The sequence below is a fragment of the Carassius carassius genome, chromosome 40 (assembly GCF_963082965.1).
Source record: "Carassius carassius chromosome 40, fCarCar2.1, whole genome shotgun sequence".
NCBI lineage: Eukaryota > Metazoa > Chordata > Actinopteri > Cypriniformes > Cyprinidae > Carassius > Carassius carassius.
The window spans coordinates 18211851-18500208 of NC_081794.1; the positions used below are offsets into that span (position 1 = coordinate 18211851).

Sequence of the window (288358 nt, forward strand, 5' to 3'; positions counted from 1 at the left end):
GTTCATATCAGATTTTAATCAGGATATACCAGGACAACTTCTAGAGCTTTGCTTCGACTGCGTATTCACTGTGTTGTCATGTGTGTTAGGGAATAAAACTTTCAGGATATGACCTATTGTTCTGAGATAATGTGCGATGTAATGTTCTCCAGCTCTCTCGGACAGAGCACGGTCAACGAAAAAGCCCCATCGCCGCAGGCTACAAGGAGCGCCAAGAAACCGCACCTGCCAAAGACAGACTCCATCATGAGAGCCATATCAGGTTTTACTGCAGTGGTGTGTGTGTGTGTGTGTGTGTGCCTCTGAGGAAACAAAGCCTTTTAAACACCTTTTCGTCTACACATCATCCAAAGGTACAAGTACAACCTCCGAGCAATGCCTTTAACTCTGGGAAAACATTACATGCAACACATGTTCGGCTTCAGGACTATGGAGACGAAAGGAAAAATACAAAATGAAAGTATAAAGGACTAGCAGAAAGAATTGTGGAGGAAGAAACGTCAGTCATGTAACCTTGGAGAATTATGGAGAAAAGATTTCTCAAGGCCTGTGAACGAACACACATACGCTTTTCATAAGCAGCAAGCATAACTCTTCTAGGACATATTTCCATGTGAGCTGTGATATAGGCCTGGTCTAGCAATTTAAAAATCATGTAAAGCATCTATTTTGATACTTACAGTTCAAGACCTTGAGTTCTTATATAGAGACATCTTATCCACCTTTTTTTTATTAATTAAGTTCCATTATCACATGACACATAAACTGTTGTTTGTGTATGAACATACTTGCAGCGCTGTTGACATTGGGTCCAATATTACATATACATTTCACAACAGGTAGATGTTTCCGTGTGCTATTTCTACTTCAGCTAAAATCATGTTGCTCATTAAGGCAGCTCTTCAGTTTGAGCTGGTGAAGCCCATAGATGTGTTTGTAAGAACACACATATAGCCTACTCTCTTTGGAAAGTATTTTAATTTTAAAGCTTCAAGCCCACTTATTTTATTTTCCCTCTCTTTCCGCGTTACAAATATTGCATAGAACATCGTATATTTGTGGTAACCGACAACAGCACATGAAAAAACCGAGCTCATATTTAACTTTATCTGACAGGTTCTGGTTTGTGGTGTGTATGGGGTTAGCTTCAACCAGGATTTTTACTGAGACCAGTGGAAAACAAGCCAAAATAGGGAGTCATCATGGCGGTAACCACTGGTTTTTCAGGAAACTTAAGGATATCAGATAAGATCAGAATTGAAACAAAATCAAAACTAAGATTTTATTTTATATATATATATATATATATATATATATATATATATATATATATATATATAAATATACACATACACAAATACATTTAGCAAATTTAAGTAAACATCCACATATCAGCATCAAAACAGATGTCTATGAAATTCACGCCTTTGTGCATAATTGCATTCAGAATGAGTGTAATCTTTTTCTCCCTCCATCTTTCTCTCTCTCTTTCTCTGCTGCTTTTGCACTCTCTATCCAGCATCAAAGAAAGAGAAAGGAAACATGCAGGCATTGTGGGAGGATTACGAAACAAACAAAAAAAGGTGTGTGTGTATCAGAAGGAGCAAGGAGAACACAGTGTGGGAGACTGGGATGGTACACATGAATTACAGGGTTTAGCGTGCTCATATTTCAAACACACACACACAGAGAGAGAGAGACGCACACACTTGTACGGTTAACTGCAGTGTAATTACAGAGTGTTATCTATGATTACAGCGGTGGCTTACACCTGATGCCAGAGAAAGTGCTACACACTTTAAATATTTAATCAAATCCTTCAGAATAAACCTAATGAGGCGGAGGGTGGGGGTGTAATTACGCTTGCTTACAAACATGGAAACATACCTGCACACTCACATATAAGGAACCCAGCAAAGGAGATCATTCTGTCTGAGGAAGAAATGAAGAAGAGAAAAGAAGAAAGTAACCTTTTTATAAAGAGAGGCAGATGGAAATGAGAGCAGAGAAAAAAAGGAAAGGAAAGATTAAAACAACCAGTGGAGAAGGAACAGAGAGAACAGAGTGATTATTCTGCATTTGACAGTATACCTTTAGCCCAAGTCTTTAGTACTTTTGTAGAGTTTAATAATTAAAACACCCCACAGTCTTTTATCTTTTAGTTCTTTTCCTTCGGTCCTCCCTGTGAAACTGGCGGCTCTCCCACTGCTGTTTTCCATCACTCAAGTCTTAGAGCTGTGCTCTTTTTGCAGACAGACAGAAAGACTGATAGATAGATAGATAGATAGATAGATAGATAGATAGATAGATAGATAGATAGATAGATAGATAGATAGATAGATAGATAGATAGATAGATAGATGTTAGAAGTTTGACAGACAGAGACGACGGACGGACGGATGGATGGATGGATGGATAGATAGATAGATGTTAGAAGTTTGACAGACAGAGATGATGGACGGAGGATGGACAGATGGACGGACGGACAGATGGCTAGCAGACGGATAGATAGATAGATAGATAGATAGATAGATAGATAGATAGATAGATAGATAGATAGATAGATAGATAGATAGATAGATAGATAGATAGATAGATGTTAGAAGTTTGACAGACAGAGACGACGGACGGACGGATGGATGGATGGATAGATAGATAGATAGATGTTAGAAGTTTGACAGACAGAGATGATGGACGGAGGATGGACAGATGGACGGACGGACAGATGGCTAGCAGACGGATAGATAGATAGATAGATAGATAGATAGATAGATAGATAGACAGATAGAAGTTTGACAGACAGAGACAACGGACAGTTGAAAATATAAGAGTATACTGTTTGCTATTTCCATACACTCACCAGAGCACATGAACAACACACACACACCCCTTCGATCCCTCACTCTTCCATCTGCCCCAGTGTCTCACCTTACATCCCTAGCGGGGCTCTCCTTTACTCAAGACGGTGTAGAGTTGGCATAAAAATGATCTGACCCCCCCCCCCCCCCCCTCCAACCACCACACCCTAACACACACTCACACACCCCGTTCATTTCCAAAAAATCATAGATTTTTCTGTTCCCCAGTAATGCTATCATCTCCTGAAAACAAAGCCACCAAGGAGCTTTCCCAACCCAGCTTTTCTTCTCTTTCAGAGGTCACGTACACAGTGGTACATATGCACCAGTATGCAGGTGGCTTTATGAAGATCATCTCTCCCTCCTGTTTCCCAGTGGAAATGGATGTCCATTAAAGATGACATCACACAGGCACTACAACAGCCATGAGCAGCTGTGGCCCATAAGAGAGGCTTAGCTATCCTGTAATGTCTCATATGAGTCTAGCAGACTCATGCACACACACACACACACAGAGCAACATCGTGGCTACGTGGAAAACAAATGGCACAGCTCTCCTAACACACCAATAAAGAGATGTGACTGTAACAGCACACACTCAAACCATAGGACAGAAAAATCACTCTTTGCTGTATAGGAGAAACAAATGAGTTTAATTAGAGATATTTTGCTCTACTGAGAAACAGATTGTAGAAATTGTGTCTACTCGAGAGTTGATGCAAATTATATCTTAAAAGTTCTGCAGAGTTTAGCTCCAACCCTGATCAACCTCACCTAATTTTCAAATGATCCTGAAGACACTGATTAGCTTGCTCAGGCGTGTTTGATTATGGTTAGAGCTAAACTCTGCAGGAAAGTGGATCTCGTGGGCCAGATTTGAGGATCTCTGTCTTAAAACTTGCTCAGATTGGAACCAAACGCCAACGTCTGCAAACAGAAGTCAGAGATTTTAAATTAAACTAATTCCTCATCAAATTCTTAGAAGGCCAATTTTTGTGTGAATGTCTGTTGTTTTATTTTGTAAAAATTTTAGGAAGACAAAGTTGATAATTAAAATTGAGAATTAGGATGTACCAATTTTTTTATTCTACCCAATACAGATAAGCCTTATTAGTAATATAATAATATAAACAATGCTAATATTATGACTCTAAAAGTAAAATCAGCTTTTTAAAATTTTAGTGAATTTAGTCATTATTATGGCATTGTACAGTATGGAAAAAGTGGTTCATTTTCAGATTTGCTAAAGATTACATTTAACTGGGATATTAAACTCTTTGTGTTTAATGATTTAATGACTTTCCCCCCAGGTGTTTTACCTTTAGTTTTACATTTGTGTTTCATTACATTGTGTTTAGTGATAACAATAATGTCTGTAAAAAAAAAATTCTTTTTTCTTTTTTTTCTGACCAATTATAACAATGAAAAAATAAAAACAGCTGATAACCAATTTTGTATCATTGAATCCTTACTAAGAAATCTTTAAGTCTAAACTCTAGATCTCCTGAGCTACAAAAGAGCAATGCAGTTTTCCTCTTAATAAGTTAGAAGAGGTAGAAGATTTAGCTTAGAACTGTGTACCTGACACAAAGATCTAATCATTCACACCATTCACAGCAGTTACACATCCGACAGGTGCTCTCCTTTCGGCCAGATTGCTTTGAGGGACAGCAGCAACTGTTGCGTCCACCTGTCTTTCCTCTTTTCTTTTTTTTTCCTTTTCTTTTTAGTCTATGTGAAAACAGCTTCACACTGAACACATTGTGCTTATTGGTCACTGAGGGTTTGATGTCATGTTAGAGTATCAGGATTTTAACAGAAGATGAACTCTCAACAGTCAATGTCACTGGCAAGGCTGATAATAAATCTGTCACTGGAAGTTCCATAGGAACACACACACACACACACACACACAAATCATGCAATCACATTAACGCAGCCCTGCAGGGCCCCCTAGTGCTGCTGAATTGCCACTAAAAGAGCACGCATACCCATACACTTCTTTGATATTTGACAGGTTGTGTTTTCTTTCACTCTTTGCTGAATGCCATCCAAAACATTTGCTGACTGAGAGTTTTCCAAAATATTGATGACTCATGTTAAACCACACAGATTTTTGTCTTTCGGATGAAAGTATCCCTCCCCCTGCAACCATTAAATGACTAGCTAGTAACAAATCATAGTTAAAATAGGTACAAGCCCTTCCATATCTCCAACCCAAATTTGTTTCTCTAGGGAAAACGTTAACAGTAAAGATTACTGTGCTTTCATCAAGTGTACATAAACCATGTCCAGCTCAATAAATTATGCACAATACTGAAATATTTCCAAAGCTAAATGGTTTAACTAAGCTGGTTTGTTAAACTCCGACTTGAAGCATTGATCTCACTGGGCTGCTTACTGGAGTAAAGCTAAAAGGTTCTGGCTATGGCAGCGTTTCTGTGCTGAGTTAGAGGTATTGCTATGATGTATATCGCTCTCCTGAGAGATGCAGAACACATGCTGTTGCATGAACAAGCAGCCTGAAACATGACAGAATGACATTTGGCCTCTAGTTTCCCTCCAATACTGATTTAAAAAAAAAGGGAAGGACAGAGGGAAATGTAAAATGCTCACCAAGGAACAAAGCCTATGACATCATTTAAAAACACACATGCACACAACACACAGAAACTTCATAACTGCTAAGACAGGACAACTTTAGTCCGGCTCTGTTAGTGCCACAGACATGAATCATATCTAAAATCTTGTGGCATTTTGAGGAGAGTTGTGCTGTTTATTTTTTTTTTTTTAAGTGATCAGACTTTCATGTGATGGATGATAAAACAGGCAAAACTCTAATTGATATAGGGAGTTTTATTTGACCCGGCATATAATAGGTATTAACATGTAGCTAAACACCACACAGAACAATTTAGAGTTTGGGTAGCATTATATAGTTTAGCAAAACACAAAAATCTAGCTTGTTTATCATCTATTGTTTCAGAAGGGTGGAATTGAAAGCACATTTCTGTAATTTGGCATGATCTACTTAGAATGGAAACACTCCACTGTTCTGTTTTTCTTCAAAAGGGGAGGCGCCCATAATCAGTGTTCAAGGTTTGAGATTAACAGAGGAATCTTTCAGGTTTAAGTCAGTTCAAGAGCTCATTTTTCTTATTTAGAACGCAAAAGATATTTCACAAGAGATGCTCATAACAAGGTATATTTCCAGTTCATTTCAAGTTCTGGTTATGCATGTGGCATAATTTCGATAAGAAAAAAAAAGGTATTGTCCCACCATTTCTTTACAACAAGCAAAAATATAAGTTATAGTGAGGCATTAGGAAGTAAATAGTGAACTAAAACATTCACAATTTTAATATTGTATATCCACAATATATCAATTAAATATTTGTTAACATGATTTTAGTGTAAAGCTTGCTTACTATCGTTTTCTGCATGAAATTATATTAAATTTTACATCTTAGTTGCTCTGACAACATACAGTAACATCTAAAATTCTATAATTACCACAAAAATGGTGACTTTAAGGATCAAATAATACAGAGGTTTAACAGAACAATAATGTAAGTGCCTTAATAAAATTACACGCTTCACATTTCTGCTTTTAAATCCTTCAAAAATGATCCCATTCCAGTTGTTAGTACTTCATTATGACCTTGTTTAATGCCCTTTATTAAAGAAAACAAAGGACGAGTCAAAATTATTTTTGTGCTAGTCAAACTATGGCACATATGTTGTCAATTGAGCTTGTAATATTAACTACTCAATGGTGATTTGTAAACAGGTTTGAGAATAATTTTGTTATGGTTACTCGTGCATGATGCAGACAAACACACACACACACACACACACCTGTACTGGATATAATTAAAAAAAACAGATTGCTTATTTCCCTGCAAAGGAAACAAACATGTTCTCAGAAAATTAATCTTTTCTTATTTGAGCTTTACTCCACACTCACATTTGTGATCAAAAGCACCGCAACCTAATGTTTGCCAAATGCGTAGTGATATTTTCCTATGAGAGGTCCCATACCTTTTGATAAAGCATACTGAGAAAGAGCATGACATTTACCAGCATGCGAAAACACACACACAAACATTCACATCCTCATTTCAGTCTCTCATACGCAGGGCATAGGTAAATCCCATCACACTGGCTGCTAGATTTCTGTGTTTTATATAGTCAGGGACATCAACATAAAACACATATCCCTACCTGCATAAAATAATATTTTACCAAATGTTTGGAATCATCTTGGAAATGGGAGGAAGTGCTTTCACTCTTGCTTTGCACCTTTAACAGAAAACATACAAGCATGAAAGAAAATCCCTTGCCTCTCAACACATCAGTTTATATCTTACACATCAATCACAGGCCTGGCACTGGCACAACACTAAACCTGGATCACAGGCCCCATAAACCACAGCTCATTGATATAGACTCTGGCATGAGCACATTCATCTTCTTCCCAGTTCACATATGTTACTGATCACCGCAGAACCAATCTGATTTACACACCCTCATCCCGTGTGTTCGAAAGGGTCAAAAGCCGAGATTCTAATTATGGTTAATTCAAAGTGCTTGTGAAATTGGGCTTCTGAAATTGTGACGATATGTTGGGGTTATAATGGTGGGATACAAACACTGCAGAGCTGGAATACAGTCAAGGATGGTTTCAGGTTTTAGCATTCATCCTTTATCTGTATGGAATATTTCTCTCACCTGGCCTGAGTACTCCAGTACTAACATTATTGCCATAATACAACGCCAGCTGTCACTATAAATGGGAGAGCGGAGCTGGTTGTCACCGTTTTTCTTTAAAGAATATTTTTTTAGGATAGGTGCATGCCATAAAATCTTGGCTGCAAAAAAAAATATTGGACAGTTTCCACTATTATTGCCTATAGGAAAAATATATAGTTTATTAAAGACACATTTATATTTTGTGACAACTTATAGATTTGATAAATTTTAGGAAATAATTAACTATAAATTTATTTTTAAACTTTTTAAAACTTTCAGACTATAAATTCCCAAAATATAGGATTAATTAAATAATTAAATCCTGTTTGCTAACCCCAATTCAACTTCAGTTTATATTAAAGAATCGAATGTGAATTTAGAATTTACAGTTTGAATTCTCAACACAGTTTTGAATGTTACACAACCCTGTCCAACATGCTCCAGTATACAATGAGGACTTCCTATTATATAGCCTATTATAGATTAGTAAACAATACAATAATTATGAAATAGTAATAATGTATAAGGTATGACATCCAAAATAATTCTCCTTACTTCTGTTCTTCATTTCCTTTCTATTTGTCTCTTTGTATTCTGCTCACTAAGGTTTTCTTTTTAAACATGAGCTGCACTGTGGTCAGACACCCCCGTAATGATGGATCTGCCAGCCTGCATCTCTGGCTCTCTGGAGAGGACCTAGTTAAGACAGATTTGCACCCCAGGTCACAGAAACTCCAGCTGGGCATGTTAGCCAGCAACAGTAGGCCTCCTTATCCCAGTGTTTAACCCTTACCCATGGCATTAATACAGAATAGGCTGAAGTGTGGTGACCACTCTAACTGTTCTATAATATTAGGACAAAGAGACATAACATGTTTAGTGACAGCTTAAAGTTGATCTGAGAACCTAATAGCTTAGAGCGGTGATCCTAATGAGCATTAATTAGTCTCAAATGTAGCAGGGAGAAATTACAGCAGAAAAAATAAATTGTGTATATATATATATATATATAATTTACTATGGACATAAAGTACAACTGACATCAAAATTTCAGCAAATGTTATCTAAGGTCTCAGTACATAGGATTTTGTCCTTATAGACATTTATTTTGTGGAATAGAACATACTGAATCTTCACCCTGGTGATCTGCCTCAACAGGGAAGGTGAGTGGCTTGCCTGAGGGACTCACCCAGGATTTTTACATTAACATCAAGACTCCAGCTGACATTCTTTATGAGCCAAGCAAAAGCCCCCCACCGCTTTTACACCTGAAGCCCCCTCTATCCATCTCATCTCTCAAGGTTTTTTTTTTCTGTCTTAGAGAACAAAAAAAAACTTGTTTTCTTTCTCTTCTTTTTCACCAGAAGGTATGTATCTGATCTTGCCAATGTCAATGTCACCCTACGTTGCATAAACAATCGGTTAGTTATTAGAAGATAACTGTAGCAACATTATCCCGAACATTATATATATTTTAAAAAATGTAGACGTTATTTTTATTGTTTTAGAAACAAACTGTCTTTTACGATGTACAAATCAATCTGTAACAATATTATAGTAATGTCCATTGTTCATGACCCCGGTTTCAGCTTTCACCCAGATGAGTGGTCAGCATCATCATTGGTGACGGGAGATTTGAGGATATATCAAACCACAAGACGGCTCAAATGACCAATAGAAGTCAAGTATTTCAGAGAGCCATATAATACAATGAAACAATCTTTAATGAGGCACCAGAATGTTTAAATTCATAAGGCACTTTGACTTTTAAATATACATTAATTATTATTAATTAATTATCTTTTCAAATGAATATATTAATTAATCAATATGTGCACTTCATATAAATATGCTCCAGCTGAAGTATTGATATGGGTTTCATTGGTCCATCAGAAAAAGGCATGACTGAAGAGCATCATGTTAAAGCATATTCAGACACACATACAGAGATGACCATATACAACACACACAAAGGTAACACTCTGATCCTGAACATCTGTATGCAGTTTCAGTGGTAAAAGATCTCATAGATCTTGCCTGTAGCTACAGACTTGTCTCTAATAACCAATAAAAGATCACTCCAATCAGTCTAATGCTAGAGGAAGCCCTGTACCATCCAGACAGCTATTGGTTTAAATATCAGAAAATACACATCTTCAAAAGATGACATCCAAATATTTTTTTATTCCTATTTCTGTTCTGGCTTTCATTTCCTGCCCTAGGAGAAGGGCGTGTTTGAGTGTGTAGACCTGGAAGCTTGAGTGGAACGTCACATGGCTCTGGTTTAGGTGGAAAATCAAACACAGTTGTGGGCAGGCACCGATTTAACCAAAATAGGTGCTTTAATCATTTTTATGGATAGTGGGAGTTTACAACCTTTATATGTATTTATGTACTCTCAGACTAGGAGAGACGCATAAATCATGCGGTCACTGCAGGAGAGGAGGAGATGGAAGGACAGAAAAAGAAAGAGAGAGCAAGAGAAAAGAGGCTAAAACAAACTAAATTTGACAAAGCTTTTTTAGTTTACTCTAACTTCACTTTAAATCATTATATATCTGACAGAAGCTTCATGAAGTGAAATTTTATTATTTATAATTACACTGAAGGACTCAACATTTACTCTGAATGTGGGTGGGATAGGGTTGCCAAAAGCCAGGTGATACACCTTCATTAGTTTAAATGAACAGAGCCCATTAGTCTCCTTTATTACAGACTAATTAGGCCATTAGATAAGGGCCAGGTGTTGGCATGCAAAAAAAGAGGGCTTTTGTCACCTTAGAGTGAACTTTGTTGTGATGGAACTCAAAAAGCTTTCTCCATCCCTCCCACACAGAGTATTTTACAAGTCAACTCTGACCGCTGCAAGAATAATAACAGGGTTGGTTTTGGAGGTTGAAAATAAACAGGACGGGTCCTTGAGCTGTAAACCTGAGTTGGGAGTGTTGTTTTTGTTTCCATGGCTTTCGAAGCGCCACTGAGAGCTCATGGAGAATTGATTGTGTCTGAGTTACTCCCTCCGCCTGGTTACGAGACCTTTTTGTTTGTTTTTCGCCTATTTGTTTGTCGGCCCAAAGAGGTACGTCTGACCCCTTTGTCTCCCCTCAGAACACATACACATTTTGGTATTTAATAAGAGGCATTGAATCACACTGCTGGGGATGTGTGTACAAATGTGAGTTTTGGGGATATGGGGTGGGATGTTATGGCACCAGCATGCTAGAGAAAGCACTAGGGGAGAGTTGATGGATAACAATGTGCAAGATATGATTTGAGGGTGTGGAAAGCGCTGGAGCAGTTCAAAATCAAGAGGGAATTCAACAAATTGGATTTCCAAAAGGAGGTTTATAAGTATACCTGGAGAAGTCTATCTGTCAGAATTCCCACTGAACTCAATGGCAGCCACTCTAGTGGCCCAGGTTTGGTTAGATGGACCAATACAAAAGCCTTCATGTAGCAGTGCAAAGGTCAGGGGGAAAATTCCTAAATGCATGCACTATATGTTTGCAATAAATGTGAAAATCTATAAGTACACTACTGAATTAATAGTTTTCGCTATTTGAAACATTTCAGTTCACAAGGCTTCGAATGAGTTGATGACGACTACTTGATATTAAATCAGAATCCAACATGCTCACTCATGAGAAAAGACAACTCTGTGGTAATTCACCCTGCTGTTAATATTTAAGAAATAGGAGCAAGAAAACTGTGGAATGTATAGAGTTTGGGAGAAAAAAGAAAAGGTCTTCAAAACTCTCTCCCATAAATCATTTTTGCTGGTGTTCCTCTGAAGTAGCTCTCTCTGTCATTAAAGTGGAAGTGCTTGAGCCCTTTCCAGAGAAAGGAAATGTAGAAACGGCACAAAAAGAAAAGAGAATCAGAAATGCCACAGCTTTAGTGATTTGTCCCACATGGAGCATCTCAATGGTAATGTCACACCTGTTACTTTTTTAGCATTTTTTCAAGCAGCTTTAACATGAATGAACCAAAAGTTACAGCAAAGCTTATATATTTATATATTGTTCAGAATTCTCTGTGTGCTGTAACTCAACAAATATAACAGAAAGTGTGGATGAATTGAGTTGACACCCCGTGCACCCACCAATGTCATTCACTCATAAGGCTGGCTGTGGAAATAGAAAGCAGCAATACAGCTTATGGAGACTAAAAGCAGGGCAATACGGATGCCAGTTCAAAAGACTAAACAAAATAGTTATGTGTACATGAGGGAGGTATAGATATCTATAAAAGAAGCAGATACCCACCAATAAACAGCATGAATGGAAAAACAGCACTGACAAAGGGTTGAAAATATCATTTTGATCTGTTACATAAAGCAGTCTGTGATGTCCTAAATCTGGCAGAAAAGAAATCAGTGAATGTAAAAATATAGATGTTCATAGTATTCACCAGGATCCACTCTTCTGAATCAGCCCCTTTGGCTAAACCCGAACCTATTCAACACCGGGCTGGAGGCTGGAAGCGTGATGGCCGGCGGCCAAACGTGCTAACTGTGCAGCAAGAGATTGCAGAGTCTCCACTGTGCCAAACTGTGTTGAAATTAACCCAGTAATCAGAAACATTATGTTCTTGTGGGGAGAGACCACGCGACTGTCAGATGGCTAAGAGCATTAGAGACATACCTGCCAAATGTTAGCCTGCTCTCTCCTCCTGGTGTGAAAGCCATTGTGACAAGGAGAGAGGGGCACCCCTGTGTGTCTGCAGCATATGGTGGGGTAAATATTGACTGATATTATAATTATGAACTGCATAATCTAATAATTAATCATGCACTTGCTCGCATATTCAATACTCAAGCAGACACATACTGGAGGAGAGCCATTTGAACATTAACCATGGCAAGGAGAATAAGACATGAGACCTGTAGCTGTCTATTGTGCATACTGACATGTTTTTTAATCTTAATCTTTGATACTGTAATGCAAACCATGATTAATGAAGAATCGCTTACTTTTCTCTCTCTCCCTCAAATTTTTATTTTTTCCCTTTCTTTCTGTTCTGTGTGAAAGAATACTGCAGGATGAACATATTGTGAACATATTCATTCACATTGATTTGATCCATTTCAGGCTTTTACTCACCTTAGATCAATAGATTGCATAAGTCAAGTGAGATAATGAGCTTCGGTTTCCCTCAGAAAGAGGATGAGAGAGCCCTATGAACAGTCTAATAGACTATTGCAGCTGAACTGAACCTCAATATAATTAAACAACTTTCTGTGTTCAATCATTTTCTTTGTGGTTTTAGTGGTAATAATGAGATAGCAATATTATTGCATTTGGAATACATTATGCATGGATTATGGATATAATGAAATAAAACGATAAAACATTTTCTTTTTTGTAAAAAAAAAAACCTTTTTTTCTACGAATGATTTGAAGATATGAGAGAATGTCAGTTAAAAGATATAATCAATTGTACTTTATCTCCCCCTGCTGGTGATTACAGTTAAACACATGTAATCTGTGTAATGTGTGACATGAGCTCTGTGACATTAGTATATCTACATATAATTAAATAATATTATATTATTATCATATATTAACCTTGTTCCTATATTGTTCCTTTTAACAAAATTAGAAAAGTCAATATCCAAACATATTTGCCATATATCAAACAAAAGGAGAAATTGGGTGAAATACTCGGGTAAATAAAGTTTATAAATATCAATGCAAAAAATACAGAGTTGTCTAAATGTATCAACGATACGCTCAATGTCAACAAAATAAAGAGGAGAGCAAAGAAATAACATTAATTTGCTAAACTGAAAAATATAAAAAGAGAGACAAAGAGAAGATCAGACAAAGGAAGGTATGACATGAACTTATACATCAATTAGAGTACAAACTTATCTGAGGTCGTTCTGCTTGTTTTCCTATTTTCTGAAAATGAACCGATGATACTTTTTAAATTATTTCAATATGAAAGAAAAAAATGGTTTGTTGTTGATTGAGTTACTTTGTGGATAACCAATATGCAAAGAAAATACATTTATAACACATCAAGCATTGTTTTAGTATAGAGTCATATTCATAGTGTTAGAAAGTAGTGTTATGGATCTAGATAAATAAAGTTAATAAAATAAAACAACCGCGATGGAGTGCAAAACGTCAGAGGAAGTGACGTTGGGAAGGTCCTCTCCTCAAGTGTGCACGGCATAATGCTTTCTTTTACTGTCTTATGGTATTATGATCCACGAACTTTCCCAATGACAGACATCTAGCCTTCCCTTATCAGAACTATCCTGACCGAGTTACCCATGTTTAAATCAATGTACTCAGTTTTAGTGCATATAAATGTGTACGCACATACTGTCCGAAAGACCCCGACTCTGAATGTAAACACGTCCTGACGTGACGCATGCGCACTGAGTCAAACGCAGTCGTATGTTGGGGACATTGTGCAGATTCAAGCCTGAAATGGGGGACAAACAGCAATAAAAGTAAAGTAAAAGGCTTATATAAGACGCTTTTCTTCAGATCTTTAGGATTTTACCCTGGACTAACCAGTAAATATGTAAGAAACGCGGCATGGATTCAAACTCATTGTGTAGCGAAAGCGGTTTAATAATCTCTCACCTCGTTTGCTAACAGCGGCTAGCTAGCAGGATCAAAATGGAGGCGGGATATTTATTAAAAGCTCAAGTTAAAATGCTACATACCTCTTGAACGATTTGCATCATTGCGTTTAGTTAGCAGATTCACACGGAGCTTCAGTATTAGTGTAATAGATGTGTGCAAGTATTTACCCAAGTCCAACCGGTAGTGAGCTGCAGTGATCTGCTGTTTATGAACAAGCATCTGATTTCTACTCTGTAGACAGCTTAATGTCATAAAGATATTATGTGTATGTTTTTTTATGTTTTATTTAGTCTATGCTCTCCCAGTAGATTAACTTCAACTTTATACAGAAGGTTTGGTTGCATATATAGACAGGAAGGATATGCTTCTTTGCATTTTCATATTTTCCCAGAATTCAAAGGGATCCTCAAACAATGATTTGTAATTTACATATCAGTCACTTTGGTGTAATATCGATTTTTTTTCTTTCATTTACAGGTCTGCAGACACACCCTGTTGATATCAACTCTATAAGAGCCATGGTTCATGGGGTAGAGGTTTTTCTTCGCCATGAATATGCGACCCGAATGCTTTTCTAAAGTGGGATTGTACTCAAATATCTGTGACTTAAGTTCATCTCAAACACGACACCCAGTTAGTGTCCGAAGAGAGATTGGAATTTCTCTTGGTGACACTCAAGACAGGACCAGACAACATCTGATCTTGGACAAGACTGGGAAAGCCAAGCGGACTTCACTGCCTTTAAAGCCTGGAAGAGAGTTGGCTGTCGCTTCAGAGGCTGGCTCTGTGGGCACAGAAACACTGTCATCTCAAGCTAAACAAATGGGGGGTGAAGGCACCCCTGTAAAAAGTAAAACTCCTCTTGGACAGACCAACGCCATTGATAACAAGCCAGAGTTTGTATCCATGAATTCACATAGTAATTCTAGAGACCCTGTGGGTGAGAAAAGCACCAAAGGGTTAGAGACTATGGGGGTGTCTAATGAACACTCGGAGGGCAAAAGGACAAATATGAGGAAGATCACTAGTCATCCTCATGCACAAGCCACTTGCCTTAAGCAACTGCTTTTGCTTCAGCTGGACTTGATAGAGCAACAACAGCAACAGCTGCAGACAAAAGACAAGGAAATAGATGAACTCAAATCAGACAGAGACACGGTATGTATGCAACCATTGACATCAGTTAGAATTTTTTAGTCAGCACAGATGCATTAAATTGATCGAAAATGACTGGAAATATTTATAATGTTGCAAAATGTTTCTGTTTTAAATACATGCATTCATTAAAACTGAATGCATCCTGATACAAAGTATCAGTTTACATAATCCGGACAACTGTTTTTAACAATATAATGAAAAAGAAATCGGAAATCAGCCTAAAATGCTAATATTTCTGTCACTCTGAAGACTGGAGTAGTTGCTGAAAGTAAATTACATTTTTATAAATTACATTTAAAATAGAAAACTGGTATTTTAAATCGTAAATATGTTTCACAATATTACTGTATTATTGATAAATTTAACCTTGATGTGCAAAAGACCCCTTCTTTCATTCCCCGAACTTCCATTGTCTCCTTTGTCAGGCTTATAATTTTTTTTTCTGATGTATTTGTCCTGCTGTTAAACAGTTGCTTGCCCGTATTGAGCGGATGGAGCGCCGTTTGCAGTTGTTAAGTAAGGAACCTCGTGACAAGAGGCTCTTCCAGCCACTGGAGAGATGGGTTCCTGACACGGATGACTTTTGGGAATCAGATTTGGCCCACAGCCCACAAACTCAGGCCAAGTCAAGTGGAAAAGTGCAAAAGAGGTAAGAATGGGAAACTCACCTTTTTCCTGTTTTTTTTTACTTGTTCTGTCTTCTCGTGGCTTCTGCTTGACTGATGTGACCTGTAAATATTCTGCCTAGGAAGTTAAGTTTGTTAGACACAAAGATGCAGAGGTCAAGAGGGAAGTCCTCTAGAGTGACCCCCCAAAAACTAGAGACAGGAGGGACATCACCATGTCAGCGTGAGCTGCGAAACAAGGAGACCCCGGAGAAGACGAATGTTGCGAAATCATCCGGACAGACGGACCAGCAACCTGAGGGAGAAGACAGCAAAGAAACAGAGGATCTTCCGTACATGACAACGGATGAGATGTACCTATGCTGCTGGCAGCAGCCTCCAGCCTCTCCTTTACGGGACGAGCCTCCAAAGAAAGAGGATGATGTTACAAGTATGTACTTGGCTCAAATGCAAAATGATAGTTGTAAACATTGATTTACAAATTGTAATGCAAAAAAAATATATCCTCAGTCCCATCATGGAGGGAAAACATCATGGAACCCCTTCAGGAGGAGGATGCTGTTGACATCCCAGAAGTAAGAGTCAGCATTTACATCATATATGTGTAGGGTGAATATATACGCCCTTCATACGGGACACGTCCCAGCCAGGATTTTTATAATGCCTAAAACATCTAGAGCAGTTTGACCAATAGCATGCAGGTATTGTACATAATCCACCAATCGTGGGGCTGCGTGTGAGAAGGTGAGATGTAGAGGGAACGATCAAAGCGATGCAAATATGCACACGTATATGTGTTGCACATAAATCCAAGACTCTTAAAGGGATAGTTCAAACAAAAAATTGTCATCATTTGCTCACTCTCATGTTGTTCCAAACATGTATGAATTTCTTTTTATCTGTTAAACACAAAAGAAGAATGTTTGGAACTCATGTATGTTTGGAGTAAATCGTGACAGAATTTTCATTTTTGGATGAATTAAGCTTTAGGTATTAGGCCAATTAATCCACCATTCCCTTTTTCTTTAGAATCTTGATGACAGTGTTTTTCTGAAGCGGCACGCAAAGTTAGAACTGGATGAGAAGAGACGGAAAAGGTGAGTTTCATTTCTAGATCTGTGTTTGTGGCATCGACCCGTTTTTTAACCCTTTGATTAGAGTTTTTCCATGCACATGAAAAACATTCAATAGTTTGGTAAGATTTTTTATTGAAGGATTTGAAGTCTCTTATGCCCACCAAGGCTTCATATATTTGATCATAAATACAGTTAAAACAATAATATTACAATTTTCAATAGATTGAAATGTAATAGAAATGATCTGAATTTCTGTGAGGGCAAAGCTGAGTTTTCAGCTTCATTTCTCCAGTCGTCAGTGTCACATGATCCTTTCTGTCACTTTTGATCAATTTAATGGATCCTTGCTGAAATAAATACAGACCTTAAATTTTTAAAGGATTGTGTATGTCTACAACACATTAGATGTTATGTGTAATTATACAAGCACATTTTGTTTAATTAAAAAGGCATCAAGTGAATTATAAATTGTATTCACTTGAGACTAAAATTGATCAATGATCTGTTAAATACTCATCTGTATATGCTTATTTATAATAAGATATCAGTTCCAGTTTGTGGTGAGTTCTATTATACAGTTAGTCTAAACTAACTTTCTTGGTAGATGGGACATTCAGAGAATACGTGAACAGCGTATGCTTCAAAGATTGCAGCAGCGCATGGAGAAGAAAAAGACAAATGTTCAGGAGAACGAGCCAGAAGTGTCTTCGTTTTATCCTAATGTGGATAATGGTATGATCCTTGGATTCAATTGAAAAATATTGTATTCATGAACAAAATATATATATATATATATATATTTTATATGACAATTTCCTTCCTCTTGTACAGTGGAGGCTATCATGGTAACTCCCTTTCTGCCAGTAGTGGCATTTGGTCGGCCTTTGCCCAATTTGCCTCCACAGTAAGTCTTTTTTTTCTTTTTGAAATATCTCCTGATTAACACATAGCTGCTTTTAAGTACTATTAAGTGTCGTATAATGATCATTTGTTGTCTTCCAGGAATTTTGAGCTGCCCTGGCTTGATGAAAGAAGTCGATGTCGCATTGAAAACCAAAAGAAACAAACTCCCCACAGGACCTGTCGGAAATGAGTCACAAACAGGTCCTGGGCACCAAACAGAGGAGCGTTCTTTCATGGGGTTAAAGGAAGTAAAGCAGAGTTTGTTCAGTCAGGGAACAGAATATTAACCCATCATTATGGTTTTGAGTCTGCCTGCACAGAGAAAGTTTAGGTGAGAAGAAAATGGCAGCATATTACATCTGTATCCATTTTATTGTGCCCTGATAATAAAGCACCAACTGCCCAGCAAACTGCTATTTCAGTTCCCTCACAATCAATGCGTGGCCTTGATTTAATCCTTTACTTGTAGTCCTGAGGCTAAATGATATTGATTATTGCAGGCTCCACCACAAATACTGTTTTAATGTGCACTAATCTGTAGTTATGGAGTATTGCTGCACATTTGCATGTGATGCCTCAATATTTGTGTTGAGAATGACTTTAAAGAGCTGGTTTTGTTTTTGCAAATGTAATTGTGCATGAATGTCTCGGTGAAACTTATGCCTAACTGTACATATTTTTGCAAGCATAGCATAGTCATTTAGAAAGAAAAAAAAATGGTCAGGATTACAGTAAGGATGTTCAGACGTTTAGACGAATGCCTGATATAAAAGAGCAAGTTAGAATTGTTTGTATGGCCGTTCAGGTGTCCGAATCGGTTCAGCATCCCATGCAGGTTTAAGGACAAAGCCCTTGACGTTATTTTTGGATCAGTTAGTTGGTCTGTTGATGTTGTTTTTGATGTACCGCAACCTTCTGATTACATTTTACACTTCCATAAAAACCTTATCCATGTCCAGAGGTGTTGCTTGTCGTTATTAAATTTGCATAAATTTTGTTCCTCATGGGATTTATTTCAGGGCATTTGTGAGATTTTTTTTGTTCTAACTCAAAAGTGATAACATGATTTTGTGTGTAAATGTGTTGATTTTTTGAGCACCACACATAAGGTTTTTTCTTTTTTTCTCCCTGAAGTCTATAACTGGACCTCTGTAAATATCTTTACTGACACACATTGGCTGTAAATAAGGAAAACATTGGTGTTATTTTTTTATTTAATGTCAGAAGTGTTGTTTGTTCAGCATAGATATATTGATAGCATTATTTACGAAATAAGATTTTGTTTTTCAAAAAAATAAAAACTCACTCTGTGATTTTCTTTAAATTGACACTCAGTTTTTCATTTCTCATGTGTCCATCTTTGTTCTTACTATAGTATTTCTGTCCACAAATCACTTGATTTGGCCCTTAGCATTACAAAAATTTGATCTGGGCAAGACTGTGAGAATGGATCACATTTATTCAAAACCGAAGATTTAACTATTTTGTTTAACTGTATTTTTCAAATATTATATATGCAAAAGTCAATTTGTCACAAAACTTGGATACTAGTTTGTAAGAATTACCCATGTGTGCAACAGTATATGTGGCAGCTATTGTAAAACAAATGGAACAACAGAAATTACAGAACACATTTGATCACGTCATGGTAAGTGTGAAAAATATTTATTGAACCAAAAAAAAAGCAAAATAAGAATTTTTTTTTTTTTTCAAAATATATCACCTCTTTTGATTCACCACAAGATAAATACACTAATTTTTCATTAATATTAAATTTTGATAAAACCATCATTTGGAAAACTGCTTCCAAGTTTTTTTCATATTAAATGAGCAAAGTTATTGTTAGATGTTGCCTTGCAAAAACTTAAGAGTTTATGAAGGTTTATCGTTTACGGAGCAGGCCTGGGTGTAAGAACTAATGATTCGATCACTTTGATAAAAAAAAAATTATATATATAAACCACCACATTTATTATGCAAAGGTATTTACCACTAAAAGATCAAGATGAATATATTATTAGAAGATCATGATAATATTTTAAAGGTAATCCTCTGATGTACCCTTATATAAACAGATTGAAAACTGGAGTGACTCCATTTTGCACGATTTATAAAAAAGATCAACATTGTTTATTAAAATGAAAATATGATGTGTGGCAAACCAGTTTTTATAGTAATGAAATATTTAGTGTTAATGTTTCCTCAAAAGATCAAGTTGGATTCTTGGGGTAACAGACTCTTTGTTGATTTTATCTCCTTTAGACAAGGATTTGTCTAAACGGAAGGTTTGAGATCAGTCGGATGCATTGCATCTTCATTTGGGTTACGCGTTTGGTAATATTTATACACCACATGTCATAAAAGAAGACAGAAAAACAAAAAGGACGCATTAAAGCGTCTAATGTCAGAAAAAAACAGACATTCACATCCGCCCTCTTTTCTTTGCATCAGTCTACATTTTAGTGACGCCAGCTTTGCACAAACAGTTCCGAATCAAAACCTTTACATAAAGTCCTTTCATTCTCAGTCTCTCCTGAGGTTGTTCAGCCTCTCCTCCAAGTCAGCATCGGCATCCGCCAGCGTAGCCTGCGGTTCAGCTTTCTTCCCGGCCGCAACTGAAAGTTTTCCTCCAGTAGAAGGCAGGCCTGTTTCAAAGAAATAATAGAGGTAATATGAGAACGACTTCGGAGTGTAATTTTATAGCAAGGCAACTGTGGTGTCTTTTTTGCTTACTTGAAAGTTCGTCAGAAAGATTCAGACCCAGCTCATCCAGAACTTGAGAAACCACGGCATCACTACAATCCAAGCAAAAAGAGCACATGTCAGGATAATTTATTATTATCATCCATGTGGAAACCATGATATTTTTTCTGAATTGTGTCTTTATTAATAATCTTTTTCTCACCTCTCCTCTTCATCGTCTTCATCGCCCATTGCATCGTCAATTGCATCATTCATCATCTCCTCCTTCATGTCCATGATTTCACTTTGGCGCTCAAACTCCATCATGATCTTCTGAATCTGTGGCAACTTCAACTGCATTGAGAGGAAAATGAGTTTACATCAACAAATGCATATCAACAAGCTGTCTGTTGGCAAGACAAACAGAAATTGAAATGCTACAGCAGATATACCTGTCTGTTCATGGTGGCCATAGCTTTGGTGACTCCTTTCATGGCCTGCGCCATGCTGTTGTTTGATTTGAGGGTTTGGATTTTAAGGCTGACAGCTTGAATATTGGCTCTCATCATGATGAATTTCTTGACATATCGTCTTGTGCGCACCAAGTCCATAGCCATGATCTTTACAGCATCCTGTCAGAAAAAGAATATTATTTGCTCTCCAGTGAGACTCCATGCCTGGCAGTGACACCTGGATGTCAATTTAAAATTCTCCTTACCATCTGTCCTTGTTTGGCCATTTTCTTAATGTCAGCAATTATTTTCTTTTCCTGTTGCTCCAGTTTCTGGCGTTCTCTGTCTAGATCTCTCATGGCTCTATTTAACGCTCTCTGATTCTGTCTGAGCATCTCCTCTGGAGTCTTTCTTTTTCCAAACAGGAATTCCATCTGTGTGTGGGTGTGTGTGTGAGAGAGAGAGAGAGAGAGAATGAGAGAGAGAGAGAGAGAGAGAGAGAGAGAGAGAGAGAGAGAGAGAGATAAGAACAGACTGTTAGAAGTTTGAAGGAAAATGTGAAAGGTTTCTATGATCTGATACAAATCCAAATGGCAGTATGGAGACAATTAAGTCCCAGAAAAGGAATTCAGATTTCCACACGCGATTTGGTGACAGCCACGTGATGCCATGACATCATTGTTTGCAGGTATGTCATATGAGACTCTTAAGTGAACAAGTGGTTTCTACAGCTAATGGCGAATTAAAATATTTTATTTTAATTGTATTTCATTATCTATTAATCAAGTGGCATCACCCCTACTGAAATAGCTGTCATATTGTTCCATTTCTTCGAAATTTAATATTGAGAAAAATTTGAACACACCCTATTATTCAGCTTATATTGGTGCTATATACTATCAGTGACAATTAACCGAGCCATTTAGCACAATGAACACTAAAACTTTCTCGAAACACTCAAAAGGACAACGATCATTTAGACTGAAACTTTGAAAAATAACATGTTAAATGACTATTCGTTTATAAAATGACCAATATCCTTCACAAATAACAATAATACTGAATTCAGTAGCTAAAATTAGCTCAAGAAAAGAAAGAAAACCCGGGGGCCTATATTGCTCTCGTTTTTACCTTGTCTTTTCTTTATGTGGAAACGTCCACCGGAGATACCAGAAGCTGAACAGGCCAAATATCACGCCGTCGTTTGTTTCCTCGTTTCTTTATTTAAAGTTACAGTTCGTCGATCCACCCGATTGTTTTCGCCACTCTAACCTCTTCCGCATATGAATGTCACTACTTCCTTTGTATAGGTCTGCGTCACAGGAAATGCGTCATACAATACGTTCCACAAACTTATTTTTTTTATTATAATAATAAAACAATATATATAATATATTATATATATTAAATAAAACAATAATATATATATATATATATATATATATATATATATATATATATATATATATATATATATATATATATATATATATATATATATATATATATACATACATACATACATACATACATAATCCTCACAAGTTTTTTGTTACAAAAAACTGTTTAAAAATTATCCATAAATTCTATCCTGTTAAACATTTTATTAGTAAGTTTAAGAAGGATATTGTTTTTTTTTGTTTTTTGTTTTTTGCTCTTTGCACTTGGAAACTGTACCCCACATTTTCTGGCACTGTAGTTATGTTAAAATCTTATGGTATGACGTCTCTGTGTTTATCAAAGAAAAGGTACTCTTTAATTCTAAAATGTCATTTTTGGATATTATAATTATGAAAATGTAAATAACGAAGTTTTTTGTTATTAATCTATTTATTTTGTTGGTTAAGTTGCACATTCATAAGTGGAAATTTTCTAACAAATAATCCTGTTTTACAGTGTTTTATAAATAGTTGGAAAACTACTATTTGTTTACTATTCAATATAGTACCAATAGAAAGGCAATTAACACTTTCAGTGTCTGTTCTATATTCAAAATCTTTGAGAAATGTAAAGTTCATGCTTGCCTGTGATTGGATTTTTGTTTTTGTCTTTGTTTGTTTGTTTTTTCTCTTTTATCCTTTGTTACCCTTTATAAAGTCTGTTGTATTGTTTTGTATCTGTCGTTTAAAGCATAATAAAAAATAAAATAAAAACTCTTGCATTATAATACTGTTTTGTTATTGTATTTTATCAAATTAAGTAGTCGGCACTGTATTGTTGGTATCTTACATAGAAATAAATTATTTTATCTTATGGGTAAATGTATTGAAATTATTGTAAATAATAATATATAGCTAAATTTGTAAGCTAAATAAATAAATAAATAATTGCATACGTAACCTCCACTGTCCAGATTTAAAATAAAATAAATAATATAATATAAAATTAAATAATATAAAAATAAAAATATATAATAAATAAGCAATAATGAAATTTAAAATAATAATAATAATAATAGCTTATATGTTTTCAAATCTCTTTTTTCCAGAAACATTGTTTTGGATGCTAAGAAAAAATTTGCATTATGATCATTAGTGCAGAAGTTATTATTGGTAAATACCGCACAAGGCACTTTACTGTCAGTAGATGGCAGTACTGTCGTCGTATTCAGTGCCGCGTGCCTTGAGTGAATCAACAGAGGAAGAAAACCCGACAGAAGCACACAATGCAGTTTGACTGCTACGGGTTATCCACCCAGGCTTCATGTATGTCTCAGCTTCCCAAATAAAAATGAAGAAATAATTTCTCCCGTTTTGACGATCGGGACGAATAGCAAGCTTTCATAAGTCCATATTCACGTTACGCTTGAGGAAAAACCAGGGTCTGCTGCGGACACCGGAGATATCTCCAGCTTGATCTTACAGGGGGCCGCGGAAGGAGGAGCCCGGCCTGCGCTGACGGGGCTGCGCTCAACATCCGTGACGGTGCAGCTCTAGCCCGGGGCCTTGGGGCCTGTTGTATATTATTATCGTTTTAAATGGAGGCTCGGACGAAAGGAGAAGCCAGAGGAAAATGGCCCTGTCTACAGCGCGAGTGGTGGGTGTGATTGTAATATTGTTGTCGTTTTGTTCGTGTTAGCATCGTTCGTAAAGAAAAACAGAGTGGATTATTTTAAAGCAAAAATAATGTTATGTGTTTTATACTTGAGTTGAGATTAAAACACATCGCACAGTGTCTCGTTTTCTCTGATCGTCATATAAAGCCAATAGGCTAGTATCCTGATTAATTTAACGGGTTTTTAAAATCAGTGAATAGACTATCATGAGTTACGTCCATCGGTTGTATCCGTGTACTGATCGGAATAATTGGTTTAATTTCCTTCTTAAATGTGAAGTGCAAGATGGGGTGTCAACGAACCACAGGCTACATTGTTAGCTTGTTTTATTGGACTCGTATTTAAATGGCTTTGGGCCTGTCTACAGAGCAGAGAAATAACGATCTAGACCAGTGTAAAACGAATGATTGATCTTTTAAAATGACATTTGATTTATGGTCAGGTGCTAATGATAGTGTTCGCTCGCCTGGTCGTGTAAAACACACCGGATAGATAATAACCGTTAAATAATTGGCAATATCACAATCTATTTATTTTCATTATGTCATTTATAGTATAGTAAAAAAAAAATTACGAATTTGGTCGTTTAAAACGAGTGTGCTTTAATCCGTGATCCTAACCAGGTTAGCTAACTAGCAAGCTAACATCGACAGCTGATATAGCGATTCAACTCGTCGCTCTATTAACCGATTTATGTGCTTCAGATTCAGAAATAATACTCGACTAAAATATTTTAGTTTATAAAGATTGCTTATGTGTCACAATTGGACTTTGTTTGTGCTGATCATCTTCCTTTTAATAAAGTTTACTAACGAAAACTCGGCCCTGACTTCTGAGGGTAGACACTATTCTCCTTTATGCCATTAAATCGCGATAGTTATACGCTCTTACTTTGGTGATGTGTTTTATTTAGTCTTGTTTATTTTCTGTAAGTAGAAAATAAGCTCTTTCAGCGTCAAATTAGCATATTTTCTTAGCTAACCAGCCATGCAGAATTTTTAAAAACCCGACTGCGCCACTGATCGGTAGTTTCTGCTTTTTTCTTCCTCAGATGAAAGTGACAATGTCTTGACAGAAAGACAGTAAGTGGAATATCTAAAAGCTTTTATAATCACTGTGTTATTGGATAAAACAGGCCCGGTGATGCCCAGACATGACTGTACTCGGACTGCAGTCTACAATACATCCTCCACTGGACTCGATTAAATTATAAGACCGGAACCTTAAACCACATTTTCATCTGAGATCCGCAACACTGGTCCTGGAGGCGGTGGTTTTTATTCGTTATCAGTTGTAAAGTCCCCCAGGTCGGACCAGGGTGTTTTTATTAAGTGCCTTTGTCGGACATTGACATGGACGGTTCCAGTCGAAGCGGAGGCTTCAGGCAGAGCCGTCGCTCCCGCTCGCAGCGTGACCGAGAGCGGCGGCGGAGGAGAGCGGATCTCGCGGAGCACAGGGCCTCGTCGCCATCCTCGGCCTCGGACCAAGAACTCTGCAGAGACTCGCTGCTCCGTGCCAGCAGAGGAGAATGCAGACCCGGCTTCCCCGGGACCAGACATCGGCCTCCACGTCGGAGGAAGCGAGAATCCGTGTCTTGCGAGGAGGATATAATAGATGGATTCGCTATAGCCAGCTTCATAAGCCTGGAGGCCTTGGAGGTTTGTGTGTTTATCTATCTCTGACTAGCCTTGAATTAGGTGCTGGAGTACGCTATATATATTAGAAGTTGAGCTGTTTTGCATTTTCATTTTAGTATAAAATATACTGAATATCTACTTGGTCGTTATTAAGGCCCAATCCCAATTCTATTTTATACCCCTCTGCCTACCCCTTCCCCTTGTCCCTTGAAACAGAGTGTCAAGGGGTAGGGGAGACAATATTCCCCTAAGGATTGGGACACCACTACTATGCCGTCACACGTCATCATTCGTCATCTAGCCAACACACACATATACTGGTGTGCATTAGAGCCTTTAATTATCGTTCTGTATTAATGAGCTGCTTACTGACACACACACATATCGGAAATCGCGCAGCTCACACATCCAGGAGAAAATAAACTTGTCAACGCTGCCCCATGACTTTTATTAAATACAGTTTAAATACTGAATCGCTACATTATATTTTCCAGCAGAAATAGTTAACATGTTATACTGTTTTACTTTGATAGATGGACTGTTCCCTAAAGCCTCCAGATCGTTCTGGCTTGTTCATGGGGAGAGGAATCAAAAGGAAGAGAGGCCTGGATGAAAACGGAGGGCCTCTGTCAGAGCCTGAGGAAGGACCTCCTGCTACGTACACCAACAGTTGGGAGCAGCGCAGGAAAATCAAATCTAAACTAAAGAGAAAGGGAGATGCTAAGGTTAGTGCTATAGTTTCATAACTCTTTAATGCTCTATAAACACCAAAAATTAAATCCTTGTACAAACACCCATGAAAAATATGTCACTGCAATGTTTTAGGTGCAACACAAATATTTCTAGAATAGGCCTGTGTGGATGAGAGTCCAATGTAAATCAATTGGTCATTTTAAAGTGCCCCATTATACCTTTTCGAATATTACCTTTCATGCATTGACGAAGTACGTCACAAAGTAATACATTTGCATAATGTCTGCACACGTTCTATGCATAGACTGTATAAAAACATGGACGTATAGTGTAAGAGAGTTTTTGAAACCAAAAGTGGGTGGAGCGGGCCGTCGCCATCTTGGCAGCGCGTCACCTCACGTCACTCTGGGGTAATCAAAAATGGCGGGAACTGGTTGCTGAAACCACGCCCACTTAGCGCAACAGCGGTGACAGCAGCAACAATCCACCTGTCTCTCTAGTGGCCACGCCCTTAATAATGCAAAACCCTAAGGCTTAATATAATTTAAATGGATGAGTTACAAAAAATTCACCCCCTCACAGTTGTCATGAAGGGTAAAATTAGCTATATAGACCAAAATAATTTTTTGCACCAGGCTGTAAACATGTTTTTTTCTGCTGTAAAGTTGGGCATTTTAACATGGGGAGTCTATGGGATTGACTCTCTTTTGCAGCCAGCCTCAAGTGGCCAGTCGATGAATTGCAGTTTTAGTCACTTCTGTATGGGCTTCATGAGAGAGAGCGAAGGTTACCGCTCGGTTCTACGTCGCCAACTTGCCTGCCAATAAAGTGAGAGTAAATTTGTTTTATCACATCTTTTAATTACCACAAACTTGTCAACACTTGACTCCTACGACTGAAATGTCCTGCTCCAGTCGTGCTTGTGAATCAGTCTCTTGTTGATCAGCCAGTTCAACCATTTCATCATCAGATTTCGGCTCGAGTTGGAAAGCTACAATTCATACCAACTTTTCTATGGATTGACAAGTCTCCAGGGCTGTCATTGCAATGAACATTACTTTTCCGACACGCTGTATGCGGTAGACCAATCTAGAGCCAATCTCTCTATGGCTCTGGACTAATTACAAAGGACTGCATCATCTGACCAATTACAGCAGTGAGGGCTCGTGGAAAGAAGGGGTCTAGATAGACTGATTCTTTGAACTGCTTCACACGAGTCGATACAAAACATTTAGAAATGAGGTAAAATTAAATCTTTTTTTTTTTTTTTTTTAAGAAGATTTGTTTTTTTACCTTGCATGCATGTAAACCTGTTTTAAGAGACTCATAAAACAATATTAGCAACCTTAAAAAGGCATAATAGGGGCACTTTAAAAAAAGTTTTTAATATTATGTAGTCATGATGTGTCAGAAGCCTTACTGTTGGGGAAATTAGACGCAGTGACTGGTCTAAACAAAATTTACATCAAATGTGAATATGCTTCTCGCTGTTGTAGCAGCAGTCAAAAGAGTTTTTTTGATGCTGGGAGAGCCTGGTTATTATTAATAATATAATTATGATTTTTGGGTGAACTATCCCATTAACTGATGTATTTACATGTTTGTGGTTATAGAATTCAAAGGCAACAAAAATTGCAATTAATAGATTTAAGAAATTATGCCAAAAGGAACAGCTATTTATGGTAATCAAAGTGTGTATGATTATTGCCCAATCCAGTTTGTCTGAATTGCCAAATATCAGCCAATTCGTTATCTAATTTCAGCTAACCTTTATAATGTAAGACAAAAAGAAATATACATCTGTTTTATTTTTATTGTGTTCTTGTAATTACATATTTGCTACTCTGTAATAATTTCCCTGTGGTTTTACTATTTCAAATGTCTGTTTCAGGTATCTGGGAATCACATGGAGACAGGATATATTGTGAGTTGTTTTTTTTCCAGCGAGTTTTGTGTTTTTCTTTGCTGTCCAATAATATGACTTCGAAATTTGTGCACATTTTCAAAGCATACTCTAACATTTGAAAGTTAGTCTAAGATAGTTTTTTAAAAAAAATGTCTATTATTACAAAGGCTGCTTTTATTTAATTAAAATAAAAGTACATTTCACGTTAATATTGTAAAATATTATTCCAATTTAAAATAACTATTTAAGTATATTTGAGAATGTAACTTAATCTTGTGATGGCAAAGTCCAATTCAGCAGCTATTACTATAGTCATCAGGGACACATGATCATTCTAATATGCTGATTTTGTTTTCAAGAAACATTTCTCATTTATTATCAATGTTGATATGCTGTACTATTGTGGAAAGCATGATTAAAAAAAAATGTTGTAACCAAAGTCTTTACTGTCCGTTTTGATCAATGAAATGCATCCTTTACTGAATAATAACGAATACTATTTTCTTTTGAAAAAAAAAAATACTGATCCAACTGAACGGTATTGTATGTTTTTGTTTGTGTATTATAAATGATCTATTATAAACAAGTGAAATTGTCATTACATTTTTCCACCACACAAATGTAGGCTATAACTGTATCTCTTTATATTGAATCCACAGTGTGATACAGAGAGTGAATCGGGGGATAAGGTAAAATTTTTTATTATTCTTGAATTTGCTTTATCTGTTTTGATGCATTTCACTATTTCGATAATGAGTTTTTCCCCACTGTTTAGGCTTCTGACAATATGGAGCCAGCATTCATCATCTGCACAAGAGAAGGTAAATCTCTGATGGCAGTAGCAGGTGTATATACTGTGCCGGTAGATGGTGAATTACCTAGGAATAATGATATTTTCGTGTGTTTTGGGGTTTTGACTTGGACAGAGATGTTTATCTTTAAAATGCAGATTCAGATTTTTGTTGTCGTAAAACCTCTCTTTTTCCACAGCAGTTAACTCCAACTCTGCAAGTGCTGCTGCGAGCAACGGTTGCCCCCTCTTGCCCTCAAATAGCTCACAGCCCCTTCTGTCAGTCACACCTCGGGTCTCTGGCCTGCAGAGGAGTCAGGAGAGGAGTATGGAGCAGCCTTACCCTGAGCCCATCTCTACCTCATCCTCTCTGCCTAGCCTTGCAGGCCGTTCCACTGCCTCGGTCTCCAACTCCCTTCCAGAGCAGCGTAATGGAAATGGTGGTCCCTATCACCGCCATGATCCTAGCCCAACACAGCACAAACACAAGCCTTTCCTTTTCTCCGGAAAGCCACAATCAATCTACAGCAACAACAGGTAAGTGTAGTGAAACTTTTTTCTTTTAATTTGGTGCATATTAGGTCAAACAGAAAGAAACAATAAACATAAATATAGTAATACACTATAAATAACATACATAAACACATATCTGCATATACAGACATTAATTCAGAAGAAAAAAGAAAACTCGTTTCTGTACATTCTATCTTCAATAATGACCTCAGCCTTCTAAATCCAATCATGCTGTTAAAGTTAATAGAATTATCTCTCACACCTACAGTCTGTTCATATATTGTCATATATTTCAGCTTGTTTGTTTGGCTTTACACAGTAAGGTTACACAGTGTTTTTTTGGAAACAAATGAATGTTTACAAGATACTGGGTTGTGAGGTTACACAGTGTTTTTGTATGCCATTAGAAATTAATACTTTTGTCCAGCAACAATGTTTTGAATTGATCAAAAGTTACAGTAAATACAATTAGAATCTTTATGAAGGAGCATGTGACACTGAAGACTGGAATAATGGCTGCATTGCCATCACAATAATTAACTACATTTTAAAATATATAAAATAGAAAACAGTTGTTTTTAATTGTAATAATATTTCAAAATGTAGTATTTTTGACCAAATAAATGCTGCCTTGGTGAGCATAAGAGGTTTCTTTTAAAAACATAAATGTTACCAACCCCAAACTTTTGGGTTTACATCTGTAAAATATATATATATATTGCATTTTTCATGGATAAATTCTGATCACATTTAGGTTTAATAAATATTTTCGCCTTCACAAGCACAATTATAATTCGTAAGTAGTTACAATTATGTATTCAAATATAAAAAATATATATATAAAAAAAGAATTTATGTTGCAATTAGAATTTATACTATCAATTTTGGTATTATCTATTTCTTAAACACTCTCTAACACACTTATTCAAGCAGATTTTTTTTCCTGCTTAACATTCACTCATGCCTCTTCCTATGATAGTGTGCAGTTCTTGCTCAGAAAAAGTTGCAATCTGTATCACATTTTATGACATTATTCAAAATCATGTGTCTATTAAAATGACAAGACAAATGGTATTCCCTAAACATGTGATGTTGGATTTTTTCCCCATCAGAAGCAGTAACTCAGGCAAGCCTCCATCTTCGTCAGCCTCTTCATCAATCAGACCACCTACTCCTGCTACAAGTGCATCCCTCGTTCGAGGCTCAGGTGGTGTGGGGACAGTAATACCCTCCTCTCGACCAAGTCCTGGTGCTGTCTTCACGCCGTCCCCCAACCTTCCCCCACCACCTCCTCTCCTGCAGGTGTCACCCCACACTTCAACAGGTAAAACTAACTTTACCAGCCATTATGTGACATACTAAATGCATTAACAACATTATTTAGTGACAATTAAATCATAAAAATGAAATGTGTATATTCTTGTTCAGAAAGGTGAAGTTCTTTCTTTTTTCTTTGATTAATAGATCCGGATCTGATCTGTAAGGACCTGACAGACTCAAATGCTGGCTCTGCACCTAGAGGACCATCTGTGTCAAGCTCAAACTGTGGGACATCTAGCAGATCCTCCCAGGCCCAAACGTCCATCCCTGCAATGGCCTACCAGTTCCATCAGCACAATCACCAGCACCAGCACACTCATACTCACCAACACTTCTTACATCCCACAGCTGCACCACCTCCACTGGTGAGGAGTCAACTGTAGCCCAATGATAGCTAGTTTCAAAAAGTGGCTGATTATGAAATTTCATGCTTTGACATTTCTCTTGTGCTTGTTGTGTTTCAGTTTGATAAGTATCCAGGCAAAATAGACGGACTCTTTCGACACCCAGTAAGTTTTTTTAAACTTTTGTATTAATGAAGTTTAATTTAAATCTGACGGGTAGTTTTTCAAATTTGCTGTCAATATAGCATGTCTCTGTGAAAGACATAAGCGTTTTTAGTTTGTGATTATTAATTATTTATTTTCTCTCCTACAAAGTTTTTTCCTCAGTACCCACCCCCAGTGCCTGTTCTTCCGCCCACAGGACCTTTCAGATCATTGCATGGAGCTTTTCAGCCTAAGGTAAGATTTTTTTTTTTGTTATTTGGGCATTGTTTTGAATATTAAAATCTGGAAGCTTGGTGTATTATATTAAATATAAAAATCATTCAGGTGAAGAATGCTTGCATATTACCACAATATCTAGTGATCATAGGAAGATAATAATGTGCTGGCTGTCAACCACATAAGAGCATAAAAAGGACAACCACTTTATCAAACATTTAAAGGGGTCATATGACGTTGCTAACGAAGAACATTATATTGTGTATTTGGTTTAATGAAATGTTTGTGGTTTACGGTTAAAAAAAACACATTATTTTCCACATACTGTATATTATTGTTTCTACTCTATGCCCCGCCTTTCACAACGAAACACACAGCGTTTCCATGACATGGCGGTGGCGGCAACAATACTACAGCGAGAATCAAAGTTGCGCCTTCTTTCTTTGTGTAAACATTTTGGCGTGGTTATGCAAATCTTCCCACACAGTGACGTAGACGTGGGGGCGTGTTTAAGCGAGGCTTTTTTGGAGGGAGTGGATGGGTCTTCACTTTTATAAAGAATATCTCTTTGGGTTTGAGACTTTAGTCTTTGCAACTTTAGGGATCTTATCCATTCATGAACGGCTTGTAACACTCCAAAGAGAAAGGAAATCTTGAAAATGCGTCATATGACCCCTTAAACAATAGTCAGAATATTTACCTAATAATTTACGCAACTGTTCAAAAGACTTTCATTCACCAAGGATGCATATAATTTATCCAAGTTGATGTTAAAGACATTCTGTTTTTGGCATTCTGTTTATTTTAAAATTTTATTCATCAAAGAATCCTAAAAAAATATGAATTATATTAATATATATAATTATAATTTTAAATATAATTTTTTCCAAAAATATATTAAGCAATTCAGCCCGGGCCCGATGGACCCCAACTTTTTTATGCCCCTCGGGCCGGGCTTCAGACCAATATTCATGTTATAGTTCAGACGCGGGCCAGGCCTCGGGCCTGTTTTTGGCCTTCTCCTAATTTTTGTATTTTAGACATCCATCAATCAGTGATGAAAAAAAATAATAGAATCAACACGAGACAGCAACTGCCAAGTACACGTGAACATACTGTAAAATAAAGTAAAATGCAACTGATATTTGAATTCTTTACTAATAAGCTAATGTTTTCTGAGTCCGTGTCGCAAAGATGATGATCCTGACTCGTCATCTCTTCATTAAACATGCCTTTAGAGAGAAGTGCATCTTTACAGATTAAGTATTTTGATTTGTTTCATTAAGTGGTAATTTAAAGATTTATCTGTGAGGCATGAATTTTCTGAGTTTCTATTCATTTTTGTGAAGCGCTCCCGTTCAAGACGAGATGGCATAAAACGCATCATATTTTTATTTTATAAAAGCACAATGTTGATTCTGTGAGGGCACACAAATACAAGTAGACCCTTTACAGTTCCAAATGATGTATTACTCTTACCTTTATAAGCAAAAATGATGGCGTAGGCTATTTTAAGTTGTTTCCACTGCAAAAAAAACAAATGCAAATGATTGCACTGTTAACTCCATGTCCTGCAAAGCACACTTTAGCTTCCACTCTCCGCATGAACTTGGATATAGTGCACATTTATTATACCTCAGGTGATAATCAGGTGATTGGACTCCGAGATGAAAATAACAGCGTTATCTGTGTGAGCGCAACAAGACCACACCTCCTTTTTTGTGTATTGCTGTGGGCGGAGGTTAGTCAAAAAACTGTTTTAGTGACGTCATTACTGCAGGAAGTAGAGGGATGAAGTCAAACTGGTCGTTCGATATAGGCGAATTCTGTTAAATAAAATATCTCGCTTGGCATTGAACTTTTTAGAATTTTACAGATATTATTTATACTCTAACAACAACATTACACACTAACTAAAGTTTGAAACATGGGATCATGAAGAACGGGACCTTTAAGGCAGTTGGGACCACAGTCACCAAGCAAAACATTGGTAACACACTACGCTAGGATTGAAATCCAGCAGCGCCCGCAAGGTCCCCCAGCTCAAGAAGGCACATGTATCTACCAATAACTTGACTCGCCGTGTTTGGAGGGAGAGAAATGCTAACTATGACCCCATGAACACCATCCCTACAGTCAAGCACAGAGGTGGAAACATTAGGGTACATGACGACTTCACCGCATTGAGGGACAAATGGACGAGGCCATGTACTGTAAAAATCTTGGATTAGAACCTCCTTCCCTCAGCCAGAACAATGAAGATGGGTCATGGATGAGTCTTCTAGCATGACAATGACCCGAAACATACCGGCTCAAGAAGAACATTAAGGCCATGGAGTGGCCTAGCCAGTCTCCAGACCTCAATCCTATAGAAAATCTCTGGAGCAAGCTGAAACGACAGCCAAGAAACCTTAAGAATTTAGAGAGGATCTGTAAAGAGGAGTGGACCAGAATCCCTCCTGAGATGTTTAGAATAATTTTTCATTGGCAGTTTGTTCACTAATGAATTAACTAATGTAAACTAATGAAGCCCTAATTTAAAGTGTGAATGAACAATAAAGAATCAAAACACTTCCAAACAATATCTAGGGCATGTTTGAAAATTAAGCCTATTAAGTCTAAATATTTCCGTATTTGGTACTGTGATGAACACCATAGCAAATCTAAATGGCTATTTAAATCATTTTAAACACTTTCTGAAAGCTAAGGTTTCCGAGGTAATAGCTGCATTATGTTTAGCGGCATCTGCTGTCAGAGAGTGATTGTGCTTTAATCCAGGGCATCTCTCACGCACTCCATCATGCGCTTCTCATCCGTGATCGTTTAAATCAGAATGCGACAGCGCAGCATACAGCAGTGTTGTGCATTGTGACTAGTTAATGGGAATAGTTGGGGGTTAGCAGTATTATGTATCCTACAGGCTAAAGGTGCAAATATTCATTGGTCACACATTTGTGTCTTGTTGAGATGGCACAACCATGAAGAATTTAGAGCTTATTTTTGGGCAAGATATTCTAAGGTCTGAATATTTGAAAGGTCTTTTATCATTTTAAAAGTTTAAGCACAATCTGATTTGTAAGGATGACCACTTTAATTGAGTTAAAGCCAATATTAGGCACCAATCCATATTTTTTCCTATTTATATTTTGAGCCCATGAAGTGGGTTTGAATAGTTTGTTGTTATTGACAGCTTGTTGCTCTTCAGGGAGCTGCTCCAGAGATGGCTGCTGGTTTGGGAGTTGTACCGCCCCACCTTCCACCTAAAGCTTCAAGGGTAAAGATGCTCTATCATGCATATTTGCATTATACATCGTAATTGTAACTTAATAGAGACTAATATGAATAATGTATGATGTTTGTGTCCACAGCTAACAGACCCATTTGCACCACCACCAAAAGTCAGTAATGTAAGTTCAATCTTTTGTTTTGTACTTGATTTATTTTATTTGTTGAACTCTAAATGACTAGCAGACAATTCTTTCTAACTTTATTTGGATGATCTCTTTACAGAAGCCTGGAAAATGGTGTGCTATGCATGTCCGTGTTGCTTGGATGATTCTAAGGCATCAAGAAAAAGTCAAGGTTTTTGTGTTTATCTGTGTTTGTTTAGTTCGAATGCAAAAAGGCCAAAAATTACAAAATGGTTTATATATATATATATTATTTATAATATATATATATATATATATATATATATATATATATATATATATATATATATATATAATTTTTTTTTTTTTTTTTTTTTTTTTTTTTTTACTTTTAAGAGATGTTTTTAAATAAAAGTGGCGTCCTTTTGACCACCATTCTGTTGCTGTCTTTCTCAGCTATTGCATGCTGATCCACAAAAGCTGGACTTCCGTAATGACCTGTTGCCCCGACTCCCTGGCCCTGGTATTGGTGGAATAGGAGGTCTAGGACCACTTGGTGGTCCCCTTGCCCCAACTCCTGATCTTACAAGACCAGGAAGCCTTTTCACTGGTGGGTTATGCTTATACTTATCTCTGAAACCCATTTAGAAATTCTCCAGGTGATATAAGCCTGTGGTCGTTCTTAAGCTGTGATTGCTTTTAAGCTATTGAAGTGGGTTGTTTCTACCTAAATAACAGTTTTCAGGTACAAAACACTTTGATAGCACTACTGAAGGATTTTTATAGCACTACTTTGCTGCCGTCTGAGGGCTCTAAATTAGAAAGGCTTAAGGAGGATATAAAGCATAAACTTGGCTAAATGTCAACACTCAATGGTAGTCCATTTATGGGTGTTTTGTAATTTTTTGTCTGAGTTGACCCATGTCTTCTCAGGTGGAGTCAATCTGTCCTCCACACCATTCATGCCTCCATCAATGCCCCATTCCTCTTTCCTCACCTCAGCAGCACATCTGGGTAAGAGACTGTCTCTGAGAAAGTAGGGGCATCAAAAGCCAATGTTACCCATGCTGCTCTTGTTGCTCTGTGCAGATATGTTCTTCAGGCTTGCTTCATTTGCAGCTTTGTAGAGCATAATTTCCTCTGCGTTCATCTGATTTTATCACTAATGGCTGGGTTTCGTGTTACAGACCCATATGTTCGTTCATCCTCCTACTCTTCTTTGGGAGCCCTGAGTTCTGGTGCCTTTGGAGGCTTAGGCAGCCCCACAATAGGTTTGTCATGCTAATTTGTTTATTAAGAATATGTATATATTAATCAGTTGACTCTATTGCTGGTTCTCAAACTCTTTGACTTCAAGGCAGTTTTTGTGGTTTACTAGATTACGTTAAAAAAAATACATTTCGTTCACAACTTGGCATAACTTGGAAATGTATATTCATTTATAGAAGTGTCCAAGGAGTTATAAGATTTCATCAATTTACATGGCTTTTTTTAGTGGGATTCCTGGTTCTCAAAGAAAAAAAGTTTTTCAAACCTTGATTTATCTCGATGTATTTTGATTTTTAGTTGATTTGTCTTATATTAAATCATTTAAGTCATCTTCAGGCCCCCAGTTGAGAATCACTGCTCTAATTTGAATGTGTTGGTTTTCTAACATTTCCTAAGCATTTTAATAAAGGGCTGCAAAAGTTAATTTAAGTAGTATTTATCAATCACATTTACACTCATCCAAAGACTAATCAAATGTTATACATTTTCTTTTAGTTGCCAATGTTTTAGGACATAAGACCGAGCCCTCTGCAAGTGCAGTTGGAGGACTGGGTAACCCCCATGATCCATGGAATCGTCTGCATGTTACACCTGCCTCTTTCCCCTCTGGATCCTGGGCAAAAGGACCAGAGAAGAGGGATGATAGAGGAAAGGATGTGGAAAGAAGAGAACCCACTCATATAAAAGACGAAAAGGACAGGTATGACATTAAAACGATTTGTTGTTATAAGTGGGCTTTTAAGATCAAAAGTGAATTATGTATTGCATTTCGCAACTTGACACATAACTTAATTGGTTAAATACTTTGTGTTTAACACAGAGACAGTCTCTTGTATGGACGTCAGCCAGTGCGAATGTCACCTGGCGTCCCATCCCACAAGCATCGCAGCAGCACCCCCAGTTCACATCTAAATGGCTTGGGCCCACTGAGCGGAGGTGGAGTTCAGTCAGATGGCCAAAGTAGAGAGCGTGATAGAGAAAGAGAACGGGAGTCAGACAAGAGACAACATTCTGCATCCAGGGCACCAGTGTCTACTTCCTCCGCAGCACCAGACAGACCTCGATCTTCAACATCATCTATTCTCACAGCCTCTCCTTCTAACGTCCCCTCAGCCCCCTCTCCTCTGGATCTGTTTCACCGACAGCCACCACACACACTCAGCACAGAATCCAGCCATTCTTCACAACGAGAAAACAATGGTCCAGCCTCTTCTAGCTCACTTCCAGTCAAGAAACCTGATCGTACCACAACTCCAGTATCCAAACCTACACTTGGTCTAACCGCTGGGTTGCTCCTCCCACAAGTCAAGGTCAAAGAAGAGCGTAAAGAGGAGCCTGAGCCAGTGCCCATCTCTTTACTGCATTCCGCCGTGCCTTCACACAACTTTGAACGGCCTAATAGTCGGCACCCACACCATCCATCCACCCCTTCCTCAACCCTCTCACTGACACCTACACCTGGCGTGCCTCTTCCTCCACCAACTCCCCACCCTCCCCACCATCCTCTGTCCCTCTTAGATCGTCCACGGGGTATCGATGCCTATCTTGGTGGTGCTGGAGGCTCAGCCGGACTGGTATTAGGTGCTGCTGATCGTTTCCCACAACATCCACATGGTCCTCCACAAGGTCATTCCCAAGCCACTCACTTTCCCTGGGAGCATTGGAGGGATCTGGCCGCTCAACAGCAGCAACGCAGGGAAGTATTGGCTCTGAGGTCAGATCCCCACTTTGCACTTCGCTCTGATCCACACTTTTCAAGACTTCTCCAGCATCAGCAGGTACAGCGTTATTTGGAGGCCGAGAGAGCTGCAGTAGCGGCAGCTGTGGCATCCAGCCCACACCATCCACCAGTACCTACCTCTTTGTCCTCTGCTTCATCCTCAGCAGGCAGGCCAGAGTTCGGTTTGATGTCCCACCCGTTCGATGAGGAGCAACGTGCTCAGTTAATGCGGGAAGACTTGGAGAGAGCACGGTACTTAGGGATGCATCCGCACCTATCTGCACCTCACCTTCCTAGCCCATCTCATGCTGCACACCTAGAACAGCTTCACGCAGGGCTTTTATCCCACTCTCATCTCCAACCAGCTGGAGCCTCTTCACAAGCATCACATCACCCTGGCCTCTACTCTAGACTGGGACCTCTGCATTCACACTCTCACTTACCTAATGGCATTCTAGCCAAGGCACCAGGTCTAGTTGGGGCATTGTCTGTTGGGGCTCCACCACCTCTAATTTCGTCTGTGAACAGATCTTCTACTCCACCCCGTGGCCCCAGACTTGGTGGGGCAGGAGACTTGGCCCTTTTTACCACACATAAAGACGGCGAGTCCAGATAGTACTAGGTAAAGCTCAAGGAGCTTCCAGAACTGCTGTGTTAAAGAAACTGCTTGTTAAAATGGCAAGATTTTGCAGGACACTCAAAAAGAGCTAAGCTTCAGTGACCATACACAAGTGTTGAAACAACCTGGGGTGCGAACCAAGACACTTCCCAGGGTTGTTTGATATATTTAGCCACTGTGGTTAAATTAGTGCAATTAAGGTACTCTCTTGCTGTGCCTGGGTTTTTATGTAGGGTTTTCTTTACAAAGAGTCCTGTGGATGTTCAAAGACTATTCATTACTACTAAAATTTAGACAGGTTGTGTTGAAGAGTGATGGATAAAAAATTGTGAACTTGTTTGTCTTGGTGAACTTAAGGAAAACCTACTGTAGAGTTATGGTTCTCAGCTTTGCATTTGAGGAAAAAGAAATCGGACCCTTGCCGAAAGTAGTCAAGTACTTCTTATTGTCTCAATCAGCACTGTTGGGAAATGTATGAATTAAAAGAAACACATGGTCCACATTCTACTTTAAATATTCAAGTCATCCATCAAGACAAATTCCATGAACATCAGAATGAACTTAAGATTTATTTTATTCTTTAAAAATGTTATGAACTGTACATCTTGTTGGATAATATTTTAAAAATTCAAAGGGAAAGAACTGTCTCCCATTCATTAGTCTGACCAGAATATAGTAGAATAGTGATATTGCTTTTGTAATAATTATTGTTAACATTAATTACCTTCCATAATAAATATATTCACTGTTTATGTTATAATGTTGTGTTTCAGGTCTCACCAAATGCACTCACCTGTTGAAATGAGTCAGTGATGATGATTGTCCAGCAAAGCACTAAAGTGATATTGCTCCAAAATACTGGTTACGTTAAAGCCTGTTTCCTAAGGATGTATCAAAGCCAGTATCTACGATTCAGAGAACTGTATATTTTCATAATTTGGGACAGGTGTGTGTGTGTTATGTCTATGTTCTCCACAGCTGAAGCCTTTGGAAGTCTCTAACAACCATCACCCGAACACACATGGAGCAAACGAGGCATTTGTCGACTGGACAAAAGGAGTGCAAGTCTTGCACTTGCAGCTAAACTATAGGATTAGAAAGACTTTTGAGATACAGGACATTCTGGATTAATTATTTGAGCAAAACATTTTTATACATTTTAAATATGTCCCCCTCCCCTTGAAAAGAAAACCACAAAGATTAATTATTAAAAATGGTTATTTACATGTGTGGTAGTGTATTGACTCATTGTATAGATATAAATTGCGTGTTATTGTCATATAATTTCAGAGACATCTATCTAGACTTATATCAGGACTTATTTTATTTTATTTTAATTTGTGATCTGTGCACCAAACATCTTAGTCTTAAACGTTACTATAATCCATGAGATCAAAAATTTTTTATCTAGGTTCTCAAACGTCTATCAAGACATTTGATATTGTCTGAAGATGTAAAAAAAAATCTTATATTCTAAAATTATATCAGTAAGTTCTTGTCAAACTGCTGGCTGCGCAGTTACACAGCGAGAGAGATTCTTTTTTTTTTAAAGTGGTTTAAAAAAAAAAAAAAAAAAAAGTACATATAATCTAAAGTTACGTGCAAACAAGTTATTTATTTTTTTACATGTAACGTTAATAAAGAAATCTAAAAACACGGTGACTTTCCAGTAACGGCTGAGATGTGTACAGCATGGAGTGCAGCGCGCGCTGAAGCACGTCTCGCGAGATGTCTATTCTTGGTCAGCAGTCGCTCGTTCCTCCATTTCGCTGCGTCGAAAGTCTCCTCCCCACAGCCGCTAGATTCAGCGATCCCGGACCCAGTCTCTCTTGGAGCGGTCTTTAACTTGATCCTACGAACCTGCCAGAACCTCACTGGGTACCGAGAGACAGTTTGGGATAGCCTCAACACGGATTGAGTACGATTTGAAGCGGATGGCGACTCCTTCAGCAAGAATTTAGTAAAAGAAAAGCGCTCGGAAATTTCAGGTAGGTGGGAACTTAAGATGGCGGTGGTGAGAGGAGGGGGGTGCTGGGGAGGAAGTGATGGGAGGGGGAGGAGGGAAAAGGGGATCACGGGTGGGGGGGTTTTGGACATGGCGGGACAAGTTAACGTTCAAGCGCTCGGGGTGAAGTAATCATCGGGTTTGTAATGTTAAGAACAGTACGGCCTTTTTGAGCTGACTCGATTGGATAAGCAGCGCATTCGTGTTTGTTATCAACTTTTAATGCAACTGCATCAAAAACCTTAGCAAATTTGAAGGGTTCCGATTTCTTCGCACTGGACCCTTTTGAGACAACGATCTGAAAACGAAACTGTCGTCTGTCACTGCAAGTGCAACAGCAACCAAGTTAGCCTGTAATTTTGTCCGTTACTTTATCCTCAAGTGTGTTTAATGTGTCCTTATTGAGTGGAGTTTCATATAACTTTGCAAATAAACCAACGTATTAGTGAAATTCTGACGATTCATCTAATCTAGAATGTAGTACACAATAACAGACTGTAGAACTGTTGAATGTTGTGATGGAAAGTCCATCTCATTTTTGTGTGTCGGTTCTTTCGAATCAAAAACCGGTTTAGGAACCGATTGAGTGATTCTTTGTCATCCAGAGGTCCCTGAAATGTCTTGGCATATTACATGCTTTAAATTGTATTGTAAATGCTTATATATGTAGGCACACATTGCTGTTTATTACCTTTTTTATTACCTTATGTTAACAATTACTTAAATGTATATAGCGCTTTTCTGGGCACTCAGAATAAATAACTAAATACGTTTGTTTATTGTAATTTTATTAATTTATAATGTCAAGGCATTTAGAGCCCAAATATAAATGGCATACATCAGTACTAAAACACACGTACATATGTCTTGTCAATTTTATAAAGTTTATCATTTTATATAGAAGAACAACTGTTTCGTATAACGTTACTTTCATTTTGAAAAGATTCGACTCGAGATCGCGAATCTGCTTCGCATGACCCCGCGCGGTGACGTCAAGAGGTCGTTCCAGTAATGGGTCTTGAAAATGACCAGTAATATGTTTATGTTTAGTGACACGTCTTTAAAACCCCTCGATATGGATTATGATGAATCATAGTTTGTTCTTGAGCATTGCATAACTTCTCATGGAAGCCTATGTGAGCACGCGCGCTCTTTGCCCGAGCAGTGTGTTCAGCGCGCGCGTGAGAGCTCGAGACGGTGTGTGTATTTATAACGTTATATATATCAGTGTGTTTGTCTGAGGCAGAAGATAATATAATATCAGACGCCCTCTGACGTATTATTGCACAAAACAGCTTAGGACTGTTGCTCCCTGTCATTTAAACGCCGACAACAAAAATTAAAAGTTATCGTGTCGGATCCATTGTAACGTCTGTTAATTAGCTTTGCTAACCTGCTAAAGGCCCATGTGTGTTCACCCGCCTCATGCATACATGACTCCCGGCTACATTTGTTATCTGTATTTGGTATCAAACGTTAACCGCTCTCCTATCTTCTTAAGTTTATAAGCAGTCGTAGAAGAATAACGAATCAGTGATAACTCATCTCTAAATGCTAGCCGAACGTGAAACACCAGCACTATTGTACTGAATGAGACCGTTTACTCGGGTATACGACAACATTTGTATTTTTAACAGTTGGTGTTAAGGTGACTTGTGTGTGTGTTTTAAGTTGTGTGCAGTTAATTTTACATTTAAAAATGACTACCTTATTTCCTGTAGTATGTGCTCTTTATATTCATGTAGTATAGAACCCGGCTGTTTTAAGGAATTAATAATAACTGTACATTCTTATGAATTTCTTATATTGCTAAACGAGAGTTTGGTCCGTAACTTTGTAGATTAAGTAAATGAGAAATGCTCTTTTTACCTGTGTAAGCTCTGAATTGTTAGGCTGCCCTTGCATTTTAACCACTGAGTCCGTAGAGCAGATGGGTTTTGAGGAAATTATAGTCCTGCTGCAGTTTATTCAACTATACTTTTTGCATTCTAGTAAAGCCGTCTTTTTCTTTCGGATTATGCGCTTGCTTTTTTTTTTAGGGTTTTACGTTTGATTTTAGAAATAGATTATCAAATTCATGAAATTCACTCCAATTGTTTATCTTTAGGCCCTCAGATGCAGTGAAACCCTTGATCTCAGCATCCTGGAAGTGGAAATCACGGAAGAGACTGGTGCTTCATCACATACAGGTATTTATTTATTCATTCATTCCTTTTAAATTTATAGTAGACCTACTCATAATCTGCTGCTGTAGTACAGTTAGAATATTTCTGTGGAATGTTTGTCACTCATAAAATACTTAAATCTTTCACCCCTTGCTTGTCCATTTATTAAGTAGCTTGGCTAGTCCTGTAATGCTTTCAGGTGCCAGTGAAAGTGCTGTTGTATCAGCTTAGATGTTTAAATGCTTCCTGAAATAATTATCTTGGAATTCAGCACAGAAAAAAAAAATGTGAAAAAAAAAAATCTTTTTGTTTATATGTTTATCTCAACATATGCGTGTCATGAATTTGTGAATTTTGTAAAATGTTAGTCATGCCGCTTTTCCCTTCCACTCTTTCAGGTTTAGTGTGTAACAGTGCTGGTTCTAAAGTAGGACAGTCTGGGGAAGGGGTGGTGCAGCACCGCACCTCTCCGGCAGTGGCTGTGCTGGGTGGCACCTCCGCGGCTGCGCAGAATGTGGCCGGGCCACCCCAGCATGCCCTGCAGCCAGTCGCAGCTGCCACTCTACCACCATCATCGGTTGACATCGCCACTGCATCACAGCAGAAAAGATACTCAAAGGCTGCATGTAAAGAACAGACCATCACTCACGTTCAGAGAAACAGCAGCAGCGAGGAATCAGAAGAGAGATCATCTGTCCAAAGAGGACTGGTATCAGCTACTGCTGAAGACACACGAAAACTTACAGACACATTGGAGGGTCGGACTCCCTCAGACAGACTTTTTGAGAGTGGGACGCATAGCATTACACAAAAACAGGATTTGCTTTACAGGTGTAGCAAAGAGCAAACAAGTCTTGTATACAGGGAGACCGATATGGCGGAAGGATCCAGGACAGGCCACTGCCGAGATTGGAGCCAACACCCTGGAGATGCAGAAAAGGGACCCTTGCCTCCAGAGACAATCAAATTGGACTACAAGAACATGTCTGGAAAGCACAGACCTGGAGAAAGCCCCTTTGTCCCAACAACAGAAGTCACCCCAGCCGTCTCAAGTGCAGTTAAGACAACAGACAAAGACATGGAGCAGCCCCATACAACTCCCCTTTTTCAGACAAATCAGACTGCCACATCATCTGCGTTTGGCGTCCCACAGAAACAAAGTACGACCAATTCAGCGAAGCAGGATTTTAAACTTGAATCTAAGGTGGCTATGGAAGTTGTCACACAAGACCTGCCTAAAACAGACAAAGAAGGTGCATTTAGTCCAATTAGACAAACTTTGGGAACAAAACAAGGTAAAAGTGGAAATTCCCTTTGCTCAGGATATTCATCATCAAAACAAGGAGGGCAGCACAATAGCCCTGAAAGTGGAAATAGCATGCCAAATGACTCAGATAAGGGCAGCTGTTATCCCCCAGAGGACTGCAGTAAAACACAAAAGGCTTCACAAAGGACAAAAGCACCTGGCGTGCTCGTCCCTCCTGAGAATGCACAGTGTGTGCAAGAGCTAAGCTCTCAGTATGTACATTTAAGTGAAACCTCCAAAATGTTACATTTGGGTAAGGGGACTAGTGCAAGGGAGGGTCAAGGAAATGAGAAAGTACCTGTAGATGGAGATCTGCGTATTAATGTGGCTGCTAAAGAAGTATTTCGCAAAATTTCTGTTGATGAACCAAAGGTGTCTGGGCATGGGACATGCACTGACAATGTAGAGGTCCCCATTGTGAATGAAAGGTCACAAGTCATGGTTTGCAGCTCTTCTGATGTGATTTTGAAGCAGAATGACAGTGCCAATCGTGTAGAAATATCCATGTCCTCAAATCACCAACAGGATGGGAGTGTGATGCTCGCACACACAGGGAACTGTGTGACTTTAGAGGGTCTAGAATCAGATCAGCCAAATCTTTCTGGCTGTATGGTCCAACATGTACAAGAGTCCATTTCAGCTGATCATAAACTCTCACAGATTCAGAGATGCCTGAATAATACTCCAGATAGCGTGAATGTGGAAGAGAGGCAGGAAGCAAGTGCAAAGGCTCTCGATGTCGTTGAGGTGAAAGATTTGATTGATGTAGGTATTTTAATGCAGCCAGATATGGAGGATACCTGGCTGGTTGTAAGTGAGATAGATGGACAGTCTGGCCATGCAGAGATGGAGGTCAGCGAGGAGTCTCTTGTGCAGTGCCCTGATTCCCAGTCAACTGTTGCTGTATATGAATGCACTGTGCCCTGCTTTACATCAGCTGCCATTCACAGTGATGTTAAGTTGCTGTTAACTGACAAAGAAGAGGAGGAACCAATAGAAACATTTACACAAGACTCACAAACCCAGAGAAATCTAGGGAATCAGACCTCATCTCGTGCTGATGCACTCAAACCCACCGAAGAGTTACTTACCATGGCCTCTATGCAAAAAGAAGAATCTATAATTGTCAAGCAGAATGATGATTCAGCTCGCACTGATCTTGCAAACACATTGACAGGGTTAACGTCCACAGTGATGGACGTCACACTTGAGTCTGTGCAAGAGCAGCAAGAATCTGTTGTTGTGGAAAACACGCCAGGTGTGTCATTAAATTCATTGACTTGTGGGACGATTGATCCAAAGCTACTGATTCTTAAGAAGGGTGACAGCCCTGCCCTTAAGGAACCTTCTTCAATGTCTGCTAGGATCTCAACCAAGCAGAAATTACCTGTCCTGGCTGGATTGCCCCGTGATGGATTAAATAAAGCTGCAGAGTGCCTTGCTAAAACTGAATCAGCTGCATCCTCCATCATAAAGGAGGATGTTATGTTACCTGCAGACTGCCCGATCTCAAACACTCTCTCTCAGTCCTCTCGGACTGTTTCCACTTCTAATGTTCTTTCACAGAACAGCTCTGTGAAAGAAACTTTAAATAAATCAAACAGTTCTGGCAAGTTGCTTCAAAAGGAATCCTCAACTAGTGCTTCTTCATCAACTTCAGTTCAACTCCATAACTCAAAAAGCCGCCTTCCTCCTCTTGCTGGAGATGTGTGGGGTGCTGTGTCCAGTGTTGTCCCAGATGGGAATCAGTGTAAACGTTCTTTGGGTGGTAGACCATGCCAGGATTCAATGACTTTGGGGGGTGAACTGGATATTGAGCAGCAGCAGATACTGGATGAACTTTTGTTAACAAATGAAGATGCTCAGAGCTCCATCCTGGAGCAACTTGATGCTTCTATAGAAGAAAGCAGCGATGCAGAGGTTGACAGCTCTATGGATGTCCAGAATGAGGACAGCAATGCTACGCCCAGTCCATCAGCGAGCAAGGTAAAGCAACTAAACTATTAACTTGACTTTTATGACTTCAGCCATGCTAAAGCAGTGATTTCATATGTAATTTGTTGTAATCCAGAGGTAGTCAGCAAAAGTGTATTTATAATTTAGATGTTTTTGAGCCTGTGTACCCTATCCATAACAGTTCCAAAGCCACAATTTGATGCTAGTGCACTTCTTGGCTGTATATTGAGCCATGTGTGTTTTCCAGCGTGGGCAGAGCAGGACAGACAAACAAGGCTTGTTATTGAAGGTAAGAGGTGTCAGGCATTCTTCAGATCTGATCATTGCAAGCTGATGCGATGATCCTGCTTCTTCCAACTAGTGGTTGACCGATATGGGTTTTGCAATGGCCAATTTAGAAAGTGGGGTACGCTGTAAACTCCTGATATGTAGGTAACGAAAATTAATTTTTAACAAATATGCGGGCATTAAAGTGGACACGTATTTAGCCAAATATTTAAATTCACAATAAGGGGAATGTAAAAGTTGCATCCAAGCTGGCATGGTTTTTGGTCTATGACAAAAATCTCAAAAGTGACTTTTTATTGACCTGGAATATATATCGGTCTATCACTGCTTCAACTCACTAGCTTAATTTTTTTTTTTTTTTTTCAAAGTATAAACTGACAGGAAAATAGAGCTGAGTGTATAAAACTGTTTTATCATTCAGAGTAGCATGTATTATTTAGAAGTTAGGAGAGCGGTTATAAGATGTTTGCTCACCAAGATGTCCTTGTAGACCAGGCTGTGTTTATGAAGCTCCTTTATCTCTTCTTGGGCACTCTATCTTTCCTTTGCACTCCATGCTGAATAATATTGTGCAGTCACGCAGTCAGATGCACTGTTTTATTGGTCTTTTCCAAGGTTTGCCAATGGATTGCAGGCAAGGTTACAGCAAGCTCTACCCCTTCCACCTCCCCAGTTCCATGTCCATCTCCATCTCCCTCATCTGGTGACTGGATGCGTTCTCACACAGGCAGGACCTCACCTGTACGCAACTCTCATGGCAAAAACATGCCCTCCACTTCCTCCCAGGGTTCTGGTGGCTGTTCTCAGTCAGAGCAAACAACCACCCAGAAATCCACGCCAAAGCATACAGACATGGCAGAACTGGCAAAACATGTAAGAGAAGGACACATATAATCTTTTACTTTCAGAAAAACTGTGATTTAATGGTTGTAAGTGGATGGTTATTCTTATTTTTTTGTAATACTTTAAACAGGAAGCAGAAATAGAACATCGTACCCTTGCATTAAAACGTGAAGGTTTCTGGTCCCTAAAACGTCTGTCTCGTATAACTGAACCAGTACGGCCCAAAGTGCATTGGGATTACCTTTGTGAGGAAATGCAGTGGCTTTCAGGAGATTTTGCACAAGAGAGGCGATGGAAAAGAGGAGTGGCCCGAAAGGTAAGCATTACATTCAGAATGTCCTATTTGAAACATGCTATTTGCATAAAAAACATTTTTTAAATGTTAAGTTAATAGAGCATCTCACCAATCATAACCCATTTGCAGGTAGTACGGATGGTAATGCGCCACCATGAGGAGCTGAGACAGAAGGAAGAGAGAGCGAAACGTGAGGAGCAGGCCAAACTGAGAAGAGTTGCTTCTTCTATTGCCAAGGAGGTCCGTGCTTTCTGGAGCAGCGTGGAGAAGGTGACTTTCGGTGTCTTTTGGGGTGGGGGTTGAAATTTCTATTGCACCAAAAACTATCCATGATTCACACTTTAAAAACTTTACCACCCATTGCCGTACACAGGTGGTCCAGTATAAACAACAGTCTAGACTGGAGGAGAAGCGGAAGAAGGCTTTAGATCTCCAGCTTGATTTCATTGTGGGTCAGACAGAGCGTTATTCAGACATGTTAAGTCAGTCCCTGCAGGCTGCTCCTGTACACAGTTCCGACACTGCAGCTGTCTCCAAACAATCACAGCTAAATGCTGTTGATGAGGATGGTGAGGACCAGCTTTTTTACAGTTGTTGTTCAGATCAAGAGTTTTGGAAGTGAATGAACAAACGCTCCAGAAAATATTTGGACACTTACACAACACAATATATGAATGTCATTGATAAATAGCCTATAACAAAATATCAAAACAAGTGGGATCTGCTAATAAATTATGCGAGATTAGATTTGTTTAGTGGATGAATTCAGTTCACCACAGGGACCAGATAGACTCCAAATGCATTCCTAATTTAATGTTAAATTCAGAACCTAGCAAACACATTTTTTCTTATTATATTAAGCTTGTGTACATTTTGGTTTGATGTCTTACGTAATAGTATTTCATAGATTTAATTTTTTTAAGTGTTACGTAAGTGTATAAATACTGTGGGGCTATTTTGTATACATGCAGATGCTGTAATACAATTTAGTGAATCAAATCTACTCTTGTGAGTGTTCCTGTTGGAATAGGGTTTGATATATTTTTGAACACATGATTCAGGAAGTTCTTGTTTTCACTTTGTGTTCACTTAGATTAGACATCTAAATTTTCGATTTTCTACTGCAGATAGAGACTTTGAGCCACCGTGTGAGGAGGAAGATGATGAAGAGACCATAGAAGTAGAGGAGCAGCAAGAGGGGAATGATGCAGAGACACAGAGACGAGAGATAGAGTTACTAAGGGAGGAGGGCTCTCTGCCTCTAGACCAGCTACTCAGTACTTTAACTCTCCCCCAGGTACAGCAATCTTCCAGGGTCCACTACAAAACAGTTGGTTGTACATAGCCATTATGTTACAGTCTAGACTAAGTAATGTGGTCCATCACTGTTCATATCAGATTGTTTCAGTATGGTATTTTTCCCCCAGTTCTAACATATTTAAATATGACTTATTTTTAATCGCACAGGATGTTGAATCAGAAGAAGTCTCAGAGACTTCATCTTCTACAGTTGAAGAGGAAGACAAAGAATTCAGTGCCAAGGAAGAAGATGGTTAGTAGAGTTTTATTTAGATAGACACTTAACTTTGGAATCCTACTGATTTTAATGGAAATATTCAATTTCTGTTACTATATTCTTCTCTTCAGCGGAAGATGAAGAAGACACCATTGCAGCCCAGGAAGTTATTGAAGGAGATGGAGACCATGAAGAGGAACTTGATGACCTTGCTAGAGAGGGTAATTCTTTTTAGGCATATCAGTGGTTTATATATATATATATATATATATATATACACATATACATATATATATATACATATACATATATATATATACATATACATATACATACATACATGTGTATATACATACATACATACATACATACATACATGTATATATAAATGCCTTTATTGTTATCAGTTGTATAGAAGTATTAATTACCCCAAACATTTGAACTGTATAATGAAGAGTGTTTAATTATGACTTGCAAAGTAATTTCCTGAGGTCATATTGTGTCTTGTGGTTTCTTTTTCAAAGGGGATATGAGCATGGAAGAGCTCTTAGAGAAGTACAGAGGAGCGTATGCCTCTGATTTTGAGGAGCCCTCAGCCTCAGTGTCACCAGATTCCTCAGAAGAATCAGAGGGAACTGAGGAGGAAGCAGAGGAAGAGACGGAGGGAGAGGACAGTGCTGATGATAGTAGCTCCTCCTCTGGTGAGCTGAAGTTTATGATGAGTCACTGAATCATATGAACTGTTGTATGAAGCAGGGATGTCAAAGATTAATCTGATCGATTAATTGTCGATAAGAGATGCAATCGATTAATGCTGTCAATGGTTGGTTAACCAATTTAATGTTGGGCTGCGTGCGGCTGATGCGTAGAACACGTGCGAGCGGCTGTGAGTGACAGTGACAGTATATAAATGCATCATCAATTCACAATGTACTAATTAAGCTTTTAATGTGATTTAAACTTTAAAAGTACATTAAAATAGAAACAACGCAAAAGTTATTCAACATGAAAAGCAATAGAAATGTAGTAACTAGTCATTTCATCAGATAACTGCGCTTGGCAGGGCTGCGGGACACAGTGACAGGAGGACAGATAGTCTATTCATTCCAACAACTTGTTAATTCATTCCTACGACTTATTAATTTGTGGCAATTGTCCATGTTTCATTAATTCTGTTTCCTAAATAACCCATGATATAACTGTAATAAGGGAACAAATTAATAAATCGAATTAATTCTTTATTCATGAAATCTTTCATTTTTCTTCCCATGTTTACCACAGAGGCATGGTCACGATCTAACATTTTCCTAACCCTGTGAAAAAGGTTGTTGTTTTTTTTCTGTCTCCGCTGTTTCGATCACCCCGGAGCCTGGCGCACACTGGCGTAAACATTTTAAAGGTGACATTGGACAGTTTAAATAGACCGTAGAATACCGGTTCACCCTGCTGTTATGCCAAGGACGATTTTGCTCATAAGAAGAGGATCATCTTTTCCGTCTATGTGCGAATGTGTATTTAGTAGTTTAGATTATAAATAATAGTTTAACATTCAAATACATTGCGAATATGGAAACATTTGGATTTGTGCCGAATGAGACATGAGCAATAACCTCCAAATAAATCTATCTAAAGCCGCGCTTGCTCGTCCTCGTCTGCACGCACGCACACGCACGCTGTCATGATCTAATGCACTAGATGCTTGATTTTTCAAAAACAAATAGGCTAGGCCTACCAGAACGCAAAAATGTAAAATTTGACATTTTCTAGAACAGAATCCAGCAGAAACAAATTAATCTGAGCAACAGTGTTTTGCTGCAGCAGCGCCGATGAAAGCAGTTCACTTAATGCGCAGCGCAGTCACACGCGCCCCACAGTTACTTTTGGGATCTTTTCATTTTAAATGCCATAATGTCAGTTGAAAACATTACAATTGTGTTTTAAAATACAACAACGAGCACCACAAAACCATTTAAAGAGGCGTGTTCAGTGGTCTCCGTGCCAGAAAACAGTCAACAAAGTCAAATGATCTCAAACGTACGACACACACTCTTCATTCTATCAAATGATCATAAACACATCTATTCATTTTATAATCCTTCTACTAGCACTTTATTCAGACTAAAATCCCATTAATTCAAGTGAGAAAGCGGTTTGGGTGTGTGTGTGTGGGTGTGTGTGTGTGGCTTTTGCACATCCTGTCATGCCGGTGACTGCGTGCATGAAGCAGATCTATTTTGCAGCATTATGGTTAATGATTAATTGATCGTTAATTTAAACAACGATCGATCATGGAAAAATCGATATTTCACATCCGTAGTTTGAAGTGACCAAATATCACACATAATTTGTGAACTACTCAATATTTAGATTCCCAAGCTGCTGTAGACAGTGACAAAGAAGAAGAGGATGATGATGTGCAGGAGAGTGATAATGAGGATGACGATAATGGAGGAGAGGGAATGGAGGTTCTGCTGAGAGAGGGAGACCATAGTCCTACTATACCAACATCTCCCCGACCTAAGAAAGAAATCAGCCACATTGCTGCTACTGCTGAGAGCCTTCAACCTAAGGGATATACACTGGCGACAACAAAGGTAGCAGCACACAAACTATCAGAAACACTGGCTGAGAACATTGTTTCTGTTTATCATTAACTGAACTTGTGTGGTTTCTTTTTAACACAAGGTCAAAACACCAATTCCATTCCTGCTTCATGGTACCTTGCGTGAGTACCAGCACATTGGACTGGACTGGTTGGTCACCATGAATGAGAAGAAACTCAATGGCATACTTGCAGATGAAATGGGGCTTGGCAAAACCATCCAGACCATTGCTTTGTTAGCTCATCTAGCATGTGTAAAGGGTAATAAGTCCACATAACTACTCATTTCCCTTTGATGTGTGTTGAAAATATATTGGATATAGTGCAGTACATTTTCTTGCTTTTTGCATTTACAGGTAACTGGGGTCCACATCTGATCATTGTGCCCACCAGTGTAATGCTCAACTGGGAGATGGAGTTGAAACGTTGGTGCCCTGGATTCAAAATCCTCACCTACTATGGTAGCCAGAAGGAGCGCAAACTCAAGAGACAAGTAATGAATACAATAATATATTTTTTATAAAAAAAAAAATTTTTTAAAAACACTTCCACAAAAATCTTCAAAACAGTTTTTTTCTTTTTGCCCTTCAATCCGTGATTTTATAATTGTTTTTCTTTCCTTTCTATTTTTGTTAGGGCTGGACCAAACCCAATGCTTTCCATGTCTGCATCACTTCGTATAAGCTAGTACTGCAAGATCATCAGGCTTTTAGGCGCAAGTCTTGGAGGTACCTCATTTTGGATGAAGCCCAGAACATCAAGAACTTTAAGTCCCAGCGCTGGCAAAGCCTGCTCAATTTCAACAGGTACTTGTATACTTTAATTTCTATGAAGGTCTTGATCATATGTAGGTCCCATTCTGACTTTTTTGTTTCATTGTGTAAAACCCATTTAATTAGGATATGAGATTTTTTTTTTTTTTTTTTTGAGTATTTTATATCTTTCTCTCAATTCTCTGGCTTCCAGCCAGAGGCGATTGTTGCTCACAGGTACCCCTCTCCAGAACAGTCTAATGGAGCTGTGGTCTCTAATGCACTTCCTCATGCCGCACGTTTTTCAGTCCCATCGGGAGTTCAAGGAGTGGTTCTCAAACCCACTCACCGGAATGATTGAAGGAAGCCAGGAGTACAATGAGGGCTTGGTCAAACGGCTTCACAAGGTAGTACCAGTTTCTGAATCATTTTTAGTAGTGCTTGGCAATGATTAATCGCGATTAATCCCATCCGAAGTTAAAGTTTTTGTGTACATAATATATGTGTATGTACAGTGTATATTTATGTATGTATTAGACATGTTAATGAATATGCATGATATTGTTATAGTGGGTGCTTCTAAATACTGTGAATAATTATACATTATAAATTAATCAGAATTTGGAATGCATTTTAAGAATACTTTTCCCATCAACTGGTCAAAATGTACAACACCGCTGTATGCTGCTTGAGAGACATGTGTGCTGCTCCTGATGTAAACAATCATACATGAGAAGCACATGGGGTAACAAATGAGACGCTCTGAATGAAAGCACATTCACACTCTGACAGCAGATGGCGCTAAACAGCAGAAAATGCAGCCCTTACCCTAGAAACCCCATAAAGCAGCTGCTACTTTCTAAAATGTATTTAAATAATTTAAATAGACATTCAGATTTGTGGATTTGCTATGATGTTCATCACAGCACCAAATTCTTAAATTTTTAGACTTAATAGGCTATTTATTTTTTTGAACTTTTTTAACATTTTAATCTGGACTACAACATGTCCTAGATATTGTTTGAAAGTGTTTTGATTCTTTATTGTTCGTTTACACTGTACATTAGGGCTTCATTAGTTACCATTAGATAATTCATTAGTTAACATAAACTGCCAATGAAAAACTCTTCTGAATATTCATAAATTAGGTATTCCAATATTTAATAACATGTTGTAAAAATCAAAAACGCTTACGTTATTTAATGTGCTAACATGAACTGAGACTTGTTTTTTTTTTACCAAGATTAATAACTTCTGTAGCAAATTTAGCTATTGCTTATTGTGAATGTTAATGCATTAATTAAAGTTAACTAATGAGGTCTTATTGTAAAGTGATACAGATTGGTCTTTATAGTTCTTTTGCACTTTAATCTGTGTAAAACTTTTAACTTCATATATTTTTCTGTATTTCTTTTATTGTATTTAAATATTCAGTTATTTTCGTTATAAGTTATTAAACCTCTTATACTGTATTATGACCACTTTTGTGAAACTAAATTTCAATATCGTGATAATACCATATAACAGGATAAAAGCATTAGTGATTAATCGCAACATGAAAATTTGATACTGATATATCCTTAGTATATATAAATACACACACATGCATGTATATATTTAAGAAAAATGTTATGTTTAGATATTAAATATTTATTTATAATATCAATTATATGAATATAAATCTATACATGTAAATATTTTCAAAATATATTCTTTATGTGTGTCTTTATACATAATAAATATACACAGTGCACACACATTTCTTAAACAAAAACTTAAATTTTGGATGCGATTAATCGAATATTCGTTTGATGGGTTAGCTTTCGATTTTCAATTGTGAAATTCAAATCTTTTTTTTTTTTTTTTTTTTTTTGAGAACACTTGCATCCCCTGCGAAATGGTCTTCATTCGCACGTGAATATATATATATATTTTTTTTTTATTTTTTTTTTTTACTATCGGGCCTAACAGTTCTAATGATTGTCAGGTACAGTTACAGTTGTATTTCCACGTGAGCCTGGTACGGCGCGGCACGATTACAAACTGTTGAATGGTTACACAGCCGTGCTTAGCCCTGCTTTTCGAGTGTGTGTGTGATGTTGCCACTCTGTTGCCTGGTTACCAGTTTCTCCATAGCTGGCTAAGCCGAACAGCGCTATATAATCAAACAGCCAAGTAAACAGCAATGCTCTGAGACAGTTTGGTCTGTGGAGGAAACATTTGCGCTTATTGATATTATACCCGTCATTGCCTTCTGTTTTTTTTTTTTGGACGTCAAGAGTTGTCTTTTTTTCTGTTATTGAACGAAGACAATATCAGATAAAAAAGGAGTCCCAAAAAGAGAAATATCTGATCATCGTCCATATCGCTGTTTATATTACACTTGCGTTACCAAGGCAAGGACTGATGCATTTGTACCTTATTCCAAAGAGCTCCGTTATAAGCGCCACAGTGGAAAATGAAACCATATTAGCACAGAGTGGAACGGTTAAGCAAAGAGAAAAGCAGCTTATGAATCACCCATGAGTGAACGTCATGATTTAGTTCATCTGGAAGAGAAGACAAAAATGCCGAAGACCTCAGCTGTGTGGGAGCACTTTAAATTGGTTGAGGACAAGACAAAGGCAGTGTGAAAGATATGTGATAGTTGGTGTTAAAAAACTATGTTAATCAGCAAAATATTTGCGAATACGGCTGCAATAAAAAAAGTAAAGGAGCCCAGTCTAATAATAGTTTGTCTATATTAAAAGTATTGCCCTTAACAGACCTGTGTGTTTTGTATCACTAGTGCAGTGTCTGGTCTCGGAGCATATAAGCCTCCCCGCATGAGGTGTGCTGCTTCCGGCTTGCGCTATAAGAATGATATAGTTTCGATTCTGGTTCCATTAAAATCATTAAACAACTATTAAAAAAATAGTGGTAAGGAAAAATGCACAATACTCAACTACTTAATGTTCAATACTGTTTATTAATTACTGTCAACTTGATTTAAAGGTTGGCAATGTCAAAATTCAACATGTATTACAGTATACAAATTTTCAGGTTCCAGTTCCATGTAAATGAACTATTATTATGTTTTTTACTATTTTACCTTCATTGAATGTAGTGTTGCTGGAAGGCAGTAAGTAATGTTGAGTAATCATAGTCCATCAATCAGCATGGGCTTCAAGGTTGATGTTTTTTACACTATCAATAACATTTTGCTTTTCAAGGAGGAATAAGCTGGTTGGCCAAATAGTCCCTTCATGACTAAAACACTTGTTTCATTTCCCTATATGAATGAACTATAAACTGTTATACACACACTCCATAAAGCCCCTATTTTACAAATAATAATGCAGTCAGGAGATGGTGTGATGCAATGACTGGTTTCCACATTTTTAAACATTTAAAATGCATGAAAATAAATATTTTCTATCAATTTGTTTATCACTCTTGAAATGACCTGTACATTAAATAATCTATCCCTCATATTTACATAACAATAGCAGTCTATTTATTTAGTGGTCCAAGTTGAAGTCAGTATGTATATTAATGACAATATGGGACAAATATAATGTAATTTCGTGGCGGCAGGTGCTGTGCGCTGCCGGTACATGTACAGTCAGACAAAACGACATGCACAGTTATCAAAGATTTGAGTGTGCGTACAGTCGTTGGAAACATGTGTTCGGCAGTTAAAGACACTATGCACCATGGCGAGTCAGTGGAGTCAAGTGCACGTCATTGGAAACAATGAGCTCAGTAATTACGAGGCAGGGTGGCGTTTCTGTTATTCGGTTTGTGACATCCTTTATGGGAAACGCAGAATCATCAGGGCACCGACCCAAGGCTGCTCACATCGCTTGGTCACGTGTTGAACCAGAACCGTTTTCGGAACCGAAACTTAGAAATTGCTCACGGTTCCGGTTCTTTTAAAAAACAGAACCAGTTCTGAATCAGAACCGGTTCTCGGTTCCCAACCCTAATTAGGTCCAGCCCTAGATTAATCATTGCCCAGCACAAACTTTTATGTCATTTATTGCATTTATGAAAATAGCACAAACATAGTTACCATGTTTCTCTTATGATTTTTGCCTGAGTTTATTTGTGATATTATAGGGAAGCATTTAGGCTTTTGGCTTCACATAAGTTTCCTACATCTCTCTCTCTAGGTGCTAAGACCCTTTTTGTTGCGAAGAATCAAAGTAGATGTGGAGAAACAAATGCCCAAAAAATATGAACATGTTGTGCGCTGTCGACTCTCCAAAAGACAGCGTTTTCTCTATGATGACTTCATGGCCCAGGCCTCGTGAGTAACAAGGGCAAACAGACAAGGGTTGGGGTTGAGGAATCAGAAAAGGCTTTCTCCTTTGTTTATAATAACTTCAATCTCAGGCTTTGGATGATAATTGATTGGATAATTTTTTCATACTTCAGGTGTTAGGGTAGTAGTTTTTTTGTGTTTGTGTTTTTTCTTATTGTTCGTGTTTTTTGTGCTCCATACCATGTTCACCCAGGACTCGAGAGACTTTAGCCAGTGGCCATTTCATGTCTGTGATCAACATCCTGATGCAGCTGCGGAAAGTGTGTAATCACCCCAACCTGTTTGATCCAAGACCCATACAATCCCCCTTCATCACAAAGTCCATCATCTATTCTACTGCTTCACTGGTTCAGCGGGCTTTTGAGGTCTCACCTTTTGAGGTAAATGGTGAAGACTACCAGCAATTCCTGATACCATAATTCTTTTTTAATTCAATGTACAATTCCTATACTTCTAAACGTCACTATTTTCGGTGTTAAACACAACATACTAAATATAGACAACTTAATTTTAATGAAAAACAAAACAAAAAATCATAATCTGTGACTTAAGTACTATTATAAACTAGGTTAGTGGATAATTTAGCAGCAAAATATATTCTAGAAAAATCATGAGTGCACAATTTTATAAAATCTAAACAATTATTGAAATAACATTAGTGGGGGGGAAATAAAAGCGAATGAGTGTTGGACTAGATCTGGTAAAATGTTACACATTGCTCTTTGTATTGTTGTAAAATACATTAAAGAAAACAAATGTATTTATACATCTATACTATTAAAATTAAAAGACATTTATTTTAAATGTATAGGCTAGCACAGTAAGGGAGGCAGCAACATAGATAGAACTATCAAATGTTGCTGCCTCCATTGCAGTACTATACATTAGATTACCGTATTTTCCGGACTATAAGTCGCAGTTTTTTTCATAGTTTGGCTGGTCCTGCGACTTATAGTCAGGTGCGACTTATTTATCAAAATTAATTTGACATGAACCAAGAGAAAACATTCCCGTCTACAGCAGCGAGAGGGCGCTCTATGCTGCCAGAGATGCTGCTCATTGCTCCTGTAGCCTACAGTGAGCAGCATAGAGCGCCCTCTCGTGGCTTGGGACGGTAATGTTTTCTCTTGGTTCTAAATAAATGCGACTTATATATGTTTTTTTTTCTTATGACGTATTTTTGGACTGATGCGAGTTATACGATATCATTTGTGCTTTCATGGGGATTTAACAATAACACAATAGTATACGCACAATATCAGATTTGGGTTGGTCTTGACTGACCGATACCCGATAAATTCCAGTATCAGAGCTGATACTGATACTAAGCCTCAGATCCATGCATGAATACAAAACTGTAAGGCACTCATTTAATCACACAATGCACCCCAAAAATTAGTGTATAAACAATGTACTAGCTAGCCGCTATAGAACACCAAAGCACTGCGAGTGTCCGTATTTGCTCACTTGTTTTCCAAATTCCAAAATCCAAATTTGATTCAGATATCTATTGGTTGACACATTTTTACACATTTTTGTTATTAGGAAGTTTCTAATGTTTTGTTTGTTCAAATATGTTTTTCTTTTCTGGACCCTCAGTGAAGGTTAATACAAAAATGTCTTTCCCTCTCCCCCAAAGCGCTGTGACAGGTCCATGTTTGACCTGATTGGCCTGGAGCAGCGTGTGACTAGATACCAGGCAGATGTTTTCTTGCCTCAGAGGAAAGTGACACATCAGCTTATTCAGGAGATCATGGAGTCTCCTGATCCTCCTCCCAGACCGAAGCCTGTTCGCATGAAAGTCAACAGGTATATTGTTCAAAATATTTAAATTAGGGCTGGTAATTTAACACGTTAATTAATTAATTATAGAGAAAAATAACGCATTAAAGTTATTGCCCCACCCCAGACCTATGTGGATCATCTGCCATTTCATACAGTCGATTGATGACTAATATGAGGCAGGGCAACAACTTACTGCATGATGGAGCCTAGAGAATATCCCTAAAATTCAAGATATGGAGTAAAAAAACCCGTTTGAAATTTTGTCTCATATTTACATCACATAGTTCATAAATATCACACAAGCTTTAGGCAATATCACACGAGTGCAAATGTGATACTCATCTTATACAACAGTTCATTAAGAAGTTAATATTGTGTTATTTTAGACACAATGTTGTCCAACCAAAATATAAAGACAAATCAGCACTGTTCATCCCCGAGCAACCCACAGCGGCATTTCATTTCTTAATAGACATTCTGAACGAACTGGGTGAACCATGTGGCGCGTTGAACCATTGGCATATGCGTTGGCTTTGAAGTGGCGCTGCACAGACCGATCCATGTTTGACCTCAAAGTATCATGAGAGCGATTCAAAAGCACAGAGTCGTCTGCTCTGTAAGATCTCCTGGTACTTTGACGACACAAAGTTGAACAAGCCTAATGCTTCAATGAACCATTAATAAAGAACCATTTATTTCACTCCTAAATGAATCAGCCATTTGAACGAATCAAACAAATGAATAAATGACTCGATGACTTAATCATTAAGACATTTACCACCACTTACTGGCAGTTTTAGTTTATTATTTAGAGTATCATTTCATTAAAGAAATAATTGAATATTTTCATAGTAATAATAATACAATTAAGAAAATAAATTATTAAAGTTATAGTTCACTCAACCAAAAATGACAATTCTGTCATCATTTACTCACATGGTCCAAAAGAGTATGTGTAATCAATTTTATCAAACAAAATATTTCTTGCTGAAACTACTTTTTGTAATCTCTGTTTGATGCTTTGCACAACAATGACTTTATCTTTTCACAGTAATTTCTCTAAATTTGATGTGCGATTTTATTAGATTCATCACCACATCATGTAATTAATTAGATTAAAAATTTTAATCACTTACCAGCCCTAATTCGAACACACAATTGTGATGTATGATTATTGAATTGATTCTAGATATGAAAAAAAATAGTCGTAAAATAAAGTTTGGGAATGTGATTGTTTCTCTGCAGGATGCTTCAGCCTCTTCCTAAATCTGATGGGCATTCATCAGTGAACAGTCCTCGCCCCATGTGCCCTACTACCACGGCTGTTCAGACTCCAAAGCCTTTAATTACAGAGGTCACCCCTTCCGCTCCTCCCTCACAGCTGGCACCTCAAGGTCAGTTCAGGGGGCAAAGTCTAACATCCTAATCAGCAGGTGTCACTCATGTTATGATGGATGATGGATTTTTTTTTTTTACTTTCATTTCAGTTTGTCCTGTTACTCCTGTTGCTACTCCAAGAGCTCCAGTGGCTCCTAGCAGTGTCCCTTCTGCACCTGCAGTCAGGCCTCCAGCCCCCCAGCCAGTAACTGTACGCCCCTCAGGACCGTCCAGTATCACAACTGTGTCCACTCCCCCTCAACCACCCAGCAACATTATGACTCAGAGGGTCCTGCTCAGCCCAGATATGCAGGCTCGTTTGCCATGTACGTTCATTTCATCACACTTCATTGTTTCAAAGCGATAAACAGTTAAGTTTATTTCTTAATTTTTTTCTTTAATTTGTCACAGCCGGTGAAGTTGTGAGTATCGCTCAGCTGGCCTCCCTAGCTGGTCGACCAGTATCGTCCTCTCAGGGCAGTAAACCAGTCACCTTCCAGCTACAGGGTAACAAGCTCACACTCTCTGGGACTCCCTCTGTTCCTCAGCCACGACCCATCCAAGGTATCCACTGCCTTCCACATAAATAGTTGAATAATCTGCTTGTGTAAATAATCCACTATCTGCTATGGATGGGTTACGTCTTTTCCTGCACGCCTTCAGTCTTTCTTTGAGTGTTTGGTGTGGTCTATGGCCTAACACTTTCTTCTGTGGTTGTGCCCTTTAGGAAATGTAATGCATCTGGTTTCCAGTAGTGGGCAACACCACCTTATTAGTCAGCCAGCTCAGGTGACAGTTCTTCACACAGTTAGTCAGTCAGGTAGCAGCTCAGCAAATCCCCACCCAACCAGCACAATCCCAACCTGCTCTGGAATAGCATTACCTTTCACCGCTACTCAAGGTACTGGTGCTGTCCTTGAGTTCATCCTTGTTCGGGTACAACCTGTATCCTGGGTACCAATTAACTTGTTACTCAGCAGAGCATGTGCATGGGTATAATGGCACGGGTTCTTTTTTTCTTCTAACTGCATGTAACTGCTTATTCGGATGGTTTGTTGGCTTTTAACTCAATAGGTCCTGTTGAATGAAGGTATTAAGATACATGTAAACACCACTGCACATTTCAAGTCAAATGTTGTAGGAGGTTCATGAGGTTTGATATGGTTGGGTTTGTTTTTCGTTTTATTTACTTGTTTACTATTTCGTGAAGTGAGTGGATTAAGTAGTGTTCTCGTTTCAGAATTTTTTCCGTTTTATTCTGTTCCTTTAAGTCTAATGTATGCAGGTTAAATTTGTGAAGTTGTAACTGTCCATGTTTCTCCAAAATTAAGAGACTAAATAATTGTTCTACCGTTTACAAAGTTTGGGGATAGTTTATTTTTCTTTTGAAAGAAATAAAAAATTGTATTTAGTAAGTATGCATACAATTATTTATTAAGGATGTTATGAGAATATTGAAGTAATGGCTGCTTTGCCATTAAATGAATAAATTACATTTCAAAATCTATAAAAAAGTTATTTTGAATGTTAGTAATATTTTTCATTATTTTTATTAAAAGGGTCATATGATGCAATTTCATGTTTTCCTTTGTCTTAAAAATGCTGTTCGTGCTTATATAAGATCCGTAAAGTCGCAAAGATTAATGTCTTAAACCCAAAGAGATATTCTTTCTAAAAGTTAAGACTCATCCACACCTTCCTAAAGCACCTCATTAAAACCCCCACAAATCTACATCACAGTGTTGGAAGATTTGCATAACACCACCCAAAAAAGGTGGTGTAACTTTTATTCTCGCTGTACTGTTGTTGCTGCCACTACCATGGAAGCTGATATTCCAAATATGGTAATGGGTTTAACATTTCCGTCACACGCTTGAGATATTTGGCCAATTACAACGCACTGGAAAGCTGGGCAATCATAGCACACTGCGCTTTTCAGAACAATGAGCTTTGTTAAAGAAAATTTACATGTTTCATAAAAGGTGGAGCAGAGAGGAGAAACAAAATGGTACGGGTATGTGGAAAATAATGTGTGTTTTTTTTTACCTTAAACCACGTCAACACATTGCATTACACCAAATACACAAAATTGTCTTTTTTGCAACATCATATGACCCCTTTAAATAAATGGAGCTTTTTTGAGCATGAGAGACTTTTTCCAAAAACACTGTAAATAATAAAAAACTTATTAACCCCAAACATTTAAATGGTAGTTATTTAATAGTGCTGGACCTTTTATTGATAGCTCTGCTACTGTGATCCATAGTCTGGTGCCCAGTCTAACTGAACTTTCTTTCCAGGTGAAATACTTGTCTAGTTTCTAAACACTCTTTGTTTATAATTCCAGTCCCAACATCCATGGTAAGTGGGCCTGGAATTGTAAAGATTGTTGTACGCCAAGCACCAAGTAAAGAAGGAGGGTCAATCCCGACTCTGGCTGTGCCTCCTTCTCCTCGTCCTGCTCCTCCTCAATCGGTCACCCTTCACCCACATGGCACTCCAAGCCCTGTTCTTAGAGCGCCCACGGCTTCACAGCCCCAACAACGACCTCCAGTTTATGCTGCTCCACCCCGAACTGTTGCTTCCTCCCAGACTCCACCTACTCGCCCTGTATTGAGAGTAGTACAGGGGCCAGCACCACCACCACCACCAGCCCCAGAACCACCACCACCACCCCCAGAACCACCAGGTAAGTTGAGCCCAGATGTGATTTTGAGAGTTTACATGACAGAAGTTCAAGCTAAATATTAAACAAAAAGAATATCAAGTAGAATAATCATGCATTCAATACTTTGTTCTTTTCAGTAACAAAGGCAAATTCATCATCAGTGCGTGAGGACCGTGGTAAAGATGTGATTACTTTACGCATGAGCACTTCTAAGCCTGCATCCTCCTCTCAGAGCAGTGGGTCAACATCTCAGCGTCCCCGTGTTCAACCGCCACCTCCACCACGTTCCCCCTTTTACATGGTAATAAATGGAGTGTGAATCTTAAATTGATTTATTCATTCATAAACTCAGAACTATGCATAACACTGTTGCCAATTTAAATCTCAGTTTAATCTTCTGACAGCCTACATCAGAGGGCATAACATTTTGCAAACAGACATGCCTATTAACGTAAGGATCAGTAACTACATCATAGTGCATTTAGGTCAGAGGAAATAATGTATTTGCACAGTATTTTAACTTTAATTTTAGTACATCAATTCCTAATGTCCTATTAGATGTTTGTCTGTGTCTACCATTCACATATTTGGTACTTTGGTTTTGACAGTTGTGGCTTGCAGACAGCCGAAAGGATCAGCGAGACAACCGGATCTCTCAAATCATGCGCATCAATGATCTACACTGCAGTGCAAAGCCTATGTATGGTCGTGAGGTGCTGGACTTTCTAACCTTCCTCCCAGGCCCTTGTCCATCTCCGGCACGACCTGTTATAAACAATTGGAGTCACTCAGGTTATAGCTCCTGCCTCACTGCTCAGTCACACCATACCAGTAGCTTCCTGGAAAAGAGCCAAGCCCTGAAGGAAGTCATTCACAACACAGAGGAGAGGCTTCAATTTCTCTATGATATCATTGACCGGTAAAGCTTAAACTTTAATTTAGAATGGAATATAAAAAAAATTGCTACTGAATATAATAGTGTCACATTTAAATGGATGCTCTCATTCCACAGGTTCACTTTTGTCATTCCTCCAGTGGAAGCAAAGCCTATCACCATGCACACCTGCCATCCACCTCCCTCCCTCAGATACCAGCAAGGCAATTTCTCCTCTGTTCTATCTTCCCGTCTCTCCCTACATACTCACATGCTCCATCGCATCCAGTGTAACATGAGGACACATTTCCCTGACTTGAGGCTTATTCAGTATGACTGTGGTAAGTACTGTAATCCCAGTGCAGTGTGCATCTAGGGTTTTCATTCTTATTAGATTTCCCATGTTTATACGTCATAAACATTTATGTAGTAATAAAAATACTAAATAAATAGAATAGACCATTTTATGGCTGTTTATCTGTGTGCAGGTAAGCTGCAGACACTCCACCTCCTGCTTAGGAAATTGAAGTCAGAAACGCATAGAGTCCTCATTTTCACTCAGATGACACGTATGCTGGATATACTTGAGCAGTTCCTCAACTACCATGGGCACATCTACCTTCGGTTGGATGGAAGTACACATGTAGAACAAAGACAGGTGAAATAATATTCCCAGTGCTGTAGTGGAATCCAGTAAAAATGTTTTTGTATCTCAGTTGTGACATAATTTTTAATATTTGTCTACTTTTCAGGCTCTGATGGACCGATTCAATGCAGACCGTCGCATATTCTGCTTCATCTTGTCCACCCGCAGTGGAGGGGTTGGTGTTAACTTGACTGGAGCTGATACAGTGGTGTTCTATGACAGTGATTGGAACCCAACCATGGATGCCCAAGCTCAAGACCGGTGCCACAGAATTGGACAGACGAGAGATGTTCACATCTATAGGTAAAGAAAACACTAAACATTTTTTTTATTTTACATTTAGGGCCAATTGTTAATTGTTTTAATTAAATGATTGACATTGTACAGATAATGGGAGCACATTGACATATAAAATAATTGTTTAGGCTAATCAGTGAACGCACAGTTGAAGAAAATATTTTGAAAAAAGCCAATCAAAAGAGGATGTTGGGAGATATGGCAATTGAAGGTGGAAACTTTACCACTGCCTTTTTCAAGCAGGTATGGCTTATTTTGAAAAAAAAATGTTCATTGTAAAATCTTAACCTGGATTAAATTATGGAAGGGTTGATTCCCCCACTGTTTCGTTCCACAGCAAACTATAAGGGAGTTGTTTGATGTGTCAGAGGGAGAGAAGAAAGAGGCTGAATTGAGTGCACCTCAGTCAGATGATGATGAGTCCATAAATAAACAACAAACCACTATTTTGGAACAGGTAATTTTGAATATGTCCATTTGGAGTATTTTATGTGTCCATTTGTTTGCAAGGAATTTGTTCCATTTTTTACAAACCTCTGAAAATATTATTTCAATGTGTTCTTAAAACTAGGCCCTGTGTCGTGCTGAGGATGAAGAGGATATAGTGGCTGCATCTCAAGCCAAGGCTGAGCAGGTGGCTGAACTTGCAGAGTTTAATGAAAATATCCCTCTGGATGATGGTGACAGCAGAGACCAGGAAGAGGAAGAGCTGTCCAAGGCTGAGCAGGAAATTGCTGCCTTAGTTGAACAGGTAGTCATTATATTTATGCTTGTCTTCATAGAATGTTTAATTAGAATGTTATTTTTCAGTCGATGCATCGCTTAAACCTTTTTAACTACCTTTCAATTGTCTCTGTTCTTGACAGCTCACTCCCATAGAGCGATACGCTATGAATTTCCTTGAGGCTTCCCTTGAAGATATTTGTAAAGAAGAGCTGAAGCAGGCAGAGGTAACCATTAAACCAGTAACCAAGCTTTGATTATTTTCTGGTAGAATAAACCTTTAGCAGTTATACCCACAACATCACCTATGACTTTACAGGAGCAGGTTGAGGCTGCAAGGAAAGGATTGGATCAGGCAAAGGAAGAAGGTTTGAAACTGCATCAGTCATCCGACAGTGACAAAGAGGATTCCATACCTCCCAATACTGAGGAACCTACTCCAAACCGTCGCCCTCGCAAACACAAAGAGAAAGGTGCTCCTTCTACAAGGGTCAGTGGCAGGCTCAGAGGGACACCTGCTGATGAAATATCCCTAACCCAGCGATCCCCAGAGAGAGGCAGGCGGGGGGCATGGATGAACTCTGAACGCAGTATGGGCCAAATCCCTGGGTCAGCGCAAAAGTCGCCCCAAAACAGAGAAGTGCCTGAGAAACTTTGCAGTGGTCCAAAAGTGCAAGGGACAACCAAAGAATCTGTGTCCCTCACATCATCAGAAAACCAGACAGTTCAAACCAACCTGCAGCTCTCAGATTCAAAAACTGTGTCCCCTGTTATGCAGGGTTCAGACCCAAAAATTAGATATGTGCCATCCCCTCACCATCAGCCCATCTCCCCATCAAGCTCTGTGCCTTCAGCTGCTGCATCTCCTACAATGGACAAAAACTCTAGTGGCCATCAGTCCTCCTCCTCTACTGCATGCAGAGAGGACAATGACGAGCAAGGGGGAGAGGCACTGTCTGAAATTATACAGTGTAGTAGAGACAGGAGAACCTCTGTGTCATCAGACTTCATCTGTTCTCATGAAAATCACTCTGAACAGGATGGTCAGCTCCCTCTTTCTCCTACTCTGGCATCACCTAACTCTCGCTCACCACGAAAGCGGCAGTCAGCTGAAAGGGAAATCCTCAAAGGACTTCCTGAGGATTCTCCATCAGCCAAGGTCCTTCGAAAGCTTCCAGGTCGTCTGGTCACAGTGGTGGAGGAGAAAGAGCCCAAACGGAGATGGAGGGGCTTGAGTGGAAGTGGAGGAGCGCACACTGAGGGTTCATCAGAGGAAACTGAACACGCCGAGCCAGTTCCTGACACAGGCTCTCAACTGTCTGATGGAGGAAGTCAAACTCTTAAGGACTCTCTTCCCAAATCAGTGCCCACATCCTTAGCTTCTTCCCCACCACCACCAACACAAGAGCAGGATCAGGCCTCATCTTCATTACATAGTAGCCCAGGGAGAGGGCACCCCCCCTGTTCCCCAACACACCATTCTCCAGATATGCCTGTCCTACGAAACTTACCAGTACGCCGAAGGCTTAAGACAGAGTCTCGAATGGCTGCACAGTTAGGAGAGCAATTTGTAGGACGAGGTAGAGGGGGGGATCGGAAATCTGCTTTATCACCAAAGAAACCAGAATTAAATTCAGACAAGGATAGTGCTGCTCCAAATGACTCAATGAAGCGCAAAAGGGGCAGACTGCCTAAAACACCTCCACGTGCACTAGAGCTGCCAGAAGACAAGACGCCAGTAACCCAGAAAACTAATATTGAGCGGAGTCTCTCTTATACACCAAAACGGAAAAGAGGTCGTCCCCGTAAAGATTCTACCACAACTACAAGCTCATCCCCATCTTCTCCTTCTACATGTGCTCCTTCCTCCCATGAACCTAATTTGTCAAGGTCCAATGTTATGCCTGAGACTTTGCCTGCTGTCAGTAACACTTCACCAATAAGCTCTCCACTCAACCCCACTTCACTCTCAAATGCTGCTGAAGTATCGTCATCTCCTAAACCAGATTCTGAAACCAATCAAAAAACTACATCTGTTTTACTGTCCTCTATGCATACAGACTCTCAAAATATGTCATTGTCTACATCAGAACTTGGTGACTCACATGTTAAAACTCACACCATTCTGAACCCCCTAATTGCATGCAGTGACTCTAACACCAATACACTTGAAACTTTATCACACAACACTTCTGCAGCAGCAATCTCTCAGACTTGTACAGCTTATTCCCCTACACTACATCCACCAAGTCCTATCAGAGAGCCTCCTATATGTAATGTCTCCATCCATAAAGAGGAACTTGCCTATACACCTGTACTTTTAGAGACCAGTGAAATTACACCATCTACAGAACCTTCAAATGTCTTGGTGACTGCTGTAGAAACCAAGGAAGATTCACTCACAGAAAAAGATCAGTTGCAGTACCCCAATACATTAACTCAATCAAGTCAAGTCACTTCACAACCCTTAAAAAGAACCATTACAACCGAAGACTCTCCACAAACCTCTTTAGAACACATGTGCAATATAGCTGCATCTCCTTCTCCCATTCATCAGTCGTCCACCCAGCCTTCTCCTTCACCTGCTTTGACTTCTGGGATAAAGCAAGAATCATCATCTAAATCGGAGGTAACAGAACCTTCAGTGACACTGACTGTGTTAACAGTCCAACAATCCACACCAACGTCTGATCAAACTTCTGTTCGTCCCTCACAAACTCAAACTACAGACATCGAAGCAGCCATATATTCAGCTCATGTATCTCACAAAATGTCCTCAGTGTCTTTACAATCTCCGTCCACCACTGATCAGATAACAAAACATTATTTTTCCACATCCAGTACAGATGTAGATTCTTCTCAGTCCAAAAACATGCCAGTGGAGACCATGCCTGATAATCATGGAGGCCAACATTCACCCAAGGAGGAGGTTGTGACTGAGGATACAGAGAAAATGGAAATAGACAGTCTTGCTGAGGATAATGTGAGAGAAAAAGACAGCATCTTATTTCAGCTAAAGAGAAGGAAATTGGATAGTTTGCCAAAGGAACAGAAACCTGGAGCCTCAGGAGTTGCCTCATCAAATTCACATATCGAGTACCATGATGACCCTAAGAGTGATGGCCCTGATAAGCCATCAGAAGGGGAGTCAAAAGAGGAGAGAGAGACCAGAACTTCTGCCAAGAAACGAAGCATCAGTAGGCAAAGCAGCCAGGAGTCAGTCCGTTCCTCTTCCCCATCTTCTGTATCCTCCTGTGGTACAAGATCATCTCGGTCCAAAAAGGCTGGAGAGAGTAGGAGGCCTGCAAAAAGGAAACGGGAAGATATAAAGTCTGAAAAAGAGATAACTGAAGAAGAGTCTGACAGAAAACACCAGTCCAACTCTTCCTCATCTTCAGACTCTGAGGACTCTAATAGCATAACAAGATGTTTGACAAGATCAGCTCAAAAGAAGTTGGAGAAAGATGGCATGATTGCTAAAAATGACGAGAGCAGCAAGAGGGAAATGGGGAGGTCAGACAAGAAGGGTAAAACCACCAATAATACCACAGAAGGAGAGTCCAGTGGAGAAACGTGTTCAAGAGTAACCCGGAAATCTGCAGGCCCACAACCCAATACTGTAGCCTCCCCTGAACCTGAGGTACTAGGCAAACGCTGCTCAGCCCTTAATGCTGCCGCCAAGCTCTTGGCAATGAGAGGAAGAGGACCAGACACACCCAGTCCCAGAAGTAAGACAGCAGCCAAACAAAGCAAACCGCTGTCCTCTGAAAAAAGCAGTAATCCCAAGGGGAAAACAGGACGGGACTCTCCCAAGATGTCTAACAGCAAAGCAGGGAGTGGCAGGCAAACCCCCATTCAGGCAACTGAATCACCACAGTCCTCTTCTTCTGCTCGATCAACTCGGCAGCGACCGGGCAGCCTTGTTCCCCCTTTGGAAACAGAAAGAATTAAAAAAGAAGAAAAGAAAAAGGCATCTGATCAGAAGGAAGAAGGTGAAGATGAAAACCGAGAGACCAGGTCTTCAGGAGGTCATAGTGTCTGCAGTAGTATAAGCAGCGAAAGAGGAGCAGGTAGCAGTAGAAGTCGGAGTAGCAGCAACAGCAGCCAGCGCACACACAGTTTGAGCTCGCAGAGTACAGAGCCAACCCGCTCTCATTCCAGGGCAGCATCCTCTGGTAGTGATACAGAGAGAGGCAAAAGTATTCGGCGTAAGTGTGATGGAGGCGGAGGCAGGGAGAGCAGGAAAGAAAAGAGATCCCAGAAGCAGGACAAAACTGAACTGAGTGCTGGATCCAGCGACGGGACTCCAGACAGGGTTCTTAGGAGTGTAGCTGCATTGGCAGCCGTTCAGGCACGTACTCCAGCTAGCAACACACGTTCTTCATCCACCCAAAACCGGCACTCCAAGACGTGAAGTTATCTTTAGGTTTCAACATGGAGTGAGACAACAACTTCAGCGAGGAGCAAATGTAGATTTTTTTTTTTTTTTTTTTTTTGGAGGAAAGTGGATCAGTTATATTTAAAGGCCATGGTTTAGCTGAATGAGAGAAGACGAGAGAAGAGAGATCTGTTGCACATTGTGATTAGATCTGACCTCGCCTTTGCCCTCTCAGCTATCTTAAGTCAAGCCATTTATAATGTGGAACGGTTCTATAGATGCAGGAAAATGATGAAGATTTGGTCACCTATTTAAAAATGCTCTAATAATTTGGAAAATATTATACCCTTCCACAAAGACTTTGGAACTTCAAAGTAGTTGGGCAAGAGGCAAGATTTATTATTTGTTCACACTATGTACTGTAATCATAAAGACTGAAAGACTGGAAATACTATGTGAAGTGTGTGTTAAAAGATTGGTTGCATAGATTGTACACTTTTTACAGAGTTTACTAGTGCTGCAAATGGTATTGATGAGAAAGAAATTCATTAATGCTTCATTGAAATTATTTAGTGGGGATTGTACAATTGTAAAGTTTTTAGAATGCTGCATTCTGGATAATGTTTGTCAGCTGTTTTGACTATTGTTTGTTTCAAGTCAGTTGATTTAAATTATGAAAATATCGTCTACATCTTCCAGGGTATGGTGAAGAGGGCAGGTCTTTTTTTTTTTTCTTTTCTCTCTGAACTATGCTGGAGTTACTATTTGCTTAGATCACCTGTCTTGTGTAATGTTTCAGTCCATTACTTTTAAATTCTGCTTCTGCCTGCTTTTCCCCATTTGCACATCTGAAATGTCCCAGACATTGGAGGTTTGCATTGTGGTTTAGGTTTTTTTTTTCTTCTTCTACAGAACATTGACTTTTCAGTACATCTTTACTGGTACCTCACTGCATTTTGTAAGCTCTAAAGTAAGTGTATCATTTGAGCTTGTGATGAATCTTGAAATTTGCTTGTCATTTGCTTTATAGCAGTACAGAAATGGGAGAAAACAACTTGCTATTTTTCCTCTTTCCCAAAGTGTTAGTCATTATGATCATCTTTACACATTAAATTGTATTCACAAACAGAATCTAAATGAGTTTGATAAAATGAGAGTGCCTGTTGATCCATACAAGGGTCCATGTTAAAGTATAGAAGTTTGGTCATCTGTAGTGCTTTGAGTGTAACAAGCTCTTCCACCCTTCATTGTAACAACACCGTTTCTGTTTATGTGCAACCAAAACTGAAATCTCCAGTGAAATTTGCTACTGTCGGCTATTTTTATTCCTGGAGTATTGGTCCTTTTTGTGACTGGACCGATGCTGAGTGGGTAGGCAGCACCTGAAAGAACTTCTTAAGAGAAATATCTTATTTTTTTGCTGAACATTGGCAGTCAAGTAAGTTGTAAGATAGCTTTCTTTGCCCTATTTGGACAGAAGGGGGTGGGGGGCGGGGGTATATTTAGTAGAATATGGTGATGGTCTTATTTTCATTTTGATTTGTCTCTATTCTAATTTGTTACATTCCTTATGTTCCCTTGTAATTCCACATTGTTTTACTTGAAAGACTGAAACAAAATGTAAGTTGAATAAAAAGACCAAAAATACACCCATGTTTTCGTACTTTTTCAAATTTAAAATTACTTGAAGCATGAATTTCTTTATCAACACTGAATGACTCTTTTATAATACATGTAAAACTGTTTGTGTCCCTTGTGATTGTAAAAATGCAGAATTATCTTGGTCGATTGAGTTAACGTCCCGCAAGCCAATTTGCCTACTAGTTCCTATCAGGTTCCTATTCAAACCTTAAAAATTTATCTTTTATACGTTTATATGGTAACGGTTCATTCATAATCAACAAGACTAGCACATGATTGGTGATAAAAAAAACAGGTATTATCGGAGTAAGAATCAATAGAGATCAAGCATTTGCGAGCTTGAGGTGAGATTGGACGGCTCTGTGTCCCTGACCTCGTGCTCACATTTCGTTTTCAGAGCACTTGGCAACATTGTAAGCATGAGAAAATCCGCTGACACTTCCTCCTCATCGGCCGTGGAAATCCGTGATCCTACCCCCCGCTGAAACCCCTGCTATTTTTGACAAGGACCGCAACAGGTGTGCACATTAATTATACTGAACACATTAAGCTTATTCGCTGGATTTATTTAAGGATATTAGCCAGCTAGCTGGCTAACCTGCTTTTGAAACGCGTTCTGTTGCCATGGCAATTGAACAGGGAAAGTCGTGAACTGACTGGCAACGACAGGGAATCAAGTGCGCCATTATTTTGGTTTAGACTGGATTTCAACACGGCAAAAGGTAGCTAAAAAAACCGTTATAAGTAGTCAGACAATTATTCAAATAATAAAACATGTTCCAAAAATATCTATAATTTGTTTTAAAGTGCCTTAGTTACACTATAATTACTATGTGAGTGTTACTTCAATGTCACAGTATATTTCACGGTGGACTCTGAAAGAAAAAGTGTTTGTTTTCTGCTCTCTGTTATTCATCTGATAATTCACGTTTTTTATCTTAGCTACTTTGTTTTTAATGATTGAGAATTTTGATCTATTTAAGAAAATGTTATAACATCTTATTACATTGTTGCAGATCCCAATGTAGTGTTACTTCTTTATATATATATATATATATATATATATATATATATCTATATATATATATATATATATATATATATATATATATATATAGATATAGATATATATATATATATATATGCTTGTTTGTTGCACAAACCAGCCACTTTTCTCGTCAAGTTTGACAAGTAGGGATTGTCTTTCTTCTCTGATTCTTGCTTGCCTCCTGGCCTTCATTTTCATGTTGATGTATCAGGTTTAGGTCTCCTGTGTTTCTAATAGGTCACTTGATCTTGAGGTTTCAGCATGTCAGTATGTAAGTATATCCAGGTTGGTCTATCACAGAAGAGGCGAATTTGTTCCTTTTTGTCAGGTATTACGTGCCAGAACCCAGACGACAGCTCGCTGTGGGGAGGATGATAGCCTTCCACTGGACAGATAAAGCTAAGTGGACAGGAGAATTTTGTGATCTGACTGCCAGCGCTGCTGCCCTCCTTCTGAAGAGATCACAGGTTACTGTAAGTGGTGAATCAGTTATAAAATGTGTGCATTTTTTTTTAAATGTTACATTTGATCAGGGCTGTCAGAAAGTCATCATTATGGATTTTTCTTGTAATCTTTAATGGTTCACAGTGAAATGGTTCCATTTCATTTGAGCTCAAGGCCAAGAGGTCATGGTCAGGATGATCCAGTTCACTAGATCAGAACACAGTTACTTCATGAAGGTCTCTCAAGAGTCTCTCTTCTAACTTGATTTGGACCTCAGTGATGTTGTTTGTGAAAGATGCATGTCCGTGGTGTTCCTTATAAATGATATAAAATTATTTGACCCATTGAAATGGTTAAATACTAAAAGTATGGGTTAGTTGAAGTATTAAGTGACAAAACCACAATCTTTTTATTGACAGGTGGGTACTCATCTGTGGAGAGAAATAGGGATAGAAACATGCCCTTTACATGTGCAGACTACAGATAGAGCTGACTGAGTTTCAAATTAATTGATGTGACATCGCGTAGCAATATTAGATCTTTCAGCTCGTAATTTCTTAAATAGGTGTTTTGCTAAATCTAGAAGTTTCTCAGCCCTCGCTCAGTCCTCATCAAACTTTTATGTTTGTTCTCAGAATGGGGACACCGGCGGAGCACTCAGTGAGTGAAACACGCAGGTGTGAGCCTGACCCAGGGGTGGAGGGAGAAGGCTGGGGAAGTGACTCTCATCCAGAGCCCTGTAGCACACCAGTTCCTCTGCTTGCAGCGAACAAGAAGAAAAAGAGAAAGAAGAAGTAAGCCGTTTCTATGTTATGGTGTTCATATACACTACCATGCAAAAGTTTGTGGGCTGTAAAAAAATTTTATTATTAGTATTTTTGAAATCTGTCTCTTGTGCTTATTAAGGTTGCATTTATTTGATCAAAAATACAGTAAAAATAGTAATACTGTGGAATATTACAGTTTAAAAAATGTTTATTTCAGTATATTTAAAAAATTTATTCCTTTGATAGTAAATCTGAATTTTCAGCAGCTAGTCACATGATCCTTCAGAAATAATTATAATATGCTGATTTGGTATTCAAGAAACATTTCTTATTATTGTAAATGTTTTTTTTTTACTGAGATACGTGATTTTTTTGTTTTCATGAAAATTGCATTTAATTATCTGAAATTTAATTCCTTTAGTACAACCCGAATTCCGGAAAAGTTGGGACGTTTTTTAAATTTTAATAAAATGAAAACTAAAGGAATTTCAAATCACATGAGCCAATATTTTATTCACAATAGAACATGGATAACATAGCAAATGTTTAAACTGAGAAATTTTACACTTTTATCCACTTAATTAGCTCATTTAAAATTTAATGCCTGCTACAGGTCTCAAAAAAGTTGGCACGGGGGCAACAAATGGCTAAAAAAGCAAGCAGTTTTGAAAAGATTCAGCTGGGAGAACATCTAGTGATTAATTAAGTTAATTGATATCAGGTCTGTAACATGATTAGCTATAAAAGCTTTGTCTTAGAGAAGCAGAGTCTCTGAGAAGTAAAGATGGGCAGAGGCTCTCCAATCTGTGAAAGACTGCATTAAAAAAATTGTGGAAAACTTTAAAAACAATGTTCCTCAACGTCAAATTGCAAAGGCTTTGCAAATCTCATCATCTACAGTGCATAACATCATCAAAAGATTCAGAGAAACTGGAGAAATCTCTGTGTGTAAGGGACAAGGTGGGAGACCTTTATTGGATGCCCGTGGTCTTCGGGCTCTCAGACGACACTGCATCACTCATCGCCATGATTGTGTCAATGACATTACTAAATGGGCCCAGGAATACTTTCAGAAACCACTGTCGGTAAACACAATCCGCCGTGCCATCAGCAGATGCCAACTAAAGCTCTATCATGCAAAAAGGAAGCCATATGTGAACATGGTCCAGAAGCGACGTCGTGTCCTGTGGGCCAAGGCTCATTTAAAATGGACTATTTCAAAGTGGAATAGTGTTTTATGGTCAGATGAGTCCAAATTTGACATTCTTGTTGGAAATCACGGACGCCGTGTCCTCCGGGCTAAAGAGGAGGGAGACCTTCCAGCATGTTATCAGCGTTCAGTTCAAAAGCCAGCATCTCTGATGGTATGGGGGTGCATAAGTGCATACGGTATGGGCAGCTTGCATGTTTTGGAAGGCTCTGTGAATGCTGAAAGGTATATAAAGGTTTTAGAGCAACATATGCTTCCCTCCAAACAACGTCTATTTCAGGGAAGGCCTTGTTTTTTTTCAGCAGGACAATGCAAAACCACATACTGCAGCTATAACAACAGCATGGCTTCGTCGTAGAAGAGTCCGGGTGCTAACCTGGCCTGCCTGCAGTCCAGATCTTTCACCTATAGAGAACATTTGGCGCATCATTAAACGAAAAATACGTCAAAGACGACCACGAACTCTTCAGCAGCTGGAAATCTATATAAGGCAAGAATGGGACCAAATTCCAACAGCAAAACTCCAGCAACTCATAGCCTCAATGCCCAGACGTCTTCAAACTGTTTTGAAAAGAAAAGGAGATGCTACACCATGGTAAACATGCCCCGTCCCAACTATTTTGAGACCTGTAGCAGAAATCAAAATTCAAATGAGCTCATTTTGTGCATAAAATTGTAAAATTTCTCAGTTTAAACATTTGCTATGTTATCTATGTTCTATTGCGAATAAAATATTGGCTCATGTGATTTGAAAGTCTTTTAGTTTTCATTTTATTAAAATTTAAAAAACGTCCCAACTTTTCCGGAATTCGGGTTGTAGTTCATTATATATTCATAATCTTTACTGTTATTTTTGATCCATTTAATGTATTCTCGGTGAATAAAATGAATTATTTCTTTGGGGGAAACAACTTTTGAACAGTTAAATAATCAAATATTTCTGTAATGTCCACAATAAGGCTCAGTTCGTTAACATTAGTTAATACAATAATTATCACAAACTAATAATGAACAACACTTTTACAACATTTATTAATATAGCTTAATGTTCATTTCAACATTTTTTACATTCAAGCTGAATAAAGTATAAGGACCGCGACTCGGAATGAATGAATGAATTAGTCAATCAACAATGTGTAATGAAAAAACATATTGACAATGAACAGTAGCAGTTTAATAAATACATTTACATTAATAAAGTAAAAATGTTGTCGGATTAATAAGTAGATTAATAAATACACAAAAAAACATTGGTTAGATAAATTGAATTGTTGCCATTTAACAAAACTACATTATAGAGGATAACAAGAGAGCTTTTAGAACACTGCACAGGTCTGTCTCTTTGTCCTCTTCCTCTTTTTCAGATGACTGTGGATAAATCTCACCAACTGTAAATATGAGAGTGGTATGTTTTTGCTCTGTGATTTTAAACTCCAAACATTTGTGGATATTGTCTCAAAATTAACTGTAATATTAAAGCTTTTACTTAACATTGTTAATGCAATTGTGTGTGTGTGTGTGTGTGTTTTTTTTTTTTTAGTGCGTCGTGCTGCTAACAGATACGGGCTACGAGAAGCTGCCGAAGGAGAAGACTGGACCCTGTTTTGGACCGACTGCTCTGTCTCATTAGACAGGGTCATGGATATGAAACGTTACCAGGTGTTTGCTGCTGAAGTCATTCTTCTCTTGTTTAGTGTCCTGTTCAGTTTCACTCGCTCCCCCTTGGTTAACAAGATGCTTCAATTTCCCCCTCACAGAAAATCAACCATTTTCCTGGCATGAATGAAATCTGCAGGAAGGACTTACTCGCGCGCAATATGAACCGAATGCTGAAACTCTTCCCGAAGGAGTACAACATCTTTCCTCGCACATGGTGCCTCCCCGCAGAGTGAGTCGATTCAACTTCAGTCAGACAATCTCGTTACAATCTTTCAATGAGCTGAAACAGAACATTTTAATCTTTTCATTGTCCTTTAGTTATAGTGACTTCCAAGCCTACACAAGAGCCAAAAAGCACAAAACGTATATCTGCAAGCCAGACTCAGGTTGCCAAGGTCGTGGTATCTATCTTACCAAGTCCAATAAAGATATTCGGCCAGGAGAAGACATGATTTGCCAGGTGTATGTATCTAAGGTAACGTAATATTCAGAAAGCCATGACAGCTACAACAGGAAGCACTGGTGTCACAGATTCAAAATAAATACAAAATAATCAAAGATAACATGTTTCAATTCATTTCTTTTATTTGAATCCATCTTTGTTTCTGCAGCCGTTCATCATCGATGGGTTCAAGTTTGACCTGCGCATTTATGTATTAGTGACCAGCTGCGACCCCTTCCGTATCTTCATGTACAATGAAGGACTGGTCCGTTTCTGCACCACTCAATATACTGAGCCCACGGGCAGCAATATGGTGAGGGGCTCTAAAAACAGTAAATGTATGAACTTGCGAAAGTTGCGTTTTAGTAATAATTAATATTGTTTAATACGAAAATTGATTGTCGTGAAATATTGACTTCAGACCAGTGGTTCATTTGATTATTTTGTCATGCAACTCTGCAGGAGGATGTTTGCATGCACTTAACAAACTATGCCATCAACAAGCATAGTGAAAACTTTGTACGTGATGAAGATACGGGCAGCAAACGGTAATCTATATGTCTTCGCTGATTATGATTTTCAGCTATTTTTCTTTAAAACAGCACAGAAAAAGTTTTTTTTTTTTTTTTTTTTTTTTTTTAAATCACCTCCTCATAGGAAACTCTCCAGCTTCAAGAAGCACATGGAAGCCATGAGCTGTGATACTGAGAAGATGTGGACAGACATTGAGGATGTCATCATTAAGACACTAATATCAGCCCACCCCATTCTCAAACACAATTACCACACATGCTTCCCCAATCATGCATCTGGAAGTGCCTGCTTTGAGATCTTGGGATTTGATGTGTTACTGGACCGTCGACTTAAACCTTGGCTTCTTGAGGTCTGGCCGGGTTCCTTTTGAGGCTTTGTATTTGAGGCTAAGATCACAATTTTTGAGGCTTTTTGTTGTAATGTGAATTTCTTCCATTCTAGCTGTATGCAACCTTTTAAACTGTGTGTTTAGGTCAACCACTCCCCCAGCTTCACCACAGACTCCCGTTTGGACCGGGAGGTGAAAGACAGCCTGCTGTATGACACTCTGGTGCTGATTAACCTGGGAGCCTGTGACCGCAGGAAGATCACAGAGGAGGAGAAGCGCCGGATAAAGGAGAGACTCCAGCAAAACCGCTCTAGAGAGGCCAGGTACCACTAAAACCACAGCTGCACTAGTTTATGAAAGCTCATTTCAGTTACAGATTTTTTCTTCTTCTCAGAATTACTAGTTTACAACACAATTCTGAACTTTTTTTCAATGCAGAGTTTGTAACATTTCGTAATCCAACCTTATAGTGAATCTGGAGAATGGGTGGATCTCGCAATTCAAACCTTTTTTTCCTCATTGAAATTTTATATCTCGTAATTCTGATGTTTTTTTGAGTTCACGTGTCTAATTTCATGTATGGAAGGATCTGTCTGTATCTCAAAATCCATAATTTGGGGGATTTGGGACAGAATAGTGAGGTGCACATTCAGAATTCCAAGAAAATGTCCAAATTGCTTATATAATTGTTTATATCTATAAACCCACAATTGTGAGGTAAAAAAACAAAAACATCTACACTGTGAGATGTTAACACAAAATTGAGGTATAAACTTAAAAATGCACAAAATAAATGTAGTGATATAAAAAGTCGCAATTACGCTTTTTTCATGGCAGAAACGGGCTTCCTTACTATTTATATAATGACTGTGCACTAACCTACATCTTACATAAACTTCTGTGTGTGTTTGCCTCAAAAGGAATGAGGAGCTCCGTCAGTCACAGGCTGCTAGTGTGGAGCAGATGCAGAAATATGAAGCAAAACATATGGGTGGATTCCGGCGGATCTTCCCTCGGGCAGGAGGGGAGAAATATGAAAAGTATTTTCAACACAGCGGCTCTCTCTTCCAGGAGACTGCAGCCTCCAAAGCCAGGGAGGAGTGTGCCAGGTGTGCAAACACTGCTTGATGTTTTGCAGAAATACATCAAGCTAATTGCAAACAACAGCAGCAGAAAAAAAAATCTATTCAAAATGTGTGTATCATGCTGTAGGCAGCAGCTCCAGGAGTTGCGTCTGAAGCAGGAGCAGAAAGAACGGGAAAAGAAGGGATCACGTAAGCAGGATCTTCAAGGAGAATCTGCAGGAGAAAGAGCAAAACCAAGAAGAACTCAGCCCCTGCACCAAAACCCAAATTCAGTGAGTCATTCTCTTTAATGTTGCATTGATATAATAATTGTTTGCATTGTGTATTGCAAGTTGACTTGGTTGACTAAACATTCAGTTCTTTTGACCTACCACTAGAGGGACCCTGGTGTCGATATTTGAACTCATGAATAACTAATGAATGCCATGTGGTGGGATCTGTTTCTTTAGCTCCCAGCCATGCTAGAGCAGACCACCTTGAGGGGAGAGACACCTGTTGCTCTTGACCTAATAGAGGAAGAGGAGGCAGAGCGAGTCAGTGAACTTCGCCAGCGAGAGACTTTGCTGCTAAACATGGGTGTGGTGAACCAAGTGCGCCAGCTACTTCAAAGTGCCAATCATCTTACTGAACTGATCAACCACTCGCATGAACAAACCAGCTTTCCCTCACACTGCAGACACGATCACAAAGTATGTGAGCAAACACCCCCCGACCCCCAAAAAAAATGTTGTCATTATTAACTAACCCTTATTATGTTTCAAACCTGTATCATGTTCTTTTTTAAAAACCCAAAAGATGTTTTTTTTGTCAGTTGAATGAATGCAGAGTTCAATGCAGTGCTTTTTAAGTATTATTTATATACAGAGTTTATTAGTATTTTTAAGTACTTTTCTGTCTTCAGTTTAATGTGCTTTTATAATTTTGATCAGATTTTGTTTTTATTTCAGCTTTAGTTTTGGTCATTTAACCACTTAAACTATTTTCTCAGTTCAAATTTGTGATTTTCATTTCTTTCTTTTTTTCCATTGAAGTTTTTCATAATTATATTTTATTTCAATTACCAAACACAGTTATAATGGTTTTGGATTTAGTTAACAGTAACAACACTGGTCCGGTGTTGTTTTTGACCCCATTAACTTTTATTGTAAGCACAAAAACAGCTAAAACATTCTTCAAAAAAATGTTGTGTTCTGCAGATCTCTCTTACTGGACAACATTGTAAACTGCCTTAATATAAAATGTTCCTACTTTCTCTGTCCAGCTGGACTCCATTGCAGATATTTCTTACAGGCAGAAGAACGTCTGCACTATGATGCATCAGCAGGTGTCTACAAAAGCCAAGCCCTGCGTGCAGTATATACATTCCCAGCCGCTGCAAAGCCGAAAGCTGTGGCCCTCTCTAGAACTCGGTCTGCTACAGTCAGTCCAGACCGAACCGGGAGGTCTGAAACACTGTGAGGTGGAAGATATGGCAGCAGCTTCTGCTGCTCTAATGAAAGCTACTAGTGCTCAGCGAATACCTTTGACAAGTAACTCACTTTTTGAATAGTTTTTTTTGGCTCTTGTATCATAAAAAGAATTATTCATAGAAAACAATACACCTATATTCGTTCTCTGCTTCACAGTAAATGGATCTTTTGCATGGCGTCATGGCAGCATGAGTTCCTCTTTGGCTGAGTCGAGAGCGAGAGCATCGATGCTAGGAGTGCCTCCCCTCGTTCTAGGACGACCACAGGGTGCCACGATGTTCCGTGACCCCAAATCTCTCTACGTCATTTCCACCCCTGCTCCTCTTGTCCCCAGGCCACACCTATCCCACGCCCTTCGAAAGGTCCCTCGCAGAGTCCCTCCGCAGGACCCAGGACGTGTACAAGCTCAACATAACCAAGTTATTCAAGAAAATTTGTAAGGAGAATACAGACCAAGGAAGGTGTTCAGATGTCAGTAATCTACAATAGAAGGTGAAAAGGTCTGCATTCAACTGTCTTCCGTAGTGAAAATGTGAAATTTGCTGTTTTTAATAAAAAGCCATTTCTCTGTTTTGTCAACTTTAGTTCTGTAATTTGGTTACTGTTAGTCAGGAAACTTTACAACTTGACAATGTATGCTGGTGCCTACTGTAGCCTTTCTTGGTACGCATTCTTAGTTTGTAAGAAGCCATAAGAGAATGATTTTAATATAAATGAATGTGAATATGCTTTTATTTTACACAGCCTTTGTAAGCTATTTTCATGACTTTTCATGTCATATTGAGCCAATATAAATAAAATTTCATTAAACAAATATTTAGTATTTTGTTTATTAGTTCTAACATGCCTATAACACTTAATTGTGTGCTGCTAAACTGATTTGATAGATTGTATTATTATATATCAGACTTTCTAAATGAATAAAAAAATGAGGAAGAAAGAAATTTAACTAAAGTGGAATTATTTTCAGCAAGTAAATTGTACTTAATCTCCACTATGTTTATTTTTATTAAAAATTAAAACAGTTTTTTATTATATTATTATAATTATATTATATTATTATAGATTTTTAAATAGGGTAGTTACATATTGCTGTAGATAAATATCCCATGTACAGGGCAGTCAGTCAAGTTGAATTTATATAATCGTAAATCTATAATTTGTTGTGGTAATTCGATAGTTGTTGTGGTAATATAAGAGATATAGTAATATAAACAAATTACTTTACCCAATACTGTACTAAGCTTTCTACAACTACAGGATATATTATGTTGAAACATGTAAAAACAAATAATACAAATCTAATGAAATTATTATTTGTTTGTTTCCTTAATCGCACGCAAGAGAAAACTGGTTGCAGAAAACGTCCGTGTGTACTTTCATCTCATCGCTGAACACTCATGAACAGTTTTGCAACATTGTAACCTAATTTTAGAATTAGTTTAAAATATTTTTTTATACTAAAATTTAAATCGTCTGTCTTGTAGGACGTATGCTTTCTTTTTGAGACATGGGAGGCCTACGCTTCATTTCGCGTGGCTTGATGTAGGCCTAATAGTGCAGAAAATTAAGGCAGTAAAATCTAATTAGTTGTTCCTCTGGTCGTAAAGTAAATGCGGGAAATGAAAGCAACTGTGGTATGAAAATATCTTGCAGCTGTTCAGCACAGCGTTGTTTGCCTTCTCCATAAAATAACTCTGTTTTACCAAAGTCCCGTTAAGGGTATTTCCATATATTTGGTTTTACTCATCTTTCTCCCCCATGCTGTAAACAGAGAGAGAGAGAGAGAGAAAAAACACTATAAGTAACTTACATTCTAAATGTTTTTTACTTTTCGATAGTCCAAGAAAAAAATGAAATTTAAAAGCAAAAAAATTGTATTTGTTGAATGTGTTTGTACTCATGGATTCGTTAAGAGTATTGCATTGTCCTGTTCTAAACAAACAGATTCTGTGTCGTGAATGAATTCGAATGAACTTACAATGTTCACCACACGATGGCGGTGTTACTCTACAAACAGTCAGGACCGCGCGCATAGATATCTTTAGTCTGACCTGAAGAGAGATTCACACACGACTCGTTTTGCAAAAAAATCCATCTATACAATTTATTTATTTTTTTACATGTGACCGGTAAAGGAAAAAGCTTGAAGCTTAAAATAATTACATAAAATTTCAAATATTAAAATGACCCCCTCTTTTATATTTTATATGTCTGTTCTTGGCTTGTCTGAGTTAACTGATAAAAATCCTTTCCATCTTGAATGATCCAGTCACTTGTATTGTACTTGATAGCGTTTTCTAAACGAAGAAGGCTATAAAGTAATTGCAGTAGACTGCATTAGACTTAAAGCCTGGTGAATATTTTAATCATCAAACCATAAACATGAATGTTATGACAAATATGGTATATTTCATTATACGATGGACCTGAATGAATCTATTTTTGTTGGCCCACTGGAAACATCTCTTTTGTCGTGTGTATAGTCTATATGTGCTCTTGGCACTGAAATGGTTTACCAATAACAGTCCTACCCCGCCTCCCCAAGAACTCCCTCTCTCCCCTTTCTCATCTCTCTTTTTCAGTCTCTCCTGCTCTTCCTATCAGAAGATCGCGCTTTGTCTGTTTGGAGATGTCGAGCGCCCATCCAATGACATTAGGAATCAATAACTAACGCCCATATGAAATGCAACTCACTATCAAAGAGAGTAAAAACGGAAAACTCTTTATTGCTCGGGGACCATCACTAAGGAGTCATGTGGGTGCAGCTACGGATACATTTGTTTGCATGAATATTTACGACATTTTACGCGTATAATTTCCACCTGGATTAATTCACTTTTTTCATTGTTACAACAGGCCTACATTTGCTCAATTAACAGTATTCATCAAGAGACTGCCTGATCTCTATACAGTTGTCAAAGTTCCTCCTTCGGGGAGTCGATCTGGCAGGCAATGAGTTCTTACTTCGTTAATTCCCTCTTCACGAAATTTAAAGGAGGCGATTCTCTGCGCTCCAGCTACTATGACTGCTCCGGGTACGCGCAGGATATTGGAGGCAGACCGTCTGTGCTGTACGGTCACAACTCTGGATCCGCGTTTCAGCACGCGGCTCAGTTCCCGGATTTCTACCACCACGGTACATCATCCTTCTCCCACGCGTCTTACCAGCAGAACCCGTGCGCGGTAGCTTACCCTGGAGATGCCACGGGTCAGGACAGTTTACAGAGACAGTCGTTCTTCAGCACACCAGATGCGGATTTTACGCAGTTTGGGGATTGTAATTTAAAGGTCAGCAGCATCAGGGATGATCTGGAAGGTGCAGAACCGTGCACGGGGCAGCTCTTTCCATGGATGAGACCACAAGGTGAGATGAGTGAAGAGAAACACCTAGTCTGTTATAGTCCCACATAAAACGCTTTAGACAATGCTGGGCCTGCTTATTACCCCCAATTAAACGCTTTATGGCACCTATAGATTACCGAGGAATTAGCACCCTTTAAAAAAATCCAGATTGCTAAAGCATGCAGTGTCTAGAAACTGAGAGGGTTTTATAACTTTGTTTTATTTACACAGATAGATGATATATGAGAAATCAAACACTATGTCACCGGAAATAACGCTTTTTTTCCTCCCCACCACAGCTACCGGCCGGAGAAGGGGCAGGCAGACCTACAGCCGCTACCAGACTCTGGAGCTGGAGAAGGAGTTCCTGTTCAATCCTTACCTGACCCGCAAGCGCCGCATCGAGGTGTCTCACGCACTGGCCCTCACTGAGAGGCAGGTGAAGATCTGGTTTCAGAACAGGCGCATGAAGTGGAAAAAAGAGCACAACAAAGACAAGTTTCCCTGCAGCAAAGTGGAACAAGAGCAAATCGAGAGAGAGAGGGAAGAGGGGAGCCAGGTATCAGAAAAACACACATCAGGAGAAGAGGACTCGGAGACTTCCAGTAATTCTAAATAAAAAAAAAAGAAACACCACTGCAATCGATCAAATGCAATTTAAATAAAAGTCTGAGGTTTGTCTGTGGACACCCAAAGGCTATCAAATACAAAGCCAATCATATATTCCATTTACTGCAGACTTGTTTCCAAACGGTGATTATTTCCGCTTATTATGGTTTGCTGAATCAGTATCAGTTTTGTAAAGTTTCACTGGTGTGAGTAGATTACTCTTGAAGTTACTGTTGCAGAGAGGGCATATGAGGCGAAGGCTATGGTCTGCATGGCGTCAATTTCCTCTCCAAATTATTAAGTCACAATCGAAGATAGGTTCTCTTCAGTAACTCTGTTATAGCCTGTAAAATGGGATGAAGAATCAGCATTAGCGAGTGCATTACTGTATCTCTTACTGTAAGAAAATGCAATTTTATGATTGTTAATTACTGTTCAGAAATGATTATTCAGGTTTACAGATCTTCAACCGAACTACCTAATATATGGGTCATTGCGTCAATCATTTTGTCAGTGTATCCATGCGTTATGCTTTCCTGAGAGGGATGGTTCAAACGCACAATGTTATTATATAAAAAAAAAAATGCTGTGTAAATATTTGATATTGCAGTTCCGTGAAGCACTGTTCTATTGTATTTTCTATTGTCTTTAAATGGAAGTGGTTCCTGAAAGAAACCACAATAAAATCTAAGAAAAGAATCCCTTCGCCTTTGTTCATTTTCTTTTCACTGGATTGTCTCTTGTTTCCCACAACACAAACACCCATATTACTGTCACACATTACAACCGAAGTGAACCGAAATAAAAGCCTCGACTGCACGCATGTATTTCATTTGGAGATTGCATTGCAATAAACATTGGTGGTCTATGTTCCCCATATCGTCTGGTAAAAAGTTTCAAGCATCTAGAACTTAATATAGTAAAATGGTACATGTTGAATTATGCTTAAAGCACATCATTAGAATCATAAGCACGCAATGGTATTAACGAACGAATATCGAACATCTACCCTACTTCTTTTCAAATGTACGTATCACGACGTACATATTGACAACAAAGCGTCAACCAAAACCCTTTGACCCAAGCCAAAAGTTCAATATGAGCACTTCGTTTCATGTAGGCAGTTTACAGGCTTTTATTACTCTGGTTGGATTCCCAAGCAGTCTGGTCTCAATCTCTGTCTCATCGTTTATGAACAGCAAGTGCCAGATGCCTCTTAATTGTGGTACCTTTCTTTCAGAGCTTTTGGCTGTTTTCAGTTTATAAGAAATTCATTGTCTGAGATTAAATATTTGAAGATAAGGGCCTACTGATCTCCTCGAAGCTCTCCTCTGTGTACACTCTTGCTATAAATATGGTGTAGCCTATAATTAACTTATATAATGTGATTTGAAATATTCGTTGTATATCTGTTAAATGCGTGAAGGTAAATTTGTTGAAATAAAAAGATCACTCTGGCGACTGTTTCCTTTTTCTCGTTATGACCTAAAATCAAGATTTAATTAATATATATCTATCATTTCAAACCGAAGATTTCAAGCTATGACCACGTGAAAATTCAAGAAAAGTTTCCATTCTAAAGAAAGACTCAAGTAGCTATTTTAAGGTCCCCCTTAATTTAAAAGTAAAGGTAAATTTATATGTCTAATTAAATTAAATGTAAGCCGATATATTTAATTATAGCCTATTGTAGACCTATTATATTAAAATTATCTTTTTGCTGTAGAGGTAGCCAACACTAAATTTCAGTATTTTTGGCAAAATCCTATATTTGAGCTGCGTTTGTATTTGGTCAAAAACGAACCAGCCAATGAACCGTGCACGACAAAAAAAAAAAAAAAAAACAATAATTGGCATATGCATGCTGAATGTTATTTTACAAAACATTGATTTCACTCAAAACATCAACAAAAGTTTAATGTAAAATGTAGGCATATATGTCAATTAGTATTAATTTAATATGAAAACAACAATAGGCCTATGCCCTGGCAACGAGTAAAAGACACAATTGTATTGAACTGTACACGCTGACAGTTAGGTTCACTGGTGTTTTGCAGTCATATAATGTAATAACTAATATTTTTTAACTTCCCACGAACCATATCGCAACCTAAGAACCCCACAGAACAAAAATGGTTCTAAATAAAAGGGAACTTTTTAACTTTTTGTCCACAAAATATGAAACTCGACTTGATGTGGATAAAGGGCTACGGATCAAGTAGGGCTTTTATGTTGTTATAACTTTAAAATGTATGTATTTTTCGTTCTTGTTTTAATAAGCAGGGCATGAAGACATATTGAAACCACACATTTTTAAAAGCTTTTATTTTTTTATTTAGTTTTTAAGAAAAATAATAAAACGGATATTGAGGCCTGCCATGCAGAAGTAAGCATTTTATTTAGGCTAGGCGTGGGCTCAGACAGTCCTAATTAGCACGACACATTGTTTATGGAATTTTCAAAAACTGCACCATTCCAAATTCTATCAGACATTTTCTGAGGTTTTCATCTAATACGAAAAGTTTATTTTTCACATTTCTGAGATTATCTAGAATAGATCATAATACAAAACAATCTCGTGTGAACAACTCTCTTTATAGTTGTGAAGTAATACTAAATTAATAGAAAAGCGAAATCAAATTCCAAACCTATTATAGGCCTACCACAGTTAGACCTTTCATTTAAACTTTTGTGGGAATATAGCGGACTCTCATTTACGTGTTTAATTTTATTTGAATGCTATAAATGACGACAATACTCTTGAAAGGCTATAGCTATAATATATATAAAAAAATGTTTTACATATATATTTTTTTATAAAATATCTTTCTATTTAAAATATACAGCTAACGAATAGGAGTAAATATAAAATCGTTTATGAATCCGTCGTTTTATTAAGCTATATTTATATTCCATACAGGCAATTTCATATAAATCTATTCCATCTGATTTTAATTTTCTCTTATTTGTTTAAGGCAAGCTAAACACTAAGAAATCACTCATTTTCAAACATAAAATAGAGATGCTTATGAAAACTAGATTAATTTAATTTAAAAAATACTTTGCAGTTCGTCGTTTGTTACATTAAATGTACAATGCCTAAATTTATTAATAGTAATAATAATAATATTAATAATAATAATAATACACTGGGTTATATAAGCTATATTTATGAGTAGCCGTCTATTAAACAAAACTGTAGCTTTCTATACAAATTAAATGTATGTTTAGTTGTAGACTATCCCAATAAAAACGAATTAAAATGTAACAGAAGAAAGAGTGCGACGTAGGCTACACTATTTTAATTTAGTTAAAATAAAACATGTTAACTAAGCTGTTAAGAAATAGAAATAATTCTGAATGTATACCTCGTGTGCTGCTTTTAGGGCCTTTCTTGACAACATTCACTGGTGAGCTTCAAGAGCATTTCCTTCTCGAGGGGAGAACCCACAGACCATGCTCGGTCACTTTTGGGTTATACTGTTTTATTGCCCCAATAAATGTCGGAAATAAGTGTTTGTTCGTAGATACAGGAAGCAATTCTTTCCTCCACGCATGTTTAGTGCTGTAAAAAGCTTTCACGTTCCATTTGTCTATTCTTCTCTTAAAGTCACCTTACAAAACAACGCAAACCATTGAGAAAATGGGAATGGTGCTCTTTTATATTAGGGTAATTGGTTTATTTCAGTTTTAGCCCCAAACTGGTCAAAAGAGCCGCTTTTTCTGTAAATGGTTCGTTTTTATATAGCCTATTACACATTTCAATTGGTTTAATTAAACATTGCAAATCCGTTGTACAGCTTGACTATGAAAAATCTCTAAAATGAAAATCTAAAATTCCTGTAGGCTAGCCTATAATAGACTTCTTATTTGAGTAAAAAATAGCCTATATTTCTGTGGTTGTTAATGAAGTGAAGTCGTGCTTTTTTCTCTCTTAACGAATAAAGATGGCGGCGACCGAGTTCCTGCTGAAGCAAAGCAATAAACTCACAGCTGTTTATGAAAATTTACAACTTTGTGATAGAACTTTATGTGTGGTTCTGCCAGTGGATTGGCTGACAGAGGTCACGTGAGCAGCTCTCTGTGAACATGAACTTTTTATGATTTCCCAAGTGGCTATAATGCAGCATTCTTTTGGTCAGGGCGCAGTCAGTAGCACCTCTGTCCTTTACATTTTTTACGTTTTGTTAAAACAGAGGGAAAGATAGGTTCTCCTGAGCTGGGCGAATGTTGTGCGTTAACATGGTTGGAAAGCTCGGCGTCACGATAGTACGAAGCGTCTTTAGATTTTCACATCAGCTAAGAGTGCAAGGGTCAAAATTCACTGAGGACCTTAGTTCATTCTTCTCTAATTTGTCAAGTTTTAGCTCCGTCTGTCTCACCAGTACATCCCATAATACGACGCGAGATCCTGGTTAATCGACGAACCTGCGTGATTGTTTTGGATCATCCCAGTGAAGCGGTGATGGACGGGAAAGGAAAAGGTAGGACTGGACCTATATGCTTCTGTAGCTACTCTACTTCTTCCAGCGATGTCTCGTTGCAAACCGTTGGACACAGATTTACTTTCACAATAATATTTTCTTGAGCATGGCGTTCGTATAACAAAACAAACAGATTAAAGTTAGATTAGTCAAGTAGATAAGAATTGGCATCAACGTAGAAGGAAGATTTAACGGGTCGTATGATGGTAAAAAACGATCGACAATGATGTGTAACGCAAAAATGCTAGGCCTAATTGTTTGTTGACAATGATAATGCGGGAAAATATATGCTTGACTGGGAGTATTATTTACAGAGTTACAAGATGGCCGCTGCATTCAAATGATTATTTGAGATTTAGCTACATCAACTTTGAGTGTACAAATCAGCATTACTGAGTTTCATCTCTGTAATCTGTATTACAGAACATGTGTCCTGCATTTTTAAGGGATTTTTTATTGAAAAGTTGGATGTTGTTATTTCTGCCCATAGTAATTTGGTGTTTTTTTTAGATAATGTTTCTTGAAATTTGCTTTAGCCCGTGACATTTCCGTTTATCAATGATGGGTTTATGTTTTTAACATTTGTGTGGACGTTTATGCCTCTAAAGCATCAATTGATGTTAGTTTTGGAAAAAATTTTTTTTTTAGATTGCCTAATTTAGTCATTCCGAGTCTTAATAACCAAAATAATGTTTAATGTGGAATTACAATAAAATGGGATATTGTTCTGGTGGTGTATCACTGAAGAAGCACACCTTTTCCATATTCTTGCTCTGTGATGTCATCTAGTGACGAGATTTGGTAACTGTGGAGAAATTCTGAGTTTGGGCGTTCTCTGCATATGATCTGACTAAACCCAAAGACCATAGCATCCCTAGATACTGTGTTCAGCCAGAGTGTGTCTACAATGAGCAAGTAATCGACAAATGCGAGTCTGTGAATGCTTAATGCTTTGGGTGTAATCTTTTATGGTCTTTGCTAATCTTGCTTATTTTTTTTTCTCTGCTCTTTTTGACCTTGCACTGAAACTGTATGATGTCCTTGCAAACAGTCTTTTCTTTCTTTCTTTCTTTCTTTCTTTCTTTCTTTCTTTCTTTCTTTCTTTCTTTCTTTCTTTCTTTCTTTTTCTACATAACTAATACACAATATAAAACGGAAAGAAGGAACAGGCTGTTTTGTATTCATTTAGAGAGTAAGGAAAAACTAAAATCATACATATTTACTTAATCAGACATTTATTATTATTATTATTATTATTATTATGACGACAAAAGAATCGCTGTGTTAAGTATATGAGGATGACCCAAGGGGTAAACTCACAACAATAACCATCGTGTAGACTACTTGCGTAGCTGCAGCCTATCGATATTCAATAGCAAATCAATTTTTATTAATTTACAAAACAGAATAGTGATTAATGGTTAGATTTTTCTTAAAGGTTTCATTTTGTCTTAACTAAAGGCTTAACTTAATAGACTACTTAAATATTTAAGTTTAATTTATTTGGTTTTATTAATTTGGTATGCCTATTTAATTGACACTAGACGTTACATTTTTCAAATAAAAGTCCATTTTATAATTGCGTTAGGCTATATAACTTTGACGTTGTCCATTTCAAGCAAGGGGGCAACAAAAACAACATGGCCCGGGCTGAGTTTAAAATATCGGTGATGGCGTTGTTGTTGGCTTTGTATTAATATTGAATTAATGTTGAGTTTGTTTTTATCTTCTACATATTTACCATTCATGTATTAGTTTTTATTGAAATAGAAAAAATACTTTTTTATGTCCATTGTGCCAATGTATTGCTGAAGCAGGTATTCATGGTGATTTCACTAAATAGTATGTGTCTCTGGAGAAAAATAGCACTGTATTTAAACAGCGTGAAAGCCATTTAGTAGGGTATGGTAAACTATAATATAGTATATAATATAGTTTTAATTGTTTAGAATGGTTTTCAGGGCCTATTCATAATATGCAAGTTATGAAGACTTTAAATTAGCGTGTTGCAGTGGTCCAAATGTAATTATTTAGTCAGAGAATGCACTGAAGGTCTCAACAACAACGGAATAGTATGGTATTATTTAATACATAAAGAGGGTAAAGGTCAGTAAAAGTTCGTTTTGGAGAGAAAAACTCCGTCTGTTCGTCTCTATTCTCTTGTGCACATTAATTGAGCCAATTATGTCGTACAGATTTTACAAATTGTCAGCCATGGACATTGTTGAATGAAGACAAAGTCGAAATGAAAATGACGTGCATCTGAAAATGAGGTTTGCATCATATTTCGATTGCGAAAAAAATTAAAATGTGGAGGGAAATTAATTATTAACCTCATACTCCTATTAAAAAAACAATTTATTTATATAGTTGCATTATTTTCCTTTCTTTCTGAAAACGGTGAAAAACACTTGCGTCTGAGTGTTTTGATGTGCTCTGGGGATTCCATTCTGTGCAACAAGAGGGCCCCCACCTTACACGTTCTCCTGTAGTCACAAGTGCTCAGGATTGGTCAGGCTCTGATCAGCTGGTCCGTTTCCCCGCGGTCTCAGATTGGCACCTCGCCACCCCCCTTCGGCTAAAACCAAATCTCAGATAAAGTAATGGCAAAAACCACTTGGACTATAAAACACAACAAATCATAACACTCGGACAATAACACTGGCCACCCCATGAGTTCCTATTTCGTCAACTCAACTTTTCCCGTGTCTCTACCCGGAGCACAGGAGTCTTTCTTGGGTCAGATACCGCTATATTCCTCTGGATATACAGATCCTTTAAGACATTATCCAAGCGCTACGTTCGGAGCTACCAATGTCCAGGACAAGGTTTACACCTCCTCGTATTACCAGCAAGCGGGGGGCGTTTTTGGGAGAAGCGGATCCACCAGTGCTTGTGACTACACAACACCCAACATTTACCGACCCGCGGAGCGCTCGTGCGCTATCGGAGGTCTGGAAGACCCGCTGGTCCTAACCCAAGACCAGTGCAAGACGGACTGCACTGAACAGGGTGCAGAGAGATATTTTAACAATGAAGACAAACCGTGTACAACGGTTTACCCGTGGATGCAGAGGATGAACTCGTGTAATGGTAAGACACGTTTGCGATTTCGCTGTTTTGTATGTCCTAGAAGTAGAGGCGCAATTTACATTATAGGCAACTTTAAGAAACCCGATGCGTAAACTCTTCCACGTTTTTATTAGATAGGCTATCAGAGTAAAATAAACTCCACTTATTGACGTTTATCGATTATCTTTAATAGAATTTCTTAAAACATTTCACCCTTTTAATTTAATAAATTTCATAATTTAAAAAATGTCAGATGTCAAATATTATGTTACTGTAGTAATAACATTTGTCGTAATAACGATAATGGGGACAATTGTAGCAATGTTCTTTTATTATTTACGTTGGCCTGTTTGTATATAGGCTACTGGATGTTCATCTACTGTGTCTTTTTCTCACTTTTTGACAGGAATGCCTGGCAGCACTGGCCGCAGGGGTCGTCAAACCTACACTCGGTTTCAGACTCTTGAACTGGAAAAGGAGTTCCACTTTAACAGATATTTGACCAGAAGACGAAGAATTGAAATATCGCACGCTCTGTGTTTGACGGAACGACAGATAAAGATATGGTTCCAGAACCGTAGAATGAAATGGAAAAAGGAGAACAAAGTGCTGAACCCCGTAAAGGTCAGCGAAGAAGAGGATGGTGAAAAGGCGGGATAAATGTTAAAAAGGAGCTTGTGACGAAGCCCTAGAAACATTGTATATAGCGTAGCCTGTAGTTTTAATTAATAAGTACTGGTTTGTCCAACAACAACAAAAACTACCTAATAAGTTTTATGTTGACATAAAAAAGCTTCAAGAGAAGACTTTCTTTTTCATTAAAACAGGCCTCTGTAAAGATGGTAAAAGATATATGGGAGGTGCTTTTACTACTGTTATATATTTTGCGTTTTTTGGCCTATTTAAACTAAGAAAACAAATGTTTTCTCGCTTTTGAACATTCTAATGTCTATAATTTGAAAGAAAACAAGTGCAAAGTTGAAAACTTTGGGATTAAAGGTCTTACACTGAAGATGTATTTCAGTCCGTTGTGTGTTCAAAAGAGGAAAATGGGACATTTTGATGCTTAATTTATTGGGTCGTTACTTTTGTGTATGTGAATGCACTAAGAATAATACGTTATCATACTTTGTTAGCAATGTCATTTTGTCAATAAAATGATTGTTTAACAAATAATGTGGTTTATTTGTCTTTATGTGTGCATGGGCATCTGATATAATGAGCCATATAATTTTTTTATCAGCCTTATGTGTTGGTGTAAGGCACTCTTCAAGACATAACATATTTTATCTGATAGACATCTGCTATAGCCTATAATATAAAAAATATATATTTTAATTTCCATCTCTTCACTGCTCTGTGGAGCTAGCTGTGCTGGTAAAACGGGCCAGTTTGATATAAGAATCTCGCCAATTGTAACCTATCTTTTTTGTCCCCGTGTAAAAATTTTTTTACCCCTTGTAAATCTACATTTGGGTTTTGGCGATTAAAACGAGGTTGACTAATCTATGTTAAGTAAGACACATTCATATCACTGAATGACAGCATAAAGTAGCTGAAGCACCCAAGATTGCTTTGAGAGTCTTAATCAATTTACGCACAACGTGAAATATTCACACTTTGCTTTAATTTTTTTTGTTTTTTGTTTTTTTTTGTTTGTAAATTACCTAGTTATATACAGAAAAAGCACAGTGTTACAAATGTATGCAGTAAAAAGGCTTCACGAAATGTGCAGGTGTTTGGTCATTTTACAGTTCTCCCAGTAGGTGACGCCCTCCGCTAACGTGGGATGTTGCGCGCGATGGGGAGGCACCATTGAGTTGAACCTAACGATCATCATTTCGTCATCATTTGTAACCATAGAGCATGAATTACCTCTTGAAGTCATCAGAGAGAATTTACGACTGGTCAACAAAGGCACGTGATGCCCTAACGCTTTCCCATATTTGGCCGCATACATGGCAAAAACGAAGTACAGTGCATTGCTATAATTCATTATTACATCATAAATTGTGCGGCGCTGGATTTTAACGACCAAGATCTACAAGTCAAGACATTTTAAAACATCCAAATGAGCTCTTATTTTCTAAACTCGTTCTCAGGGCGCTATCCAAATGGCTCTGACTATCAGTTACTAAATTATGGTACTAACGGCGCTATGAACGCTTCTTACAGGGACTCCACCAGCATGCATTCCGGGTCTTTCGGTTACAACTACAATGGAATAGACCTTAGTGTAAATCGTCCCAACAATGGCCATTTCGGAGCAGTTGAAGATAATTCTCGCGCTTTCCAAAATCCGGGTCAGGAGACCCGGTACAGACAGTCGAGCTGCTCGCTCTCGTCTCCAGATCCCCTGTCTTGTGCCACCAGCGAATCTCTGGAATTGAAGGGTTCCTCTCCTCCATCTGATCAGAGCACACCAACCGGCAACAACAGACTCAACAGCAACAATCTCACCAGCAGCAACAGCACACATTTTGCGGACACAGACGAGACCAATGTCTCGTCCGAGACCGAGGATGGAGCACAGACCACCACCACCAACACACGTACGCAGAAGCAAGAATCTGTGGCGAGCTCGACAACAACACCTATCGACGGTCAAAGTCCACAGATATTCCCTTGGATGAGGAAGCTGCACATTAGCCATGGTATGCACATCTCTACTTTGTCTTATTTAGGCATGATAAAATTAAATTATTTTGATGATAACAGTTCATGAAGTAGGCTAAGTTTAGGTTATGCGTGATTTAAATGCATTTTACCCTTCAGATTTTCATATTCGTTTAGTAGCCTACTAATGTTTGTCTTACAAAAGTAGTAATGCTTAGACGGACCATTAGTTTTAAGTACAGGTTAAATTGAGAATAACCACTCTCTGGGAGGTGACTGCATGTTGAATTATTGTGCAGCAGTAAAGCCATAAAATGAAATGGTAGCCTAAACTGCACGTAGCCTATAGTATAGAGTCAGCCAGCAGTCCAACATCCAAAATGTAACGGACATTTAAATCCATTTCCGTTTGATGGCTTGGTGATGTTTGCTTATTATCTCTTTGCCCTTGCTTATGCCAGATATGACTGGACCTGACGGGAAACGGGCTCGAACAGCTTACACTCGCTACCAGACGCTCGAGCTGGAGAAAGAGTTCCATTTCAATAGATATCTCACGCGCAGGAGGAGAATAGAGATAGCGCACGCTCTCTGCCTCTCAGAGAGGCAAATTAAAATCTGGTTCCAAAATCGCAGGATGAAATGGAAGAAGGACAATAAACTGAAAAGTATGAGTCTCGCTACAGCGGGGAGCGCATTTCAAAATTGATCAAATCACGTCACAATATTTGGAAAATTCGACTACTGTTACAGCGCTGCACCTTTCAGCTTCTTGATATCACCGGACGACGTGTGATTCCCCCGTGCAACTCAGAATTGTCAGCTTTTGAATATTGTTAACACATATGCTAAACTAGTTACAATTGCCATAAAATGAGTGTGAATGTCAAGTGTGTCAATTTATACATTCGTGGAGGAAAGCATGTTCCATGTGAGCTATTCGTGCAACGTATTCTAGATCTGTTACAAGAATTATGTACAGTACAACTCGCACTACCTAACTATCCTATAAGTGATAGTGTAAAAAAAGAGAACTTGTTGTATCCTTGAATTTGTATTGAAACGTCATGTATTATTCACGCAACATTGCTATATTCTTGTTATGTGCCGGGCTTTTTTGATTTCTCGTAGATGATACCTGCGAGAAAAATAATCTTTTCGCATTTACAATTGTTGTTCTTAGGCTGCAGCACAAGATTACTTTGGGCTCGTGAGATGTCCTATGAACAATGTCTTTATACAGTAGTGACCAATATGTTATTTGTAGTGCACAACGTGAGTTATGGACGTTCTGTGTTAAAAGTTGGAGAAAAATGTTTTGTCATTGACATGTTGATGGTATCTCTGCCAATTTTTGTATTTGTGTCTAAACTGAAAATAAGTTGATCCAAAAGAAAAATAAAGTTTTCTCTCAGTCATACCTGAAAGTCTCTGTTTGTGTGTAGGCCTGTTTGGTTAGTGATCCCAACGTTATTCTCATTTTACCCACCAGTATTTTACACTTTAAATAAACATGTTGTTAATGTCTTTTTTTAATGCATATGACTAATAAAAAAACAGTCCATTCAGTTTTTTGCTGCGCTCTGCGAGGAAATTTTGGATCTCGGTATGGGTTATAATATGGCAATATTCAAACTCAGCTCTTGTGTGTCACATCACAACAATAACTCAACCCCTCAACTCACCTCGCAGTGCTCAAAGCGGATGAACAGAACGATATCTTAACAGGTTATTTTAACAATCAGCATTATTTGTATGAAACAACATACAAATCATCTACCCCGACTATTTTCTTCTGACGTGCAGTCCATAACACCAACACGTAGCTCTTGGTAGCTCTAAAAAAGTCACGTGAGGTCCATAAAGTTAGCTTTATGGTTTTAGGGGGGTTGACAATGTGCTACATAATTCACATTCTTGAATGTAACTGACTGTTTAACTGCTTCAGCGGGATTCTAAAGGTTGTGGGCAGCATGCATGCGGGGTCTTCTCAAACTGGACAGTCGTAATAGCCCATGCTGACTTGGCTGTCAACAATCATTTCCATACTATTTCTGCTGGATGTGTTACGATAAGAAGTCTTCTCTGTAGTTCTCAAGTAAGTATCTTCCTTGGCTACAGATCGTCATTTAATTTACTGCTTTAAAAAGAAACAATTTCGTTTAAATATGTGTCAGACAATGCAGACTTGTTAGATTTGTGTAGCCTATTATTCAATGATCAATTTTACTTGGTCAAAAACAGAAAAAAAAAATGCTGCATATGTTTCAACCAATAAGTGCAAGGTTGGCCCGTTTGAATTTTGTATTTGCGAAGCAAATTTTTTTGATGTCCTTATACTTTCATGAATACCTGCATAAATGGGTTTCCCTTAAAATTAAAAATATTCTTCACAGCACATGTACAATAATTAAGAATAGCATTTTCTCTGGCTAAATAATACAGACAGAGAGGTGTTGGTATTCCATGGTAAATTGTCAATCAAGCAATCTGAAAAATTAGAGATCATTTTTGTTCTACCCACTTTGATGTGTTTGCCTATTAGACTATTGTATGTCTGGACTTGTCTGGATAAGTGTAACACTTTGGAGATAAGAGAATTTGGTTTGTATTTTTGTAAAAAAAGAAAAAGAAAAAAGAAGATAGGGTTGATTTAAGGATGTAACTACAGTTTGCTCGTGATAGAAACGGTTCCTCGATTCATAACTATTAAAGTCCCATTTTACCCCTATAATGTGTTTTGCATATTGATAGGGGTAATCTGGGCGCTGTTCTCATCAATTATTCATTGGGAAGGGATCACTCCGAGGTCAGGAGACGAGAGTGGCACACATGCCTTCCCAGAGAATCACAGGATGCATGCCAAACTTACTAGCTGGTGATCCTACGCAGTTCTTAAATTTTTTTTTTTTTTGCTCAACAGTCAGTACTGTCTAATTCTCCTAAAGACATTTTTGTACGACATTTTTGGAAGGGAGAGACTTTATTAGAAGATTTGTACGAACAAGTCAATTGATTAGTCGAGGCAAACCTAAAAAGAGATTATTTTAAAAGTTTTGCTATGAATACCATTCTGGATGAATCATAAATAAAACAATGTCTGGGAACGTCTTATTCTGTTACTAGTTAGATTGATGTAATGTTGCCTCATCACCAGCAGGGCCCGCCTCACACCGAGCCCCAGATCTGTTCTTTCTCATTCTGCGAGCTGGACATTCAGATGCCTCGGGGTTTTTTTTTTTTCATTAAACCAAAATTCCGTGAGAAAAAGCTTCAACATTTGATATCTTTTTTTAGAGGCGCATTTCAAAATGTTTAGGCTATATTTGTTGTCGTTTCTTGAGTTTGGTGTGTGATCCAAGTCTTAACAGTATTGTTAAAATATCCTATTCAATAAACTACGAGGAAGGGTGTATTCATTAAATAGCCACGAGAACTAGTGAGAAACAAACTCAACAGCATGGTATAAATACTAATAGTGGAAATGTTCAAATATCGACGCTATTATTAGAATATATATATATATATATATATATATATATATATATATATATATATATATATATATATATATATATATATATATAAAGAAACCATACAGCGACAGTGCGTGGCATGATAAAGAATCTGAGTTCATGCTGAGGTCAGTTCTGTGATTGCTGGCACCATTCTCAGCTTTTGTTGCAATGGCAAAACAAAAATTTAAATTAAAAGCATTGACTGAAATCTCAGATATAAAATTATCCTATGATGTAGCCTACTTTACTATTTCAAATGCTATTTTTGTTCGAAAAAAAATTGTACGCTATAAATACAAATGTATAAATCACCTTGCTGCTTATTTTGCCATTTAAAAAAATATTGATTTTTAAATTATTTATAATTAAACTGAATTAAAAAAGGATTCTGGGGGAATATTTAATTAGTGGTCTGTTTCAGAGGTATGTTTGTACTCGATAGTAGTGCGATCCCACGTTCAGGAAGCACTAATCGAAATGTGCAGCAGCAGGATGCCTAATGAAGTTGATAAACGATATTTAGCTTAAGGTTATCTTGAATTTTTCATCTTTAATCGATCGTTGTGCGCCCAAAACTTGTGTGATGTGTCCAGTGAAGCTGTTGGAAGGTTGGTTCTGCAGACACACACGAAATGAAATCTCGAAAGAATGGATTTGCAATGTAAAAGTATGTTTACTGGAGGCAAAGAAAAATGTAGAGACAACGTGAAACAAGACGGGGACCACCGTTTGTGCAAAACAGTGAGGCATGTTTATCTCTTTACATAATCTAAGGATTTAATCCTAAGAAATGGATAAGATTTGCAGGATAGCCTTTGCTTTTGTTTTTGACAGCTATTATTAATACAATGAAGATAGATCATATTTGTAGGGCATAGTTTAATAATGCACAGTTTAATAATCTAGCTCTAAAGAAGTTGGATTCGAAATATTGAAGCATATGGGAAAGTAAATAGCAAATAACTGAAGTGGAAATGATGAACAATGATGTCTGGTGATACTGGGTGAAAATAAAAAAATTAACTGTCTATGCTCAAGTAGCTAACAGTTGTTGTTTTCCACGAATACACAGTTAAAAGTAACGTTTGTTTTCTTAACAAAACTTAGAAATATCGATGATGTCTGTCATCTATATATACCCTGTAGATCCGAATTTGTGTGAATGGATAGTCGCAAATTCGTGTCTTAGGGAGTATGTAGTTGACATAAACCCAACGCCATAGTGGAATTAAGGACGCACTTTTGCAATTGTTTGTCCCCTATCTATCTATCTATCTATCTATCTATCTATCTATCTATCTATCTATCTATCTATCTATCTATCTATCTATCTATCTATCTATCTATCTATCTATCTATCTGGCTGTCTCATTATTGGAGACATGCTTTGGAAAAAAAAAAAAACATTTGAAGGTCTTGAAAATTAGACACCTGATGGCGCTACATCATGTCATACAGTGACAAATGCTGTCCATCGACAACATTCAAAATTTAGGCTACTCCAATTTATCATTCACGTAAAAGTTTCATTCACCATTTTGTTTTGTTTCTTTTTCGCAATCTAAAACCATCTAAATTGTATTTTTCCATGTTTTCAGAGACAGACAATAAAAATGCTGATTCCATCATAACGCACAGGCTCAGTAACATTTATGAAAAATTATATAGCCAAACAACTCAAGAATAATAAAAAAAAATTGAGAACGTGGTTTCTGTCGTTTGTGTTTTGCAGTGTTATTTAATGTTTTATATGCTGATTTTACTTTCTTTTATTCTTCTAGCAACAAGTGAATCTAAATAAGTCGTGTCCCTTTGAGTACTCATTTTCCACGTGTCATTCATCAGACGGACAGCCTGCAGACAATCAGAAGGAACATGACAAGAAACAGGTAATTTTCACATCAGGAAATACTGTCAGATGTCAACTGAATTTAGGCTACCTTTATTTTTAGATTACATAATGCATAAAATAATCGGTCTGTTTTAGCTGGATATACTTGCTTGAATTAAATATCATTCTTTTTCACTCTTTCGTTGATACAAAAAGTAGAGTTAAATTACGACGAATTCTAAAGAGTTGGATGAAATAAGTGGAAAGATACTGGTTCCGCATCCCTTATTTGCCATATCACGTGATTCATTAAATAATTAATGAAGAGGCTGCAGAGCAGAAAAGCAACGCAGCCGATTCGTCAAGACTGGCTTTTCGCCGAGCTAACTTGTTTGAGTTTGGGAGAAATTTTGGGGCTTTTCCTTCGCAAGAAGCTATCCTCAGAGGGAGAATGTAGGAGCAACCGCACAAGCACCACACATTGTGAGTAAGCTTATCTTTAGAATTAAAGCTTGTGGATACTTATTGTTGCTAGTTGCTGGGAACGGTGCTGTCTTCTGACTCGAAGAAAACATGTAAAGGCCAAAATTAAGATGTGTATTATTTTTTCACTGCTCCATTGTGATTAAAAATTAATCAGTTATTATTGTATAAAACACTACATTATTCAGCATTTTATTACAACTAAGGTTACAAATATACAGACCTCGTGCCCCTTTTTCACTGCGAAAAATGTTACAGAATAAATTGTTTTATGTGACATATTTTTATTTTTAGCCTCTATAGGCTACGTTTATTCTTATGTAGACACGGTATGTAACCCCCCCCCCCCGCAGGTTTTTGTGTATGCTCTTATATATTTTATAAAGCTGTACAACAACAGATTACGCCCATATAAATAAGTTAGATGATTAATACAATAAAATGGTCGTTACATTAAATTATATTGTTGTAGGCAGTACATCACTGCGTCAAGGACTTGTAATATGGTAAAATGATAAAGGTTGAATTGTTAAGGGCTAGATGTGTTCGTCTGGTGGTGACTATTCCCAGTTTAGGCCGTCTATGACGAACCCTGCTACAGTGACATGAGCAAAGAAATGGAACACTAGAGATCAACTTGAGAGATCAAAGGCTCCTGGACCTTCGGGGAATTGATCGCAGGACCGTCCCAAGACAGCGGCACTCTCTCATCTTCAACATCACTAATTACAATATCATGCACGAATAATTCGAAACAGATGTCCCCTTCCCCTTTACAAGCGTTTACAACAGTTTTATAGTAAAGACATATTAAAGCACCTAAAACATTTTATGGTTCTTGTGAATTTGGTTGCAAGAGTAGCCTACCTTCTAACCAGTTTCAGGACTCATGATCTTTCTGCAGAGAAGATATTTCAGTTATCATAACTCTCTCTCTTTCTCGTGTGTATATAATTCTATGAGCTTATGTTTTAGGCCTAATATAGAAATCATATAGCCTACCAACATCTGTATGATATGGCTATGCTTCAACTTCCAATTTACACAAAACATTATCAAGCTATTTAATTGAAAAAAGCACACATGTTTCATTCTTGGTTTGTGGTAAACGCTCTTGATCGTTTGTAACAAGTCAATACCGCTTCAGAGCAACATCCTGATCTTGCTTAATTTTTGATTGTTTCGCAGTTCAATTTATATCGATTGCTAACTCCAAGAGACATCCTTCTTTGCCTCCATCAGCTTTTACATTCAAGACACCAGAAGAGGACGTTTTCCTTTCAGCAGTCTGATATTGTTGGTTTAAAAAGAATATTTATTGGCTAATATCGCTTTTTTTTTGTTTCGTTATGACGTGTATTTTTTTAATTATTTTTTTTTCTAAAGTGTGACTGATTAGCATTGGGTCACATTATACCGATATTTTCTGTAGTTTTTCACTCGACCTTTTGGCTTGTATCACTTATAGGTAAGCTTATTTTGCGCTTTTATCGTCATATCATGGAGAGGTAAATATTTAGATTTATATTCTACATATAAAAAAAGTCATAACATACTGAATGACACATTAGGACTTTGGAGTAGAGCTAAAATATACAATGATTAGTGGCTGTTATTAGCATTTTATTATTATTGTTTATTCATCATTATTTTTAAAAGATTGTTGATTAGAGTGAATTAGCCTGTGCACTTACATAAATTATATTTATTAGTAAATGTCCCTCTGATTTGTGACTTGATTCCAGCTCTCCACGGAATCAAGCTGCTGAAGAATAAGCTCACAGTTTGTGAATGGCAGAGGATCTGTCTGGGTGATTAATCGCCCTAGTACTTTGGCAAAGGTTCAAGACGAGTTCACTGGGCTTTGTGCGTCTTTCTGTACCACTGCACACTCCCCTTCCCATTGTTTTTTCCAACTAGTCTCTTTCTTATTTAATTTAGTTTTTATCATCCCAGTTACAATAAAAAATACAGTGAAATGCAGTTTGTAATTTCAAATACCCACCATTATCTTATTTTAAATGCTTTAGCTATTATTTTCCATAACAATTCACGTAAATATCAGTTTATATTGTTTAAACAATTTTAATTGGGGATCTGGCTGTAGCCTACATTCGGGGAAAAAATTCAAGAGCATTATTATTTTGCCCTGAATCGTGATTAACTTTTTTTTTTATCCAAACGTAGTTTTTTTCTGGACGAATGAAGTCTTCCTTTTCTTGATAGAAAAAAAGAAGAAGAAAAAAGAAACTGTATAAATAAATCGAGGATAAGAAGTATACATGGCTCTTTCAATTTTGATACAATAAATATTTAGAACTATCGAGACCCTGGATTCTATTTGTTTTACCTTGGTGTAACCTACTTAAAATAAAATAAAAATTTAAAGGAAAATGTGTTCTCGATATTTAAATGACATTGTATTTTTTTCTAATGAATAGTTTTATATTTTAATGCAATTTGTTTGTCTATGTATCTATGTTTTGTCGTATTTCCATGACCGAATATCAGCTAAAATTGTTTAAAATACATTTTTATATTGCATTTAGCTTCTTTTGCGTTTGTGATTTGTTCACACTGCATAACACTGGCTAGCCTATTTATAAATAATATTATGCAGCTTATATCTTCTTATGAAGAAGAAAACCTCTCTTGTCAGTAGCATAGTAAAATATTCTGGATTCTTGGCAGTGTGTACTCAAAAGAGACACTATTCATATATTTTTTCTTTTTAGTTGCGATGATGGATTCATGTTCTCTGACTCGCACCGTGTTGCTCTGACCCTGCAGGTCATCTTCCAGCGGGCCTCCGGAACCATACTGTCACATGACACAAGAGGCCAGAGTTTTGCTAAACCCCCAGAAAGACCGACATAACTGATGAAAGCCGTCCAGAAAATGCAGATAACGAACAACATGAAGAATGTGTCTCACAACGTCGCGGAATTATTTGTAACAAAGTCGTTATGCATTTGAACATAATGATAAAATTCGTCATCCCAAACATATTGGGTCAGCGACCGCAAAAGACCTACTTGTACAGTGAAATGGATTAGCCTACAGAACGAGGAAAAAGGGGACGAGAAACATGTACACCATCCTCAATCAAGACAGTACAGTGTTTCTTCCTGCAAACTACTGGAGATAACTGAAAGAATCAACAAGTTTACTGTTACTGTGTTAACAGCCCATTTTCTTGGATGACAGAATTAAAGCAAACGCCACGAAGAGGAGCGCGGCTTCATGGTGAGTAACAGTTAAGAAATCCAAATTAAATTATATAGGCTACCATCAACTTCCAACTACCAAATAACGATACAAAATATAATTCTGGCATAAGAAATGTTAGCTAAAATCATATCAATGTGTAAAATATGTAATCGAATAATAAAATAGGCCTATTCATTCAAATAGGCTATTGTTGATGCCAATTTTATGCTAATGTAGAAACTTCATATGCTCTTCAACAGCGCAGGAGCGACAAGAAATCCCCGCTGGGATTCACTGCCTCAGAAAGAGCACGTAGCCTACTGCTTTATACAAGTCACCAGCTAGAGCTTGAGAAGTTCCACTTCAGCATATCTGTGCAGGCGGAGACCTGTGGAAATTGCCAGTTTAATCAAACTTGGCTACTGAGAAGAAAATGAGACAAAAGACTGTTGGCTGAAAATAATTTCTCTCTTAGCTGGACCATCTCTGATCAACAACCCACCACCACCGTCCTGAGTGAAGCTTCAATAGATGTATTTATCTATGGTGCCTCAGGTGAAACGCATGACAAGAGAAGCAGGCTATATCTGGGTATGTCAATCCAGTTGGCTATACATTAATGGCATTCTCTGTCTCTTTACATAAAACTATTCTGTTCCCAGAGCGTAGCCAATAATAAAGTACCCCTTTTTAAATGAATAAATGCCACTTTTATGTAATATTTCCAAAACGAATGTTTAATGGTAAATAAGCATTATAGTAATGTAGCTACTTGATTGATTTAATAACGTTACTTTTAATAAATCAGTCAAATTATTGTGTGAACATAGTCCCATGAATTGGACATTTTGCGTGTTGTAGCGCATTTATTTAGCTATTGCTCCTCGCGATGTTAATTTGAAATGATCGAATCAGTTTATCTCTGACAACTTACAATTCTTATTAATCATTTTCTGTAGGTTATCGAATGGAGTAGCCTGTGTCACCTGTATTAAAAAAATATATGGTTTTAGATTGATCTAAAAAGTCGAATTAGGCTAGGGATCAAAACACGTTTTCTAAACTCCCTCTGTGTAGGAGCAAAATATTTTAGCGTCCAACAAACTTAGCCTATTTTAATGCAATATTATATCTAAGCACTACCCTATCTTAAAAAGCAGGGTGGCCCACTATATCTCGAGAGAGAGATAAGCTATCACCAGTCTCAGTAGGCCATTGATGTATGGGGGTTCTTTAATTCAAGTTAAATTAGGAACTTAGATTTGGTAAAATAGCACAATAAACTCTCTATTAAAAAAATACGTAAAAAACCGACCAGTCTATTTTAAGTTAATGGTGAAAGTTATTGTGTATGATGAATTTTTAGGGCCTGTTTATTTATAGCTTACAACTCCAGTTGTCCTTTGCTATAGAACTGCAGTGCTTGCTTTAATTCACATTAGACCTACATTGCGAGTTTATCAGACTGATGGCTGGATTCGATTGATGTGTTTGTCATGTAAATACGAATCGTTTGATGGACACCTGCAACGCCCAGAGTGCTACCGCAGGTCGCCCACTATTGGTGCAAAATTAGTCACATGATCTGTCACTAAACTGATATGAGCTCGGATAGAACTTTGTGTGGTTTGACATACTGCTTAGAGGTTGTAGGGGCACTGGGACCACACATCAGCCTATATTGACCCTGCTTAATCAATTTTGCCTGGTCAGTCAACAATGAATTCCTACTTAGATTATACGATTTATAACCGTGATGCTAACACTTATAGTTCGAAGGTTGGGTGTTTTCCTATGGAACAGGAATACTTGCCAAGTCCTTGTACAAGTAGTACAAATAGTTACATTCCCGAGGGACGGCCAGTCGGAGGGAACACTTTTACACCGGCAACGCACGAAACTCACGGTACAGCTTATGCACAACTTCATTCGCAGCAATACCACATCAACGTGGATATGGGGAAAACTGGACAAACCAATTTTGGCAAGCAAACCCGACCTTCTCACTCGGACTATGGACATCAACACATTTTCACTCAAGCAGATGACCACATGCGTCTTCAGTCCCCTGCTTTTTCTGTCGTGAACATGGGAGCCAACATTGGAACATACAGTGACTCTAACTGCAGGCCTGGCTCGGTCTCTGCAAGCCACTATCAGTCCTATCCCTATGGAGAACATGAACCACCACACGGCAATGGTTCGTTCAGCAAGTACCACATCTCCCCTGACAGTGACAGCGACTCCAAGACGAACATCAAACAAGCGCCAACGTTTGACTGGATGAAAGTCAAGAGAAACCCCCCTAAAACAGGTTAGTTGAGGCTAATTACAGTGGCTACTGTAAGCTTAATGTAAGTAGTGTGTGGTTTCTAATTTGTCGTTTTTGGTTCGTCTCTTTCAGTTAAAGTCGACGAATATGGGATCCACGGCCAGCAGAATATAATACGCACCAATTTCACCACCAAGCAGCTCACCGAACTTGAGAAGGAGTTCCACTTCAGCAAGTACCTGACCAGAGCACGCAGAGTAGAAGTGGCCGCCACCCTCGAATTGAACGAAACGCAGGTTAAAATTTGGTTTCAGAATCGCAGAATGAAACAGAAGAAGCGCGAGAAGGAAGGAACGGCGCCGGTAATTAAGCGTGCGACTCTTTGCTCTTCTGGTCAAAGCGCAGAGACCTCAAACAGCTCATCCCCGAGTGCTTCGCCTGCCTCAGACTCTTCCACTGCTGTTTGATGATTACCTGCCCTTGTGGCAAACGAACTGATGTTTCATCATTGTGCTGTGGAGAACTATTTAACTTATTCTGCTTTCTTAGACAAAGCATTAAATATGTGCTAGTGTATGCATGCGTGTTTTATATATAGCGCAAAATAAATAATTTTGCTGCATTACAGCTACTGAATTCGTGGTGCAAAATGCATTAACAGGGTATATGTCCAAAGCAAGAGGTTGTAAGGTGTTTTTTTTTTTTTTTGTCATCAGGTTGATATCTTTTTTTTTTTGCACTATACTGATTCATTCCTCTTTTGAAAGAGTAAAAAAAAATATTTGTAAAGACTGACATGTTTATGTATTTAGAAAACAATCTGTCCTGTGACGTTATGACCAATAAATACATTTTATTTTTCTGAAACATGTTTGTGGGTTTAATCCGATTTGAATCAATCTTTTAATTAAAAGGCTCTTCATGATGTTGGCATGATTGTGTCCTTTGTCAAAAGATGTTGCAATACAATGAAGCTCATTTAAATCAGTGTTGTTCTAGTCTGTATAGTTTGACAAGAGGAATGTTGCATTATACACCGGGTGGCTTCCTATGACCTTTTCACCTTTTTGTGCCTACAGGCTCTCTAAACATGTAAACACCCCTTGGTGCTCAGTATAACACTCAGATTCAATGTTTCAGTTCTACTTGGCACAGATAATGCAGGTACACAATGTATTTGACTTTTAGCGGAGTAAGACCTTTTCTAACTCCAAGTTACAAGACCCCTTTTAGCATCTCATTTGTGTTTTCTTAGACAAGGCCATCAATAAGAGAATGGATTTGTAGATTATATAAATCTATTTGGAAATAAAACAAATGGCCTCTGTATGCATAAACGGTGTACTGCAAATCTGTCTTTATTACATTTTAATGTTTTTGGGGGAAATCAGATTGAGAATGGAAGTGAAGTGGAGGTGAGCAATTACAGAGAGAGAGAAACAAATGTTAAGCCATAGATACCATCTCGATTTTGCTTCAGTTCTTCTAGAAAGTTTGCAAGGACTTGACAACCCGGTTTCATTTCCCTGATCATCTGATGGACTGCTCCAATATTTACCCAGGGTGTAGGGTTTGCACAGTGTTTGCCCCAACAGCCATGCACTGTCAGCACCCTCTCCACTGACCAGGTTCACTCAGAGTTCAGGCCTAAATTAATTCACAAAAGCCATGGGCCTGTCCAGCAGGGGATGAGAAGGGTGTCTTCCCAAAGGTCAAGCAGAGTGTTATCTCTCTCCAAAATGAATTATCTGCAATAAACTGAAAATCAAATTGAATCTCCAGCCTAATATAAATAGACAATAAAATTCATTTTAAGTCAATTAATAAAATGCTGCTATAAGGTGACTGCTATTGAGATTTAGAGAATTTTCACTAAGCAATTACACATAAATAGAAAGGTGAAATCATGACAAAAAGTGGCATAAGTTTAATTAGTACTTTCATACTTGAATAATAAGCTACATTGTGGTATGCCCAGTTTTAGTTGAATCCATCCCAAAACAGTCCAAGCATATTTAGTTCCCTTTATGAAAGTTCATAAATAACGGCAAAAGCCTCAATGTTGAAATAACCATGCAAATGAAAATTTGTTTGGAAAATCCATACAATTAAATTAGTTGGTCAGCCAGAAGGGGAAAAGGCTACAATGTAACATGTTTACTTTCATTTATTAAGTATGTTTGTTGCTTGCCCTTTTGGGTTGTGTGGCTCTGGGCTCCTGCTGGGTCTCCCATCTGTGGGCATCAGTAAAGCTACAGTGCTGCAGAGACAGATGTTCAGTCAGCCTGGAGGAGGAGGCTGTTTTTCACCAGGTTGTCAGTTTGCAGAAAAGGCTCACACTGCAGAATATAGGGCAAGAGGAGCAGTCCACAGTAACCAGAGAATTAGGAGACGATAAAAATAGCATCCTTAAACAATATTTAGGAAAGAAATAGGCTATGTGCGGAAAGACAGGGAGAGAGAAAATAAATGTGCGTCTGTGAAAGAGGCAGTCAGCAATAGTCATCAGAGAGTCAGTAATTTTGTGAAATAGTGGAGTGGATGTTTTTAAGATTACATCAGGTAAGATTGGCAAATATTTCAAAAAAGAAGCACTGTATTCTGACAAATGATTCCGCAGTATTGCATATGACTTTGCTGGCAAAATATACTTGATAGATTTGATCATTTTGTGGAAAAATATATAGAGATTGAAATTTGCCCACAAGGACAATGTATTCTTATATACACTACTATTCAAAAGTTTGGGGTCAGTAAGATTTTTTTTTTCTTTCTGAAAGACATTTATATATTAATTCAGCAAGGATGCAATAAATTGCTGAAGACATTTATAATATTACAAATGATGTCTATTTTAAATAAATGTTGTTTTGTACATTTTCCATTCATTAAAGAATCCTGAGAAAAAGCAAGCACAACTGTTTTGAACACTGATAGTAATAAAGATGTTTTTTGAGCACAAAATCAGCATTACAATGATTTCTGAACCATAATTTGCCGTCACAGAAATAAATTATATTTTACAAAACAAAAAAAAGTTGCCTCCTGTATTTAATAAAATGCATTTCATGTTTAAAATTCAGTATATCATATTGACAGGTACACCGCCTTTGCTGTCAGGTCACTTTTAAGGTGACGTTTAGGGCAGATCTGAGGCTTGCAGTGTATATACTCTCCCTGCTGGGTGTGCTTGTCAGAAGGTCTTTTACAAATCAAATGCCTGGCTTGACTTCCTGAGTCTTGTTCAAGTCCCTCTGAAGCATGTCACTCTGCTGGGGTGCGTGACCTCAAAGAGATAAAAAGAATACTGTATACACTATTCATGGGCTTGAAACAGGGGTCAGGGGGTCATTTTATATGTCTTCTTGTCTTTCACAGACATACAGTCAACAGCTAAGACAGTGGCCACATGCAGATAACCTCCTCCTCTCTGTGAAAACAGGAAGAACAGGAAGCCTTCCTCTTGCGCTCTCCACACAGACCCATATGACCACCCCCCTCTCGCTCAAACGTATCCATGTCCTAGCGTGGCGATTTAATCAGTCCACCGCCTTATTAGCTGAGTAACCGAGAGGGCCAAGCTTCAAAGACCCTACAGCACACGGGCTGGGATGTTGCCAGTGAGCAACCAACAGATATTGACTTTGGCAGAGTAAAAACAAACATTTGCAAGATTTTTTATAGTATAACACTGATTAGATTATGAGAGAGAGAAGTGAAGTTATTGCACCTGCTCAGAAAAGGCGATTTGGAAAATTGCCAATTGCTCTCAAAACCAACACTACAGTGTTTTGTCATAATTGAATTGACAAATTTCCTGCATGTGGTTTTGTTTGTAGGGATCTTAAAGCTTGGCAAAGTGTAACTGGTGCTCTGTCACTCATATGATTTAGAGAGGCGAGTAGTGCGCGCCAGAGGGAGACAAATGAAAGCTGACAGTTCATTTTATCAGTGACAGATCGTTGATCTCATGGACTGCCTCCCTGCTCTCTTTTAGAAGGTGGTGAAGTTTAAATATTAGTGGATACTGATACAACCAACCGCCCCCTTCTGAATCCCAAAGGCTTTATATTCCAGCCAGCAGAATATGAGTTACAGCATGACACACTGAAGCTACAAAACCAAAGTATCAGATTTCATAATAAACTTACCATGATATTATTTTTTTTAATTAATATTTTTTCTTTCCACAAATCAGTATCATAGAAACCTTTATATTAACAAGCAATTACAAACAAACACGCTAAAACGGTTAAACAATTTGAAAAACAATTATTTGTGGCTTCATGATGTTTAAAAGGCATAGTTTATGTAAAAAAAAAGAAAGTTCTGTCAATATTTACTCATCTTCATCTTGTTCCAAACCTGAAAAAAAAGAAAGAAAAAAAAGAAAGAAATGTTTTAACTGTTTTTGACCATACAATAAAAGTAACTGGGGTCCAAAACAGCATCAGATTTTCAATGTTTGGAAAAAACAACCCTGAATTTTATTTATTTATTTTTTTAAATATCTTTTGAATTACATAGAAAAAAAGAAATGCATACAGATTTGGAACAACATGAGGATGACATTTTTGGGTGAACTATCCCTTTAAGCATACGCTCATGAATAGCTATTTCTCTGAGAAGTTATCTGAAATTTTTTTATTTTTTAGTTTTTAAATGGTCCTATACAATTTAGCCATTCGCGTATGAGAAAACGGAGAACTTAATTTTTCTACTAAAAAGATGTAGTGAAAACCGTTCCTCTAAGTTCACCATGATTGATCTGTGGGTTTTGACATACTCTGATACCTTGGAAATCCTTTTGACAAACTATCATACTCCCCCCGCCCCATCTACTTTGGAAATATTTACCACACGGGTCCTTAAACACCCACACAAACATCTTCTAAAGTGCTGCCTGTAAGTGCCTGAAGTGTCATATGCATGTGTGGGGAGGTTAATTAGCAGTGAGGAGCAGAACTGAGTTCAAAGGGTCAAACCAGCGACAGAAATGAGCCCAAGGCTTTGCACAGGCCGAAATGTTTTCATACCATTTAACAGGAAACGCATTATAAGCCGATTGATAGTAATTGAATCTCATAATGGCAAAGACGACAAACTCTGAAACTGTTCCAGTGCCTTCATATTGACCCCTGGTCTCTCGAATGGTGTGTGACCATGTTGGAGTGTGATTTCTGTCAAGTCGGGGCAGTTGGGGGGGGGGGCACTCAGATGACAGAGTTCTGCCCCTCCCCCAAGTGAAACGCAAATGAAAAGGAATGCAGAGATAAAAAAGCCTGTGTTCCCAGATAAGGGGACAGAAGAAAGGAGTAGGGGAATGCTAAAAGAGCTCTCTTGGGGAGATGAGAGGCGCTGATGGCAGTGTTGGTGGTAGGAGATCATAGCAGGTTCCTCTCATCAGCCCAGGCCTGTGTTTGATACTGGGTCTTTGTCGCTCTTTCAGCTGTGCATTGTTGGGAGGTGTAATCCCGGGCGGATTACAAAGGCAAGATCCTTTCATATGGCTGTGCCCAGCAGGCAGGAGGCAGTGCTCATGCTGGAGTGAAGGGCCACGCTCATTCCTCTATCTACCTTCACAACGGGGCCATAGCTGCAGGGACAGTGACGCAGAGGTCATTCAGTCATGTCCTCTCCTTGGAATTCTGTTCCCCATATTCCATTCAAATGTTTTCCTTTCATGATCTCCCTCCACCCTGTACCTGTAAAATCACAAAATACTGAATATGAGCTCTAATATTTAGATCCACATTGAAGTAAATCTTCCACAATGTTTTATTTTTATATATAATCATTGACATTGTACAGCATATTTTGCTTTGAACAAACTCCAAAGTATTAAATACACAACTCTCCTGTGTGTGCCATTGGCAAATATCATACCAAAAATTGTGTGGCTTGTTTGTATTTGTTAGTAAAACTTTTCTTTTCCAAATTGTTGGATGAAAGATAGAAGGCAGGAAAAAGAGTCTTATACTGAAGGATCAACTCGACGACAATATCATTTGATAGAGACTCAGTTTCAGTGAGCTTATAGTGTGCTCTTTTCAAATGGCCAGAAAGCAACCATCCAGCAATGCCACAGCAACCACATAGCAACGCCCTGAAAATGAACCACAACGCCCCACCATTGGGGCAACAACTTTTGCATAGGCAATCATCATTTAAAGAAAAAAAAGTAGGCTATTACATTTGATCTTCAAGGCAAAGCTTATGTTACTGTGTGTGTAAATGTCTCTAGGGTAAAAGATTAATTAGATTTTTTAATAAAAAAATTTCTCCCAATACATTAAATAGCAAGAAAATGCACCATAGTATTTTCCTAAACAAGTCGCTATAAACTGCAAAATGAACCATAAAGTCATCACGTGCAATGATGATTTTGATTAAATTAGATCTAACATGTAATCATTTTTTGATTGCACAATTGTTTAGCTAATGAGAATTCCTCAAATTATCATTATTTTTAGACAAAAAAAGTTTATATTTTGGTCAAAATCCCCCTTGTTAATGAGGCCTTCTTAAAAAGTTACTATTTTTAATTATTCTGTAAAAAAAATTACAAAATAATTTTCTTCTTTTTATAATTCTTTTTCTCTTTATTTTTTTTCTTATGTGTGTGTGTGTGTGTGTGTGTGTGTATATATATATATATATATATATATATATATATATATATATTACCCTAAATATAATAGCCTACACTCTAAAAAAAAATTTTTTCACCCCAAATGCTGGGTTGAGACCGCTGGGTAGGACATTGGGTTGAAAATTGGTCTAATGGGCTTGGGAACTTGATCTGGGTTGGAAACGCGGACGTGAAAGAGAACATGCACGTCTCTTTAACATCGGAAGACGCCAGTGCGAGAAGCCGCCAATTTCTCAGCATGAAAGAAGCGAGTGAAAAAACATTATTGTAAGTAAAGATTAAAAATGTAAAGTTATCATTCACTGTTTGTGTCCGGGAGTATTTTGAGGTTTAATGGAAGGCGGAAATAAAAAGAGATTATATTGAAAAATACGCTGATGCGGTTTTCACCTCGGAAACTGAGGTCTTTTACTGTATAACGTCCGTGAGTGTCTTATGCCATATTTACATAAGATTTTATATTTATATTATATTATATTAATTGCACTTTTTGAGGTGTTAATAGACGGTTATTAACACATTTTCATGTTAATTTGTTATCTTATTTTTCGCGGTTAAACTGAATGTAGTTTCCTAAAAGAAATGGTGTTATGTAATAAAGACAAGCATAATTATTTTGATACTGTTGATGTGCTAAGTTAATTGTTAAAAGTAATGTTCTGCATATAATATTTCAGACTTGTTGAGCTTGTGTATTCATGCCCGAGTTAAAGACACAGAACAGAAGCCTGCTTTTGTGAGGAGGAGGTGATTTTCTCATCTTCAGAAGAGAGATCAAGCGTGTTTAAGGCAAGTAAACTTCATAATTCCATGTTATCATTTTTTTTTTTACTAAGAGTTAAAGAATGTTTGTTTTTGTAGATGTTGAAAACCAGAGACATAGGAGAGCATCATTCTTTCGAGATTTATTTTTAGAAAATAAATGTTTCTGCTCTCCTGTCTCCTGCCTGTTTACTTCACATTTTGATGCAACAACCGTGTGATTACGTGCTCATAGTTCATGAAAACAATTGATGCCTGTGTTTTTCATTGCAGAATTCAAACCAACCCTGGAGGTGTCTGTTTGGAAAGTCATCATTCTTGGTCTTCCCTCTTAAAGGAACAGTTCACACAAAAAAATAATTTTTGTGAGACATTAAACAACCACACAAAGTGTTGAAATTATAAAACGGACTATTTAACTATCCTTACTGATGTGAATACACCTCTATCTGAAAATGGATAAAGTTTAATTACATGTTTTCTTTTTTCACATGTGTTTCTCTTTTTAGGCCACTGATGAAGAACAGGCGGTGACTGGGATGAATGCTGGTCAAAGAAGAGAATGTAATTTCCCCTAAACTGACGCAACAGTGGTTTTAAAGGAGGATGCTGCCCTGGATGGTGTAGATGTCACATGCTGTGCTGAAAATTGACATTGATGCATGATCTGTATTCATGGATATGAAACAAACTGTAAGTGTATAATTTGTAAAAACAAAATGTTAAATGCTTGTTCTGTGTTGTTTAGTAGAAATGGAGTTTACACTCTGTCATTCATACACATGCTCAAATTCTTTCACACACACATGCATCTATAAAATGTTATAACATCAGTGTTAATGTTGTGGTTTATTTGTGTACTGTCATGCCAGAATAGTCAACGCTATCTCACAACCAATTCATACTTATTTTACAAGGTGGCTGATCCGTACGAATTTGTATGACCTCACTTGTACGATTTTATAAGATTTATCTAAACCCCAGTGTCGGTTAGGTTTAGGGGCGGGGTTAGGTGTAGGTCATTCATACAAATTCATTAAAATTATGCAATTATTAGCCACTTCGTAAAATATGTATGAATTGCCGTGAGATTGGGTTGGAATAGTTTGTAAAAAACTTAACTAAATGTACAATTATTGTATAATAGTGTTTTTGTATATTTTTATACAATATACCTATAACATATAACAAAAAAGTCAAATTTGATCTTAAAAGTTAGATTGAACAAATGTTCAATGCTTTATTTATAAACTCTGCAAGTTTCAATGCCATACTTTTCATCATTTCTTCTTATGTGCATGTTACTTTTTGACTGTTTTCTCTTGTTTTTAATAACTATTTACCTTTTGATATGTATTCTTTGTGTGTAGAAGTGATTTTAAAATGAACAAGATTCGTAGGTTTAATGCCTAGCTCGATTTGGGTTCATTTTAGCCTAGCAATGTAATAATTTTAAACTATAAAAACGCAACCCAGCATGCTGGGTTAAACATAATAACCCAACTTGTTGTTTTCAACCCAGCAGTTTTTAGAGTGTACCCTAAGCTTAATTAAAATAAATTGTCCTTGCTCTGATTAAATTCAGTTATTAATGTAATAACTTTAATGTGAAGACAGATTGTGCTGCCCCTATGTAATGCAGTCCTTTGTTTTTCACATGCATTAAGTGCTCTTTTAGCATTAAACTGCTGATTCAGAATTTTGCTAACATTTGTGAAAGGTAAGCAAAAGCTTTGTGATATGATGCATATGAATCAGAGAGACTGCACTGCATGAACAAGAGTCATTCGACTGAAGTGTAGGGCAGAAAGGGGTGTGTTACAAGACAATATATAGTTTACAATCAACAGTTTTGCCTATAAAATGAGCTACCTGGGTAAATCTGATTATCGCAATAAAATCATGCAAAATTTCAAATGCAGGGGAGAGTGGGTTAAGTTGACACACCCTCTATATCTTGGCAACTCTACACTTTTACTGACTTGTGACCATGTAATTTGGAACCACCCATAATTTCTGCCGCAGTGTGAAAAGGAGAAACTAGTGGGAGGAGGGAAAGGCACTTACTGGTGAAATGTTTTTGGCTTTTTCAAGTACAATTTTTAAGCATTTTCAAGGCAAATTTAACAAGGAGTAAAAATATTTATGATGCATATAGGTGATTTAGTAACATATAAAACCATGCAAAACATTTAGCACAACATAAGCCTGCATTAGTAAGCTAGCTATAGTCCTCCCCACCCCCCTCAGAAAAAAGATGATGTGGGGTAAATTGGGCAAGCATTTTAACTTAACCCACCATAAGGCACTGAAGTTATATTAAACCTCTAACGTATAAACTGGCATTTTAATATGATATTATGCAAGTGGTTAAGTTTATCATAAATATATATATATATATATATATATATATATATATATACATATTGTTTCTAGTTTATTTATACATATAATCAGATATATCTTTCCACCTGTACTCCCTATGGCCTGTTCAACATTGCAGAAAAGCTACCATGCTAAGAATCTTTTGACTAAAAAGCTTAGTTTCAGTGATTCTAAGTGCTGTCAAACAATTAATTACGATTAATCACATTCAAAATCAAAGTTTTTGTTTAGATAATACATGTGTGTACTGAGTAGATTATGCATATATAAATACACACATATACAGTATATATTTTGAAAATATTTATATGTATATGTTTATAATGATGTAAATTAGATTATATAGCCTATAAATTAATTATATATATAAACATAACACATTTCTCTTAAATATATACATACATGTGTGTGTATTTATATAATAAATATACACAGTACACACACATGTATTCCGAAAACAAAAAAAGTTTTATTTTGGATGCTATTAATCGCAATTAATGTTTGACAAAACTAGCGATATTTATTTTTTCATTCTTATTAAATTTTTATTTAATTTTACTCAACAAACTCTCTGTTTAATTTGTTTTTGGGAATGTTACAATTTTGTTGTTCAACACATTGTTTCAAAAATGCAAACAATTAAAGATTGTAATTTTAACATTTGATCTGTTTTATGTTGTTTAAGTTAGCATTAGGAAAAGAAATAGGCTATGACTGTTTGTTAAAGGAAGTATGATTATTAAAATAGTTTTTAGAAGAGGTTAATTCTCTTTAGAATTAATAGATTCAATCAGATGGTCAGTTTACACCCAGATGGTGCATCTGACCTTGGGCAAATTAAGCCACGGGAACACTTTTTTTTTAAGATGCAATATTTTAGAACCCTTTTTCATAGGCTACATTCTGATAATTTAAAATGACATCACTTAACTGTACTCCTGCCTCATTTTCCCTTATCACATAAATATAAAAATTGCTCATCTCACTCCACTCTCCCCTAAATGTTTTCTCAGTGTCATGTTGCACCTCGGTAGCGAGATAGATTAGTGGCAACAGCACTCTTTGATAGCTCACTACAGACAGGTCGAGTAACGTTAGTAGGTAGATTTCTAAAGTACTTTAATGTTGCTCAAATATAAACACTACCGGTCGCCATGGGGCTGCAGTCGTGTTAGGATGGGTTTGCCCATTGTAAAAATGGAAGTGAAGTCGTAAAGATTAGCATAAAATGCTAATATATAAATTTCAATAGACGCACCAATCCGCACGCAACGACCATTTAAACAAACTGACCATAGGCCTTTACCTTCTATAAACACTTTTATTCTTTCAACGTGGAGAAGACATGGCCACTACCTGCACATTAGACCGCTGATGGTGTAGTCATGATCGATGGTCATGATATGAGAAAGTGGTTAGGGCAAACAGATCAAAAACGAGGTGCAGCGGTTTTGATCTCGGCCCGTCGCTGTTAAATCGTTACAAACGAAAACAGCGATTCAGTTAATTGAAAACGGTGTAGGCTACTCAACTGTATTTTAACAGTGTGGATGGTTTAAAAATTATAATATGGTGTCAAAGGCACATACAGCAGTAATATTTTTTTAATTAATTTTACATACATTTTAGACTAGTCACTGTGTCACAAAGTAGCCTAATTCGCTTACATCTCTTTAGACACGTTTCATTTTCACAACAATGTGCTTTGCACTTCCTCTTCATCTTCTCTCCGCCAACCGATTCGTGTGCGTGTGTGTGGATTTCTCTTTCAATTCCTTTTTATTTAATTCTGTGAATTCATGCTGTGTGATGTCAAGAGACCAACAAGTTCATTCAGAATTTGTTTGACCTTCAATCGTTAACATCAGCATATTTTCTTAGCCTTTTTTTCTGAGAGAGTAAGAGATGGGGACGGTTGTTGATGACTTCAGACAACTGTTAAAAGGTATTCTTCATTGTTTCACTTAATTCAACTGTGTGCTCTTTCAATATGCATGAAATATGCTCTTTAGGCTACTTATTTTGTATTGTTAGTTTTTAGATAACTTTTTAAGGTAACTTTAAAGACAGCTATTTATACAATTACATGCTTTTTAATTAAATTAAATATATATATATATATATATATATATATATTCAGAAGAATTGGGTTAGAGTTGGTTTTCCAGTTCATAGTAAACACACCGTGGGTTATGCTCTTAAACCTTGATTACAGATCATTTTATGATTTAGTTAGTTTTATTTTCTCTTTTAATTATTCTGCTTTGCTGTGTTTACGTTAGAGTAAAACATTTTGTACAAAATGTTACACATGAATGAGATGTTATCTGTTCTGACACAGACAGGATGACTATTGTCATCTGAACATCCTGGCTTCTATTGCATTTGCATGAATAGAACAGTACTTTGCATATTTCAAAACATATATGCTATGCTCTATTGAGTAGCAGTGAGTTATTGGTCAGATTTTTCTCTTTCCACATATTAAAATACAAAGTAAAAGTTTTTACATTTTACTGTTAATTTTTATTTACTTTGTATCTTACAAACAGACTAAAGTAGCATAGTTTACTGAGGTTGTTTTCTATATGTTTTTTTCAGACTGTGAGCTGTTTATTTTTGACATACTCCAGGATGAGAATCTCAGCAATCCTGCTCGAGAGGCCAGGGAAATTCTCCTACGAAATTTTCATGTCATCCAAAAGAGGTGAGGGATATCACAATATGTTTTAATCATGCATAGCTATTAGAGCTGACACTTACTCGCTCCTCCTTGTTTGTGCTGCACATTGAAAACCACATAAAAAGTAAATTTATAGAAGCAAATTATTTTCAGCTTGAGAATCTGTGCTCCCAACTGAGCTACAAATGAAACACAACAGTTAAACAGACAGGAAGCAAATGGCAAGGTTCTTCTATTGTTGGCTTTTCAAAAGCAAAGAGTACAATTACTGCGCATACCGGCTGCAGTGGCTTTGCGGTTTGCTGTGCTGAAACAAGGTGTTTGCAAGGAGAATAAGCATACTTTTTCTTCTTCAGCACTGGCTTACATGAATACTTAGCTGTCAATGCATCATTTGCAAACGCTGCAATGCACTGCTTTACAGATGCATGTGTTTACACAGATACTCATCCTGCTATCAATCTAACGCCTCTTCGATTCTTTAAGAATTTGTCGTACGGCTCTCATTGCAGATCTGAAATGTTTATCTAGTTTAAGAAAGATAGTGGAACAATACAAACCATTTTATGAACCTAGTAATTTCTGATTATAAGCCTTATACAATAACCCTGTTTCTAAAAATTTCTAAACATTGTGAAGTCCATTTCTTTAGAAGGTTATTTTATCCTTTACAAAATGTTCTTCTCTAAAATAATTTTTAAACCCTCTCTTTTGCAGACACCCGCAAGAATTCCCCCACAGACGTAAGTGAACAGCCGTTTCATGATTCGAATTAATTGCTAAGCAAGATTTCCGTTCAGAATCTGTCTTTCCTGGAACAATGGCTCTATAGAAAACAAGTCGGTTTCACAAATGATTCGACTTTCCTCCCACAGCATTTTCATTTTATGAATGTCTGTCGAATTAACTCAACAAAATTTCTGCTTGTATGACGATCTTGATTTTTATTTTTTTCTACTAGCTGAATCCAATCTTGAGGACAGTTCAGATGACAACCGCAGCTCCAGTCTGGGACGCTCTGCCCCCTCAGATGATATGTCAGTGGCCTCTGACTACCAGGAGGAAGGTGCTTCTGAACGTGAGTCCAAGCCACTCTTTGTGCAGATGAGTGTGTTTACTCGAATGTCTAATGCATGTAAGCTGTGATAAGTAGAGACAGGAAACTTGTCTAAAGCATCTTTAGTACATTTCTTGTTGTGGGGGTTTCACTGGGAGTGATGAAATACCCCAGTGGAGGTGTTTGGTAACAGATCACCCTCTAGTGGATTCCCACAAATCCGCTGCTGGCATTGAGGAGTGTGTGGAGGAAGAATGGGAGGGTGGTCTTTACCCTCCAAGAGATGAAGCTCTCCCTCTAGTGGCAGGCAAGCAGGATGTTTGGGCATGTGTCCTGAGGTTTTTTGGGTTAAGCTGTGGCATGTTTGACTGTGTTTAAAAATGGTGCCAAAATGTGAGCTTTCTTGTCCTTCTGACACCAAGTATATTTACACTTGTATAGCCTATTACAATTTGGAAAACGCAAACTGGTATGTAATTCAAAGTTTAAAGAGAGAAAAACAGGATGTACTGCAGACTGAAAATAGCCCGTCAAAATCTGTTTTTTTACTAACGTGGGCAGTTTGATGTTGCTTCGGGCCATGATCTGTGACGGATCATCCCCGGTTCCTCTGTAACCAGCTGGTCTTGAAACTCAACCCTGTACCTGAGGGGCGTTTTATCCATTTTCTCTTCTTTATCACTCATCATACAACTGACAATTTTCTCGGAGGGATCAAAAGCCTGCAGCTTTGCAGAAATAAGTGAAAAGAAAACAAGTGAGGGACATTCAAGTCAATAGCATTGATCTCTAGTGACCTGCTCAGAGATGATACTGTAATCCAATAAAAGGCAAAGCAAAATCAGAATCTTTCTCTCTTTCTATCAGTTTTTTGATAGAAACTCTATTTCTATCAGTTTTTTTTCCTGCTAGATTTTTGCTTCATATAACTAATTTCTTCTCTTAACAGTTTTCCAGATAGAACAGAAAAAAAGGTCAGGCTACACAATTGCTGTTTGTGAAAACCATAAATTATTGTTTTTATCTTGAATACGCCTTCTTGTTCACTCACACGAAACTTCTCACCACCCTGGTAAAAATGAATACTCCATCGTCCCATTTATTTTATATGTTGTTTGTGATTTAGCAACAAAAGGGGTCAAACCTGGATGTGCTCCTTTGATTCGCTTCTGTGCCGGCATATAAGTCAAAGAGGAGTAACTCGAAGAAAATTCACATCATGTCGCTCTTTCAATAAAGATAATGACCAGCAAGGGCAAGTGCAGTTCAGGGTTCATGTTTAGTTCACCAGTTGGAGATCTCACATCAAACCCAATGAGAGGACATTTGAAATTTGAGCGGGACTGCATTTTCGTGCATATGAAATCAGAGAGAGGAATATAATCATGAAGGTTAAGATTCAAATGTGCATCTTTTTCAGCATTTCAGATTTAGTTTTTCTCATTTGGCTTTTAATCAATAAGGACGCTCCATGCTGAGAGCCCTTTTTTGCTTAGCTTGAGTGAATGAAAATAAAATGCATATGTGATATGAATGAGCCGGTGTCCCTGCATGCTGATATTTTCAAATTTACCCTATTGTAGCAGAGGGTAAATATAGTTCAGGCATTCAATTCTTGCACCGTTACTCGCTCTGTGATGTCACATGCTCGCCTGTGTGAAGAAGGGAAATTGACTGTGTCTGCTTGTGCTCTAACCTGACTGGAGGATGGGGCTGCAGTTGACTCGTCGATGGGAGGAGTCAGTGTTATTTCATTTAGCCAGCGCTGCCTCCCTGTCTCCAGAGGGAGGTTTGACACTAGATTTGTTATAGCTGACAGGAACAGATGGGCGCTCTATTGTCAGGGCCCCTGTCTGTATGGTAATGTGAACTGAGTTTCACCCGCAGACCGCACGGTTGACCCCACCGTGCCTGCAGCCTCGTCTGGATGACAGCAGCCCTGCAGCCGAGGATGGGATGCCCAGGGCAGGAGGAGCCTCACAGTGGGGTGGATATTTTGCCAGGTCAAGTTTAGGAAACGCAAAAGTTGTAGAAAAAAGAAACATTCTTATTGCTCTGAATGGTTTGAGTAGCAGATATTTGCTTGCAATCACTGCTAAAAAAAAAATATACATATGTGTGTATATATATATATATATATATATATATATATATATCGCACACGACACCAATCCACCAATCATTTCAGTAATAATAAATAGGCTAGAGCCGAAAAGGTGTATGGTTTGTCAGTCTGACAGGAGTTTGTGTGTTTAAGAGGCTAATATCAATGCATGTCCTATCAAAGGCTGCACATGCTCTGGGCTCTTTGTGTGCACTGACTTGATTTATGTCCAGAAACAAAAGCCCCTCTCGTTCCTGTTATCTTACCCCAGCACAGCTTTACAGGCAAAGCTAGAGAAGCCAATCAGAAAGGCCAAGGATTCAGAGTTAAGTTGTTTCATTATCGCAAATTAGATAATCAAGATGTAAATTAAATTTTTTTTCTCAAGATCTTAGAGCCTCTAAATGAATGGTTGTGAAATTGATTGTTGAATCTTTGGGGAGTCCAAAAAGAGCTTGCATCAATGAAAAATACATTTTAGCTTGGCAATTAAGTGACCCTTAGCAAACTAAAGTGAGCAAATGTCATTTTCGTCATCATCACAATTACTGTCAAGGATTTTCGGCAGAGCTCTGTCCTGCAGTCTTGGATTTTACACCTTACATGACCTCTGTGTTTGAGTCGTAGTCAGCTGGTATCCATCCATGCCTCTTAACTCCATATATTTACTGTGAGTGCTCACAATTTGAGTGTTTCTTCCTCCCTACAGTAAACTTTTGACCCCTGGGTCTTGTTCTGGTCAATTCGTGACCTGTCTGAACTCTGTCTAGGGGAACTGAGTCTACATTATTGACCTCAGCTGCCATAGCAACAGCACCGTTCAAATAAAGTTTCACTGGCTGGGACAAGATTTGAATCACTTTTATTTTTTATTTTTTTTCCAAGAGCGTCCATCCATTCTAGTAATAATCCATTAATTTCCTCCAATCGTGATTAATATTCTGCTGCCGTTTTGTGAAAGAGTAAAGTATGAGGCATTGGCAGGCTTCATAGGGCACGCTAAATGACTTCGGCAAAGATGACACCATCTTTCCTCTGCGCTGTCGTTTTCCCACCCTCTGTTTCCCTTCGCATTAATTAATTGAAATAGACACATATTAGACCGAGCATCCTCAGTGCATCGCTGCTGCTATACGGGTTCAAAAGTTCACTTCACTCTCAGAAGGCTACGATGCTGCAGAAAATGCTGATATTTTCTCTCGCTCATTTGTAATTTCACTGTTTCACCCAAACACGTTCTCACTTTTCCTCCAGCCCAGTATAGTGATCATTCGGAAGAGATTTTCAACTGTTAATGTCGTATCATTGTCAGTCAGCCTATTCATTGTGCAATGATGAGTCAACAGAGCGTGCATCACTATATTCATCATGCATTTTCTTTCATTGGTTAGGAAAATATTGCTTCTGTGTTCGATATAATATGTCTCGGTCTAGTAAAAGTTACTGTGGGTGAGGAGAGGAAGTCTTCCATGATTTGCAAGGGATGAAATAAGCAGAATAGGAAGTCACAACCTTGAGTGTCTAATCTTCTTTGCAGCCTGTCAGTATTGCAGACAAATGGCGAAACGATTCAATGCTGTGGGTTCAGCTAGAGGTTAGCCTTCCCAGGTACCTACAGCACTCTCTCTCTCTCTTTTCTCTCTCTCTCTCTCTCTCTCTCTCCTCTCCCCCTTACCCATCTTGCAAATGAGAATTTGATTTTTCTCTCCACTGGATTCCATTTCTAGAGATTGATGAAGTTTCGATGCAAGGCCCAGGTGGCCTGATGCTTTCATTGGGAAACAAATGAAAGCGTGTGTAGGTGTGTTCGCCTGTACACCCACAGGGAGGGAGTGCTGTTCAAATGTCTTCTATGTGTCTTTTTTAGTTTTAGCTAAATGCAGATTTGCTCTCGGTAACCGGTCTGTTGCATTCTTAATATTTACAAATGCTTGTGGTTGGCAAGGGCATTTGTGCAGTGTTTTATGCTAGAAATGAACATTTACAGATTTTTTTTGTCTTTGTGTTTGCTGACATAATCCATTTGACGTTTCTGACTCTTTGAGGTCTGTTCTGCAGCAGCATTTGGAATGTTTTCGCATCTTTAAACTGACCAGATGAACTGTTTTTCCATGAAATGTCTTTCTACATTATGATTTGTCAGCCTGTGTGTAGGTATCATTTATCTGTCAAAAAATTGAAAATATTATGCTAATTGCCTAATTTACCATATGTTTTAAATTGAGTGTTGAAACATAATAATCATAAAAGAGTTTTCCCCCACATGGTTCTGAATTTGAGTAAGGAGCTTCACGAGTGAGAGACTATATTTAAGTTTGGGAGATTTCTGGCTTGGTAATGCACATTACTGCAGTGTGTGTGATAAAACACAACCATTGGTAACCACTGAACCGAATCATTTTCATGATGACTGACAGGGCCATGATATGACATACTTAAATGTACAACACAAAAAATCCTCTTGATGTTATCACAAGATGAGGATTTTCCGTGAAGTGATTTTTTGTTACAACAATGCCTGGCTGCAGTCCAAAATCACCTTGAGCCAATAAAAACACTTCAAGTTAACTTATCCTGCTCTCCTAAATTTCATAGAGTAGCATAAGATGGAAAATTGTCTCCAGATTTGTGTTGTGTATATAATAAATTATTTAAAATAAAGCACAAGTTTTGTTTTTATAAAGAGGACATAGCTCACATATGGCTGGATTAAGATTACAGATGTGTAACTGTTGGCTCTTGTAGTTCTACCATTTAACGGCTGAAGCCTTTGAACTTTCTATTTATTTACTCAAGGACACGCGCGGCGATTCTGCGCTGTAGACCTATTCTGCGCGTGCTCCACAAAGACATTCATAGGCAAATTACCTTAAAGGTATTTAGAAAGTATTTCGAAAGTGAATTGTTCGTTTTGGTTATTGAATATTGTTCTGGTTTATATAGCCTATGCGGGCCTAGCTTATTAAACTCTAAACGAATTTCTCAAAAATAAGATAATATATATAGGTTAACACTCGGCAAAGGTAAAGTGGGCTAAATTTTTTATCATTAGCTTAGTATTATTACTATTATTATTATTATTATTGGAAACGAAAGTTTTTTTAACAGAATAAAAGTTAGGGTGTAGAAAGGAATGCAGTAAACAACGCCCCTGATGGATATTGTAGCATTAAAAATTATTATTCTGAAGACATAAACTCTCAATTCCAATGTGTAATATTTAGGCTATAATTTATAGCTTAAATTGGGCACATAGGCTATGCAGCTATTTATAAATGTATTGTTTAATCCGTTTTATGGTAGCTTATACTAAAATAACATTTTATTTTGTGATGTCTTATTTTTGCATAGGTCGAAACGTTCCTGGTGACTGAATTGAAAAACCACGATCTTGAGTTAACGAAGTTTATTCATTATATATGGTAGAATTAATGAATGAATAAAAAATAGTTGTAAATGTGAACGATGTCTATAATAGTTAGCCTATAGGCCTACTTGAAATCAGTTCAAGCGGGTATTTGTAAAAACCTGAAAAAAATCGAGATAGCCTGTCCTATAAGCCAAAATACACACTAAAAATAAACATTTGTGAGAAACAGAGACAACTTTTATTAGGATGTAATTTAATTAATTTGAAATGTTTAATCGTTGTCATGGTCTGTTAGATGATGGATTTTATTTAACTTTTTATGTAGTCTATAGGCCAAGTGAATTATTTTACAGTCAGTGTTGTCGTAGTTCAGTTTTCTTCAGAGAACACCATTCACTTTCACTTAACACGCGCCCCCTGGTGGACTTCCTAAAATTAGCTTTTACCATTTTCCTCAAACTAAAGCATTCCTACTGATATTTACACGTTTTATATAAACCAAACGACACTTTAAGGCGATCACTTAGTAGGCCTAATATCGAATTTCATGTTTGTTTCTTTTGAATTGAAAATCTGCTTATTTTCACTCACTCATTCTCAGTTAAATAAAACAGACCCACAATAGCAGTTTTCTGGAGTTTATCAGACGGTCATAAATACCTGTGTGGCACACATGTAGGCTATGTGAGCGTTAACAAACACGTCAAACTTTACGACCGTGCTGCATTCCTAATGTGATCGATGCTCGATATCATGAATCTTGATTTGAGTTCCGCAGACAGTCGACACGTGTCCGCTGGCATATTTCATTGTTCATGCATCAAAACTGTTCAAAGAAAACCGAACAAACAAGCAGATAAGAGACGTAAAACTAGAGAAATGCCTTAAACTAGTATTCCTTTACCTTTATGATTTTTTTATATATAGCCTAGGCCTATATATTTACCGTCGAAGACATCATCTGCATTCATATGCCTATTTTAAAATGTATTAAATCGATAGTTCTAATAGGGGGATTAGGACTATATTTTGCTTGAACATTAGCTATAGTCACAAGTATCCTACAAGAAAACATATTTTTTTATTTTATTTTATTTTTGTTTTATTATTGTTATGCTACACAAATAAAATAACTATTTCAATATTATTTACCATATAAAACTGAAAGGGAATGTAGAAAAAAAAAAAAGCAGATGAGCAACCAAAATCAGCGTGTGTTAGATGTGTTAAGTTGAAACAGAGTGTAAAGTGTTACGAACCCGTCTGGTTAGCCATGATATTTATATATATTTTTTATACAGGCCAATTTTTTAAACCGATGAAAAGCTGTGTGTGATATTATATTTTAAATGAAACAAAATTAACTGCTTATTAAACAACATTGTTTAGCATCCATTAACATGATCTAATGCAGTTATAAGGCAGAAGAAATTATACATGCTTACCTCTTTATTTGTCCTGCGAATCCCTTATATTTGTAAAAACTTAAAAGGGTGGTTACTTTCTGATTGGTTAAACTGATGTTTTTACAATTCATTCCCAAATACAACACTCCCCGTCTCAACCCTCTTTTCTTCTCTTATAGGACTGTCTCCATTTCTCCCCACATTCAAAACATTTGCTTGTGATAGAGTGCCTTGTAAATGGATCCAAAATGATATTGAACGGCTAATAGAAACAGCAGCAGCAATGCAATGCTATATTTAAAAAGAATTAAATAAATGCCTGAATTATATACTCCAAAATATTTAATGCCACAATGTTGTCTAATGTAGTTTATTAAAAACATTTCATCTGTGTTTTATCTTCATTTAGCTAAATACAAAGGTATTAGATGAAGATCTGTATATGCAGTCACTTTTACTTTCTTGTATGAAATGAATGAACATCCTTTCATATTTTTTCCTTTTTTTTCTTGAAGCTTTTATTAAAAAAAAAAAAAAATAGGAACCTGCTCATAATTCTGGTTGAAATAAACACACACTCATTTTTATTGTATATTCATGTCTAGTTCATTTTTCTTTGTGAATTGTCTATAACCGACAGCACTGAATTTCAAGCTTTCACATGCCTCCGCTCCACTAGTGTAAGTATATTTCCACATCTCGCCGAACTCATTTTTCTTTGCAGCCGTGTGTGATGATGACACTGCTTTCGAGTCATATCTTCTCTGGCTGTCGCACCCCAGTCCACCTCTCTGCCGTCTCAGGATTATAGTATTTGCAGTTAAACTTTTGAATGGATGTCATAATATATGGGGGTAAAATTTATAGAGCTCTGGTCTCTCAACGGAGGACCCCCTTTGCTTTCCCTGCTCATTGCCAGACTATAAATTTTCTTCTGGTACGGTGTGGCTCGTCAGTAAAGGAACAATGTTGTGGCACTAAAGCATGCTAAATGGTTTCCCACATCATGTGTGAAGCCCGCAATTGTGCCTTTAAACAGAGGCCGGCTAAAGGTCCATCCTGGAATCTTGTAAATAATAAGTAATACTGCAAAACTGTTCAGGGGCTGCATGATTTCAGGTCTCATGTTGTGAATAACAGATCCTTTTCATTCAAATCGAATCAGTTCTTGTTAAGGACAATTTAGAGAGGTGATGTTCAATTGAGCCGTTCACCTAGGGATCTCTCTCTCTCAGTCTTTTGCTCCCCCTCCCTAATGCCTTTCCATCTTTTTTTTTCTCACCCTCCTAATGTTTGCTATGCGCAGGCATCGCACAGAGGCCACTGCCTTTGCCTTTAATGAGGAAAAATGTGTCAATTTGCTGTTCTCTGTGTGCAGTTGTGTATTGGTGTGCAGTACAGGGGGGTTAAGGATGCTTGGAGTGCTCCTTTTTTCTAATCAAGTGCTGTACAGGAGAGTGCAGTAATTCCAGTCTCTCCATCTCTCTCTGATCAGCATTCCTCCCTTGCCTCTCCCTTTAGCCCCCCAGGGACCCTCGTGCCTTCTGCTTCACCTCATCTCTGAGGTTCACGCCGAGGTCAACCGCAGGCCCGTGTGTCCCGTACACACGGTGCATAACTGGAAGACATGGATAGGGCATCGATCTGATGCAGATTTCTTGTATACTGTAAATACAGGCATCTTCTTGTCTTTTTGGCTTATTGCTTGATATAGGAATTGTTTTATTTATCAGTGTTGTTTGTGTGTGTATGTTTTATATACAATCCAGTAATTTAATAAAACTCTTAAACGTCCTCAAAATAAATATTCATTTTCATACTGTACTATGTAATATTTTAATGGCAAAATTCAGTTGAAGCATTAAAAATGATTAATCAAGATTGTAGTGTTTTATTTTTCATTTAATTAGATAAATTTGAATAGGATTTTTAAATCAGCCATTTTATCAGATATCAGCCATATCATGAAAATAATTATCAGTCTTTCTGTATTGAGAATTCTCTATGTGTAAAATTTGATTGAATTTGTGATCACATGATCAGTTAGTAATCTTTCATGGACTCTTTTAATCATATGTTAGTGGTCTTGACTTTTGTAGCCACAGTAAATCATTGTAGTGTGTCGATGGTCGTATTCGGAAACGTCAAGGTACACCTGAAGTCCAGACATGCAGTCTTCCCAAGATATTTAATAATTTGATCAGTGCACTTTGATAATAACAAATGCCATGAAGAGATAAACAGAGAAGAGAAAAGAATCACACACATAACCTAAAAATACTATATTTAATGTAACATTTTGATCATCTGACCATGTCAGGCATTTAAAAAGCTGAATAAATAAACTTACATTTATAAATAAATCTACATTTTGCATTTCTGTCTTTGACAGGCCTTTGCATCTGTCATTGCTGACTGTGCCCTGTCATTGACTCATAGCTACTCAACTGTGATGCTATTTAAAGGTGTTTTATGTTAACCTCCTCGGATCATTACAGCATCAGTCAGATTTTTATAGCCGGATCACCTGCTGTGCTCATAACATCACCTGTGAGCACAGTATTATGCATGTCGGTGAGGATGTTAAATGCGCACAGAGCCCAGCTTTATTATCCAATATGAACACCTGAAATGAGCTTATGACGAACGGTAATTAATTAAATAGTATATGAGGTTGTTTGTTCGCCAATCATTTGAGACCTGCTGCTCTCGCAGTCAAATTTTCTGATGTCATTGTTACAAAAGGGCTCTCTGCAGAGCGAGTCTGTGAGGAGTGGCAGGCAGAGATAGGAGTAGTGTGACCTGGAGCTGTTTCTACCTCCATGTTGCAGAAAGAGTGGGAGGGAGGCTGGGCCGAGGGATTTCTTGGCTCCTCTGTATCCCGCCGAGCTCCTCTCGTGGCATCAGTCCCTGCTCTCTTGCTGCCGTGGCACTGATGAACGTTCCTCTGCGTGGCACGCTCAATGCCTCACTCCACCAATCTCACCCTGCCACATCGCAGAGGCCATGCCATGCATCACCACAAAGCGTCTAGCAGCCGCGGAGAGTGCCTGGAGGAGAGTCATTAGCTTTGTGTCGCTCCCTTTCTCCGCTCCCCACATCTCCACGTATTTGTGTGCCTCTTGTCATGAGTTACTGACAAAATCAAGCTTGGAATTGGACGTCTGCTTAGCGAAAACTAAATAAGTCCTCTGATGTATGATCCTGCATACATTTTGATGCTCCATTTTTGTCTGTGAATACTTCAGAAAAATTGATGTTGGTAAAGAACAACATGAGAAAACAAAATAAATGAAGTCGGAAAAGGCCTAACAGCAAAAAAGCCTCCGAGAACGATGGTGATGTAACACTCTGAAATATTCATAAACATCCACAGCACGTTTTAAATGGAAATGATTGGCCTTATGCTAATTAAGGAGGGAGAATGCAAGGGGTGAGAGTTAAGAAACCTCACCGCTCTGAATAATTAAAAATGCAATTTATAGACGAAATGAAAATCCTCAAGACCAGTGCCACGTGCATTTTTTACGTCACTTTAATAGTTCTACAGAGGTAAATGATTTTGTTAATGATGGTTTCAAATTTGCATGTTTATAAAAACGTAGAATCTAAGGAAACTGACAATGTAAGAAACAGGCAGAAATGTAACAGTTCAAGCTCTTTTTTTCACTGACTTTTTGGCTGCTTTTGTCCTCTGAGGCTTTTAATATATCAAGCTCTGATTGGTTTGAAAGAAATGGCTGAAGTTAAATGTTGCATCTGTTCGGCCAATCAGAATCTTGGGTTTCCTTGGAGACAGTTCAGAATAGAAAAAAATGCCATTTTTTTCTGTAGGTGAAATGTTTGGTTACACTGCTACCCTGTGGAAGAATCACGAATATAGTGACTGGCCAGAAGCACTGTATTTTTGGTTTCCTCAGCAGGGCAGGTCGTAGGTTGTGAAGAATGACTGAACACAAATTCGCCATTCATTTTGCCATAGCTTAAGTCTTCGACCGCACCATGGGGTCAGACAGCAAGGCCTGAGGAAGAAGGTTGTCAGTAGGTGTGTGAAGATTAGAGAGACTGTTAATTGTACGCCATTCTCACATGTCTTCTGTTTATTCGGTTTCTTCTGAACTATTACCGGGGCTTGACCTTTTAGATAAATGAACAGAGGGGGATGTGGATGGATGAGGGGAGTAAAAGGTGTCAGGATGAAAGTGCACAAAGAGAAAAATGAACATAGAAGTGGCTTTACCGAGGCCTCCATTTTTTTCGATGATACATCAACTTACCCTTGACAAACAGTTGTATTTATGACGACGTAGATGTGGCCGTGTGTACGGAAAAGGCACATGTGTGTTTGTGAATGTGAGTGAGGGTCAAAGGTCTTCTCTGCGAGATGGTCATCTGTCTGATAAACTGGACACATAACATGGCGAGCTACAGAGCTCGATGGTGATGATGTCACGCAGACTGTGTGCGTTTGATGAGCTGAGTCTTATTTATAGAGGCATTCGATTCTCCAAACTGTTATATCCACCGCTCACATCACAGTTGCACTTAACGTTGTTCTTTTGACATTTCTTTCCACTGACAAGTTCAAGACAGCCCTCTGCACAGTTGACTGCATAACGCTATCTGTTTTATGCATCGAATGGCAGCCTTAGCTCAAAGAGAAGACATGCCACAGAGATTACTTCGACATTAGCGTGCAGGGAAGGAAGCATCTGCTCGTGTCTAAATTAGTTTTAAATAGGTCTGGTAGCGTGCCCAGAGGCCCACCTGTCGCCTACGCTCTCTTTTAGCTCTTGAGGTTTGAAGTTGATGAAAGCCTGATCATGAGGGTGAGGATTTGTGTCTCGTTTCCCTTTTTGCAGCAAATTGTTCGCCTGCACTGCTACTCTTATATGCCCTAGAAAACATGCTAAAAATAGATGCGTGGGTGCAGAATAAAGTACAGCAAGCCCTGCATAAGCGTTTGATATATTCTTATTACAGTTGTCATCATATTAGCAGTGCCATAAGGGGCCCCGGACAATTTTTTATTGGTGGGCCGGCCCCCTCTTCCCTAAACCTGGAGGTTATACCACCTTATGATGACAGGGGAAAAAAAAATAATTTTAGTAGTGCAACAGCTCAATGGTATCACCTAAATATATATAATTTAATTTAATTTATTTTTTATTTTTTATAATTTGTAATTATTTACAAATGTGTGTGTGTGTGTGTGCATGTGTATCTGTGACCCTGGACCACAAAACCAGTCATAAGGGTCAATTTGAGAAATTGATGTTCATCCATCATCTGAAAGCCAATAATCTTTCAATTGATGTATGTTTGCTAGGATAGTACAATATTTGTCTGAGATACAACTATTTGAAAATCTGAAATCTGAGGATTGAGAATATCGCATTTAAAGTTGTCCAAATGAAGTTTTTAGCAATGCATATTACGTATTAAGTTTTGGTATAATTACAGTAGGAAATACACAATATCTTCATGGAACATGATCTTTATTTAATATCTTAAAGATTTTTGTCAATTCAATTCAAGTTTATTTGTATAGCACTTTTTATGATACAAATCATTGCAAAGCAACTTATTTAGTATTAACAATAACAATATTTAGTAGTAGCTTATAAGTGGTGATTAGTTTATGTGCAAATGGCAGGAATTTTTTGAAAAATTTATACAAGACGTAGTCAACCAGACGATGAACACTATTAACAGCAATTATTATGTGATTGCATAGTAAGTAGCATTATTTGTTAGTTCTGAATGTTGTTTGAGGGTTAGCATCATCTGAGGTCTTCTGAGGGGTTGGCATCATCTCTTCTCAGGTGTTCTGGAACCAGACTGGAGCTTGTGCAAAACAGAGAAACAAATAGAGACATAATTAGCGTAGCTGCTGTTCCAACAAAGTCAAATCAATTAGTTTAAACCGAGCTATAGAATGCACATTTGATCAGATACAACTGCAGTCACAAATTATGTGATGCATTATTCGAATGCTTGGCGAAAGAGATCTGTTTTTAATCTATCAGGAAGGCTATTCCAGAGTTTGGGAGCCAAATGCGAAAAAGTTCTACCTCCTTTAGTGAACTTTGCTATCCTGGGGAAATAGGATAGCAAAAACGGAAAATCAAAAATGTTGACCCATACAATGTATTTTTGGCTACAAATATAACAGTGCTACATATGACTGATTTTGTGGTCCAGGGTCATAAACATGGGTTATAACTGTAATAATATTTCACAAAAGTACTGCTTGTTTTATTTCTTTTTTATTTTTTTATTTTTTTTAGTTAATTCAGCCTTGGTGAGCAAAAGAGACTTCTGTTAAAAGTATAAAAAAAAATCTTACTGACCACAAAATTTCGAACAGTGTCCTTTTATACATATAAATAATTATTTTCATTGTATAAACAATAAGCATAAGTGTTCTATTTCATGTTTGAATAAGTGTGTTATTCATTGCATATTGATTGCTGATGTTTTGCAGTTTTTGAAGAGATCCCTCTGGTGGCTGCACAGGACCTGAGTAACATCCTAAAGCAAGGCTACGTGGAGAAGAAGAGACGTGGTAGGAATCTTTAAAATCAAATCATCAAAAGTCACATAAATTCCACAAGCATTTCTAATCTTTTTCTTTTTTCAGATCACAGTTTCTTCAGCATGGAATGGCAAAAGCGATGGTGTGTGCTTAACAACACCATATTTTATTACTTCGGGAGTGAGAAAGGTATGTCCTGTCTTGTTTACTGATGACATGAACATCAAAGACAGAGATATTGAGAATCTGGGATTTTGTCTTCTGAATTCAGACAAGCAGCAGAAGGGCTCGTTTTATATTAATGGCTACAGTGCAGAGCTGGTGCCCAGCTTACGCAAGGACTCCAAAAAGAATTCGTGTTTCGAGTTGAGCGCTCCTGGAAGACGTTCTTACCAGGTTCAACACACACAAACACACTCCCATTGCTCATTGCTATAGCTGTATTCAGTCATTTTTTACTTTTACTTTTATCAACAATGATAGTTTTTCTCTGCAGTTCACTGCCAGCAATCCCCGTGAGGCCAGGGAATGGGTGGACCAGATCAATTTTGTTCTTAAGGGTATGTGAGATATGAAATACATTTTTATTAGAATCCATAACATATTGTATTATGCTGAATGCATCTTCATCTTGATCCAAGCACCATGGTGATCATCTTGAGGTGAAAAGGGCAGTTTTATAAAAAAAAGAAAAAAGGCATACCAATAACTTTCCTCCTGCCTCAGCCAATAAGATAATCTCTAGACCTCCTCATGCAGCACGTCATTGAGCTTCTGAGTCCAACGTGCTTCAGGCTGCCTCCTCTTCCCCGTAGCGCAGCGCTCTTTACAGGAAATTGATTGGGATTTGCCCGGTCATCCTTTAGGGGCATCGATCTGGTCCTGCTTGGCATCCAGGCAGCGCGGATACGATAGCCTGTGTTACAGAGGCCAGTCACCTGCAATCAGGCCCTCACTTCATCTGAGACAGATCTGAGACACCCTCGCCACTCTAAAATGGGCTCAATGCGGCCCTCTGATTTGCGGGAAGTAATGGACACTCCTGAGATAGTTTTCTCCCTCCCCAACCCCCTTCGCACATGTACATACAGCCAAATGGCACAAGCATCATTTAGTATTAGCACTCTAATAATTTTCAAGTTTAACACTTCCCCCACCCCCCCAGATTTCTGCACAGTGATATATCTCTGATAATATTTTTGATGAATTCTCCAAAGCTACACTGAGGTCCAAAAATGTGGGAACGCACTGACAATCATTCAAAGTTGGATTTAAATAAAAATTCCAATGGTTTAAAAATAGTTGATTTATTTAAATATTTAACTTCCTGAACTATTTATGTACTACTTTTATCGACAAAGCAAATTTGTGACATTGAATATTCTGAAATCATGCTGGATCACATGATCATCAGTGCAAACTTGTAGAGTTATAGTGTCTGGAGTCCCACTGTCATTAAAGCAAAATGACAAAGCAAGATGAAAAGACTATAAAGAAAATAAGCTTCTAATTCAAATTAAATTATGCAGGTAATGTAATTTGAAATAAAAAGCATTAAATTAGGAAATTGCTAAGTAGTCACCGGTGGCCTCAGACTATTGGGACCCCACTAAGTGTAGATATTATTTGTCTACTGTACTATGATTTTTATCATTTTGGTGTTAATGTTTGCTTTCATGGCTTCTCTCCAATATTTGGAGAGTGACTTGAAACTGTAGGGAAATATAATATTATTTAATTATAAATTTTTTTATTGAAACATAAGCATTTTTACTAGTGATCTCAGACTTTTGGGACACCACTACATGCACGTTTACAACCCAAGAAATGGCATTTTCATCATTTAGGTGTTAATGATTGTTTTTTTGGCTTTTCTCCAAGATCTGAGCTCTAACTTCATCCCCTTTGATGATGACGAGGAAGAGGAGGTGGAAGAAGATGAAGAGACATATGATGACATTGAACGAGCTGCCACACCTCCACCACCACGTCCTGGGCCAGCTCCTGCACCGGTTACAACCCCAAATCTGGGACAAACCCCCCAAAACAGCCGTGAGGAATGGAAGGGCCAAGCAGGAACTCAAGAAGATGAAGAAGAGGATGAAGAGGACATTTATGAAGTGCTTCCAGGTACAGAAAAAAATAACGATGTATTTCATTGATCGGCCCTTTTAACAAAACAGGGTTTAATATTGGATTATCCTCATAAAAATTCTAAAATACAAAAAAATACTGACATCAGTTTTTGAGGGGATTTTGGAACAGAGTAACTGAGGTTGTAATCATCAACTCTACTGTGTTGAACACCATCATTAAAAGCATATACATCAAGATCTGGTCACCCAGAATGATAGCAGGACCCTCAGAGGACCCAATGAGATCTCTGAGGAGAAATACATCACTCTGGAGTGCTGTCATTTTCACCTTACTTTGCCATGTGTGCTGGGCAGCTGAGCTGGCCACAGATGGCGGATCGAGTGACCAACTCTCTCACTTTTCCGCCCTTCATTCATCTCTCTCTCATCTTCTTACGCCTCTCAGATTTTCAGTTTGGAAAAGTGCTGTGCAGGTCTTTTATGACATTGTCTAAAAAGTGCTGAATGTAGTGTGCTGATATATTAACTAATCTCATTAATCATTCCATTCAAACATTTGGGGTCAGTAAGATATTTTTAAGAAATTAATACTTTTATTCATAAAGCATGCATTACAGTGCCCCTATTATGGATTTTTGAAAATGACCTTTCATGCAGTGTGTAACACAGCTCTAAGTGGATGAAACATCCTGCAAAGTTTGAAATCTGAATGTGCACGGTGTATGAAGTTATTGTCTCTCAAAAGAAAGAGTCGACTCTGAATCATTGAAACGAATAGTTTTAGTGTTGATGATAATAAAACTTATTTTGGTAACACTTTGTTTTAAGGTGTTCTTGTTACACAAGTTACATGTACTTGCTATTATAATAGCAATAAAGTATGCATAATTACATGCCAGTAACCCTAACCCAAACCCTAATTTTAAACCTAACCATTTGTGAGCCTGGACCACAAAACCAGTCCTAAGGGTCATTTTTATTTTTGTAAAATTGAGATTTATACATCATCTGAATAAATAAGCATTCCATTGATGTATGGTTTACTAGGAAAGGACAATATTTGGCTGAGATGCAAATATTTGGAATCTGGGCACCTTTAAAGTTGTCCAAATGAAGTCCTTAGCAAAGCATATTACTAATCAAAAATTAAGTTTTGATATATTTACGGTACAAAATTTGCTAAATATCTTTATGGAACATGAAGATCAGCATATTGGAAAGATTTCTAATGGAGCATGTGACACTAAAGACTAAAGTAATAGCTGCTGAAAATGTAGCTTTGCCATCACAGAAATTAATTATATTTCAAACTATATTAAAATAGTTATTATAAATTGTAATGATATTTCACAAATAAATGCAGTCTTGTTGAGCATAAGAGACTTTAAAAATATATATATATTTTTTATACCACAAGTGGTAGTATATTTATCTATATTATTAATTAAAGCTTCAGCACTATCCCAGAAATTAATCTAAAAAATTTTTTTTTAGATTTAGAATCCACTCATTTTTCATTTTGACAATTCTCATTTTGAAATCTCTCTCTCTCTTTTTTTTCAATTAAACCTGATGCAACAGATTCCAACACAGGGTTTAGATGTATATTTCACACTTGCGCACATGGTAAAGGGCTACTACTTTACATGTTTTTTTCCGCGTGCTGTTCCTGGAAGCTCAGGGCAAGCTTGTGCTGTGGGAAGTATAGGGTTGCTGGACGGTGGTTTTATCGGCAGGCTGACAGCGTGAGGATGGATGTGGGAGACGGAAAGCTGGGCTATCACTGTCACTTCATAGACCTAGAGGTGCCACGCCCAGAATCAATGCTTCTCTGCCTGAAACACACTAGCCATCGAACCCGGCCTGGCACCTCCCCTATAAATCAAACACGAACTGGCTGTTCTGCCAGCGCCACACATATTGTTTAATATACTTATAAAAGAGTTCAGAGGTATACAAAGTTAATCCAGAAGTTGAATTCACATGGAAGGTGTAGCATTATTATGATGCCAAAAGATTAATGTATGTACTTGTTCTCTGTTCTGTTGTATTTCTATAACCTCTGACTCTCTGTATTTTTCAGAAGATGAAGAGACTGACAATGTGGAAGAGTGGACTGAAAAGTCTGGTAAGTAGATTGTGTGTATCTATTACAAAGGTGCTAGAAATTGACTAAAATGTTTATTTTTTTATCTCTTTGTTTTAAATAAAGGGACTTCAGATTATGCAAATTATTACCAAGGTTTGTGGGACTGTGAAGCTGATGGACCCGATGAGTTGGCCTTCCAGAGAGGAGATCTCATCTACATCCTTAGCAAGGTGTGTGTTTGTTCCCTCAATCTCATACATAAATACACACACACACAAGGTCAGACTTTTAGTTCAGCGCTGTTGGCTGTGTCCTTGGTTGATTTGTTAGTTGAAGCACACTGCATCTATTTAGATTTTCTTTTCTCTTACCTTTGCTCTATTTATCTCCTCACTAATGATGAATAATACGCTGCTGGCCATAAGATGAGTCATATCGGTCAATACTCACTGACTTTCTCTTAGCAGCTATTCATTTACTGTATTCTAAATGACAAAGCTGCGATGGTCTTCACTCAGTCAGTACATTCTCATTGTAGGATTTTACAAAGAAGGCCTAGGATTTGTTGCTTCTATTTCTACTGCTTTTTTTCTGTTGATTATTCTATATCAATCACACAATTTAAGAAATGAATAGCATATCAGCAACATGTCAGTTTTCTATCAAAGAAGTTAAATTTCTAATGACTATTCTTACAAATATCCAAGAGATTTGCAGGTTACAAATTAAACCCACTTTACAGCTTGTCATATAGACATAAGACCCCTTGTACATCTGCGGTCTGTAGACCACTGCAATACTGTGTTCACACAGGCTCATCTCAGTAATAGACTGTTGATTCATTGCTGTAGTTGTGTCTTGGAACATTGAATGATCAGCCAAGCAAACCACTTTATTTGGTGCATTCTCTTTAATCTATATATTTTTGTGTCTTACAAATGGGATATTAGCAGTAACACATAGTGTAGCTGTTTCTTAAAGATACACCACTGAAAGAATCAATGTGTTTTAATTTTGCCTTTAACTGAGCTGTTATCTTAAAGGCATAGTTCATCCAAAATGAAAAAACTGTCATCGTTGTTGTTGCAAGCCGGGCTGACCTACTTTCTTCTTCGTAACACACATAGAAAAAATATTTTAAATAATATCTGTGTTTTTTGGCCGTACAATGAATGTTAGTGCAATTAGATGCTTTTTTTATTACTTGGACAAAAACAGTTTTACAAAACGTTCTTTAAAAATATTTTGTGTTCTGCAAACACACACACAAACAAAAGTTAAACACAATAGTTTTTTGGGGGGGAATGTTTGTAGTGACTTTTGTATTCAACAGAAGAAATTATCTAGAAACAAATTTATACAGGTTGAAATTGAGCCTGAAATTGAGTAATTAATGACGAAATTCAAATTTGATGAACTACCCCTTTAAGAATATGGGATGAAAGTGAACTATCCCTTTAAAAAAGAATCCTATTTTAATTTTTCCGCACTCTTGATATTCAGTAATCACTGATGAAATGTATAGATATGACAACTAATGAACCCTAAAGACAGAATTAAATATCAGGAGAGCTAAAACAGATTTGATTCCGTTATTCAAAATATAGTGTTACATCTGCTGTGGTTGGTAATCAAAACACAGTAAGGATGTGTATGGGTCATTTATTTTTATCTCAGGCCGTATTTCTAATTTGTGTAAACAATGAGTCTAACCATCTCAGATAGCTAGAGCCTCTCTCTGATTTTGTCATCATACTGTTATTATATTCAGACAAGTAGATTTATCAGCTCTTACTTTTAATCCCTCTGTGACTGACATGTAATTGAAATAGCTTTTATTGATGGCAGTATTTTCGAAATGGCTGTATGCACTTGTATCGCTCAAATCTAGAAGACCTCTTCGGATGCATTCTCAGACAGTGTGGGACTCCTGCTCTTGTTTTACGTGTGCTCCCCTGGAACGTTGACCTTACTGAGTGAAATATAGGCCGTTGGCTAGAACTCAAGCCCAACTCTAGCGGTCCCACTCATAAAGCAGTGGTCATAAAACCTGAGTGCATAAATTCTGCTGCACAGAGGCGTGGAGGGGAGGCCAAGTATATTTGTGTCAACACCGAGCGTAATTACAAGGTGATAAAGACGTGAAAAGTGCTAAATCAATTCCACTAACCAACAGGTTTTTGAGGCAGCGCTATGATTGACCGCTGTGAAGTCACAAATCAAAGAGGTCGACAGCGCTGTCACAGCACTGGTGTAAGCAGAGCGTACAGATTAAAAAAGGCTCTCTCATCAGTCTTTATTGATCCACCACTTACAGTGAATAAACAGCTATTCGGCTCATCTACACAAATCACTACACGTATCTATAATATGTGGGAGCATTAGGGAGTGTGATCGCACATGCAAAAAATATTTCCTTCATTAGTGGTTATTTTTTAGTGAGTATTTTGGTAATGCTCAGAGATGGAACATGGAAATTCAATTTAAAGGGGTAGTTCACCCCAAGAGGGGAAACTGTCATTATTTTCTCCCCCTCATTCTAAATCAGTTCATTTTCAAATGTTTTTATTTTTATTTTTTATCCATACAATGAAATCTTCTGGACTGCACTGCCTTGTTATTCATCAAAACCCCACACTGAATTTCAGTACAGTCTCAATTTTGTTTTCTTAAATTTAACTGGTGATTCATTTTAAGTTCATTTTGTGTGCAGTCATAGTAGTTGCACTACGGCTTGCTGTTTCCTTCAGATCAGCCTCCCTTGCCGCCATTGTTTCCCTGCTCATGCCGCATGGCTCCTTCGTTTAGAACACTTGAACATGAAATAGTGGCTAAGGCTTGCATCCATCTGCCAGCTTTGTACAGCCTACTCGATCCTCAGGGCTGAAAAATCACTGCAGAAGGACATTTGGTGATGTTTTCTTCCTGCTCTAATCAAATTGCATGTACGCTACCTAACAAATGTCTCATTTTATGTAACTTTTGTTATTTGCATCATAGTTTGTTTGCTGTGTTCATTTTTTTCCCCTACATGTTTTGTTGAAGGAGCCCATGGAAAAATTTTTCTTCTTCAACCGTGCCATCCTTTTGCATTCCAAGCTCTTAATTTATGCCCCTAGATTCAAGGTACATGACTCCCAAAGGTCAGACCCAACACATTTCAGAATTCCCACTGGGAACCCCCTTAAAATCCTGGAATGAGAAGCAAAGAGATTTATTGCACTAAAGATGGAGGCAAACGTCTCCAGGATTCTTTTAACATTCAAGCCCACCAATATCCCTTTCTTTCAGGTAGTCTTGGCCTTTGTACAGCATGTGCTTTACACTCTCACCATTAGGGGCTGTAAACCAGGAATGTTAGATGCCAGTCTAGACAAGGTCCAACCTAGTTTTAACATCCAGACGCTCCATCAATATGGCTGTGGACACTATGCCACCTTCTGGCTGAAGACTGTAAGGTCTTCATGTTTCAAACTGGGTTGCACATCTAGTAGTTTTTAAAACAAATGGTTAATGGTTTGACTTGAAAACCTGGCTAATAAGTTAAATTAATTTTTTGTATCAAATTAAATGTATATTTATTCATATATTTGTAAATTTATGTATAGTTTATCTATAGTTTGTGTCTAAAACAGGCTAATTTCACATTATATATATTGTTTTTATTTTATATTTATTGATTATTTTAAATTGTATTAACCGTTTTATTTTATTAATATTTGCATTTTATGATTTTCTACTTTTAAACCATTCAAACAGCTTTTAGGCTGCAATTTAATCTGATAAACATGTAAGTTTATGTGTAATTTTCTCATGCTCCATTGTGCAGGTTTTTACAGGTAGACATAAAGTGAATTAGCATATGAATGTGCAGTTCTCACAGACAAAACTGGGTGATTGTGACTGTTATCTCCTCCCTTGTGGGACACATCCTCGTAAACTTCAGACAGATGACTGCTCCAGTTGGCCTCCCGCCCAGGGGGTCAGTCTCCTACAAAATGCCTAAAGAAAAGGAAAAGGTGCCATAAAAGAAAAGGAAAATCCAGTGGAAATAGAAACTCCTTTTTGAACTCATTCTCACACACTCATCTAAGGACCTGCCTTCTTTGTGGCGCTGTATAGACATATTGAGCTTTCTATTTACCAGCAGAGGCATCAGGGGGTGAGTCTGGGGTTCTGGGGTCATGCAGAAGGCAACAGTCATCTCGCGGTCAACTACAGTAGGTCATTATTTAGCCTAAGCCAATAGTCCAGAACTGCACGTCTGCCCCCCCCACCACACTCTGCATAATTATTATAAATGGGAGGCCACATAAACAGCCATCATTACAGGCTCTCAGCAGCATACACAATCCACTTTAAATGCCTATTAAGTTTAAGTGCCATCAGTAATCCCCAAGTGTACTTTTATGATGGCAGATTATGTGGTCATCCACATTTTTACTCCATGTCGCACCTTCGAACGCCCCGGATTTGGGATTAAAAAAGGGCTGCGGTGTTCCCACTCCAGTTTATTTGACTATGCCAAACAAATATTAATATTACGAGTTCTTAATGGCTGGCTACGATGAAAATGACATGCAAATGAAATGCACTGATTGAGATAAATTGAACGACTGCTGCCTTTGCTCGAGCAGCAGATCAATACCTGTTCACCACCTGCCGCGTCTGCTGTTTAGGACTAGCAAACAACGTGACGTATTGGTGTTTGTCTTTTGAGATGGCTGCATGAGTGAGTCCCTGTGCAGCACTGAGCGTGTGGAGCCGATGCTTTACGATGCGAGTTAAGGAAAGAGAAGCAGGAGAGGAAAAGCGGAGGAGGGGGTTGTAGCACCCAAGTGCCGGGTTCAACGGCGGGGCAATGAGAGACTTCCTGCGCTCCATCACTCCCAAGGCCTACCTCAGTCAGCTGGTGGCCAGGGGCAGAGGCCTCATGTCTCATTCTTATTACCATGTCTACTGCCTTCACGGTGTGTGTGTACGTTTCTACTCGTATCTGGAAAAAATGAATGCACGCGGGCACCGAGGGAGAGTTTGCAAATAAGGGAAATGATTAAAACGCGATCGAGGAAGAAGGCGTGCATGCAAAGCGTGTCGTCTTAGAGGGAATTTATATGGGACAGAGGAAGAAAGGGGTAATCTGTATTCTGACGTTATTATAGACAAGAGTCACTTTTGAGCCTGTCATGATATTGTTCAAGTTAAGCCACTCTTTTTTAAGGCATCATTAGCTGTCAATCTGTCCCCTGGTCGCTGGAGAGCAATAGGCCCATCTGAATACCATTGCCAGCCCGCCCCCCTGAGTGCAAAATAAATGATATCAGTGGCACACTGCAGGTGTTGTCATGGCAACGCACTCTCTCGATAGCTCCCTGTGCCAACTCCGCCTTCCTCGGGAGAAGGTCGTGCGGAGGTCAGCGCCATCGCAGTGCCGCACGTCACTTTCACAGCAGATGCCCACCAGACCTAGACCAAACTGAGACACACCTGACCCTGTCCTGTTACAGAGAAGCTTCCCGAAAAGCCACCAATTATCCATGTCCCATGTGGTTCTTTTGGGTAAATCTCTATAACAACCCTTTCTACGTTCAGGCGCAGATTGGATGTCTCCCAAATGCCTCTAGCTGACAGATGCATTGCCGAAAAGCAGATTGCTAATACTGGGAGGCAGGAAAAATGAGGCAGGAATGAAAAGGACACGAGTCATCGAAATGGGACGGACTGCACTGGAATGTATTGACTCTCTTTCTTGTACTGCGTATGTACTCTGTTTGAACCCACAGTTACACCATGTTGAGGAGGGTGGGGGGTGGAGGAGGCGTGTTGGATTGGAGGTGGTGCGGGATGAACGAAATGGCTTGATGAGCCATGGTTGCACCTGTGATTACGAGGAGTATTATACAGCAGTTTGTTCCAGTCCTCGCCATTCTAGAGATTGGTGATATATAGTTCATTTAAACTGGTGATTTTCACTGGTTTAACATTTTACTCGTGTTTGCAAGAACTACTGTCGATCTGTGTTATAGTGGTGGGGATTTTTTAGTGGCTCTTTCTGCAGGGTATTTTGTTACACCAGTAGGTGGCGACACACAACTCTCTGTTCCTGAATATATCAGTGTTTTTGAACAAATTGATTTATTTAATGATTCAATGACTCACTCGAACAAGTGACACGATTTAATAAATGGTCCACATTTGTATGTCAATGAATCATTTACTCAATCAGTTTGTTCTGAAATGAGGGCTGCATCTGAAATACCATACTTCCTTACTAATATATACAGGTGGCAAAAGAAGCATACGATGTACACTTTACTATCCCATGAGGCCATAGGAGAGAAGTTGTCAATAGTAGTAAAGTGACACAACTGACACTGGTAGGTCTAGTGATAAAAGGTGAATAAAGGGTATAGAGGGTGATTTTGAACACAGCCCATCTTCATGAGCAAACCATTGATTAAATTACTCAACCGATTTGTTCAAAAGAATAATTTATTTGACTTGAGAGCCGCATTTTTAAAACAATGTGACATGCATAGACGCTGGAAAAGAGGCAAGATGTGAGCACAACAGTCAAGCATGTCTGTCTGGTACATTATTGCATAAAAAACAATGGAAAAGCTGTGCACTAACATGCAAAACGCCCTGTGTGAATGGTCCCTTCTGGCAATATTGGGTCTAAAATGTAAGCTTTTCGATATTAACTTCTTGTTTACTGAAATGTCATATGAGAACATCAATCTACACGTCCAACAATTCTCATATGCATAGCTGCATGAGTCTCAAACAAAGAGCTCAAGTTCTTGGATGTACTGCTATACCGAGGCGTTGATGCCGCAACGGCATTGAGCTCACCGTCCAGATGGATTTTATTCCATATAGCATCATTAAAGCGGCTCATCTGCATGGGCTGAGGACTACATTAGGCTCTCAGCACTGTGAGTGTGCTTAAAGAGAGGAAGGTAATTAGTTCCTACTCTCCTCAGCAGGCAGTGGATGGATGACATGCTCATCATGTCTAAATGTAAAGTGTGTGCAGCCTGAATACTAAAGCTCTTAAAACACTTCAGTCTTTCACTATCAGTGCATCTTGTGTTTCATAATCTCCTCATTAATAAACCCCTGTCCACCTGAATCTGTTTTCATTCATTAAAGGCCAGATCCGGGGCTCTCTCCACACTCTTACTCTGAAGAGCTTTGGCCTGGAATAGCTCTTATAAGTATTTGAATTTGGAGAGGAATGAAAAAAACAAAACATGGAGCTTGAGCAAAAGAATAGAGATTTCTCCACTTCACTTGAGGAATCTAAGAACCAATGTAATTCCAAACACTATTAAACTAGTCCCCAAACTTATGTCAATATCTCTAGCTGCAATCATTGTCTATAACTTCTATCCACAGATTCATCACACACTTCTTTAATCATAACAGAAATTGGTAAATCGGTGTTTCAAGATTTGAAATAACATTTATATTTGCATTCGAATGGGTGGTGCATGAAATTGTTATATTGTAAACATCCTGACACTGTTTTTATGTGCAGTTTTAAAGCCCTGATGATCCATACAACTAGTTAAACACCCTTAAGAACAGCATAAGTACCTTCTCTCGCCACAGCATTTCATTTTTCTGTGATTCCAGAGATCAAAATGCTCATCACGCATGCATCAGTTCCTAAGTGGCTAAGCTTAATGTTCCTATGACAGACGACTGAATATAACTATAGAGAACATATTTGGACACAATAAATATGTAAAAATGACTAAGAAGAGTTAATCTACTATAATGAATTTATTTCTTTTAGTTTGTATCAAATACAATGAAATTAATCCAATGTATTACCTTTGAAGTATATCAGTTGAAAAATAATTGTACGCCGGTGTCTAATGATCATCGACAAAATCCTCACACAAATCTATGTTTTTCTGTATAAACTAGGAATATAACATCCATGGATGGTGGATCGGAGAGCTGGATGGTGCTATTGGCATAGTCCCCAAGGAGTTTTTACATCCTGCTTATATTTTATGAGGTACTTACATTCACTGGTCCATTCGACATGATTACTTCGTTTATGCATAAAAAAGAACAAAGAAACTCAACTGAAACTGAGAGTGAGAAATTGTCTAACTGTCATATTGTCTCTATCAATGAACTTTACCACTGTTTTAAAGTTTCAAAAGTGTTTTAAAATCGCTTCAGCATTAAATCCAATTCCTCCATGCTGACACCTGCTGGAAATTATTGCAACTTCAAAGAAATGGCAGCATTATGTTAGATCCACACATTTAGAGTATATTATTCAAACTGGCATTAAATATGTGTTTTCTCTTCTAGGTTTGCTTTTCGTGAAGATCACAGAATGTTCAGTGTTATAACACTTCAACACCTGTCATGGTTTGGAAACTGTCAATGATTAGATTAGCATGTAAATCCAAGTAAAACTGCATTTTAGTCCATTACTAGAACCTAAACCCTGAGATCAAATCAGGTTTTTTTTTTTGTATATAAAAGCCTTTTATATATATTGCATGATTAGTGTACACTAAGAGGCTTGTCTAAATCTGTCATGGTTTTCTGATTTGTTCAAACATAAGCCACATTTCTGCAAATGAAAAACTTCTGCAAATCTTTTCAAACTTATCATTTATCATCACATGAAGTCTATTGTATTTCACCAGCATAATCTTTTTTTAAATGTACAATTTAGGCCATAACTACAAAAGAACCATTGTTATAAGTTATTATTTAGTAAGTTGAAAGGTCTTCTTAACTGCATTTGAGATTGTTTAGTTCAGTGTATATTACTCCATGAAAATAACCTGTCATATCACAGTTTAAGTCAAATAAAAAGCCTTGCCACTTTGTTCTTGTGTACTTTTTTGTGTAAAATGTAACTACTTGTATTCATACAGGGACTGCAAATCAAATTAGTTATATTATATGGAGAGAGAGGGGAAAAAAGCACAACACTACCACAGCAGTTAATGACGTGCCTTAAATGTATTGTAAAAACAATAGTTTATTCAGCAAAATGTATCACTTTTAAAACTGAACAAAAAGAAACCATAAAAAGCTTCCAGAATTTGATGAATCAGTTACATGAATCAGATGTAAATGTAATATTCCATCACGTAATAACTGTCAGCACACATTCCAAATAACACCTCGCACAATAACTGCATCGCTTCCACTTCAGCTTACATGTTCATTTCAGATGAACAACATAACCTGCTTTAGTGAAATACAGCATCAATAAGAGCTTCTCTGCTTCTTGACTGGAGAAACCAACCATCATGAGGAGGCTAACCCCTAAGGAGGCTCAGACACACGTGAAATGGAGAACTACATGGAATTTGGCTTTGCAAAAGATAAATGAAATCCACTGTTGAAACGTTTCTTTAATTAAATAAAGATAAATCTGAGACAGTTTCTTCAGGACACATGTTCAGGCTCTGCCTTTATACATTTATACTGTCCGTTAAGAAACAAAAAGAAAAATCAAAAAGGGCTAATTTTAAAGGGTTTAAAATAGTGACAATAGTTTACAATTCTATCCTAAATGGCATGTTCTATCAGGCCGGATTGAGCGGTCCTTCTCTTGGCCTGGGTATAATGGGTGACAGGACTGCTCTAAAGCCACCTGAAGGCTAAAGCAAGCTCCAAATGGTGGAACATGGGCCAAGAATGAAAGGGGAGGGGGATCTTAGTACAGAGCATCAGTATTGCTGCTCCTCGGCCTCTTGATCTTCTCAATGTTCTTCAGGATCATATCATGTAATGTTACCTGCAAGACAATTGCTTTTTACTAATTTAGTTATCACAACAACTCCCAGACATACAGTGTAGAGTCCTGCACGGGTTCGGGTACCCGACGGTGTCCCGCAAATTTGGCTGAAACGGGTGAAAAATATCCAACTGTGTCGGGTACGGGTCGGGTCAGACACAGGGGAAACACGGGTCTAAACACGGGTTCAAAACAGTGACGTGCAAACGTAAAAACAGGCCTACGTTCCACTTTAAAAAAATCACAACCGCGCGAACGGCTGCATGAGTCATTAGCTAACAGACGTAAAAGATCAGCCAGCTGTTTTTTTTTCATTGTTTTTGTTTTCCGTTTATTTATATATATATATATATATATATATATAGAATCTGAATTAAAATGTGTTTGATTTAAGCCTACATTTCAAAATTTGTGTCATAAAATTATATCGCGCATAAGCTCCACTAACGCGATCGTTATAAAGGTGTTTAAACAACAATACACTTCCACTTGCATATATTTGACAATCGCAATATCAGATATTTCATTCCACAGCCAACACATTTGTGAATATGGGCCTAATCTAGGCTATCCAGGTTTTTTTTTTTTTTTAATTGCATCTGAAAATGACTTTGTGCAGCTCATTCACATGTGCTCTTTTGTTGTTCTGTTTTCCTTCAGGATTAAAAATACAACAAATGAAAGCATTTATCTGTATTTCCGACTGATGAGAACTATGCATATACATTCATAAATCAGTCAATTTTGTATTTTATTATGAGATATTTTATTCTAATGTGATCAGTGACTCAAGCACTGATGGACCAAAGAGCACATATTTCGACATTTGCAGTCAAAACGTGAAATATAAATTCTCAGAAAATGCATTTAATACCAATATATTGAAACGTCTGTTTATATACTCCATTAATAAAGGAGCCCAGACATTGGAAAAATATCAGTCCACATGCGTTTTATATTTAATATGAGGGAAATAGACATGCATGCGTGACAAAAAATCTTTAACTTTTAGGTAGCAAAATATTTTTTAGGGTCATTACATTGTCTGCTATATATTTGCTTCTTATTTATTAAATACGGGCAATTGATTGATAAAACATTGATCAAAATTAAGATAAAATTTATAAAAAACGAATATGTTTTAAAAAGAGTTTTCCATAAAACAAAACTTAATGAAATCATGTTTTACCAAAAACAGCGCCGTTGCTAGGAAGGGCGCCAGCGCCTCGCGAGTGGATGATAGCCCTGAAGACGCCTAGCAATGATATACCTTTAGTGGTAGTATACCTTTAGTTAAGTTATACCTTAAGAGTCTTCGTATCGCATTAAGAGAAATGTTATCGGGAAACGCAGACCAGGTATGTTGCGTTTCATGCGTAACGGAGATTCCAAAGCGCTCTTCTTTGGTCAGAACCATGGATAGCGATTGCAGATAGGTCTGTCCTATGCACCGAAATTTTTAACAATGCAACAAAATATTTAAAGAGCATCAAGCTATTAAAATCTATATTATGTTTACGCACAGATAATATAACAGTAGGCTATATTAGTCAATATTTTTATTAGGTTAAGCAGTGATTGGATAATCTTTTTTTTTTTACGTTTTTAATTTAAGGCCCACACACAATTGGTCTGGCCCATCCAAAACTGGAATCCTGGCGCCGTGCCTGGGCCACACTGAGCTGTGTGTAATGCCCACAGACGTGAAGTGAATCAGACAGATGCTGTCCTGTACTGCCTGAAATTGCTAACTCTGTGGCGAAGCATGTGAAAAACAGATTTAACTAATCATGAAGTCAATCAGGATGCATAACACAGCCTACTATAGGCCTACACCCAAAATTGTCTGATGTAGGCTAGACGAAATTGCGTTACTCAGTTTTGTGGTAACGTTAGCCATGTTCTTTATGTACCGGCTTTTTGACAGCTTCGGCTGAGGTTGCCCTTGTGTTAATGCCAAAGGCTGTGTAATAACTTCTGTATGAGCTGGCAATAAAATTTGAAAAAAGTGTGTTTAATGTGATTGGCTTAACTGATTTGATGTCGGGTGCGGGTCGGGTGTCGGTTCTATTTTAAGCGGGTCGGGTCGGGTGCAGATTTTAATTAGTGCTGCTGTCGGAAAATGGGTCGGATGCGGTTTTAAGCACTGCGGGTACCGGCGGTGCGGATTTACAAAATCGGACCCGTGCAGCTCTCTGATACAGTGGGGAAAATATTAATTTGATCCCCTGCTGATTTTGGAAGTTTGCCCACTTACAAAGAAATGAAGGGTCTGTAATTTTTAAGGTAGGTTTATTTTAACGTATAGAGACAGAATATCAACCCCAAAATCAAGAAAAAACACATTATATAAAAGGTTAGAAATTGTTAAACCTACCATAAATATGACCGACCCTTCATTCCTTTTTAAGTGGGCAAACTTAAAAAATCAGCAGGGGATCAAATTAATATTTTCCCCATTGTACATACGGACTTCTTTCTGTACACCCAAATAAAGAATATTCTAAATCATTTGCATTATTAGAGTTATAGCAATACTTACGTATTGATTTCTCAGTTCTGACACTATGATCTTGAGACTGATGTATTCTTTCTCATCAATCTCGGTCACCGTGCGACGATAATCCTCCTGCAAGTCAAAATATATATACATTTATAAATTAACTACTGAATTTCTGATCTAAACGGTACGCGCGTACTTTAGATATGACTTACAACATGAGGGTATTTTGCTATTTTGGAGACCAGCTTTGCCCTTGTGATGTAGTACCTGTAAAACAAAGTATTTTTTTTTAAAAATCAAGGAAAACTTAAGTGTCTAATTCATACTTTGACTAATATTGATCTGTCGTACCTGGATATCTGATCCAAGTAAGAAGCTGCTTCCCCTTCCACTGTTCTGAGTTCAGCCACCGTCTCCTCCTGTTATGAAGATAAACAAAATCACAACTCCAACTAAATGGCTGGCAATTTCTTTTTCATTTGACATTCCCAGACAGGACCAAAGAGAAGGAATAATTTCTTTTAAATGACAAAACAATTACAGCAAATTGTGAGGAATCACTGCTTGTTCTTTTATATCTGCCTACAATAAAGCTCACGTTGTTACAAGGCTTTCAGTGTAGCAAATGAAGAACTAAAAAATGTGACACCGTACCTGAATTGAGACGCCAAAATTGTTACCATCTTCTATTCTTGGGATTAACAACTGAACCCACATCTTGACCTAAAAAAAACAAAGGAAATTACATTTATCCACAACACTTAAAGAGTTAAAGTTAAGAGTTAAATGTCTAATATTTTGGTTGCATGGCGTTACCGTGTTGCATTTTTCTATGAGAGTTCTGATTTCAGGCTTGACTTTTTCAATCAGCTCCACCAGTTTGCCATTGCTTTTCATCATTCCACCAGGCATGACAAAGACCTTGGTCCCGCCAACTACAAACAGAAAAGCGAGACATTACAATTTAATCTAATGCGTTTTCAACTACATCTGGAGGTGGTCGGGTAGACAAACTCAAAATGTTTTAAACCCGGTTTTACACATGTATTTAGTGTTGACAACTTGTGATCGGATGCCCTAAAATACATCTTAATACCTGGAGTTAATAGGGCCACAGGATAATGTAGGGAAGTGTTTTGGTATCAATGCGTTTCAAATTTATTTAAGTCATTTGCCAAAATCAAGACGCTGTTTTTTTATTAGGCAGGAAAACTCACCTTTATCATCTCCTGCACCATCTTCGAGTTTCCTCTTTTTAGCATTTTGCTATTGAGAAAATATTTCAAGGTTACTTGCTGAACTTTTTGGTTTGGTTCATGTCAAACAGAAATTATTTTGCACAAAGCAAAAGAAACCTATCCAGAGACTTTATATCACTCTTTTAACCTGAGCTGCTTTTGACTGACTTTGAATGAAGAAGAAACTTAAAAATGGCTTCTTACCCCCTCAAGCCCATCATGGATGTCTGTAAGAAGAATTGGGTCTGGCACAGTCAGATTGATCTCTGAATGAATTTCTTTCAGCTCACGGATATTAATTGTGGGATCCTATTAAAAAAAAGTGATCAAAAGGCTATCACACAAATTCGTGTGTTTTGCACTTCTCAAGTCGTAAATGTCAAGAATGCATCATTTTTCATTACTAAGTTTACCTTCAAAAACTGGTCAAGCTCTAACAGTTTCTTCGGGAAAAAGTTTGCAACCAAGTCTTCAGCCTAAATTTGATTAATTAAACAATAAGCCGTCCAATAGTCACGGAAACATTCATTTATACATATATATATAAAATCTGGAAAAGTGCAGTAGTTCACCTCAGATGTAATTCGTTCTCTGAAAGCATCAACCTGGCAAAACAAGCAATATTCATATATAAATATCATCCTCAAAACATACAATCCACAAATCGATTTTTGTCGTCACACTTACTAATGTCGTGCCTTTGAAAGTCAATCGCTTTTAGGAAAAACACAACCGGCGGCCCTTCTATTTTAAGACGCTGAATGTTTACACTTTACAGCATGTTCCATGTAATCGAGTTTTTACCAACATAATAAACTATTTAAATATTATTTTAGCTTACTGGTGTCAAAAACGTGCTAAAAACCACTAACGTTAACAGTAATGTGCTTTTCCCGCAGCGACATGCTGTTGTGCTAAAAACACGCGGTTAACGCGCATGTGGGAGCTCTGGCTTCACTCTGAAGATTTAATATGTATAATCCTCACATACTTTATTATAATATGTACTTTCTGATTTAATTTACAACTCATTTCACAAACATATGTGCGCGTAAAAGTTAGCTAACACGCTCACGAGGTGCCTCACGCGCAAGCCGGCTAGCCGCGAGCTAACGTTTACAAACAACTCATCTGGGCGCTCTGTATTTAAATAAAGGAAGCGGCGAGACATTTACCTTTGTTTTGATTTCATTGTCCACCTTTAGAAGCGAAGACATCGTATTAATTCAATAAATGAGAGGAGTAAAGGATTGTCCTTAAAGCATTAACTAACCGTGTGGCTCACTAACTGCTGTCAGCCACAAGGCAATCGCGCGCTTCCAGATGACGTAAACGCTTCGAGACCATAGATGGGAATACATAGCTGTCACATCTGCGGAAATATTTACTCTTCTTTCATTTTGAATTTGATGTCATCTGGAATATGCAAAACATCTGACATTCATGGCAATACCAAACCAATACCATACAGTTTATACCGACGTATCGCTGTAATCAGCATATCTACCGTGCTAAGACGGTATCTATTTATACATCTATGTTCGGGACGACTTGGAAAGACGTAGTGTGCATGGGCGCGTCATATTGTTCTCTGTAAAACATTATTTAATGGAATCCCAATTTTAGTACCTATAACGACCAGTGAAATACTTTTACGAATATTTAAGTATTTTTATTTTAATATTTTGTAATAATAATACAAATAAAAATATATATATTACACATATTTTTATTTGGCAAGTAAGTAATTGTAAGACACTTCCTCTGACGTGTGTTGGGGGCGTGTACGAATCCAACGATGTAAACAAGAACGCAAAAGACAAGTCTGACAGTGGTGCCGCCACCGCGGGAATTTAGAGCGTCACATCCCCGCATCAAACGCGTTAGCTGACTCTGGCTGAAAGCCATGAACCTCCCCGTCACTGTCAAAGTAACCTTTAGGGGCAACGTGAAGAAATTTCCAGTCTTGGACACGAACAAAGCACAGTGGGAGACTGTGGAGGCCTGGGTAAGGAGTCATTAAGCCTTGCTGGGTGGCGTTTATGTGGGGACGTTTACATTTCTTGCTCCTGGACGGCCGTGGCCGAGGCCTACATAAACAAACCATAACCGTGGGGTATAAGACGTTTAACATTAAGTCAAAACATGTAATCCTATTATAAAGCAGATATGTCTGAACATATATAACAGTTGGGTGTTTTATACAAACCCTAGTGATATAAATTGCAACATTATCTGTCTTTTGTGCTTGACCTTAATGTGCGGCCATATAAATCAGATGACAGCTTGTAAATAAAGAGGACCGTTGGAGAATATCGATTTTCTCTCTAATCTGCTTGTAACTCTTCGACGTCTTTAACAAACTCTGCAGTTCCTGATGGTGCTTTGTTACCTGACTTAATGCTTTTTATAACTTCTAGATTAAAACTACGTTCGGCTTGAGCCATTTTCAAGTGAAATATTTTGACGAGGACAACGAGGAGGTAAAGAATGAATTTGTAATGACTTTTATAATTATGAATTTCAAAAGTACTTATATTGATAGTGTATTCTTATATTTACAGGTGTGCATAAACAGTCAAGGCATGTAATGTATTCAGTCACCAAATATGTTATCTGTAGTGTTCAAATATAGATATCATAGTGAATATAAAATATTATTGTTTGTTATTTATTATTCTATTTTAATATTATCACAGATGAATATACAGAAGCTCTAAACGTAAGAACACCAGTCTTTTTTTCAATCTTTTGTGTGATGCACAAGCCAAAGCTGAACCATGCTGTTATCATAATAATAATAATAACAAAATATATATAAAAATATGGCTTTTAACATAATGTTGTTATGATTTATTTTTTTCCCTTAGAGTGGATTTAAACAGGCCAACCAGTTACAAATGAATGTCTATAAGATGAAGGGTCAGGCAGAGGGTGGTGCAGTAAAGGCAGAGCTGAAAGAACTAAAGATAGATCCCAGACCGGCTCCGCCGTATCGAGCAAGGGTCAAGATGGCAGACAAGGAGACCCAGGTGACCCCCGAGCGGGACTCGGTAAGCAGTTTGTAGTCTTGTAAAATGACTATATGCTATCTCTATAGTCTTAGCTGTTCATTAGTTCATGCATTACTTGTTCAGTAAGATGTTGTGAATAATAATGGACTGTCCTTATTGCAGGCTGAGATAATTTCAAACTGAGAAAACCGGTTTCTTTTGTTTTTCTTAATCAGGCTGTGGCCAAAGAAAACAAAGGGATGAAAACCGAGGAGGAAGCAGTACCAACATGGTTTAAATCCTACATGGACAGGGTACTGTATCCTACAAAAGTCAAACTGATAATTATATAGATATTTAGATTTTTAAGAAACTAGCATGTCATAATAACCACTTTACTTAATGTTGAGTCCAAATTGTTCTCAATCTTCTTTGCAGTTCAAAGATCAAGTAGTAAGGGAGGTGGTGGACAGGATGTGTAGTGAGTTTTCTGGTCAGTGTTGCACACACAGACCCTTGGATCCTCCTACAGAGGAGCCAAGCACCTCTGGCACTCAGAAAGCTACGAGCTCCACCACAGTAAGGGCCTCTAGCTCAACTCCAAATTGCAATAGTTGCAAAGGACCAGCTACTGGAGGAGGATATCAGTGCAGGTGAGAATGTCCTAAAAGTTGTCTTACAGATGATACTCCTGAAAAATATTGTATAAGCAGACATTATTAAAAAAAAATTGAATTACAGGATGTCAAATATAAAGCTTACTATGAAAAATTTTCCTTCTTCTGTCTGCAGTGTTTGTCCATCTTGCATCTTATGTGAGCCATGTAGTCATAAACACGATCCCAGCCACAACCTAAAGAGAACAAGGACTCCTCTATCTGTCCCTGAACGTGGAGTTACTCCGGAATCCAGGCAAGCCAAAATAAACACTTGTGTACAGTACAATGTTATGTTTTTTTAGGGCTGTTTAAATCTGAAATCACCCCGCTGAAATTTTAGGATAGGAATCTGATTCCAGTTTTTGGTTCTGGGACCAACTGTAGAATTGATTCCTCAGTTTTTTTGGTTCTGGGACCAAATCTAGGTTTCTGAGACGGGGTGACAGGACAGTGCGAAAAGCAGAGAGACAGCGGCTGAAAGCTGAGCGGAGGCAGCTAAAGGCCGAGGTGAAGGAGATCAAGAAGAAGCTGAGGCTGGAGAAGAGAGGTCTGCTGTGGAATGGAGCCTCCAATGGGACGAGCTGCTCGGGCCTAGCCCCTGCTCCCGGCACATCTCTAGACCCAGGATCAGCCCCAGCTCCGGCCCTGTGCCCAGACCCTCAAACATCCAGTCCAGAGTAAGGGCCACACTGAGAGGGGTCAGGGCTGGGTTTACCTCCCTACCCAGCCCAGAACAATCATTATCAAGATTATCACATTGTCTGTTATAGTTGAGTTATCGCTGGGAAGTGGATGGAACTACCTCAAAATGCACCCGCTGCCTTTATGTATTACGTCCTTTTTGTACTTTTTTTGATATGAGCTTCAAGGAAAAGACAGACGCTGAAACAAAGCTGTTCTGACGATCCTCTGTGCACTCAAACCAGGGGTCCCAAGGTCTCCTGCTCCACCTTGGTGCCCACAATGACTGCCTTGTTTCTGGATGAGAATCTACCAGATGGCACTTGTCTGGAGCCAGGCACCAAGTTCATCAAGTACTGGAAGATGAGGAACACTGGCAACATCAGCTGGACTTCGGATACCAAGGTACTTTTTGAAACTCACCATAGCTTGAAAAAAATGTGTCTCCAAACACGTTGTGGGCTGCATTTGCATGTGTGTTTTGTCTTGTGTAGTTGAAATTTATGTGGGGCAACCTGACCCTGGGATCATGTGAGCAAAAAGAAGTCGCAGTGCCCTTTCTGCAGCCGGGTCAGGTCGGTGTGGTGAGTGTGGCATTTGTAGCGCCCCTGCTGGAAGGCACCTACACGTCTCACTGGCGCCTGGCACACTGCGGGGTGCAGTTTGGGCCGAGAGTGTGGTGTAGCATTGTGGTGGTGCCAAGTGCTGAACAGAAATCCACCCACTGCAGCAAATCACTGGTGAGTCAACTTTAAACCACAGTACCTTAATGTATTCAAATATTGCCAGATTAAGAGATCAAATACTGTAATATCCTCTCTTATAGAGAACTGATCTTTGTCTGCTGAGGAAAGATGGCATGTTCTGGTCAGGCACCAGAGATTGTGAAACCTCCATCAGCTCCCAGAGAGAATACTACATCCCCTCTGTGGACTTATTGATGGCACAGGTAGTGTGTTTATCGGACACAAAGATGCCACCTTATGTTTGTTCAATGATGTGTGCTTAACTAATGTCCAAAGTCTTGTTGTTCTCCAGGATCTGTTGTCCTTTGAGTTGCTGGATATAAACATTGTGCAAGAAATAGAGAAAGTCCCATCCAAAACTCCGGCTGGTAAGGCCTCGTACTGGTCACAATTATGTAATTTTCCTCAGGGTCTTTTCCTCAACATCATGTACATAATTAGTCTGGCCTCATTTTTAGAGTAATTGTGTAATTTCCTCAGATATGATCCCCTGTCAATCACCACTTCCTCATAACGGACCCTTGTTTGGAAAGCATGGAACGGGCTTGAGTAAAGTCGAGGCTGGACATTCAGGCAGAAAAAAAAGTCAAGGTTAGAGCATCTTAAGTGGAATTTGAATTACTGATTTGTAGTTGCATCTAACAACCCCTATTGATTATATCTAAGTAATGTCTAAATAGCAGAATAGTCCCTGTAAAGCTGCACTAAAGCAGAGTTACTCCTTTGTTATTCATACACACGTAAATCCGTATTTGACTTACAAACTGTTTAAAACTTTGGGGTCAGTGAGATTTCAATGTTTTTGAAAAGTCTCTTAAGCCCATAATGGCTGGATTTACTTGATAAAAACAGTAATATTGTGAAATATTACGGTTTAAAATAACTGTTTTCTATTTTAGTCTATTTTAAAATGTAATTTATTCACGTCAATGCAAAGCCGAATTGTCACATGATGCTTCAGAAATCTTTCTAAAATGCTAATTTCATGCTCAAGAAAGATTTCTTGTTATCAGTGGTGAGAATATTTGTGCTGCTTAAAGGGAATCGTTCACCCAAAAATGGAAACGCATTAATTAATCACCCTAATGTAATTACAAACCTGTTAGACCTTTGTCCTTCTTTGTTTTCTTTTCAAGTATTCTCGTAGTTTCATAAAATTAACAACTGATATCATGTCACATGTCATGGACTATTTTATGTTCTTAATACCTTTCTGGGCCTTGAACGTGTCAGTTGTGTTGTTGTCTATGCAGGGTCAGAAAGCTCTCTGATTTCTTTTGGGTCAATTATCCCTTTTATATTTTTATGAAGATGTGTAAAGTTTTTCAGAATGATTTAATTTATGCTAGGTATATATAAATGTCGCTCTTGGTCAGTTAAAAGTATTCATTTCTTGACCCCAACCTTTAGAACGGTAGATCAAAATTAACTTGGACGTGCTTTTGCCAACAAATGATTTTAAGTTTTTTTTTTTTTTTCCTCACTCACTTTTCTTCTAAAACTTCAGAGTAGCACAAACAATGTACCAGGAGGATAAATGACCTCTAATTAGTTTTTTTGCATTTTACAACCAGATTTAAAATTATCTGTTTATGAATCAAAGCCTTTGTGATTAAATCATGGGCAGGTTATTGATACGAATGTGGCTTGTTCTCTGTTAGCATTGCAGCCTCAGAGACAGAGTGAACTTCTGGATGTTCACGGCAGTGAGGAAGGAGATGAAGACATCAGCGGGACCCAGTTTGTGTGCGAGACTGTGATTCGTTCTCTCACTCTTGAGGAGGAACCAGAGCGCAAGCCTCAACGCAGGACTCGGCCCAACATGAGGAGGCATGACGGTGAGCCTCCGTCTGCTGTATCAGTGCTCGCAGAACTCAGAGCTTTGCTTATTTATCCAAAAATTTAGCTTCTGATTATTTTACAGTTCATGAGGCTGCTCGCTTTCAAGAGAGATCATTACTGGTGAAGAACGACAGACCTTTTTCAATCATAAACAGGCCTGAAGCTCCAGTCCCTGTTATAACAGAGGAACCCGCCATGCCAGGTGCGCATGTTCTTCCTTTGTAGTTCTTAATGTCATTGTCGCTTAAACATACTGAAAGTCCAACAGTTACTATGAAAGCAGTGTGCCCTTCCGCTTGGGCTTTCTAATAGTAAACATGCCTTTTCTGCTTGAGCTGTTCCTTCTTTCAATTTACTCTTGGTTATTTTCACAGTCTTTTCAGAAGCATTGATTGGCTCAAATGAAAACCTCTATACCGACCCAGCTGCACAGGATGAGAATGAAGAGGAAGTAGAACGAAAGGGACATGAAAATGATCAAAAGAAAGAGGAAGAAGCAGGAGAGTGGGATGAGGTGAGCAGTCAGGTGTCCGCTGCCTCATCAGATGACTACATTGTCATCCTGCCTGACTGCTTCGATACTTCCAGGCCCCTGGGAGAATCGATGTATAGCTCAAACATGTCCCAGCCTGCCGTCCCTCTTGCCAGCGAGCCAGAGGTACTGCAAATCCACAGTATGACCAAAGGAGAAAACGTGGAGTCTATCCCTGTTCCAGCTCTTCAAAACAGCCTGAACCGGATGCTCTACACCTCTCAGATACTGGAAACTCCTCCACTAATTCCAGAAACGGTACCTCCACCCATAGCTCTTTCGCCACCCCCATCTCTTCGAACCCACAGGTTAAAAAATATTCGGAGAATCCACAAAAATATTACTAATTAACAATCTGGAGTGAATGCAATGTATTATTATGCACCAACTTTCATTTGTTTATCTCTTCATGATTCTTTTGCAGATCAGTAAGATCTCATGATCTTGAGTCAGGACCAGAGGCCTCTGAAGACAACACCTCATGTCAACCTGACGATGACTCAAGTGGTAAGTTTCCATGACTTGGTGTCAGTTGTGTGAAAAAAAAAAATACATATAAATCAAACTTAGGTTCAAGTTTCTCAACTGTATGCAACTGTTAACATCATACAATGTTAGTTTTTTTTAAATAAATGTAAACATACATTCTAATTCCTTTTTATTTATGTGTTGTTTTGGAAGTAGTGTCAAGCATTTTTAGGTTAAAAGTTTTTGAAGTTGTGGAAGTATGAAGAATTCTCCAAGAAAAAAAAATCAAAGCAATGTAAAAATGATTATTTAATTAATAAATATTTATTTTTAAATAATTTACTTTTTTTTTGTACCTTGTTTTATTCAAATAGTCAGTAAGATTGTCTTTGACATTTTATCTAAATGTTGTGTAGCTAAACTAGTTATGTAGCTTTGAGCCATTTAAAAAAAAATAAAAAAAATAAAAACGTGACAGAATTGAATATGTTCTTTGCCCTAGGTTGCAGATCAGTTTGTTTAGAGGCCCCTGTTAGTGCCTTTGAGACCTGCGGCTCCCAGGATCTCAGGTAAAACAACACATTGAGGTCACCCTTTTGAGCTTTTGTTCTGCTTGCATGCATTGCAGGCATCACATTATAATATTTAGCGCAGGATGCATATATTTCAGTAAAGAAAGAAAGATCAGGTTTTAAATGTCTATTTAAATGTAGTTTTTTAATGCACCTTTTTCTCAAGCTGAAAGCTTGAATGCAGCAGAAAAGGAAGTAGCTCTGCAGTCAATGTCTCCTGTGGTTGACCACAACTGTTTTCTTTGTAGTCATAGTATGGTTAACATAACACCTTTTTTTAAATATAAAAAATATCTTTAAATATGCACACCGTTTAGCACTGTTATGGATGTTAAGTAAGCTGCTTCTCTTCTAGTTTTGCATCATGATGGTTTCATGAATGTCTCAAGTACTTCTGTTTTTAGGCACGCTACTATTATGACACAACCTTTTGTTCCTGTTTTTATTCTTCTGCAGGGCACATCACGGTGGTCTGACAGAGGGACTGGTGAAGGGAGCTCTCTCTGTGGCTGCCTCTGCTTATAAAGCACTCTTTACAGGCCAGAGCACACCTGCACAGGTGAGATATTTTTCCTCATCAGTGCACAACACACTAGACAGACCAGAGCATAAACAGCCACCATATAGTGACTTTCTTTTAATTACACTACTGTCAGAAGACTGGGGTCAGCAAGATGTTTCTAAAATAAGTCTTTTATGCTCACCAAGGCTTTATTTGATCGAAAATGAATGAAAAACAGTAATCTTGTGAATTATAATTACATTATTCCTGTGAATTTTCAGCAGCCATTACTCCAGTCTTCAGTGTCACATGACACTCAGAATTTCCTTCAGAAATCATTCTAATGTGCAGATGTAGTGCTCAAAAAACATTTCTTATTGTCAGCGTTGAAAAGAGTCGGGATGCTTAATCTTTTTAGGGAAACTATGATATGTTTTTATTTTTATCTCTAAATCCTAGACTTGGCATGTGAGTGACCTTTAACATACTCACTTTGGTTTTGTTGTCTTTCAGCGGCCTGCTGTTGACCCAGCCTGCGAGGATGCCTCCATGATGGCTGTACTGCAGGAGATGGGTTTCAGTAACCAGCCGCTCAATCAAAGGTTGCTGAGGAAGCATCACTACAATTTGCTTGATGTGGTCAATGAGCTGGTGCAGTTAACCGACAGCGAATGGCACATCTCCAGACATTAGGAAGCAACAAGCAACCTCAATAAAGTGTAAGAATTGTAAATGATTTCATCGTGTTGCAGCATTCTGTCAGAACAGGAGTGAGGTGATGATGAAATGATCTCTGATGTTGTTTTGTTAGAGAAATAGTTTGGACTCTCGAAAAAGAGAACTGTATCGCTATAATTGACCATAGCTGCAATGATGCAATTACTTGATTGTAACATTTTAGGTTCATGTTTATATAGGACACGGAAGGTCTTAATGCTTTCTTTATTCAGTGTGTGTGCCCTACTAACACATAAAGACTGTTGTTAGCTAGGCTTCAGGTATCTTTTGTACTGCTTGATTAGATAAGAGGATAAATTTGAGACAATGGCCATGAGGGTTTTGATTTGTTTGAGCACTTTTGCCTCTCAGAGAAAATATATAAATAAAAAAGCCTGTATTGATTTTGTTATTTGTCACAGTGACCTCTATATTTGTATATCTTATTTTAAATCACACTAAATCATATGTCACACTAAGGTGTTGGGCTGCCAAACTTATAGGAATGTGCAATGAGTGTTTTAGTCATTCTTAACACAACCAGTGATTGATTAGTCAAGAGTTTTTGCTAGGCACCAATTTTGGACATCTTTGTCATCTTCATGTGCAATGTATTACTATGAACTGAAGGCTTATCAACATGGCTTTTTGTGTCTAAAACAGTGAATAAAAAACATTCCATTATTCTTTCTGTGTGTTTGAGTTATTTGCATTGCATAAGCACGAATCTTCTTGCTATTGTAAAAATCACTCCAATCAGCAAAACTTGTTTGGTGAATGTACAAACATCTGACTTGCTGAAACAACAGAATGTTCTAAAGGTTAAAATAGTTACTCCTTTAGTCAGCTTCCTCCTATGAGACAGGAACTGAGCACAGATGGCCCAACCCCCAAGATATTTTTTTTGGTATTTCTGTTGATTGTAAAATGATAGCCTCCCACCCCCAAAAAAGAATAGAGTCTTACTGGATTCTGTAATAATACTTTGTTGTATAATGTATGTCACACTGGAAGAAGATCTAATAGAAGTTCTTTAGATTTTTTTTGTTTGTTTAGAAAATAAATAAAAAAAACATTTCATTTCACTTTTAATATTTTAAATTGGTCATTTTTGTCTTCACACAACACAACAAAGGCTTGACACTAATTCCAATATAATAATTTCAAAGTATGCAAATCCCTGCAAAATGCCGTCTTCTCTTAACGATCGTCCATAAACACGCAGTATCGATTATGAGCAGCAGATGGCGACAGCAAACAGCTGAAGAGAATCAAAGACGGAGGTAGCTGCACACTCGAGACGAGTCCATACACAAGTCTAGAAGGAAAGTTGTGTGCGGTGTCTTCAGTAACTCACGAAACAAATCACATTAGTCCGCGGGAAACAGTAAATCGAGGTATCAAACAGGAATGTTTCGATGAATCCACGGTAGGTGGAAAAGTGCTTTGTGGAGCTTTGACAAACGCGTTTAGTAATGTTATCACACGAGAAGTTGTGATATGACGTTGGTTGAGGAAATTAACATTAATTCAGCCAGTCTTTTGTGATTTAAAACAGCCAAACCTTTTTGACACTGTGAGGTTGAGTGTACACTTGTAGCTCTCTTAAAATGGTGTTAGTTTGACATATTATGACTTCGTTTTAAACGCATAAACGTTGCCTGCCTAGTAGCATTTTAAGTCAGTTTAAGTTGTTACAAATGCTTTCTAGCAACTTTTCTTCAGTTGTTTTTCCAGTTTTACAGCTCGACAAAATTAATTTAGCTAACTGTAAATAAGTTTAACATTTCAGCACATTTAGCTATTATAGTCGTTTGTTTGTAACGTTGGGTCATATAATATATAAAAATTCTAAATGTTTGCTCTAATGTCACGGAAACTCTGCCATCGAAGGTCTTTGATTCATAATGATATTTGGAGCTTTATTGTTCAGTTGGGGCAGTTTTACTGTTGTTTTACTGTGTGACCTACTTTGGATGTTCTGGAGACAGTTTGGTTCATTGCTCTAATGTATAACTAGAACACTACCCTCGCTTTCACCCTAACCTTAAGTAAAATACTTTTCTTTGTTTATCATAGAGGTCTTTAGTTTTGACCTTTCATCTTCTGGAAATACAACATTATGTCCCAGAATAAAAATGGAGAGAAGCGGAGGCTTTCCAAATGGTTGGACTATGGCAGCATCAGTGGAGAAGGACAGACGGATCCGTGTCCTACCTGCCAGGGCACAGGACGCATCCCGAGAGGCAAGTTTCAGTGATTCTCCTTACATTAAGTAACTGTATTAACTAATTTTCTTATTATTGGTTGACAGTAACATGTCATTTGTAGTTTTGGCTTTTAACACACTCACCCTTATTCTGTCCATCTTATCTTGACATCCTCAGGTCAGGAAAACCAACTTGTGGCAGTCATTCCTTGCAGCGACCAAAGGCTGAAACCTCACCACACGTCAGTATCTCTATGACAAGTAGACTATACTTCTGTAATTTTCAGTTTCAGGGATAAGAAATTAAATAAAATGTGCATTGTAATGTCAGTTATGTAGAACATGCTTTTACCTTCCACAGGAAACTGTATGTGTTTATATCAGTGGGGCTTTGCCTCTTGATCTGCTCCCTGATCCTGTTTTTCCTCTTCCCACGGAGTATGGATATGTCATCTGTAGAACTAAAGTCATCTATGATCTATTTCACTCCAGATACGGTTAAAATGGTGGTCACGGTAAGTGAGTAGAGGACACACTAATTTGCCTGATGAAATGCAGTGTATTTATTTTTGTATAACACTAGTAATCTTCTGTCCATTTTATCCATTCTTCAGCACGAAATGAACCTTACCAACCAAAACTATGTCAGTATCACAGCTGTTAATCTTAGTGTGCAATCATTCATTTTCGAGATGGTGGTTGGCAACAACAAGTTGCCCAGTGTCACCATACTGCCTCCTCGATCACAGAAAACGGTAAAACTTTATGCAAACTTGTATAACAAATGCGTTAAAGGCATCTGAAATCTAGATAGAAAATGTTCTTTAAAGTTTCTAATCCTGACAATTAAAAAAAAATCTAACATAAAGATGTCATTCATCTTTCAGATTAAAGTTATAGCTGACATTGTTATTGATGACCCTGGCCTTAAGTAAGTCACACTTCAATCAATATCTACGTCTTTATGTACTATTTATATATGACATCATAAACTCTCAAAAACTTTCTTCAATGTCTGTTCCTTTCACAGTAATTACTGCAAGTCACGTTCCTTTCAGATTCACACCTTATTCTTGCATTTGCAGTAAGTATTAGTCTTTATCTTATCAAAGTATACAGCTTTATTTTAAGATTTTTGTTAGCATGCTATTTGACTCACTGAACACTGGTCAGCATTTGTTGATGTCTTGTATCTAATGCTATTCACTATCAGCATTTATTCAACAAAAGACATGGATTTCAACCCACATGTAATGTTAAATCATGTTTGACAAAACTGTCAACAGCCAATGATATTGTACATTGCCATATAGAGGGGCTGGACAAAATAAAACAACTCTATAGCCAGTATACAGCTCGTAACTATGGAATGATATTACGGACATTATTCAAAAGGCATTGCAAATTGTATTTGCAATTGCGTTTTCAATTTGTGGACGCATAAAATGTGACATAATCCAAATGCAAATCGCGCATTACCGTTTTCATTTTCGATTAAGTGAACGCACAGTGTCTGCCAAATTTAAAATGGAAATGCAAAGTCCGTTTGCAATTGTGTTTTCCATATCTTACGAGCTATGAGCCTGTCAAATTTAAATAGCAATATTAATTACCACATTTGCCTTTTCACTCTCTCTGCACTGTGCATGTAAACTGCCAAAACTCAAATGGAATCGCAATACCTTTTGCATTTGAATTTCCAACGTCTACATGGAAACCTGTCAATCAAGTGACAGGGGTGGGGCCATTTTATTGGGCGTGTTTGCATTGGGAAGTGACGATCGTACTAAAATGTACCATGTTTTTACTAGGGTAAATGAGTTAACGATAGTGTTTATAATTAAGCCACAGTAGCCACAAATGTACAGTTGTCTGAGACGTTATGAAATGTTCTTTAATATCATGAACCATAAAATGTAGTCAGTGTTCTGCTATTGTTTATTTTCATAATAGGTAAACACAGGCCACAAGTTAAGACGGTCACAGATCTGGTGCTGATTCAGTGTAGCTTGGTAGCTCAGTGGTTAGTGACTGTCATTTCTAATGGCATACCATCTTTTAGCGCGTGTTCGAAACCCAGGCCAACACAGATGTTCTTTATTTTTTTGTTTATCCTACTAACTTCAGCCGCTGATTTCGGACTTGCATCCTCAGTGGTTCAGACTTTGTGCATTCGACTCGGGAGTGTGATGTCTGCGAGGACGCAGGTCCGGTAATTCTGCAAACAGCAGCGTACTTGATAACATGTCAACTCGCCTTGACTACTGCAATTTTCCTCACTGTATGATCGCCCGTTTGGTGGCTGAAGTTAGTAGGATAAACAAAAAATAAAGAACGTCTGTGTTGGCCCGGGTTTCGAACACGCGCTAAAAGATGGTATGCCATTAGAAATGACAGTCACTAACCACTGAGCTACCAAGCTACACTGAATCAGCACCAGATCTGTGACCATCTTAACGTGTGGCCTGTGTTTACCTATTATGAAAATAAACAATAGCAGAACACTGACTACATTTTATGGTTCATGATATTAAAGAACATTTCATAACGTCTCAGACAACTGTACATTTGTGGCTACTGTGGCTTAATTATAAACACTATCGTTAACTTATATTTACCCTAGTAAAAACATGGTACATTTTAGTACGATCTTCACTTCCCAATGCAAACACGCCCAATAAAATGGCCCCACCCCTGTCACTTGATTGACAGGTTTCCGTGTAGACGTTGGAAATTCAAATGCAAAAGGTATTGCGATTCCATTTGAGTTTTGGCAGTTTACATGTACAGTGCAGAGAGAGTGAAAAGGCAAATGTGGTAATTAATATTGCTATTTAAATATGACAGGCTCATAGCTCGTAAGATATGGAAAACACAATTGCAAACGGACTTTGCATTTCCATTTTAAATTTGGCAGACACTGTGCGTTCACTTAATCGAAAATTAAACGGTAATGTGCGATTTGCATTTGCGTTTGGATTGTCACATTTTATGCGTCCACAAATTGAAAACGCAATTGCAAATACAATTTGCAATGCCATTTGAATAATGTCCGCAATATCATTCCATACGTAACAGACTGTAAAGTTAAATATTTAAATGGATAATATCTAGTCACTAGATCTGTTGAATCTTACTGATACATTACAGGAACAGGTTAAACAAGTTTACATTTAGCCACTGCAGTCGGTCTAAAGAAATATGCAGCTATGTTCATCTTGGTATGACGCATGCGTGTAATCATGACTGACATACAGTTGCTTGTGCTCTCAGTGTTGGTTTTCAAGCAGGGGGCTGAAGACCACTAGAGGGCCTCAACAACCTAGAAATTTGCAGAGGCTCCCTAACCACTGTTTTAGACCTCACAAACACAAGTTATTACCATTAAATGTTCTCTAGAGACCAGTTTTTGTTTCAAAGAGCTCAGACCAGCCTAAGCTGAAATACTGAAGTTTTTGTAAAAGTCCTTACTACTCAAATTTGTCATCGGTCATGCCACAGAAATGGTCACAGTGGTTAAACCAAGGGAGTTTTTTCACACCCTGACTGTCAGTCATGTGCACTTTGGTCTATATTGAAAATTTTAATAGGATATAAAGTGCATTACATAAAACAATACACGCCATAGTCAAATATATAAACTACTGTTCAAGTTGGGGTCGTTTTAAATCCGCTCCTTTCTGTTTTAGTCATGTGATGGCAAAGCTGAATTTTCAATTGAACCATTACTCCAGTCTTCAGTGTCACATGATCCTTCAGAAGTCATTCTAATATGCTAATTTGATACTTATGTTTTTATTATTTCAAGTAAAGTTGTTTGTGTTCTTCACAGACTGACTATCAAAGTCTCCTACCTGTCCCATTCAGAGCAGATGTCTACAGATGCCTATGAGTATATTGACTGTGGAGTGAATTCAACTATGCCTCATTTTCCTCTGCTTTGAGACAAAACCACTGCCAATGTATGACCATGAATGCTGATGTTATAATAATCAGAATAGGCTGCTTTCAAGATACATGTGATCATAACATATGATGCACTGTAAATATCACTGGAGCCATGAATGTGTGTTGTTAACGTAGACCACTTTTCTTATATGTTGATTTGTTAATTAGTGTTTACATGATATAAATGTTTTAAAATTTGCACAACACGAAATTGCACATTAAATGACCTGCATTTTATTTGTTGAGAATTCTTGAGCAAATCCAACCAGAACTGTTAAGACACTCGGTTCTGTTTTAATTAGGATTATTAAACCCAACCATAAAGTCAGGTTTTTCCGATGAAATAAACCTTAATATTGGAGTTGGTGACATCCAGTAGTCTGGCCTTCATCTTCACCATTGCTGGGAATACTGCAGAGACTAGAGCAAATGAAGCACACATGTAGATGCTGCTTTTTCTGGATCGTCTCCACATTATAAGCTCTTTAATTATTTACTGTGATATTATACATTGCCATTATAATCAAAATAATAAAGTTACATTTACAAATATATAATGACCACCACTGGAATTGTTGAATCTCACCGATACATTATAGAAACAAGTTTAAAGTTTAAATTTAGCCACTGCAATCTCAAAAAAATTATGCAGTGATGTACTCACTGTGTATCTTTTGTTCATCTTTGCATGACACTTGCAAATGCATTGCTCATCAGCCTCTAAAGAACACAAATAATATGTTTACACTGATTAGGATTCCATATTTTGTTGTTAATTTTGTTTTTTAATCATTTAAATTCAGTCAACTCTAAAGAGGTGACTCTACGTTTCTAACTGATCTGTTATTTTGAGCAGCTTTACCTAGAGACTCACTGGACACTGCAGGTTCACAGGGTGTCATCGGTGCCGTAGACGTCTCTTTCTTTTTATCTTGGTTGCCTGCCTACAAAAAGCAATAGAAATCCAAGCTATATATGTGAAATATATTACAATTGAATATATATAATTAGGATTTTTAACATGGGTACCTGCATAACTCTAGCAGATAATCTGCGGTCCAGCACCTGCTGCCGGCGACGGGCCTCCCAGTGCATGGCTGACATGTTACACCACCCACTGGCTGTAACAGAGACCAAGTCAATGTGAAGTAACCTGAGACCATTTCCTGATTAATGAAATTCAAACCCAGATGCTGAGATGTTTCTTCTGTCATTACACTCATAAAGAAATAAACACTGAACTGATTTCTTAGCTGCTAATATATGTGACCACTACAAGTCAGAATTCACATAAGCAGTGGCCTATATGCAATAAGGTAAACAAACCATTCATAACAATGCAGTCTTAGAATTGTAGTGTAACATTAATTAGTCCTGTGCCATTCATCTAGTGCAAACCTGATAGTACCGTTACAACACGTAACGTACTGTATGTAACAGGCAAAGTAAAAGTATGCAACAGTTTGTCCTAATTTACAAACAAACTACACTAAATAAAATAATTTCTTAATAAAATGCCAAGAAAAGCTTATCTGCAGAGCAGTGGACACAATTTACCAAGTCCTGATGTTCTGCAGATCCACACCGATCTCTGCGTCCGAGCACGGCTTTGGTTACCGAGCAACGTTCAGTAACTCACAACGTGCTGACGCAACGCCTGCAGCGCATGTCACGTCATTTCACTGTTTATTATCAGTATTTAAAAAGACAAACATTCATTAAAACACTCTTAAAATTAGCAGAGTTGATTAAAAGTCTGTAATACCTCGCAACTTACATTTAGTTCACAGCCTTTTGTCAATTTCTTTGACGCCTGTAGCCAATTGTCGCAAAACGCATTTAAAGTGTTTTTATGTAAAATGTTTTTTTTTGTAATGTGTAAATCTTTAAAAAATAGATTTTTGACTTTCTGTGATGTACCTTCTCTTTCAAACAGCGTACAGAATTTTGGCATTGTGACGAACTACTGCTGAAACCAAACGTCATTGTAACTTATTAAAACCACAACGTTGTTTCGTGCTCTGCAGGCACAGACAAAAGTTACAATATCTCCGATTTTGTCGTGTTCAAAGTATATTTTTTTGTGATTTCTAAATCTATAAAAACGTGATTTTTGACTTCTGTAGATGCACTTTCTGATGCAAATAGGATAAGCATTTTAAGCGCACAGTGATAAACTTACGTGGTTACTGAAACGTTTGAAACGTCATTGCAAAAAATAAGCCCACTTTTTTTTCGCACTAGGCATGCACAGACAAAACAAGTTACAAGATCACAGACTTGGTAGTTTCGATGCCTCCAGCTCGCCACAGAGAGGTGCTGTTCAGGCAGGAAACAAACACGACTTGACATGGGATATCTCTCCGGTACATGACGGTACGGGCGCCGAACAATCAAACGCTAGAGGGAGTAGCGAGGGGGATGAGGCGCTCATCTGACGTCACATGCGGGGATTGTTGTTCTAGCTCTTGTGCGCTCAGCTCCACTTTCATCTCTGAGATCACTGGTATCGGAGGGAAGAGGGACTCTAGGAAAATGATCATTGTTTTGAGTCGTTTGGATAACTGGTCGCCTAAGTTTTTAAAGTGAGAAATGGAAACGATGCCTGTTACAAGATAAACACCTATTAGGTAAGTAAGCTGAATTTATTCGACAATGCTGTTTTTGATTTTAAATTGTAGTCCGTAATCTTTTTCATGCTTTTTCAAGTTGTTTCGAATAGGATTTTACTATTTTAACCTTAAATGCTCTAAGGTACCAGATTTTCATAGTTTTGACAGTTAGACGTTGACATTCCCAAAATTTACATTAAACTATATGCGTAGAAATGTAATAAATAAGTTGCAGTATAGAAAATTATAATTGCCATCTTAACATCTGGTTTACTCAGTTTTGTTAGATAGTATAAGACAGTATCTATGTTGATATCTGTCTCCTAAACAGGTCAAATAAAGCTAAAGATAAAATATATATATTTTTTTTTTTGGAGATCTGTTTCTGTTTAGACTGTTAAGAGGATTTGGTGCTGCAAATACGCATACAGAGCAATCTCTTGGCTCTCAATTACATAGTTTTTACCTAGGCCTACAAATAAATTATTATTATTATATATTTTGTTAATTTTAATTTGAGCCTTTCATTGAGCTATTGTTAAAATGGCACCAAAGCCTTTTTACTAATTTAATTTAGAGATTTTTATCATATAGAACTATATACTTTTCATCTGCTTTTGCTCTAAGGCAAATCTGGTTAAGTTGTAAATAACTTCCATATCTGTGATGATAATCAGCTTTTGTTTTCTCCTTAATTAGGTTCCACACGGTGCCTCTGATCTTACAGCACCTCTGTCTGTCTCCAGTACCTTTGAAGTAGGTGCAAATGCCAAACACTTAGACAAATCTACTTCTCCTTACAAGAGGGTGCGAAAACCAAGTTGCCATGGGAAACCAATTGACAGAGATTGCCCCAAATACAACGTTCCTGCCTAACTTCCAGTCCATCCACGTTGTGGTCATTGGTTTGGACTCCGCAGGCAAAACCTCGCTTCTCTACAGACTGAAGCTGAAGGAATTTGTTGAAACTATCCCAACCAAGGGATTTAACACTGAGAAGATTAAAGTTCCTGTGGGAAATGGCCGTGCCATAACCTTCCAGGTGTGGGACGTGGGTGGACAGGAGAAGCTAAGGCCTTTGTGGAAGTCCTACACGCGGCGCACGGACGGCATGGTCTTCGTAGTAGACTCCACGGAGGTGGAGCGCATGGAGGAGGCTAAGGTGGAGCTGCACAAGATCACACGCACGTCAGAGAACCAGGGAGTGCCGGTGCTGGTGTTGGCTAACAAACAGGACCTTCCAGTCGCGCTGCCTGTTTCTGACGTGGAGAAGGTTTTGGCTGTTCATGAACTGAGTGCCTCCACCCTGCACCATGTGCAAGGATGCAGTGCGGTCGACGGGCAGGGGTTAGAACCGAGTTTGGAAAAACTGTATGAAATGATCCTCAAACGAAAGAAAATGGTGAAGCACAGCAAGAAAAAAAGATGAGCTGAACAGGATGGCATATTTGCGAAGCTCCTCGGTTGTAGGATTTTGCATCGAATCCCTGAATGAAGGAAATGCTCCAGATGGCCCAGTGGTCAGGAGAAAACAGATTTGACCTTTATGTGTCACACAGTATTGAACTGCTTTCTTCCATGCCTAGTAATTGCTGTGCAGCTCCCCTTTGTAATCAAGGAAAATGTGATGGCAGGAATAGGCTGTAGTTTCAGCAGAATATAAGCCTACGTCCTTGCCTTTTTTCTTTTTTTTCAAGCAAGAAAGAGACTAAATTATAGCTTGGCAACATTTTCAGCAGACTTCAGACATAATTTTTTTCAACAAACTTTAAGTTGATTGCCAGTGCCGATATAATAAAAGGCCATATAAATGTTCACGCTATGCTAGTTGTGAAACTGAAGTCTTAAGCGAATCACTGCGATTCACTCTTCACAGATCTACATTTTACTTTTGTTTTTACATGCTGTAAATAGTTTTTGTAAAGCTGTAGAAGTAATAAATTATAGACTGCTTTGACACAGTCAGTGTTTCAGAAGCCATATCTTTTATACCTGAGGCTGAATGGTATTTGCTAATATGATATTAATATTAATGATAATTTATTTGATGTTACCTGATCCTGCTCTGTATGTGCTGTTAGCCTTGAAAACATAAAATCACACTAATATATATGACATAAGGTTTTCATTCGCTGTGATGGAACAGAAAACAGCCTCTATTAAACTATTAATAGAGCATGCGCTCATGATGATGTCATCTGTGTTCAGGGAGAGCATCCCACAGGAAATGCATTGATGCTGAAAGAACATTGTTTGATGTAACTTTGGTGTTATAACCCAGTTCGGAAGCTGAGTTTAGAAATGGGTGGAAGCAACATTATATCACATCTGCTGACAAAATATACAAGATTTATTAAACAACCAAAGTGAAATGTATGTAAATAGAGTCAAAGGCACACAAAACATATCATTTATAATCCTGCAGGTGCAAATCTAGTATTCTTTTGGGGTTTGCATTGTTTTAAGAGAGCAAATGGTTTTTGAATGTCCCGACCCCCACTATTGCACAAACAGACAAATCTATTTACTTTGCTATCAACTTCCCAGTGAAGCAGCTGCTTTGCTCTGATTGGATTAATTGGTGCTCTGGGTTTATTGCTTGGAGGAGACTGAAACAGGGCTGATTTATGAGATCACCGAATGTGGTAACTTAATAAGTCCTCTAGGCCTCTGACAGGATGATATGCAACTTGCCATTTTGATAACTCATTTAGGAATAAAATATTTGTTATACTATATAACGTGTGTGTTTTTCTAAACATTATATGTGTTACATTTCAGTGGCAGTGTGTATTTTTCCAAACAGTGGACTGAAATTCATCCATCAATATCCAATATACATCTGTTGTGCTGGAAGGGACACCACCATAGTTAAATGTTAAAGATTTTATTGATCTCAGTGGTCTACCCCCTGCCTCCACCTCAGAAAACAGATGCTTGTCAGGGTTTCTGATCCACGATTTCTGGTTGTCAATACACCACGAGTATCATCACATGGGTGGAGCTCTGAAGACGAAGCCAAATGTCGTGACAGACCTGGTTTCAGTGGCATTTCGCCTAACTGGTTCTCTCAATGTTATCTTAAGAATGAGGCAAGTCACCCTGCTGAGCTGGTTAATTAAGAAGTGGCACAGTCCTCTTAAGCTGAAGATAAACAGTAATCCTCTCTGAGAAGCTGGATTTAGTTGTGTAAATGTTTGTCTAAATATTTTACTGCAATGAAGTGGAGTCACAGTACTTTTAAAAAGCATCAAGGCTCTGAAAAAGTCTTATGTAACAACAAGCTGTTCCAGAGCATTCTAAATTGTAAATGTCCCCTCCAGTCAGCCATGCATGATGTCACATTGGGTGAGATGAGCAGGCATTGATCATGCACTACAAGTACACCACTAAACAAGCCCTGTGGAGTATTTCCATTCTCGCTCGCAGCCTCACCCTAATGATCAAGCCTTCAACTTTGCGCTCAATCTTTATCTTTCAAGTAAATATGCTCCAGACCTTCACGATGGAATTTTATCAGTGCAGCCGATAACTCAAAGGCTGTTCCATGTGGCTTTGTAACTAGTGTTTAAATGACCAAAATTACCAAACATTCGGATGCCCATTACTATGTAGAAAAATCATGGGAATGCTAAGAATGCATACCAAAAAACAAAACCAACAACAACAACAAGCCAAAGATGTTTATTTACAGTGATGCCAGTTACAATCTGATGTTCTTTTGCTGCTTGAATCACTGGGTTATTCTTATTAACTGTGGCTTATGTGTGATAAAATCATAATAAAATTCCATCGTGAAATCTCAATACATTTTCCCCAAAATTGACCTGTAATAAAAAAGCAAACAACAACTTGTCGATATGTTTTTCTTTATAAATGTATTGGACATTTGTCCAAATGTATTTATAAAAAGATAACACTTTTTATGTACAAGTGATTTAGCAAAAACATTTTCTTTTGAAACTTTTATTCATCAAAGAATACTGAAAATAATCACTGTTTCCACTAAAGCACAACTGTTTTCAACACCGATTATAAATAAGGAATGTTTCTTGAGCTCCAAATCAACGATTTCTGAAAGATCATGCTCATGTGACGTCGTAAAATGGAGTTGAATGGCTGTTGAAAATTTAGATTTGCCATCACAAGAATAAATTACATTTTAAAATATATAAAAATTGAAAAGAGTTACTTTAAATTCTAATAATATCCTACAATATTACTCTTTTTACTGCAGCCTTGGTGAGCTAATTATCTTACCCACCCCAAAACCTTTGAATGGCAGTGTATATCTGCGAGTACTGTAGTTAAATATTTTAATTGTGGTTATTAACAACTAAATAACTAGAAGGTTTTGGCCCCCTCTAACCCTAAACATTTATTGAGCACTATAAAAACAGAGGCTTATTTAGCATCTGAAATAAAACATATCAAGGAATGATCCTTTGAAAACAACCCCTTTTTTCAAATCTGTCCAACAGATTGTCGATATGAAAAATCTATATTTAAGCACATCCCTTGACCCCTAAGGATCTGGATGTTGGTGAAATGAGCCATCGGTGTGTTTTTGACACGGACCCAAGTAAAGCAGGGGGAGCCTCTGGGATTATGAAATGATTAAGAAGGGGAATCACAAGATGGCAGGTGCATGCTATAAACATGTCATCCATCACAGAGTGGTTCCCCACAGTATTTCCAGTCATGATACAACCATTTATTCCAATCTAGAATGGAAATAGCTCTCAAAATTGAATTTACATACAAAACAACACCAACAGTTACAGTCTCCATCATTATGTGCAACTACGAAAAGCACTCTATTTTTAAATCTGTTCTAGATCAGAGGACAATAACATCAAAAGCTACCATTCTTGGATGCAATTTTGGCCTCATTCCGGCTGTAATTTAACACATCACAAAAAAGTGCTCATAGGTGCTCAGGGAGCTCTTTCTGTGAAATAGCTGGCAAATCAAATGACCCAGACGTTCTTATTTGTCACCTCAGCAACTGTGAGCATGTAACCATGGGTGACCTCAGAGAGCTGCGTAGGACCTTTTAATTGCCTTTGAGACTGGGTATGTATTTCATGTGGGGGGTGACAGAGGGGGCAGAGAGGGATATAGAGTATTAATGGCTACCGTGTCTCTTAAGATCTCCAAAACTCTTTATTGCTAAATGTAAAATTGTCTTGAAGACACCTCATAGGTCTAGAAGAGATTCAGCGCAGTATGACTGTAAGACCGCCTCTCACACCGGGGGATGCGTATGTGTTTATCGTTTAACTGTTGTTGTCAGGAGGCGGGGATCTCTCTAGCCAGCATTATTTTCCACAGGCTCATAAAGCTGCCACTGGGACTGAGATGAGAAAGCGTCCTGGGGAGTGGGTTTGCTGAGAACAGAACAGAGTCCCAGGGATAGATAGCGTGGGTCATAAATCTATACCCCAGCTCAAGAGGTTTGCTGGGGAGCACAGTACAACTCATTGGAGGCTGAAGAAAACACTAAAACAGCGATATGTGATGGACTGGAATTTTGTCTTGTGTCTTTCTCTTCACAACTAAAACTTGGTCTTCATTAAGTTCAAATCTTATAAACACCTTTTTTCGGGGGTAAAATGTCATGGGTCTAGGAAATCTTATTTATGTACTCCTATGCAGCATGGTTCTTAGTTGCCTGGTTTTGTAAGTTAGATTCATTAAGCGGGAGGCCACACTAGAATTATTGCCTTACACAAATACCAAAATGCTTGTGCCAAAGGTTTCATATAATTCACCAGTGGGCCTCTGAGCATTCAAAACACACCTCATTAATGTTGTAATGCAATCCTCAATATTATCAACAAATAATAAAATGATAATTCCCTCATTTTACATAGATGTTTTGCCCATTTTAACAATGCATTGTGTTGATACTCTTTGTGTCTGCTTTACTGTAAAATCCTAGACATGTTAATCCTAAATATTGAAAAAGCACATGTTTGGTAATGCTGGTGTGGTGCATTGTGATCCTTCAGCAGCCTTCATTCCAATCCAGGCTTGAAAAAATGTTTTTATGTGTTTATCAACAGTATTTTCTAAGAGGTCTAGTGATCCTGTACCAGGATTACCCCAGTATCCCATCTGGCCAGACAGCTCTTGAGGATTAATGCAGCAATATCTTATCCATTGCTAAACTCAACAGCTGATTTATGTATTGCAGTGTTGTGGTTGTTAAGAGCAATTGAGAATGGATCTGCCTCTCTTTTGGTGCACTGAAAATCCTGGAATGAAAACATTGAAATTACAGAAGGTTTTAGAATCTTGAAAAAATAGGATTTAGAAATTAATTTAAAAGAAAGAACAAATAAATGCAGGTATTTCCGAGTGAGATCAGATGCAGAGCAGGTTTTATAAGCATACATGATTTGTAGTAAACAGTGCAACCTATGCCTCTTCTGCAAGATAGGGTCATTAAGTTCTTCTACTTTCATTAACTTAATGTACGAGACTCAATTTTGATGACAACAGCACTCAAAGCAAACATTCTCTGACTCAGCGTGTCTGAAGCTTCAGGTAGCTTCATCATCATCTAGTGTTGCTTTAAACATCTCGCAACACTAATAAATGTAGGCCACATCAGCTCGGTGTATTTTGAAAATAGGGTAGCATGACAAAAAAGGAAATATTCCCCATCAGTGTTATGAACCGATTCAGTTAATGGGGCTCACACGTGCATTCTTCCACCAGTGTGGACAAGACTCTACTAAAAGTGAGCTTCCTGCACTACTATTCAGTGGCATAAAAACACTACTACTACACCAAACATACTGTCCAAATATTGTTCTTTTAGCAAAGACATACAGAGCAACCAGAATCCTTAAAAAATACTCTTATTAACAAGTTTGTTAACCTAAATCACACAGTGAGATAAGATAAGAATAATCAGATTCCCAAACAAGTGAGTCTTATGAACTGGTTCTTTTATTCCAAAAATACACAGCGTGATCTGGGATGTTTCTAGACCGTTTTTGGCACAAAAGCCTCACTGAAATACTGCTGTGCCCCAGTAAAATATATAAATCCTGAGGATAGAGATTACCATACACTGACCTGATAATCATTTTCCCCTTATTATATTTTAGCAGTCATGCCAAATATGTATTACAGAGCCCTAGACATGACATTACGGTGAAAAATAAAATATATTGTGGCCACAAATTAAGAATTTGTTCCCATAACTTAATTAATACATGGGCATGGCTTAACTAAAATGAAGGAATTGATGGATACATTTTTGGAAATGAATTATTACAGCATGGCCACGATATACTTGCAATTAGGGAACAAATGAATAAACCACAGGAACACATTCTTTGTGGTGATGATCAATCTGTTTTTTTTCTGTTATGTGCAGGGCCCTGAAAAATAGTGTTTCTATAAGATGTTTAGAATCTAACTAGTGATTTGTGATCTAATTGGTCAAATGGGTTTTACTTCTACTTTAGTTCTACTGTACAGACTTTTACATTTTATTGCACAAATGATTTACAAAACACTTTGTGCTGGCATATTTTGCATTACAGTTGCAGATGCAGCAAAATTCATGTTTTTTGTACATTACTACTTATCAACAGATCAAAATCTTCTACCATATCACTGCATCAGTAGCCTGCCTACCCACACTCAGGGCTCTTCTTTCACCACCCACCTTTTGTTTTCTGATAGTAAAGCAGTTTTTAGTGTGGGTGGATGATCTCACACTCCCCTGCACTGTCTTTGGCAGAATGCACACTGGTGCTGATGCCTTTGTTGTACAGCAGGACACCCCTATTGCTCCAGCATCCCATCGACTAACTCCTTTAGAAAGCAGCAAACAGTACAGTGTGCTAGATACAGTATTCTAGTGCCATTATTGCTAAACCAGCCATGGTTTAGTAAAAGTGAAGTAAAGCCCACGTGAGTGTGGGAGCTCATGTAGTAAACCGATTCACTTGGCAAAAAGTTTGATAGAGAACATTTCTCTCGCCTTTACAAAGACTAAAAAGGACACTCATCTCTGATTTAGAATTAGAAATTCCATTGGTATGTGATTATAAGAAAAGCTCCTAGACTACAAAGAAGTGTTCAATACCGATTTAATATTATATTCATTTTATTCACTGAAAAGTATTTTTTTATTTTAATCAGCTATAAACCTATTTAACCAGGCAGTAAATGTGTCTAAAGCTAAATACCAAAGTTCTTTGCACTTCTAACTTGCAGACAGACACACAATTGTTCAAAGTGTTAAATAATTCAAATGTTTATAATGTTTGGGTTTTCCCACAATTGAATACTTTCTACTGAATCAGGAGCTTAAACAACGTAGCCAGGATGTGTAAATAAAGGACAATGCAAAACATTCTTATTAAATTTCCTCCTATGACCTCTGTGCAAACACACATAGGAGGTCCACAACGCAGGTCTTTCATTAAAAGATAAAGGTGATTTAGGCTTTTTTTTTTAAAACTGGACTTTTCACGGCACTTACAGTACATCCTTTATTTTTGAAAACAATTGCCCTATTTATGAAGCCATTCTCCCCTAGTGTGTGGTAGTGAAAACAGTTTTCATGCTGGCAGCTGGCAAACTTTGCAGATGAGAGTTCAGGTAGCTGTTAATCATGCGCTGTGTGTGGGTCAGCTTTGAGCACAGGGGTGGAAGCCAAGCACAGTTCCTCTCATCATGTTAAGAGGAACCCATGCAAAGCAGATTGGGTATTCACTCCATGGCCCCTAAATGAACACCTCGATAAAGGCACTTTTGTTTATCCCTGTTGCTACCCGGTCGATCGCAAGCTTCCTGGACAATTATTTTCTAGCTTGTGCTTGCTCGGTTGATTATTTTCTGAACCCATTCTTCCAGAGCGGTCATTAGCTTGAGTTCAGAAAGGTGAACGGACATTGTTCTATTCCCCTCAGTGTTAATGGGTTTCAAAAATGAATTAAGCTGTTGCTGTAAAACAACCTTAAATGCCCAATGAATATGCATATGATCCCATGAATTATAACAGACAGCTACATGGCCTCAAAAATTTGTGGGAGATTTATAAAGAGCAGACAGCCAGAGTTGACAGCATTACTTTTCCATTGCCTCATATGTTAGCACTGAAGACCAACAGACTCTTTGCTGTTAATGCTTAATACCATGTTTGGGGACAAACTCACTCATCTTCTTGGAACTAGCACTTAACTCAAGTAAGTAACCGACATTTGCATAAACATCACCTGGGCTTGTTTGGAAAAGATCAGAATGTTTAAAGTTTAACCACAGGCTATGAAGACGCAGAGACACATACTAACTTTAAAGCTCACAAATGAGACTGTAAAATACATAATACAGAAAAGATGATCCCTTCATCAAATTCTACCATCACTGTGATCTTGAACTCTAAAAATGAACAAGAATGACTGCTTGTATTTGACCATACTGTGGTCTTATTTAAAAGATGGAGGCTAAGCAATTCTAGACAATTCTTAATCATGTAAAAACACAAGTCAAGAGCTACAATTAATCTACCACATCACTATGGCTATGAGGAGAACCGGGACACAGCCAGTAAATGGTGCAAATAATGAGATATCTAATGGTTTTGCAGTATTTTAATGTGGGTAATTGTTAAACCATACAGCAAAAGCTTTGATTCTGGTTTACTGTTTGCACTCATTCCATTTAACCCACTGACTCATTAAACCCACTGAGCCCCAGTGAAAACTAGAGAATTTTAATATTTTGCCCAGTGGCCAGTTCAGTTATTTTTATAGTTTATTCGCAAATAAAGCAGAACCAATTATTAAGTTAAACCACAATTCCTTGTAGTTTTATTATGAATTATTCATTGGACACCAATGATGGCTATGTTATGGTATATAGTTATTTTTTTATACAAAAAATATAAACTTATGTAAGCAAAAGTTTTTTATTGCCATTGATGATTCCATGAAAAACCTTCAACATCCAAGAAACCTTTCCATACTATAAAAGGTTCTTTAATACAATGTTCATTATACTTAGTAAAAATGTTTAACCATTAAATGAAAGGTTCTTTGGGAACCCAGAATGGTTTTTCTATTGTATCACTGCGAAAAATTCTCATTTGGAACTTTTTTTTTCCAGAGTGAAGCTCAATGTACACATAATATAACTGAAAATAAAGTTTTAAGCAGAAATAGATTCTGTTACCATTAGTTAACAATACAAAGTATACTAAATATAGTACTTATATTTTCATTTCAATTCAATGTGGCCATAATATTTCTCATAAGTATTGTGCAATTACAGTGTGACAGTAATATGCAACATTATGACACACTGTTTAAGGAATGTGTTGAGTGCCGCACTCCCAGTCTCCCACATCCTACAATTCATACTTTGCGATATGTGGGTCAGCATTAATGTATGCAGCACCTGAAATAATTGGTGCAGCACAGAACCTGAAAAGTCTCTGTGGTCACAGAAAAAAAACAGCTCAGGCTATCAAAGTACAATCAGGACAAGCCATCCATTTCAATGTAGTAAATCTAGTATGAAGTGCTGCACAGATGGAAAGTCAAACACAAAGTCGCTGTGAAGCTGACTGCGTGAGGGGAGCCTGACAGCTCACAATTTCGAGGCAGCAGTTGAGGGGAACAAAGCTGTCAGAAAGGTGACTGTAAAGGACGATGGGGATTGTGACGAGTTATGGATGTAAAAAGCAAAGATGTGAGGCACAAGAGAGGAGAATAGAGAGAAAATTGATGCGATACAAAGCAGCAGCACCGGAGCTTGCAGCTCGGCTCCCCAGGCAGGTTCATACACTTTACTGCATTGCAGAGAAAAAAAAGGGTGGTGGTGTAGGGGGTTGGTTAACACACACACACACACACACACACACACACACACACACACACACACACACACACACACACACACACACACACACACACACACACACACACACACACACACACACACACACACACTCACCAGTACTTGCACAAACTCTCAAAATCTTCACTTCTCTCTCTCTTCACTGATCAGCAAGATTATTCTTATGCTGAATAATTTAAAGAGTCAGGGATGGTGTTTACCTTTTGAAACAGTAGCCCTAAATAAAGAGATTTTGTGCATGTTTTGCACATACTGACTTGATGAAAATGCACTTAAGGGGTTAGAAATGATCTATACATTAACATGAGCTCATTTGCATGTAAATGCAAATCAGCGCATATATTTTAAACCTCCTTTGTAACACACAGATATGCACAGGTATGACATTGCTGTGGATGGGTAACCTCTACTGTCCACCTGTCTCAATAGCTGAAGTCTGACCCTGATCTGTCCTCTGGAACCCGCTGTGGAGTACAGAGTAAAGCTAACCGCTGTTAGAAACCATGCCAGGGCCTATTTTGGCAGCAAAGTTTTCATGTCCTTACTTGATCCTCCATTGCAAGGTTAAGCGATCACATGCTAGAGGGAGGAGATACACCCCTAAATAGATAATGGTAATCTCCTAATAGATAAAATCCCTCTATTGCCCCCTTCAGGTTAAAAGATAAATTGAGATGCAATGAGACAATCTTGTATTTCTTATGTAATGTAATGTATGTAATATATGTATGTAATATATTGAGAAATCCACACATGCATAAGTTTCTTCTGGACTGGTGTTTGATCTAAAAGTAATGCGAGGGGGCGGTCAGTCAGCCTACAGGAGGAGGAGGTGTTGTACTGTGTCGGTGTGTGGGTGGGGGGGGTTGTTTATTACAAACATAAATGTCAGTTTTCCCTATAACAATCTCATACAATGAATGTTGTTACCAACAGTTTAACAGTTATAAACAGCATGCAATATATTTTACCTTTCCATCAATTTATTTATACAACAAATAATTGAGTTCCTTGAATTTGAACAGTGTTCAAACAGAGCTGATATACAGTAAACAGTGCTGATTCTTTCTTTTTTTATCACTCCGTTTGCCTTTTTTGTGCATTCCTGACTGCCTGTTATTCTGTGTATTAGTTGTGGGTATTTTTCATGGACTACTTAAAGTCTTAGTAAAACATTGAATCATTAATTCAATCAATTAGTTCGCAACTGATGCTGTACATCACATGCCAGTGACAACTTGATGGATGTATATGTCCACTTTTCATTCATACTACATAGAACAATGTTAACAGTTGTGAAGTAAGTTTTTAATGGAATGAATTACCTATCCAGACAACACTCAATTTTATACATAATTACTTTTTATGAGCGAGTCATTGAATCATTAATTCAACCAATTTGTTTAGGAACCCTGGTTCATTTACAAACAAAACTAATCATTCTAATCTAATCAACTAATCAATTCATAATATGCGCTATCATTTAGAAACAAAACACCACTACAGTGTGTTGCTGTTACTTTGTTTGGAACTATCTTCATTTGTCTGTCGATATTATGTCTAAAATGTGAGTTACTCAACATTAACTTCTTGTTTATGGAACTGTTGCATAAAAGCAATACCACACAATCAGGCCTTGATACAATAACTTCTCACTTCTTAGAAACTGCTTGAGTCATCATTGCTATTTTTAATGATATGATTTCTAATTTTTAACAGTATTTCCAGAATCTGTGGAATGAGAAAGTAGTTCAACTCACAAGATAAGACAGACAGACAGATAGATAGACAGACACACAGACGGACGGATAGATCAGTATACTCTGAAATTAAAGCAGGACATGTCCCTTTTGTTAAACTTCTCTCGAACAGTTAAAGATCAGAGGCACACACATAAACTCTCTCACCTCTTCTACACATACACATACAGATACACACACACACACACACACACAACACACATAAGCATCTCACTCAAGTGGAGCTCATGTTTCCACAAAAGCATGCATGTGCGGGGGCTGAGGCTGTGGAGAGGCATCCGTCGGTGCACTGCCTCAAGCTGAGTGCTCCCTTCTGCCTTAGATCAAGGCCAGCTGAGTGCACAGTCATTTATTTTCACACAAAAACATGTGGCATGTGCTTCTCAGAACTAGGTTTCAACTAATCTGCCCAGTAACAGTTGCAGTGTGCCGTGGAAGGAGCGAGCAGTGAGGAGAAGGGATAGTAGAAGACGAGGAGGAGGAAGCCACTAGGAAAACAATCCAGCAATAGCTAAAGATAGATCTGAGCTTCCAGGCACACTAACGCCTGGCACTCTCAAGGTTAGTGAATGCACTGGGCAACGCAAACACACATGCGCACAAGCAGAGAAGAGCACAGACGAGAGGCCTATGCAGTGGATAGAGGGAATAAGTAAAGCTTGCTTTGGAATTCACATGGCCTTCAACCTTCAGAGCAGTGTTACTTTACTATCATTGAGATACCATTATAGCTTGTTTTTTAATGTTTGTTTGTTTTTTGTATTTTCCATGTAATTATTTTTTAGTAATCTTGTGTTCTTTTGTTATTTAGTTTTTGCTTTAGTATATAGATTTATATAAATGTTTATTTCAGTTTTTTCAGATTTGAATAGATGAAAATGGGAAATGTTGAAAATAGAACTGAAACTAATATATATATATATATATATTAGTTTCAGTATATATATAAATTTAATTTCAGTTAATGTTTATTTTATTTCAAGTAACAATTTGTTAATGGTTTTAGTTTTAATTAACTACAATAACCCTGATTCAGAGTCATGAATAATGCATAATAATCTTTCTTCTATTTGCCTGATGTAAAAAAAAAATCAATATATTGTAAATTTGATTCTTGGCTGAATCACATAATATTCAGCAGATGTAGCTTGTAAAAAAATATCAGATGGTCTTTATGTACCGGTAATGATCTAGATAGGAAATAATTTAAACTATGGATTTCATATGCATATTAAGTTTTATATATTATTTTTTGTTTTGTTCCATGAATTATAGATATAGTAAATGTAAATTATGTATAGAGCCAGAAACTATGACCAAAATATCCCACTTCATGTCTATTTTAAAAAAGTTTGTCATTGAAGACTAATCATATGTTTTATCAAATTTTATATATATATATATATATATATATATATATATATATATATATATATATATATATATACACACACACACACACACACACACACACACACACACACACACACAATTTCACAGAAAATTTAGAATTTCTTTCTTCTGTGAAACACAAAAGTCTCATTAACGTCTGCTATGGACTGACTATCACGTGTACAGTACATATGCCTAGCTGTGGTTTTGGATGGGCCCATCATAGGCTACTGACCAATGTTTAAAGAGGAATGAAATGATGAGAAACACCACATTACTCTAGGTCCATTTTGGGTATCATTTTCACAGGACTTGGCTTTGGCAGCTTAACACACTACATTTGCAAAGGCTTTAGATAGAACTGAACTTGTGCTGAACCTCCCTTTAAATCCAGACTCAGAGTAATAAGTTTAAGGGGTCTGCGTTAGTTTTATTTATTTGTTGTTGTGTCCAGCCGATAATCTTTCCATTGAGACACACTAAGCCACTCGGAGACGTTAAATAAAGTAATATGGTCTTGCCCCTTTGGCTAACCTAATAAAGTATAACCTTTTTTTACAGGCCTATTAGACCAGTCTAGCCTCATTCTTAGGTGTGACATCCTGTGTTCTTCTTTCTAAAGGGTGTTGCAGTCTAAAAAGCTGAGTTCTTTTGAACCTTTTTTATTTTTATTTTAAGCAACAAAATCTAGACTCTCTGTTCTCTAAAACTGCAGCGAGTTATTTTCTGAAACATACTATTTGGTGTCAAACAATGTATAATTACAGTTTACAAGTTTTTGACTCGCATAAGATAATTGTAGCCTTACTTCAACCCTGTGCTTACAAGCACCAAATCCTCATGTGACAGAACAGTCATCAATTTGGATTCAAAGATACAATTTGCTCAGAAAAAAACAAAGTCCTCTCAGAGAATGAAAACAAGTGCAGCCTTCAAATTACATAAGAGGGCTCTGAGGAACAGCCACCGGGGTCTGTTTTCAGGGCCAGTTACATACTGAAATCATGATGTGGAAAACAGTACTGTACTGAGCACTGACGGGGACTGTTTCATGGCACGGATGATAAAAGGAAGAGAGAGAGATGACAACACTTCTACAGAATCTTTCTGTTTGTTTGATTCCACTAATACAGTTTTTGAAAGAAAAACTAAGCTATCTGTGTTCAACAAGACCTCTATTGTATTCATTCTTATTTGGTCTGCCATGTTATTTGGATCTCTAATTACTACAACACAACAAAGGACACCAGTATCTGAAGTTTATACAGGATGAAAGAGCTTTAGATAAACTTTTATAACCTTACGATTTGGTTTTTGGTGCTTTTGTCGCTTAGCTATTAAAATACAAGCCACGGGGCATTTCTGCTGCAAACTAACTGAACGCTAAAGCTATGCTCCCTGCAGTACTGAGGTATCTTCCTTTACAACCAGTCATCAAGTTGTATTGCATTGTGTTGACCTTTTAGCAATATATGCTGTCAAAATGTATTAAGTGTTTTTAAACATGTTTAAATATCCCATAAAATGTTTAATGTTCCAATGGTAATTGGTTTAGAAAATGGAGATGATCTTATTTTAAATATCTGTGACCTAATCCTAAAATATGAAGTAATCATTGTAAATGGTGACCATGAATGATCCAGTGTGAAACATTTAGGATGTGGAGAGATTCTGTGTGTCGCATCTTGTTATTTAGGTTAGAAAATGTCCTGCTGTTTATTTACGCACCAGTGGAGCGGGAGAGGGTATGCAGGGGGTTCAATGAAAGTGCAGATCTGCACAGATTAAAATTACAAAGGAAAACATCATGTAACCTCAAGACCTTATTTCTCAAGTGTTAGACTCACGCAGCCATTATGCAGCCACCCACAACGAGCTCACGATGGAGGTTGGTCTGTCTCTGAAACTCTTGGTACTGTATCTCTGAACATCTCTGCAAAGTCAAGCTCTGTTTTTTGCTGTCATGCCCTGAGTCTGCTCAGGTGCTTCAGCAAGCAGATGGTTAGATTATGCATGGCTCCCTATAGTGCAGAGTTGTCTCAGGGGGCTCTATTTTCTTCAAGGTCATTAGTCAAATATTCTTCCAGAAGGATCTGATAGCAATGATGACAGTAGAGTAATAATACTATATAATAATAATAGTAGTAATATAGAAAAGGTCATAATCAGAATGATCGCTGTGTTGTGCAGGTAATATTTATCAAAACATGATTTTCTATGATAATAACACATCAAGATATTGTCTTCAGCTGTGGTGACATCCTCTGTGGTTTAGTGCACTTCAAAACAAAAATGTTGAGCTGAGTGCCACCTACTGGCTAGAAAAAGACACTGACTACTGCAGTAAGATTTTTCCTGAATCTTTGAATTTTCTCTTTAGATCAAATAAAATACACTTATGGAGGAAACATTTAACTTTCTTTATCACTCTGCTGGTTCAGAACAGGCTGTTACAGTAACAATACAGACTGTAACAATACATCTCCATTGCTCAAACAAATCAGAATGCACATTGTATAGTCAAATTCCCTGTGGATCTTTATAGAAACATACTGATTTGGTATGAAGGCATGTTGCTCCCTGGGATGATGTGAATTGTGCCTCCTTGACAAACATAAAGACCCATGAAACCCATATGTACAGCGCTTAACTATGTGTGCGTTTAGGTTGTTCTAATTAAGAATTATTGCAATAATTATTTTATATTTGCTAGTAATTATATTTATATTTTATATTTCTTTTTATTTTAATAATTCAATATGTTTAATAATAATAAATAATTTTTATTCATTGGTTCTTTATTGTAATATTTAATTAAAAAAATGTTTTTAATAGAATAATTCTGTAGAATTGTTTTATAACAAAACTGGAAACTGTACAGCTATAATGTCACTACATAACAGGCAATTATTCTTTATATTTGATATAACTAATATTTATTAATATTTAACTTTATTAAATGTATTTTGATTTGTTAAAAATTACAGATTTACTAAATTATAAAAATTATATATTGTAAACAAATATAACTGTATTTTGGTTTTCTTTTTAAAATGGCATATTTACAAAATTTCAATAAAAAATGATTTGTATAAGTAATTCTGAATGTATAAGTATGTAATAAGTACTGAATGTATACTGAATGCTTGATATGTTGTCAGGGTCTCAGGTGGTTTAGTTTGTTCCTGGATTAATTGGATGGACATACAGAGTCCCAAGTTGTCAATAAAAGGACTATTTAACTGATGCGGTCCCTCCTCCCAGTCCATCTAACCCCAGATGCCTTCCCAAATATTCAAATCATGGCCTTGGCTACATTTTAGAAAAAGAAATCCTCACTCAGTAAGAAATATAAACAAGTGAAAAAAAAGGTAGGCTTGATAGGCTTGTTGCTATGGAATTGTATGGCACCCACTGATCTATATTATATATCGGTGATTGCACCTCCTTGTATTGCTATGGTAACAGACAATGACTGCCTTTCAGAGTCAAATGTTGTAATAGCATGTCATTCACAGAGGGCAAAGTCACAGCTCGTACACAGGACAGTTTGACTTGATTTACAAACAAAAAATGGTCCTCACAGTAACTTTAATCTTGCTCCTCCAAAATAAATCACAGACCAACAAGTAAGCTTGATTGTATTTATGCAGCTGTCGAACAGAGGTCACACCAAAGGTCAACTGTTATTGGACACAAGACCAGATCTAATCACTCCTCTCTCACTGATCAGCTGTTTTCTCAAAGTGGTCAATTGGATTCTGTGCAATGCTTAATCTCTTACATTAGACAGCTGGAATAAGCACACTAATGCTCGCTTGACATGGATTTCATTTGCAGTTTTTAGTTAAAATATGTTACACAAAACAAGAAATCCTTAAGTGTTTTATTTCATATATATATATATATATATATATATATATATATATATATATATATATATATATATATATATATATATATATATATATATATATATATATATATATATATATATATATATATATTTATTTATTTATTTATTTATTATATATAGTTTTTTTTTATTAGATGAAAACATCTGCATTCAGTGTTTTTTGGTAAATAAAATTTTACACTTAAGAAATACATTGTATTTTTTGAGAAAAATCGTTCAAATGTAAGGTCTGGACAAAAGAAAACAACAACAACAACAACTATTACTACATGGAGATTAAGCTGGTAAACCATGACTGAATGCAGTCAAACAAGTTAAAATAAACATGCATGACTAAGAAGGCAGACCAAAATTAGTTTCTTTCATTTTGACCCTTGATGCTTTTCAGAGATTTTTCGCTGTCTGCATAGATTTGTTTACCATCTAATAAATGTACTTTAGTACCCTCTAGTGGTTAAAAAGATAACTACAGATTAGGCTTATAATATTTAGTTTGCAAGCTTTCATGAAACAATGTATTATATTTTCATTATTTATTTAAGGGAAGCCTAACTGACACACTATCTCTACACAATAGTGAGTTAGTGAGCAGACACAGCAAAACTTAACAAAGGTTAAGACTGAAAAAAATGGGAAGCATGCATTTCTTCAAAAGCCTTGCCAAGGGCAATAGTAGTTTCCTTTAAAACTGTTTTCATATCCTCAGTTAAAATTTACTGTATAGTTTACAGTAAAATTTACCAAAAGTTTTGGCAGTGACATAAATTTTGTGTCTTGCAAAGTTTGCTGCTTCAGTATTTGAAGACTATTTTCTATGTGATTATGGTATACTGAAAAACAATGATGATCATATCATACGTTTTAAAGGCTTTTATTGGCATATATATATATATGCTGGATATTAGCTGCTGGGCCAAATCCTGACTGATGGTGATCCATTCTTGGCTTATTAGTTATTGGTGTTGATCACATTTTATGGGCTTCTGCTTGTCCACTCACCTTTTGAGGACTGACCACAGGTTTTCTATGGGATTGATATTCAGGGAATTTCAGGGTAGCATTCACCCTTTCTTCTCAACAGAGTTTTCCAGACGTCCCAAACAGTCGGAAGGGAGCTTTATCAGAGAAAATCATTTTGCACCAGTCTTCTGCTTTCTTGAAGAGAAGTGGCTTCTTTGCTGCCCTTCTTGACACCAGGCCATTGTCCAAAAGTCTTTGCCTCACTGTGTGTGCAGATGCTCTCACTCCAACCTGCTGCCGTTCCTGAGCAAGCTCTGAACTGCTGGAGACACGATTCCGTAGCTGCCTCCTCAGGAGGAGATGGTCCTGCAGCTTGCTGGACACTCTGGGACGTTCCGAAGACTTCTTCACTTCCAAAACTTTTGGCCATGACTGTAGGGCAATATAAAAAGTGACTTTTTGTGCGAACTCTGTGTTGTGTGCCTATAAAATTCAAATAAAAAGCCATGGTTGTTTGTGTTTTTATAATTTAGAACCATTTCAGCTTCATGGCAACAGACTATACAAAAAGTAAGCAAATAAATATTATACATAGACAATATATACACCGGGTATCTAAAAAAAAACTATTTTTATATTGTTGTTTAACAATAATAATAAATAAAATATAGTCCACTGAGTGGAGTCAAATTTGACTTAAACAAAACAATTATGACTTTTCACACTTGGCAAGAAGAATCCACAACCACTTTCCTAAATGCTCATTGTTCATTAGTCTTGGTTAAGCCTAATTTTCTTTCTGTGACATACCAGATAAGAAAGTTTACTTATAGGAGCTCTTGTAATTGGCTTGATTGTGGGTCACATTACACCTAATCACAGGTGGGTAAGGGTTCAGAGTTAAAATACAACGGTTAAAAGCAACTAGTTGGATTAAAAAAAAAATATATTTACTTTCAGTAAGCCTGCCTGTCATAACATCAATTAACAGACAAAATTAGCCTTACATGAAGGGGGGGGGGGGGGGGGGTTTGATTGTTTGGGAATAGACCAGTCTTACTAGATCAATGCGCGTTAAAACGGATCGCTTGTATAGAATGAGCGTTACAAACACATTTACGCACAACAGGCAACATGAACACGTGAAACGCTGTCTAACCTGTCAGAAATGTGAATGGATTCGATTTCGATGAGAGAGAGAGCAATGTTCCCTTTAAAGCACCTCTCAATGATTTGTTTATCGGTGCGTTGTCGCCATCTTCCGCCAGTTCTGTTACTGACTCACCGGAGCGCAGCATCAGACCGCCGGTGGGCGAGTCCCGGGTGTGTCTGTCTGTCTGCGTCCAGGAGAGCGAGCGCCTTAACAACACCGAGAGGGGAGGGAAATAAAATGTTGGGGAATCGACAGCATTGACATCTTCACCACTATACACTTGTTGTGGTTTTATTTTTTTGGCTTTTGGCGGAGGACTGAAACATGAAGAAACATCACAGCCCCGCGAAGGGACCACTGGAAGTCACCGTGCCAGACACCGAGGCGACCATTCAACAACTCAACAAGCTGCTGTCCAACGGGAGCGGTTTCTACAGCCTCCCAGCACAACATTTCAACGAGGTCTTTCCCAAGATTTACATCGGCAATGCGTAAGTTCAGTGATCTTATGGAGACTTGCGTGCTTCTGAAGGCAGGAAAACACTGACAGGTAGCTGCTTTCAAATGCTGAATAAATGTGTTGATTGTGGCACAGGCAATTGATCTGTAGCCTATAACGGAAAGGTAAATAAACCCTTTAACTGAATCTTTTACAGTGTTCAGTTCCAAAACAACAAACCTGTGAACGGAGCATGTCAGCTCTCCGCCTACGAGAACAATCACGAAGCTACGGGAGATTTAGCGAACGTTTAAACAGCGAGTCAGTTTGAGTCTGACTGCAAGAGAAGCTGATTTTCTCCTCGACCGTCCTCTATCGGTACCATCTCGCTATCTCTCTGAGATCACTGGTTACAAAACCGCTTCAGTTCGACCTCAGTCACGTGTTTCTTTGTATTAAACCGTTACTATTACACATTAATTGCATTTTCCTCTATCATATAACGAAAAAACGACCTCGAGGGGGTTTAACGAGTAATTTGTTTCCATGATTAAAATCCCTATCGATTCAAAAGCACCGTTTTTGAAGTATGACTTTTAAATAATGTGCTACAAAATATATATTTGTGTAATTGTGAGCTTTTACTCACAAATCTTTGTTTACAGCATGGCTGTCTTCACTATTTGCATATGCTATTTTGAGCTAATCCAGAAGTTTACAAAGGCAGTCAGATTACATTATTCTACTTATGTTTATATTTCAAAATTTGCATCAGGTTCATTACATACTGATTGATTTAATAGCCTACATTTTTAAAGTAACATGCACGGACACATTGCTTTTACATATAAATTGTTTTTGGTGCAGTTAACTAAAAGTAAAATTAAATAAGTAAAATGTAAATAAAATTATTTATTTTCTTTGTCTAATACATTATGGAACGTATTTTAAGAACGGTGTATAAATTAGAAGGTCTGGATAGAATTCTAAACCAAATGGCTATTGAGTGCATTTAATCAAAATAATAGTTTAGATTTAAAACAAACTGCTTTAGAATCACTTCAGTGATTCTTAAATTCAAATCAGTTTGCTGTCAAAGATTCATATTCCGTCACAGCACATGAGAAATATTTATATATAATATTTAATGTTATTTTTATATCAATAGGCAAATATACTAGCAAGGTTCATAAACGGTTCTATATTTGGCCATTTTGAAATTATCAACATTAGCTAATAATCATGCCAGACTGGCATGATTGGAAGATCTCCCATTGTGTTATTTTTTAAACATGCTGTTGAGTGGATAATGCACAATTTTGGTTTTCAAATATTTTAAGTGGATATCAAGTACATATTCTATTAAAATATTTAGAGTATTTAAATGCTATCTGTTTACAACTAATTATTGGTGTATTGTTTATGCTTTCATTTTAATTTCTGGGACTTGTAAGCAGAAAATCTCCCTCTACTTTTATAAACACACCAGTTGGAGATAAATTATATACTGAATATATGTGTGCCTGTTCTCTGGTATCACTTATTTCTTTAATAAATCAGCTCACATAAGCATCATTGTATTGGATAACTATAGAACAAGCACATGATCTCTTTGTAACAACAAATCAATTTGAGCATAAAACCACAGCCGGATGTGCCTGGCTTCATCTGTGCTACTAAGAGCAGCAGGAATTTACATATGGCCATTTGTATATATTGACAAAACACTGTCACTGAGCTGCTAATGTCTGTATCTGCCTTGTCTGTAGCTTCCAGATTAATTCATATTCAAATATGATGGATTGATACATATAAATAGATACTATCATATACTACACTACTATCTATCTATCAATCTATCTATCAATCTATCAATCTATCTATCACCTTGCACAACTAAATTCTGAAGTTTTTTTTCACTATGCACAGGATGCACAAAAGACTACTTATTGCACACGTATTATATTGCACAAAGTATTATATTAGGAATGATATTGCAAAAGAATTATGTTTGAAATGAGATGATCCCATCCATAATTACCCAGAAAAGATTGAATGTCCACATTGTGTTCAGCATGCACTGCACTGTTTTGTTGTGCACAGTCTTGCCAATACTACCGAGCACATTAATAAACTAAGTGCAGATATAAGAGCATGCCAGACCTTTGGGATCATTATTCAGTTAGTGTTATGACTGTAGGATATGATCTAAATGATACTGTTTTTAGTAATACAAACTCATTATGATTATACACATAATAGACAAAATCCTAGAATTTTGCTAGTACTCGATTTGGACCATTTTCCGTATGTAAAGGTGCAGTATGAGGCAATGGGCCACTTTCTTTATAGCACACCTCTTTTTGTAAGACTTCAATTAATAATGCATGTGAAGGGACTGCAGTGAACAGAGTGCAGGACAGGTGAACAAGATGCAAAGCAAACACTTTCTCTCTCTGTCTCACTCTATGCACATGCATACTCACATACACATACAAACACTGGGAGAAATATGACCACAATCTGCAAAGGCTCCATATAGACAGGATCTCAGTGGGGGAGAGTTTGAATTATGAGTGTTGGGCGGTGCATCTGAGTCCATCACTTCATCACAACTGAAGAGCCTGCGCTGCTGGCAGAAACAGAGACTGATGGGCTGCTACATCCTCCAGTTATAAACCAAGTCTTGGAGACTTGATCTTTATTTAGGGGATTCTTTTGAAACTGTGTAAATACTGTGTCTGTGTAAATAACGTATTATAATTGTATTAGGTTATATATATATATATATATATATATATATATATATATATATATATTATCCCATATGTGCAGTCTTTCATCTACTGCATTCTCACAATGGATGGCGCTGAGGAGCGGACTAGAGAGACATAAAGAGGTTGGATTTTTAGGAGACAAAGATGAAAGAGTTCCAGATGCTCAAGCGATATAGAGACAATGCAACTACATGACAGAGCAATCTGTTCATCTCTTTTCTCATCTCTTGTTTTCTCTCTCTGTGGACTCAGAGTTCTATTTTGGGCACTACGCTGGACGCCTATGGCTCTTTGTCTGCCTCTGGGCAGCAGCCAAGATCTCCCTGGTGTGTCTGTTCTGGTTTAGAACACTGCTGTCCCCAGGGACCCTCTGACATAGGCCGACATCTCTGCCAACTAAAAGTGGCTCCACAATTCACTCCAATCAATCTCAAACTAGACACAGCAGACCGATCCATTCTGGGTGGGGCTGGCAGGGGCTGGGATTTACTGGAACTATAAAACAACTGAGAGCATGCAGATTGCCATTGTTTGTCACAAATGCATTAAACATTCTTGATAAACAGTTACATAACACAACTTAAGGGGTTATGTAACTGTTTTATCAAGAATTAATGATTATAAGGTATTCAGCAGTGAGAGAGAACAAGAAAAGTCTTCAATATTTTATCATAAGAAACTTATTTTGGAATTATGCTGACTCTTTTTTTTTTTTTTGATGGGAAAGCCTAAATATTTTCTATGAATTCTCATGATGTGAATTGTTTAAAAAAAGGAAGGAGTTACGAATTGCCTTGAGTTTGAGATTTCTTGCCACCAATAATGCCAAAAAAAGATTTCTTTGTTTTTTTTTAATGATCACTGTATGTGTGAACAGGTCTTCATTGCAAGTGAATGGCTTCAGGTTGATTTGTTAGTTCACTGTCAGCAAACACCCATTCAGACAGGGCTGTATTTGAGACCTGCTCATTTGAGATCAGAAGAGGATCAAGTTCAGTCATGTTCCATGACGAGACCAAGACAAAAAAAATAATTGTGTCGGACTCAAGGAGCATGGACATATATTCATGGTCTTGGTTTTATTGACTCAGATCTCTTCTGGTCTCGGTCTTGACTCAAATAAGCTGGCCTTGTCTACAACACTGCCTTGTAGGGACAGTTCATCCCAAAATAAAAATCTTGTCATCATCTATCTCACCTCACAAGTTTTTCCAAAACTGTAGGAGTTTCTTTCTTTTGTTGTAACAGGAAAGAAGATTTTTTCAAATTGTTGGTAATCAAACTGTTGATGGTAGCTAAATGGATTGGAACAAGTGGAGGATGAGTAAATTATGACAGAAATGACAAAATGATTTAAATGAACTATCCCTTTAAGATGTCACAAAATTGGTTTGTTTGGTTCAGGTGAATCTGACACGTGCTCTGCTTCTACTCCCCAGGTTTGTGGCCCAGAATGTGATGCGTCTACAGCGTCTAGGTGTGACACACATACTGAATGTCGCAGAGGGAAACTCTTTCATGCATGTGAACACCAACGCAGAGTTCTACGCAGGAACTGGTATCACTTACCATGGCATACAGGCCAATGACACTGAGCAGTTTAACATCAGTGCCTTCTTTGAGGAAGCAGCAGACTTCATCGATAAGGCTCTTGCACATGGAAAAGGTCAGCTGCTCATGCTTCTTTTCTTGTAAATGCTTTTGTTTCTAAATACCCACTTTAGTCTAAACTGATTGTAAAGAAAACATTTTCCATTCACTGACAAGATCAGAGGTGGGTAGAGTACCCAAAAACTGTACTCAAGTTCAAGTAAAAGTAAAAGTACTTCTAGAAATATTTACTCAAGTAAAAGTAAAAGTACTAGTCTTGAATAGTTACTTGAGTAAGAGTAAAAGAGTATCGGATAAAAAATCTACTCAAGTAGTTAGTTACTAGTTACTTTGGGTCATATATACTGAGCCTATTTTTATTTAGATATATAGATAAAATGTAGGCCTATGTAATGTATGTGTGTGTGTTTAAATGTATATATTTCATCAGCCTTTACTCCAATTTATGTAATTTATTATAAAACCCTGTCTGTTTACTTAAGTAACAGATATAGGTGTCATGCCATAACATATTTTTAATACGACTGACTTTATATTAAATGTGAATTTAACATTGAAAGTTAATCTGATATAAATATTGCTACTAATCTTTCATTGTTCAGAAAGAGAGCAAATAACATTTACATTATTAAAGATCATTTTCACTGACAGTCTAGATTTCAATCACTCTCAGAAACTCCCATTAAAATCACTGAAACTGTTAACACTGTGAAATCAATATCTTAATTATAGATTCGTACACACATCGGCACTTTGTTGTTTCTGACGAGAGAATTCGCCAGAAAGAGGTATTCAGTCAGTGAGCGAGTGAAGGAAGCACCGGCATTTTAGCGATGACTCATCTGAACGCCTCTGATTGGCCAATGCTTTAATAAGCTCAAAAGAATCATGTGTGATTGGTTATAATGCGCAGCGCTGTATAAACGCATCTATCTCTGGCTAAGCGCCAGCAAGCAATCACAGATCTGAATTTAGCAGCTGATGTTATGACTTGCTGAACGTAGCCTACTCGCACAGGTGTGATTGTATTAAAATTAATAAAATCTTAATCGGCTATTTTTTGTCTTTTGGAAGCTGCATTCAACTTGGTTCCCTTCTGTTATAAGCCACACACGTACAACAAACTAATGTCACAGTGGTATCGTGTACTGTAAACGAATGTAGCCCAAGTTATTACCTGTTAAACGGTAGACAGCACACGCGGTGTTCATCTAATAAGGATCTCCATCGCAAGCAAATAATAGCCTTTGCAGATTTGCTTTCAATTCAGTGCAGTTCCAGCCACGTTTTCAACGCTGCTGATGTTCTTAAACGTTACAACTCCGAGTGAACCACTTCAGACGCTCAGCGCGTACGGCAGGGAACTGAACGACTCATTCAAACTGATTCATGAACCAATTCACTCGTTAGCCAATTGGTTTGATCAAGCCTTTGAACAGAATTGACTCAAAAGAATGAATCATTCGCGAATGGGCATCGCTCATTGCCCAGAGAAAAGTAGACGGCGCGTTTGGAATAAACTGAAGCATTTATAACATTTATTGCATTAAGATAAAGTAACGAGAGGAGCGTCGCCCACAGTAACGAAGTAAAAGTACAGATTTTTCCCCAAAAATTTACTCAAGTAAGAGTATAAAGTACCCATCTTTAAATATACTCCGAAAAGTATTAGTTACCCCAAAAAATTACTCAAGTAAATGTAACGAAGTAAATGTAACTCGTTACTACCCACCTCTGGACAAGACTATCCCAAGATATTACAGAAATCTTGTTCAGTCCATTTGACACAGAGTCTTGATAATTCAAGAAGTATGAAGCCAGCGATGTCTTTGCGAAGTTAGAATGTAAAGTATTCTGTGGCGTTCATAATTTGACATTTCTCTAACAAACCAGGTTACTTGTTTTCCCTAATGCCAGCTTTATTTTTTCATCACTTTGTTTTAATGCTTAGCTTGCACAAACAACAAACAACATTTAGGATAAAAAAATGAAAGGAATAAATACAGTGGATTTTTTGAAATGTTACAGTATATTTATCCACAGATAATAATGTTTCCCAAACTGGATCTGGTAGTCCCTACAAACAGATTTTATCCCTAGATATCTCACACCAGTCGTTTTAAGTGGTGCATTTAAACCCATCTTTTATGGCATGGATTTTATGCCATCTCTAACACAGAGGAGCAATTATAAAGCATCTTAATTACAAGTCATCTTGGCAGCAGGAGCCCAGTAAACGGTAAATCAGACGCCAAGCCTGGGTCGAGGGAAGTTAAGCTGAAACAAAACCTATAGAATACATGCTGCCACTTCGTAGCCCGACTGAGCTCACCTGTGACATTTGCGACAGCCGTGCTTGCAGTGGGCTTGATGTCATCTGGCAAATTTGCTGGCTGAATCACAATGAGCAGTGGGAGGGATGAAGGTCTGAGTTCTCCCGCTGCCTCTGAGTCACACTGAATCAGTTTTAAAAATATGCTCTGCATAGCTGTGGGTCTCGATGGCTGATTTGTCATCTAGTTTTAGATTTGTTCTTGTTTTAATTTTACTGTAGGTCTTTGTGGCAACAGTGCATTGCAGAGGATCGATGTGATATTCAGTTACATGAGCACATAAAAAAATCTGTTTTCTTGCTTTACCCATATATACTACAGTGAACCTAAAATAGTAGTTGGTTTGGATTTTCTGGGGTTTCAGGTTTACATCATTCAACATACTTGATTTAGAACGAAAACAAATATTATAAATATTTGTTTTCAAATATTATTTTTTATATTTATATAAAAAAGTGACTTAAAAAATCTCTGCATGTGAGGTGCAATTTTATATTTCATACACCGATGGTAATAGAGAGGCCAGAGTGCTGTCATCCTTAAGGCCCTGATATACTTCAAATGAAGTTTGTTTTCGTTCTTCATTTCGGGGCAAAAATAAGTTTGAAAAGGCTGAGCAACGGTATACTGTTAACAAACTTTCCAACACCCCTGTGCTGCTGGAGGTGGGGTGTAGATTAATGTAAACGTGTTGCGATGCTCGCGCATATGCCCTAAACACAACAACGATGAAATGAAGAAGTGTAGGCAATCTAGGTGTGACTATTATAAATCTAAATCGTAACCGCCATGGACCAATGGAAGCTCAAAGGTGTTTAGGAGCCAAAACGCACTCCCAAAGAAAGTTTGTTTTGGTGAGCTGTTTCGAACTGCCGAAACAAACTCAAAATGAACTTCGCTTTGGCCTGATTTTGTTCAAAATGAATTATCATATCAGTTTGTTCTTCAATTTCATTTGAAGTACACCAGGGCCTTCGGGGACCATTCACCATTATTTCTGTCAGATCGCCAGCTTTTATTTTGTAATTTTTCTTTTTTTATGTTTTTGTTTTCTTTGCACACAAGAAGTATTCTCGTACCTTCATAAAATTACGGTTGAACCATTGATGTCACATTGACTACCCCATTTTTGGGCCTTGAACATGGTAGTTATGCTGCTGTCTATGCAGGGTCAGAAAGGTCTTGGAATTCATTAAAAAATATCTTAATTTGTGTTTCAAAGATGAACAAAGGTCTTACGGGTATGGAATGACATGAAGTTGAGTAATTAATGACAAAATTTTCATTTTTGTGTGAACTACCCCTTTAAAATGTAAGATGCATGGTAGCAGTATGAAAACACTAAGGATGTTAAATATAAACGTAAAAGTTACTATATGAAGTTTTAATAATTATTCTAATTCTGTGAGAATAGTGCACAGTAATGATAATGACACAGGGTATAGATATTGTTGGACTTACTATCAGAGCAATTATTTTTTTCAGCTGATGTTTTATTAAAAACATTGACAGCAAATCAGAATACATGCTGCTTTACAGAGAACATACATTAAAAGTGGCAGACATTACTGTAGAGTCCATACTTTATTGTATGTTGATGCCATGCATGCTAATATATTTTATAATTCTTGGTGTAAATAGGCCTTTAGAGATGTTTTATTTTTTAATTTTTTATTACTTTTAAACTTAAAGGTGCACTAAGTGAATTCTACCAAATGATGTTGACAATTATACAAGACATCCTAAATGGTTTAAGAAATCAACTAGCCAGCTGATTTTAAAAGTAGGGAGTGTTTATTTTTACACTAAGTGCAGCCCACCTTGTTGGCAGAAGCCATTTACACTAACTCCAGCCACCAACGTGTATTTGGGAATTTGGGATAGTCAACACTAAAAAAGAAGATTGTCTAATAATAGCTCCATAGCTTAGTGTAAATAGCATCTTTTGCTAAGAAAATATGTACCGGTAGTTAAAAGTATAGTTTTGCATAACCGTAGCTTTACATTGATCTACAGGGAGCAAAGATTTAAGGATCGATGAAGGTTATCTCCTTGACACATAAACAGCACAAAGACTCACAGGAAAACGTAAGTAAGCGTTTAGAGGAGGCATCAGGTTTCAGATCCTCTGCTGCATCTGCCAAATAAGCACAGGAGAGTCTTGCGAGGTGAATTCCTCCAGGAGAGCAGGTTGGTCGATAAAGAATGTGTATGTGTGTGCTTGTATGTTTGGAGGGGAATTGGTCTGAAGGTTGATTTGGGAATCTTCACGATGAGCTGATGTTGCAGAAGAAGCCGCATTTGTATCCTCAAAGGATGAGATCTTCAGAGGTACTTCAAAACCTGCCTTTTTTAACCGTTATTTCTTATTACTCTTCTAGGAAAGGTGTATGTTCACTGCCGTGAGGGCTACAGCCGTTCGCCTACTGTCGTCATCGCTTACCTCATGCTCAGTCACAAGATGGATGTACGAGTTGCAACAGCTACAGTAAGACATAAGAGAGAGATCGGCCCAAATGATGGATTCCTGCGCCAGCTGTGTCAACTCAACGAAAAGCTGGCAAAGGAGGGCAAATTGAAGACCAAATGATAGAATGTGCTCTACCCCCACATATATTCACAAATGCAGGCACACAATCAAACTAGTGTGTACTATTTCCAGTCCTAGTATATTAACAGAATGTATGCATACATCCAGAGCATAAGCATGGAGATATACAAAGTGAATTCCAACACACTCTCACTTACACACTCACACAAAGTGTTGTCAGTGTCCTGAATAATTACCCCTGCTTCCAGCTGGCTGGTAAAGGGAACTCTACTGGCATATCTGAATAATTAAGGCTGTAGAAGGAGCAAGGGCAGCATTTTATATGTCATCACAACTGTTTTGTTTTCTGCATCATTCCCCATGATAATAAGCTTTTGTTTTTTCAATAGCTACACCTAAAGCATTCCAGTACCCAACTGTTTGTATATCTCACAAATTCAACTTTTGGAGCATATTTGCCCAATTGTCATCTGAAAAATTTGAGCACAATCATCTTATGGGTTCCGATTTGACAAACACTGCGATTGTCCCATTTCTATTTGTATGTGGTACAATAAGATATTTAGGTAGAAAACAATCATGTCGAATACACCTTTTAACCTATTTACAGACCAACAGCCAGATTTTTGATGGCTTTCCAGCATTTTAAATCAGGAGGACAAAACTGTTGTGTACCAGCACACACCCCTTTTGCTCACTAAATTAACATTCCACTTTGTACCGAATGGTAGCATACAATCAAACAAGATATATCTACAACAAACCAGCTGTATGTTGTAGCTCAGATTCAACAGATGCTACAAACAGGTTCAACCCGGTTCTATGCAGCAGTGATAATGCATCAGCCCCATTAGATCTTTTTACTCTTGAATCACTGTCTCACACTGCCAAGTCTCATGCCACATTTTGTCCATCCCAAGATCACATTCAGCCTTGACCAGAGAGACCCATCTGATAGATGGAGAGCCTCTGCCATGCCAACTGCCTAATGATGTGCCCTTACTCAAGGTTTGTTACCTAGAGGTCCAGTGCCCCTTCATACGTTAGTTCAGAGATCGCAGGAAGCGTGTCAGTGACATCTGTGTGGTAGAGTGTAGATCAGATTTTTAAGGGTAGCTGTCGATATAGATTAGGTTTACTTTGGGTTCAGCTTTGTCCTTAAAACAGAATCACTTTAGCACTGGAATTGACTCATTTTGCTGGACTGTTGGCTTGTTTCGGGTTTTAAAGGGGTCATATCGTATGTATTTTTATCATTTAATTATTTCCCCCGAGGTCCACTTATAACGTTAGTCCAATTAAGCAGGCCGTTTTTGCTGCTGTGCCTTTAAGACTTCTATGTAAGCATCCTTTTTGCATGTGAAGGGACTTACATTGATGAGTAACTGATAGTTGTCGGTATAGTTTATGCTGTCCATTGTTCAATAACAGCATCGCTGCAGCAGATTCACAAAAACTTCTGCATTGAAATGTGCTGTTCAAAACAGATCAGAATTTAACAGCAGAACTTTCCCACATTTCACTCTTTATTAAGTTTTTGAATAAAAGTATCCTGCCTACTTTCTCTGTATAGCTTCTTTGGGACTTGTTTGGCTACACTGATATGTGTAAATATGGGCGGTCGTATGTTAAAGTATCGACATTTTTGTCATCAAAAATTTCAGTATGAGACATTTTTGTAGCTTAGCTTCAGTTTCATTGTCTTTTTGGACTGGGGAGAAAATTTTGATTTCTTAAAGTTAACCCAAAAATAAGATTTCTCTTAATATGACCTCTTTAAGAGAACCATGCAGCATTACTCTTTTTGGGATAAGTGCATGCAAAAGTTTTAAACACATAGCTTTTTGAATAAGTCTTATTTCTCTTGTCAAATTTGATTGATCTAATTTTAATAGCGCCTAATTTATTATTACTGAAGGAAAATACTATAGTACAAATCGTTGGCTAGATTATAACTCAAAGCACTATTTAAGCCTCTTTTTTAAATTTCTATATTCCAGATATATACTTGTGTATACATATTTAGATGTTGACATATATGAATGTATTACCTGTCCATAGTATTTGTGATTGACCTTTATCTATTAACATTATAAATATAAAAAAAATTGTAGTCAGCATCCACTTTACTTTGAAATGCCATGAATGCCATGGCACATTTACCCCAAAACACCACATTTGTTTCACACACCCAGTTGTTTACCAAAACTTCTGTATATTAAACCAATTTTTATTTTCGATTTGATGGAGAGTGGTGTAATTGGCTTTATTCTTTTATCATTTACATTGTATTAGATTAGAGGATCAAAGTCTGTTTTCACAGGTAACACTGTTGCAGGCTACCTCACAACATTCATACTACTGTAGCTAATCCACAATTTTTTTTGTCTAAGAACATTTAAAATGGACAAATACCTGTATGTACGAAAGCATTCAAACTATAAACATTCCTTTAATATAATCTGGAGACCTAGGCTTTATAGAACCTAATCAACTGTAGCTTTTGGAAACCTGTGTGCCGTCACAAAAACAGTGAACCACCAATGAGGATGGTCTGTGCCAATGGCAAGCAAACTATGGGAGTTTATCGTTTATCAAGTCATTACAACGGAACTGAAATCCTCCTGTGCTTTGAGAGATTTAAGCAGCAACTTTTAACCTCAAAAAGCAACAGTAACACATTTTGATTTTCGAATATTTGGAAATTTCAACATAAAGATGTGTTTGCCGGCTCTGTTGGCTACAAGGCTTCAGAAGATGAAGATGAACACACCCTTTTCTGAACTGGATCTGTGGAAGGAGAAACACTGCCATCTGTTGTTGATAACCCATGTGTTTTGTACAAACTGGCCTGCTATGTATTGCCTTTTATTCGTATGTATCCAATTGTATGTTACACAGTGCATAGTAAACATTATATATACAGGGAAGATTAAATCAAAATGGTTGTACCACTATATGGCTTGATGATGTCACTAGTATATAACAATGAATCACAATGCTGCTTGGTCATTTTGTATTTATGTCTCAATATCAATGTGTTACTTTTGTTTTTAATTTAACAAACCAAGGTGTCTAAAGTGATGCATTTTTGATGCACTTGCATTTTTTGTCATTGGTAAGAAGTATTGTCTGTACAATTATTTGTTGCTTCTTTGTTTTGTCAATGCATACAAGCACATAGTTGCATTCATGTGTGCACACAGACTTGCTCAAACGATGCTGACTACATGTAACTCTATATTGTCTATGTGCCGCCTCTTACTCCTATATGCTTTGTGTTGTTGCTGTAATGTGATATTGTAAATGATTGACCACTTGTTTGTTGTAAAGGATATGGAAACCTCAGCAGTTGCAAATTTGGCAGGAGGGTTTGGCACAAATGTTCACACTCTCAAATTATGTTTTGCATTTTGAGTTTGGGAGTTGCTTGATGTGACTAAACAACAGACTTGCGGCTTTGTTTTAATCTGACTTAATCAGGAAAGGAATTACAGATTGCTTGAAGTGGAGGTCAAATGAATGCATTCAAATGACACAGGCTGTCTAAACATCCCACCTTAAAGCCTTAGCCTGAAGATGGATTATATATATTTTTGATTCATATCTTCACTTCACAAAGCCAGGTGTACAGCTTCTACAGACACGTTGTGAAATCAGTTATTTTTCTTACATTGGAAAATGTTCTTTTGTTTTATGATGTGTGAAAATAAATTTAAAATTAAATTAAATTAAAATGTTGTGTTTTTTTTTCTTTGGTTTTATTTGAGTCCAAACTGGGAGAATGCATTGTTAAAGCCATTAAATTGGGTAAAAAATATTAGGGTGACTATAAGGGTGATATAAACAGTTATGGTGATAAAAATATTATTATTATTATTTTTTGTGTGTACACTACTGTCCAAAGGTTTGGGATCAGTAAGATTATTATTATTGTTATCATCAAGGCTGCATTTATTTGAACAAAATGACAGTAAAAACAGTAATATTTAAATTTAAAATAACAGTTTTCTGTTTTAATATACTTTAAAATATAATTTATTCCTGTAGTTGCTAAGCTGAATTTTCATCATCCATTACTATAGTCTTTAGTGTCACATGATCCTTCAGAAATCATTCTAATTTGCTGATTTATTACCAATACTAGAAACAGTTGTGTTTTTATTTTTGTAAACTGTGCTAATTTGTTCATGATTCTTTATTAAATAAAAAGTTTCCTCCTTGTAATACCTGTGTCATACCCATGTCATTATACAGAGTTGTGTCCTGATATGTCACAAAAACAAGAGCACACACACACACACACACACACACACCAATTAAAAAGCGTAACATCAAACAGTATCCTCAGTCTTGCTAACACATTTTTTTCTCCCTTCTTTTATTTTGTGTTGTCTTTTCAAACTCCACAGACAGAAAAAAAACTACTTTAATATTGCATTTCATTGTCTATATAACTCCTATTGCTCAATCCAATAATGCATTATTTTTACATTTCCTCCTAGAGCATGAGAGGGACTCATTTCTCATGTACATGGGTAGTTTGCATGACAATACCCTATTAGTTCTGCTTGTGTTTTGGAAGCAGTCCGTGTCTGTGGGCCTCTGGGGTCTTTGATTACAACAGAATGGGGCAAATAAAAAAGCGCTCACATCAACCCCTAATTACATCTGTTAGGTAACAGAGATAAGTAGGGTAACGTTCAGCTGTGAACAGGCTTTGATGCAACATTTGACTTGCCTCAGCAAATCTACAAAGACTGAGCAAATGAATGACTTCACTACATCCGCAACTAGATTTAATGTGCATGGCATCATGTTTTACAGTGTGTTATATATTTGCTGAAGAGGTCATTATAAAATATGAGTGCAGGGTTAAGGTTTTGGGTCAGCATTTGTTTTATGCATTTATGGAAGTGCAGTATCTATATTATTTATGCACTACATTTATTCATAAATTAGAAACATATCCGAAAGATGCTTTATGGTAAGAGTTTATAGTCTGTCTCCAACAGATGGAGACAAACGCTTCTATAAATCTGTCTCCCTCTTGGGTCCTGTGCTTCTTGTACCATGACCTGCACACTAACATAATACTTTCTTTCGACACAAATACATACTCATATCCAACACTCCGTCACTGAATCACAAAGGTCAATTTTAAATGTGAATGGTCTTTGAGGTCCTTTAGCATTTGTTCTGTGCACCTGGGATGACCAGCTCAGACTTCATGTATCCACAAGGATCATTGAAAACACTTAAATCAATTGGTCTGACACTAGGGCAGAGATCTTTCCATGAGCATGTGCACACAGCAATTACCTGAGCCCAGCTGTGAGGTCCTTTGAGAGAGCTGTTACAATCACAAACCATGCAGGACCACAGAGCAGGCTGAGATGTTCACTGGTGACCAAAATTATTAGAACACTAGTATTTTCACCAGCCAAAAAATGGTTTTAAGTCAGTTATTTCTATCTTTTGCTGTAGTGTGTCAGTAGGAAATATCAGTTTACATTTCCAAACATTAATTTTGCCATTAACAGTGAGATTTTTGTTTGCACAAGGAGTCTGACAGCAGCCAGTGCTCCACACAGAGATCTGATCTCATCCTCATCCAGTCTGTCTGGAATGACATGACGAAACAGAACAAACTGAGACAGACTAAATCCAGAAGAACTGTTGCAACGTCTCCAAGATGCTTCAAGAAACCTACGTGCATAGCTTCAGTACTGTTAAAAGTTTTAGGCACTTATGTAAACATGCTGTAAAATGAGGATGCCGTCCAAAATAATGTCATAAATAGATTTTCTTTATCAATTAACTTCTATAAACTAAATCAAATCAACATTTGGTGTGACAATTCTTTGCGTTTGAAGCAGCTTTTGCCCTTATTGCACTTGTGCAATGGTAGCTTTGCAAGTAGGTTTCTTGAAGCATCGTCAACATGTAATTGATTACATTATTCTTTTAAGGTCATGCATGCATATACTGTATATATATATATATATATATATATATATATATATATATATATATATATATATACATACATATGTGTGTGTGTGTTTTAAATAAAATGATAAATGTAAATGTATTTTTTTAGATAGATTTAATTTCATATTTATATTCTTAATGAAATATATTTAAATAAAACAATTAATTACTCAATTAAAATAAAATGAATTTCAACTTTCATTACAACATTTAATGTATTTATATTCTCTTAATATATACAAGCTTTCGTTCTTGAAGCATTTGATTAGAATGATTAAAATTAAAACTTTAGGATGAACTACTTCTTTAAGGTCATGCATGATGTGTTTGTTGAATTAATACATCATTTATTGTTTTATATATTTTTTAGAAATATTGCAGGACAGAATTTGTAATAAAGAAAACCTTTGAGAATCTTGTTCAGTTGAGCTTGACTAAATTCCAGATAGATAATTTGGCAGAAGATCTCAATTTTAGCATTTTATCTTTTCAAATCTCATTATTAATGGCACTTCTTGTGAAGGATATCCCCCTTTTCTTTGTCGTCTTCATTAATGACTGGCTTAAATGAAAAGCATATGATGTTTCCCTTTTTCAACTTTTTTTTTTGATCCATTTCACTGCATGCTCCCATAATGAAAACTTAAGAAAAAAGGAACATCTGTGGAGCAGCACTAATTATTGGGAAATATGGGAGAGAACATTCTTGGAATGGATGGCCTTCAGATCCTCTTCCAAGCACTTGTGCCCGCAGTGGTGTTGCTCGTTTCATCTTCCTGCACTCTGCTGTTGTGTCGTTCCTGCGGGGCCTTGCCAAGTGCGTCTGATATCTATTAAAGAACTGTCATGTAAAGAACAGCAAAATATGGCTGCACGGCTCCTAAGGGTCCAAGTCAGATTGCTGGTGAGATACTGGTGGGAGTGTTTGATTTGGAAGCAAATTTGGAAGAAAGTTAAAGCTGGATGCACTGTTATTTTTCCCAAGGCATTGTTTGATTTTAGTTGTGAAATATGCACACGGCACTTGTTCCTAGTCATGTAGAACAACAAATTAGACACAACTTCATTATTTGTGGGAGATCAACTGTAATGATCTCTAATTAGCCACAGACACAAAAACCACATGAAAAAGGATCTTCATCTGCGTTATTGATGCACAAATGCATCCAGAGCTAAGATACAAAAGAGAAACATGTGTTAATGAAGAACAGGCTTCACAGTTGACCCTTATTTGCAAGGTCAGGTATTAATCCATTTGCTAGTTTTGGAAGACACCGAAGTCTCGATATGGGCACCAGAGATCCAAAGTAGCAAGAATCAACCATAAATATTCTTAAAATGTTTTGGAAATGACATCAAGCACAATACGCTCTAAACAGAGTTTCACTAAAATAGATTTGTGGCCTGCGTTTAGTCCAACACTATGAATTTCTCACACATTTCCTCACAAATTTGTGCATAAATAAAAAGCTTGGTATGCTGACAACAACGACCTTTTAGAGTGACCTCTGACTTTGAGGAAACCAAAGAGAAGAAGGTTGTAACAATATATCAGCAGCACAAAGAAGGATTTACCTACACGTCTGTTGTCCTTGGCAGTCCATGACAAATCGATAGCATTGACAGAAACAGACGGAAGGAAAGTCCACACTGTGAGGTGTCTGAAACCTGTCCTTTTCAAAGCAGGTTTATTTTCTCAGCACAGTTTCTTCAGTGTGGGTGGCCAGTGCGAATATCTTTCCTGCTACTCCATCATCAGCTACCTTCACATGACAACCAGTGGCATGACCCTGTTTATTAGTCCTGCTTATAATTAGTCTTTATTGGATTAGATACCAGAGAGCGAGATTATTTTCACTTGCTTGTTATCTGGTTTTATTGATCCCATAAAAAAGCAAACTTGTGGAGCTTTTTGAAACACGCTTTTGAAATAACTTCCTTTTTTCCTTCCCTCTCTTAGAACCCCCCAAAAATTCCTGCGTGCTCAGCAGCTGAGCCTTTTTATATGTTAATGGGTAATTAACGCACCTTTCTCTCATTCTGGAAAATGATGACGCTATATCGGAAAAGCACTGAGTGTTTCCACATACACTCAGAGACACTTTCACTCTGAAAATTAACACCCAATGAATGAGTGATTCATGTGCTATGAAAAACCGTTTTCGGCTCTTTGAGGGTTTTCTGTTGAAAATCTTTGTGAAATCAACTGACTTTTTACACTCTCTATTTCCATTACAAGTTCACTGACAGGTATTAATAATCACCAGAAGAATGTCAGTGTTAATGTCTAAACTTTCATGACATGTTGTTGTTCTGCAAAATCTCCCTTGCAGTAATCCTGGACCAGATTTGATTAAATAAATAATTATGGAAAACTAGCAATCTGGATTGTAACAAAGTGCATTAGAAAACAATGACGCACGGCATTCTCTCATAACTACAAAAGTTGTAATCTTTCTCCCACAAATCCTAGTTATACATAACCCCATCAGAATGAGTTTAATATCTTTTTTTTTTCACCTGCTAGCTGCAACAACACTGCCAGTCTGTGTGCTTATGTCACAGGAATCATCAATGCATAAATGGAGTGAATAATATGCTCGGTGATCAATGTTTCCAAATGCACTTATGGCAGCACTCTACATCGAGTGGTTACAGAGTGGTTAACACACGGACCCAGTGGTCAGCAAGGTTTGCCGAGACGCACTATAAAACCACAGCTGAGGTTTCTACTGCTCTTAAACTCAACCGAACTCTTAAAAAACATGATTTAGACTTGGAAGTGCTCTCAGTATGATTCAGCTAGTCATGGTTTATTTAAACATCTAATGTGCTTCTATTTCTGTTAAATGTTCAGACTATTGTTTTTTCAACATGAAAAATGTGCTAATAATGACAAATGCAAATGACTTGGCTGATTGAGAAGTGAAGTATTACTGTAAGATTATATGTTCATGAGCTGCAGGGGAGCTGTACTTTATAAATCATGGATAAAAAATGATCTATCATTTTTTTCTTCTTCTGTAACATTACACAGATGCTTCATTTATAATCATATTTGTAAGGACTGCATTATTAAATGAGACATCAGTCCCAGGGACAGCTTAAAATAGTGTTATCTACATTTGAATGAAGAAATCGCTGATGTTTTGGTGCAAAAAGGCTCCATTTACCACTTATTACATCGATGTGTCCTTTTGGCAGGCTTTGTGAAATGTTATTATGACTACATCCCTCAGAGTATCCCCTAATCTGTTTGCTGACTCTAGTTCTGTGTGAAAAATGACCCTGATTATCGCCGATACAAGATCATTTTCCCACTTTATTATTACACATGTAAGGAATTTTAAATAAATGGAAATGTGGCGGCCAAAAATTATTTGGACACTAGGCATTTGTAGATGGAAGCAATAGCAATAGATGTTGTTATACAGTGTATATATATATATATATATATATATATATACATATATATATATATATATATATATATATATATATATATATATATATATATATATAAAACCATAAGATACAATATACTGTATTATCATAACTATATAAATAAATTAAATATAATCAATTATTAAAGCTATAATCACGAATCAGGGGGCAAAAAAATTATTAGCAGTACCAAGAACAGGAATTTTTTTTTTTTTTTGCAAGAGTAACATTTCTGCTCAACTTTGACCCAGTTCCATCTTATCTGAAAACTTTTAATGCTCAGCTGCAAGTTAGTATGTTTGTATTTCATACGCACTGAGTTCAGCCCTGTCAGTCCAGATGAGTTAAATGCTTTGTTTATGTGGCTTTGACATTGTGTTACCTTTTTTTCTTCTTTATAAAAATATATTTTGCTGGCAGCCCTTGTAAATCTGGAACACATCGAAGTGTTATTTATGCTCGAGCTGCTATCTTGATAAAGCATGCCTGGAGACTGTGTTGTCTGTGCACAAACCCAAAGAGATATAAAAACAGCCAGTGAATGACAGGGAAGGAACATAGGCTACAATCAGACTAGGCTTGTGGTGGACATTTTGATCTTCATGATGACAGGAAGAAAAGAAGATCACAATAGATCCGATTTTTCTCTCAGCCAAAGTGGTTTCTAAGCTTAAACGTTTGGCGTACACAATGCATCAGAGTAGCGTTAGAAGTTGTTGCTCAACCAGTGTCATGCATACTGAGATATTTTCTATCCTTTGCTTAGCTTAACAGACAGAAGTAGCAGAATGTGTACAATATGCCAGAAATAAGAAAAATACTTTTCAAGATGTATGTTTGGCTCCCTCAAGAGGGCAGTATTTGTACAAAGCCATGCATTTAAAGCTGAAGTGAGTCCGTTATAAAGCATCTGCATCTTGTGCATCACACTACTTATTCATATTCATCTTTAATTTATACTGTCAGACTGCTAATGTGTTCCTAATATAGGCCTACGTGCGCAAAAACAGAGTAACAAATTAAGCCCAAAATAAAAGATTTGCTGTTAGTAAAACTTAGTACACGCATATATAATATTTTTTCAGTAAGTTTCAGTAGTGATTAATCTTATTACAAGTTCGTTACATGCACGTAAATGTAACTCAAGTTACGTTAAGACAAAAAGATAGCCTACTTTAGCAGAACATTCTTTTAAAAAACCTTTATTTAAATTCATTTTGTCAAGGCATTGTATAGTTTACACGCTGTTATAAAAAATGAATAAAATAGTAGGCTCTAAAAAATTATTATTAAAAATTATTAATTTTAATAGAATGATAATGTGTGTTCAAACTTCCGTCTGTCTTTAGCTAAAGACAATAGAAAACGACACAGTATGAAACACAGCAACATCAAGACATGCTGTCTCATTTCTTGTAAAAAATAGATGACTTTTCTCTCTCCAAGTTGACCTTACATTTCTGCGCGTGCACCTTCCTCCTATCAGTTTCTGAATGAGCGTCTCTGCCGAAATCCCTCCCACTTCGTGTAAGCGCTAAATTATCTTTTTTTTTTTTTTTTTTTTTTTTTTTTTTTTGCGAAACCTGTGGTACTTTAAAAAGGCAAGCCTGTCATGAAGAGAAGAAAACCGGTCCGAGTTTGTCCGCGGAACGTCTCGTTCTTGTTTGAGTATGCAGGTGTCTCTAGCGCTCGTGCAGTGCGGCGCGCGGCTGTTGCTGCTGCTGCTGCTACAGGGATGTTTCACAGCTGCGAACGGATGGAGAGCTTTAAAAAACGATGCTACAGAAATTATACCAGAATACACAGAAGACACGAATAGACCTGAGGAGCAGATACAAATTTCTAATAACAACACAATGAACCGAGCTAAGAACGGAGGAAGGAGGTCATCAGCCAACTCACGTACTTATGGTAAGTAAGATGAAAAATATATTTAATACTTAGTACTGAGCTCTATCAAACCGACACATAAAATATTATAGAACATTGATTTTTTTTCATGTAAGATTATTTGTGGGCTATTTTCCCTTAAAACTGGGCAGTCTCAATCAACACATTAAAATAATCTACTAATAGATTTTTTATTTTTATTTTAATAACCCTCCATGTAGCCTTGCATTAGTTTACATAGTTATTTTGAATATTATTTCAGCTATTTTAAGCAAAGACTTAAGGAAAAAGTTATATTAGTGATTTGATATTTTATGTAAATAAGTAGCCTACAGCTTGTTTTAAGTAAAATACATTTTAGTACTCTAAAGGAAAATGCGTATTTTAGTAAGTTTTAGCATGATTGCTTACAAAACTTGAGTACTGTGTTTTAAATGTGTGTAAAAATCAAGAGGTATGATAAAGAATTTGTGTCACATATTATTAGACAATTTCCGCTAGATAGATCTGTTATCTAAAATGGACATTAGCAACTGAAAAGGTTATGGGGTTTATCTATCTATCTATCTATAATAATTTGCTCTAATTTTTAATAACATATTATTTTGCCGACCACTGACTTTGAGGATTCACCCTGCATTTTATAGTGTAAGGTATATACAGTATGTAGGCTACAAATAAAATAATCATTTACTTCAACGAAACTGGATATTCTATTCTGTATAGTCTATATAGGACTACACGTCTACATAGACGTGGCCGCTTTTAAATAAAAGCTTTATAGTAGTTTAGAAACTATTCTTGCCGTTCCACTTTTACACCAGCACAAGTGATGCACTAACTTGGATAACCCTTTATTTGTTCCTATATCCCCAATTTTACCTAATTAGACAAGGTCTGCCTTTCCATAACCATCTAATTGCAACAGTATGGTTTCAGGGTAGTTGAAAATGTGAGAAGTTATTCTAAGGGGTCATTTCTTCAGGGTATTGCCTTGATAGCGAATGACTCCCACCTGTGAAAAGTAAAACTACTGTGAATTCAAACCTAGGTCTAACAATATACACTGTGTGTGTGTTTGTGTATGTTAATGTCAGGATTAAGAAAAAAAAATCTCTAAAAGAGCTTGTTTCCAGAACACAAATCAAGACTTTGGAAAAACAAGCAAGTGTGTTTGAGAAATTGGAATGTCTAAATTTATTGCTAAATAAATACACGGATTACTTCCAAAAATAATAACAAGCGAACCTCCATGAACAGAGTAATGAAATTATGACAATGTCAGGACACCCCTAAAATGATGTAGTGTTTCAGCATAAGGAAACAGTAATCAAGCCAAGCACGTACGTTATACTTGCTCGTTAGGGGGTGGAGAAAGATATCACACTCTGCTCTTGAAGGGGTGATGTGTGGTGTAGTTTCTCTAGTGGTCAGTGTGGGGTCATGTTGAGATATGTTCATCTTCCTCTGGCTTTCGTCCTGCTCCTATAAACATCAGATCAGGTTTTTGAGAATCGGGGGAGGCAGAACCTGAACTCATCACACACATAAACCCTTTGTTCTTCTCCATGAAGGGAGATCTTTCCAATCTCACTTTCATCTCTTGAACTAACGCATTAAAAGTGAAATCTCTTATTGTCTTTTCTGTACAAAACAATCTGGTGTGATGTTTAGTGTCTGTGGGTTTCTAATTGATTTGGATTCTCATCAATTACAAAAGAGAATATCTATAACTTCACTAGCCAAATCAAAACCAGATTAATAAAAAACATATTTTACCGATATTAAACGATTTTATCATGCATTTCCTTGCTGGCTGGACACATAACTTTTTCTGGGAAACTCGACAAAACACACAACAAAGTCAACTTTAGGAAATTTACTTAATGTCTGTGTATATAACAAAAAAAAAAAATCAGTTTTGTGTATTGTAGCTGTGAATAATCCAAAACCCATGATGTCATCCAGGCTATAATAAATACCAGTTCTGGTTGCTGTGTTTTATTTATGATGCATCCCTAAACATTTAACTAATTTGTTTGGGTTCTCCTCTCTTTCCCAGGAGCCTCTGAACTAAGTTGCCGGGAGCTGCGTTCTACCCGCTACATTACCGATGGATCCTGCCGCAGCGTCAAACCTGTAAAAGAACTGGTGTGTTCTGGTCAATGCCTTCCAGCTCACTTGATGCCAAACTCAATTCTAAGGGGAAAATGGTGGAGAAGCAGCTCATCTGATTACCGCTGCATTCCCGCCCACTCCCGCACCCAGCGGATACAGCTCCAGTGCCCTAACGGACCAAACCGGACATACAAAATCCGAGTAGTCACGTCTTGCAAGTGCAAACGCTACACTCGCCATCACAACCAATCGGACGTCAAGGAGTTGTCGTCCAAGAAGCCACGACGCAATAAGAAGCACCGCAGCAAACTGCCGTTGGTCAACAGCAATTCGTACTGAGGGGGAAAACAGAAACTGATACAGAAAATCTCTCTTGCACACATACAGATACACCTATATACATACGTATGCACACATAATACAGAAACTGCAATCCTCAGCTACAAGGGAATGAATAAACGCATTAGCTTTTAACAAACATGTTGGCGTGCCAACAAGTTTGCAATGTATTTCAGATGTCTCGCTGTTTGTATGTGTTCTTGAGCTGAAATAGTTCCAGTTTGATCAGAGAATGCCAGCAGACTAATGGACGCTTGAGTAAAAGATGTATGCTGTTATGTGAGATTAGTTCAGGGAATGATGATATTTTTGAGGAAGGAGGAATAACTCCATATATTCTTGCCCAGGCAGTTCATTTCGAGTTTGAAGTTCATTGAAAGGGTAAGCTAACTACAGGCAAGCACGCTGAGCGTCCAACCAATCCACCAAGCGCTCATTTGAATGTTTGTGTACCAGATTTGTCCTCCTCTTCTGGGACTTGGAGCAGTGTATGATTTGACCGTTCAGCCGTTTCGGGCCCAAAAGACATGCCACTGCTGACAGATCGCTGAGGCCCAGAATTCTTAACCTTGGTCAGTTTGACCAGCCCACGAGTCCTCTTGACAGGCTGGGGAGCCGAGCCAGTCACCATGTGAGTGTCTGCAACTTCACATTTCCACAAGAAACTGATCGGAACTGGCAGTTACGGAGAGTTCGAAAAGTTGTGTCAGCCCTCCACGGTCCAAGTCCCCGGAGGTCAAGAACCGCAAACGATATTCCTGTGACTTGTCCTAATTACCAAATAGTTCCATTCCTGTGTTTAGGATTGGAGTCATAAAAAGCCATTTCCTCTAGACATGGTCAGTTCCTGTTTGTTAGAACACCCGAGAAAGAGGCCCACATGTGTGTAGCAATCTGCAGCAATTCCTCCCGGGCAAAAAACCTTTCTGCACCCTTACTTCGATGGAAACCATTTGGAGATATTCAGCTATCTGCAATCGCTAGCAGGTTTACCTACATCCATTACTGAAGTCTTCAGCAAAGATGTCATCCTTCCTGTCTCGTGACCGGAAAAGTAGACAAATAAGTGAACCAAACTTTGAAATTGTGGTCTGGATGTTGATTTTACACAGGATAAAGAGATAAGAGAATGCCAATTGTTCAACATTTTCTGCTCGTTACTTTCCCACCTTTTTTTTTTTTCCAGATCAGTGCTGATAATATTTGCTTATTTTTCAATTGTGTATTTGAAATAGCAACTGGAAGTTTTTTTGTAGGTTTTTTTTTTTTTTTAATGTAAGCAGACTTGCCATGAATAGCAACTTGTACATACTGTACCTGTGTGGTCTCATTGAGTGGCATCCTCTTCCAAAAATGGATCTCCACTCTATGTCAGACCATAAGACTTTTACATAGAATGAATTGTATATTTATTTTTTCAATTTCATCATTTAAATTATTTATGCAATCTTTGTAGAAAATAATAGCCATTATTGTACTATATGTAATTATAGTGAATTTCATAACGAAAATGAGTACATGAATAAAGTTAAGCAACGTATATATGTGAAAAGAAGCGTGTTTGTTATCATTCTTGTCAGGCAGCTTTGACAGATCCTTTCTTCTCTTGGGCTGTGCCCGCACGCTAAATCCGTCCCTCAATAAGCCCTCTATAAACAATATTCCACAATTAGGAAGTAGAGGCTTTGTAGCACTTTGGAATTTCTCAGACACCTTTACAAAAGGCAAGAAAAGGAAAGAATCTCCTCGTCAGACAGGAACAGTACAGTCACAACAGAAACAGCTCTTTTTATCCGGTATAGTGAACTCAACCCACAGTCCTCCATTCATCTGTTTGTTTGTTTAAGCTCGCAGAGTCTGAGCCCTGAGCCATAGATTGACAAGGAAATGTGTATTGGCAGATTTGTTTTAGTCCCTCTAATCTTGTCTGTTGCACACTTGAGTGCAACAGACAAGATGATGAAATTCATGATGAAAATTTCTCTATATTAGTCTTAACTGGGTCCAGGATGCTCAGTACACACTACATGGAGTCATTATGCTGTAAAACAAACAAATTTCCTTTCTATGTACTTTATGTTTGAAGTGTTTACATACTCTTATATTGTGACTCAAAATTAAACATTCTTAAACTAAATGATTTTCAGTTCTTGTTCTACTATAAAACATCTGTTGAGAAAATATTTCACTGCAGCTCTAATATAATCGTCCCAAATTCATGGCCACTTGCCATGCCATGCTTTCGCTCAAAAGTAGCAGGCAGGCAGAAGCATTTCTAAGTCATTTAAGAACAAGTGCTTGAACGTGTCACTTGAGTAGTTCCTAAATAAATTGATGCTGACAAAGCATCTGACCTGAGTTACTGCCCATGTTTGCAGTCGTTGCTCGGCAGGGACCTGGCACGGACCTCCACAGCCACAGGGAAAGCAGGAGTGTGTGAGAGAGGTCAGCTGGGACTCACTCCTCAGTGAGTGTTTAACACTTTTGTGCCTGCTCCACAGTATGGTTAGATCAGACAAGTATGCACTTCTCAATGTCATAAAAGTAGTTTAAAATGGATTCTTAAACGCTACTTTTTTCCTTTTATTTTATTACATTAGTTGATATCTTACATTAAAAAAACCTATTACTTAATTATATTTTTTTAATCTATATTTTTTTTTAATAAACTTTAACTGAAGTCAACGTTTTTAATATCAAACTTTGGGACTACACAAAGAAAAGAAAAATAATTCAAGAAGTTTTAAATGAGTTTTCAATTTGAGTAGAATTAGATCCAAGGGCCAGGCAGGTGTGGGTATTTAGGAAAAAGAGTGTTAGGAAAAATGAGGAGGCACTAAAAGTGTCATTTAACACTGTTAGCCATTTGACTTGACTATAATGTATTAAAGGCATTCATTGTTGAAGTCATAGCTCAACCTAAGATGACGTCTTTACCTTCCAGTGTCTCAAAGCACACAGGCTGACCTCTCTTAGTGGTACACTGTGGACTTCCAACACATGATGGTGATCAAGTTAATCTCAGTGAACCGCTCCAGAATGTCACTTTCTTCTGGTCAGGCTGCATGAATGCAAAATTAAAGACACTGCTATAGCATATGAAATGTAACGGAGCTGCTGTGTACTTTCAAATAAAATTCAAGAAGTTCTTGAGGTTGCATAGTACCTAAATACAGTAATGCTCACACAGCATGAGTCTACAGATTAGTGACATCATTCAGTAACTTCTTCCAAATATAAGCCAATAAAACATCAGATCAGCTGATTTACATATTATGTTAGAGTAGATGGTTTCTGTTATTGCCGAAAAACCAAAATACATCAGTAATATATCTTTTTAGTGATGACTGCTCTGCTAGCTGGGATTATGTTGTAAGTTTTGGCTCAATCAAAAAAAAAAGAAAAAAAGAAGAAAAGGTCAAATTCTCACAATTGTTTGAATCTTAAGTTTCCTTTTAGACTTGGATATTGACGACAATAGTTGGGCCATTATACAAGTTTTTCCTAGGGTGGGTATATTTACTGAGCATTATGTTATACAAAAGGAACAGAAGTTTGTCTGGAGCTCAAATGCGTGAAAAAAGAAGCTAAATTCCCCAACATACATTGCCCAAAAATAAAACAACAAAGTGTACATTTTTTTATATAGATTAAATATAAAGATTATATTTACAGCTGCCCATACGTTTGGGGTCTGTAGTTTTCAAGGGATTTTTAAAGAAGTCTCTTATGCTCATCAAGGTTGCATTTATTTGATCAAAATACTTTAAAAACAGTAAAATTGTGAAATATTATTATAGTTTAAAATACATTTTTTCTATGTAATATATTTTAAAATGTATTTTTTCCTGTAATGGCAAATCATAATTTTCAGAAGCCATTACTCCAGTTGTCAGTGTGACATGATCCTTCAGAAACCATTCTAATATGCTGATTTTGTGCCTAAGAAACATTTCTTATTAACAATGTTGAAAAAAGTTGTGCTGCTTAATATATTTGTGGAAACCGAGATACGTCTATTTGTTTTTTCAATATTCTTTAATATTAAGAAAGTTCCAAAGAGCAGCATTTATTTGAAACATTGTTAATTCCTTCACTGTCTTTACTTTTGATCAATTTAATGTATCCTTGCTGAATAAAAGTAATTCTTTGTAAATAAATAAACTTTTGAATACTTCTGCAGTGTATAAAAATACAAAATGGGTTCATTTCACTAGTGTATCTGGACAGGACAAACAAAGAAAAAAAAGTGAAATGCTCAAGAACATGACATGAATCGGAGTAATTACATAAATTAACAAAACACACCTGGAAACAATAAAACAAATGGCAAAAGGACAGGAAACAAGAACATAATATAAAGCATATCAAAATAAAAGGGCATGGATGCAATGCATGCTATTGGACATATTACTGGGGATTACTTTAATTCAAAGTGTTTAACGCACCAGTCAGTCTGCCTAAAACTCAATTCAAGGCTCTCCAAAGAAGAATTTAATTTCCAAAGTCAAACACATGTGGGCTATGACGGATTGCATTTGGATACGGGTGTTTGTTCTCCATCTGCCACTCCCTTATCGGTTCATACGAACTAACAGCTTCTAACAAATCCAAAGCAGAGCAGCACTTGGCACAGACTTGGGAACATGGGAAGTGTTAGAGAGGACATAGAGCAGGATCTGGTGGTGGCGGGGGCGTCTGAGGGAAAGGCCAGGGTCAGGGCAGAATGGAGAGACTGGAGCCACTCAGCATGTCCTCCGTCACACCCCCATCGAAAAGGCTTTTAAGTGTCCCCTGCTCACTGGATTCAAAGAATGATCCCTGGGACTAAGAGTGGTAAAGGGCTGCCTATCAATGATCCATGAAGGATGGCTCAGTGGGAAATTCGGGTGGGGGGAAGAACGGATGTGTCCAGGGGTGGATGGTAGCATCACGGGTCAGCAGTATTCGATGAGCCTTGACTGTCCCAACCAAGTGGCAGCATCCGATGTAGGCCAAAGATACACGGCGGGAAAGAAAACCAGAAAGTCAATAAACATTAACAATACTAACTCAAAACAAATATGCATCGGTGGACATGTTGTGCTTCAATTGTCACCAATACGGCAAAACACCGGAAGTTTCTTGTAGAAACACATCAATTTGAGGCACTGCGCAACGTGTTTGTGTGGGAAGCGAGGTAACAGTGTTAACCTCAGGCCTTGCCAGCTGGGTGTCGAGCCTTGGCTCTGGTTTGCAGTTTGTTTGTTCAAAAGATTACAATCCATCCAAGTTAAACAGACACCTTGAACATAACCCAGCTCTGCCAATAAACACATGCCAAATGGTGTGAGTGTAAGTAATATGCACTCTTGCATCAGAGGGGAAGGAGAAAGGCCAGGTACAGGCCAATATACGCATGTGTGACATCCACATATGATGTCATCATGGCTACCAATACACAGAAAGTTGAACTGATTACATGTAATAATTTTATAGCTTAGTTAACATAAGCACTGTCGAATGCTTATGGAAAGTCTCATATAGTCTTTATTATGTTTTGATCTTTGTATGACATATTCTGCAACGGCATATCTAGAGAATTAATCAAATTAAATTGGGTCAGTTTTAATCTTTTGCCTAAGATGGGGGATTGTGATGAAGAATAGTCTATTCTCTCAGTGACAATCATCAGTTGTTTGTTTTTCAGCAGAATTATTATAAAAATAACATGAGCTGCCTATAACAAGAAGAATATGGCCTTTAAAGTAGAGGTCCTCAACCAAACTTTCAGGGGAAAGTATTTTAAATGATTTAAGCTAAATTAAAATCTACCTCTAAACTTAATTGAAAATTTTAAAAGCATAAAATCAAGATCTACTGTATACTGGAATATTGAATAATTAATAATTTTCCCTCCCTCAATAACTATTGTTTTTACTGAGGGTTCAACAAGTTATGGTTAGCTAATTTAATGCATCAACACTCCCAGTTTCTGTTAATAACAATAAAAAAGTATTGAATACATAACAGTGTATTCAATGGTGTTTTGGACAGTGAAGGGCCATTGAATCAAAAACGGTTGAGAAGCACTGCTTTAAATGTACAGTTCATCCAAAAATAAAAAGACCCCAAACCTGATAGGTTTTTTCTTCTTGTGAAACAAGTTATTTAGAAAAATGTGTGTGCGCATGTGTGTGTTTTTCAATACAATGAAATTTCAATGGGTCTAATATTGTTTTGACCCCTTTTTGTGTTTTGCAGAAAAAAACTAATGCATATTGTTCGATATTAAAGAGTAACTAAACCCTAAACCAACTTTTTTTAGTTAATGATCTATAAGAATGGGGCTTTATTAGTGCTGTTCATTGATTCGAGTAACTTTTTGACATTTCAGTATAAAGTGTTTTGATTCTACAATATATGGTGTAAAAACGTGTGAGTGCTGCCCTCTTCATGTTGCGGTGGCAAGTGATGTAAGCGGTGGCAGGGGACGTAAGCAGTTTCCAGCTCACCACGCCCCTTGATACGAGCTACCACGCCCTTGGCAGTATAAAACCATCCAAATCACTGTAGTGAGTCAGGAGCTGGAATTGCGAGTATTGGTAACGACCAGGATAGACTATTATAGCATCTATTTAGCATAGCAATTATATAGTTATTTAGATCTCCAAGTTAGCTTAGATTTATCTGTATTTAGTACAGTGGTCAGGATGGTAGGGAGGTGTGTTGCTAGTTGCGACAGCACTGCTGGACTGCATAGTTTACCAGCAGACTTTAAAATTAAGCGCCAGTGGTTGCATGCACTTGGCCTGGAAGACCGCAAGTTCCCGCCTAGAGCTCGAGTGTGCAAACTGCATTTTACACATAAAATGGGCTTCTCCACACAGCTCGCGCTGAAAAGCGACGCGGTGCGGGAGTTAAGACCGCAGTTTGAGCCAGTGGCTCGAATTGATATGAACAGACACCTCGACACCCTCCACTTCAGGTAAAAGTGGGGGAGAAAAGCCCTCTACTTCAAATGATCGCTCTGTTGCAAAGCTACGTGCGTCATTACAGTCACTCTCCATTTTAGCGTCTCTGACAGCAGCTGTCAATCAATCCGTCACTGCGGGTCTCAGGTTCACGCCGCACTCGCTCGGCCCCGCCCTAGGTTCGTCCCCTCTATCTCCGCTGTGATCTGCCCACTTTTCAAATATTGTCAGTGGGTGGAGTCAGGCTCTGAGCAGGGGTTTAGTTACACTTTAAGCAAGAGTAAAAAGAGCAAAAACGTACTGCTTGCATCCAAGCACTTGTATTTAATTTGAAAAAAGTATGATTGTCTGCATAATGTCTTTTCATTTGTTGACAAAGGACAGTCATACTGGTGGATATAAAATATGGTACCAACCATTGAAAATCCATGCGGGTCACGCCCACCTCTCATCACCCAGATGTGCAGCACAGTGGGTTTTGATCATGATAGAACAGTTTCATTTTCATATGTCTCTGTAGCATTGCCTCACCACTCAACACAGGGGCTGACAGCTCTAATGGTGGTTTCACTATGTCTCTGTTAAAACGCCACTCCACTACTTCAACATCCCAAAAAAAGCTTGAGAAGAAATGCAGAAACCTGGGAATCACACATAAGATATCACCTCATCATTGCCAAGTTGATTAATTTGCGTCTTATTGAAAGAGCAGATCTGTTCTGGTGCACATTCTAGTCAATACAATAAATGTATTAAATCGTTCAATTGTATTAAATGTGCTAAACTATTCTTCTAGCAACAAAACACACTCTCACTATTTCATTTAGTTTGCTCAACAGCAGATATGATTGAATTACAAGAGAACTCTGTAATTTGTCTTGCTAAAGCTAATTTCAGCTAAAGTCAAACTATATGACATTTTATGTATCCTATATAGTCATAATAAAATAATATTTTCCACTTCTTGGAAAATTTGACAAAATTACAGCTGCATAATAAAAATATGCTAGAAATATTTACCACGGGTTTCATCATGTTTCATAATTCTCAAGCATGCTCTTCAGTGACACTGTTGCCTCCTTGTATCAAATAATAATAAATACAATTAAAACATTGATTGTTGTAATGGAAATGATGCCACAACCTATAATCATAGAAAAAAAATGTATACAATAAATATTAAAATGGTTTATGTGACTCTTCGTTTAGATTATATTTATGATTTTTCAAGTAATAATTTATAATAATTTTTACAAGTAATATTTTTTTATATAAAAATAAAGAGCTTTCATAGAGTACCAATACAATAGATGAGAGCACTTTAATGTGACCTTTAATGTGACCTTCATTTAATAAAAATGTATAAAATAACATAAAAATCAAGCCCTGTGACATAAAATTGAAGAGACGCACAGTTGTTCTTGTCCCCAGTTTCTTGAAAAAATGTCATTGTGTGAGTTACATGTGCCCTCTGTTTGATTGTGATACAGATGGGAACTGTTTTGATTTTTGGTATTTTGAGTGCTCTGATTAATCAGTCTCTTTTGAATCCTTTAAAAAAAGAAAGAAAGAAAAAGAAAAGCAATCAGTAAAAATGCAGTGAAAATTGTTTCCTAGCCGTGTGGCCTGGTGCATAGCCCGAGAGGGGGTTAGCAGATATCTTTTGGATCTCTGAAGCTTAGAGGGATTTGAATGCAGTGATCAATTCAGCTTTCTAGTCTTATCAGATAACATACAGCCTCTGGGGATATCCATACAAACTCATTCCCTTGAAATACCAAACAGAGGTGTGTAAACTTTGATACAAAAACTTCCAAATCCCTGTAAGAATATAGCGACTACAGAATGCAGCAGGACTCAACAATGAAATATGCTTTTAAGTTGATAAACATGTAATATGACATTGACATGGCCAGAGTTTGAGTTTGACTCTGTCTTACCTAAAGATACTTAAAGGTGAGGCAAACCTCTGAGCTCGGATTCTAATAGATCTCTTCTCTGAATTTACTTCCATTTTTCCTGTCAACCATAAGCTTGTATTTTAAGATAGAATGAAGATGGATCAGCGTATAGCTCATTTTAACCTCAGATGGAGGAGACATGCAGTGGAATGATTTTAGCAGATGCATTTCCATTTAAAAAAGTTTAGAAGAGAATTGTGTAGGAAAAACATGTAAATTGGTATGTAAAATTTCCACTCAAATCAGCCAAGGCCATTCCAAAAGACTTGGAATACATTAACTTGCAACTGCAAACTTTAAGTCAAGTATAGAAATCTGGTTGCATCTCCATTTTTTCTCGCATAAACTAAACTTGAGGGTCACTAAACCTTTTTTTTCCAGTAAATAAAATGGACATTAGCCAAATATATATATATATATATATATATATATATATTTATGAATTCTACAAAAAAATCAAGCCAGAGGGAAAATAAATGTGGTTGAAATCATCATGTCCTCCTGACATGCATCCTAACTATGTGTTTTCAATATTTTTCCTTCAAACATATGCAAAGCACATTATCAATCTGAGACCATCTGAGATTTCTGACAGAGAGCATGTAAGAGATGGAGACAGATGGAGAAGGAGGGAGAGAGATTATTGTAATTGCACAATAATACTTTTCTAGTTGCCAACGAGTTGAATGTAAATATTTACGTAGAAATAAAATACAATTTTATGACATAATGGCATGCAGTTGTTTCCCAATATCGGTTAAGCACATGATAATAGTTAAGTCAATATATGTGAACTCCAGTAATCCAAATCCAGTCTAAGGGTCATCTGCCTTATGATCTGTGAACTACTTTAACAGACGCTGGCTAAAATTACAGTTTTTAAATCCCACTAGATCCAGAGTGAAGCTAAAGCTCAGTTTGGCCCCTGATGGACAGGTATCAAAGACAAATCTCATAACACAACATCTTCGGAAAGCCTGAACTGAAATACGTAAACCAGGAATTTCACTTTCTCTGATGACGCCCCGATTTGAAACTTCCCATCGTCACCAAACCCTTGGAGAAATCACTCTTAATCCCACCAGATGAGTGATGGGGGACCTTTTTTTCCGGGTTCTCTGAGGCAGTTTGTCAAGTTTTTTTTTTTTTATAAAGTCAAAAGCCTGTTTTCTTTTCTCACTTTCCTTGGGTTATCATCACGTTTCAGCCATAAAATGCTTCATATGAAATTTTCACAATATTAACAGACAACTTCAAACAGCTTTAAGCAATTTCAGACTTCCAAAAGAAGCATAAAAAACCCCAACATTATTATTATTATTTGAATAGCTATATTCCTAAATGTTCTGTTGACATCAGTCATTCCTTTCAAAAAGTGAACAGTTTGAATGCTTAAATCTGTCAGAATGGTTTTGAGGCCCCACTGAAACGTTAGAGTCCTCTGGAAACCATAGCAATGGTAAACCCTAGACATACAGTACACGTGTGCTGTTGAATGTAAATTATCCTGAGAGCCGCAAGACCTAGGTCTGGAGTCAACAGGGAAGCATCAGCGTTCTACCCTGCATCCCCTACGGCCACCTCTCTAAATGAGCCGTTCTGCTTTTATGGGTGAACGCAAGTGTTGAAATCTGTGAAGCATGTTGCAGGTTCCCTTGGCTTCAGTGCATCCATCTGGACAATAAACCCCACAGCAGCTAGACCGGAGAGACGTGCAAATAACAAACAAAAGGGTGTGGGTCGGAGCAAATTCCGTCCATCTCGCAATCGGTTACCACTTAATGAAAAATCTGATCATCTGAGCATAAAAGATACATCTGCAGGCAAGCACATTTTTCCCATAAAAGGACATGTTGAGAAATGTCCCTGATATTTCGAATGGCCAGATCTGTGATTACGCTTGTTTTATCTTGCCTGGGCCTGATAAATGAAACCAGAAAGTGGTAAACGCGCAGTTGCTGTGGAGACAAAGCAGTAATTGTTTAGCAGGTGCTTTCTCCCAAAGCCAAAGTGTGGATGAAGCACACATATGCAAAAGAGGTGGTTGCTTTTTACACTCCCTTTAAACCGCAACACACATACCTCACATTCTCAACAGCCGCGTAAGTGGAGGGGCACAAGCACAGGGTGGAACTGCACACGCCATGACCAACATTACATAATTCCTAAATATTTTGAAGGTCAACAAACATCTCTATTTTATTAATCTTGCATAACATCCTGTGTTTGGAATCACAAGCTCAGTTCCAAAAACAAGTGAACGTCCTCTGTAGGCAGCATTTTAAATCTTCTTTAGTGCAACTGTAACAAAAGCTATTTTGAAACTCTGCTAACTTAAATATGCTGCCTCTTCTTTTTGCCAAATTCTTATACTGTGTTCCAGATAATTCTCACGGCTCCTGCTTAAAAATAACCATTGGAATAACTCGGAGAAATTATGTTTTGATTCACAGTAACACTTTTAAGTCAGAATTTCAGTTTAAGTACTCCTAGTCATATTCACCTCCAAATTAGTCTGCAACAAAGCATATAGCAGCATCACCCATACAATTCATAAAGGCGGCAATATCAGAATGCACTGTAATGAGCATGATTTAAATGTTTTATTATTATTATTATATAATTGCCTGCCAGATGTACTAAAGTGATAATTTCTGAATTCCTCATTCTATAATAGATCTCTAATAAATCATGAATCGGTTAGTCGTGTCTGGCACCTCCGGCAAACGGTTTCAATCAGAGTAATCAATGCCAGAGATCTGAGAAATGGAGTGGAAGTGCCCAGGTGGAGCAGAGAAGCAAAACTACTGTTCAGGATTTCAAGTGCAGGTTAGTTTCATCTGTAAATAGGCTATCGTAGTTTTGGTTTTCTTTACTTAGTTAAGCAGTAGCAGCCCATTACTCATAACTCAAAATACTGTATACTAAAGGACATCATTATCTATTGTAAAGTTACAGTAGTATTTTTGCAGAAAAATAATCATATTGTTTTATAATAAGTTTAGAGGGAGCTAGGACAGACTCAAAAATGGTTTCACTATAAATCCAAAGACAATGGTTGCTGTTGTTAAACCATGGTAACCACAAATTAAATATGCTTAACCATGAAAGTTGTAGTAAAAATAAATACAATACAAATGTTAATCCATCTGCCAAAAACAACAACAAAAAAACATGGTTACTGCACATTTACTACAGTAAAATTAATTAAAAGTTAATTTTTGTGAGAGAAAAATATGACTCATGTTCAGTACTAGGATTTTTTTCAAAAAAATATTGTAAAGATTTAGTTAATATTGTACTAATTTTCACATTTAGGCAATTTAGAATGTATAGTTTTGTTAAATCTTGAGTATTAAAGTCATGTGAGAGAGAGACATATCAGGGCAAAAAAAAAAAAAGAGACTGAAAAGTAAAAGTGAAGTAGAGATGCAGTTCAGGAGAGAACTTTTAATTGTTTTGCATGTCCTCAGCCTTAGGATTTAAACCTTTTTTATGTGCTGGCCATCCAAAAAATAGGGTTGTCCATGTTTCAGAATATGTTGTGGGTGTATGAGATGGCCTGTACAAGTGTGAGATTTCCTGGCCTGAAATTTCGTCCCAGTCCGCCCCTGACGAGCTGAGAGACATCAATAAAATCTCTTATGCTCACCAAGGCTGCTTTATTCAATTAAAAAATACAGTAAAATTGTGATACCCTTCTTTTCAGGATTCTTAAATGAACAGAAAATTCAAAGAACAACTTTTATTTGAATTATATTTTTTAAACATCAAAAAGAGTCACATTTTGATCAATTCTTGCTGAATTAAATTATAAATTTCCTAGAAAATATTACTAATCCTAAACTTGTGCATACAATATAAAATAATTAAACATATGTTTTTTAAAGAAAGCATTTATACATATATATTTTTTTAAGTACTTTGTCTTTTGTGTGTAGAGTTATATATAGAGATTTCATGCTTAGATTAGATTAGATTCAACTTTATTGTCACTGCACATGTAAGGTACACGGCAACGAAATGCAGTTGGCATCTAACCAGAAGTGCAATAAGCAGTAAGTACAGAATATTTAAGGTCTACAATATGTACAATAACTATACAGATAAGTTTTATGGACATATGAACATATGAACATAATTTACACTATTGCAATGGACAGTAAAGTGCATAGAAAATATTTCAGTGTGCAAATGGATTATTCATTGTTTCTGGATGAACAGACAGTAGTGCAAGTAATAACAAGTTTACTGTTCTTTGCTTTGCTTATGCAGAGAATACCAATTTAAGATGATGCCTTAGAAGTTCACTATAAGTTTATTGGAACTTCTGTACAGTCTGCTAACAATCTCGGATAGAATATGCTCTAAAAATACCTCAGAATAATTATACCTGAAGGTTCTAACCAAATATAGTGGACGAAGAATGGAAATAATTAATCAAAAGATGGCCAAGTTGAACTAAGGACACCCAAAACACATTCTCCCCTCCAAAGTCCTCTAAACTAGCAGGTCTGCTAATGCTCTAAGAGACAACTGGTACAGGAAAAAATCCCGCTGACACAAACTGAAGTTCACACAAATCATCTTTCGGAACCTGGCCAAGCTCATGGGGGTAGGTCGCCCGAGAGACGGACAGCCTCATTTGGTTCCCTCGTCCTGGGATCCATCAGGATATGTGACAGGCCGACTGTGGCCCCGCTGTTCTGACAGCACCAATAAGTCCACATGAAGGGAAAGCCCTTGACTGCCCCTGCCCCCACTTGCCTTGCCTCATTACCCTCCACAGGTGCCTCCCGCGTCAGCCGCAGCCTCTATCTCACAGGACGGATCTGATCTCCCCCACACACTTGGCCTCAACCTGCGGACCATTACTGTAACAATCCCCAGAGCCGAGCTGCTCCGGCCTTACATACGTGGAAGTGTCACACAATTCAAGAATGATTAAATGAAATAGGTGTTCAAAGTATATCAGGTGTCACAACAAATGAATGGAAAGTCAAAGAGAACAGACCAGACAGAGGCATCATCATGTTGAACTCAACACCATATTTAGGCATCTGCCAAGTTACACAAACGTTCTCAATTGTAATTAGGGGGATTGAGAGATGTGTCATCTTTCATCACATACAGTAGACATGCTTGCAGATAAAGACGGTTTCATATGTTGATTTTTGTCATTCATTCATTTTCATTTCAGAGAAATTCAGGTTTATTGAACTCTCACTCCAAACAAATGTACTGTGCGTATATTTTTTTTTCACACACTGACTGGAGACAGGGCCTGGAAGCCCCAATCCTCCAGACTGTGGAATGAATTCTGTATGAACTTCATATGAAACAGCCTCCAGTCTAAACACTCAGAACACCTCTGTGGGCTGGGGTGGAAATCAGGCTTTCAAAAGCAATGTTTTTACAGCGAGACACATCCGGTGCTATCAAACATCACTACAGTAAATCAGAAGAATAAAGACTAGTTCTTTAGCTTTTTTGTTATAGATAAATGAATACCAACTTTATGTAATGCATACACATCGATATCATCTGTTGATACTCAAAATTGTTTGCACACATTTTCATTTAAATATCTGGTATGTCCATTTTGCATGCTGATAGCATATAGTTTCCTGTGATACACTGCCAGAACAAAGCCATCAGGGATGAGTAACTGGATATTGCATGATGAGATGTATTTGATAACCAGACAGGCTTGTTTCTGTAGCATTTCTGAAATTCAACTACAGTGTTTTTATTAGAATTTATAACATTACACTTTTTTTAGTCCATGAATCAAGACTGAATTCAGTGATGAGACAGAAATATGCATAATTAAACAACTTAAATTTACTTTACTTAAATTTACTTAATTAGGCCTAAAGTTACATTTAACAACATAATATATATATATATATATATATATATATATATATATATATATATACACACACACACAAAGGTATATGTATATATAATATATACAGTGTTGGGAAGGTTACTTTGGAAATGTAATAGGTTACAGATTACAAGTTACCCTGTTTAAAATGTAATAGTAGTGTAACTTTTTCAATTACTTTATTAAAGTAATGTAACTAATTACTTTTGAGTACTTTTTGATTACTTTTCTAAATTTGTGAAAATTAAAGAATAATAAATAAAAGCATATACATCAACTCAAATCTAATAAGCATGTGTTGTATTCTGTGTAATAAACTCCTGAAACATTGGTGTTTTTTTTAAACTGCTGTCTATATGATATGATGATAGTTTTCTCAAAATAAGTAAAATGCACATGAAGTGACACAGAGCAGTTCTAGAAATTATGTTTATGTGCTCGTGTACTCCTATATTGAGAACGCAGAGGTTGAAAACACTGCGAGCTTCAGTAGGCCTATGTGTAGTAAATGAAACCATGTCTTTGCCATTAATATACAGGAGGGGTGGACTGGGAAAAAAATCAGACTGGAAAATTCAAACTCATACAAACAAATTCATGGACAAAACTATTTTTGGTATGGACCTGAGATAAAAAAAAAATGTTTAAATCTTTAATTTGGGGACATGCAAAATAAATAAAAGTTCTCTCCTAAACTGCACCTTCACTTCTATTTTTCTCTTCAGTCTCTTTATTTTGCCCTGTTATCCATCTCTCTCATGACTTTAATACTCAAGATTGAACAAAACTATACTTTACAATACAATACTCTACAATACTACAATATCTTTATAGAAAAATCCTAATTGTACACGAGTCATGATTTTCCCTTACAAAAATTGACCATGCTTTTTTTAGCCTATATACAATAACCTTGTTTTGTTTTGTTTTTTGCAAATGGATTTGTATTTATTTTTAAATAACTCAATTTGTAAAATCATTTTAAATTTTTGGTTACCACAGTTAAACAATAGTAACTATTTTCTCTGGATTTATAGTAATATATTAAAACGTTAATTTTCGTAAGGGTTATGTTGTTGTCTGCCGTAGCTCCCCCTAAACCTATTAAAAAAAATTTGATTGTTTTTCAGCTAAATTACTACTGTAACATTACTACAGATAATAACGATGTCCTTTATATAGTATTTTGAGTGATGACTGGTGAGCAACGTGCTGCTGCTTGATTAAATAAATAAAAAAACAAAGACAAAAAAGCATCTTTACAGAAGAAACTGACCTGAAAGCCTGAACAGTATAGTTCTGCGCTTCCACAGTCCACTCTCTCTCTCGCATTGATTACTCAGAGTCTTATCCAAACCGTTTGGCGGAGGCGCGGAGAGCGCGCGAGTCATGACTCTTCATGATTTATTAGAGATTTAATTATCAAATGGCGGATTCGCAAATGATCGCTTTAGTACATTCGGCAGGCAATTATTCAATAATGATATTAAATAGTGGGGCAAAATCGGCTTCCAGGTCACCGGGAATTGTCCCGGTTCTCCCGGTGTCCAGTCCGCGCCTGATTTCCACAGACACGCAGAATGTGCAAGTCATATATTGCATTTTTGGGGCTTTATATTCACAGACACTAGTCCATGACATGTTTTGATTCAAGTGTACTGACCTACTTTTGATTTAGTTATCCAAAATGTGGCATATTCCGTCCGTGTTAGGCATTCCGTTTTTATGACTGGATTCTACAAACTAGACTTGTGTTTCCGCATCCCGGAAATTATTAGGGTGGTATGTCTCAGAATAGTCAGTGCAATTTGGGAAAGAAATCAGTTAAATCTGTATGTGGATGTGTGTAAATATTCAAATGTAATCCACTTTGTAATCGTTCAAAATTTCATAAGTAACTGTAATTTAATTACTCATTTTTTCTTAGTAACTGTAACTAATTACAGTTACATTCATTTTGTAATTAAATTACGTAACGCCGTTACATGTAACTAGTTACTCCCCAACACTGAATATATACCTTTAAATTCTATAATATTTTAGTTAACTAAAATAACTAACTAACTAAAATGATTGAATATGACATGACAAAACACTGATTACAATTAAATGATATTTCTGTTAAAAAAGGCAAAGGTATGCCTGATGAAGGTCAGCAGACCAAAACGTTACTTGGGATAACAAACTTCAACATTTAGCAAGTATAGAAAGTGTGCAGGATTGCATCTTTTTATGTTAAAAAAAGGCAAAAAACCTATGATTAAGACAAAAAATGGAGTAAAAATTAAGACTGGTTTATTTTAAGTTGTTTGTGAGTTTTTTTGTCATTTAAATCGTTTATATCAACTAAAATCAGATACTATTTTAATCAAATTACAAATAATTAAAATGAATGAATATGACATGACAAAACATTGACTAAATTTGAATGATATAATGATATAATGAGTACAGATTACAACTAGCTAAAATGAATAAATATGGAATGACAAACTGCAAAGATTTACACTGGTTTGATTTGAATGGTCATTTGTGAGTTGTGCAAGATGCTATAGTAAAACTTAAGTAAATGAGAAATACAAGTGCAAACTATAAATAGGCAGGACAAAATGTCTCCTGATAATCCTCCCTGAAACTGCTATCAGTTGGTCACTAAAAATGTCTATGTGCTCTTTGTTAACAGTGCTGGGAAGTAATTGTTAAGTGCTGTGATATCCATTATAAGACTGAAGGCACTTACAGAGAATTACGACCCTGTGTCTCTGAGGTGCTGATTGAGCAGACAGATGGTACATAAATTATGATGAAAAGACATCACCAGGTTGACCCACCCCATCGAATGCTTAATCTGCCGCCAAGAGAGATTTTATTTTCCTTGAACGGCTAGAAAAAAAGGACAGATTGGAAAGAGAAAGAAAAACAAAAAAATCAAGAGTCATTCCATTAAATCTGTGGTTGGCAATCGTGCATCTGGAAAGCTTCGGCATCTGTTGCTAGATTTTCCAAAAGCGTGTTCTGATTTTCCAGAATGCTTACATGAAAAACGATAAATCATTTAACCTCTGTAGGTGGTTAAAGAGGGATCATGCACTCGTATGTCCGGTTCACTTGTCCTCTTTGAAAAGCGGCATTAAAATTTACATACTCTGTCTTCCTAATAACCGCTGTGGCCAGAAGGAGCATCTCAACTATTGCGACAAAGGCAAATCAGTGAATTTAGAGACTGCCTTCTCAGATAAAAACATTCTTCTCCTCAATGACGAATGCAGAGATCGTTCAGCCTGAATGAACTTCCAGAACCTGTTCGCGCACTCGTTCTGCAAGGAGCCCCTGGAGGATTCGAGGGGGGCTTGTGTGCGTAACCCTTTACTGTACTTGTCCTGGATACACATCTGCACCTGTGCTTTACGCAGGTCCCCATTAGCCTCGCACGGTCACTCTCTGTCCTGTCTCTACAGTCTCAGAACTTTTTAAGTGTCTCGGTGTCTGTGCCTAGTTGCGGGTCGTTCTCCAGGGACCCGATTAGAACAGGCCGCTCTCTCTGCTGTGTTCTCCGCATGTCAGAACGGGCCTGCTTTATTGTTTCATTATGAGGGGGGGTGACATTCAGGGAGTGTGTTTTACTGCCACTGGCTGTTTGTTAAGTCCAGGGATCACGACTCGTCCAACACTCACTAAATCATAAAAAGCTTTTTTTAAACACTGATTGCTTTCAGAAACACAACTGCGATCCAGACTGATACACAGTTGAAACTGTGAAAACAGCTTTTGCAGTTCATTACAAATGAGTTTTTAGGACACAAAGAGCAAACATGTTGCATTGATAAAAGGACATAAAATCCAAATGAAGCCAGTTAAAACATCTCGCTTAGAAGTGCACCTGATCGTTACGTTCTATCTGAGGCGTTTCGAGAAGATACAGGTGTTTTTCCCAATGATATCACGAGTATGCACATGTTAAGATGCACATCTTTTGATAACGTCACGAGTTCCTGTGTTCTCAATGGCCATTACATTTAAGCTCTGCTAAGCTGATTCAAATGCATTTCCAGCTCTTGAAGGACATCTAACACTCCTGAGTCTTAACCATGGCTGTCTCCCGATCCCGGCCTACGTAAGTCTCCAGCATGCCAACGAGTGACTGCATAAGAGCATATAAATTTATTTTTTATTGGGGATTTGGTAGGCGGTAACACTATACTTTGAGCTGTTTGCTTAGGAGGAGAATGGAGGTAAGGATGGGTAATGGAAGATTAAACTTTCGAGTCCCCCACCAGGACGTAGTCTTGGCTCTGTCGGAGAGGATGTGTGGAAGCTGCCAAATGTAATGCTCAAATCAGTCATAGTGAACTAGTTGTACTTTAATTTGACATTTTTCACATTTGGAATATACTTTTATCCAAAGTGACTTACAATGCATTCAAGTTTTACAGTTACCAGGATGTGTGTTTCCTGGGAAACAAATCCACGACTGTGTTTCTAGCACTTAATTCAATTAGTTACAAGAAAAAAATTTTGTAGTTAAAATGTAGAGATTTTAGAGAGAGATTTTAGAGGTTAGTAGTAATAATACTAATTAAGTATTATAAAAAAAAAAAAAAAAAAAAAAACTAAAAAACTAAAAAGTATTTAGATCAGAAAGAAACTATGAAATGTTGAAAGTTCAATAAAACATGATTGTATGTAAAGAGGACTGGGGCTAGTTGTCACTCTTTACTCCACTTCTTTACATACTCTAAGTTTGGGTTTATCTTTAAAAGTCAAATTGTGTATAGAGTAGCCATATACAGTAGTCTTATCTATAAGTTATTTAACATATTCCCCTTTATGTCCTAGAAAAAAATAACTGAACACACTGAAAACTGTGGAAGTTGCGTTGCAGTTTAAAAACAAGTGATTTTATGCTATTTAAATGCAATCAGCAGTGGAAGATAATTTATTTTGTTACAGGCACACACTATCTGAGAGAGACGCACATGAAGACAGTGTTCATAGAGTGTAAGTGTGGGTGTACTGAAGTTAATTTTTGCAGCTTTATAGGCCTTGAACAGTTAAATACACAAACTTGTATGTGTTAAAATTCCCATCTTTGCAAGTATCCTCGTAAACACAGTCATTTAGGTCTTAAGTGAAAGCAAACAGCTGAGAAAGAAAACACATGTATAACAGTAAAAGAGTTCTCATGTTAATCTTGAGTACCTATAGAGTAGTATTGCATTATATCTCATAAGTAGGGATGGGTATCGTTAAGGTTTTAACGGTATTACTACTCTTACCGATACTGCTTGACGGTCCGGTACTTTAACGGTATTCTTATCGGTACTTTGTGTTGTGTTACTTTGTGTTGTGTTAGGCAGTCGAAAACTTTGCATTTCTCTGTCTGCACATAATGCACTTTTGAAAGATGCTTTGACAGATTGCTTGTGTTTCGGCCCTTAGCCTACATGCAAAAATTTTGTTGCACTTAATGACAACCAGCGTTGTCTGCATCAACTCTAGTGAAGTATAACCACACTTTGGAATGTTTTGCTGTCTCCGCCATCATCACTCTTTGTGTTAAGCAGGAGTTTTCGTACTGTAAGGGGCCGTTCACATATCGCGTCTAAAAACGCGTGGAAAACGATAGGCACGCCGCTTTCTGATTTTTTTCCCCCAAAGTGCCCCAAAGAATTTTTTTCTGAAAAGTTGAGATGTTTTTAACTCGATGCGGTGCGGATGCGCCTGGAAAAAACGAGCTCGTTGCACCATGTGCGTCGCTTCCATTATGAGCGCGCATACTATAAAATCTCTTCGCCATCGTCACTCTTTATTATTAAGTGGGAGTTTTCATACTGTTATGTCTGTGCGTGCGCCGCGCTCGTTGTGGTGTGTGTGTGTGACGGAGACAGCCTCCGCGGCGCGCATGAGAGATCTCGCAGATCTCACAGACAAACGTCTTAATATGATCGCACATTAGAAATGTTTGGCGAGATAAAATGTGCACGATAACATTATTAAGCAAAAATACATAGTACATAAATTTTTTTCCCCTCCAGTACCGAAAGCAGAACCGATACCGTCAGATCTTATACTGATATTACGGTCTTTCATAATTTAGTCCCGGGGCCATTTTATTACCATGTCTCGGTACCCATCCCTACTCATAAGAGTCTTTAGTTTTATCAGATTTACAATAGACAGATAAAGGTTTACACTTCTCTCAGTTAAGCTCCTGGAGGCGTGGCATGGGCGGAGCTACACTCTTAAAAATAAAGGTTCTATATTGGCATCAATGGTCCCACAAATAATCTTTACTATCCATAGAAACTTTTTATTCCACAAAAGGTTCATTTCACTTAATGTTCTTTAGATTATTAAAATTATTCAAGACGTATGAAGTTAATTGTATGAATTTATCTTCTGTTTTTAATGTCAGGTTTGTTCAAGGCCTCTTTGACAGATGTCTCTACAGGGACAGAATAACAAGAGTTTGATTAAACTACAATTGATTTGAATGTTGTAATGTTTATGAAACACTGTATAAGCACCTTACTGACAGCACAACATCTGAGTCCAGGTGTCCTAGAAAAGACTGCAGACTATTATTTCTCTCATCCCTCTCTTTTCCTGCCTTTTTTGTATTCCACTCCCTAATAAAAGTGTCTGCATTTTCCCAACAGCAGATGTGTGGTGCTGAATTATGCATTGCAGCTAAAGGATACATTCTCGTCATGCCGCTGTTCTATAAAAAATAAATCCCATAAGAGCATCATACTGACAGCGGCTGTACTTACCTGGGCCTCTTTTTAAGTTCTGTCACTCAACCTCAAACATTTAAAGCAGCTCCTCTCAGAGATAAAACTGTATCCCAAGCTAGCAGAAGTTACGGCTCAGAGTTTTTACTATTAAGTACAAAAAAGTGCAGAGTGAAGGCTCAACGTATAAATCTGAACATTAAAACACAGAAAAGTGTACTGAATAAGGGTATATGTTCAGTTAGGAAAATGTGATGTCATATTGGAAGATGTTTTTTATCACAAGAATGACAACATCAGTTTTGACCAAGTCAATCTCTTGTTCCTTTCAGGCAGTGTTCACTCTAATTTGTACCAGACTCATGCAGCATTAACTGTGCTTTTCTTCTTCTTTTTTTTTTTAGTCTATAATTGTAAATTCTGAAAAAGTAACAACAAAAACATATATAATAGAGACCAATTACATTTTTCTAAATAACTTTTGCTGGGAGCTTAAAGCAAAATAATTGAAAACGAGAGAAAAATAATAATGCATGAGCTTCTGTATGTTTTATCACACTCATTGTTTTCCTTTGATGCTGCTATTACATCTTCATACTGTCCTAGGGTGCGACTCTCATGACATCCTCCCCACTCACTGTCTGTGTGATTCAGTGTACTCCTACACATGCGTTCTCAAAGACTTACTGAAAATCATTAGACATTTGGGGGAACTCCAGTGGAAAACTCTGACATTATTTTTTATTTTGTTTAAAAAAAATCAAAGGAATCTAAAGAGACCAAAATCATGCTTTCAGTTATATTTGTTTATGATTTTCTACCATTAGGTGTTGGCAACAAAAAAAAACAACTTCTGAACTCATGGAGTGAGAAATCTGTAAAAAAAACTATTTTGTTTGGGTTTTAAAAGTTACAAGCAAAAGAAAGAGTAAAATTTTAGCTAATCGTCTGTGGAGCATTAATGTTCCCAAGACTTTAATTTGTTTCAACAGAGCTTCTTGAATCATTTTACAGTAGTAATGCTATTTCCAAATTTAACTGAAATCTGATCAAAATGAAATCTTACAGTGTTTAGTACTGCGGCTGGTGATCAGAACAATGCTCCTCCCTGTGAACACACGAAGAATGGAAATAATTTCTTGTAATATAGCAAACCTCATAGAAAAAGACTGTCCCAACTACTTTCTGTTAGCATGACTGTTTAATGTTTCTGTGACAGAAACAGTATGAAATTTACTTTTTTGTCTTTCCAAGCCAGGCTTCATTACAGTAAAGTGGTCTGGCTCCAGATAATAAGTGTCAAGTGAAAGAAGATTTCACTTTGAACCAGTGATAAATGGGATACGTAGTTATGGTTGGCAATCCAACATACAAGACAGCATAAGTGAGCTCATGTAAAAGTACAGATAGCTGGAAGTTCAGTTTCTCTACCTCTGGGAGGGAAAACGTATATAATACAGTAGACCCATTCACCCTAAGAACAATAACTATACTAACTGTAAAGATAACGGACGGTAATGCTCTGTTTACTATAAGCACATCCTGCAGTTTATTCATCTGCCACTATAAATGCTTGAGCTCTTTAAAGTCAAGTGAATTCGAATTGTCTGTCTATTTTTACCAGATGGAAAAAACAAACAAACAAAAAATGCTTAAAAGTGATACCAAAGATATCGGCCATTAAAGTTATTGTTGCAGTTATCATCTTTGGTGAAAATGGGCCTGAAAACCCTGATATATTACTTGCAAACCACCATAGAAGATGTAGTAATGCACAATGTTTATTTTTCCTATGTATTTTTCCAGAGTTATTTCCATGCATTTGCACTTCTAATGCAATATTCTTACAATTGTAATATTCAGAACACCATACATATGTCATGAAATGGGATTAAATTAAAACTGTTTTTTTTTTATCATCTTAGAAAAACAAGACATGCCTCAAGCAAACTAAAACTGTTGCTAACTTTGGCAGCGCTAAATTATAAACTATCGTCAAAGCTCCTCCAAAGAATATTTGCGATGACATGTACACGAAGATACTCAGTGTGTTTACTTCTGAACAAATAAGCCCTTTCCAAAGACTCTGAGGAAAAGCAGGACAGTAGAAGTATTTACAAAAGAGCATATTATGGTAATTCAGATGGCAGTAGCCCATGTTCCCATAACCATACGTCTGGAATGGTCGGCATGACTGGAGACAGATATGCGATTTATTATAAACCGCTGCTTCCATTTATGGCCAAGGCTTTTGCACAGGCATACGGGTGTGAAATAAGGCCTTTACAGACATATAAAACCATGGCGGCTTATTGTTACATAATGTGCGAGATGATAGACCCACACTTGTCTTAATGGCAGATCTCCACATCCCTCAACAAAACCACGAAACCTCAGCCCCTAATGCCTGCTCGTTCACACAAAGAGGCAGTGTGCCATGGAGCCCATGAGAATAGTTGGTTGAACATGATCTCTTAGACTTGTTTGATTCACCAGGCGGTGTATCATTTATTAAAATTAATACCAGGTGAGGGCAAAACAAAACCAGACAAAAAGCTAAATGATATAAGATGGCTCAATATAAATGTGAAAACATGAGTGAATGATAATCCTAAATATGGGCCCACCCATAAAACTGTGATCAGCTGGATATGAGTGATATCATGGCATATCAAAGCAGCATGCACGTGTGTCATGTTTTATTTTGAGTGGGACACCCTAATTGTGACTGACACATCCAGCGCATTGGCATGCCTCAGATCTTTGTTCCAGCTGAGCTCTGATTAGATCCGTGGAGTACTTCATCTTAATTGTACTCGGTCTAACTACTTTCATGTGTCGCATGGAAAGAGAGCAGGTACGGGCCCAATCTAATAAAGACAGAAAAAGAGACTGTAGGAAGTAGCAGGGCTGCTCCATATGTGAAAGATGAATCCATTTAGACCCATCCTGCACTGTCCACCAAGACCTGTCAACATCATTATTTTTCCTCTTGGAAACATATGTACAGCCTGAGATGGTAATATAAAACAACAATAAAACAGGATAGCTGGACTTGGGAGATAGTAATATGATAGTATTGTGGAGGTACGCAGTGATTAATCCCCATATTGCTGCAATATTTTCTAGGAAACAAAATCACATGTTCAGTGTGAACATGAGATGCTATGAGGGATAACATTTAGCTGCGCTTACTTGCACAGGATTTCCTTCCTTTTGATTATAAATGGTCCTTTTGAAGAGCCCAAACCATTTACAGTGGATCACAGAGACTAATGAATCAAGTATTGAGTCATTCCTCCTTGTAGTGATTGTGGGCTCGCTGAGATCCTGTAGCCCCCTACGGGTCTGGGAATCTGGAATCAGGCAAAGAAGTCTGTAATGGTCAATGTGGAAATAGCACATGAATGCAGCATGGACCAGACGACTTGACCCAGGTTGAAGGGTGAGTGCCAAATATGCACCAGTGGCTAGCTGCACCAGCTGTGCATAAGCAACTCTGTCTAGGAAAAATGAGTGCTAAGATATAACTTGACTCTGCCACACCCCCTAAAACGGCTCGTTCTAACACGAGCCACATATCTACGTCACTATGTGGAATTCCTTTCGTAATGTTGTCCCAAATGTTCACGCAAAGAAAGAAGGCATGGTTTCAGTAACTGCAGTTAGTGTTGAAGCAGCCATGTCAGGGAGATGCTGTGTGTATCTAGCCGAAAGCAAAAGCATTTTATTTGGCCTTCCGAAAGTAGATGCATTTTTAGGAATCTTTAAGATTATTTACAACAGAACAGCAACACATTTTATGGACGACCGTTTCGTGAACCTACATAGTAGAGGAGGTAATTCTGACTTTGCTATTGAATGTGCAAATGCGGAGTTTTGCGCGTACGGGTGTGTGTGTGTGTGCATGCATTAAAGCATGTCAACACATTCTGTTACACAAAATAATGATCTTTAAAAAAGCATCATATGACCCCTTTAAATGAATATTTAAACTTGACTTCAAGCAACTGTCATACATGGAACCATTGTAAACTTCTCTTTGTTTTCCCATTGTAAACCTATTATATTTAAGTGTAATAGATGTAATTAATAATATTGTGTTATATTTCACTGGGAATAAAATTTATAATGGCTTACAATTACAATAGCCAAAAAAAGAAAAAGGAAAAACTCTTAAACAAAATTTACATGAGAAACAACATAATTATTAGAAATTTTAAGAAGAATTTTAAGAATGAAAATTGTTTTAATATTCTATTGTTGCATTTCTTTAATATGAGTGATTTTGTCATAGGAAAATTAATTAACTTGTTTATACTTGATTCAGGTGACAAAACTACACACAAAATACAGTTAGGTAAAATATACAGAAGTAAATTAAAAGACGTTATATAAAACAAGCATTTATATCATGTTTATTGTCGCTTGAAGTGACTAATGTTGTTTTAATGACTTAAGAATAAGATGTTTTTTGGAGAGCACAGATTTACAACATTATTGCTCAAGTTTTTTTAAACAAAGTGAAAACCAATGACAAAATACTTCCAGAGATCTTCTGACGTAATGGTTAAACCTCGCTTTAAGAACTAATAGTGCCACCAAATGAAGTACAGAGTTAATTCTAATGTAGCTAGCAGTTGCTAAGCCCCTGGTGTGAATATTACATTCCGATTTAATTAAGACCTTGTGAATGACAAATGCACCCTGGACTACACCCTGGACTCTAAAATCTCACTACTGATCTTTGTATAAAAAAAAACAGAGTAAAAGAGTAAAAGGAGGGAGGTAGGCATGGCAGAGTCATAAAACCCTTATCGCAGCCTGATCTCTGACCTCTTGTGGGAATCACAGGACCCGGGAAACATGGAGGTCAAGGGCAAATCAATAAACCTTGTCTATCTGTCAGCTCCCCACATCCCTTCTCTTTTTCTCACACTCACACTGTTTTCCTAAATATGGGCATGTTGAGACTATCTCTATTCAGGAATATTCAAGTCTGTAAAAGTATTCCTGGCAAGCAGTTTTATCTGATATAGGGAAATGCAACTGAAATTCCTCAATGTTTGTTTTTCAAGTGCACAGGCAGTTTACAGTCTGCAAACACCACAGTAATGCCACTGGAAGGCTCATAAGTCAGTGCCTCCTGAAACAGTTTAAGCATGTGAAGATCTGATATGCCATCTCGCCATTTGGTCTCCTCATGCATTTATCTCCTCCCTTCCCCTGGAACTCATTGTGACAGTTTAGCCTGAAATGTTTTAAATTAATGACACACTAACAGGGCCAAGAGCTCTTTAATGTCTATCAATACCACTGCAGGGCCAATACTGCCCATCAATTTGCCAACATTTCTTCCCAGAGGGCCATCGCACATGTGGTGCTTTGATGAGTGATAGATGAGCTGCTAAACAGTTCAGATTCCTCAAGTAATGAGTTTAATTGACATGGCAACTCTGTAACTTCTCACCTAACTCACTCTCCTCAGCATCAGTGCTCTAAGTCGTTGGCCACAAATATTCCTCTATTAAAAATACCATGGGGCCCATCATATAGACTTGCAGAACATCACTGAGATAGAGTGTCATGTCTCTCTTTCAGATGTAGTAATTATGATGTTTCATACAGGAGAAGAGGGTTTTATAAATGTAGGTAAAGGCTGGGTAAAATATAGATATAGTTCCACTGTAAATGGATGCTGCTGCTATTCAATGTCAAATCTGTTGTGAACCTTACAGTATTGTGTCTGTATTGAATGAGATGCAATAAAAACAATTATTCACTAATTGCATGGATTATTTCTATTTGTACGAACAGGAAAATTTCAAATGAATAATTTGGAGTATTGTAAAGGACAGACCGAGTGCCTGTAATGAGTCATTTGCATAAAACATGCCCCCAAAATATATTTAATGCATAATAAAAGTATAACATTTCAACTTTACACAACTATTAGGCCGCCCAGAGTATGTGCTTTCTGTACACATATAGTTTTAGTTTTTTTAACATTTTTTGATACATTCAGAATAAATTTTAGTACACAATTTATTGGTTATTTATTTATTTATTTATTTATTCACTTTTTAACACTATTCCATCCTCAAAGCTATTTTCATGGCAATCTCTAAATAAATTACAGAAGATGTATAATTAACAAAGTTAGAAAATACATTTTTGATCTACACTAGACAAAAATTTTGAAATACTTTCAAGTGATACATTTGTAAACAAATCAATTATACACACCTATGAATAAAGCCATTGTCTATTTACATTAAAAACAGTACAATCCAATAAAATATGCTTCACAGTCATTTTAGTTTGGCAAGTAAGGCATGATGGTGGTTCTTCACCTTCTAATAAGTCCTGTATGACCTAACAGACACCTTGTAAACAACTTGGTCATACCTAGATTTAAAAGTAGTAAAAAGTATTTTTCTTACACTAGGATTTATTTCATATACTGTAGCTTATTTTCATGACATTAATCCTATTTCGTCTGCCACAAGTCGTCAATATAAGTAAATATATTGAATACCTAATATTCAAGTTGACTGCCTCTTCAAAATAATCAATAATCAAAAACATAGTGTCACAGCTGTAATTTGATTCGGTCTGTTCTTTTTTGTGGTTCAAAAATATACAGCAACACCAGTCTACTCTGATTCCCAATCAAATGACTCTTTTGAACCGGTTATTTTTAATGAATCTCAAACATATCTGCAACCACTGTGGTCCACTTCACAAGCAAAAGATAGTCTCCAACTGAAATATAATCAAATAAATCCACTTGAATCAGGAAACCTGTACCGATATCCAGCCTAGGTATAGTTGCATTTGTTTAAATGAGTCCAAGCTGTGTTTTCATTTAAAGCAAGCCGCCAAGAGCTTTCATATCACATAACATCTAAGGCTATAGACTAACATCATCTGAATAATTATAAGATGACTCAACTTTGGACCAGTCTATTCTCACTTGTTTTGAAGCTTAATTAAAGAAATGCCAGTCCAAATCAGAAACACTACCTGGTTGATCAGGTCTGAAGCAGTTCCACTTCTTCAACTAATGTCAGTGGACACATGTGAGCAAGCAGAACTGCTGTTGAACCATCAAAATGTTTGCATTTACAGGCATTACTGGTCAATACATCAATTACAGTACATCTCAGTAACCACCACAACATGCTGGAATTTTTTCAAGCCTGATGCTCAGTGGAGTGAGGGAGGAGATGTGTTCTGCAGGATCGGGGGAAGTCATGTATTACGTGTATTTTGTACGTTAGGTAAACACTAGTACTCACAGAGAGCTTTACGATGTCAGAATGATTTGCTGATGAAGAGCCCCATTAATCCCCGGACTACTTTCTTTTTTCTTTTTTTAAGACATCTGCTTATGGTCCAATCCTAAGCAATACTGGATTCCTCATGCTTGAAATTAATTTGAATACTCAGCACCTCATAATCCAGACAGACGTTCATGCAAAGCTGCATATAAACAATATTACTCTACACCATTGCAAACAAGGAGGAACTGTTTTTCTGAGTCAGTTAAACATGCTGAAAGCTAGAAATAATTCAAGTATAAAATCACCAGGTTTCGTGTTAGAACCAGACATTCTTGAATAGTCTTTTAAGTTTATTTTCCAGTGATTTTAAAACAGGATTTCCAGGAACTTGAGAGAGGTTTGCATCTACAGTCATGGTCGGATGACATTTCCAGTGCCCACTCATTCAAAGTTCAAGATGTTCATCTCTTAAGAAAACATGCTCCTAATAATGCATTCAAGGTATTCCAAATCTGTTGTTTTTTAGAAACAAGAATGAAGTTACATGTTCTTCTAAATAGTAAAGACATTTGTAATCAGTCAATTAGGGATATGCCAGTATCAAATTTTCCTGTTGTGATTAATTGTTAATGCTTTTATCTATATATATTTTAATACAGTATAACAGGTTAAATATTTACATTTAAAAAAAACTGAACATTTAAATACAATAAAGCAATACAGAAAAATATATAAAGTTTCAAGTTTTACACAGATTAAAGTGCAAAAGAACTATAAAGACCTATAGATCTCACTTAACAATAAGACCTCATTAGTTAACCTTAGTTAATGCATTAACATTCACAATGAGCAATTTGCTACAGAAGTTATTAATCTTTGTTAAAAAATACAAGGCTTAGTTCATGTTAGTTCATTGAATAACACAGCTGTTATTAAATATTGGAATACCTAAGATTAATGAATGTTCAGAAGAATGTTTCATTGGCAGTTTATGTTAACTAATGAATTATCTAATGGTAACTAATGAAGCCCTAATGTACAGTGTGAACGAACAATAAAGAATCAAAACACTTTCAAACAATATCTAGGGCATGTTGTAGTCCAGATTAAAATGAAAAAAAAAAAAGTTGGAAAATAAATAGCCTATTAAGTCTAAATATGTAAGTATTTGGCTCTGTGATGAACATCATAGCAAATACACAAATCTCAATGGCTGTTTAAAATAATTTAAATATGTTTTAGAAAGTAGCGCAGCTGCTTTATTTATGGTGTTTCTAGGGTAAGGGCTGCATTTTCTGCAGTTTAGCGCCATCTGCTGTCAGAGAGTGAATGTGTTTTCATTCAGCACATCTCTCACGTTCCCCCATGTGTGCACACTTCAAGCAGCATACAGCGGTGTCGTGCATTTTGACCAGTTGATGGGAAAAGTATTCTTAAAATGCATTCCAAATTCGGAATAATTTGTAATATATAATTATTCACAGTATTTAGAAGTGCCCACGATAACAATATCGTTGCATATTCATTACGGTGATATATCACATTACTGAATACCGGCACATGTCTACAGTCAATATTAGATTTTCTTTTTTAATTTATCAGTATCAATTAATAATGTATATTTAATAGTTTTACAATTAATATTATTAATAGTAAACAGTCATAACACTGTTAAATGTAATCTTCAGCAAATCTTAATACTTATATATATTTGACTCTCATATATATATATATATATATATATATATATATATATATATATATATATATATATATATATATATATATACAGTACAGACCAAAAGTTTGGACACACCTTCTCATTCAAAGAGTTTTCTTTATTTTCATGACCATGAAAATTGTAGATTCACACTGAAGGCATCAAAACTATGAATTAACACATGTGGAATTATGTATGGAATTATATACATAACAAAAAAGTGTGAAACAACTGAAAATATGTCATATTCTAGGTTCTCCAAAGTAGCCACCTTTTGCTTTGATTACTGCTTTGCACACTCTTGGCATTCTCTTGATGAGCTTCAAGAGGTAGTCACCTGAAATGGTCTTCCAACAGTCTTGAAGGAGTTCCCCGAGAGATGCTTAGCACTTGTTGGCCCTTTCTGTCTGCGGTCCAGCTCACCCCTAAACCATCTCGATTGGGTTCAGGTTCGGTGACTGTGGAGGCCAGGTCATCTGGCGCAGCACCCCATCACTCTCCTTCTTGGTCAAATAGCCCTTGATGCCTTCAGTGTGACTCTACAATTTTCATGGTCATGAAAATAAAGAAAACTCTTTGAATGAGAAGGTGTGTCCAAACTTTTGGTCTGTACTGTATATATATACACGACCTGTAATGTTGTAATGTTGTGGTGCCTAAATTCACTTGTAGCATTTAAAAAGACATTTTTATTTTAGTTTCTTTTTCTAATTTAGACAAAATAAAAAATATTTATAAATGAATTTTAATATCTGCAATTTTTCAATTATCGGCCATAACATTAAAAATATTTACAAGCTTATTGGTATCTTTAATATTGTGTTCCCTACTTAACAGTTTCAACATCAGTAAACATTCACAGAGAAGTGAAATTTATTACACCAAAATATGGTTAAAGTATCAAACACTTCTATTTGCAAACCTATACTTTAGTTGAGATCTGTGTCCCACCTGCTTGACAAAACCTCCTAAGGGTAAATACAGTGTTTTGAGTTAGGGAAAAAGTACCTGGGAGGAGGTTGCAGTGAATCCCTCGAGATGAGGTGTTGATTTGAACGGCAATGCATGAGTGAAAAAATAGCACCTGGTGAGAACAGGATGAGGTATAAAACTCAGAACAAGTGTTTTACAGTTGATGCTCTCAGACACAACTAGGAGCAATCATAAGCCAAAACAATCCCATGTGCTCTGGATCTTTCAATGAAACTGTAAGCAGTGCAGCAACCATGATCAATTTTTCCATCAAAATATTATTTATGCTGGAGAAACTCCAGTTTCCTTTAATTAAAAACTTGAGGGTTAGTCACAGGTATCGATTGTTTACTTTTTTGATTGGGTCACTCACTGGTGGTGGTCTTGTTACTTGAACGTGCAAGATAAGCAACAGTACCATTCATTCTAAGCCATACTACCTGAAGCGTAATTTCTCATGTTACTAAACACACAACAAATTCCGGGAATGGATTTGGCTTCTTGAATCTGGTTCCTGTTTGTAGCGAGAGGTGCTTTATTACAACACAATGTAAAAAGCTTGTTGGGCATATCGAAAGTCTTGGCACCAGCGGACACTAAATAAATCAATGGCTACATTTCCACGTACACCAATAGTCTGATTATTATCAATAGTCAGAATAAGGAATTACTTGAATTAAGGTGTTTATGTTACATGAGCAAACCTCTTTAATCCCTTTAACATGCTCCATTATTTTGATTATTAGAAATTAGGTTTCTAAGCTACTTTGAAGCTATTCATTTGTAGCCCTATATTCACAGCACAAAAATGTAAATTGCAGATGCAACAGGACCTGCTTTTTTATGCACCTGCTTCAAATGCAAAATGTTCAATGGCTTCCTTTGTTTTTTCATGCTATACAGGTGTGTATGCATTTTAATCATTTATTGCACTCTGATCAATAAAAAGAAATTAAAGCTATATGGGAATATTTAGAAACAAAAGAACCAAAGTGACAAAATTAGCACATAAAAAAATAATAACTCAAATTAAAATGAAAACTGAAAATATATCAATAAAAGCTCATTCAAAATACTATAATAGTATATAAATAAAAGTCTTGAACATGAAAACTGTTCTAAATTCCTGCACTTTCCCCCCCATTTTTTTTTCTACAAAGCGATCAGTGCAATCTGATTCCAGACCAAATGACTCTGATTCACTGAAAAAGGGACGACTCATTAATCACATAAGACTTACGTGATGTTACTTATTAGTTGTTCAGATGTCAACAGGTAGTTAAGAGTATGGACAATATGCATTTTGTCAGCAGTATTTATTAAAAGTACATGAATGTCTTACCACATTGTATTGTTGTTTATTGTATAGTTAAGACCAGTTATAACACACCTTTTGCAATAATTGTTTTCTAATCCTGTTTCACCATGTTTTAAACATGTGCATGAGTGCATCCAGCTGAAGGCCTAACACATTATTCAGAGAAGAATAAATGTGATTAAATGCAATTAAACATGCCTGCATTGTACAATTAAAACCACAGTACTTCACATATTTTACTGCAATTATGGTTACATTAATTATGAGCATAATCACATAAACAATCACAGTATTTAAATAGCTTCAGATTAATCACATTATAAGGGTGCATGTAAAAGTAGCCAATGTGTAAAAACCAAACCATGTGGATTACTCTGCGCTTGTTGAAACAAGACATGTTTTTTTTATTGTGTCCTTTCACAAAACACACATGCTGTGTGATTAATGCACAACATTAAGCAATTCAGTTGAACAACACTCCCTCCAGCCTGAGACAAAAGTGTGGTTTTACTTTGTCTTTGATCAACTTTCAAAGCAAGATATTTATTATTGATGTGGTGAGATAGAGTCATCTCGAACAACCCAGCATCAATGCTGTGGGAACAAAATTTCACGATAGTTCATATTATAGATCTGTGTGTGCATGCAGATTCAACGTTTGCACCCCATAGATGGAATGTGAGATCTTTAATAAGGTGCCTGTGAGTGGTCTCATGGGAAGGCACTTTTAATTTCTTAGGCTCATGGTCTCTCGCTACATAGACGGAGCACAGGTCAAATGCAGAGGAGGATGGCGGAGGGTTGCTGGGAGAGCAACGAATGCCGTGAATACCCACGAACCCCCTACCATAGTCCCCTCACAGCATCTGTCCCAACAAAGCGCGTTGAATCCAATTAAAGGCCACAATAGCTGACATTGCATGACTAGTGATAAGATCACTGTGAAATATGAATTACCCTCACACAAACATACTGTGGCATCAAATGAAAACCATCTTGCAACACAATATGCATCTAAAACACACAGCCCAGAGCCTGCTTCCAAACTTCCCTTGGGAAACACCGCCTGCTTATTTGTGGCAGGGGAAAAACAGGCCCAATCCTTCACACTACCAGGCTGATGCCATTAAAGGTGCATCCTCCCCAGGGGCCGATATGTGACTCTGTTGAGGCAGAGGACAAGAAAGAGTGAAAGAAAGAGAAAGCTGGAAGGATTCATTGCCACTATGTCTCGGTAACCACAGACATACACGAAAGGTCTGTTGCAAAAGCCGTTGACCTTCTGCAATAAAGAAAGAACACAAAACAAGACATCAATAACCTGAAAGCGATACATTGAAGAGGAAGCAGCCCTGTCGCATGGACTAGGTCTGAATGGCTCCTCGGAACAGGATCAACAAATAACGTGAAGGAAGGGTTGTGTGCTGTCATTGTGAGGGCAACAATAGCAGACGGTAAACTCCGGGTGATGGTGTATAAAAGACACGCCAAACTATGGATATAATTTTTCTGTGAATGATCCTATTGTTCCACCGAAACACCATTTTTTTTGGCTGATGACCAAACTGTGTCAGGTAACACAGGTCGTTTGTAGAGAGATCTGTGGCGATACAGGAGTGGAAAGGAGTAGACAAGAAAGTGATCGTTCCATTGATGGCGCTTTTACTTGATTTCGATTGCTTTCTTGGGAGGGGCAGTCAAAAACTATGAATTTAAACTAAAAACCTAAAACTAAATGAAAATGCATCAAAATTATTATTAAAAACTTAAATAAAATATTAATAAATAAATCCAGCCAGACTATACATTATTTCTTAAATATTCAATTACTTTATTATATTTAGTCATTTTAATTTTAATATAGCTTTAGATTTCACTTTTAGTTTATTGTGATGCTTATTTTTTGCTAGTTATAGTTTTTTTTATGTGGAAATATCCATTTGAATTACGCTGTTTTAACATAAACAAACTAGTAAACTTAATGTTATGCATATTTGTCTGTCATATATAAATGAAACTGTAAGATTTCTGCACACACAAAAATCATGGCCACTTTTTTTTTACTATCTGTATAGATTTGATTTGATTTCAATAATAATATTTTCAAAATGCATTTATTCAGACTGCTTAGAATTAGCATAAATCTGTTCCTTGTGAAAACAATATATACAATATATATATATATATATATAAATCTGATTTATTGTGTATTTCAAAGTCAGTTTATTAGTACAATGGTGATATATATTTATGTATGTCTAACACATACAAATTACATTATGTTTGAGTTTATGTTAAAATTGTATGGAAATTACATATGCAATTTATATGCAATTTTAATGTGAAAATTTAAATCTAAAAAGAAATACATCCACATAAAAAAGTATCAAACTGATTAAAAATGCAATGTTAAAATAAAAATAAATCTAAATCTGCAAAACTGTAATAATCCCTTGGGGCACTTAATCTATTCCATTCCATGGGAACATGTCAGTCAGGCCGTTGTGATACCTATATGGGCCTGGCAGCAATGAAGCCTTTACTGCACTGGAAACCATCCCCTGACAGGCAGGCTTCAAAACCAAAGAGGTCCAACCATCATGCACATGTTCCCAGTATGAGCTTCGGTAATGTGGACAGCACATGAGATCAGGTCCATCTCAAGTCACTTTATAAGTCAGAGTAATGTGGGACTTTGTCGCAACCCTTTGGCGCAACCATGCTTAAAACAATTTGGGTGAGTTCATTTCATGGACCTAAACCTTTATTTCCCATGACAGAATTACATTCAGATTAATGGAATTACGATATAAATGCCCAGCAAAGTCTTACAGGCAAATACACACAGATGTGATTCATCCTCAAAGTCCATCTGCAAATACCGACAAGTGATGAATCCCTATCACAGGGAGCAGAGATCTCACGCGTGCACTGCCTCGGCACAGCTGCTCTGTCCGGGGTTAGGATCCACAGAGTCGCTTCCAAGGACTTCAACATCCATAGAGGGAAGTTCAGAGAAGATTAAAGATGTCATGGAATGAAATAGTAGAAGTATTTGTACTCCCTATAGCTCTCTCCTTGCTTTTCCCCCTTCCATGTAAGATAGTAGTACACAGTTGGAACAAAAGGAATCACATGTGCTGAAAAACCTGACCTTTTTAGGAATTCCATCACGTTAATTATATTTTCCTAGATATCAAAGCTTTCACTTCTGTGGCCTTCTAAATATTTACACACCAGTTCTATTTTACAAGCTATTTTAAGATAGCAGAAGGGTTACGCAAATATACAAAATGTTCACGATGAAAAGCCCCTTTTATACTTGTTGTTCCCACAGATCATTTTTTTGCGGCCATTAAATCAAAGTATAAAGCACTGAAGCCATGAGTAACAGTCCAACAATGCATTTTACCCACTTAATCCACCTTACTTCCAGCATTCTGCATCTTTTGTTAGCTGAATAAACGGCACCAACAAAGAAGAAGAAGTCAGCCAGAGCTTCTTATTGCCTTTGGACGGTGATCCCTTTAAGAATAAGGGTGTACAGTCTTCGGAAACAGAAGATGCAGCTGGTTAAATTCAATATCGAATGTATCTGGGCCAGTATCAGATGCTACGTCAGCCCTGAGGGGTGACAAAACATGCAAACAACACAATAGGAGGCGGCAACTAAAATGTACTTGATTCAAAAAGAATAAACTTTAGAAATATAATGAATTTTATAGGCTTACTATTAATACACACACATTAAACAGCCCACATTTGTGTTGTCACAATAACTCGAAAACAACACAAGTGTGACACTTCAAGCTAAGCCTCTGCATATTGAGTTTCGTCTAGAGGGAGTGCATGAAAGAGTATACCCTGTATACTCCTTTAAAGCTTTTAACACAAAGCAAAGCCCATACTTTCAAAATATGTCATGAAACGGAAGGACCCACCCAGGTCTTACCTGCACTCCATTCACAGAGAGAGAAGGCGAATGGGTGCAGAGGATATCATTACAATTAGATAGGAAACATGGTTGAACAAATCCCAAAGACCATCAATTAATATCTGAAAGCTTTATTGTGTTGGTGGTCGGAGCTTTAACATTTTTAAATGACACCATTGCAAAGGTAAAAATCCTGTTGGCTGCAAATAAACATTAAAGGATTTAAACGTTTTATGCAACATTCAGCTCTTTAACAACAGGCACTGAAATGAAACACAACACGCCCTCTCCTCATCCTTAAATTAGTATGCAATGACTCATTCATCAGGAAGCTGGTGCTAAATTAATCATCTATGATTTACTAAGCTTCCTCCATAGAACTTCACGTCGACCGCCTCTAGTACTGAGTGTTGAGGAAAAGCTGGCGAACTTGCAGAGCTGGAACCCCAAGTGTTATTATTCATAAACATGTATTATTACTGCATGTCCTCACTCTAACCCTCTAATACAGCTCTCAACCCTGAGGAGACAGGCACCGAGTACAAAGTCTTTATCACCCTCCATTTTCACCTGAGGGAGCAGGTTAGAGAGGGGAAAAAAATGACTTACGGTAATGCAATGTGAGCCAAACTAGAGCCAGCCAAAGAGCTTTTCAATACCATGAATATGGATGATTCAAAACCTGACAGCACAGCTGGGATTTTCATTTTTCTATTTGTTTAGTAGCCAAAAGTTTGATTTTGTGGAGATTTCATGGATGTATCTGTTCAATGTGAGTAGTGACAGGTCTGAAACTTTACTGGCACGGGGGTCTGAAGTCGAAATCGATTACTCAAATTATGCATAAAATAATATACTAAAAATGATTTAAATAAATAAACATGTGCTACAGGACTGTAGTTCCTAACTGATTGATTTTATTATTTTAATAATATCCTTAAGTCCAGCTTTAGTGTTATTAAGAAGTAAACTGTTCATAACCATCTGTTTCATTGACAGATCTCATAAATTTATGACATGTGGACCTCAGATTACACTTGAACCGTTTTAATTTTCATTACTTTGTGGATATTAATTCAAACTTCTCAAAATGTCAAAACTAATCGGTCTTAAAAATTGAGGTTTGACCTGATATGAAGTTTTTATACTATGACTTATAACTGACAAATGGCCAATATTGGTATTCTACACTATTTTGTGTAGGAAAAAAAAGGAAAACCTAAATAACTACTAAAAATCATCTGTTTTAAAAATGACAAAAAAATTATATTCATTTTGAGATTTTAAAGATTAGATTTAAAAGGATTTAAAAAAAAACTATAGGACAACAACCAACGTGGTATTGATATACTGGTATCCCTATTATAAACATAATTAGGAAAAGAAAGAAAATTGACTTATTTTGCATACAAAATTGATCAAGTCACAGCAAAAACAATAATAAAGTCACAAAAGATTTGTATTTCAATTTAAACTTTCTATTCTTAAATAAAATCTTTAGAAAATGTTCCATAGTTTCCACAAAAATATTAAAGGTGGGGGGGGGGGTACAATGGTGTTTCATGTATTCAGAGTTGCTCACAGTGTTAAAGAGATGGATTCTCATGCTAAACATGGCCAAAGTTATAAAATGTAATTTAGAAGAATGAGCATTTCTGTGTCAAAAATCTTACTTCCAGGTTGGTACAAATTTGGGCTGTTTTTTTTTTCCGAATGGTGGATCTAATGACATAGACGAGAATGGAACTCCTTATATGAGCCTTTCTATTGGAAAAGTGCGACCACGCACACACATTGACTTGAGGAGAGCGAGACCGCGCACATCAACGCGCTTCAAAATCGTCGGCAGCGCTGCATAGGAATTGTTCGAGAATGCCTCCAAATAAGTGCATTTTTGGAAGTGAAGGAAAGTTTACCGTGTTCAGCTTCTCCAAGAACCCAGCGTTACATGAACAGTGGATGCAGTTTGTTTTTCCGGCGCAGGAGTGTATCAAGTGCATTTGTGTGTTCTGGTCATTTGAGTGACGAATGTTTTATAAACAAGGCCCAAGTCGATGCTGGATTTGCACATCGTTTGCTATTAAAACATGGAGCTGTCCCTGTGATAAAAGACCCCATTCATGTAAGTACAATTGCATCAGATTTCTGTATTTTGTTGGAAATCAGCACATAAGTGAATATGTTAATGGAAACAACATGAAACATCAGTATTATAGCTCCACTCACGGCACGCCTCCAGGAGCTCGGCTTTTTCCGGAAAGAATCGGAAAGCTGTATTTTTCTTTTATAAATATGATAAAACTAAAGACTTTTTGGATATATGAAGGATGCAGTACTACTCTATAGGTACTCAAGATTAACATGAGATTAGGTGAAACTGTGTATGTTATGTACCCTTTAAGAAACTGGATTTAAAATGGATAATAATAAGAAATGTTACTCAAGCACCAAATCAGCATATTAGAATGACTTTTGAAGGATCATATGACACTAAAGACTGAAGTCATAGCTGCTAAAAATTCAGCTTTGCATCACAGGAATAAATTATAATTTAAAATATATTAAAATAGAAATCAATTATTTTAAATTGTACTGTACTAATATTACTGTTTTTACTGTATTTTTAAGCAAAGCCTTGGTAAGTATTAGAGACATTTATATATACGTTTAAAATTTCCTCTAGAACACATTAAGTAGATGGAATGTGTAAAGTTTGTTTGTATGTTTAGAGTGTGAAAGGGAGTGATGAAAGTCGTACTCACAGCTCCAGGCCCAGGACATTCCACTGCACCCCTCCCACTACATGACTTCATCAACGCTCCATAGCTGGAAGATCAGACATCCACCAACCGGCCAGCCAGACCTCAAGATTTCAAAATTAAAGAGTCTTGCTTTTACTCTTAAACACACACACACACACACACACACACACACACACACACACACACACACACACACATCCTGTGATCTGCCAGTCAGATGTGCACAAACCTGATACACAAATCTACAGAAAAAACAGCGAAGACTAAACAAAAAGGTCAATAACCTTGATCTCGACGTGTAAACCGCTCTGTCATGTGTCACTCACAAAGAGTCAGCATGCATTTTACACATGGCAGATCTCCACATGTGTGTGATGTTTACAGAGCATTCTTTATACAAGTGTGAAATCTCACAGGAATTTAACTGCTACATTTGACAGGCACTAGTGTACAATGCTAGAAAAAGTCTGAACATATTATGACCTCAATCGAAATCTATGTTGAATACAGGAGAAACCCAAGATAAGCAGAAGTGAAGGACAGCATTTAAAGGGATAGTTCTTCTAAAAACGAACAGGAATCTTGTTGTTCCAAACCTGTATGACTTGGTCTTCTGTGGAACACTTAACAAGATATTTAGAAAAATTCAAGTCAGTAAGGTCCAATGTTGTTTTGGCTTTCACTAATTAGACAAAAACGGCTGTTTTTTGGGGCTGAGTTATGTCTTTATTGTGTCACATTTGGCTTCCATGGATGCTGCTGACATTATATGGCCTTCAAATTGTGCTCCATAGCAAAAACCATAAATACCCAAAAACCGCATTGCTCATTTGACACTTATGGCCCAAATCTGCAAATAATGAAGCCTTACAGTGGTCAAAAAGGTCCAGAGACCAGTGGAGCCTCATACTATACAATCTGGAGAGAATGTTTGCAAATAAAGTGGTGTGCCGGCTGATCATTATCAACCTTTCACAAATAAAGTAATTCAACAGACTGTTTGCTTTTTTTTTTTTTTTTTTCTCCATATGATTAGGGTTTTTTTTCTGGGAGGAAATGGATTATTATTATTTTGGGCCAAATATTTAATGTTCCCATTATTCGAGCAAGACTATAAACAAATGCGTCAGGAGCAATTCATCGTACTTACAATAACATTCTGACATTTTCCCACAGCGTGGCCAGGGCTGGCAGTAGGGCCAAGGCTTCCTTTGTACTCCTGAGAGTTGTCAGACCCTAAGACCACCACAGTGCAGAAAGGTAGAGACAGAGGGAACACTGTCAGGATTGAACAGTACTGTACCGATCTGTTTAACTAGCACAGATCATTAGTGTTTAATGTAGTAAAAATGGTTATGTGTGCAGATCCCCAACTGGTAGAGCATGGAGCTGGCAACATCAAGGTCAGCCATTCAATTTCATGGACTGATTATATATATCTAAACTAAAAGAGTATAAATTTACTTGGTATCTACCAAATGCTGGTTCTATAGTTAACGGAAAATAAAACAAATGAAAAATTATTTTGTTAACTAAAACAAAAAGAATTTAAAGTTAAAATGTAATTAAAATAATTTAAAGTGTAAAATGCTGTTCTTTAACTGAAGTTTTCCCAAATACTAAAACATTGTGCTGAGAATCAAATGCAGGATATGGATGTAATAATACACAAAATTGAATGAACACAACATTTCCGGTACTGTGTATTGTTATATTAATTGTATTATTTTTTTCTGAATGTAGAATTAAACGTGGCACTTTTCCAACTAGAAGCAGTTAAAAGACCACAATATTGATAAAAGCCAAAGCACTTAACACAGGGAATACATATGAAAGCACTTTTTTCATAAGCAAATTCCTTTGCAGTTACATCCTCAATCACTAGGGACAAGCGGCATGACGTAACCAGAGAACGAGTCGAACATAAATCGTAAGTGCTGATAGAAAGCCTCTTCACATGCTGTACTTCATCATACAACAAGCTTCTTGAGACCCATCTGAAAACTTGTCTTATTAACAGAGTAAGAAACATCTTTTGCTCCCTGCTATTCATCATATCCAAGGCTCTGAAATCTCAGAACGGAAACGGCAATGCATCACAGAGAAACCGATCTGAGCCATTTTAGGAAACCATTAGTGAAACGAGCGATGGTGCAGATTGTGTCAAAGCCGCTTCCTTGTTCAAACTCTGCCGGCTGCTATTTACAGCGTTTTGATAATTGTTCAGAGGCCAAACACCAGCCAGCAGATACATATCGTGAAAGAACCTAGTTGGGATTAAGTTCAGTCCAGTCCATTGTAATTACAGCAAGAGACAAAGAAGCACACTTAAAAGACAGGCAAACGAATATAAGGGCACGCGTAGGCAGGATGTCAGAACGGACACACACACGCACATCCTAACTATTATACACACACGCGGGGCCTCATCAATCACACTTTCTCTGGGGGGTCCGCGTGGCCAAAAGCAAATGTACATTGTGCAATTGGTCCTGTGTAGAACTTGAATAATAGTTCACAGTCCCAAAGCCTGGGTTGGGACTGTGCCTAAATGTTCCTCATGAAAACAAGTGGCGTACAGACATTTCTTCTCTTTGCTTTTCTCACCTTTGTCTAACCCAAGACCTTCATCCTCACTTTGCCGGTTCGTGAGAAAAAACTAACCCAGTTGACATGCCGGCACCAAACAGCCTCATCAGACTGGATTTTATTAGCTGCTCATCTTAGCGGGAGTTCTAAACAATAAAAGCCTTTGGTTTTCACACAGAGAACTGAACCGTAAGTGTGGACATGTTACACATTGCAATGACTTTAAAAGGTGGAGAACATTTGCAAATGTCATCTTGTGGTGGTGGATTTGTTGATTCACCAAGACAACACTGGATTCTTCTGTTTTCAATGAAGAGAGAGAAAATAAAGTGCATTAGTACATGAGTGTGTGTGAGATGTTCATCCATTCCTGCATCAAGCTCTTTAACCTCAGCTCCCTTAAGACTATCCTCCTTAAAGCACCCCGAAAAAAGCCAGCTATTTAATTCTTCAGATGAAACAGTCCACTTTAAAAGCACAGAGAATCACTTGGGCTTTGTGATTGTTACATTTGCAAACCATGACCTTTTTTCCTCATATATATATTGTATGTGACATCCCATAATAAATGTCTTTATGGAATCAGAGGAAACTAGAAACAGACATTTAGAGTTAAGGGGATGAAGCTGTAATCAGAATAATTATAACTGTAACCTTTAGAACTGAAAACATATTTACAGAGATTTAAAGTCACAATGAAATGGAAGTAGCGGCAGATCTTTTCTTCCATACCATGACGTCCATCTGAGTGAAATATAAGGCAGGGAACTGGTACACTAGAAAGGTTCATGATTGGATGGAAGCTAAATGCATACTTACAGTTAATTGTAAGAAAGCGGTGAGGTTTAAGCAGACTAAATGATTGGAAATGTCTTTGGTTTTTGGTTCAAATATGAATTTCTAAAATTAAACATGCAGGCATGAATTGTTCATAATAAGACCAATAACATGCATTTCAAAACATTTTATTTCATGCCCACTTCGTCCATGGTGGAATTTCAGAAACATTATAAGATCAGAAGATGGGCCATTTAAACATGTGAGGGAGAAAACGAAATAAAGCGTTTTTTTTTTAAAGGCTTTGCAGTGATCACGAATCAAGTAGCTACAATTTATGATATAGTTGTTGTCAGACAGTCCTAGCCCTGATTTGAAATGTTGTTTTAATGTAATCTTTACAAGCAGTTTTTTATATTTTGGTTATTTCCAATTGAAGAAGAAACAGGTATCATACAAGTATGAGCTGTACTAGCATGTCTGGAAACAGTTGCCTAGAATATTTACAAATATAGGGATAGTGATTGGACAGACTAGCCCTAAATTTACATGGGACTAAGATACAGCTTACAAAAGTATAGTTCTGGCCCTAAAATTTGACGGGATGAGCCACACTGAAGTCACTGTAATCTAACCAATATATTAACTGCACATCAGTTTAATTCTACTATACATAAATAAGCCAAGTTACAACTTGCATCTGTATGCCAAACAACGCCCATTAATTGTGGTAAAAAAAATTCACTTGTTACTTATTACTTAATCTTATCCTTCAACATATCCTTTGATACACAGGACTAAATCCACAGCCCATTTAAGTTATGATGTTTACAAAGCCTTTAGCCTTGTAAAGTGGTAAATAACTCTCTCACTTACTTGCCAAACACAATCACATCAAACCTCATTTAAAAAGGAAGTTTCACTGCTCTGTACACAACTGACTAACAGGTTTGCAACCAAATGTGGTATATTCACTGAAGCTTATTAATGTATGTCTAAGTGATTAAGGAAATTAGTGTGTCACTGCACACACAATTACACAACGCCAAGTCCTTGTCTTTAATGGTAAATGCCTTGTGGATTTCGTTGAGTTGACACTGGCTCCTTTAAGGCTTAGATTATGCACTGTGAATGCCTCTGTGGCTCCAAGGTCTGACTCCTGCCTTAAATGCTCCAATGCATGACTGCCTAGAGACTCAGACGCCATGAGAGTAAACACAGTACAATAAAGACGGAAGTGCATTAGATGACACCTGACAGAATGGATCTAACTTGGACCTTTTTCTGAGTACGATGTAATTTATATTTGAAAAAGTTAAATATATATATTCTTTTTTTCAAAAAGTAAAAGCTAAATTAAAAGTGTTAAACAAGCATATAAAATGTTTGTAATATAAAACGAAACTTTCAAAGCAAAGAAAACTCAATTTATTGACGTTAAAATTCTGAGGTTATAAAACAGACATTTAAGTTACTTTTTAAATAAGATGGAGCACTTTTTGGTAAAAATATTTCTTTTATGTGTGCTCAACAAAAAGTCCAAGTACAACTCACAGCATGAAGACTTGGAGCTTGTGCTTGAATCTCTGACAGCTCACCTCTGCAACCCACTTTATGAGCAGCAGCATTCTTGTGTCCTTTGCGCAACAATTACAAATCATTCTCCAATTACAGTGTCTCTGTCAAAAAAAACATAGTATGTTATCAGCTCATACAAAATTAGTCTACCCCCTCTCTATTCGGGCAAGCAGGAAAACCACGGATTCATTGGCACTGAACCTTAATTGAATTAATGGCGGTGGTTTATCTAAATGAGCAGACTACAGCCATGAGGGCCATTGTTTATGTCTGCGGTGCAGGGTAAATAGCCCGTCATTTATCGCAGCTCTTGTTTGTTATAAAATGCAGCTCTGCTGTTGATCATATCAGTGCAGACAGGGCCCATTCACTGCTGGTACTCACATTTAAAACAGCCCTCTAATGCTAATAAGTCACTGATCTGCCTACTCTGTCTTATATACTGCTGTTGTAGGTAGACTATATACAGTATTAAAAAACACATTCCTATTGCTTGGCATGTAACAGACTTTTTTATATTTCATTTACGTGGATGTTCTGATCATGTTCTGGTTACTCCACTGCACACGTCGGATCACTTCCTCCTCAGTCTTAACCTCAACATGGTCCCTGACACTTTACTTACCCCTCCACATGTCATCTTTCGACGTAACCTGAGCACACTTTCACCCTCCCGGCTTTCTGCAATGGTTTCATCTTCACTTCCTTCCCCTAAACTGTTTGCATCTTTGGATGCTAACAGTGCTACTGATACTTTCTGCTCCACTCTTACATCTTGTTTAGACACTGTTTGCCCCTTATCTTCCAGGCCAGCCCGTAACACCCCTTCTGCCCCTTGGTTATCTGATTTTCTACACGAACACTGTTCTAAGCTTAGAGCTGCTGAAAGGGTGTGGCGCAAATCCAGAAATACTACTGACCTTAATATGTATCAGTCACTCCTATCTTCTTTCTCTGCTAATGTCTCCACTGCTAAAATGAAATACTACCATAACAAAATTAACAATTCGTCTAACTCTCGCATGCTTTTTAAAACATTTTCCTCACTTCTTTGTCCTCCTCCTCCCCCTCCTGCTTCATCTCTAATAGCTGACGACTTTGTAACATTTTTCATTAATAAAATTAAACACATTAGTGCACAATTTTACACACCACAATCAGTCAAGCTCATATCACCAGCAAACTTACACTCATTTACATCCTTCTCTTCACTCTCTGAGGCAGAAGTCTCAAAACTCATCCTTTCTAATCACCCAACAACTTGCCCGCTTGATCCTATTCCATCTCATCTCCTTCAAGCCATTTCTGCTGCAGTTGTACCTGCACTCACTCACATCATCAACAGATCCCTCCACACTGGTGTTTTTCCCTCATCATTTAGACAGGCTCGTATAACTCCACTACTTAAGAAACCCACCCTCAACCCATCTCTTTTAGAGAACTACAGACCAGTTTCCCTTCTTCCTTTCATTGCAAAAACACTTGAAAGAGCTGTGTTCAACCAAGTCTCTACATTTCTCACACACAACAACCTCCTTGACAGCAACCAATCTGGCTTCAGAAGTGGACATTCAACTGAGACTGCCTTGCTCTCAGCTGTTGAAGCTCTAAGACTGGCAAGAGCGGAATCCAAATCTTCAGTACTTATCCTGCTTGATCTGTCCGCTGCTTTTGACACGGTTAACCACCCGATCCTCCTATCAACCCTACTGGCAAAAGGCATCTCAGGAACAACACTTCAATGGCTTGAGTCTTACCTATCAGATAGGTCCTTCAAAGTATCTTGGAGAGGTGAGGTGTCCAAGTCACAACATCTATCTACTGGGGTGCCTTAGGGCTCAGTTCTTGGACCACTTCTCTTCTCTGTCTACGTGGCATCATTAGGTTCTGTCATTCAGAAACATGGCTTTTCATACCACTGCTATGCTGATGACACTCAACTCTACCTCTCATTCCATCCTGATGATCCGACGGTAGCTATTCGCATCTCAGCTTGTCTAACAGACATTTCTTCCTGGATGATGGACCATCACCTTCAACTCAACCTTGCCAAGACAGAACTGCTAGTGATTCCAGCAAACCCATCGTTTCATCACAATTTCACCATCAAGTTAGGCACATCAACCATAACTCATTCAAAAACAGCTAGAAGCCTTGGAGTTATGATTGATGATTAGCTGACTTTCTCAGACCACATTGCTAAAACTGTCCGATCCTGCAGATTTGCTTTATTCAACATCAAGAAGATCAAGCCCTTTCTTTCGGAACATGCTGCACAACTCCTTGTTCAAGCTCTGGTTCTATCCAGGCTGGACTATTGCAATGCCCTCTTGGCAGGTCTTCCAGCCAATTCTATCAAACCTTTACAATTAATTCAGAACGCGGCAGCAAGATTAATTTTTAATGAGCCAAAAAGAATACATGTCACACCTCTGTTTATCAATTTGCACTGGCTTCCAATAGCTGCTCGTATAAAATTCAAGGCATTGATGTTTGCCTACAAAACTACCACTGGCTCTGCACCCATTTACCTAAATTTGTTACTTCAGACTTATGTGCCCTCTAGAAGCTTGCGTTCTGCAAGTGAACGTCGCTTGATTGTGCCATCCCAAAGAAGCACAAAGTCACTTTTACAGACTTTTAAATTAAATGTTCCCTCCTGGTGGAATGACCTCCCCGACTCTATCTGGACAGCTGAGTCCTTAAGCCATCTTCAAGAATCGGCTTAAAACACATCTCTTCCATCTTTATTTGACCCTCTAACTTTAGCACCCAATATTCTAATTCTATTCTTAAAAAAAATCTAACTACCTTTCTAATCTTTTTATATTCTATTTTCTTTTTATTAATTATACAATTGTATGTGTGTGTGTGTGTGTGTGTGTGTGTGTGTGTATGTGTAAAGACCTCTAACACTAGCTTGGTCTATTCTTTTTTTATTCTATCTGTTTTCTTTATATTATATTATTTAAAATCCCATGCTAGGTGTACTGTGTTAACCTAACTGAGACTTGTTATAGCACTTATATATCATTGCTCTTTTAGTTGTTTTTGATTGCTTCCACTGTCCTCATCTGTAAGTCGCTTTGGATAAAAGCGTCTGCTAAATGATAAAATGAAAATGTTGGAACTGCTCAATGTCTATATTAAATTATGATCATGGACACATGACACATGAAAACATGGCTGGACAGTTTTTCTCTGAGAAAACAATGAAAAACAAAATGAACTGATGTTGCAAATACAATGTTATTTAATCGAAGGGAATTCAAAATAAACTCATGATGAAAATTTGTCTAAAATATCATAAAAATAAGAAGGTAATTGTTAGATTATGTGAAATTAAGTGAGAAATTGTAAGTTTCTAGTTCTTGTTCTAATTCACATTAGATTTAAAGGTGGAATTGTGAGGAAAACAGTTACAAATGTGTGATACAAAGAAGTCATAATTTGCAAGATTGAGCATATAAAGTCAGTCAACAGGGATACAGTTGGAGATGTCACAAAGTCACAGTTAAGAAAAATAAGGTCAAAAATTTGAGACATTTGAGATTAAGTCAACTACAAGGAATAGTTGCAAATTTAAGATATAAAGTCTCAACTGAAAGAAATAAAGTCACAATTGTGCGATAAAGTAACACAAGAAATTAAATCACAACTTCAAGATATAAAGTCACAATTATGAGAAAAAAGGTAGTTGTGAGTTGGTTATTTTATAGGGATGTAATGATTCACTCAAATCACGATTTGATTCACAATTTTTTTTATATAACAAAATTAGATTTTAGACAAATTATAAATTAAATGTGTCCTTTTATTATTACTTGGACAAAATGCTGCACGTTTCTTTGTGAAATTTAAATATAACACTATAATAATATAATAACAGCACTTGCATATTATTGCTCTTTTGTTGGTTTTGATGGCTTCTATTGTCCTCATTTGTAAGTCGCTTTGGATAAAAGAATCTGCTAAATAACACAATTTTAATATAAGTAAAACAAATGAAAAATCTCTTCATATAAACCAAATAAGGCTTTGTATGTACTCTTTCCATTTAAAATGAGAGGAAACCACTGCTTTTAAATCATGATCCAAACAAAGAGGCTGCATACATGCATACAAGCAGTTTTTCCATCTTAATTAGATTGTATAATTTTGAAATTGAAGCAAAAACTGAATTGTTTGACTTCAGTTTTGTTAAACTATAAATAAAAAAAATCTGCAGGAAACAGAAACAGCAGAATGAAGCGAATGAAAGAGCTGAATGAGATGCAGATTTACACTCTGCCAGCAGGTGGCACTTAAAGGGTTTCCTTGGTTTCCGCTGTAAACACAGATATAAATACAGCTGGGTTTGTGACAAGAAAAAGTCACAACTGTGAGATATAGTCAATTACAAGGAGTCAATATTATGACAATCACATTGTGAGAAATGTAAGATATAAAGTCTGTGGGATGTAAAGTCACATTTGTGAGACAATTACGGGAAATAAAGTCACAACTGTTAAAAAGTCACAATTATGAAAATTTATGTAAAATGTTGTATTATTCTTACTTTAAAGCAGAAGCAGGCTTTCAAAGGAACTGCATCATGGAATAAGATAATGCTCTTTGAAATCTATTTTGCTTACAAAGATTTCAGTTCTTATGGGAGCCTCTGTCAGCTTCTGTCAACAGGAAATGTGTCTACCTCAAGCAACAAACCCTGCTGAGAAAACTAAGGGCAGAGGGGTCATACACACTAATGTTAATATTTATCTCCTCAACTCCTCAAAATGTAATGACCTGAAATTTACTAAACTGCTTGTTAAAGGGATACTCCACCCCAAATTGAAAATTTAGTCATTAATCACTTACCCCCATGTCGTTCCAAACCGTAAAAGCTTTGTTTGTCTTCGGAACACAAAAATAAATTTTGGAGAATTGAGACTGCCAAGTAAGTTACACTGTCAAGGTCCAGAAAAGTATGAAAAGCATTGTCAGAATTGTCCATCTGGCATCAGTAGTTCAACCGTACGTTAGGAAGCGACGAGAATACTTTTTGTACTCGAATAAAACAAAAATTACAACTTAAACAATTTCTTTGTCAACTGTCTCCTCTATGTCTCTCCACATCACTCAAACTGCCTATGCTCTTTTGTGTCAGCCGCACCACTCCTCTGTTGCTCTGTTTTCTTTCAAATCAAAGCATAAATACACGTAGAAACAGTGCATCATTGTGGAGAGACACAGAGGAGACTGTTGACAAAGGAATTGTTTAATTAAGTTGTTATATTTGTTTTATTCGAGTACACAAAGTATTCTCGTCACTTCATAATGTTACGGTTGAAACACTGATGGCAGATGAACTATTTTGACGATGCTTTTCATACTTTCTTGACCTTGACAGTGTAACTTACATGGCAGTCTATGGGAAAGTCACAAGCCTCCTGGTTTTCATCCAAAATATCTTGTGTTCCGAAGACGAACAACACTTATGGGTTTGGAATGACATGGAGGTAAGTAATTAATGACAAAATTTTCATTTTGGGGTGGAGTATCCCTTTGAGAATATATATAATAATGGCATAGGGCATAGTGGTCACTGGATGGAGTATCCAGTACGTCCAGGTGGAGAAGTAAATCCAAGTCTGGAGAAGATCTTAGATCTAGGACATGGCTCTGTTGACAGAACTGCTCACTGGACCCCTATAAGCACACTGTGTTTTAGAGTTTTACCCAGAAGTCAACCTCTCCTGATATGCATGGACCCCTGACCCGAAGCGACCTTCTCTGCTGCGAAGAAGCTACAATGGCCCATCCACAAATTACTTATCTGGAAATCACAGCCTTACACAAAACAGACCGTTCCGAAACAGTGACAAAGTATAGAGACCGTCATTGTTTGTGTTTCATCTCTCCACCAGCTCAGCTCTTCCTCTTCCCACCAAGAGCTAAAACACACACTGAGAGAGCAAACATGGGGCTCCCGCTTCTTGTCTGTGTGATGAATATTTTATAAGAATGAACAGATCAAGCTATGTTGCATCAAAGAGGGAGGAATGAGATGGGATGAAATGTCATGGGAAATGCTTGGGAGGAGCCTAAGAGTTCAGCACCTCCCTGATGACCGTTGAGAAAAAAGAAAGTGGTGAAAAAAAGCATTTCCTCTCTTATTCAACATGTGTCATCTCTCAAGAGTTAATGAAAACAACTTGAACAGAGTGATGGGGAGTGTTGATGGAGCCGGGAGCAATGGTGAGTTAGACCTCATTAACTGAGGTTCCCTCTTTCATTTCTCCCTCCCTGCATTCCCTGATCTCTCCTTCCACACACTGAGCTCTTTCCAGGTGTTGGTTTCCGTGCATTCGTCTGCTCCCCTGCACACAGGGCAGGTCAGCACCCCAGTCACAGCCCCTGAGGTCCCCAGGACAGGCCGATTGAAACCATGTGAGATGAAGCAAGCTTTCAAATGAGCTAAACGTGAGACCACAATGACAAAACCTAGGGAAAATATCCATTCTCAGGTCCCTACACAAAATATTCATAAATGAATACATTGAATGTGGTGTTTGGATTTCTTGACATACGGCCGCACAAAAAGAGTGCTGCTGTAAATTTACTCCCAGTTTATGCAACATTATGACATTATCCAGTTGTTCAAATTGAATTTTGAAGGTGGGGAATCCAAAATTTTGACTGAGGATTCTGGTGGTCTAGGCAAGACATTTTAGATACGTCAAATATATATAAATGTTGGAATGACTGTGTGCATTTAAAGACATTCAAAAGATGCATCCTCTGTTGTTTTGATACTCACACTACACTATGAATCACATGTGCATCAACAAGATCCTCATCCACAAATAAAGTTACGTTCAAGGAATAGTGTATTTGTGAAACAGAATATACAGTGTATGAGACCGAATATGTGTACTATATAAAAGAAAAAATGAACTGGATTTTTCTTTAAGTCAAAGATGCCGTTCCAACTCATAATCATTTCTTACAGTATTCTATTGTCTTTAACTTCCCGTCAAACTGTCCTCACATGATCTCTGACCTTACTCAAAACTCCCAGTATGACTGCACTCTCTCTCTGTGCTGAACCACAGGCTGAAAACATGCACAATTTCTGGTATTTGATGAGCAGGTTGCACTTGAACTAAAATGTAGTGTATTAAAATGCTAAAAACATCTTCCCTATCTTGGTTGCACTTCCAGTAGAAGAAATTCACTGAAGCTCCAGATGACATAACAAGCTGGTCACAACTGCTGACTATTTCCCAGGCACATACTCATTTTATGAACACATACTGTACTAGCGGCATTCAAGGATAAACACACACAAGTTTGTTTATTTGTTTTGTCGCTCCAAAACCATGGAGCTGGGTCTTATATTACTTCATCTTTAATTTCAAATGACAGACCCTACAGATCATTCTCACTCTCAGAGCTTATAACATTGAGACAACTCCAGTTTGACTAATCATTTAGTGAGCAATGAGCTCAACTCTTCCATGACACAGGCCAATTTCACATCTCCACCATTGCCCTTCAAACTCCAATTCAGAGTGATGCAAAGCTCAGCCTGGCTCTTCTACATCAGCCCGAGAGCCATCTGGGTCTGAACGCTTTTACTTTTAACCCTTTCACATCAGGAATGTCAGTATAGACATAGACTAGTGGTAGACTAATTCTGGCATCTGAAATTGGCAGCTTTGGTTTCAGGGGGATATCGTTTCCGCCAGCCACCCCAAAGACCGCAGCACACAGAAGGCCAGGTTTGCGTTCACACACTGTGCAATACAATCATTATATTGTGTAATCCATTCACATGAACAGATCAAGATGTCTTACATTCCCTTCTTTGAGGTGGTGAAATGCTGGATAACCACAGCTCTTATGTGGCTTACTTGTTACTGTTCTTTGAAACGGACTACAGGGAAACGAGTTGTTGTGTCAACAAATTTTCTAATTGCTCAGAAAGAGAACAAAAGCTGCCTGTGGTTTGATGGGTTGCATTCAGTACCGTAAGCTAGTCTTATAAGGAGATCTAGAGAGCAGAACACTGTACTGTATAAGAAGAAGGACAGAAAGAGGAATTTAAAATCCATTCTCAATTCAATTCTGAATGTACACAACCCTGCTAGAAAGGTTCAAGAACTCAATGTTTGCATAAAGTGATCCTCAAAAGCCAGAACTATTGCATGTTTAGAGAAGTACTAAACACTTTGAAACATGAAATAACCTTTCAGAAACTTCTGAGGCAATGTTTATTTTCTGACTGGGTGTTACTGTCCTTCCAGGCCATCACTATGTTGCTGTTACTGAAATCATCCAGCCTTCTGACACTTTAGTGGTGTTATTTTGCATAGGGGGCACTCATGAGCTCCCTTACAAAATCTAAAATGGCAAAAGGGACGCGCTGCAGTCTCCTTGACTTTGCCATCAGGTCTAGCGATAGTGGAAGCTCCGTGAGGGGAAGGGAGGGTGAAGAAGATAAAAAAAAGTCATTTTTCTGTGTAAACAGCATGATTGGTAGTCTGCAATTACGGACGTCAGATAGGGGAAGCTGGAAGAGATAAAAGTGGCAGGATTCAAGCGGTTCAAATCCCCACAGATCAGTCTGAATGCAGCTCCACACGCAGAGCACACGCACGAAACAAACATCTTCCTGACTGACCCGAACCAGCGCTAAACCACTGTCCATATGACTTGGGGAATTACTTGATCTGACAAGGTAATCAAATTGCCCAAAGGGGAGTTTCAAACATGATTATAGTTTGTAGTTGTGGTAAACTAATATTACAACTACATGTTTATTTTCCAGTAGGGAATATTTAGTCCATATGTCAACATCTGAGTCAAAATAATGCCATATGACACTGAGGTCTGCAGACAGGAATACTTTTTTTCTTTCTTATTCTTTTTTTTTTAAATGCTACTCCAAACTCAAATGTCTAACTCAACATCTAAAACCTCCTAATGCTCGCCAGCACTGCTCTGGAATGGCCATTAAAATCTGTGCAGGAGTTTTGAAGCACTCACAGTCAGTTTTTTCAAATATGTATCTTAACCCAGAGGTAAATAATTCCATGTTTACTTCATCTTTTGTTTGTCCCGACCAACCAAGACACAAACATCTGCACACAAAAACAAATAAAAGGGGGTTAAGTGTATTTGTTTTGAATGTCCCTGAGAGAAAGATCTAAAAAAAAAAAAAAAAACCTGGGGGATGGGGGATAGAGGGCGAGAATTTCTCTTGGTGCTCTGCCTTGTGCTGCAATGTCTCTCTCCACCTCTCTGCATCTTTGATTTGACCCATTTCCTCCAAGTCAAAAGAAACATTTGTGGTGCCACTGAAAGATGACCCTTTTCACTGAAGCACAAACTCAACTGATAGTAAAACCCTTCACCAACCAGCTGGCAGGGTATCAGAGAGCGAAACGCTGTGAAATTGGGATATCTCTCAAATGAATTGCCTCAAGAATTCAAGCTGTATCTGTTCCTAAAAAGACAATTATGCCTGACATTTTATACGCGTTTGCTTCCTGACTTAAAAAGATTCAGTGGCTGATTCAGTGTCTGTACACACCATCAGTGGATAAATGACATTACAGCCTCAATAGTGACGGATGGATGAACCACCTGTGGTCAGTAACAGTGGAGTGGATGAGGTCTGCATGGTAATACGATTGTGGTAAAAATGAAGAAAGAACACTCATCCACCCCAGACCAGCTGCTGCGCTCAAGTCAGAACACAGAATACCTGCTGCTGAACTTCTATGAGCAGAGGAAATATTCCCTGAACATTTAAATAAGAATAAGAAAAAATATTAACTTTAAATTAACTGTCATCTTTACCATTTAGAAAAAAAAGCCTTACCAAATGCACTCAAAACATGTGTTATCCATTTCTTTGAACTGTAATTCAACAAAATCAAAGAAGTGAATGAATCGAAAGCGAAACAATTTGAAAGTGAGCGACAGGAAGTTGAATTTACTGAAAGTTTGTCTTGACAAATGTTGTTTTCTAGTTACAAATGACAGCTATCAACCCAGTCTCATGGGAAAAAATAACTATTTCACAAAGACGTGATTTTTTACGAAAAAAAAAAAAAACATAAATATAACAGCCAATGGGGTGCCAGCATATCATACAAAAATGCACAAATGAGATCATAAGAAGATACTGTATATGAATTAGCCACCAATTTGACAAAACGTGAACTAGTTACGAACTGCCATAAGATTGTGTTCGTCATTTGCAATTTTTGAATTCCAATTAATTTTCAGCCTCATACCTTGCAGTTCTGCATCACGTTTTCAAACTCAATTGGAATTTGAAATTAGGGATTGAATTGGAATTTTAAAAAGCATTGTGTGCTTAACCCTGATATCCTGTAGACTTTTGTTCACAAGCTACGTTGGTTTCTCATCATGATACCTCATCTTACTCATGGACCAAGACAATGACGGCTTAAGGAGGAAGTACAAGAAATTGTTCATGCCTGAAAGCAGCAATTACTCACTCGTTATCATTTTCTTTATCTTTACCTCACTCCCTCTTTTTCCCTCTTTACCCCAGTGTGACTCCAGCCAACAAAGATCTCCAGAGAGTAACCCCGTCTTGCCCACAATACCCCCAGCTCCAGCTCACAGCCAGACCGGAACTGCAGGGCATCCGTCTGCCAGCTAATGGCCTCTAATTTAGTCCTAATAGAGAACGAAATGAACAGGCAGGAGAAGAGGAGGAGGAGAGAGAAAAAAATAAACACAAGCAATAGGAAGGGGAAAAGGGCAATTTCAGTTGAAAAATATTAATGTAATCAAGGCAAATTAGTGGGTTTGGGATAACATTCCTATGGTGCAGACTGTTTATGTTCTGGGGGAGCGGTGGAAAGTGTGGTGGGTTGAGGCAGAGGGGAGTCTTGTCTGTCACACATGTAACAACCCACACGCAACATGTAAACATGCGCTTGTACACACATACCCATGTGGATGCCATTGAGGTGTTGTACACCCTCGACACCCCCTGACTGTCATCTCTGATGAGGATTAAAATGTTTCCGAAAACACAAACATGTCCTGCACAAATTATATTAGTGTATTGAAGACATGTGGGAAATATAAGAGGGTGTTACACAACTGAAGCCTGTTGCATGATTTTTGAAACACTGAATGAAGGATGCTGAGGAAAGAGAACAAAGGATAATGTCAAAACATTGGTGGATGGATGGATGGAAGGATGTCTTGAAAAGATTTGTATTTTTTATGTTTGCAAGAATTAAGATGAAACTGCTAAGACAGAGGAACAGGATGTATAGAGAGTTGTGATAGGAAGTGAAGAGGATTTGTGGGAGCTGTCACTGAATTGATAGACTGTTGATGTCCTGTTTTCTTATGGGGGCAGTGTCTCTTCTGTTTTCCTCCTTGTTAGACACGCTTGAGTGAAAGGAGGCTGACCCAGGGGAAAGAGAGAGAGGACGAGAGAAAGAGAGAGAACTCATGCTGAGCTCTACTACTGAATACACACTACGCTGGGCTGGGATTCAGCATGGAAACTCATTAGAGGCTCTAAATACACACACACAAGACATTTTATGAGAAACATGAACATTTTCTGAAGTGGACTAAACACACACACACACACACACACACACACACACACACAAAACTGACAGTATCGCCATACTGTCAAGTATTTTGTGATCTTATTTATTATTTATCATTTTAATTAAATCAAATACAATATAAACTGTTTGTAGCACTATAAGTATGGGGTCCTTTCAAGCTATTTTTTTTTCACTGAGAACTAACAAATATTATTGGGTAATTTCAGGCTGTAATTTTCAAACAATATATGACATTTATGTTATAAAAAACAAAATTAAACTCAAATCAACATTTCCTGTCAGCATATTATACTACATTAATTTAGACAGTATTTTAATTTAACACAACATTCATGTTTGCATGGAAAAAAAAAAAGATTAATGATCTATAATCCATTATCTTTATATATAAATGCCTTTCATTAATGAATTCATATATATATATATATATATATATATATATATATATATATAAATACGTTATATGACAATTACAGTATTTCAAAATAAAAAATCATTTGTCACACCTATTTAGCTCTAAAGTATTGTCAACTTTCACTTAAAAAGTACATCATTGGAGTTTTTAGAGGAGCCAGTTTTCATAACTAGTTTTTTTCATGAGTCACAATTTTAATTTAGCATATTCCATTACATAAAACAGTAAGGAATTAATTCAAATACCTAAAGAATTACTAATGGTTACACCTTTTTATAAATTAATTTTGTTTTAGATGACACTTAAAGATATTATTTGTCTGATAGAATGTTAAATTATAAATTATTATAAAAGTATACATAAATTTGCTTTAAATGTACATTTCCAAAAGTGGAAAAAAACTGGTTTGAAATCCATGACTCACATTCAAACTCTTCTTGACAGTTTTTAAATGAATAGTAGGGAAGTATGCAGATTTGGATGTGGGAAGTGTGTCTCCATCCACATATCTGCAAGATAACACCCTATACCCATGTGGCCCTAAGCTACTTTTTTGGCTGGCTAGCATGCACAGTAACAAACACGCTCACACACAATCAGACATTTTAACATTCTCCCTCAGGTGACTATGTAACAGGTCCTCCATGCATCTGTCATGACTGTGAGCTGATTTACTGATGTATGTTTGCTGTGGCTAACGTTTGAAACTGCACTCCCATGTGGAGGAAGGAGACTCGGAGGTGTTGAGACAGTCTGGCACGGTGGAAAAAGTGGTCAGACATGCGTGAAACGATGCTCAGGAGAGTCCGGAGCACAAACATGACCGCTTACAGACTCGGAACCTCACAGCTGGGGCTTTATCCCACTCACTCTACTCAAAAACACTATGGCGTACTACACAGAATTATATTTCAGAGGACATATAGCTTTATGTGGGCTCTTGAGGAATACTGCTTGATGGTCTCATTTTTAAAGAGTCCACTCCATTTCTGGACATTCTGATGTGAAAAGTTATTTAAAAAAAATATAAAACCCCACAACAAATGCAAAAATAAAATGGAAAATTGGCATTGCTTCACACACAAAAAAGTAAAAGTAAACTACTTGCAAAAGTGCCTAATATTTTGGCCATGTATAATGAAATTATACTACACAATAGAGAAAAAAGAAAAACTAGAAAGAAATAATGAACTGAACTAAAAGTCATAGAGTTCCCACTAGTGGTGAAATTCAGTACAGCATGACAAATGAGGGACGAGGGAGGAATATAAAATGTATTTCTCCTTGCCAAAATCTTGGCTGTGTTAGGGAGAAATATCCAGCATCAACCCAGTATAAATGTTGCACAATGTTCTGTGTCTATCAATAGGTATATCTTAGGGATATATAAACGAAAATGATGTAATGTAATAGAGTCACATAAAAATACAAGGGTCATTCATTGTCTTTGAATAATGACCAGGATGGCTGTGGCTGGTTTGGGTGAAATTGAAGACAGATGTTCTTGTGAAAACATTTCTTGGGTGGTGTAATTTAGGTCACCCTAGACGAAGGTGGGGTGGAGTGCGGGGTCAGTAAAAACAAAAGTCAAACAGTGAGCATGATCATGCTGTATACTTTCCAGCACCTTGCTGTTCTTGAAGCTTTATAAAATAGCAAATACATTTATTACCCAATGGTTAAGCCAGAATGCAAATGAAACTGGCAATATCAGATACATTTGGGTTCAAATACCTATGAAAAGCATGCATAAATGACACACAGGGACACACTGAACATATGTTCCTAGTGACCTTTGTTAACATTCTATAATGAACATATGTCACTGTTAATGACAACAACAATCCATCTGGTTAATCTGTCCAATTATCCAATTAGCATTGGTCCTTGCTTTGTTTATAGTAACCAGTGCTGACTGATCTCTCCTGAGAATCAATAAATGTGTTAAACATCAAATTAAATGCTTTTTAACACCTACTCATCTGGAACTTATAACAGTGCCGTTCTCAGAAATGACCCCACATATTCTTAAAGATAATTTATATTGTACCTAAAGAACCTCAACCTATAAAATATGTCACACAAACTGTTTGTAACAAGTTCCTATAAAATTAATAAAGTAGTGCAGTTAAATGTATTAAAATACTGATAATATAGCATTTATATTATCTTAGAGCTTGTAAAAAAAATAAAAAATAAAAACATTTTGCTTTGAAAACACTAAAACAACAGAACAGTCATAATACTAAAGTCATAAAAAGGCATTTTCAACACAAACCAATAACTGGGACATAAGATGGACACAGTGAAATGAATGCCATGAAACTAGTACAACACAGAATAAAGTCTTAAAGAGAGATGCATAATAAAATAAAACACTTGTATTAATTATAATAACAAATATATTATGAGATATATATTACTAACAGTTACAAATCCTGAAAATATATAATTCTGATCCACAGAAATTTAGAGCAAACTTTTTTTTTTGCATTACCACTATTAGCCACAAGAGGACGCCATTTACTTGAGAGAAACTATCACTAGCCCTTAACATGAACTTGCTGGAAACACCAACAGTTAACAACCATTAACCAGTCACAGAAATTAATACAGAATTATGAACAAAACTGTTTTCTTTTTTTGCTTACTACTTTACATAAATCGTCACCACTACACAGCTGATCCTTTCTATGCTTCTTTCCTTCACGAAGGCAAAGTCATAAAGTGCTTCCACACACAAACACGCTAAATAAATGAATGTATCAGAGCACGCTGTGTTTACAAGAATGATTTCTGTGATCATTTATTTTCCCTCTATAAAGCCCTCTGCTTTGTAGATTTGTTCTTCTCTTAAAGTAAGTGGCTGTTGTTCCACAGCTTTCAGACAATGAAATATGACACTCCTGAGGTCTCATGATAGTCTGCAGAGTGCATTTTGCTTGGCACATAAAAGCAGGACATCTAATGGAATACGCAAAGAGAAAGAACACAGTCTGTTCGCTGTGCACTGCATATCAATACTCATTAGAGGAAACCAGTGTATGTGTTGCCACACACGCTAATGAAATCATGCATATGACTCTATGAATAAAAGTATCATGTTTTCGGTGCCCTCCAACTGCTATACAGTGTGATGGCTTTACTTTAAAAAAGAAAGGAAGTGTTTTGGCACCTGATACACATGTTTGGCCTACCATACTTGGAGTTCAAAGTCACTCTGAAGGGTGCATAAAGCATACTGAGTTTCAATAGCGATTTAGAATTAGAAACAGCCTCAACTCTCAGATTTCCACAGATTACCTGCTGCATTACAACACACAATGTACACACAGACTCCAAACTAAATGAGTAAGTTCAATGCAAAAGTCCTTGAAAATTTGGTTCAAAAAGATTGATAATTAGAAATACCAATGCTAGTTGCAACCAATTCTGCAAGACCTCAGGTCTCATAAAAAAGGCCTTTTCCTGAAACATTACACATGAAACTCAACACGCTACACTGCCTAGGCTTACGGAGAGCGGTCCAGAGAGACCTACATGAAGCATATGCTCTCTTGAAGGAAGCCAAACCTCCTGCTATTTGTTACTCCCTACACTATTCCATCTGGCTTACCTCAGTCTAGCGCAATTTACATCTAGAACCCATTTCATTTGGAGAAATCTTTGTATGAAGAAGTCTTTTCTGTACATCAATATCTATAATAATGCTATATGGGGTGAATCTGCTATCGAGAAATATATTATTCATACTGCTGCCTGCATCTTGGCTTCAGTGCGATTCCCATACTTGGCTACTGGAATTTCCAAACAGCATCTAACGTAAATGTCACATTCTGCAAGTTCCGGAAAAGCCTGGCTCAAAGCAGAAGAGCGATGTAACGCGCTTGATTGAAAGGCTTCCGAGAATTCTCTGGCTGTGCGAAGCCACGTACAGGAGATTCATAATGGATTTACCAGGACAGGTACACAAAGCTCTTGTGGCCACAAACCGGAGCTGTGCAGAGTTCACTGTTGACATCTGGAATGTCTTTCCTCCCTTGCTTTTCCTTTTGACTGAGGAGCAAAGTCACATCAGCAGCCAAAGTCACTTGTTTCTACGGCTTCATTAGCACTTTGACTACATCTGCTCTCTGATAAAAAGCAAAGTGGTGCCAAAGGATCAGCCAAATGGTTATACAACAAATCAGAAATTGACAAAAAGGTATTCTACAATTCAGTCTGCTTAAAGTAGAAAAAAAAGTCCTTTACCTAAGCACAAACATCAGAAATTATGAAATTTGTTATAGTGATCTTTGAACTTGCAATGTTAGTACAAACCACACCAATTTTCCTTATTTAAACATTATTCTTTTACCTCACCGAGTAACTGTTTAAATAGAAAGTCTGACTTTATCTGCCATGGACAAAGTACATCAAATGCTAAGCAGAACCTCTGGAAACCATCCTTGAATGACTAAGGCAATTATCGGGAACTTACAGATGTTCCCTATTGACTCCCATAACAGAGGCATTAAAGACCATGAAAAACAGACCATGAGTAATGCGCTTTGCAAAGGGACAATTTTTATATTAAATCAACCAAATTACCAAAAAAGGCACTTAAGGTCTTAAACACATGCTGCTGGGAAATCAGATGCGTCTATAAAAATACAGCATGTAAATCAGTCTCTACAAAAATGTGTGTGCAAGTGTGTGAACACAAAGAGTATAAAAATAGTTTAGGGTGTTTGTTCATGTGTTTGCTTATGTGCATTTCATGTAAACTGGAGCATGCCTGGTGTAACAGGAGGTGTTTTCCACGGCTGTTCCCTTTTGACTTGTTGAGTATGTGGAGGCCTGATCCTGAGAACTCTCTAGAGGCAGTTTGGACCTAATTTTCAAAGCCCTGAGCTGCACAGCAGGAAGTCCAGCCCTTGGATGTTTGGGACAGGACAGGATCCACAGGAAGGTATTCCATGAACATGCCACGCAGGAGTCTTAGCTCTTCCCAGCAAACTCAGAGACAGCCCCTTGAGAACAGTAATGTTCAAGTGATGCTTATAGAAAACAATGTTGTTCTGAGACTCTTTACTACGGTGCCCGGGAGAAGACATGGTCGGACTCGGTTCACTAAGTTTTGTCGTGGCGACGACATAACTCATGGGAACGTGATAATATGTCGTGGCCCTGAGATATTAATTTGTGGGAATGTCATATTATGTTGTGGCCACGAGATGTTATGTTGAGGGAACGACATCCATTTCTTGTGGCCACGACTTCTTATGTTGAAGGAACAACATGTTTTTCTCATGGCCACAAGTTTAATGCATAAACAAACCTGCGTAACGATAGCAACCCAGGATTATTAAAGATTTATTCATTAATATTTTATTTTGAATTAAGAAATTATTATATTATTTATGATAGAAAATATTTCATTATTAAATTATTATATTAACCATATGCCTTGTCTACCAGACTTTATTACGTGCCAGTGGCGAAGCTCAGGCGGGGCTATAGCCCCATCAGAAACTTGCTTTTACCTGGAATATTTGTATATTATTATGATTAGACTATTATTATTGGTTATATTTTATATTCGTTTATATTAATGTTCTGAATACATTTGTAAATAATAACCTACTGTAAATGCTAGACATGCCAATATAGGCTTTGATTATGATTATTTTTTGCTGGAATGCAGTTTAAATGTAACATATATTTAATTTTATTTTGGCTAATTAATATACCATAATTATAAATACTATAGTGTTTCGTTGAGGAATTAATCATTCACGTAGTTTAATTTGTAAATGATAACACAACATTTATCATTTATCTGACAATTATGCCAATAAAGTTTTGACATGATGTGATAATTGTGATTAAAACATGATTGTGAATGTGAATTTAAGCATTTACATTAGGCTATTATTTACAAAAGTATTCAGAATGTTAAGTAAAGAGATCGAAATGAAGCAAAAAAATATATAAACGAATATAAAATATAACCGATAATTATAGTCTAATTCTAATAATAATAATAATAATATACAAATATTATGGGGAAAAGACGATCAGTTACTGGACTTACAAGACTGTAGGATGGATAAAAAGTTTTTCTTGTAGGCCTATTTTATATTATGCACTTTATGTAACATTTATTCATGATAAACTTCATTTGAATGCTGACTATTGCACGTAATAAAGTCAGGTAGCCAAGGCATATGGTTAATATAATGATTTAATAATGAAATCTTTTCTTTAATAAATAATATACTAATTTCTTAATTCAAAATAAAATATTAATGAAAAAATATCTAATAATCCCTGGCTGCCATGGACACGCAGGTTTGTTTATGCATTAAACTTGTGGCCATGAGAAAAACATGTTGTTCCCTCAACATAACATTTAGAGGCCACGACATAAGGGTGTCGTTTCCTCGACAAAATGATCTCGTGGCCACGACATAATATGATGTTCCCAAGAATGAATATCTCAGGGCCACGGCATATTATCGTGGCAACAACAAAACTAAGTGAACCGACCATGTCTTCTCCCGGGCACCATACTTTACTCCGTTACAAAATGATGTAATCTTCCTACCTAGGCAGCATTTTAGGGAACTACAGGCACACTCCACACATCTTTTCCAAAAAGGGCATCCTAAATGTGCTAATAGTTTTAGCCAAATTCCTCTTCTTTTATGTTTCACTTCAGGTGGCAAACCAGTCTTAGCCAAACTCCAAGGCAGCACTGACCTTAGTTGGGTTAGACACCATATTGAATTTAGCACAGATGAAAACATGGATGTGAATGGTAGACTTACAGTCTTTACAGTGGCATACATTGCATAAAGGTACTAGATCACATAATTTTCACACAGCTCATGTTTTTCGCAAAGACATTTCATGAACAGAGTATGTTGTTAATCAACAGTTAAATCCTCACAGCCTCATTTTCATTCCTGTCAAAAATTACAGCTGAAGCTATCCTGATTTAGATCTGTTGTATATACAGGTGCTGGTCATATAATATGAATATCTTCAAAATGTTTTTTTGATTTATTTCACTAATTCCATTCAAAAAGTGAAACTTGTATATTATATTCATTCATTACACACAGACTGATATATTTCAAATATAATAAATCCCAAATTCAGTATCTCAGAAAATTAGAATATTGTGAAAAGGTTCAATATTGAAGACACCTGGTGCCACACTCTAATCAGCTAATTAACTCAAAACACCTGCAAAGGCCTTTAATGGTCTCACAGTCTAGTTCTGTAGGCTACACAATCATGGGGAAAAATGCTGACTTGACAGTTGTCCAAATGACGACCATTGACACCTTGCACATGGAGAGCAAGACACAAAAGGTCATTGCAAAAGAGGCTGGCTGTTCACAAGAGCTCTGTATCCATGTGCATTAATAGAGAGGCAAAGGCATGGAAAAGGTGTGGTAGAAAAATGTGTACAAGCAATAGGGATAACCGCACCCTGGATAGGATTGTGAAACAAAACCCATTCAAAAATGTGGGGGAGATTCACAAAGAATGGACTGCAGCTGGAGTCAGTGCTTCAAGAACCAATACGCACAGACGTATGCAAGACATGGGTTTCAGTTTTCGCATTCCTTGTGTCAAGCCACTCTTGAACAACAGACAGCTTCAGAAGCTTCTTGCTTCAAAAAGGACTGGACTGCTGCTGAGTGGTCCAAAGTTATGTTCTCTGATGAAAGTAAATTTTGCATTTCCTTTGGAAATCAGGGTCCCAGAGTTCAATTCAATTCAATTCAAGTTTATTTGTATAGCGCTTTTTACAATACAAATCGTTACAAAGCAACTTTACAGAAAATTATGTTTCTACAATATTTAGTAGTAGCTAGTAGTTTGTGCACGTTTGACAGGATTTTAGAAAAAAATAAAATAAATAATAATAATACAAGACGTAGTCAGCTAGACGATGAACTATCAATATTATTAATTAATAGTTATTATATGATGCAGTCACACATGAAGCAATAATTGTTAGTTCTGTTTGTTGATTCAAGGTTAGGATCATCTGGGGTCCTCTGAGGGTCAGCATCATCTCTTCTCAGGTGTTCTGGATCCAGACTGGAGCTTGTGTAAATCCTAGTTACCACGGGATAGAAACAAAATAGAGACATCATTAGCATAGCTGCTGATCCAACAAAGTAAAATTAGTTTAACCCAAGTTAAAGAATAAAAATGCACATTTCATCAGATGCAACTACACTCACAATTTAAAAGATACATTATTCGTATGCTTGGTGAAAGAGATGTGTTTTTAATCTAGATTTAAACAGAGAGAGTGTGTCTGAACCCCGAACATTATCAGGAAAGCTATTCCAGAGTTTGGGAGCCAAATGTGAGAAAGCTCTACCTCCTTTAGTGGACTTTGCTATCCTAGGAACTGCCAAAAGTCCAGCGTTTTGTGACCTTAGGGTGCGTGATGGGTTGTAGCGTGGTAGAAGGCTAGTTAGGTACGCAGGAGCTAAACCATTTAGGGCCTTATAGGTAAGTAATGATAATTTGTAACTGATACGGAACTTAATAGGTAGCCAGTGCAGAGACTGTAAAATTGGGGTAATATGATCATATTTTCTTGATCTCGTAAGGACTCTAGCTGCTGCATTTTAGACTACCTGTAGCTTGTTTATTGATGAAGCAGGACAACCACCTAGAAGTGCATTACAATACTCCAGTCTAGAGGTCATGAATGCATGAACTAGCTTTTCTGCATCAGAAACAGATAACATGTTTCGTAGCTTGGCAATGTTTCTAAGATGGAAGAATGCAGTTTTTGTAACATTGGAAATATGATTTTCAAAAGACAAATTGCTGTCTAATATAACACCCAGATTTCTGACTGTAGAGGAAGTAACAGTACATCCGTCTAGCTGCAGATTGTAATCTACAAGATTCTGTGTGGTGTTTTTTGGTCCAATAATTAATATCTCTGTCTTATCCGAATTTAATTGGAGAAAATTATTTGTCATCCAATCTTTTACATTTTTAACACACTCTGTTAGCTTAGATAATTGGGAAGTTTCATCTGGTCTCGTTGAGATATATAGCTGAGTATCATCCGCATAACAGTGGAAGCTAATTCCGTATTTTCTAATAATATTACCAAGGGGCAACATGTATATTGAAAATAGAAGGGGACCTAGGACGGATCCTTGTGGCACTCCATATTTTACTGATGATAAATGAGATGACACCCCATTTAAGTAAACAAAATGGTAGCGATCGGACAGGTAGGATCTAAACCATCTTAGAGCCTGCCCTTGAATACCTGTATAGTTTTGTAATCGATCTATGAGTATGTCATAATCTATGGTGTCGAACGCAGCACTAAGATCAAGTAAGACTAGAAATGAGATGCAGCCTTGATCTGACGCAAGGAGCAGGTCATTTGTAATTTTAACAAGTGCAGTTTCTGTGCTATGGTGGGGCCTAAAACCTGACTGAAATTCTTCATACAGATCATTTTTATGCAGGAAGGTGCTCAATTGAGCAGACACAACTTTTTCTAAAATTTTATACATAAATGGAAGATTTGAAATAGGCCTATAATTTGCCAGTACACTAGGATCTAGTTTTGGTTTCTTAATAAGAGGCTTGATAACCGCCAGCTTGAATGGTTTTGGGACGTGACCTAAAGATAACGACGAGTTAATGATATTGAGGAGCGGTTCTTCGGCTACAGGTAACAGCTCTTTTAGTAATTTAGTGGGTACAGGACCTAATAAACATGTTGTTGGTTTAGATACAGTGATAAGTTTATTTAGCTCATCCTGTCCTATATTTGTAAAGCACTGCAGATTATCTTTGGGTGCGATGGATGAAACTGAAGTGTTAGACGCTGTAGAATCTACATTCGCTACTGTATTTCTAATGTTATCTATTTTATCAGTGAAGAAATTCATAAAGTCATTACTATTTAACGTTGGTGGAATATTTGAATCAGGTGGCGTCTGGTAATTTGTTAATTTAGCCACTGTGCTAGATAAAAACCTTGGATTGTTTTGGTTATTTTCAATGAGTTTATGGATATGCTCTGCCCTAGCAGTTTTTAGAGCCTGTCTATAGCTGGACATACTGTTTTTCCATGCAATTCTAAAAACTTCCAAGTTAGTTTTTCTCCATTTGCGTTCAAGACTATGAGTTACTTTCTTGAGAGAGTGAGTATTACTGTTATACCATGGCACGGTACGTTTTTCTCTAACCTTTTTCAATTTGATGGGGGCAACAGCTTCTAATGTATTAGAGAAAATAGTGCCCATGTTGTCAGTAATTTCGTCTAATTCATGTGTATTTTTGGGTACAAATAGCAGTTGAGATAGATCAGGCAGGTTATTTGCGAATCTTTCTTTGGTGGCTGGAACAATAGTTCTGCCCAGACGGTAACGCTGAGACATATAGTTAATATCAGTTATACGCAGCATGCACGATACAAGGAAATGGTCTGTAATATCATCACTTTGGGGTACAATATCCATAGCAGTAAGATCGATTCCATGCGATATAATTAAATCTAGTGTATGATTAAAACGATGAGTGGGCCCGGTGACATTTTGCTTGACTCCAAAGGAGTTTATTAGGTCAGTAAACGCAAGTCCTAATGTATCATTTGCATTATCAACGTGAATATTAAAATTTCCATGATTAGCGCCTTATCAACTGTAACTAGAAGGTCTGAGAGGAAATCTGCAATTTGCAAAAGAGTCTGGAGGAAAAGAGGAAAGGCACACAATCCACCTTGCTTGAGGTCCAGCGTAAAGTTCCACAGTCAGTGATGGTTTAGGTGCCATGTCATCTGCTGGCGTTGGTCCACTGTGTTTTCTGAGGTCCAAGGTCAACACAGCCGTATACCAGGAAGTTTTAGAGCACTTCATGCTTCCTGCTGCTGACCAACTTTATGGAGATGCAGATTACATTTTCCAACAGGACTTGGCACCTGCATACAGTGCCAAAGCTACCAGTACCTGGTATCAGGCCAGCAAACTCGCCCGATCTTAATCTCATAGAAAATCTATGGGGTATTATGAAGAGGAAGATGCGATATGCCAGAACCAAGAATGCAGAAGAGCTGTAGGCCACTATCAGAGCTACCTGTCCTCTCATAACACCTGAGCAGTGCCACAGACTGATCGACTCTATGCCAGGCCGCATTGCTGTAGAAATTCAGGCAAAAGGAGCCCCAACTAAATATTGAGTGCTGTACATCCTCATACTTTTCAGTTGGCCAAGATTTTAAAAAATCCTTTCTTTGTACTGGTCTTAAGTAATATTCTAATTTTCTGAGATACTGAATTTGAGATTTTCCTTAGTTGTCAGTTACAATAATCAAAATTAAAAGAAATAAACATTTGAAATATATCAGTCTGTGTGTAATGAATGAATATAATATACATTTTTCACTATTTGAATGGAATTAGTCAAATAAATCAACTTTTTGATGATATTCTAATTATATGACCAGCACCTGTATATATGTATATATTTCACAGAGAAGCCAATCCCAGAATGCAATGCAACATAGTGAGTGGGGAAAAAAATAGCCTGGTCCCCAAATTGCATGCTCACAGAGTAGGTTACTTTATGTCAAATATCTATATAGTATGAATGTGTGTAGTAGGATGAATGCCATCACATATACTATCATTGTCAAGTGGCCTATAGCTTCAACGTTCACATGTGAACTTTAAGATCAGAATTTAACAAATGCATTATGTTACAGAAAGTAAACTATGAATTTAACTGTTTTGTACATAACGACTGAATATGTTCATAACAAACTTGTTTGCCGCCATGTTTCACGTCAAACCACGCTTTCCAATGTCTCCTAGTCTTCCCGACTCCACTTGAAGGCCAAGTTAATCCTTCCTGATGAACAAAGCAACCCAATGTTCATTCAGAATACGATTTTTTAATTTAGCCCTACGATAAAATAGTTTAATTTTATACTTATATTGAGTAGCACTTAGCATAATACTAACGTAAAAATGAGTCTCGTTCCTATCACACGCGGGGTTCCTGCTTGTGTGTACATCGTTCAGTTTAGGAAGTTTCACCATGACGATTTTGTTACCACCGAGATTTAGCAGAACAATGGTAAATGTTTTTATTGCACTGACAATATCTGAATGTATAAAGATGTTAACAAAATGTTTACCACAAAAAAGATGTGTTTAGTTTAAAATATAAAATTAAATTGGACAATCTTCCATGACATAGTGAGTAATAGATTCTGTCGTATAAAATGGATTTGTATTAAAATACCCACATCTTACATTTGCTTTGTCAACATTAAACCTTATTCTCAATAAATAAATAAACAAACAAACAAACAAACAAACAAATAAATAAAATAAAAATAATAAAAGTCCTTTATACATTTTTTGTTCATCTTTGTGCGTTTTGAGGCAATGGAAAATTAAATGTATTAACTCCTAATTTCATATGTTGCTTTTGGAATAAAAAGTGCTTATGTTTTTCAAGCTTATTAGTAACCTATATTATAAATTCTGATAGAAAGACATAGAAAACTAATAGGAAATATATTTAAATATATTTAAAACGTTTTTATAACGAAAGAAAACTTATAGTGTATAGTATAGTGATTAGAATATGATATAAGCAGTCCAAGACGTTCTGATGGAGCTCTTACGGAGGTCTTTCTCAACCACTAGAGGGCAGTATCATTTCGTTTTTCCTTCAACTCAAAACGGTTTGTGCAGTGTTACGCAGTTAAACAAGTTACATCGAGTGTAATAAGAAAAATTGAATGACTACGTCAGACTAGGTCCTTTTTTTTACACAAATTTAATTGGGAAAAAACAAGTGTAATCAATAAAAAAATAAAAAAATATATATTATATTATGTAGGCCTATGACACACAGCCTGTTCTCCCACAGCTCTCTAACCCGAGTCTGGCCTGGGCCGGTGCTCCATTAGGACTCTCTTTCATCCTTCTTATTCTCTCTGGTGTCATGAAGATGGATCAAACAAAAACACCCTCTTTGCCCCCAACCTGCACTGGCCGACTGGCAGCAACAGGTTTAAGCATGGAGCGGTGACTACTTCAAGACCCAAAATGTGCGTGGACTAACGCAGAACCTGATTTTACCAAGTGAGACATGTTCCTGGGACAACATCTTTGTTGTCCCTGGAACAACACTGTGATTAACCAATCAGATTTGAAGAACCAGTTTATAGATTTTGTGAAGTTTATGCTTAAAATCACTGTTTGGTGCTTGTACATCAGTGTCATTCATCATTTCCTCTGATTTTAGGGATTACTCATGATTAAGCTTAGGTTTAGGTGTAGGGATATGGTCAAGAATACATTTTGGAGTAAAATGTTGTTCCAGGGTCAACAAAATATGTTGACCTAGGAACACATCTAACTCAGCAAAATCAGGACATGCGTGGACTAACAGTCCCCCCCGCAAAACTCTCTCACACAGATGGCCCTGTCTAAACGCAAATGCTGTCTAACCCCAGCCCCCTGTGGTCATGGTAAGGCCCAGGTTGCCAGTAATGAGGTGGATGCTTCATGGCTCAGCTATTTGCTGGGTAAAGGGAAAGGATTGCAGTCTTACCTCAGAGCCTTTAAACATTACTCTGCTTTAGTCGAGTTGAAGGCTGTGCTGTTCACAAAGGTCAGGATCACACAGAGGACAAAGTGAAGCAACAATAAAAAATAACCACAAACCACAGTTCTTACAAAGGCAACTAAACACATTTGCTTTCCATCACTTGTTATACCGCCTGTGTAGGGAGAGAAAATGAGAGATTCCAACCTCAACCACATTGAAATGTCAAGTGAAATCTGCTCAGTAGAGTACTTGCCAGAACAAACACATGGCTAGGATACAGGAGAAATGACTTCACATTTGGAAGATATACTGCTTGCATGATTGCAAACAATGTGAAATATGGAGAGCAGGGACTTCTTTTTCAGTGTCCATTTATATGAAACCAAAGATGCCATTGTTAAAAATCTGTATTACTGACAACTATTTTTTTCCTAAACTGAAACTTGAATTTAAAAATGAACTAACAAATGAGTATTACTATCTTTAAAGTGTAAGTTATGTTTACACTGATAGCATTTATGTATAATATAATATAATATAATAATTGGTTTATATACAGTCTGGGGTCAGTACAATTATTAATAAAGAAATTATTAATATTACTAAGCGAGGACACGCTAAATTGATTTTTAAAAATAGCAAAGACACCCTATAATGTGACAAAATATTTACTATTTAAAGTACATGCTGTTCTTTTAATTTTAAATACATCAAAGAATCCTACAAAATGTATCATAGTTTCCAAAAAAAAATTTTTTTTTAGTTAAATCACCTCATTATAATGATTTCTAAATGACCATGTGAAACTGAAGAGAATAGCCTCCTGAATCAATAGGAATAAAATACATCATATTAAAATATAAAACTATAATAATAAAATAGAATATGTAGTAATATTTTACAATAGTACTGTTTTACATTATTTTTGATCAAATGAAATCAGCCTTGATGACGTGATGACTTTTTCCAAAAAAGGAAAAAAAAGAACCAAAAAAATACCCACAGTTTTGAACATGATCATCATTTATAAAATGTTAATACCGGTATTTACAGTAGTTAATTTTTCATTCAGATATTTTATTTAGCCCTGTTTTTATTCAGATAACTAAGATGCTAATGAGTTTACAGACTAATTTGGTGTGAATGACGGCATGTTTGTGTGTTTGTTGTACTAGAGCTTTTTCGTGAGAGAGGTGTGGAAGAAAGCACTACTTAAGTTAGGCCTTTTCACCAGCAGTGTGTGAGAAACCCCTGGTTGTGTCCAGAGCCAATACACCACATCCTTAACGCAGACTACAGAGCACCAGGATGGAGCATGGTCCATACTGAGTGGGGTACAAATTTCCACCAAAACCGTGAATTGCACAAAAATGAAGAAGAGTGAAATTGGGGGTTTTGGGGATAATAGAAGCTAAAAAGGATCCGGTCAACTTTCCTATGTGGGTGTTCATTTTATATTTTACAGGCAATGTTCCTTTAAAAGCCAGCACCTGGAAATCCCATTAGATGTGCGTATAAAATCCCCCATGATTAATAGTATATGAGGCTAGGCTGGGTTGAGGGGTACCAACATGTGGACCGCAGGACTCCTCCTCTGCATGCTCATGTTACACTCCATATACTTGCTACTCTTTCCCACCTAAGCGTTTGAAAAGGAGGAGGGATCGCTTGTCAGGAATGTCTCAGAACTGTGAAAAGAGCATGTAGAGCTGAGAGTGGATGTAGTGGGTCAGGCTGAAAGCTGAATGAGAGAGTGTGTGAGCTGATGTTTTACACCAGACTAACGGACAGGCAGTCTGCTTTTGAACTTCTGCTTATTGATTTGCAAAGGTGGACTTTGAGGCGTTGATGTGCACATGTTGAAGTGGATATTTCCCACGTTGACTTGCACCAGACCCAAAAAGCTGCATCTCTGAGGACAACTACTCTGTGCTCTATGCTCTTCAGCATGGATCAGCCAGCCAGCAGTTGCATGCGGAACCCTCACACGGGCAGCGCTCTGTGGGGATGCATCAGGAGCCCCCATTCAGCAGGGCCCGGAGCCGGGCTGCAGCCCTACCAGCAGGCCCCATTTGCCCTGCACCAGAAGCACGATTTCCTGGCCTACACAGACTTCTCCCTGGTGTCGACGCCACACGCTTACCCTCGTGAGGACAGACTGTATCCGGAGGCACACGGTGGGTACCAGCGGACGGAGTGGCAGTTCTCTCATTGTGAACCCAGAGGCAGAGGGCAGGAGCCGTGCCAGGGGGCGGCAGAGGCGGTGGGAGCTGAATTGGACAGTGCAGGGGGAGACAGGCTGCCTGGAGCAGTCACAGCATGTCTTGAGGGAGAATACTCTCCTCAAAGTGTGCCAGCGGTTGACACAGAGAAAAAAAGCTCTAAGCGGAAAAGAGAAATCACAGGTGAGTCATTTAGGCAAGAGTGAATGAGATATGAGGCAATGGGTGGAGTGATTCATGCCGAATCATGTGAACTTTCTGATTTGTTGCCTGTTTAGAAATTGTAGCGCTTTATATAAAACATTTAACTTAGCATCAGTTGTGTACAAAATTCAGTGTAAGGATTGTTTGTGTTAACAAACACACATTCGCTTTGGCTATAGCGATAGAGGTCTGTCTTTATTCAAAATTGAGAATTCTGTGATCATTTACTCTCTTACTTTCTTTAAAAAAAAAAAGATCAATTATCATAACTGTTTTTGTCTATGTAATGTAAGTCAGTGGGGTCCAATACAACACTCGAACCCACTGACGTTCATTGTATGGGCAAAAAACACTTTTCCTTTTTTGTTTCACCGAATGATGAATTATATACCAAAAATTTCATTTTCAGTTTAACTAAGGAAGTAATAGATTTTACTCTAAATATTCTATTTAAAACTCCTCACAGTAAGCATGCACATGAAGGATGACCTATAACACATTATTTTGTGAATATTATTCGGCAGTTGTTTCCTTCTATTGTTGGAGGCTCTTAGGTAAAATTCAGCTTTAAATTGTTTGCTATTGTTTTCAAATCACCTTTCAGTCAGTTTTGACATTCAGTAACATCTGTCACACTTTCTCAACACAGATCTGATTTTCTGAAATATTGTGATTAAAAATGAAATATGTAAAAGATCTAAAATGGAAATGTCAACAAAAGAATCAGATTTTGTCGTCATGGACTGTATATAAATAAGTGGATATATGTGTTATGAATCTCTTCATGTCTAACATACCGGACATCCAAAAGAAACAATGTTCAAAAATGAAGCCAGCATCTTGTGTCCAGTATAGTAGATTTATTATTATTAAAATTACCTTTACAGCACCCCGATAGTGTTCTCTGAATCCAAATGTAAAGTTATCCAAGTTCATATTCACCATTTTCATATCTAAATAAATGTAGGTTTTGATGTTTCCTACAGTTTCTGGCTAATGATATCCATATCTACATAACTTTTGTAATGAAAGCTCTCCATATTTCCATGCTATTCTGAGAGGAGGAAAAGTGAACCTCAGTGTTTGTGGCACATCTGGTGCATTCATTTCATCTCTCAGCCGTTCTGTGGAAACTGAGACCGCTTTTCTGGAATCAGGGAAAATTTCTTGAAGATAAATACATTTCTCCATTAGGACTTTGTATAGCATTGGCCAAAACAGCAAGACAATATTCGTTATGAGTGGCATTTAAAACTGATTAGCTCAAATCCATATCCCATGCCTTCTACTACAACAATGCATCCAGGCCTCATAGTCTAATATTGGGAATAAATATACCCTTTCCTTCTCTAAGTTACCTTAATGTAACCCTACATCACTTGCGGTCGAAACAAGCCAGACCACGTCTGTAATATAGCTTGCCTGTGATCCCACATCTACATTCTTATCCATTGACATTTTCCTGTCGTCAAGCAGTAACAGGATCTCCACAGAACACACTCTCCATTTGACTGGAGAGAAATTCACTATCATGAAAATATTCATCACTGTGCTTGAAGTTTAAGCGTCCATTAACATGTGGGAAAATGTTGGTGTACATAATAGAACGAAGGTGTGTAACTTTTGGCAAAGAAAAGGATAATCAAATCTGGTAGTGATTATGTATTCACCAATTATTTTTTATTTTATTTTTTATTTGAAATGACATGCAGACACTCAATAATTGCATGAAATTGTAAACAGATGTGATATTCGCTTCCAAAATGAATTCTGAATCACGAAGGATGTGCTCATCATTTTTCTTTCTCTTACATCACAGGTCTGCAGTTTATTTCAGTTTAGAGAAGTAAAATTGTCATAGAAAATAATTCAATAACATGAATTGAGACAATAGAAGAAACTATTATCAAAATTTGGAGTGAAAAGAAATTTGATTTAAATATACTGTATATATATGATGTTCTATGTGTGTAAGTGTGTTTGTGAGTAAATATATTTGTTCTGCTCTTCGGTAAGTTGTCTTTTAAAGATGATTAGTATGTGTTGAATATGTTGTCTAACATATTTATAGACAGTAATTTTGACTGTTCATCTTTGTTTTGGTAACTGACAATAACTGGCATTAAATTAAGCTTGTCAATTAATCTTAACTTCATTTGGTCAAATTACTGTAGTACTTTAGTGCCTTCTATAATGCCAAATGCCCACCAAACACCCCACCAGGAGGAGAGGTTGCTCTCTAAATGTTTATAGGCTTTTGCTGGGGAAATTTATTGGAGTCTGTTTTTTTTGGAGCGTGCACATACACACAGTGCCAGGTGTTTCTCCCCCAACCTGCCACCACCTTTCCATTTATTACCCTCGGCAGTGTATTTAAATGAACAGGACTTTAATGACGATAATAATGCGCCTTCTAAAAGGAACAGAGGCTACAGGTTGCCATAAGTGAGAAAGTACTTGTCTCACTTTCCCACTCACATCTGGCAGTCCAGTCCATTTCACAGTCTGGCCAAGATCTGGTGAACACGAAGCATGAATTCTCACATTGACAAATTAAAGTCATTTCCCAGAAATTGCATCAGCTTTCTTTCAGTGCTACCGGTTCTAATATGCGCCGTATAAAGGGTCACAAGGTTGGAATAACTAATTAAACATAAATGCATTTTGAAGGAAAATGTTTTTCAGTGTCAGGGAATATATAAAGCACTGATTCACACTCTGAGATTTCAGCTAGACCCTTTGTTCTTTTGTGAGCAGATTTAACAATGTTCCGGTGCATTCCTTGCTAACTTGAGTCCTCTGTGGTCAGTTGTGGCCCCGACAACCCCCAAACTCCCGGCATACTTTAACTGGGGCTCAAATACTCTGTGATCTGAAATGAGCCCAGTGCAAATGTGTGTCCTGTGTGGCCCACAAAACGCCTTGTAACCATGTTTTAACGCAGACACAGTTTTAAACTTAACATGCATGAAAACACACGCTGCTCCTGGGGGAGCTGAACTTCAGTGTTGCATTTGAGTTTATTATTTTTTAAAGGACTAGTTGAAAATTCTATAATCATTTACTCAACCTCATGTCATTCCGAACCTGCACGACTTTCTTTTTTTTTCTGTGGAACAAAAAAGATATTTTGATATGTTTTGACAAATGTGCCTATTGACAATGACTATCGTCAAAGGGGTCCAAAACTACATTAGACCCACAAAATATCTTCTTATGTGTTCTACTGAGTAAACTCTGGTGAGCTGTTCTTTTAAATAAACCTGTTTGCTTTAAAATATGATTTAACTGTCTCAGATCACAAAACGGATGCTAACTAGTCTCTTTTTCCTTTGTATCCTCTAGATATTCAGGACTCAAGCTTCAAAGCAGACTCGAACTGCAAAGCCAGAAAGGAACGTACTGCCTTTACCAAGGAGCAACTCCGGGAGCTGGAAGCTGAGTTCACCCACCACAACTACTTGACCCGCCTGCGCCGCTACGAGATCGCTGTCAACCTTGACCTCACTGAGAG

General features: G+C 37.4%; 17 protein-coding genes across 35 annotated transcripts in view; 15 read left to right on the forward strand and 2 right to left on the reverse strand.

Moving 5' to 3' along the window:
• Positions 1 to 13935: 13935 nt before the first annotated feature.
• Positions 13936 to 18594, forward strand: LOC132122277 (male-specific lethal 1 homolog). The gene is made up of 9 exons (XM_059532342.1): positions 13936 to 14078; positions 14690 to 15370; positions 15841 to 16019; positions 16119 to 16426; positions 16507 to 16571; positions 17026 to 17093; positions 17677 to 17804; positions 17904 to 17976; positions 18075 to 18594. The coding sequence occupies exons 2-9, from the start codon at positions 14762 to 14764 to the stop codon at positions 18163 to 18165; spliced, it is 1521 nt and encodes a 506-aa protein (XP_059388325.1). The 5' UTR covers positions 13936 to 14078; positions 14690 to 14761; the 3' UTR covers positions 18166 to 18594.
• A 1678-nt stretch (positions 18595 to 20272) lies between these two features.
• Positions 20273 to 22408, reverse strand: LOC132122278 (charged multivesicular body protein 2a-like). Its single transcript, XM_059532343.1, has 6 exons — positions 22241 to 22408; positions 21376 to 21543; positions 21110 to 21289; positions 20881 to 21011; positions 20709 to 20770; positions 20273 to 20620 (listed from the first exon to the last, which is right to left on the reverse strand). Exons 2-6 carry the CDS (start codon positions 21541 to 21543, stop codon positions 20499 to 20501), a joined length of 663 nt encoding a protein of 220 aa, XP_059388326.1. The 5' UTR covers positions 22241 to 22408; the 3' UTR covers positions 20273 to 20498.
• A 1331-nt stretch (positions 22409 to 23739) lies between these two features.
• Positions 23740 to 39951, forward strand: LOC132122280 (autism susceptibility gene 2 protein-like). 7 transcript variants are annotated; one of them, XM_059532344.1, is made up of 19 exons: positions 23740 to 24145; positions 25216 to 25822; positions 26335 to 26526; positions 28386 to 28418; positions 29060 to 29089; positions 29176 to 29221; positions 29391 to 29727; positions 30816 to 31027; positions 31168 to 31388; positions 31488 to 31532; positions 31683 to 31766; positions 34939 to 35022; positions 35117 to 35155; positions 35259 to 35330; positions 35576 to 35729; positions 36053 to 36133; positions 36307 to 36390; positions 36884 to 37088; positions 37209 to 39951. In XM_059532344.1, exons 2-19 carry the CDS (start codon positions 25517 to 25519, stop codon positions 38722 to 38724), a joined length of 3741 nt encoding a protein of 1246 aa, XP_059388327.1. In that variant the 5' UTR covers positions 23740 to 24145; positions 25216 to 25516; the 3' UTR covers positions 38725 to 39951. The 7 variants fall into 7 exon arrangements, with proteins under 7 accessions (XP_059388327.1, XP_059388329.1, XP_059388328.1 ...); XM_059532346.1 differs by having other exon boundaries at positions 34954 to 35022; XM_059532345.1 differs by having other exon boundaries at positions 29394 to 29727.
• Positions 39952 to 40508: 557 nt separating this feature from the next.
• Positions 40509 to 71158, forward strand: LOC132122281 (helicase SRCAP-like). Of its 6 annotated transcripts, none has more exons than XM_059532353.1 (35): positions 40509 to 40715; positions 42840 to 42921; positions 43296 to 46189; positions 46407 to 46448; positions 47063 to 47320; positions 47421 to 47606; positions 47715 to 47855; positions 47959 to 48154; positions 48713 to 48882; positions 49053 to 49137; positions 49233 to 49322; positions 49626 to 49802; positions 51469 to 51695; positions 51787 to 51964; positions 52060 to 52196; positions 52340 to 52509; positions 52670 to 52862; positions 56610 to 56746; positions 56955 to 57141; positions 58401 to 58570; positions 59792 to 59940; positions 60034 to 60249; positions 60335 to 60487; positions 60651 to 60824; positions 62271 to 62612; positions 62729 to 62892; positions 63200 to 63510; positions 63604 to 63806; positions 63954 to 64123; positions 64218 to 64414; positions 64537 to 64651; positions 64746 to 64865; positions 64980 to 65159; positions 65275 to 65358; positions 65451 to 71158. In XM_059532353.1, exons 3-35 carry the CDS (start codon positions 43772 to 43774, stop codon positions 69543 to 69545), a joined length of 11835 nt encoding a protein of 3944 aa, XP_059388336.1. In that variant the 5' UTR covers positions 40509 to 40715; positions 42840 to 42921; positions 43296 to 43771; the 3' UTR covers positions 69546 to 71158. The 6 variants fall into 6 exon arrangements, with proteins under 6 accessions (XP_059388336.1, XP_059388339.1, XP_059388341.1 ...); XM_059532356.1 differs by having other exon boundaries at positions 48719 to 48882; XM_059532355.1 differs by lacking the exon at positions 40509 to 40715 and adding an exon at positions 40829 to 41085.
• Positions 71159 to 71492: 334 nt separating this feature from the next.
• ttll6 (tubulin tyrosine ligase-like family, member 6) lies at positions 71493 to 80950 on the forward strand. 2 transcript variants are annotated; one of them, XM_059532359.1, is made up of 16 exons: positions 71493 to 71668; positions 72527 to 72671; positions 73278 to 73436; positions 75987 to 76024; positions 76160 to 76278; positions 76377 to 76507; positions 76597 to 76753; positions 76890 to 77033; positions 77183 to 77268; positions 77378 to 77603; positions 77727 to 77905; positions 78503 to 78691; positions 78795 to 78939; positions 79117 to 79356; positions 79929 to 80196; positions 80293 to 80950. In XM_059532359.1, exons 3-16 carry the CDS (start codon positions 73279 to 73281, stop codon positions 80574 to 80576), a joined length of 2364 nt encoding a protein of 787 aa, XP_059388342.1. In that variant the 5' UTR covers positions 71493 to 71668; positions 72527 to 72671; position 73278; the 3' UTR covers positions 80577 to 80950. The 2 variants fall into 2 exon arrangements, with proteins under 2 accessions (XP_059388342.1, XP_059388343.1); XM_059532360.1 differs by lacking the exons at positions 71493 to 71668; positions 72527 to 72671 and having other exon boundaries at positions 73311 to 73436; positions 75984 to 76024.
• Positions 80951 to 82704: 1754 nt separating this feature from the next.
• Positions 82705 to 84789, forward strand: hoxb8b (homeobox B8b). The gene is made up of 3 exons (XM_059532361.1): positions 82705 to 82894; positions 82996 to 83503; positions 83781 to 84789. Exons 2-3 carry the CDS (start codon positions 83092 to 83094, stop codon positions 84098 to 84100), a joined length of 732 nt encoding a protein of 243 aa, XP_059388344.1. The 5' UTR covers positions 82705 to 82894; positions 82996 to 83091; the 3' UTR covers positions 84101 to 84789.
• Positions 84790 to 88203: 3414 nt separating this feature from the next.
• On the forward strand, positions 88204 to 103733 carry LOC132122287 (homeobox protein Hox-B6b-like). Of its 4 annotated transcripts, none has more exons than XR_009426356.1 (4): positions 88204 to 88574; positions 99562 to 99669; positions 102885 to 103340; positions 103565 to 103733. XR_009426356.1 is itself a non-coding variant. In XM_059532366.1 (3 exons), the coding sequence occupies exons 2-3, from the start codon at positions 91247 to 91249 to the stop codon at positions 92304 to 92306; spliced, it is 675 nt and encodes a 224-aa protein (XP_059388349.1). In that variant the 5' UTR covers positions 88206 to 88574; positions 90770 to 91246; the 3' UTR covers positions 92307 to 92822. The 4 variants fall into 4 exon arrangements, 2 of the variants coding, with proteins under 2 accessions (XP_059388349.1, XP_059388348.1); XR_009426357.1 differs by lacking the exon at positions 88204 to 88574 and adding an exon at positions 96167 to 96360; XM_059532366.1 differs by lacking the exons at positions 99562 to 99669; positions 102885 to 103340; positions 103565 to 103733 and adding exons at positions 90770 to 91667; positions 92053 to 92822 and having other exon boundaries at positions 88206 to 88574.
• Positions 93311 to 95682, forward strand: LOC132122286 (homeobox protein Hox-B5b-like). Its single transcript, XM_059532364.1, has 2 exons — positions 93311 to 94300; positions 94724 to 95682. The coding sequence occupies exons 1-2, from the start codon at positions 93718 to 93720 to the stop codon at positions 94969 to 94971; spliced, it is 831 nt and encodes a 276-aa protein (XP_059388347.1). The 5' UTR covers positions 93311 to 93717; the 3' UTR covers positions 94972 to 95682.
• A 3-nt stretch (positions 103734 to 103736) lies between the features above and the next one.
• Positions 103737 to 106913, forward strand: LOC132122285 (homeobox protein Hox-B1b-like). The gene is made up of 2 exons (XM_059532362.1): positions 103737 to 105618; positions 105709 to 106913. The coding sequence occupies exons 1-2, from the start codon at positions 105024 to 105026 to the stop codon at positions 106041 to 106043; spliced, it is 930 nt and encodes a 309-aa protein (XP_059388345.1). The 5' UTR covers positions 103737 to 105023; the 3' UTR covers positions 106044 to 106913.
• Positions 106914 to 113393: 6480 nt separating this feature from the next.
• On the forward strand, positions 113394 to 145585 carry LOC132122288 (src kinase-associated phosphoprotein 1-like). Of its 2 annotated transcripts, none has more exons than XM_059532368.1 (13): positions 113394 to 113683; positions 117977 to 118082; positions 118776 to 118801; positions 119020 to 119136; positions 132483 to 132563; positions 132639 to 132722; positions 132805 to 132929; positions 133030 to 133093; positions 134415 to 134663; positions 136713 to 136757; positions 136842 to 136948; positions 144657 to 144750; positions 145056 to 145585. In XM_059532368.1, the coding sequence occupies exons 1-12, from the start codon at positions 113653 to 113655 to the stop codon at positions 144747 to 144749; spliced, it is 1128 nt and encodes a 375-aa protein (XP_059388351.1). In that variant the 5' UTR covers positions 113394 to 113652; the 3' UTR covers position 144750; positions 145056 to 145585. The 2 variants fall into 2 exon arrangements, with proteins under 2 accessions (XP_059388351.1, XP_059388350.1); XM_059532367.1 differs by lacking the exon at positions 113394 to 113683 and adding an exon at positions 116322 to 117320.
• Positions 145586 to 145706: 121 nt separating this feature from the next.
• On the reverse strand, positions 145707 to 151580 carry LOC132122289 (proteasome activator complex subunit 3-like). Its single transcript, XM_059532369.1, has 11 exons — positions 151422 to 151580; positions 150819 to 150851; positions 150660 to 150722; positions 150451 to 150555; positions 150226 to 150274; positions 149825 to 149943; positions 149663 to 149731; positions 149360 to 149427; positions 149221 to 149275; positions 149048 to 149134; positions 145707 to 146505 (listed from the first exon to the last, which is right to left on the reverse strand). Exons 1-11 carry the CDS (start codon positions 151461 to 151463, stop codon positions 146425 to 146427), a joined length of 771 nt encoding a protein of 256 aa, XP_059388352.1. The 5' UTR covers positions 151464 to 151580; the 3' UTR covers positions 145707 to 146424.
• Positions 151581 to 152017: 437 nt separating this feature from the next.
• On the forward strand, positions 152018 to 160642 carry LOC132122290 (next to BRCA1 gene 1 protein-like). The gene is made up of 21 exons (XM_059532371.1): positions 152018 to 152254; positions 152667 to 152729; positions 152811 to 152829; positions 152946 to 152968; positions 153117 to 153299; positions 153476 to 153553; positions 153678 to 153892; positions 154032 to 154151; positions 154324 to 154575; positions 154825 to 154984; positions 155074 to 155319; positions 155406 to 155528; positions 155618 to 155693; positions 155806 to 155916; positions 156987 to 157163; positions 157250 to 157369; positions 157542 to 158007; positions 158124 to 158206; positions 158670 to 158736; positions 159196 to 159298; positions 159755 to 160642. Exons 1-21 carry the CDS (start codon positions 152153 to 152155, stop codon positions 159932 to 159934), a joined length of 2967 nt encoding a protein of 988 aa, XP_059388354.1. The 5' UTR covers positions 152018 to 152152; the 3' UTR covers positions 159935 to 160642.
• A 561-nt stretch (positions 160643 to 161203) lies between these two features.
• Positions 161204 to 166185, forward strand: LOC132122291 (transmembrane protein 106B-like). Of its 2 annotated transcripts, none has more exons than XM_059532372.1 (8): positions 161204 to 161387; positions 162038 to 162204; positions 162346 to 162409; positions 162529 to 162682; positions 162782 to 162922; positions 163055 to 163098; positions 163198 to 163251; positions 166000 to 166185. In XM_059532372.1, the coding sequence occupies exons 2-8, from the start codon at positions 162081 to 162083 to the stop codon at positions 166109 to 166111; spliced, it is 693 nt and encodes a 230-aa protein (XP_059388355.1). In that variant the 5' UTR covers positions 161204 to 161387; positions 162038 to 162080; the 3' UTR covers positions 166112 to 166185. The 2 variants fall into 2 exon arrangements, with proteins under 2 accessions (XP_059388355.1, XP_059388356.1); XM_059532373.1 differs by having other exon boundaries at positions 163226 to 163251; positions 166000 to 166139.
• A 2412-nt stretch (positions 166186 to 168597) lies between these two features.
• LOC132122292 (ADP-ribosylation factor-like protein 4D) lies at positions 168598 to 170688 on the forward strand. Its single transcript, XM_059532374.1, has 2 exons — positions 168598 to 168745; positions 169427 to 170688. Exon 2 carries the CDS (start codon positions 169554 to 169556, stop codon positions 170154 to 170156), a length of 603 nt encoding a protein of 200 aa, XP_059388357.1. The 5' UTR covers positions 168598 to 168745; positions 169427 to 169553; the 3' UTR covers positions 170157 to 170688.
• An 18236-nt stretch (positions 170689 to 188924) lies between these two features.
• LOC132122293 (dual specificity protein phosphatase 3-like) lies at positions 188925 to 200065 on the forward strand. Of its 2 annotated transcripts, XR_009426358.1 has the most exons (4): positions 188925 to 189286; positions 193451 to 193677; positions 198337 to 199977; positions 200009 to 200065. XR_009426358.1 is itself a non-coding variant. In XM_059532375.1 (3 exons), the coding sequence occupies exons 1-3, from the start codon at positions 189120 to 189122 to the stop codon at positions 198543 to 198545; spliced, it is 603 nt and encodes a 200-aa protein (XP_059388358.1). In that variant the 5' UTR covers positions 188925 to 189119; the 3' UTR covers positions 198546 to 200065. The 2 variants fall into 2 exon arrangements, 1 of the variants encoding a protein (XP_059388358.1); XM_059532375.1 differs by having other exon boundaries at positions 198337 to 200065.
• Positions 200066 to 209543: 9478 nt separating this feature from the next.
• LOC132122294 (sclerostin-like) lies at positions 209544 to 213427 on the forward strand. Its single transcript, XM_059532376.1, has 2 exons — positions 209544 to 209855; positions 211897 to 213427. The coding sequence occupies exons 1-2, from the start codon at positions 209615 to 209617 to the stop codon at positions 212289 to 212291; spliced, it is 636 nt and encodes a 211-aa protein (XP_059388359.1). The 5' UTR covers positions 209544 to 209614; the 3' UTR covers positions 212292 to 213427.
• Positions 213428 to 284060: 70633 nt separating this feature from the next.
• Positions 284061 to 288358, forward strand: part of LOC132122295 (homeobox protein MOX-1-like) — a 5650-nt gene continuing 1352 nt past the window's right edge. The window contains exons 1-2 of the mRNA XM_059532378.1: positions 284061 to 284823; positions 288190 to 288358. The exon at positions 288190 to 288358 is cut by the window's right edge and continues 4 nt beyond it. Coding sequence (XP_059388361.1) covers positions 284355 to 284823; positions 288190 to 288358 — 638 coding nt within the window. The 5' untranslated portion in view covers positions 284061 to 284354. The remainder of the gene's footprint in view (positions 284824 to 288189) is intronic.

Bases quoted from the DNA above. Each gene is read 5' to 3' on its own strand.
- LOC132122280 (XM_059532344.1), top strand. From the start codon at position 25,517: ATGGACGGTTCCAGTCGAAGCGGAGGCTTCAGGCAGAGCCGTCGCTCC. The intron at 29,728-30,815 runs GTAAGTGTAGTG...TTTCCCCATCAG, and splicing joins TCAATCTACAGCAACAACAG to AAGCAGTAACTCAGGCAAGC. The intron at 31,533-31,682 runs GTAAGTTTTTTT...TCTCCTACAAAG, and splicing joins ACGGACTCTTTCGACACCCA to TTTTTTCCTCAGTACCCACC.
- LOC132122289 (XM_059532369.1), bottom strand. From the start codon at position 151,463: ATGTCTTCGCTTCTAAAGGTGGACAATGAAATCAAAACAAAG. The intron at 150,556-150,659 runs GTAAACTTAGTA...TTTTTTTAATAG, and splicing joins AGCTTGACCAGTTTTTGAAG to GATCCCACAATTAATATCCG. The intron at 149,944-150,225 runs GTGAGTTTTCCT...TTCTGTTTGTAG, and splicing joins TGGTGCAGGAGATGATAAAG to TTGGCGGGACCAAGGTCTTT.
- LOC132122285 (XM_059532362.1), top strand. From the start codon at position 105,024: ATGAATTCCTACTTAGATTATACGATTTATAACCGTGATGCTAACACT. The intron at 105,619-105,708 runs GTTAGTTGAGGC...CGTCTCTTTCAG, and splicing joins GAGAAACCCCCCTAAAACAG to TTAAAGTCGACGAATATGGG.
- LOC132122292 (XM_059532374.1), top strand. From the start codon at position 169,554: ATGGGAAACCAATTGACAGAGATTGCCCCAAATACAACGTTCCTGCCT.
- LOC132122286 (XM_059532364.1), top strand. From the start codon at position 93,718: ATGAGCTCTTATTTTCTAAACTCGTTCTCAGGGCGCTATCCAAATGGC. The intron at 94,301-94,723 runs GTATGCACATCT...TGCTTATGCCAG, and splicing joins GAAGCTGCACATTAGCCATG to ATATGACTGGACCTGACGGG.
- LOC132122288 (XM_059532367.1), top strand. From the start codon at position 117,281: ATGGGGACGGTTGTTGATGACTTCAGACAACTGTTAAAAG. The intron at 132,723-132,804 runs GTATGTCCTGTC...TTCTGAATTCAG, and splicing joins TTACTTCGGGAGTGAGAAAG to ACAAGCAGCAGAAGGGCTCG. The intron at 134,664-136,712 runs GTACAGAAAAAA...TGTATTTTTCAG, and splicing joins CATTTATGAAGTGCTTCCAG to AAGATGAAGAGACTGACAAT.
- LOC132122291 (XM_059532372.1), top strand. From the start codon at position 162,081: ATGTCCCAGAATAAAAATGGAGAGAAGCGGAGGCTTTCCAAATGGTTG. The intron at 162,205-162,345 runs GCAAGTTTCAGT...TGACATCCTCAG, and splicing joins CACAGGACGCATCCCGAGAG to GTCAGGAAAACCAACTTGTG. The intron at 163,252-165,999 runs GTAAGTATTAGT...TGTTCTTCACAG, and splicing joins ACCTTATTCTTGCATTTGCA to ACTGACTATCAAAGTCTCCT.
- LOC132122293 (XM_059532375.1), top strand. From the start codon at position 189,120: ATGAAGAAACATCACAGCCCCGCGAAGGGACCACTGGAAGTCACCGTG. The intron at 189,287-193,450 runs GTAAGTTCAGTG...TCTACTCCCCAG, and splicing joins AAGATTTACATCGGCAATGC to GTTTGTGGCCCAGAATGTGA. The intron at 193,678-198,336 runs GTCAGCTGCTCA...TTACTCTTCTAG, and splicing joins GGCTCTTGCACATGGAAAAG to GAAAGGTGTATGTTCACTGC.
- LOC132122294 (XM_059532376.1), top strand. From the start codon at position 209,615: ATGCAGGTGTCTCTAGCGCTCGTGCAGTGCGGCGCGCGGCTGTTGCTG. The intron at 209,856-211,896 runs GTAAGTAAGATG...TCTCTTTCCCAG, and splicing joins AGCCAACTCACGTACTTATG to GAGCCTCTGAACTAAGTTGC.
- LOC132122277 (XM_059532342.1), top strand. From the start codon at position 14,762: ATGAATATGCGACCCGAATGCTTTTCTAAAGTGGGATTGTACTCAAAT. The intron at 17,094-17,676 runs GTGAGTTTCATT...CTTTCTTGGTAG, and splicing joins GATGAGAAGAGACGGAAAAG to ATGGGACATTCAGAGAATAC. The intron at 17,977-18,074 runs GTAAGTCTTTTT...GTTGTCTTCCAG, and splicing joins TTGCCCAATTTGCCTCCACA to GAATTTTGAGCTGCCCTGGC.
- LOC132122290 (XM_059532371.1), top strand. From the start codon at position 152,153: ATGAACCTCCCCGTCACTGTCAAAGTAACCTTTAGGGGCAACGTGAAG. The intron at 153,300-153,475 runs GTAAGCAGTTTG...TTTCTTAATCAG, and splicing joins TGACCCCCGAGCGGGACTCG to GCTGTGGCCAAAGAAAACAA. The intron at 154,576-154,824 runs GTAAGGGCCACA...CACTCAAACCAG, and splicing joins CCTCAAACATCCAGTCCAGA to GGGTCCCAAGGTCTCCTGCT.
- hoxb8b (XM_059532361.1), top strand. From the start codon at position 83,092: ATGAGTTCTTACTTCGTTAATTCCCTCTTCACGAAATTTAAAGGAGGC. The intron at 83,504-83,780 runs GTGAGATGAGTG...TCCCCACCACAG, and splicing joins TCCATGGATGAGACCACAAG to CTACCGGCCGGAGAAGGGGC.
- LOC132122281 (XM_059532353.1), top strand. From the start codon at position 43,772: ATGGCGGAAGGATCCAGGACAGGCCACTGCCGAGATTGGAGCCAACAC. The intron at 51,696-51,786 runs GTAGCAGCACAC...TTTTAACACAAG, and splicing joins ATACACTGGCGACAACAAAG to GTCAAAACACCAATTCCATT. The intron at 57,142-58,400 runs GTAAATGGTGAA...TCTCCCCCAAAG, and splicing joins TTGAGGTCTCACCTTTTGAG to CGCTGTGACAGGTCCATGTT.
- ttll6 (XM_059532359.1), top strand. From the start codon at position 73,279: ATGGGGACACCGGCGGAGCACTCAGTGAGTGAAACACGCAGGTGTGAG. The intron at 76,754-76,889 runs GTAACGTAATAT...TTGTTTCTGCAG, and splicing joins GCCAGGTGTATGTATCTAAG to CCGTTCATCATCGATGGGTT. The intron at 78,692-78,794 runs GTGTGCAAACAC...ATCATGCTGTAG, and splicing joins GCCAGGGAGGAGTGTGCCAG to GCAGCAGCTCCAGGAGTTGC.
- LOC132122278 (XM_059532343.1), bottom strand. From the start codon at position 21,543: ATGGAATTCCTGTTTGGAAAAAGAAAGACTCCAGAGGAGATGCTCAGA. The intron at 21,290-21,375 runs GTAAGGAGAATT...TTTTTCTGACAG, and splicing joins TGGCCAAACAAGGACAGATG to GATGCTGTAAAGATCATGGC. The intron at 20,771-20,880 runs GTGAGAAAAAGA...CTTGGATTGTAG, and splicing joins GAAGACGATGAAGAGGAGAG to TGATGCCGTGGTTTCTCAAG.
- LOC132122287 (XM_059532366.1), top strand. From the start codon at position 91,247: ATGAGTTCCTATTTCGTCAACTCAACTTTTCCCGTGTCTCTACCCGGA. The intron at 91,668-92,052 runs GTAAGACACGTT...ACTTTTTGACAG, and splicing joins GAGGATGAACTCGTGTAATG to GAATGCCTGGCAGCACTGGC.